Genomic DNA, 234,593 nt, shown 5'->3' on the forward strand with positions numbered 1-234,593 from the left:
AAAAAAACTTATTACCAATAAAAGACTGAGATCAATCCGATTCTACCCGCCTGGACCATGGATATAATCGACTATAATGTATTTTTTTTAAATTAATTATTTATTTTAATTGTCACATTTAATTTTTTTATTTCATTTCATTTATATGTTTTTCCTTATTTAGTCATCACTATACAAAAAAAACAAACCCACTTGTGATAAGTTTTCTGATTTATGCGTACGATTTGAAAAAGCATGAAATTAGCAAAATTGACTTTCTTTAAATAAATCCAAATGAACTCCCCTTGTACTATTAACTTGTTAAATCCATGGCCTGTATAAAGCAGCCAATATAGAATCACAAGCATTTGTTCTTTACCTCCTTGAATGACTTGAAAACGTCTTGAGGACTACTGAGGAGATAGTCTCCCTGTGCAGCGGGTAAAAAGAGGTGAAGAAGCAGTCTTTATAAATGTGCACCTCTTTCCTGCCGGACCGTAAGTTTACCCAAACACACCGCTGGTCCAATCATGTGAGAGCCCTCTGATGAATCTGGGCTCAGGCCAACTTGCCGTGTCAGTGAAGGTCAAGCCTGCTGGGGCAACCTCACATGGCCTTCATTCTCTATCCCTTCAGTTAAAACCCAACTCTGTTTTGGCACAGATGGTGAGCAAGGATCCAGAGGAGCTTTGTTTACACTCCACCATCAACAGAACTGACCAACCACACACAACATAGAGGCTCAATGCTCTTCAAGAGTAGTAACATAATTTAACCCGAAGTCTGTAACAACCAGAGCTCAGTTAATGAGCGTAATGAAGATTAAGTTCTGTGGGAACTTATTTAAACCATGTTCCGCTTCAGCCCAGGGGAGCTATCCATGTTCTTTCACACTGCAGAGAATGCATCGCTCGGCTTTCCAAACCTCTACTACAGTTTGGATGCAGCAAATTGTTGGATCTCTTTATCACACAACAACTCTTAGTATTATGAGTGGATCATGTGGTGTACAGCTGGCCCAGTAGGATTTGTAACCTTCTCTGACGGAGATTTGCTCCTGGAGCAATGTAGGACCACCTGTCAGCTTCTGAACCCGAGTCTACGGTGACCTTTCATTTTACATCAATGAATTTCACCGGGATTTTCATTTTAATGTACTTTATAAAATGGCTTAACCTGATTGTGCGTTGTATTTCAACTTATTGTATTTTTTTATAAAGACAATTTTAGTCCCTGTAAGTTAACGTGTGTCATGTGAGGTCATTAGCCCAAATAAATCCGTTTTTTTTTTTTGTTCATTTGAAACTCTGGTCAATATATAAACTGAACTCTGAATGTCCCACTGCTTTTTTTTTTTTTTTTTCTACATTTGTAATGAGTGGAATTTGCTTCAGGAATATAAGCAACCATTTGACTTTGTCTCCTGTTTGATGATTCCTAACAGAGGGATCAGTTTCACACAAGCATGCAGTGTAAGAAAAAGTACATACAGAAAAAACTCATGTTCTGTTAACACTTGTGCATCACAAAGAGGACACCACTCTCCCTGCCAGGAATTCCGGGGTCCAATTGGGTCCACTATGACGTTCAACCATCAGCCAGGCAACCCAACTCTTCCCGGGGGGGAATATCAGCTGCTTTTCAAAATATGACGGGCTCTGCGATGAACCCTGCCTGTTGAGAGACACCATCAAACTACAAACCCCCTTGACTTTCATCTTGTGTGTGTGCCAACTCTGATGCTGTGAGGACACTTTTAGATGTATTTCTTTTAAGAATTCTTCATGAATCCTAATGAAAAATCTCATATTTGGATTACACAACTTATTCCTCAACACAAAATAGAAGAAAGTAGCTTTTGCATTTCATGACTGACCTGAACAAAAGGTTGTAAAAAAGTTCAGTCAAAAAAAGTATATAGTCTTCTAATCATCAATACAAACTAGGAAATCTTTTTTGATCGATCATCAGTAAGTTGTTTGATTAGATATGTGGAATGTCTCATCCAATTTTCTCTTTCTGGGACAATGAGACAATTGTTTTTGCTAAATTTATTTTAGAGATGAAGATTCCCTGGAAACTAAAATAAAACTAGGGTGTTAATAAAGCAAAGGTTTTTTTTCTATCTGAGCGATCAGAACATGAAGTCTAGTGGAGATGGCCATTTGAAAGCAGATCACATTCAGACCAATAATCCCGATGTAATCTGTGGGTCCCATTCCTCGATATCCTCTAAGCCCTCCAATAAATACTCCTGCATAGTCTATATTACTATATCATAATCTATACAAACCGCCTCTTGCATCCAAACAAACCACCATTAACTGATGTAAATCCCCTCACTGTAAATCCTCAGCTATGAACTTTGACACCCGCGTGTCGGCAGCTTCAAGTTAACTATAAATCCAACCAAATCGTAAAAAGATCTTATAACGGACTCATTCTTATTCAGTATTGGTGCTTGATCTACATTTTTCAACATACACATTTGTATATATATATACATTATATCACATTTTACAACATTATAACATTTTATATGAAAATGAAAAAGGGATTTATATAGATTTTAAATCAATTCATATAAAATAATTCCAATTTGTGTCAGAAGATGTGAAATATATCCCCAAAGTGAAATTGTATATTATCTTTATTCCTTTATTCTCGGCCAGACGAGTCACCATGTGTCTCTTTGTACGACGACTGACGAATATTCATGAGCAAGTCTTTGTGTGCGCAAAGGCAACTCGCGAGCGCCACCTGCTGTAACCATGAGTACAATTACAGTTGAATCACAATGTTTATTCATTTAGCGGGACACCTGCTAGTGTTTTTGTGCATGACTGTTTAAATGCGAGGTTAGAACAATAAAACCTCTAATACACCCAGATAAGAGTCCATACGGCGAGTTAGAAAGCACAAAAAAAGTAAAATATAAATAGATAAAATTGAGTTTCAATGCACGAGGAAATGTCTTGAATTTATTGTAAGGTTATTTTATTGTAAAAAAAAAACAAAAAACAAATATCGTTACTGTATGTTAATAAAAAGTCAATGCTTGTCGCTCAATAAATAAATAAATAAAACAAATTGTTCTCGTTTTGACCACAAGATGTCAGTATGGAACTTGTCCACAACAAACCCAAGTAGTTGCTGTTTAAAAATGTCTGCACAAGCCTCAGAATCCACCATAGTTTATTATCTGTTCAGGTGTGGAATTGTCCAGAGTTCATACACAATTGATCTCTCAATAAAAAGTTTGGTTCTAGTAAACAGACATATATAAAGTGACAAGCATAATCTAAATTGCTACAGTATTCAACACCAAGTACTTTTACAAGTATGATTAACAGTGATACCACTTGGTCTACTTTGCTTTATTTATCACACAACAGTTCAACACAAAAACATAAGTGCTGGCTACCATATTTCAATTCTTTGTACTGAGAATTAGAAATAAATGGCGGGCACAGGGGTAGTTTTACTCGTAGACTCTCGGTCACAGAGATCTAAAGTTTAGATTAGCAACAGTCCTGATCAGATGAAGTCCGTTGTGGATCTAGATATAGAAGCATAGGAGTGCCAGCACAGCAAAGCTGGGATCTACAGCGTCAGACAGACACAGATAATCTTACTCAGTCATACCGTACGCCTTCCTATAAGGGCTTTGTGATTTGATCAATTGTTAATAATTTCGTTTTATTGGCATGATTATAGCAATAATGAATACCTAGGCTCATTATATTAGCACAACAAATCATATAGAATGTTTATGTGTAATAAGAAATATAAAATTCAGTTATTTTAATACATTTACTAATAGGTAAAGATAGGTTAGACTACAGTGTGAGCTGAGAAGTGAGATTTTGCAGAATAATTCAGCATAAAAACAGTGTCGTATGAGAATCTGTTAATGGTGCGCTAGCATGACGTTGACCTCCTCCTCGGGCACGTAGCGCTGAGTCACCGCCCGGAGATGAGTGATCATCTTCACCGACTTGTAGAAGACCTTCTTCATGTTCTTCGGCTCGGCCGTCTGGATGCTGAAAGGAGGGGAACAGAGAGAAGCAGACAGGATAGCATTAAGATCATTTTGGGTACAACACAATTGATCAGATTTTTTAATTTAAAAACCTGTAAAGTAGAAGAACTGAGTTTTGCCGACGAACTGTGAAAAATGTGATTCCCCCCTTCGCTACTGCAGAATCATTTTACCTGACACTCTTGTTGCTCTGGTTATGTCGTCACCGTCTTACTCATTATACTTCATTCAGTAACTGGAGCAAAGGAACTTGACCCACCCGAAAAAAAAACAACATATTTTCCTGTCAAACACCGTCCACTTATAAATCAAGAGACTGGATAAATTGGTTTACATTTGGCCCCAATAATCTGCTGTAAAACTACAGACATACAGTAAATACCACATACACAGGTCTAGAAAAGCGCTCTATAAATATGAATTACTTACTTACAGTTATACTTGCTGATAGCAACAAGAAGCGAAAGCAGATGCTAACCTCTCAATGCTATAAAAACACAGAGAAACTGAGAAAGCCTGTAGAACTGTATTGAGAAAATAGTTCTTCAGCTGAAAAGAACAAATAATCTTAACAACAAAATCATTCTTGAGAGATTTTATTTCCTAAATTAAAAAAATATATATATTATAAGTTGGTCTAACAATTGTCACTATTAAAATTGATTAATATATAACTTGTTTTGCTCAAATCAAGAAACTGCAATTTTTGTGTTTCTGTGTACAGGGGGATAGTTGAAAAGAAGGTCAATCTCAAATGCGATCCACATTTTAAAAAGGTTCATTTAGCTTGTTCAAAATGTATCTTTAGATAAGAGGCGAAGAAAATTTGAGTGAGCCAAATGATAGCTGCCCCTACATCTACATCTTCAGTCAGTTAAAGTCTCCCGTTTGTCATGAAGTTGACAAGTAATGTTATACATTTTTATAATGCATAACATTACCTCAGTTTTTCTTCTTTGCAAGTTGTTCTTGTTGCTGTTTCTCGGCTTTCCGTTTCTTGTACTGGGCTATCTCTGCCATCTGCAGCCCGTGGGCCATTTGTCTGTTGAAACGAAGTGAACAACGTGAACCCAGCACACAGATGACTTTGCAAGATGATACTTCACTAGCAAACATTACAAAACATAATTCAGAACCATTGACACACTTGTCTAACTTTATGATCCTTTTTTTTGCTATAAGAACCAAGATATGGACTATATGTACTAAGAAGGAACATGTATGGTCAGTGTGAGTCTTTTAAGAATAAAAGTAATTAAAAAAGAACAGATATGAATGAACACATTTATGATAATACATATAGACAACAATGTCATAATGGTATAGTTAGCAAAATGTATCAATATGAATAACAACAAGAATAATGCACTAACTAATGCATTTCAATTCTCTCACTATGAAGGCTAAAAAGGGAACATCATACTCACGCTGACTTGATTTCTGGTGGAACTGGGAGAGGTTTAGTGAAGCCATCTCTCCCAACAAGCCAGTAGGTCTCCTCCACTCCCTTTCCCTGAACAACGGAACATGACTTTCCTTTAAGGCCACATGTATTTAATTTGTTTTCAGAAGCCTAATTATATACAGTATACTGAATATATTATTCACCTTGGTCTCAGTCCGGCCCCTCAATTCAAGTTTGTAGCCCAGATTCAGTTGTCGCAGGATTTTTACTGTACTCTGGTGAACATGGATCCTGTATGCTGCGACACACACAACACGTTGAATTTAGTATGTATTTATAGTTAAAAAAGACTTCAGGAAGTCTCATGGGTTCTCACGTAATCCACTTGACTCCATCCGAGACGCAGTGTTGACCGTGTCTCCGAAGAGACAGTAGCGAGGCATGGTGAGACCCACAACTCCTGTTACTATAGGACCTTCAGGACACAAACCAGAGATGTATGAGGTCATCTCACCATGATTTATCCATCACTTGCCCAGAATGACTTTATTCCAAGAACATCTTACCTGTGTGGAGTCCGATGCGTATCCTCACGGGAACATCGGGCATGTGTCTCATTTTAAAAGTCCCCACGGCGCTGAGAATATCGAGGGACATGTTAGCTATTTCTGCAGCATGACGGTCCCCATTAGGGACAGGTACACCTGACGCCACCATGTAGGCATCGCCGATTGTCTCCACCTAAAAGTCAACTTTTAATTTAGACATCATCCAGACGAAATTCTTGGATCAACGCTGAATCATTGAAACCACCTTGTAGACGTCATGGTTCCCTATTATGGCGTCGAAAAGTGTATATAAGCTGTTGAGCAGGTCAACCACTTCTATGGGCTCACTGTTGGCAGAGATGGTAGTGAAGCCCACAATGTCGCTGAAATAAAGAGACACGCTTGCGAAGTGCTCCGGCACTACGACACCCCCGATCTTCAGTGCTTCGGCCACAGACCTGAGCTCAGAGAACATTCAGTTTAGTGGGTAACGGACAGAACACTTCCATGCCATTGCAGTTGGACTCTCACGGAGGTAACATCTGTGTCAGCAGCTTCTCCGTCTTCTGTTTCTCAATCTCTAGCTCTTCTGTCCGCTCTCTGATCAGTTCCTCCAAGTTAGACGAGTACTGCTCCAACATCCGCAACATGGAGTCTATGATGTTGGTCTTCCTTCCCTTGTTGATGTTCTTAAACTTAGACAGAATCTTGCATGTTACATGATCTAAAACAGCATGTGGATGTAAGTGAGCACACCTGGTCGAAGATCTCTTCAAAGCCCGGCCTTTTATCAGCTTGTTCATTCCAGCATTGCTTCATCAGCTGGATGCACTCGAGAGGAGCGAAGTCGGGACTGACCACAGGACGACAAAGAGGTGGAGGCTTACGTAGTTTTTCAATAATTTCTACAAGAAGAAAAGGTTTTGTTGGATTTTGACTCTAGTAGGGCATGTCCAGAAAATGCTCCAGATGCTCATAATCAAGATAGATAAAAACTTATTGTATGGATGTTATTAACAGTCCATTGGACATGCTCGGGCCTCAATATTGTTGTTTGTTTACAGGGGTTCAACATGAAAGTTTATCTGACCTGCAGCAGATAAATCCAGCATACAAAATGGTGGTCCTCTCATCACCACCTCCTGCATTATGATGGCAAAGCTGTACACATCACCAGGTGGGTTCCCATGAAGATGTGTGTGGCCACTCCTCAGGATTTCTGGTGCCGTCCACAAAAGATCTGCAACACACTCAGTTAGTAGTGGTTTATTTAAAAAAAACCTCATGGTGACGATGTGATATCAGCTTCTCCTACCTTCAGCAGGGGGTTCCACGTATGGGAATCGTTGAGCCTCTAGAACCTCACTGTAGCCGTAGTCAGTGATCTTCAGGACAAAGCGTCCATCCACTACACAGTTACGAGATTTGAGACGACCGTGACACACATTACGGTGGTGAAGGTATTTCATGCCCTGTCAGAACATCATAGGTTAGTTGGGTAAGCTCCACAGACCTCAATTTAACTGACCTTTATGAGATCGAGCAGCAGAGATGACTTAAACATCCAGTCCAGTTTGACGTCCTCACTGAGCAGCAGGTCTTCCAAACTTCCCCTGGAGCAGAATTCCGTCACAATGGCAAACACGCCGCAGTCATTGAAGAAGCCCAGGAAAGGATTCATGTTTTCATGGCGCATATCTTTCATCTAGAAAAAAATATTCAGTAATGTGTGTGGGAAACACAGTCTTCTCAAATCCAGAGCAACAGGACATACCAATAGAAAGACCTCACTCGTTTTCGGGTTGATGCTTCCAAGCGATCCGTCAGGGAGTCTTTTGAGCCAAGCCCAGTCACCCTTGAAGAGAGAAAACAAATATTATATTAGCTTTTTGGCATTTACAAGTACTAAAGCAATGAAGCTCCTTAATTTTTGCTGTTACTGTTAGTCATGTGTCTTTTCATATACTAGCAATCCCAGATATACCTAGCACAAATGTGGACCTAGCTTACACCTCAGAGATTTTGTGTAATGACAAAAATGTCCTTTTGATGTTGCATTGGGTTTTTACTTTTTAAACGTCAGTGTTTGTCTTTTACCAAAAAAAGTTATGAACAAAGTTACCTCTGTGTATTGATTTTTGGACCAGAGCAGCACATTTTGCTAATAATCCTGAACACGATATCGACCCTTTAGACTCTGCATGAATATTGCCAATTATACTTAAATTCTAAAAAAGGTGTTTGATTTATAGATGCATTTTTTACTGACATTGGACAAATTTTATGTTCAGGTTTGTGTTCAATTAACTTAGAAATACAGACCTCATAAATAACAACATTGGAGTTCTCATAGGTGGCCGGTGTTATGGTGGAGACCGTGGACGTAGGGTTGTGTTCAGACATGCTCTTCATACCACTGGCCCGACTGTCGTCCAGACTCAGTTTCTGTGAGGGTAAAAGTTTATGGGGTCAGCTGAAGTCACACCCACTGAAGAAATGAAGAAAGTAGGCTTACCTTGTTGCTGAGGGACGGGTTAATGAATGTGACGTCTGCTAAAGTAAGCGAGATCTTGTTTGGACCTTTGACCAGACGGATCTGATTGATACATCTCCTAAAGAGGAAAGATATCAAATGAGGCTAAATTACTAGACCTGGTACAAAACCAGCACATTATATTTGATTAAAGGATTGCACCAAGATAAGGACTAAAATGAAAAGCAAGTGCCTTGAACTGATAATATAATATAATAAATCCAGTGTTACCTGGCAAAGTACGTCAGTGGTACAGTCAAAAAAAACGCAGAAATTGTTCCGAAAAAAATGCAAACGGCTGAGAGCAGATCAACACCTATGGAGCAAAAGTTTAGAGGTGGACAACACAACATTTTAAATACAAAGACGAGACACTGTTGACCCTGGTCTGGAAAAGCGCTATACAAATAAAAATGACTTACTTACTTACTTACATAATGATTTAACAGAACAATATTGGTGTTAGCAAAACAACAATTTTGGGGGACATGCTTGTGTTCTCGTGTGGCCTCACCCCCAGAGCAGATGACCCCAGAAGTAAACCAACATGAGGCGTCTCTTCTGGGTCCATATCCCCGGGGAAAGTGAATATCTCGACCAAGAAATCTCACCATTCCGACCTCCATGTCAATCCTGTCATCAAGCAAAAAAAAACAACAGAACTGGTTTGAATCACAACATTTCATGTCTTCTTGTTGACTTGATTATATTATATACCTGTACGTAGGAATCAGCCCCGGGGAGAGTCCATCAGTGTCAAGTATGAGGTAGTCGAGCAGAACTGCTCCAGCACTGTTAGACTTGATGCGATGACTGAAGCCCTGTGTTGGATAATAATAATCTTAAGTAAGTAATAGTTAAGTAAGTAATAGTTATTTGTAAAGCGCATTTCTAGACCAGGGTCACAAAGCGCTTTAACAATCACAAACAGTACACACTTAAAATATATACTTGAAAGATCAAGACACATAAGACAAACGCAGGAGTTAAAAGTACAAATACAAATATTTCAGATGTTTCTTGAAGGAGTCAGAAGACTCCTTAAGACACCAAAATAAACTGTTACAATAGTAAACGAGAAGACACAAACGCATGGATTATTAAGTTCCAGATCGTGTTGTGACAACATTTTCCCTGGTTTAGAGATTTTTCTGTGTTGAATGAAACAGTTTCTGGTCAGTTTTCTGCAAAAATATATATTTATATCTTCTTGGGGTGCATGGTGGTCTACTGGTTATGATTAAGAAGGTCTGGGTGAAAAAGTGCGAAAGGTATTGACTGTATTAGCCCATTACCTCAACATGTTGAATTACTAGTTGAGGTCATCCTCCATTTAATATTAAACATGGGTAAAAGATATACAGCACTGTAAACACATTTTAACGATGACAATTGCACCTGGAAGTCTATATTGTGAGACTTTGCAGCCATGTTCCCCCCAGACATCCACTCCCCAGCAAGTCTGACACGATGGACTGCATGTGCCATGAAGACGATTGAATTGTAGATGGTGCCAAACAATGGGGAAACCTGTAAAAGAATGGTTTACTCTTGTTTACAAAGTCTTGTGGTAAGTTAACCATCAGGTGTCTCAGATCACCTGACTAGGGAGCAGAGTCTGAGCCACTTCCCCTCGGTCCATTGCCTCTTCGTAGGCCTCATAAAAGGAGACTTCAGGTGAGTCAATGGTGATGGTCAGAACCGTGTCGTAGGCTCGCAGAAGTTTGCTGTTGGTTTTCAGAGATGGATAGCTGATGTTGCGGTAGGGTAGACTGTAAAGAAGTGTGTCGTAGGTGACAAAGACCAGGGAGCCATCAACCATCTTCATGTCGTAGGCAGTCTCCAAGAGGAGCATTTGAGCAACACCGCCGATAAGTGCTGAGTGCATGCAGAGGATAAGCACTAGAAGTAGACGATCAGGTTCGAGTTGGTTTCATTAATCGTCCTTAAAATGTTGAATAAAAGAAACAAGGCTAACATTTTCTTCTTACCTTTCAACTCTTTCATCTCACGGACCTTGGCCAATGTTCTCCTGATGCCATGTGGTGTGTTTTCCATGATAGTGACTAGCTTTACAGGCAGGCCATGGCTCCTCAGAGAGTCTCCTACCTATGGCAAAACAGGAAACCAATTTCACAATAAAGTTCATTGAAATGATCGACGATGAGTCCTAACCTTAATGGCTGTTTCCACCCAGATCTCTTCCGATGTGGATATGATGCCGATGTGGGCCCACTTAAAGTATTTCATGACACTGATAAGAACCGCGGTGGGTCTCGGCATGGTACGTGCAAAAGTTGGATGGTTGCGAATATCGTCCAACTCATAACCAACACAGCTCCAAGCAAACGATGGCTTAAGGAAAAAGGTTTAAATTTGTCTTTGGTTAAAATGAACACTATCAGAATATTTTCTCACTTTGTTCCATCCTTTGCTCAGCATGGAAGCGGCATCACAGTAGCCCGGGTTGCCCGGTCCGATATATCCAGAGGCCTTTTTGTGGAAGCCTATAAAAGCTTCCAAACCCCTGGACGTCTCACATGGTTCCTGTAGATGACGTTTCCATGAGTCACTTAATATTCACCAGAAACTGACACTTTTGGGTTTACCTGGAGAATGGAATAGTCAAATCTGCCAGCCTGTGACAGAGACGGGTCTTTGTTAATGTGATTGACAGCAAGCTGAGCTGCAACATTCGGGAGAGCCTTCGCAAAGAGAGGATCACAACTCCAGGGACCCACAACACCGAAGCGAAATGAAGAACCCTCCGCTGGCATAGAAAATAGACACAGTGATGGCACGAGGACCAGGAGGATCTGAAGCTCAAACATGGATCGATGGACTTGAGATGACCGGGAAGAAAATATCCAAGGACAGAGTAAAAGGATGACGTAGCTCGGACTGTGCAGTAGTATGTTCTTCACAGGTTTAAAGCATGCTTCCATTGACTGCAGGAAAAGTTGGTGAGTCAGTCATTGGATTTCTAAAGAAAAAAATGAGAAGGTTAGATGAAGTCAAACTGATCAATGATGTTTCTATTTCGATCACATACTTAAGCATTTATGATACTTAAGTATTTAAGCTATCACCTGATGTATATTTCATGATTGACGGCGACAGGATTTAACATAGTCTGAAGTCGTTTCTAACAGGCAACCTGCTTTAAACACATTTATTTGCTTTATGATTTATTAATATATTTAATCAAATTAAATATTTATTAGTATGATAGTTTTTTAAACATAAATTGCATCGATAAATCATACCAGTAACAATAAAAAAAGAAAAATATGATAAACGATAATGACATTAAATGGACAGATATGACATGCTACTGTTTATGTCTTTATTTTAGGACGATCAAAAAATAAACATTAATTTAAACATGAACAAGCAAAAAGAAAATGTGTGAAATAATTAGAATATATTATTTAATCTATTCTAAAGATAAAATATTCTGCTCTACATGGGTCCTACCATGAACTGAAGCGATGAGACGGTCATCCTTTGGTCCATAGTCAATCTTCTGAGTGTCACCAATGGTTTGTTTCATCCCTCACATTTCTGTCAAATCTTGGTCAAATATTTATCATCTTATTTAATCCTCCTGGTGCAGGTCAATAACACAAATATGAACACATAAGTCGGACGTTAACAGGCTAATATTATCATACAAATGTTGACAACTCTCTCTCTCTCTCTCTCTCTCCCCCTCTCTTTCTCTCTTCCTCTCTCTCTCTTTTTTTTTCTATGACCCAGTCCGTGAGATTATATTAAATCCAATCAGGAGAGGCTCTCAATGCTCTGGCTGAGCAATATAATCTGAACTAATAATTAAAAAAACAATTTTAATTCTACTATATTTGCTTCTCTCTTAATATCAGCAGCATTTTATTTGACTTTAATTTATTTTCCATCAGAGCAGAAGGTTAGTGAAATCCGTGGGAGCAACCATGCATCTCTAGTCTTGGTACATAAAGTCTTCTGCTTGACTGCACTGCAGCGCCTCCTTGGAAACTAGATGGCAGCACAACACACTGAAGTGCGGGCCATGAGGGCCAGAGTGCAGCTTCCCTTCACTACATCACACCAGGCGTTGCTCAATGCTGCTGATAGGACTTCTTGGAATATGTCATTGTTTTCCTTTCAGTTTGGAGGACAGATTTAATATCGGATTTTATTTTGTGTTCATGTCAGACACTCCCGCTCCTCTGATGCTTTCTACTCTCAACTTCTACGTTGATAGTTTAATATCATTTGCAGCCAAAGAAAACACATTAACTTGCTTCACATTCTCAAAACTGAGAATATCAAACCAGATGTGAATTTCTAAACTGCCTTCTGCTCCTCACTCTGCTACATGACAAGAGAACCTTGAAATAAATATTCAATTAAAACGTACCAGGCATTTTCTTTTGTATCCCATGCGTCTATAAAAGAATGAATGAAATTAATCCATACACATTTATTCACTGGTTTAGTTAACAGTGTTTTATAGTTCTGATGACTATCACATATGAAGTAAGCCAAGGAGAAGAACTATGTATAATTGTACAGTTTATGATTTTGTTCAAATCTGGAATACAGCAATGAGTACTATTTACATGTTTTTTTCTTTTTTGGATAAGTTTTATACTTCATGTTTCTGTTGTCTGTAATACTTGGTTAGACTTCTCATTGGAATCCATTTTTCTGGACACTGGCATGCTAACAAGAAACTCCACATAGATAAATCCTTGTCATGATCATTGCATAGACCTGAATTTTACTTCATGCTGCTTAAATTTCTCAGGCAGAATGTTCGATTTTCAAGACTACAATTTAAAGTATTTCTACCAGGAAGGTGTGCACTTTCCCCATGCAGAGAGTTCTAAATTTGGACCTGCAATATATATATATATATATATTAAAAATGTAAACCAAACTCTTGAAAATAATGTAATTATTAAAAATAATGAATCTAATTATTTATATATAAATAATTATATTAAATTATACGAATATATAATTTCTTATTTACAAACCATGATTCATGCCCATTACACAATTTTATATACAACCCTGTATCACTTACAATAGTTTATGATCTATGATCTAATGTAAAGTTGAATTTCAAACTATGATTTCCATAAAGGTAAAAATGACACTATTTGAGAAGAAAGATTCAAGTAGCTAACATAAAAAAAATGAAATGAAACAAAGCTGATGGAATAAAGTTACAAGATTTGAAAAATATGGAACTCTACCCATCATATAAGGGAGGTGATGCGATCTGACAGGTCCAAAGTGGTGATTACAGTGGAAACACGATCTGTCCTTATCTAGTTACAAACCATCGTTTTAACTTTAGCTCACTAACTAACGGAAAGCCCCCAAAAGATTGAAAAGCCAGTGTCACCTCTTCTATGCGGGTATGGAATGAATAAATCTGAATAAAATGACCACTTTATATGCTGTTCACTACAGGATTACGTGAATTTTATAGAATGCTGTGAAAGAGGATATTACACTTCATCTGTGTTGTTGTGAATTCTGGAAGAATTCCAGGCTTGGAAAAATTTTAAAGGGAAAGAATCTAAGCTGCATTTCTTGGCTCCAAACACAGTCCTGGTTGAGAGGGGGCACATTACAGACGAATAAAGGAAAGTCTGAAAGTGAGAAGAGATTTTAAGGTCAATTAAATCTGAAAATATTGTTTCAAGTATCTTGAACTGTTTTTTTTTAATGTTGACCATACAAGACGCAGACTTACCGACAGTATTTTCTTGATTTCTTGGTTTACACAAAAGTTCAACCAGAGGTAACTGCTATCCCTGAGGTCAATTTTATGCCCAAGTGATGACAATTTCTGCCACGGAAACTCATTTGTAAATGACAGTTAACTTCACTGGCCTGTGAAGGTTAGCCTCTCATTTTTCCGGACGGACCCAGTAAAGGCAGAAGGAAGTTGCTCTGAGCAATTTTATCTGTACATTTGTATGTAAAGTTAACCAGGTTGCCAGTATCTCAACGTACCTGATGAAGTTTCAGGAAAGGGATATATGAACAGAAACACCAAACTTCTATGAAATAAAAATGCATTTTTAGTTTCACAGATTTCATCCTCGTATAAAATGGATAGTGACTCATTTACTTTCACATTACCCCGTGTTGAAATATTCATTCACTGCCCTTTCTTCTCCAATTACCCCCCCTCAAGTCAGCCTACAATGTCTTCTTATCTGATGTGTTTCTGCAACTCGACCCCACATCAAAGCAGCAGCGATGAATAGTCCAAAAAGCTTAAAGGCACCGCAGCATCCACTGGAAAATAAGAATGAACAAGGAAGGCGGAAAGAACCTGGGACGCCACCAAGAAATGAGTCCACACATTTACTAAAGAGAACCTTGGTCTAAAGGATACTGATATTTAGGTACAATATGTTTTTATGAATCCATCATCCTTGTATTGAACAATAATAACTAATTAACTAATCTTGACAATGGTGCTATCTTATCAGGAAAAGATCACAACATGTGGAACATATCTCTCATCGATTTGATTTTTAATTGAAATAGCAACATCACCCATAATGCATTGGAACAAGGCTCTTGCAATTGTTGTTGAGTCTAAGTTATTTTAGTACCTCAGTAAACACTGTCTCAAAAATAGGTTCCGCTTGTCTCTGTAGACTGGGATGTGATTTTCTTGATTTTTAAATGTGATTTATGACAAATAAAGCTGTTATTTGGAGAAAGAAACTATTTATGAGTCGAACCTAATGCTTAATATATATACTCTCTAATGTTTATAGTTGTGGTGCTTTCATCTTTGCTGTGTTATGAGTGGTTTAAAGGAATGTTGAGGCAAGAGAGAGAAACAGAGACGAGAGTAGATGAGGGGAAGGGAAATGGGAGGGAAAATGGGATCCCCGCTGGGAGATCTGGAGTAAAAATAGATACTTTAAATGTTGTGGAGCAACTCCATGGCCTTACTTTGATACAGAAGATAACAGAAAAAAAACAGATTAAATCATCTCATGGGGGGGTTGCAGCAAGATGTTACTGAGAGGTTGGTTTAGAGTTAACAATCAGAAATAATCTGATAAAAAACTGTGTTTTAAAAGTCTACACTCTAGCTCCTGGTGGTCGATAGCTTTGTGATATGTATCTAAAAAGGAGAACTACGTTGGGGAGTTGTCTCACTCTCATGCTCCCTCTTTTGTCTGCTTTTCTTCATCATTTGTCACCCGATTAAAAAAAGCTGTTGGTCTCCAATAAATCTTTTCAATTTTGGACCTTTCTCACCATCCATTTTTGGGTCCTGACTTCATTCCAGACAGGACATTGACTTCCTGCCACCTCCGAGAGATAACCCCTCCCTTCACACACACACTTAAACCACAGCTGTTTCATGTCTGCCACACTCTGGTCGTTCACAGAGTGCTTTCCCATCACGGGCAGCAGCACAGATATGTGGGTTTTGCAGCTTGAAGAGGTGTTTCTTCCAAAGGTTATTATGGGACATTTGGACGCTCAAACCAAAGTTTGCAGTTTGCAAGATATCATTTGTTCTGGTGCCCTGTGTTTCTTTCTATAGAAAACTGTTGAATGGTATCAGAAGTAGGATTGTGCATATTATGCCAAAATAAATTAACTCACATTGTGTTTGATAATTAGAAGGTCAAACACAGGTAAAAGAAAGAAAAAAGTAGGATTGATTCCTCACAAGGTTGAGTGTGGGAACTGACTAGCAAACCAAGATGTTTGCTGCACAAAGCGCTGTCTGTCTTTGAAATATAGCCATTAAATCCAGATATGCAATCGGATACACTGTGCAGGCTCCTGGACCTTTAAAAAAAATTTTTTTTACAGGTTCTAAGGAACTTTTAAGTCAACTTTGCTTGGACAAATAATAAATCGTGGGCCAATGGTGTGATCATTAGATAAGCTGACTGGTGTACGACGGTAAAACCAGAGTAAAGCAAGATTACAAAAGGAAGACAAAGCAGGTCGAGGCTTTAAAACCAATGTGCCACCTTTAGGACGTTCAACACTTATGTTGTAGTAAGTAATATGTCCAATTGGAAAATACAAAAGTGTATGTTTATTTGCGACAGGTTCTTGTAGGCTTTTTTCCCCAACCCACCCCTCAAACTGGACATCTACTCACTTTCCATCCTATAGACCGACACATGGTTGCCACATGTTCCCAGGTCAGAACTGCCCACATTTCAGTAATGCATAGCATCTCTCACTTTTTCTGGAAAAACAGCCAGAGTAGATACAACCTGTCCATCTGGTTCTGAATCTGCCAGCTGGACGGGCCAAGAACACGTCCTCTTGAGGATAAAACATTACATATCTTAGAGAGACATTTAACGGCACTTCATTCCTATGCATTCTCCACAATAGGAAAACCTTCAGGGTTTAGCAGTAATCCTCCGTGTATTGCAAAAGCAGACTGTCTGTCGGAAAGTAACCTCAGCAAATGCGAGATAACTGAAGTGTGACATGCCTCGTGTGTGTGTCTGAGCCTCAAATTAAATTTGCTGTGTACGTTTTTCTGAGAACATTCAGTTCTTTCCTGCTCTCCCACTTTCACTCTTTACATTTTGAAGTAGAACTGATCGAGATTCACATGTATAATGAACAGAGAACTAACCATTTTGGTCTAAGTGATAACTTTGGTAAGATCTTACTCAAAACAAACTAATTGAAGCAGAGACCTACACATATCCGAACTGGAGTTTAAGCACACAAAAGAGCTTTAAGGATGTTTACAATGATACTTAGCTTCACTACCAACCGTTAGTCAACGACCTTTCCCAAAAAGGGAAGTTTTCAGGGAGCTTTCATTTCTAAATATGGCCTCATAAACGTCACATTAACTTCTACATTAAATTAACTGGAATTTAAAGACCACATTAAAATGATTTCTGGCTTTCAGGAGAACATTTCCAACCGGTGTATGTGTGGAATAAAAGAAAGCAGAAGAGTGTGGAGAAGCCAAAAACAAGATCTAGCTTTCTTTGAACCGGACCCACACAGCCAGCCAGACTTCAGACTTTATCTCAACATTTTGACTGATTCTGTGCAACCCTGCGGTTTTTAAAAGGGCAAGGGTCGTCAGTGCAAAATTTGGGGTCAACACACAATTTTGAAGGGCTTGTGTGCACATGTGCGAGTGTGTGCATTGAGGTCAAAGTGTTGGTTCAGTGACCAAGAAAGAAAGTCCAAATGAAAAAGAATTTGTCTTAAATGGGAAATCTGTGTGTGAGGTCATGAGAACATCTCTGTTGTGAACTCTCACGCACACACACACACACACACCAACACATGCACAAACACACTAGTTCTCCTTGTATGTCTTCTTACTACCTTGAGCTGACAGCCACTGTGAAATGTCGTAATGAAAGAGCCTTAAGTGAGAACAGAAAACAATACAATTGTTAAAGGAGACCATTTAAATGAAAAGACTCCATTAAATGGAATTACGTTTGGATTCTTTATTGTGGAAAAATGTCAAAACTATTAGCAAACCTGGCATGTTCAAGCTTGATGAATTGTAAACAGTGTAAACAGAGTTTAATCACATTTATTTAAGGAAATAAACTTAAACTTGAATTAATTGACTAGTGTTGGCTGTCAATGAGGTCTGTAGAATGTTTGGTTATTTAAAAAAGATGTGGCCATCTCTGTATATTCTCAGTCTGGGTGGATTTTTATTTTCTTTCAGGTAGCATACATGTGATCAAAGCTGAAGTTGTAAATATTCCAAAAAGCCGTCTAGGATTGACACAAAAGGTTCATTTACTCTAAATTGTTTTAGCAATTCAACACAGTCGTTGGAACTCTGGGTGCTCACTCAGGAGTCGCTGGTTGAATTCTGGATCAAGGCACTACACCTTTTCAAAACATTTATTAATATGATTGTATGTATTGATTAACATAACTATTGAATTGTGCTTTTTATTGCCATGAACAAAGTTAATACTGTGTTAGAAAGTGTTGCATAAATTGTGTATTTTTAGTTGTTTTTGTTGTGGTTGTACTTATTTGTCCCAAAACAAACACATCAATCGGACACATAAACTCAAGAATATGAGCAAAACAAAAGCCAATTATTTTTGTTTTGTTTACTGTTGAATAATAAATGTTTATAGAGAAACGTGTTTCCACGTGCAAAGGAATTATAGGACTTGTGTAAGACACCAATTTACACTTAATTATTAGTCTATTAAGATTCCACTGATGCCCCCTTCCTAAAAATAACCACTGACATTCCTAAACTCTCCCCTCAGCATCAGATCCAACCTCAGCTCAAGTTGAAGCTTTGGGGTTGTTTCCTGTTTTGCAGTTTCTGTAGGCAGACGAAACATTCAAATCAAACTGAGGTCGCTGTGTTCTTTGGTCACAATCATAGTCCTTTCTTTTCAGTTTTTTGTCAGGAACCAGTTAAGTTTGAACCAGAACTCTCCTCGAGCCACGAATCAAGATCAGACGAGCCGTGCTCCGGCTCCTTCAAAGGCTTTGATCGTAGCAGAGGCACATGGTTCATGACATTCATGGATGGTGTTCCCACACTGGAAACTCACTGGTCAGAGATCATTAGATCAGGTCCCATCAGTCATTTTCCGGCCTTCCATCATGTTGTTCCTCACTCCCCAGTGATGGAGACTCGTATTTTTGTTCCATTGTTCTGAGCGTTGGCCGTCATCAGAGTGTGGTCGCAGATTTGACTTTGGAAGAAAGAACTTGTCTGAACCTCCTCTTCAGCTCCTGCATGTTTGGAGACTTGGGTCGGGCCAAATGGAGGCCTCCTTTCCTCTTCTCTCCGTTTCCACTTCCAAAAACACGAATTATCTGAAACCAGGAGACAAATTTGACACAATTGTACGCTGATAAAAATATAAAATAGCATTAAAAAGTTTGACATTACGATATATTAATGTTGTCAAGCATTTATATGTAGAAAATACCATGCTTTCAATTGTTTAACTTTTTTTTTCTTGTTCTTATCAGAAACATAATTTTTTTAAATTACCATTTTATTTCTGTATCTATTCAGATACGAATAAAATGATTATTCATTTTCTTTCTATTCCTTTCATTCATCTCAGAATAATGACTTTACCAGAGTGGAAAGTCAACATGAGTGAATGTGTGTGTTGGAAGGCTTTGGTCTGGGCAAATAAACAAACTCTGGTAACTGTGGGTTCTGTGGTGTTTGGCATCTCTGGGAAAATAATCTGAAGCTCCACAAGTTTGGAAACCTCTTTCTACAAAGCACCTGGATAAAAATGACACGCTCACTGATTTTTATGAAATAGTATTATAAGAATCTTCTGTTGCTGTGTCGCACCCCTGAAGCCTTTTAACGAATCAAACATTGATTGATTCATCCGTCTTTTCTATTGCTTATCTTAGGTCAGACCTTCATCTTCCAAGAACCTCCTCAAGCTATTCTTGTGTAATAAACAGAAATTCCCAAGTCAACTGAGAAGCATAATCTGTTCCTGTTAGTTTGCCTAGATCATCTCCCAGGTGAACATCTCAAGGACGCCCCCAGGAGAGGTCCTGGATAGAAATCCAAGACCTTCCCACAGCCTTCTCACGGTGTAGAAAACCTTATTAGCTTGTTCTTCTTCATCACTGTATCACTATGCAAAGCTAATTTTCCATTTAAATGTAGGACCAAACTTCCCTCACTTAATTATGTTTCAAATGTTGAAGTTTTCCTCTCCAAGATGCAGTAAGTCCATCATCATGATGATGTTTAGAAGTTTTTACTTTATAAAGTTCTCCACCATCTGAAATCTTGACGAACGAGAGGTTACGTGAGTGAAGTCCACTATGACTTAATAATGGGCTTCACTCTCTCCTCCAGCCAGCTGTAATCAGGCTCGCTTTGTTTATACAACGAGTCCCTTGGAGGTAGAGACTTCCAGGATTGATGACGTGTGGTGACAAACCTCAATGTTTGACCACAGCAGAGTGGGCATGGTTATGGTAAGCACGATTGAATCTCCAGAAAAACAAAGCGTAGTCTTTCATTTCATTTGGTCTTGCATGTAATGATATTCAGCGACAAAGGCTACATGAAGTATTGCTAAGCTAGCCACAGTAATATTACTCTTGTGGCTGTATCATCGTCGAAAGTTTTTTTCTGTGCCACTTCATTTATGAAGAGCATGTTGTCCAGTTTTACACCAGAAAAAGATGGTTTCAAGAAACCCTCATTGTATTAAAAATCCTCTCTGTATCCGGTGACTGAACTGAACAACAGTGTGGCGTTGACAACATAAATTTGATGTTTATTATTGTAAATTGTCCAACAAACTGAACTCATATTGCTTCCTTTTATTGTGCGTTGTAACACAAAACACATGTAAGTTCTTCTTGAGCACCATCTTGTATTTCTGTGTGTATTCCAGCAATTTTACTCAGCAACCCTCACCTCTGCAGTGCACATCCATGGACACTTTAAAATAAAGAGGTTGGACTTTTGTATTTGACATGTAGCTAGTGCTGCATCCTGCCTTGACTCGGGAACTTTATCCTCTAGCTCAACGTATTTAGTTGGTCCTTGAATAGAATCTCTGTTACATTTTGCACAATAAGGAAATCATTTATAATAATAATAATAATAATTTATTAATTATTTTCTCTTTTATTTAATCAAAACAACAAAGGCAGGCTTTACCTCCTGGCACATGTGTAGGAAAGCAGAGTGGACGCCCTCGTGGTTTTCTCTGGCCGACGCCTCGAAGTAAACTCCTCCTGTCGGCAGAGACCAGATCGCTCTTATCATCCAGATTACATTGATTCATTAGGCAACAGGCCTGATATACCTATGACATGTCTGGAACTGTTTTATTGTGTTAAATGCCTTATTCGATCATGGTTGGATCAACAAATGAAACTGATAGTGTGTGAGGACGTCACCTAGAGAAGCTGCCAATGTCTCGCCTTCGTCAGCAGGTACTTGTCGCGCTCTGAGCAGGTCGCTCTTGTTCCCAATCTGCTCCAGTGTGGAGATTACAGATTATATCAAGTGTTTATTGTTATCCAGCAGAGGGTTTCACACTGACCAGGATGACGGGGATGTTGCCAGACGGGTGAATGCGCCTGACGTGCTGGTAAAGTGGCTGAATGGTTCTGTAGCTGTTGTGGTCGGTGATGGAGTAAACCAGGACGTAACCATCAGCCCAGTAGATGGACCTGGAAGTGAATTATTCATGATTATCATTGTTACTTTACTTTAGTTAGTGACAACCCACCTGTTAATCTGCTCCTGGCAATAGAGTCCATCAGCATCGTCCTGCCATCAAACAAAAATAATGTCATGTTTCAACTATCTATTAACATTATTATTGTATATGTATTAATGTATTATACAAATTGACCATTTATTATCTTTAATTGAAATAAATCTTAAAAGATTACTTATCAGAGTATGAATAATAGTATAAAAAATGAACAAAATTATTTGTTCCAGATTTTCCCAATAACTTTATAATATAATGTTTTTATTCATATCTGTACTTCATACTGTAGTAACACTGAAATAATTCTACTGTATTTATTCTCACTACATACTGTCATGCCTTAATTAACAATAAAACAATACAAGACAAAAATCTTTCATTTTAGAGATATGAATAAACTAAGGAATAATATTAATTAACAATTAAAATAATTAAAACGCCAATTTTGATTAAGATGTTCATCAATTAACCATTTAGTATTTTAAGTTAATTAAATACCATTATTATTATTTCTTTGATATTCTAAGGAGCCCGTAAAGGGACATGGAAGTTTAAATGGATCTTGAGAGGTTGAAAATGATTTTGAGAAGTTTAAAAAGAACTAGAGAAGTTAAAAAAGATCTTGAGAAGTTTAAAAAGATATTGAGAAGTTAAAAAGATATTGAGAAGTTGAAAAAGATCTTGAGAGGTTGAATAAGATCTCAAGAGGTAGAATAAGATCTTGAGAAGTTGAAAAAGATCTTGAGAGGTTGAAAAAGATATTGATAGGTTGAATAAGATCTCAAGAGGTTGAATAAGATCTTGAGAAGTTGAAAAAGATCTTGAGAGGTTGAATAAGATCTTGAGAAGTTGAAAAAGATCTGGAGAGGTTGAAAAAGATCTTGAGAAGCAAAAAAAGATCTTGAGAAGTTGAAAAAGATCTTGAGAAGTTTCAAAAGATCTTGAGAAATTTAAAAACATCTCAAAAGGTTGAAAAAGAGAACTTGAGAACTTTTTCTCTTTCCATGTACCCTTAGGGGCTCCATCATTTTCCACAATACTATTTGAAAATGTTTTAATACCGTGTCAATTTTCATTTAACTTTTAAAAGAACGATAGGACTTTTGTTTTTATTTATGTTAGAAATCATCTTTTTATTTATTATTTTTTATTTTAACAAGTTCTCATAAGAAACATTAGTGTTTAGACTGAGCCAAAAGTCTCATCTTTACATATATTTACATTAATTTAATCAGTATTTAAAACAATCTGAAATATTGTTTAGATTATTTTCAATTACAAGCCTCACTGAAGTGGGTTGCAGGTTGTGAAAGGAAACCACATGTCTGTCAAACGGTGAGTTTATGACTTGACCACCCAACTATCACTGCTGAAGAACCGCAGTTGGATTCCTGGGATGATTTCAAAAGTCAGGCATGGAAATTCATCCTCAGGTATGGCTCTCGAAAGCAGCTGCATGTATTCACAAGCACCCAGAGGCCGAATAACTTGTGAAGCGCCAATTATTCGAGTCTAATCTGCGGAAAACATCCCATCTCAGTCCTTCCTTTGCCTTCATTATCCCCAACGAGTGAAGGAAATGAACAGATCTGATGTCCACTTGTGTAAACAGACTCCCGGTGAGGATGGTGGGATGCATGTCACGTTGTTCTCATTAAAGCCAGCAGCGGCGTGAAGACCATCACGTCCACTTACCAGCATTCCTCCGGAATGATCTTTGTCTGAGTAGATGGATCTGCTTTTACTGAGCGGTTGAATCAATGTGGCTCAGTTTTCCCGAGAGATTATGATACATCTCAAGATAATTTGACTCAGTTTTATAAATAAAAATCAATTTCAGATAAATAAAATCAAGTGCTATGAGAGTGCATTTACACATATATTTATACAAATACTGTGTTTTTATTTTAGTTAAGTACATGGAATAAGTGGAACTTAAAATAATATGATTTATATACATTTTTTTATTTTAAGTTTATGATGAGAATCAGACATTTTAATAACATGAAAAACAAGAATAAGTGTCAAATGTTCATGTTGGTGCATCAATAATCCCATTTAATAATCAATAATGTTCGTTTTAGAAGACCCTCTCTTACCTGGAGCGTAACACAGGGCGTGTCTTGGATCTGAAGCGACACTTCCTCTCCCTCCAGAGTGACCTTTCTAGAGTAGAGCGCCCCTGAGGAGAGCCAGGGAGGGGGAGCGAGAGGGAGAGCAAACAGATGAAGGGATCAATGGTGGCTGTTTGCTTACGTCAAGAGTCGAGGTGAAAAGGTAAATGTGTGTTTGCTCTGACAGCAGAGAGCAGGACGTGGTCTCACCGGTGTTCGCTTCGTAGTCTCCGATAAACCTTTTTGTCAGGAATCGGACGATCAGAGCTGGAGAAGATCAATAGCACAGGTTATGAGAGAAGAAAGCACTTTCCACAGACTCTAGCTGAGGGTTGGCAGGAGACTGAGTTGTATAATTCCATTAGTATTTAAATTAACAGATATGATAAGACAGTTTTTTTTATATATTTGTATCGATAAATGTGCATTTTATACAACTGTTACATACAGGTTAAAAAAACAACAATTAAAAAGGCACATTCAGTCTCATTGTAATGCTGAAGCAGATTGTTTTTAAGAATAAAGTAATATAGTAAACATATCATTTCAAATTAGCGCTAAGGTTGGTTCAAAAGACATTATTACGTCATGACACACAACGATGTAACACAGCACTTGGTCACTTCTCGTGGGAAGAAAAGTATAAGACCACACAACGATAAAAGGCGACTTCATACAAAAGGGGATTCGCAAAAATAATTTGACAGAAAAGGCTTGTCTCTTCAACGACCGAAAATGCTGGAGCACTTTTTATCTTTTGCCTCAGTTGTAAGTATTTTTAAGTCATGAGAAAACAATGAAGAAAGTCGACCTGCTAGATGCATTGATTTAATCTCTGGCTGAGCTAGAAATTAACTCTGGCAACTGCAGTATTTGTAGTAGAGGATCAAAACATCTTGTGAATTCAATGATTTGTACACATTTCTGTTCTGTTCTCACTGCACTGTTGTCTGTCAGCATGAGTCCTGCACTGGACCGGTGACCTGTCCACAATGTGCTGGCCTCTCTCTCTCTCGCCAAAGAAAAGGTTTCATACCGTGGGCAACATATGGAATCTTTTCTGTGTAGAGTACTTTATGAAACTCAACCAATGTGTCAATGATTACCCGTGACCAGTGAAGAATCTGAGCGATTCAAACTAAAAAAAACTTTCATTCCTGATCAAACCTGGCTGTTAAAACGAACCTAATCTGATCAGGACCATGAAGATGGTTCACCAATCTCCAATTGATTCTCCAAGACGATCACCTTTTATTCCCTTTTTTTAGATAGCGTTTCCTGTAGGTGGCGCTTGATCATTGTTGAATTAAGGTATTCACCTTGACACACACAGACACCCTGACCCATATTACCGTGACACGTTTTCTTTGGAATATCTAGCTGGAATTTCCCATTTCCTTGACAAAAGATTTAATTTCGGAGAACCTCATTTAAAAAGGACTAACGTCTGCACAAAGACAATCTATAACATGTACATCCTTCTATTTATTCATTGAATGCACCGTTTCTAGAGGAGTCCTTTCTTCGCTTTTCTGAAGTGCACTTGAGATTTCTAAATGGTAGATATTTTTGTCCTGAGTCACTGTATGGGGTCTATAGGCTCCAACTTAGATCGTCGACTTTACCTTAAGTTTGACAAACTGGCCACTTGAAGCGATTTCGACCGTCCAGTAATGTGTTTAGTCTGCTGTATGAATACGACCGCAGATGGTTTCACTCTGAAACTTTTAAACTCTGGACTCTAAATGTACACATTTTTTTTCTACTCCAATTGCTGTACATGTATAATTATGCAATAGCACCACTATTAACTCTGTTTATATAACCCATTGCATTACAACTATATTCATAATATTTGTAAAACAATTTACTTTGTTTTTTAAAAATCTGTAAAAACAACAAACAAAAATAATTTGATGGAATTTTCGGTGAATGTTTTTAGGAAGTGATTTAATTTAAAATAATGCTTATCTTAACATGTGTCATACAACATACAAAGTTTTATATTAAAAACAATTTAATATTTTATTACGCTGTAATATGACTAATACAAAAAATATAATATTTTAAAAAGTATAGGATGGGCAGCAATTAAACATTAGATATTAATACCTTTAAATACATGTAAAATACAATTAATGTATCTGCTACTTTGAACTGGGGGAGTGAGATGTGTCGCCCCCTGCTGTTCATTCTACACCTCAATTTCAAAATATTTCCCGTATTTCCAGCATCAATACATCATGAAATCTAGACGTGATGAGCAGAAAAAAATAATGCTGACGTGATCCAAACCCGTCTTTCAAACTACAGGTGGCTAGACTAGAATAAAATAAAAAGCTTGGCTCTCCATACCAGTCTTGCCGACGTTGCTGGCTCCCAGCACCACGATCTTGGCCGTCTTGTTGGGGACACAGTCCAGCAGCGGGTACTCCGGTATGGGGACCAGCAGGAAGTTCCCGGAGCCGCCGCCGCTCATGCTTCCAGGCGGAGGGTCGCCACTGATCCGCATCGAGCTGTCCTCGAGCCGGGCAGCTGGAAGACCTCCGGGTCCCGGATCCCGCTCCGCCCAGATAGAAAGTCACTCCAATAGTCCCATAATCCTCCGACACAAATACTCGGTGATCCCCAAAACTCCTGGGGAGGAATTGTTTCCAAAAGTACCTTTTAACAGGAAAAATAATCCAAGATTGATCCAATCGATAAAGTGATGGGAAACTGAATTTTGACTATTTTGCAGCAAGATTATTAAAAAGTTGTGTCAACAACAAGGAGCCAGATGGGAAATGAAGAGGAGGGAGATTTGGGAACATCCTCTTTCCCAAGAGACAGAGGAGGCTCCTTCTTCCCAGTCTGGATGCTCGATCCCAGCCCACATGAACCAGGAAATAAAACAAAGTCAAGTGGCATCCTTTTCCCAAATAGACAGAAATACACATTTGAAATAACATTTTAAAATAACATGGCACTAAATAGGACATTTATGCGTGTTCAATTCAGGGAACCCTGTTAAATGAAAATCCTGACAATATTTATAGAGTAGAATTTATTTACGAAAGTTGTATTGTTATATATTATATTGTAATTATTATAAGATCAGACAGGTGCTAAGTAAAAAAAATAAAATAAAATAAAGAAACGTAATGATTCAAAGTGAAACATTAAACTGTGCAATAATACCATAATCCAATAATCCACCATTCTTAATTTCGCTACAAATTTAGTGAAACTCCCAGTTATATTTAACGACGTTTAAAGTAGTAAACAAAACATTGTAATACATCGCCTAAGGGTTAAAGTTACTCCTATGTGCTCATAATAGAGCGCTTATTTCCTCCTAATGTTTTATCTCGCGTGGGCGGTGTTTCTTTATTAAATTATAGCAAGGTGTGTAAACTGAACTATTGTGGACGTACAATGTTATAAAATAAATTGATTAAACTGTGTAATAAAATATGGCGATAGATTAAATCAACAGACGAAATATACACTAAGCACCGCCCGCCGACGTAAGACAAAATTCCCAAATGAAAAAAAAAAAAATCGCCGCAGACACTCCCTCCGTCCCTTGGTGGGAGACAGGAAGTTGTGTAAAGCGCAGGAAATTACAACCAGACATTGACGGTTTGCTTTCAGAGTAAAATAAAAATATTTAAGATATGATGTTTAAAATATCTATTTTCTACACCTTGCTTAACCGTCACATGTACATTTATTATATGTAACGATTTTTATTTTCTGAATTCAGATTATTTTACCTAAAGGCTGTTTTATTTGAAGCATTAAACTACATTTGCCTCTACATTATGACATTATGACATTATGACATTGAAAAAAATTCCAATTGCAAGATGCATTACATTTGGTAACTAGAACTTGTTGTGATACCAGGCCGAATGCTACGTTTGAAACTCGGGTGAATATTGACCGGAAGTGGTTTTGATATGTATTGGTACTTGACAGTTGTAGTAACAACCAGCGGATAGCTTCCCCGGAACTCTGCAGCCGTATCGGCTCTGACTTTTTCCACATCGGGGTTCGGACCAACATGGCTGCTTACGGATGGAAATACTGATGACTGTCCGAAAGATCGCCTCGATTTGTACGATGGTGAGAATTTAGAATCGGGCTTTGTCTTGGATGTCCGGTGCCGGGCGAGGATGCATGCTAGCTCACTGCTAGCTTAGTGCTAATCACACCAACAGAGAATAATACTGTTTTTAAGAAAGTTGTAAAGTGTTACTATGGAGCAGATCGATAAATCCACCGATTGCGTTATTCCAACATATATTTGGTCTGTGATAAAACATTCAAAGGGATTGTTAACAGTTATTTTTTTTGGTTGTAGTTTGTTTATGTTAGAAGGGCAGATGAGTTGACCAGTGACAACTTGCTACATGAGTTTTCTCATCCAAACTTTACCTGGATAAGTAACATTATTGTCTGATATTGTTGCACTTTACTGAGAACACACATCTGTGACTGAGTCAGCACGTTTTACTGACACTACAAAACTCAACCTATATAACCTGATGGACGAATGAATCACTTCCTGTTGCAGGAGGTTTCTCTGGTTAATGTGCAGGAGCTGGTTAACGAATAGACCCCCCCAAAAAAACTGTTTTATTACTAACCTAAGCAAGGGGCAGTTTCGTTTTCAGTCACTGATAAATATTGAATACACATTCAACCATTTTGAGTTTGTTTTAGTGTGTCCAGGTATGATTTTGAATAAGAATATTGAGATTCAATAACGCGTATTAAAAGCTTCACTTTCCTTTTCTATATTTCTCTTACACCATTTTCTCTTTTAACGTGAAAACTTGAATGAAGGCTTTTTCAAGAATTTCAGGGCCTGAGATGTATCGGGGGGACAGTCGCATCCAGATAAATTGACAGATCGAATAGAGGATGTGATTCATTGAAACATTTAATTTGTGCAGTCACAAACCATTTTTTCTGAGACTTCCATTAAACTCTATTATTCAGAGTGAGTGTTATGGTATTTATCTACAAAAAGAGACATCTGACATCTTTATAAGGATGCTTTCTAGGTGATTTCTGTTGACATTTTCTAGAAATGTAGTGTATTAGTTGGTGAAATAGTTGCTGGAATGTCTTGAGAAATAAATATTAGGAGTCACCAACCATGACTAAATGAGGACGCTGAAGGTTTTGTTACACACTCTGTACCACTTTAAACATTTGTGTCATTTCAGTTCATATTTATTAACTTTTTAGTGAAATTATAATATTTTGATTGAGCACTTATAAAACATTGTCTGTTTTCCGATCCATCCATAGTACAAACATCCCTATTTACTTGTGTTATCTATAACGTTATTGGAAGTGGTCTATTGATTTCCATTAAAAATGAAGCTCGACTCTCAAAAAAACAAGCCCAGTCTCATGAAAGTGTGTGAGATAAGTGGTCTGTTTTCACTTGTGGTCTTGACCTTTTGTTTTTGAGTAAAGTTTCCATGAGCTTCCGGAGCTCCCTTAAATAGCCATTGCTCCTAAATGAAAGTTGACCTTTTTGTTTGTAAACAAAAGTCCAGTAGTAAGAAGGCAGAAAAGGCTAAATTTTCACAATTAACTCTACGTCTTTTTGCAAGAGGGTTTGGCAAACGTTTTTCTGCAACGGTGTGTATTCTAGAGTGTGACTGACGCCGTCTTGACAGCATGAATGTGTGCGCTCTGACAGCCATAAGCTCATCTGTGCACTGGTAATTTAAGACTCAAGCCCACACACATCAGCAGCAGACAGTAATACTGTTAAGCATTAGCTGCTCTGGACCAACACAAACAAAACTAAATCCTGTCAAATTTGAAGAGTTTGTTTGCTGACTAGTGGATGAACTCAAGGCTTCTTTTTTACTTCGCTGGTTTCAATAGATATATCTGTTATTTTCTTACTTTAATTAAAATATTGAAACTGTTGTACTTGTAAAGTACGTATGAGAGACATGTCACTAATTTTTTTACCAGAAAATGATCGATGATTAGGAGATTAGTTATATCATTGAGAGAAATTGGGAGAAAGTTTTAACCTCGAGTCAAAATTAAATTAAATGTGAATCAGAAATCAAGGACTATTTTTATTGTTATGAAAAGACAGCACAATAACAGCACAGCCGACAAAAACAATTATAAATAAATAAATATTAAAAACTACATAAACACTCAAAACTTGCTGTAAACTTTATGTCCAAGTGAAAGAAACCCACAACTTCTTCATCCTATTCTTGTGAATTGGCAGTAATAGCCATATTAGAAAACATCTAGTCAAAGTAGAAACAAAAGCTTTTTTTGGGGGGGGGGAATAGAAAGGAACACATTGTGTCAGATGCAAAGTGAAATCGCTTCTTTGCCTTCATTGTTCTGTGTTCGTCAGTATCGCTCTGACATTCATTGTTTCTCTGCTTCCACAGGGCGCCAATGCCTCAGCCTTGGAAAAGGAAATAGGACCGGAACAGTTTCCTGTTAATGAGCACTACTTTGGATTAGTCAATGTGAGTCCAGACAAATAACGGTCGATAACGAGAGATATTTTCTCTGGTCTTCCTAATACATTGTTAACAACATTTTTGTGTGTCTGCTTTCCAGTTTGGGAACACCTGCTACTGTAACTCTGTGCTGCAGGCTCTGTATTTCTGCCGGCCGTTCAGAGAGAAAGTGTTGGCTTATAAGGTGAGTGACTAAGGACACACTTAATTTCTTTGGCGGCTGAAGATCGTAATGATGGTATACAACCCCTGCATGATAACAAACATGGTGCTCACACTTTCATACATGTGACCCAACACTTCAAATTTAAATTCAGTAAAAGTTAACACTTTTTTACCACTAAAACATTTGTAGATCTCATGTATCTCATTTCTTCTCCTGCTTTCCAACCTAGTGTCCCATCCTGGCTATATGATACTGAGCTATTTCTTTCTTCATTTGTCAACCCTACAGCCAAACTATACTTTGTTAGAACGGATCTGATGATCAAATTCTACGTCTCAAAATGCTTATATTGTGTTGTTCCTCAGGTGCAGCCTCGTCGAAAAGAGTCGCTTCTCACTTGCTTGGCGGACTTGTTCAACAGCATCGCCACACAGAAGAAGAAAGTCGGAGTCATCCCTCCCAAAAAGTTCATCTCGCGTCTGAGAAAAGAAAATGGTAAACACCCTTGTTTTGGATCTGTTGTTCACTCTTGTGTAATGCTAGAAGAATGCTGACGACGGAGCAGCAAAGAGAGAGAAGAAGTTAGGAAGGACTTCTTCAAATAATCCCTGCATTTATAGGTTTATTTCGGGTTTGAACATTTCAACATCTCTGATTATTCCCGGCTCTTCATTGCCTGTCAACAGCTGTGAGAGTCTGACATCTTCATATTGATCTGAAATTGCAGCAGCCAGGTGGACATCATTGAGCTGTGACTTCCTGTCACTGCAGCCTAGAGGCAAATCACACACAAGTGCTTCGAAATGTAGAGTCTAAATGAATGTTTCATGGGCGCAGATTGACTTCCTCTCACTGCTTTGCTAACTGGCTGGTAATTAGAGAGTGAGACAAACAAAGATGAGTGAGGAGTGTTGGAAGTTAATTTCACAGCTGAGGGAATAAAGACGCCAGCCAAGTTCTGCAGAGAAAGAAAAGCCTTGATTGACTCGTCTCTCATTACTTCGTTCAAACTTTTGTATCGTGTGTCTTCCAGCCTGAAAGTCTCAATTAATTCAGTTTACTTTCTCTGTCCTCTCCGTCCATCTCAGAGCTGTTTGACAATTACATGCAGCAGGACGCCCACGAGTTCCTCAACTACCTCCTCAACACCATCGCAGACCTCCTGCAGGAGGAGAAGAGTCAGGAGCGCCAGCAGAACGGGAAGCTGGTGCAGAACGGAGGTGGAGGAGGAGGCGGGGTGAGTGCAGGAGGCGACGCAGGAGACCGGGACCCCGGGAAGGAAACGCAACAGACGTGGGTCCACGAGATCTTCCAAGGCACGCTGACCAACGAGACCCGCTGTCTCAACTGTGAAGCTGTAAGTGTTGGCAGCGTGAGACGATGCATTAGAAAACAGTGGTTGTTTTATTTAATTCCAGGCTGGTAGAAAAACTTATAAATTAGCTTTGTTTTGTCATAGGCAGGGAGCGTCTTTGTGGTATATTGCATTTTTGAGAACAAGAGTCATGTGAAGGTCAGAAATAATAACTTTGCAAATTGCAGCACTTGATCATTACATTGTCTTGGCTCTTAGCATCGTTCAAAATGTCTCCCAAACTCTGATTCAACTCCCAAAATCTAAATGGCATTTGAATTGATGTTGCAAACAGGAAGTAGAATTAAGACTCAAATTGAAATTGTTCTATTTCAGAATCGTGATTTCCTGTATGTTTTGTACAAGGATCATTACTCTAAATATCATAATGGAAATTAACTTTAAAGTATAACAATTTAATTTTTCCACAGAAAAATGTAAAAGCATCTTTTAAAAAGACAGTAGAGTTTAAAGTTATCAATGAATGGTGGAAAAATTCCTTTTTTAAATCCAATTTTCAAAACGTTTGCCAAGCTTTTCATTTGAAAGTCTGTTAAGAAATAGACAGAACTGTTTTTTTCGAAAAAAAATCACAAGAGTGATTTAGCTATAAGGAATTAAGGAATTAATCTGGATTATTATGGATTTGATTCTACTTTCTGTAACTCTTCCTATTTCTCTGCTACTGCAGGTGAGCAGTAAGGACGAGGACTTCCTGGATTTATCCGTTGACGTAGAGCAGAATACCTCCATCACACACTGTCTCCGGTAACATCCTCTTTGAACATATACTTCACACATACACACATTTTTCTAAACATCTCATCTCAACAGGGGCTTCAGCAACACAGAGACTCTATGTAGTGAGTACAAGTACTATTGCGAGCAGTGCCGCAGTAAACAGGAAGCTCAGAAAAGGTGGGTGACATCATCGTGTAGTGCTGTTGTGTAGTACACACCACAGTACACACTACAGTCCTTCTTGTGTTAACTCTGAGTAAATGAACGGTCTTCGTCCTCTTGACTCTCAGGATGAGGGTAAAAAAGCTGCCGATGATCCTCGCCCTCCACCTAAAGCGCTTCAAGTACATGGACCAGCTGCATCGCTACACCAAACTGTCCTATCGCGTCGTCTTCCCTCTGGAGCTCCGGCTCTTCAACACGTCCGGGGACGCCACCAACCCGGATCGTATGTACGACCTGGTGGCGGTGGTGGTTCACTGTGGAAGGTCGGTGTTTGGGCAGTTTTCAAAGAGAACTTAAAGTTTTGAAAAAACTCTGACAAAGTCTGACAATGTCAGGAATCATTATTGAAATCTTCCTGTGTAGCGGAGCAGTTAAACATGACCATTAGATTGTGGTTATTTAGTATATTTAATTGCTAAAAACCCACATTATTGTAAATGGGTATCTAATTATTTTAAATGAATTTTAAATCATTTTTACTAGTTATTCATTCAATTATTTAATGTTTGTACGTACGAGTACCTTAATTTATTATTATGAATTTATTTATATTTTCTTGTATATTATCTGTTTCCTTTTATGACGTATCTAGACCACAAAATAAATGTTTTGTTTCCAAAGCACTGGAAGAGTTTTCTGATTTAAAACAAATTACTTTAAAAAGCTAAATAAAATGAAAGCATCTGTAGGAAATGTTATTCAAAAGTGCTGATTTAAGGACAGTTTGTACTCAAAATGTTGATTCTTGTAACAAAACTCTTTCAAACTATGACGGTATTTTTCATTTTGAAATGTTTTGTAGATCTTTTAAATCATATAGAATGTTTGTTAAAGTATCTTGGATTAAAAAAAAAAAAAGATCTGTAGCTGTTTTTTTTTTAATCAAATCTGTTGTCCAACCCCTGCAGCGGTCCCAACCGAGGACACTACATCACCATCGTCAAGAGCCACGGCTTCTGGCTGCTGTTTGATGACGACATCGTCGAGGTAGAGAGTCTTCTTTTAAATGTTAAACGTTCAACAATTATCTACCAATGTGTTTCAGTTTTATCTCGCGGGTCAAAGTGACCCGGTGTTTGAGGTATCCCTTGTGTTTCCACTGGGTCAAGGTGAACGACCTCCACCACTGCATATGTATTTATGGGAGCAAGGAAGATCGTACTGGGTCACCTTGACCCAGAGATGACACAAGGGCTAGGATACTGTAAAGTCTTAACTCGTGATGCTATAATAGAAATCTTTATCTGCTCCTGCTCCCATGTTAATGCTGCATCTTGGAGAAAAGATTAGCAGAACTGGCTGTGAGCCGTTGATGGCTGACTCTCTTGCAGTCGTTATTGGAGCGATAAAGGGGAAAACAATCTCAAGAGGTTCCTTGGCAGCAGATGTCAAACAGCAGCGCTCTGAGGCGACATGGTTTTGGCTCACACTTGATCCTCCATGCTGAAGGCTGCTGGACGCAGGATAATGGCCCTAGATGGTTTAGTAAATCACGTCTCTCTCCCCGACATGTCTCCTGGCAGGGTGCTGACCGTTCAGCAGCAGCTCAGGGAAAATATGTTTGGAGTCAGAAACTTCCACAGTCAACTAGTTTGATTAGAGCGTGAACATTTTTGACTTTGATAACATTTTTTCTATTTACAGATTACATGCAACTATCATAGTCTTTATTTAAACTAGCTCATGCTAATTGGGCGCTCTTCGGACCAAAGCTATTAAAATGAAAGGACGTTAGAAAACAGGTTAACTCTGCGATGGCCTTGACGGTCTTTATTGTTTCCCCTGGTAAAGTCTCATCATACACACAAGTATTTCCATTGGCCTCCTCTGGAAACACGAGCCAAAATTAAATCTGTTTATTTTACTTTAAGTTAGTCCCGCAGCAGAATAACATTTCCCGCTGTCATCCCCCAAAAACGGATCCTTCCACTCAGTGTGTTGTTCAACTATGATGGGAACGAGGCCTGCTGGCATCTGGTTCACCAGACGCTTCTGGAAGAATCTGATGCTGCTCTGGACAAACAGATCACACACTACACACTGCATATGTTATTGTTGCTAAGTTGCTGTAAATTCATCATTTTATCTTCTCTTTAACTTTACTATGTTACTAACTTGGCAACGTGGTAGAGGTGATTGATGTGCAAAAAGATCGCTTTTGCAATAATTTGAGAAAATAAAGTTCAAGTTTTCCTTATCATGTGCATGGACCTTCTTCCAGGGGCTCAACAACCTTATCTGTACCGCAGATCGGTTAAATGTCCGGATTATTTTCACGGGCCGACGTCCAGATAGAATAAAGTAAAAATACAAAAGCACGACCTACAAAAAAATTACAATAAAGTGCATGAAAAAAACATCTCACCATAACACTGGTTCAGCAAGAGCTCTGGACTGGTTACAACAAGATGTTTGTGTTTTTGCATCTATGTATATTTGATTGTGTTCTCCTAGCTATTAGAGACTTGGTGTCAACGTGTGAGTTTGTGTTTCAGCATTATATATATATATATATAAATATATATATATATATATATATATATATATAAAATGAGTAACCTGAAACTGAAGTTTTATTTCGAAAGCTCATTTTCACTAGTCAAGAGTCACACTCTACATGTCTTTTAAGAGAGAAAATCTGTTCTTTTTTTCAAATAGTAATACTCTCATGCAGAAATAATCAATAGAACAGATTTATTTTCCTTACTGTGCGGCCCAGTAACTGACCACTACCAGTTCCCCGAACTGGATGTTAGGGGCCACAGCTCTACAGCATTTAAAATACAATACCCAAGATATGTAAAAAACGTAAAATTTATGTCACACACACTTTTGAGGACAAGACCACATGAGTCAAATTGAGAAACCACAAAGTTTTCTTGTGAAGAAGTTCTTATTATTGTTGTTCAACTTATGAAATCCCTTTATTTGATTGATATGTCACTGTTTTTGATCAAGTACTTTGTTTAGCAGGGGCCAAATTTGAAAGTATTTGAATCCAAAAAAAGAAATTGGACGCCCCGTGATTTAAAAGATTCTTAATTGCAATTAGCTAAATCGACTGCAGGGGGCAGTAGCGGTCCAGAATTGGCTCATACTGGAAAATTACGATCACCTTGCCTTGTTGGTGAAGATGTCAATCCAAGGTCAGATGGGTCAAATCAGTTCTTGTTATGGACTTTTTTATTTACCTGTGACTTGAAAATGATTGAATCAAAAATCAATCTCTGACAAATTCATTTGTTTTTCCTTCCAGAAAATCGACGCTCAAGCCATCGAGGAGTTCTACGGTTTAACCTCAGACATTTCCAAGAACTCTGAGTCAGGCTACATCCTGTTCTACCAGTCCAGAGACTGACCGGCGCGGCAGTCCACCTCCAGGAGAACTGTCACTCAACCGAGAGGCGGGGCCTGACGCTCAACCTGGTGCTGCCCACTTCAGCGTCCAGGCGTCCTTAAGGGAGGAGCTTAGGCTCGGTGAGGTGTGTGTTTGAGCAGCCTCCTGGATCTGGACCGTGAAATGTTCTGACCCGCACTGAACCATGAGAAGAACCGTGGAGGGACGACTGGTTGCACAGTGGCTGAGTGAGTGGAAGTCACTCATCATGGAGATACGTTTTTCATTTGATCTCATATGGGAAACTTTTCTCCAAAAAATGTTGATCCGGGAGTTTCTTGACTGGTCACATGACATCAAGTGGCGCCAGACCATGATCTAAAGTTAAACTAAAGTTGTATTTTATTCATTTGAATCAGCCTTAGTAAATTAAACCTCTCGGGATCAAAGCACAACCATAGGAACTCTCTCAGCCTTTCTCTTGTTTCTTAATTTATTTAAAAGTCTACTGTGACTCACACAACATACTTTTGTTTTAATATTTGAATGTTGAACTGAAGTTAACGGTTTTTGGATCATTTAACGTTTAATCAAAAGATTAATGCTGATTTAATTATAGTTTAACTGGATGAAGCTCAGTCACGTGAGCAACAAACTAAAATCATTTTCTCTGCTTGATCTTAACAGATATTTACACGCCCATGTTGATTCAACAAAATGATTCCTCATGATCTGATTGTTTAATGGGTCCAAACCTGGAGCCAGAATCATTTTAAATATATATAAATACTGAAAATAATCTCATTTCAACTTCCTCTAACAGTGTCTTTCCATCAGATCTTGATACACTGTGAGAAACCAGTTGAATCTAATTATAATGTTATCCTTTTATAGATACGATCATGACAAGATGAGTCGAGGACTTTTAGAATTGATTAAAATTCATCATTTTACAAAAGTATAAAATCAAAACCTCTTTATTCTCAACATGTAGTTGCTCAAATCTTCACCAGACAAACAGGGTCGAGACCTCAAACGCAGCTGCAACATGTAGGAAAGTTTCTCAAACAGGAAGAAAAGCGCGAACGACTTGAAGCGAACTCTCAGCGATGACTTGTGTAAACAAACGACTCGCTCGAGTCCGTCTGTTTACTCTCCAGGCAGAGTGCAGAGATTTAGCTTTTTCCCAGTCAGCATTTCAACGAAAGAAAGCAGTTTTGATCCGACTGATCTTTAACCAAAACTGATCGGAAACCTGTGTCCGCACAAATCTCTTTTTATTGATTATTAATACAATGAATGTTAATGTTTTTTCTTTGATGTTACACTTGTTTTTACATAAATATATATATATATATATATATATTTTACAAATTCCACTGGTCTACCATTGTAGGCAGCTCTTGATATGTGAGGATTTATTTTATTTTAATTTACGGAGTATGGAATGAGAGATGTTGATGTGTACATAAATACAGATGTTATTATTGGAATATAAATAAATGCTTGCTTGAGATAATGTGCCTGAGAAGTTTCTTTGATTTCTTCCTCAAGTTTTTTTTTTTTCTGGATTAGGGGAATCAAAGGGCAGATTATTGATAAATGTTGGAACTATTTTAACAAAGTTTTTTGTCTGCATTAACTACAATAACTACTCGGGGCACAACAATGTGCTTCTCTTAACGTCCACAAGATGGCAGTATACTCAAGAAAAATACCCTGTAAAATGAATTTGTAAAACCGGTAAAATTGAGAAAAATAAGTTGTAAAAAATTAACAGCAATTATTAGGAAAGTACATTGGTCCTCTAGACAACAGAAAATGAACGTGTTTGTTTAAAAAATATATATTTCTAATGTGCTCTTTGACAGTGTTTAGGTAGATGATGTGTCATCTTTGGTATTATGTAACAGACATGTTGATGATCATTCAGCCACCATTTTTATTTACACACACACACACACACACACACACACACACACACACACACGATTTGTCTGCTCTGTTGCTTCCATGGAGTCAGTCATAACGGCTTTTAACGGCTTTAATATCAGAGGATAAACACAGATCAGAACATTTTTACAGACACATATTTCCGGTAACTAAAGGCATTCTGAACAAAAAACTGCATGAATGAAGGAGTGAATTGGCCGCGTCAGCTAAAAGATAACATGTTCAAATATATACATGACAAGTGTCAGTCCATCCAATAATAATCTCATACACATTCTTATTCCCGACATGATAAAATACATCTTTAAAAATGTAGTCTCCTCACAAGTCACAAGGCATAACTTTATCACCGATGGTTCATGTTTAATGTACAAAATGGACTTTAAGGATAGTTTCCTCATGTATTCAAATCTTGAAGTCATTTTTTCAAATTGTGTTTATTTTAAATCCTTTATTGTAGGTTTAATGATGCAACTGTGGGGCTTTGAAAAACCCACACATCTCTTTGACTGGTTCAGTGGTTTGATCTTTATACACGTAGCATCACACACTCGATAAACCTGATCCTGGTCCCCATCATACCATGGTCTCGGATCCAGACCCTTTCCCGGTGAAGAAGTCCCAGAAGTTAGATCCGGCCTTGCCCTCCTCCTGTGGACTCTGCCTCACCCACACACTGCTGCCGCCGCCGTCGCTGGAGCCGCTGAGGTTGGAGCAGCTGCCGACCCCGAAGCTGAAGCTGAGCGCCGAGGTCAGGGCGCTCCTGTGCTCCGGACCGTCCAGATCCTGACTGTGTTGTCGCGAGGACGAGCTGGAGTGGTGGGTCAGGCTGAGCAGGTTGTGGTGGGAGTGGAACTGGCGCATGTGGCGGATGGATTTACCTGCGGGGGCGTCACCTGCAGAATTGGGATGAAAAAGTATATATATATGTCAATGAATATAATGTTCAACCAAAGCAGATTCTGAGAATAATCATTTTTTATTTAAAAACGTTTTATGAACAAGCCTGGTTTTATGGTTCGTGTGACAGAAGTTATAGAAATCCTTTACTCTTTAATAAAGAAACAATTGTCTTAAAATGCATGTATTCTTTCAAATTCAATTTCAGAAGTTTATCTACTTTCTTGTCTTTCAGCAAGATTTTTCAGATTGTCTGACAAAGTTATTTAGATTTGTTCATGTTTTATTGATTTTTGTGTGATTTTTACTCTGAATTTGTGTCATTTTTGTGTTATTTAATGTCTTGACTATATTATCAAAGCTATACTAACAATTGATATGTTGATCTTTATTTCTTAACCATCTGACGTTAAACAAAAACTTTTTCTGGTTGAGATCCCTGAATAGAATTTATTTAAAACAACCTTAAAGGGTCAGCAACACTTTTTAATGAAGTCCAGCATCAACATTTATAAGTATTGGAGCAAAATACTGTAAATTCTTCTGATGAACCACATATTGTTTTTTACATTTTATGTTTTTTGCACGTGAATTATTTCTGGAGCAATCATCTGAGCTGGACAGCAGGTGGCAGTAGCGTCCTGGAAAAGACAATGTCTACAAGGCGGAGCTGGGTCTAGTACTGCAGATGACCTCATGACCTCCTTGGCAGAGGTAATAATCCTAACTTTGCTTTCACACCAAACACTTTTTTCCAGGTTAGTTAGAAAGTCAAAATGGCTGATCGCTCAGACTGAACTTTAGCTCTTTAAGTACAAAAAAAACCTTTGTTCGTTGATGTATTTGGTTGCGTCAGAATGTGCTTTCCTTTCCTTTCCTTTCTATTTTTTACTCCTGGTGATGCATTTTCATTTCATGAATATGTCATCATAAAATCTGGACTATGGTTCAGATTTTTCAACCCAAGCATGACACTATAGATGTTGCCAGATCTGTGTAACAAAAAAAAACATGAATGCTCCTTGAAAACGTCCCAAACATGTCAATCATACACCTGAGCGTCAGAATCACGTCTCACCGTATCTGGCCTCCTGTCGCCTCCTGTTCTGGTTGAGTTTGAGAACGTTGAGGAACACCTCTGTGGTCAGGCTGCTCTCTCGGCCGCTGCTGTCTGGAGGGAACAGAGGAGCCGGGGCCTCCAGCGGGGACAGACTGCCACTGGAGGCCCCTACTGAGTCCAGAGACGCTCCTGTGTCTCGCCTTCTCCCTGACTCGTTGGTGCCCTCCAGTGTCAGATGACTGCCACTGCAGCGAGAAACAGCAAATGAAGTCTTTCTGCAACCATTCTTTGGACGTTCAAGCAGTGCATTATGGGACTTGTTGAGGGATACTCAAATGTTCTAGTAACAGTTATATATTTTTTAAATACTTGAAGTACTGAATGTACGATGAGGTTCTGGTCACCTTAGTTTCCTTCGGAGAAGATAGTCGATGATGTCCGGGTCGGTCTGGATCAGACTCATCAGAACCTCCTGCTGCAGCTCAGCAGAAACCTGTGTCACAAACACAACCGATACATCAGACTGTTTATGCTTCCATGAAGGAGAGGAAATTCTCTGAGAGCTGACGCACCATGAAAAGTCTTCTGTAGTTCTGGATCAGCACCAGTGTGACACTGATGATGGCGGTGCTGTCCTCGATCCCCATCGCCTGAGGACTCAAGTCTCCGCCTCGCTCTCGCTGCAGCAGGTTCGGCCCGAAGATGACGGCCAGGTTGGCAGCCGTCATCTTGTTGCCGGTTATCTGTGTTTTTAAATAGTTGAAACAAGGTCAGCAGAGAAATAGGAAAGAAGATAAATAAATATCAGATAATTGAAAATGTCATTATGAGTCTTTTTTATATGTATTTGGTTGATAATTTTTATGAGCTTTGGGAAACACATGGACAATTCTGATGGGAGTCCCACCTCCTCTTCGTTGGGCCCGACACTGTCCTGGGCGTAGCTCTGGACGGTGTGCAGGAGCGTGAGGAGGCGCAGCAGCGTGTCACAGTTACAGGGCGGCAGCAGGTAGAGGAGGTGCTGCAGGTACTGCAGCTGCTCGGCTCCTCTCAGCACTGAGTCACACACAAACAAACATAAACACAGAGTCAAAACCAAATACATAGTTTCTGCACAATATTGCTTTGTGTTCTCCTAATAAGTCTTGGTTTAGGTCTGGGTTTATAACATTTATTTTAGACACTGATGGCTTCACCTTTATAAAGGTCTGATGAAGCTTCCTGAAGCAGTGAAGTTATTTTTAGAGTCCACTGGATGGCGGTCTCTGCACTATTTTCCTTAGTTTTAAAAAAATGTTCTGTGAAACATCACAGCATTTTTAACTGATGGCGCCACCTACTGACTACATGAAGCTTCATCAGACCATCAGTAGATATAACACATTTTACAAATCTTGAGTTTTATTTTTCTGGTTAGTTTCCGTGACAAGTTGCTTTCTTACATAAAATAACATTTCTTATTTGTTATTAAGTTTTTAGTTAGAATGTATTCTCTAATGAAAATATTAATCACAGGTACATACATTATATACAGTATATACTATAATTTTGCTGCAAAATTGAGAATGGGTGAAACTGTCAAATAAGTTAATTTATTTATTTGATTTTTTAATTGACTACCAAAAAAAATAATTAAAAAAAAATTGCAAAGTTTACTGGCTAATATTAAGAACTACAGTTATGATCATGAAACATTATTTTGGGTGAACAACTCTCACGACATCTATACATCACAAACATCCCATTTTTTTCTACTATTTTTCTTGCCTTAATTCAGATTTCAGAAAGCTTTATTATTCCCACATGAATCAACAGAAAGCATCTCATCCTGTCGTGTACTCTGAACTTAAACGTGTGTCTGTGTGGCTGTGAGCTCACGGTTGGCGTGCAGGAAAGCGAGGTACAGCTCTCGGGGCAGCAGGGGGTCAGGCATGTCTCTGAGAAACTCTTTGAGTAGAGCTGCTACGTCATGGACACTGTGCTCCTCGTCCAGCTGGACGTCCACGCCCACGTCAAAGTCCTCCCGCAGCTTATGGAGAGAAACACAAGTTCAGCTGAAGGTCGCTGAACATGCACCTTGAAAACAGGATATGATGAATCACATTATCACTCCGAGATTATTTTTAAATCTCCCCTGAAATGGCAGGACATTTAAAGATGAGAAGGATAATAAGGTTTCTAGAGTCACCACATTTTAAAACGACAGAAAATGGTTAATATTATCAACAACACATCTCACTGGATTACTTTTTCTAGTTTTACTCTTTTTTTAAACCCCCATCTTCACCTGTCTCACTCTTTTCTTTGAGCTGCCGACCCTGAAGATGCCGACAGTCTGCAGACCTGTGAGGGAAAATGAACAACAATGAGTCCATGTTTTTAAGATCCAATTGTCCGAAACTGACCGTGGGTCTCCATGTGGGCGCAGCAGCGCTCCACCACCCGAGGCACCTGTCTGTAGACGGGGTTGAGGCTGAGCTTGGTCTGGGTCCTCGTCGCCGACTCCTTGGACTTCTTGATGTCCAGCTCAGCCGGGTGAGAGAGCTGCAGCGCCTCCAGCAGGCGTGACTGGCTGTCCACCAGGTCTGAGATAGAGTCCACTGACAGGCCGCCCTGGTGCAGATGAAGTAATGAACACTTTAATGGGGGTGACTGGTACTGGTCCTCAAGGTCTTTGTCACCAGGCCACAAATAAATGGATTTCTGTATAACTTTATATCAGTCTTGAGGATCACGTATCCTTCTAGAGGTCAACTTCATTTGCTTCTTTGAAGGAACGTTTTAATAGAGTTATTTCCATCCATACAAATATGAATTGATTTGAAAGGAAATATACTATATTCTGTGGAGTAACATTAGCATGTGACCCTAGTGTTGTTGTGTTTTAGTTCCCAAAGAAGCAATACTGGTAAGTGAAAGATACTAGGGGTGTAAGAAAATATCTATATATTACGTTATATCGCGACCCCCCCCCGATTCTGTAGCGATATTTATTAGCACCGTATCGATATCCGAAAACGGTGGTAATACGGTGCTAATAAAAAAATTGATATTTATTTTATGGTTTATATTTTTATTTGGACTCATTTTGGCTTTAAAACCAGACCAGCTTGTCTTCCTCCACAAAATTGGGGGTTAAAAAATCCATCACTGATAGATACTGGATTTTGCATGTTGATCCAGGTCGTTTGAGACTGTTAATGCACTTCTTTGTGTATTGTTAATATACATTTTTGGTTAATATTTTGAAAGCACTTTCCCTCAAACACTTTCACATCTGATCAGAGAAAGTATTTTTACATTTCTTTGTTGTAAAAGCCAGAAAAAGTTCTGTTGACGTTATGATGCTAAGCATGTAATAGCATTCGATGATTACTATGCTATGATAGTTTTCTTCGTACAGTTAAATTCTTTAAAAGAAACAATATATAGTGGTTCCTACAGTATCACAATATATCGCAATATATCGTATTGTCACACATTTATCGTGATACGTATCTTTATGTACTTGTCGTGTGTTTGTCTCGATAAGGTCTTGTGCTATCGTGACTACAAAACTGGTGACAAGTCAGTTTTACTCGCTTATAAACTAGTAAACATGAGTAAAACACAAACTCTATGATTTATTTTTACTGTTTTTATCTGATGGACAGTCCCTCAATATTGAAAATGAACCGTTGGGGTTCCCTGCTATAAGATGTAAAAATGAAACTATTGTATTTGCGCCTTTTCTGCTCCTCACATGATTGGGTAGGTTAGCAGGGACACACTGGAAAGCTTCCCATTTCATTTTAGGGGTTTAAAACTAATTTAATCAGGGTGACATTTGAACAGTCTAAGTTCTGTAGATGGAATCTGTCCCAGCTACATAGGGTCCGAGAGTTTGGACCGAGGGAGAAAATCAGAGTTCCAAGTGTGGATCCCTGACTCAACATCTGTGACGAGGAGAGAAACGCTTGAGTTGCTTTAACGCAGTAGTTGATCCCGAGACCTTGTTCACTAATCTGCAGGATAATGTGTTTACAGTGAAGCCGCACCGCCGAGATGCCTGTGAGAGAATAAACACTCGACGTCCAGCTGGGAAGAATCACCTGGAGAGACGCGTCATGTGCGGAATCTGCACTTTGATTCCGAAACGAGCGGAATCTTAATCAGAACCAGCCGAGGCGCTCTCAGGAACACAGAGCTTCATAAACAGCTAGAAAGTTCCTCAGCATGTTCAGCGCCAGACTCATTCCACACAAAATACTACTCCTCACATTCTTACTTCTTCTATAAAAGGAGGCAACAAATCGCTGACTCATGCTGGCAGTTTTTCTGCAAGTCATTATTATTTCAGGATAACAAGTTCTCCCTGATTAAATTGTTCAAAAACACCAAAAATGGACCGAGTACAAGTTCTATCCGATAACAAGGTGTTGACGGCAACCCAGCATGCATTGCAGTTGTGACCCTGGTCTCGAAAAGCGCTATATAAATAAATATTACTTACTTACTTACTTACTATTGCTCGTCTGATGCTCTATTGGTCGTTTTGGAGGGGAAAGAGCTGAGCTAAAAGCTCTACAGAAGACACCTCATCAGACCTTTGTTCATATGGTTGAACAAGCGAGCAGATAGAATGATGGAACGAGGGTAAGAGGTTGTCATCCAGGAGATTTACGCGTCCACCGTTAGGTGTGTCTACATGTTCTCTAACAATTATGGTGTGTGAACCAAAGGCTGAGAAGTTTTTCTGAGGTTACTTAGAAGAAGAAATGACTGTCCAACAGCTGAGGAGGTTTGTTTATGTCAGGAAATGACTCGACCGTGGAATAACCGAATGTTGCAGCTTTTCTCCTCCAGGAGTGTGTAAACATTTGAAGACATACTTATAAGCGATTCTGGGTTGTAATGAATTTTCTCCTGAAAAATTGTATTTCCTACAAATATATAGAAGGTTTAGGAACATAAAAAATATCCTGTGAATTGACAGTTGATGTATTATTGTACTACTATTAGTATCTCGGTTCAACATCAACAAGTGTGTACAACACTGAAAATGTAAATATATTCTAGTCTAAATCTTACTGTATGTATCCTGATTGGGTCAGTGAACATCACAGCATGGTATTTGTGTCTTGATTATCCATAGAAAAATGGGGGGAAATACTTTTCTGCAGAAGACAACTTTAAGGGTGAGGGTGGGGAGGCAGCGCGATCAGAGGAGCTGCAATATATTGTAGTGTTCCCTGTTGACGAGGCTAGGAGCCGGTCTTTAGTCTTCATAACTTTATTTGGTAACTGAGGCACAGGCTACAGCCAACACTGCTCTTATGTCACACTGTGCAACAAGCAAAACAACTCTTAATCTTTAAACCCTGAAACCAACACACACTTCCATGATACCTTCACTGACCTGTGTAAAATCCTGAACTTAAAACTTTAACAAGCCTGTATTTTAAGCTTGTTTGTACCATAAACATATAGACTAACATGCTGCGCTCTGGGTCACTATCACAAGAGCTCCCGGTGTAAAGAGTAAACTGGAAATAAACTTGTTTATTTTTCAGAACAATTCCTAATATGGAGGTGTCACAAACATGGACGTTACAAACGAGCACCACAGAGGTATTTGGAGGTTTTATGTGTCATTTTGGACGAAGATGAAGACGACTGAGCTCCAGTCGATACATTAAAATGAACAAACATTTTTGTCTATAACTCTGAAAATAATCCCAACCCTTAGTTGACATTAGGGTGAGTGGAAAGTAAGTAAAATTTGAATTGTGGGTGAACCCTTTAACTTTTATTGTCCCAATATTTTAAGAGCAGAGTAATGGTTTGTAATTTAATTCAATATTAAGGAACAAAGTCGGTTTTGAGAGTGTATAAACTGTAGGAGAGTGTGCAAAAATCTTAATGAGAGTTTAGGTAATTCATGTGTAAACTAGTTAATTGTGAAAATGTGGAGAGAATTGTTTTAATTTTCCGTTTTTAGCTGCTTAAAAAGCATTTTGCTGCCATTCTTGCCATTGTGTTTTCACTGAAATGTATTGTGTTGTCATACCACAACCAGTTGGTGTGTGTTGTGTAATGATAAATGATTGTTCTCTTCATTCTCTTGCTTCAAAGTCTCTTACCCGCCTCTGTCCTCGTCCACCGTTGTCCAGAAAGGTGGGTGACATGGGCTTGTTCTGGCTCTCCAAGGGCGCAGGGGCGACCTTTGCGGTCGGCGAACCTGGACCTACTCCGACGATGGAAGACGAGCTGACGAGAGACTTGTTTCCATTGAAGAACAGGCGCTTCTCGGTTCTGAAACGATGGATGCTGGACTCCAGCTCCAGGCAGTCGCGCCGGCTCTCCCTCAAGGCGTCCTGCCGGCGCTTGAAGGCCCGGTCGTTGGCGATGACCTGGGAGAGCGGGATGCCAAACGCCTTGGGGGTCGACTCTGTGGTGGAGAGAACCAGGATATTTGGAATTACAGGGCAACCATGTGAAATAATGAAACATCATCACAACTGTATCAACGTGAGCTGAACCTGAACCGTTATCAGCACCTTGTTTTTCCTCTGTCACTAAACACTTAATGAAGGCTGTAGCTGCTGGGCTAATAAGTGGCTTTAAGTGGTTCCTCTGGCAAAACAATGGAAGGAGTAGATTGGAAGGTCAAGGATCAGTGAGTTCAACTAATCCACTTACAGACGCCGCTGTCCACAAACTAGACGCCGCACTCGCAGTGTCCATGGAGTCTGCATGTCATCCCCACAGATGCAGTCAAGGCCAGAGCGGGATCAGGAGTTTAATCGGGAATTAAACAAAGATTATAACTATAATTGAGTCATTTGTGTTTTTCAAATACATACTTTTAAGGTAACCTCCCCAACAATAAGTGTACCACCGACACGTTTCTGTAGACATTAGTTTCATAAACAGAACATGAGCAAAAATAACAGGATTTTTTTTTATTTATTTTAAAAAATCTTTTAGTTAGTATAGTTTTTCAAAAATAAAATATTCTTTAGACTTGTAAAGTATATAAGTTAGAAATATTGCTCATAGCCTGGTAATAAATACCTCATGGTCTGATTTCATCAAGACATGGAATCAGGGCTGAAATCGATCCTTAGACCAGACTTTGTATGTGTTTGAGAGAAATTCATGTTTTGGACGGTGACCTACTGATGGTGTTACTCATGAACATCTTGTATTTTAAAGGAGAGCACCGGAGGGACAGTGTCCCAGATCGGGTTGTTGAGCTTAGATTGCTTATAATTGACCCGATGTCCAGTGACTGACACATCCTGCTGACTGTTCTCATGAAAACACCCCAAATAAAACACGGTAAATCGAGGTCACATCCTTCATGTCCGACGCGTTGACGACAGGAAACATGAGAGGACACATGAATTTGAACAAAATAAAAACACCTCCAGGTGCAAAACACACACACACACACACACACACACGTGCAGTGTCACACCTCGGAGCCCTGAGCAGGTCAGACAGACTGGCAGGACTTAATGAAACAGGATTGACTCAGCTTGAAATAACTCCTGGAGAGTCAGCGCCGAGGTTTGTCAGTGTTTACACATCAACGCAGACTCATCCGTCCATCTGCCGGTGTCATGTCAGATGTCATATCTGTATGATTAACCTGGTCCACATTTATTTACAGAGTAAATGCCGATTGAAACAGAGCAATTCACACTTAATTTTAGATATAATTATATCCAATTAGATAGTGAAAATGCAAATAACGCTGCAAACTTGTTATTTAAGAACACATGTAAAAGCATATCAAAATAATAAATGTTGTAAGTAAGTAAGTAAGTAATTTTTATTTATATAGCGCTTTTCCAGACCAGGGTCACAAAGCACTTAAAAAATGTGCCGTCAAATGTGCCATGAGATGACGGACATGTGAGGGGCGCTGCTGAGAGCTTCAGTTCTTGTTCTTAGATGACTGACGGGAATTTCACGTCAATTATGGGAGTATTCTCAGTGTTTAACACCAATAACAAACTGGGCACAGACGGGAAGTGCGCCTGCTGTTCTGGTTATTGTTCAGGAAATTTCTTAGTTATTCCAGTCCTCTCATTATATGTTCCTAGGAACTAAAAGAGATATTTTTAACGCTTGAACGTTTATCTAACCAGCCAGATAGTGATGTTGGTCCTCCAGGACTTTGAACCTCAGGGAAAACCATTAAAGTGTTCTCTTTACTTTTACAGTTGCTGTTTCTCGTTTTTGGAAATTTTAATTCACTTAAGTATAAAGAATAACCTCTTATCTAAGATAGTCATTTGTCACACCTACATATGGACATCGTTTTAATTTATATTTGTATAGCAATCCTCAAAATTGAGTTTCAATTATAATAATGAGCTTTAAATTTGATGACACTTATGAAGCACATCTGACCTGATATAAATGTGTATCCTTTAAATAAGCATAAAATAAGTAGTGCGTGTGTGTAATTAATAGTAGAGAATGTTAATAAATCAAAAGATGAAGGTTAAACGTTTGTTTAAAATACTGAACTCTTTGCATTGTCCAAGTCCAGAGGGCTGATTTAAATGCTCTCAGAATGTTGACCTGCATGAACGAGAACCCACATGGAACCTATTGTAGCCCGAACAAATGTCAGAAACAAGTTTGGAAATGTTTCTGAAGACTTAAGCGCGTAAATATTTTCAATTTGTTGTTTACATTACTTGGTGGCTCTACTAGTTTGTGTTAGCTTGATGCTAACTTTGAGAGAACCAAGTATTTGATTTAACAACATATGGTTCCTAGTTCCTACTGTGGACTTCTTCCAAATGTATTTTTCATTTTATTCCCAATATATATTTTTTCAATCCTTGTCACATGTGATGAATGAAACCAGACAGCATGAGTTATTCCATTAATTACTAGCGTCCCAGTGCTAACGACCAGCAGATCAGCGCGGCGTAAACCCATCATTGTTATCTGCTGGTCCAGCGACCTTTGAAGGCCACACCAGGAGGCCTCAGTAGTGGAGCGGCAGAGCCAGCAGGAGCCCCGCCAGGTCTCAATGTTCTGAGTTTTGATTAGCGGGGTCAGAGGCAGCTAAGTCCCTGAGAGTAAGAGGCTCGGGCAGGGATCGCAACGTGCCAAACGCCGCCTGGGAATATATGTGTGTGTGAGTGTGTTTTGTCTTGTGTGCTGCCTGTTTGGATGATCCCAGCGGAGCCGACTGAACCCCTCGGTTTCAGGGTCACACTGGCCATCCATCAGAGACGCGGCAACAGTTTAAGAGGCTAGGGGAGATCTGGGAGTGCTATAGGAGTAAATCAAAAATGTTAGCCCTACATAACACATTCTAGCAGTTGTTCTTAAAAAAAGTGGGTATTTAAGTATTTAACACCTCTTTAAAGTATCACTAACATCGAAAAATAAACTAAAAAAATATTACCTTTATTTGAACTGTCGTGAACATTAGAGTTACTTTTGAAATTTGTATTTCCCAGCAAACTAAATTAACATTTGTACTTCAAAGATCATTTATTTTATCTACTACTGTTGGTATGAACGGCGACTAGTGATGGGTTGATGAAGCTTCATGAAACAGCCAGTGAGGTGTCATTAGTGATGAAACATGAAACAGTGTCATGTTGTTTAGAGATCAGTAAAAATGTACAAAATGATGTAATGTTTCATTAGAATTGTGGTTCAAAACAAAGAAAATAGAGCAGAGATCGCCATCTAGTGGACTCTGAAAATAATGACACTGCTTCATGAAGCCTCATGAAAACATGACTATGATTTCGTGATACAGTGATCACTAAATGTCGCCTTATTATCCCATCACTACAGAGACATTAAGCAAATGACAAAAAACTTGCCCAGTATATAATTTTTTTTTGCACAACCAGGATAATTATAACACAAATAAAAGTAAATCAGTTAAATGTTTACAACAATCTCTTCTCTTCTGAGAGATACATTCTTTTATTTTATTACTTATAACTGCTTTAGTTGTTCTTCGACATCACGAATCTGATCGACATATTTTCAAAATATTCCTTTTCTTTCCGTGCTGTGTTCTGTCCCGGGTTAGAGGTGGAACTGTCTTCCTGGCCTGGGTGTGCTTCCCTACATTCTCCTTCCTTCCATTTCCTGAAAGCGTGTTTGTGCGTATATTGTAACCGTTTAGATGACGTTTTAAACAAAATAATGTTCACTTTGAGGAAAACAAACATCTGGTAAAGGTAGTGATTCACTCGCTTTTGACAAAGGGAAGACAAAGAGAGGTCATCTTGTCATCACATGTTCTTTATATTTCCCTTTCTGTCAAAAACACCGTTAAAGTATTTAATTTACTGTAAGTTTGGAATGCACTCTGCAGCCTTCAGCCTCTGAACAGCTACATTAGTGCAGAATCACGACCGACTCGTCACATGTCAGGAAAACAATGGTGTTTTAGTCAAAGATATAAATCAATTGTCGGGCCGGTCGTGAGAGACGACAGGGAGTCCTTCGGGGGATGTTTGTGTTCATAATGAAGTGTGTCATCACACGCTGGGAGTCAATCCTGGACCCACGTGTTCTTTAGACACAGGTCATTTCAAGTGTGAGAGGCCATTAGTGCCGCTCAGACGTCAACAGAGATGAAGCTCACGAGCAACAGAGGACATTCTGTGTCTCATGATGTTTTCTGTTGACTTTCTCTGGAGCCACCGAAGGCCACATGACATGTCAGTGTCCGAGTGTCCGGACAGGCGAGGATGATCAGACTCACCGCGTTCCTTTTTCTCTTTGGAGAACGAGTCAAACTTCCGACGCAGGGACTTCCTCCATTTGCGGATTTCTGCGAAAAGAAAAAGAAAAAGATGTCCATGTTGTCTAGGATGTGACGAGTGTGCTAGAATGAGCAGGAAAACAATAGGTTTAGTTCATCTTGATCCCGACGACAGCAAATGAATAATGTGTTTATCAATATAAACATTTTTCACAAGAACATTTTGGTGAAGGATCTCCTCAGAACACCCATGTTAGGTAAACATGTTCTCCATAAGGAAGGTCAACCCTGCATGTTTTCTCTTCTCTGTTTTACGATGGCTACATCCTGCTGCTGCGTTAAACAATGTTTTTGTTATAACGCCATGGTTCCAAAACTTCACTGTTTTACCAATAAAGGAGAGACGGGAATTCCTATTTTGTTGTAAGGCTCAAGAGAAGAGGAATCGTTGTCATGTAAACGTGTGTGTTGGTGCCAGGGTCAAATTCCCATGATTACAGGAAATTAAAGTTTATTTAAGAACACGGCTCCTCCCCCCGAACACATGCTACCCACGGCTGGGTCTGATCTCCGGCGGACGCCCCTGTGATGTGTTTATGTGCACAGCGTGTGTGTGGTTGTGTAACAGATTGCTGACAATGGCAGCGCACACAAGTCTGGATCGCAACAGGCTGCTCTCTGCTCCGTGTTTTGAATTTTGAGTTTTTTATCTCCTCAATCTGGTTTAAAATTCTATCTGAACTCAATCCTGAATATTTTCTCCACATCTGAGGCTCCATCTGATCCCTAGTGAGGAATGTGTTTTTTCCTCTCTTTTTTTTAGCCGTGTTTGAGCCAAACCTGCTGATGTGAGTGAACTCGTTCGTTCATTGTTTCATCCCCACATCATAAAATTAATTGGGCCACAAGTTCCTCACACAAAAAGCAATGAATAGACAAAGTTCTTTGCCACAAATCATCCAAGTTTGAAGGTGAAAAGCTTTTTGTTATGTTTGCCAAAGTGCTTTTCTTTGAAAATAATACATTGTTATGTTAGAGAACACTACATTTCTTTATAAGTAAAAGCCAAATTGTTCCCTAAACCAAAGCTAAATACTTTTTTTTTTAGCAAATGCTAAATCGTTTTTTAGACAACACCAAATTGTGTGTAATAATAATTGTGTGCATAATAATGCCAAATAGTTGTTTTTTTTAGGCAATTTAAACAGTTTGTTTTAGCCAAAAGAAAATAGTTTTGTTATCCCAAGCTAGTTAGTGATGTCAGCTAAAACTAAATGTTTTTTCTAGCCAAAGCTAAACGGTTTTGTGAGCAAATGCTAAACAATTTTGTTAGACAACGCTAAACTGATTTGTTATCCAATGATGTATATTTCTGTTAGCCGAAGCTCAAAAGTATTGTTAGCCAAAGATTCATTGGTTTTTTTTTGCACATGAGAAATTGTTTTGTAGAACAATGCTAAATTACTTTGGTAGCCAAAAACCTTTTATTTGTTTGATTGTTGGCCTAAGCTAGATAGCATTGTTAGCATAAGCATAATGTTTTGTTAACCAAAGCTTAACTACTTTGTTATCAAATGCAAAATTATTTTATTACCCAAAACTAAATTGTTTTATTAATAAATGCTAAATTATTATTATTATTACATTAATAATCTCAGCTTTAATAAACATTAAAACAAACAAAAATCTCAAATCTCAGCAAAGTTTCCTGCCGTTGAGTGACAGAAGGAGAAGAGAACATAGAAATAATATCTCTTTAATATGGATATATCTGCAGGAGTTTTTAAACAAAACCAGGAAACAACGTAAGATAAAGAGAGCATGTAACAAAACACAGAGCAAACACCAGAGAAGTGGCGTAGAGGGAGAGAAGTTCATCTCTGGGGAGAATGAGAAGAAGAAGATTCCCACACTGACTCAGAGCGAGGCTTGTCTCACAGTCGGACACGAGATCCACAAAGTTCCTGCACAATAGTCTTAATTCAACCGCTGACCATAAAAACCCTGTCAAGTCGAATTTATCTCGCCTTTGATCTGAGGAACATCATTTGTAATATTTCATCAGGATTAATGGATCTTTGACCAATCATCTGGTTTATCTAAACCTCCAGGATAACCAGCTCTTATAACAGACCCTTCTGAACGACAAAACCAGCGTAAAATAATCAATAATTTTGCAAAAGAATTACAATAAAATGTGTCTGAATCACAGACCTAAATGATCTTATCTCATCTGGCATCTTCCATCAACCTTCTAGTGAACCCTTCAAATGTTAAGTGCATCAAAAAACCCAAGTATTGACTGTGAAAACAACAAAAAAAACTTCCCCTCAGGAGTCCCTTATTCAAGACAAATCTTGCCTGACTGCTTAAGTGATTTTCCTTAAAATAGAAAAGATAAATAAATAGGGAACTGAAAACCTCCTGACACTGAGGAGCACAGGGACAAGTCTGGTCTCACAGGATGCTCAATGGTCACATGAGAAATTACAGGCAGATCAGACATGACAGAAACAAACAGTATTTAAGTGTTGCTCAAATGTCACTTGTGGTCGTTCACTGTTATTTACCACTGACTCTGGCATCACTATCTTATCTTCCTGCTGTGGAGCTTTGATCAAAGGACAGGGCAGGAGATGTATTCAGGAGGATTAAGATCCGCCCTCACGCCCAAATTCTATTAGTTACAAAGAAAAAAGAAAATTCAAGTCACCTGTGTAACGTACATTACTGTGTTAACATCATCCAGCAGACATGAGAAATGTTTGAATTGAATCATCTGCCCTTTCAGTCCCACTTTTAATCATTCTGTCAAGTTAAGTCTCCTGTTATATTCCCAAAAGAGAGAAAAGACCAACAAATATGGATAAAACAACGTAACAACTCAACCCCACAGACAAACAAAACAATTGGCATGATGTGAATCTCCATGACAACAATTTAGCCGAGACTGAAAAAGCTCAAGAAAGACTGGAAGAGAAAATAAATATTAGCTTGTTTACAAGAAGCTAGATGAAGCGAAAAGGGTTTGTTTTCAAGCCAACATCCAGATCCTGGAATCAAACACAAAGTTTTTGCAAAGATTGCTTTTCTCTTCTCTTCTACTCCTTCTACGACTGGAGAAGAAATGTGTTTTAACATAAAATAAATAAAAATGTATGGAACTGTCAGCATTGAATCAACCATTTCAGTTAAACTGTTTATGTGTTCACCCCTTGTCTTAACTCAGGGTCAATGGGACCCGAAGGCCCAAAAACAAATGTGTTTGTTTTATCGTTTGTGTTGTCTCTGGGTCAAAGTGCACGACCTCCACCGCTGCATATGTTCATCTTGGCCCAGAGACAACACAAACGATAAATCAAACACATTTGTTTTTGGGCCTATGGGTGACCTTGACCCTAAGATAAGACAAGAGTCAAATAGTTTAGTTGTTGCACCAAATGGTGCTTTGAAAATGTTAAGGTGATAAAATAAAAATAAATTAAATAAATATGTGTCATTCCTGCAGCTTCAAGCCAAGAGGTTAACAGGAGATTCTCTGGCGAGCAGCAGCACGGACTCACCGACTCTCACAGAAGACAGAATCTACAAACACAGAGATTCTTCAATCAGCTGTTTGCTTCTGAGATAGCAGCTCTGCGACCTCCACGACCCCTGTGACCTCACATACTGATGTGTTCCATCATGAGTTCAGGGATGAGCTTTTTTTTCTTTTTTTTTTTAAAATCACTTTCTGGGATGAAAAATGTTCAACACAAGACTGACCTGCGGAATGTTATCAGAGGTATGATAACTATTGAGTCACCAGGAGGAACAAATATTTATTCCTCTGACATGTTTTATCACCTAATAACTAACCAATGGACACTTTAGGGTGTTAGCTAACATTGTTGACACCTTTCAGTTAAATGTATAATAATGAATATTAAAGCTATTACATTTTAATTTATTATTTAATTGAATTAAAACATATATATTTTCTTTGTATATGCCCACTTCAATGTACAAGTCAGTATTTTTTTATATTTCATTCATCATATTTATATTTATTTGATTGATTCTATTCAATTTTAGACTGTGTTAAACGATACAATACTGGTAATAAATGTTTTATAATTCTTAAGATTTAAGCGGCTTCTATTGTAGATTTTTCTGTCCCATAATGCACTGCAACCATACTGATGAAAAATAAAGTATTGGTTTTTCCAGGAGATAATGATTTCCAGTCCGTGTTACTATTAATTTACTGACTTACCTCCTGTTGTCAAATCCACATTATGCCTATTAACTGACTGAAGTTATCCACAAATTTTACTCTCCATGTCCTTTCGAGTTTACCAAAACACCACCACTTTTGTATTCAAACTTTATTTAAAATAATGTCTCTGACAATGTTGATGTTGATTTGTTAAATCAACATTTAATCAGATTAATGAACGTTGTATTTATGATCACCAAAATATTTAATCAATAATGTACTTGTTTTACGCAGCACCTAATACATAAACAACATTCGAACATGATAAAATACAAAGTTGCTTCTGCTCTGTACCTCTGGGGATGCTGACCTTGAAGTCCAGGTCTCGCTCTCCGAGATGGTACAAGGCCACCTCCTGTAGACGGGCTCGCTCCAGCTCCGACAGACTCTGGATGGGCACCGGCTGCAGGCGCACGCTCTGGCCCAACATGGTGGTCCACGTTTGGTCCCCCTGACGGAGTAGAGGTTAGGAAGTGAGCGGGATTGTGACGGCGTCATTATTCACAATCAGCCCACAGATCGTGTGTAGATCTCCTCTGGGGATTAGTCCATAAATCAACCATCAAGTACCACAAAGTAGATGAAAAGAGTCTTGCGTCACATGAAACCTGAAGAATTGAAAAAAGAGTTTCTATTTTTGTTTTTCTTTATAATTGGTTTGTTCTGTACATGCATCAGTGGTGAGTTGAATGATGATTTTAACACTTAACAATACATCTTTTCATCAGTCTAAAAACGATCTCCTGCCTCAGACATTAGGGCCACCGTGTCCGGCTTTCCCCTCCAGTTGGACATTCTTGACCCGGCTCAGCTCAGACGCATATATTCTGAGCCGCTCCTGGATGACGTACCTGCTCTAAACAGACTTCCAGACACCTCAGAACAGGTCTAGTCGAGAGCCAAATCTGGACATTTGACATCATTAGCACACAGACTTTTTTATCATTTAATCTGGTCTCAAATTTTGTGTTTCTTTTATTTTTGTCTCGTTGGGAGAGAATTATTTGATAGTAAATATAAATATTCCTTTGAAGACATTTTTTGAGTCATTCCACCCTATTCAATCTTTAAATCATCCCTGTTCTTGTTTAGCTAGAACACGCCTCACATCAGTCACAGAGTACAATAATGGAATGTATGCTTAATGAATAAGGAGTATCTTATGTTATCTAAATGTGGGCCCTCAGGGAATTTAAACGTCCACTCCTGCCTCACACTTATTCAACTTGATGTCACTCAGCACTAAAATCTTGTGAGATATGATAGTTCTGTAAATTAATCTTAAATAATCTTGTCATGAGAAGCAGTTTAAATGATGTAAAGTGTTTAATTAGACTGTTTATAAAAAGATACATCACTTTGACACGACAAGATCATGAAACTATCAATTCACTTTATGATGTTTTTAACAATAGTACTGACCAGCACTTCATGGAAAACCAAATATATTGTTTTTTTAACTTAAAAAAGTTAAAATACAATGTGATAAAAAACAATTAAGACTGACTTTTGAATCAAACACATACAGTTCGATAACTGGTGCTAGCTAAAAAAGACACACATACCCTGGTCTGTGAAAGACGCTGTACAAATAAAACTTACTTACTATATTTGCTCATTCACAAATTCACATTTTCTCTTTTATACTTTTAGGTCTTAAACATGAGTCTGGAAAACAAATATCCATCACTAAGAGCCGAAGCATTGTTTTCATATTTCAGTTCATATTTGTGGACTGTGACCACTGAGGAACTGATTTCTCAGACTAAATAGCAGAAAACAGATGAAAGGCTGGATTAAATATGGAGGGAAACAGCTATCAGGAGCATGATCTACAGTCTGGACTTAAAAAATACAACTGCTCAGTAATTATTTTAACTGATAATACGAACTAGCGATAACAGAAAACATTGAGTCTGGAGAGGAAAGTGGGGTCAGAGTCTGGCCACGAATGGAGCTGCAGCGTCAGAGAGGAAACATGTTGGATGAGCTATTACCAGAAAGAATCTTGACTTCAGACCTAGAAGGTTCTGAACCTCTTCTTAAACTACCAGATAACGCTTCTAAGAGTCAAGGAATATTCACATTGCAAACTATGTACAAATAGAGAATCCTTTCTGTAATAAGAGGGACCATGAAGTTATTATTATAAATGTTATATTACAAACCAGTGTCACCGACATTAACCAGTTCAATCATTCTTCAGGATAAAACATCCAGCCAGTGGAATAAGTAGCAATGATCTACCAAACTGGTTCTGACATTAACAGAAACACAGTGTAGACTTGAAACCTTATTTCTGTTTTGGTGCAATTCTCCATGATACATTGTTTCAGTCATTTATTTAAAAAATAAAGTCATGAAAGCAATTTGCAGGATTCTTACTCCACATTGTGTAGCAAACCCTCACCCTTAAAAATCTAAGTGTTTAACTGCAAAAGCAAATTCAAAAGTAACTATTCAAAATTATAGAAAAAAAACAGTATTAATAAACTTTTGGGGTAAAATTTGCGTTGCTATTTCGAGCACCTTTGAAGCATCAGCACCGTTTCCTAAGTGCTGTTTGGACGCAGAGGAAGACTTAAAACTGCCTAAAAATACTCTTAATGAGCAACTGTTGAAGCTCTATTCCCCACAGACGATAAGTTTTAAGCCGCCTCTGACCGGCGATGGCTATCTTGAGTTAGCCTTGCCTTCTTCAAATGCTCCGCTTCATCCCGGCGTCATGTCTAAAAACCATCCTGAGGACAAGAGCTCGCAGAAGGAAGCCTCTTCCATCATTATCAACAACAGCTGCCTCGCCCTGTGCACCTCCACATGTCTCCCATCATCATTCCACGCCGGCGGCGCGAGTGAACCGCTCTGGCCTTCGTTTTAAATATACCCACAGTTGAGGAGAGTCTTTGTCCATCGGTCACACACATTGTTCTACGGATACACAAACGTTTCACGGAGACTAAGAAGGTCTGAAGTTTTAGGAGGTGCAGCATAACCGGTGGTTGTGTTTAAAACAAAGCTTACGTTAAATACTTGTGGCTCAGATGTGTTTATGTCAGGGCCACATACCATGATCCCCCCCAAGACTCTCTTCCAGTAGTCCAACAGTTGTTTGATGCTTGGAGAAAATATATTGTCAGTATTTTTTTTCTTCTTCTTGTGATCTCAGCCCTCAAGTCGCATCTGGTTCTTTACATCTGTCGGATTGATTAACTGTAGCGACCTCTGAACAATGGCTCACTTTATTGGACTCAGATACCACTTGTTGTTTTTCACTCTTTAAAATATGTGTTTTCTTAGCTAGTCCAGCCTATTGATTTTCATTGACGTAAATAGGAGGAAAAAGACAAAAATAAATAAACAAGTGCATCCAAAATGTAATAATACCTCAAGAGTAAATAATAAACAATCTCTCTGCATATACACTTTATGGGTGGATTTCATCCTCGGCATAAAGACATCATTGTAAATGTCTGTATGGAACTGGTGAGAGATTGACAAGCATCACCACATTGTCCAGGTTCATTCAGGTCGTCATGCAGCACTGAAGGATTTGCTGCTTCAGCGGCGAGAAACAAAACAAAAATGTCTTCAAGAAGGAAGAAGTGACCTCTGTTTATGGTGCTGCCTCGGACCTTCTTCTGTTATTACTGCGTCAGAAGGAAGTATTCTATATATGTATGGGGAAGAAAGAGCTGAACCAAAAGGCAGGCTTGAACTCATCATCAAGCTCTAAATGATTCCTTCGTAGGTGTTGAAGGAGGTCCTGGGACAGACCCAGCAGATGGGTCTGGTGACATTACCCTGATTTCTGATACTGTGACCTTTTTTCTTCATGTCATTTCCTTTAGTCAGATTTCCTGCTTTCCTAATGTCATTGGCTTGATGAGCACGGATGACTAAGCGTTGACGTCACTGTCCTCATGAAAACATTTCTTTTCTTGATGATTTCTAAAATGTCAACGTGTTTTTTTACATCTTTAAAGTTCAGGAAGCTCTCAGGAACAATCACTGGGACCGAATTTCATGCTTTCAGGAAGCGGAGCAGTTAGTCATTCAAACAATGAGGACAAGTTGTACACACACACACACACACACACACACACACACACACACACACACACACACACACACACACACACACACACACACACACACACACACACACACACACACACACACACACACAAAGACAGACACACACCAGCTTGTGCATAAACAGACAGGCAGTACTAATAGGCCCCCTGGCACTTATAAAGAATTGAGGCTCAGGAACAGAAACGGGTCTTGCGTAGACACAGCAGACCTATTATACTGGAGCACACACACACACACATGCACACACACACATAGACACACACACAAAGACACACACGCAGGCAGTAAAAATCAAACCTATGGAGACACCAGGCTTTTTGAATGACTGTTAACTGTGCTAATTGGAGATTTCCAGGTTTGTTAGTTCTGTATTCTGAGGTTTACAGAAGTACACTGGAAATAAATCAAGATATTCAAGATACAACATCTAAAAATGGGTCCTATTCCTCACGGAAACGTCATTGTGTCTAATGTTACATGTGATAGAATATATGTTTTTACATGTTTATGAAATTGATTTCCAGTCTAATATCATTATTGTCATTTTTTTATTTTTTTATTTTTTTAAAATAAATTAAAGCAGTTACCAATTATATTGCTATCAATCTATGCCATCTACAAAGGTGAAGGGAATAAATTAAAATAAATAAATGATCAGGAAGACGATTTAGCTCTTACAGAGCAAAACAAATGTGATGTTAAATATTATGTATATTTGTTATTCTACACTAAGATATAAAAATTGTGCATTTTGGACTGTTGAATAATCAAAATCATACACTTAATATATAATTAATTACTCAAGAAAACACTATGCATAGAAACAATTTAAGTATCTCAAATTTTAAACTAAAAACAAGCAGATGAAACCTTTGACAACATGCTGATGATCGTCCGTTTATTTCTGCTCATTCTTTCATTTCGGGAAGATTAAGAAAAAGAAAAAAGTTCAAACATGTATTTTATTATGCGACTGACAACTTCAATGATCAAGACACGTGAAAGTGCATCAAATCATGCAGGAAAAATCAAGTGATCATCTATGTGGAAGGAAATAATGATGAGAAACAAACGTTGCCATGGCGACCAAACACAAACACACAAGTACCTGGACCGGGGTTTTGTCCTCCGCTACGGACTTTCTCCGGAGACTCCTCAGACTCTGATATCCACAACGGTTTCAGGCGCACAAATGCATCCCAGCAGCGACAGAGACAGAGGCACCGGCTGAGAGAGGGAATGTGTAAGATTAAGGGAGGGAAGAGGAGGAGGAGGAGGAGGAGGAGGAGCACGGCACTTCCAGGAGCTGGAGAACATAAACACAGGACAGAGGGAGGAGAGAGGAATGAGAGGAAGCATGGGGGTCACATAATTGGGGGGGATTGTTGAAGAGACAGAGCCAAGTGACGAAAGAAACAGACAAGCTGATAGAGAGAAGAAGAGAAGAGGGGGATTCGCAGCACTGAAAGAGAACAGGGCACCATAAAGGGGTGCAGGAACGGTGGAGGCTCCAGAGCAACTAAAGGAGGAGGAGACAGTGAAGTGACAGGAAAAAGGGGTAAATAGTATAAGTGAGCACGAGGAGAAAGTGTAGAAGAGGATTATGGCGTCTGGATGAACGCTCAGAATAGACGTTGGGGGAAGTGAAGAGAGGAGGAAATGTGAGGAGGTGCTGGTGATGAGGAGATGCAAGAGCTCCTCTCTGGAAGATCCAAGGTCACATACCTCCAGGTTTATTTGACTCAAAGTTCTGAAAAACTCAAAGGTTCCATTCAAATCCAAGCGTAAGTGGCTGAACGAGTCTGAGACTCCTCTGTGGTTCGAACACAATAGGAGACAAAAGCACAAACTTCCTCGTCGTCAGAGGTCAAATCCTAGACAGTTCAGATTTCATGAACCCGATCAAGCTATTAGCCGAGGGGGGCTCCGGCGACGGGGAGCTTAAGCGCTGCTCAAACACACACGACTCGGAGTTTCTGCAGAGAGCAAGTTTCACAAACAAACATGACGCCGGCCGACAGACAGAGCAAAGACAAGCAGATGGAGCGTGAAAGGACGGAAAGTCTCATCTCAACGATTAGTTTGTTGACCTGTTAGCATGGTGACTGAACACTTCACCACTGGTCAACACTTCACATTCATCGTTGATCCACATCTATCTTCCTCTTAAAAACTCAGGTGCAGCTAAAAAAAAAAGTCTATAAACAATTTACTCTGTAGTTGTAATAAAAAAATTGATTTGTATTCTTATAAAGCCTGCATGTTTACATTAATCATTTTATAATGTGTAGGAACAATCAGATCAATCCACTTTATAGTTCATGTATAATTAACCCTTGTACGGCTTAACTTAATTTCTACATGACATGATGTGTGGAGTTGAACTGTTCTCCCTCACCAGTTTACTCCAAAATTCCAGTGAATTCAAAACGCGTAGACTCCCTGAATGACCCATTAAAATAATAAATAAATGAGTTTTGAAATGTGACAAGCAAAGAAATAAAGTGTAAATAAAGTGGCCTTAAAGGAATTTCACAGAAATTTTCTGTGGACCAGAAGATTAAAATCAGACAAAGCAAAGATAATGTTATTTCTCTACAATCACCACTTTCTATCTACTAACACTTGAGCCGGCTGACACTGTGTCCAGAATTAACCAGTGGCACACTATTTCAAATACAATCTCTGAGGACCCTGAAACCTGTCAATCATATCCAGTCCGCATAAGAGATAATACATTTATATGATCATAAAAAAAAACATGGGCACACAGTGTTGTGAGCAAGAAGGTTGCTGGTTCCCAACATGCAGATTTCAGTTTTGAAATGTATGTAAATGTTGTATGTTTTCTCCCTGCTTGCGAGAGCACTCCGGTTTCCTCCCCATTAAAAAAAAGAAGGTTGAAAAAAAGAAGAAAAAAAACCTCTTAATTGTTCGTAGGTGTGTGTGACATGTCTTTATCCAGATGTTTATATATATATTATCCAGATGTTTATTTATATATTAATATTTAAATAATTGATATTGATAATCACCAGTAAATATATGTGTTAGCATTAAACTCCAATTGTATTAAACTAGTGGACAGTGACGTCTGCCTCTGTTTTTTATTTTAATTATTATTATGCATTTTTGCTTATACATTAGTTTCACACAAAATAAAAAAACATTTTTGGTTTATTATTATCTAGCATATAACGAAAAAAAAATGAATATATAGACAGTGTAATTGTAACTGTGATGACGTAGATATGTTCTTGTTTCACTATGACCTCTGACCCGAGGCCTCTCTCCTCCATTGATCTTCTGCACGTCGCCCCACAGTCAGCTCTTCCGCCCTCCTCTGTGTCCCGCCCGGTGTGGACGTACATGTCCGTGGTGAAGAGGTCGAGATCTGCGTGTCACACGTCTGATGTGGTCAAGTGTGCTGCTGACTCTGCTGACTCTGCGGCTCACATGCACAACAGGATGAATGACGAGCAGTGACTCAAAAAACACACTGAAGCGTTCGAGCGACCATACTGCCCCCTAGCGGTAGCTACTTTCTAGAATCAGGTGAAGCAATACATGCTTATTTTAAGTCGTGCGACGATGGGCTCAAAGTGATTAAGAAGAGAAATGGATTTAAATCAACATTTAGACTTCAGTTGATAATTGTACCTAAATTAAAACTTTATTTGAAGTATTTCATACAGTCTTTCATCATAATGATGGACTTCACACAGACTCCAGAGCTGATCGAGGATCAATAATGTCATTATATATATAATATGTTCGTAACAAGACATGTGCATAAGAGAAAGGTTGGATACAAAAGAGAGGAATTAGGTTATGATACAACATTAAACATAAATACTAAAAAATATATTATTTTAATATAATTTTATTCAAAGTATATGCATTTTTTCACTTTGAAAAGGTGAAAAACGGGAGGTTGTGTTACTAATGTTATCATCCACAGAGACAAATGTTACAGTGGTTTAGTTAGGAGTGTTTCCGACAGAATCGGCCACTTTCAAGTTGTTGTTTTTTTTTTCACAAGTATATAATTTGGCTGTTGTTGATATTTTTCATATTAACATATTTTTGACAAATTTAAGTAAGTAAGTAATTTTTATTTGTATAGCGCTTTTCCAGACCAGGGTCACAAAGCGCTTAAACAAAGTATAAAGTATAAATATTAAGGGGATAAATGCAAGGAAACGCAAATCAGATCAGTCAAATGTTGAACTTACAGTATTATAAGTAAACAAACAAGAACATCTGCAGCAACTTGAATTTTTTTTATTTAAAATATTTTTTTAAATAGAACATGTTTGTACCTTCTGTGACCAGCTGACCTAAAAACCTCTTTGTCTGTCACTTTACGCGACATGATACACATATGGGTAACAATACAGTAAAAAAAATGACGTGTGCAGAACTTAAACTATCGGTTAAAAATGGAAATGATGTAAAGTGTTTACTGGCATAAGGTTACAGGGATTTTCTCTGAGGCCATATGACGACAAGAAGAAGTTCTAATCTTCTCATAATACTGTAGTAAATACCATGAGTGTATCAGATGACAGTGAATAGTCTCAATAATAATATAATTAAAAAAAAATAAAGATATAATATTAGATCCAAAGATTCTTTAATTCAACGGAAGACAAAGAAAACAAGAACATGCTGTTATTTAATTTAAATTCAGAACTCAATTGGTCAACAATAAACAAGGTTTGGCTCACAAGCAAAAGTTCTCAGAACATAATGTCGTTTTTTTTTATCAGCTGCTTTTTGTGTTTTGTTTTAGGAGGGAAATTGCTATTGAACTGACTTGTAAAATTATGTTATTACAACAAACAAACTTAAATATATGGTGTTTTATCCTCTCTCTGGGATGTAGTGAAGAAACCCAAACCCACTTGCTCTCTGCACCAGGTAGGTTTCATCTGTGTTCTGGTGGAGGACGAGAGGAAATGCCGACGTAGACAGAGGAAGTCAGAATCCAGCAGGGACACCGATAACAAGCCCGACTCTCTGCCTCTCATGTCGGGTCAGGATCGGGTCTGAGTGCCACGGTGGCGCTACATGATCCTTCAGAGCCGCTCGGAATTCTAAACAGGACGTTAACGTCCACGCCCATCATCATCAAGACCATCACCAGCAGCTTCCACCCTCGCTCGCACCAGAGTTGCTCAAAACTTCCTGTTGCGCAACACTCCACCCCCGGCTGGTAAACAAGCCGACGAATGAAGATGTTTGTTGTGATGATGTCCATGAAGTAATTCAAGTGGCTAGTCAAGATGTTTCTGCAGATTTCTAAAGATTTCTTAACACAATTGGATTCTCCACAGGTGGACATGCAGCTGTTGGAACGGCTCAAGGAGGGTCTTAGGAAATGCGACACACCTGAGCTTATGAGCTTAACTATTCAAAAAGAGAGAAAAAAAATGGTCTCAACATTTTTTTTGTGTCAAAGAACGAGCGACACAATATTAGACAAATAAAGCCAATATCACAAACATCACAAAAATCCACTTTCTTTACCATGTTCATATGAAGTCACTTTTAATTTAATTGATTACTGATTGATTGACCAGCTCTGAGGCCCGAAGCTGCAGCAGGTTGTTTGTTACATTAGTTTTGATACGCTTGATAAAAATCATACTTAGATCTGTCAAACTAACAAACTCAACTCAAGTCTGGTATCTTCAACTGATGCTAAGTTTCTTTACGTACATGCTTCATTCTTTTTTTTAAACTATCTGTTACTTTACAAATATATCTTAAAAAAGCTGGTCAAAACTGGACAACAGTGATTCAATATAATATCTGCATTCACATCTGGATAATCAATAATTCCAAATATTGAAGTTCATCTCAGGCTTCAGTCCATCCATCCGTTCATTGGCACGGAACATTTAACCGCCATCTTTTTTCGTTTCATTTCTCTTGTCAGATAAAGTTCCCTCACAGCGAGACGAAATGTGACGTAACCACCATCTGGTTGTGTAGCTCTGTAACATACGTTTGTGTGCGAGGAGGGTTAGTGTAGCATGACGGCGCATACGTCACGCATTATACCCGTCAGGGAGCGTTCACTTTCCACTAGTTCGTTCACGCTTGTACAACTTCTGGCGAAGAGACTGGCAGAAACGTCGAAAAATGATGCTCCAGATGTGAAAACATTAAAGAAAGAGTATAAGCAAACTTTCCACGTATATATATATGTATGTATGATTAACTAACATAAACTATCAAGATGATCAAAGGAAATTAAAAACTAACCAAAGTCGAAAATCATTTGACATTGACGCTGGTGGCACGGACGTCCATCTTAGGACGAAGACAGCGACGAGATATGGCCACCATTTTGGGACAGCAGGAGATTCCTCCGCCGGGATTAGACAGGAAATGTGGGTAAAATGCCAATCAGGGCTTTGATGCTGACGCTCTTTCATCTCTGACGTGTGCGAGATCCTGAAATATGTTTACTTCGTCAACATTTCCAAAAAAAAGGCGTTTTCATTATCCTTTTATAAATCAGCTGTGATGTATTAAACCAAAATATATCCAAGAGATTAGACTCCCTCGAAAGTTTAATTCTGTCTTTGACAACACGCCCGAGACTTGTGTAACGGTGACACGTCATCCATGATAAGGATTAAGGAAAGAAGGAAATGCTTCCTTGAAAATGTTAAGTCGCATCTTTGACGCTGCCAAGATTACTCTTAACTTTACCCTTAAATAAAAGACTTCAACCTTAAACACTTCAACCTATCATCATGTTACTAGTTTTACTAGTTCACCAGAAAAGTCACAACTACTTATTCAGGGTTTCATAATGTTTTTCTCGTACATACTAGTGATGTCACTGAGAACCTGTCAGCAGGAACTGTAAGGAAGTGTTAACAGAGTTGTCCTGGGTCATATATGATCCTTCCTTATCTCGTATTTCTGAGCTGCCAGGATTAGGATCTCGGGTGACCAGGGAGAGGAAACATTTTTTTTTTCAGTTGTTCCATTGAAAGTAATTTTGATCATATCTTGTTTGTAACTATTCAAAAACACACAATACAACTATTTTACACACGTCGACTTGACGTTGGAAAACTGTGAGCTACAAAGAGCAAGTTTCACTTTTTTTAATTATTCTCTATGGATTTAAACTAGCTGCAGTACCCAAGGGATTTTTTAAAGGCTATAACTTGATTAATTTTAGCCATACAGTTCTGTCTTAGTTTAAAACATACCTATGAATTAGATGGAAAAAATGAGCATATTCCTACTAGCACTAATAATAAGGGAGTAGTTAGCGAACATCCATAATCTGACTTTGCTGACAAATATAGCCAAAAGCAAAACATAAAACCATGCTTAATCCAGACACAAAGCATTTCATGGCAGTAATCTTTAGCACCAAAAAAGCTCTGTAGGACCCTGTATTACCCGTGAGAGGGTAACCAAGTAAGAGTTACTGCAGTGATCAGCGATATCTTTAAAAATACAATGTCATGCAGTATAAGGGCTTGAAATTATTTGCTACTCTTAGGAATGTTCTTCAAAGGATTGCAACATTTTCTATAGCAATGCCCACATTTCCCGACTAGATCGCACATAGACGCAATGATAAGACATTCAATAATTTTTTTGAATGCATGAAAATAGATAATTTGTTGCATGGGTTTACTCTCCGGTTCCTCCAACAGTCCAAAAAAATACAGTAGTTGATTGAGAACTTTGGGAAATTGTCCATGGTCATGAGTGTGTGTGTGAATGGTGTGCCCTGCGACAGACTGGCGTCCTGTCCAGGGTGTCCAACGCCTCTCGCCCGATGAAACTGGGATACCCTCCCCCCCCCCGACCCCATGAGAATTGATGAATGGATGAATATATTTATTTAACTAGCCCTCTGGTCCGATAGAGTACCTATTGAACCAAACAGTTAACCTACCTCAGACCTTCACCCTGTTAATAATCTTAATCCTGACCCGTAAAAATATAACCATAACATGTTTTACACTTAACTGACCGGACTCTTCTCTGCGTAACTGTGTTCTAGTCCAGTCTCCAAACAAGAACATTCATGACCTTAGCCAGTGTCAAGACAGCCTTGGTGTCCAGCCTCAGAACTGTGTAAATCATGATGACACACGCGGTCAACCAAGCACACATCCATCATGTGCATCAAGAAAAAGAGTTGTCTTTTACTCAAGGTACGTTAGAAGGATGAGATACAGAGAGGAACTTCCAAGTGCAGTAATGTTGAGAATCTCTCCTACATTGGTGACTCAGGCAGTTCCAGGATTCCTGCCAAATATTCAGAGTAATTTTGAGCGTGTAAGCACAGAAAATCAAAAGAATCTCTAGCTGCTTTTTTTTTAGCAGATGTTATCAGGAAGGAGCAGGAAACAGGTAATGAAGTGAGGTAAGTACAAATCAAAACTGTAGATGAAGTAAAAGGTTCATGGGAATTCTGTAACGGATTGATTCTGGCACAGCAGTCGAGCAGCGACTCAGAACAAAGACTGTTTTTCTAATCTGGGTCTGAGTGGAAACTGCATCTGGATGTAGCCGAGGTTGCGCTGGTTATGCAACCCCACTCACGGCTGATGGGAGATTGAAGACGGTTCGGGAGAACACCCTGAAGGCACCGGCGCTCAAACGAACGCTAATACGGATGCACACACACGAATGCCTGCTTACTCCAGATGCATAAAAAAAGTGCCTGAAGGCATCATTGGTGAGAAAGTGGAAGGGAAAACAAGTGCCACTTTGTGTCCAGCGTGACTCTCAAGCAAGAAAGTCCAGAAGTAGATTATCAGGAGCAACTATAAATGGGTTTCCACTGATGGAAAAAAAAAATCTCGCTCAACCATCAAATGTAAGTCGACAAGCAACCATTAGTGAGTTTGGTACGATTCCAGGTCTGTGTTTACATTTGCAGATTAAAAAGTTGAAGACGTTTAATCGCAATATAACTGAAGGTCCAGTGTTCATATGTGAGGGTTCTAACATGAAACAGCTGCAACATATTGTGACAATGCTCCAAGAAGACACAGTTGAGCCACACGTTAAATCACCTTCTCAGGTCTTCTTCAGGGAGATGTGGTGACCGAGGCTTCAGTGGGTGTCCATGTTGACATCAGGAACCTACACTGTGGTCACCTTTTCCTGAACGTGAAATCTGAGCCCTACTAGAGGAGACACTTGAGAAGATGTGCAGGTGTGCGCTGACCCTGATCCATGTGGGATTGAAAATAGATCCCCCCTCTTGTTTACAAGGAAACCCACCCCGCTCTTCTTCTCAGCTTTCTAAAGGAATTTCCCCCAAAATGAAATCCTTGTTAATTGGTAGTAAATGAGATTTACTCTGTGTGTTCGAACTGGAAAACAAAATTCTAAATATTAGTCAAAGAATTTAAATTCACAATTGGCTACTCATCAGATCTATGACTCTTCCACTGTTTTGCTCTGACTTCGATTTGATATTAAATAAATGGTTAAATACTGGACAAAAACAAAATAAAGAAATTCCTATTAAATAGAGTTCTTAAGTAAAGCTTTACTTCCGTCTAGATGAAACACTACATAAGTGCTTCAACAGCCGTCTTGGAAAAATTCGCAGCTCAAGTGAACATTGTTTCTTTTATTATATGATTCATATAAACTTTTCAAAATATTTAAAACAATTCTTCAACCATATTGATACTCTAGAGATGACCTGGACTTCCTGCTCACTGGGGGTAACATGCGACCCTTTGACCGACCTTTAAGGGCCCCGTCCTGATTGTTATTATCAAATACTTGTTCATCTCTGTAATAGTATTTTGTTTAATTAGTCATATTTGTGTGTATTTCTTATCCAGCAAATTAAATTAGAAAAGAATTCATCAGAAACATATTAGATCCAAAGTGCTATTATGATTCACACGTAAATAAAACGTATATTAAAATAAATAATGTAAAATTGATAAACTTTCTTTCCAATATCCTTACTAATGATATATTTATTCTTCTTTTTTGATGTAATAATAACACTGTTCATCCTTATTTTTATATTTCCTTTGTTGTAGTATGTTTTTGAAAAACAATTTCGATCAACATCTTTCACAACTCAAGAATGGTGCATCTCATTGGTAAACACAATCAAAGTAATGAAAAAATGAAGCGTATTATTGAGCCTCAAGAGAAGCAGTACAGACCTTGGGAGGACAAACAAAATTCAATCGTGATCGCCCAGAGCAACAGACCTAATACCAGGACTCAAACATTAGTAAATATTTAATGTATCACAGCTGATGTTCACCACACAACAGCCGTGTGGGACAAAATAAACCTGACGATTCTTAACAGATATGACGACGGATTACATTTCACATATGAAACTGATGCCATAGATTTGAGTGCACGGTAATGCTGGAAAGAAAAGGTTGTGAGTACAAGTACAGAGTGAGCCACAGAAGCAATAAGTTGATAGCTTCTGTGGGGGGTTATGAAAATAATAAGTGCTTACCTGCTGGAGGCCAGGACTCTAATAAGAAATGTAATATTGCTAAATTGCGAAAATACGTCATTAAAGCCGGAGTAAGAGCTCTTTACTTCAAAATATACTGTTCAAACCTAAATATGGTGAACACTACATGTGGAAGAAGTTGATTCTGAACGTGATTCTCAATGGCTTAGAATGAGGTGCCACATGGTGTGGTTGCATTACGTTCTCTAGTTCTGCCAAACCACTTCTAATTTATCTTCCTTAAACTGTCCTGGTCCTGTCATGTGAGCATGAGTAGCAGGTATGTGGGGAACTGAAGTGGTGATGAGTATTTTCCTTCCTATCTGTACTTCCTGGTATAAAGAAAATCTAGCATGAGGTCAAGGGGACCTGTATCTACATAATGCAGTTCATCATTAATTCAAAGTCAGTAAAGAACAAACACAATAAACTCCAACAATGAAACGATTTTGATGAACCTAGAATGTGACAGATGTGCAGAAACACAAATGATGCGTGCAGCTGTGTGGTAATTTTTGGCAGAAGTGGAAGGGAAACCGACTAAGAGAGTGCTAAGTGTGAGCTATTAGCTTTGGACTTGGTTTGCTAGTTAGGCTAAGTGGTGCTCCGAAACAGATGGCATGAGATACACTCACATACACCCAGAACAGTCTCATGGAATCCGGACAAAATAAATCAGTGAGTTTCTTCCATTATCTTTAACCTCAAAACCTTTATTCTGTCTCCAAAACACCTTTTGTTATTATTATCCGGTTGTTCTACTTCGTCGATTAAGTGTCAATACTGAATGTTTTGGGCTGCGAAACCAATTAAATCTGCTTCTTTCATCTGTCTTAGGTATTCTTCTTTTCTCATAACCCAGGGAGAAATAATAACTTTGCTTTTTGTGTCCTGTAAACCTGAGTCTATTAAATTCTAAATTGAAAGGTCCAACATGTCTTCAGACTCCTTCCACCAGAACCTACACACCTGTTCAGCAGGTTAGGCTCATACCAACAGCTGAGACTGATCTACTGTCTATTGAGTATGATGGTAAAATTGATTTGTTTTAGGGTTTTTTTCAGTCCTGTCCAAGCAACAACTGATTATTTTTTGGGTGATATGAATAGTGGCCCGGTGGCCAATTAATACTTGTGGCCGGCTGGATTATCGACTCGAAATCTAAGTAGATCAAGGTTCATGTTGATATAGTGACCAAGACAAATGTCAGCCTTTAAGATAAGCTAGGGAAGATTTGGATGTCGGAGTAAAACTTATGTTGAAGGAAAATATTTAGTTTGGTGAAGAAGGACAAAATCAGTAAAATTGTAATTAATTGCACCTTAGAGAATTAATAAATCTTACCTCCTGTTTGGTACAGAAATACCTCGATCATTGCAGGATATCCAATCCACAATCGAGGAAAAATATCTCTACAAAAATGCAGTTCTTTACTTTTCAAACACGTTCCAAAAATGTTATTTACTCTTTGTATTAACCCTGAATAGTGACATTACAAAGCCCCATTGTTTACCCTGTGGGTAGCAAACAGTGATTGACCCTTTTTCAGCTGCTGCAGTAAGAGCGTCTTCCTTCCCTGTGGCCAATTCTACTTCATCAACCAACTAGTATCTTTATTATGAGTAAATAAAATGAATGAATTACGACATGGTTAAACGAACAAGCAGAGCAGAAGAAACATCGAGTGATGTGCAGTAGAGTGTGAACAAAGCGTGTAATAACTGCTGAACAGGGTCATGTAGATAACAAATAGATAAGTTTATATAATATCACTATCATCAGACCTTCTCATGACTTCTCAGATTATTGCTAGCAATTACAAACCATTGTTTTTTAATAAACACGATTTTCAAATCAGCAGTCAGACATTCCCTTCCAAAAACATTCATAGTGTTACGGTTGGATACAACTATACCGCTCCAGGTTCATGAAACACTATCATTTTTCTGTCTTATGACATCTGGTGATGTTTCATGATACATTAGCATTGGGTTAATGATGTTTCATGATACATTAGCATTGGGTTGATAATGTTTCATGATACATTAGCACTGGGTTGATAATGTTTCTTGATACATTAGCATTGGGTTGATAATGTTTCTTGATACATTAGCATTGGGTTGATAATGTTTCATGATACATTAGCACTGGGTTGATAATGTTTCTTGATACATTAGCATTGGGTTGATAATGTTTCATGATACATTAGCACTAGGTTGATAATGTTTCTTGATACATTAGCATTTGGTTCTTAATGTTTCATGATACATTATCATTAGGTTGATAATGTTTCATGATGCATTAGCATTGGGTTGATAATGTTTCCTGATACATTAGCATTGGGTTAATGATGTTTCTTGATACATTAGCATTGGGTTGATAATGTTTCATGATACATTATCATTGGGTTGATGATGTTTCATGATACATTAGCATTAGGTTGATAATGTTTCATGATGCATTAGCATTGGGTTGATAATGTTTCCTGATACATTAGCATTGGATTAATGATGTTTCTTGATACATTAGCATTGGGTTGATAATGTTTCATGATACATAATCATTGAGTTGATGATGTTTCATGATACATTAGCATTGGGTTGATAATGTTTCTTAACGTACAGATCTCACTAGGTGATGATTTTATTATTTATTGGTTCACAGTTGAAAGTTATAGAGCACAGAGTGGGATTTAAAGCCCCATGAGCTGTTTCATTGAACCTCATCCACACATCAGTATGAATCAATTTGTTCTCATTTTCTAAAACCACCAATAAAAAAAGTGTTATGAGCATCTACTGTAGCCTAGATTCCCACGTTACTTAGTTTCTAAATCTACCTCTCATTTCAAGTATGTTCTCCATTAGAGATGCTGTCAAATTAACCTGAGAGTTTACTCAACAAGACTCCACATGTGCTCTGACTGATCTTGTTCAGATTACACTTTCATACTAGAGGCATAAGGGAGAATAGATTACAGGAAATGTGCTGCAGGTTCTGCGCCACCACATGAAAACAGATCTAGGGAATCTAACTTTGTCAGAAATTACTCTCATTAATCTAGAATCGGATTCAAACAGGCAGACAAGACGTTACAGGAATTCAAGTGGACTCGGCCTACCTTTAACGTGACCTTTTACCTGTTATCAATGCTGTACCTACATGTTTGCGTTGATCTGAAGCGTTTTGAATAATCAGTCATCTTTAAGCTACATCCATTTTTTCAGCAAACATAAAACCAGCTGATCTCAGCAAACTGGCTGGAAATGTCAAACTAACACAATTGTTGAGTCAGCAAAACTGAGTCACTTCTAAAAAAAAAGGGATACATTTTGAAAACTTCCTCTATAACTATTAATAACTATTTAAAAATATCAAATGTCCAATTTAACGAAAAAGAAACAAGCATAAAACCATCATGTAGATTTATGTATATTATTAATGTACGTCATTAGTAGTTTTTCCTCTCTTGATAAAAACTGAAGACTTTAAACGTGATAACAATAAAGAACTTTATGAAGTTGTATCAGTTTATAGATGACCAGCTTTACCATCACAAGTACACTGCTACTTACCACATAGTAGAAGTGCATGTCCAGGGTCAAAGGTCGCTGCTGTGTGACGGCCGGCAGAAAGAGTGCGGGTCCATCCAACAGAGGCATCGGTGGAAGAGAGTCCAAACACTCCAATTAATGAGGACCAGCGTGGGCTCCTCTCTCTGAGCCCCTCTGAACGCTCCCTCGCTCCTCTTGGCTGCACTCGACGGGACTCCTCCCACCTCTCTCCTCCTACCAGCCCTCCTTCCACAGATCCTGCCTCACTTCCTCTGTTTCCGCTGCAATTAATTCTGCACCGTTTGTTTACCTTCTCTCATCATGTCTATATTTGTATGAAGCGCTCATCAGCTTTTGGTTGTCAAGTTGGTCTTATAATCATCATCAGAATTTTGACACAGACCGGCTAGATTGTTGTCTCTCTTTCTGTGACAGCCACCTGACTGTGTGTGTGGTGACTTTGTTAATACACATTATAACAATAAATCGTCTCCCCTCAGTCTTCAGCTTTGTTCTTAAATATATATATATAAATATATATATATAAATATATCTTATAAATATATCTTATATAAATATATTTTTTATTTAAACAGCCTTTGTCCACACAAATGTTATATATTTCATATAATATATTATTGCTACATATATATGTGGGTTTTTTCATATGTAGTGTCGGACAGGCTTCACTGGCAGATAAAACACGCCCCCTGATAAAGGACTATAAAAAGACATTTTCAGGGATAAGTAATAACCCTGTTGACAGACCCTCCTGCTCTACTGTCTGGCAGGTACAATGCAAACATTCTCTGGAGCCCTCAGTTTAATTACAGCCCTCACGGATCCAGGTGTCCATGTTTAACTTGTAAAAGGTTCATAAAATGATGATTAAGAGAACAAAACCTTCATTGTGTTGTCCTGGGTTTTTTTTTCCAGACTACAACTACACTAGTTTATTGATGCGGAATCTTCAGACATAAATCACTTTCTTTGATCAAAAACTAAGGAAGAATTTAACCATTTACTTCTGCACGCTTGTTCGGATAAATTAATGATCTTGTTCATGTTCTGAACCATTGATGGGGTAGATACTATTTTTAATAAAAAATAAATGTCTAGTTCCAAATCAAATGTTCCGTTTGTCCAATCATGTTACTTAAATCGATCGGGACTTATTATAATATATATTTTTAACACGTATCTCCATTATTTATCTATGTATTTACTTGTTTTGATTGTTGATTTTTTTAATTTGGCGCTTGAAGCAGGTAATAATAAATATACCAATCTTATCCACTAGAGAGCAGTGCTTGGCAAATCGCTGGAGTTGGTGCGCGCGGGCATACGCGTGCGTGTACTATATATATGTGTGTGTGTGTGTGTGTGTGTGCGTCTTTAACTAATTCAAACATTTAAAAAAAACCTTCCTAAAGTGGACGCAGTAATGACTATTTAAATGTAAGACACGCACTCACGCAAACACACACGCGTGCACTTTCCTTTTATAGATTCAAAACACGTAGTTAATTTGACGTTGAGTTTACAAACTTGAGAAGCTCTCATTAGTCTTTAGACAATTAAGCGAGTGCACGCGCGCACGCACACACACGCACACACACACAGAGTCTCGGGACAGGTCATTATGTGAGTTTGCTTTCACAGTGTGTTCAGGGAATCATTAAAACAGCATCTTCTCTGCAGCAAAACAAATGGGTGCTCCAACATTGAATCTAATGGCTGCTCTTGCTCGCCACACACTTTGAATGTGTTCAGTTTAGTTCTGTTGCAAGACCATCAGGGGATTTAATAACTGACAGCGTTTAAACTTGATTTTTGTTGAAACTATTTTCATTTATGAATAAAGAAGGAAGTCCCACTCACTTATCATCTGCTAATCTTTTGACACGCTGACTGGTTTGACTGACATTATCTACTTTATTGTTTACTTTATTGGTTTGAGGAACCAATAAAGTGAATCTATTGTTCAGACGGATGAAAAAGACTTGGGTCTGGACCTTCTTTCTTCTTCTATCCTGAAAGTGAACCCCGGGATTTAAGCAACGATGAAGTCATCTGGCAGATGTTGGAGCCAGCCTTTATGTAAAGTTCCCTTCATGCTAAATGTTTGCACATTACATACGTCTTGATGGAATGGAGGACTGGAAGAGTTTATTTCTTCAGGTTACGTAAGCCACTTTAAAGAAAAAATAAGATGGAATGACGCATGTATTGAGTCAAAAAAATAGCAACCTGAGTAACCTGTGAAAGTGAGAGGAAAACCATAGGATTTTCTTTGTCAAGATTGTCCTGGATTTAAATTAATATTATTCCTCAAACATTTGTTGGTTGATTTATTTTAGCATTTCATCGTCACATTATTTGTGGCATTAACATTTGATTACATTGCAATGTCTTACATATACATATAAATAATGTATATCTTTTTGCTATCCCAGAAAATCGAATGTATAAAATAAGCTATTTTATGAACTTCAATAAATAAACAGGATGAGCTATTTATCTTTCTTCCTGTTGCATCCGCACTCACCGGTGTAGAAACTCACTTTGTAAAAGCTGTGTGTTCAGGAAGTCAAAACATGAAAAGTATGGGTAAGCAAGAAAAATAATTTATTTTATGATATAATCATTTCATCACATTGGCATTGCTTCGCTGCAGAGACTCACAGCTACAGACCATCTGATGCGGGAACACAAGAGATTCAATACATATGTGGGTTATTCTTTTAAATACTTTTTTCTCAATTCAGAATAACAAAAATAGAATCGTTCCAATAATTATATCCTTCTCGATGTCTACTTATCTCTGTGACTTTAGCAGCTGCACGTACAGACCCACGATGCAACTCTTCTCCGGCTGGAGTGGCCGTTCTTTTTGATAGAAAAACAAATCTAACCATCTTTGGACAAAATTTGGCGCCACGATTCTTATCTACACTTTGCTATAAAGCTAGACAACAAACGATTATCGAGCGGATTGATCGCATGACTTCCAAAAATATATATAAATGAGTGAACTGAAGGGAAGGTTTAATGGCTGCACATGAATATTAATATTTTTGGGAATTGAACTTCTGAATTTTCTGGAATGTATATTTAGTTTAAACTAGCTTGTCAAACATTGTTTAGGTGCTATAGCGTCTATTGTGTTAAGTTAGGTTTGAAAAAAATCTGATTAAATTTACTTACTCACTTAAATATTCAATTAATTGAAGCGAATTTGACTCCAGAACTGTGAACATTTTAGTGTTTTGTCTCTACAGTGAGAGAGGAGGATCATTTTCAAGTGCTAAGCGCATTAGCTGCTAGAGAGTTATAGTTAACGATGCTATTGCAGCAACTTAAATGATTCAATAATATTGAAGCTCAATGTGGATGTACGTACATATTTACATACACCCACAGCTTGTTATCAACCCCTAAATAGAAAAAAAAGAAGTGCTTTTTAGCAGCAAATAAGGTTAATTCATTATGCTAATAGATTTAGCATTTGTGAAGCTGCTTCATCAAGTGTTAGCATGAGTAGTGGGATGCTATGTGGGCTTATATTATTAATAGTACATATATCATTTTATTATGCAGCCATAACTACAAATGTATCAGATAAATATTAATGTTGGTCAGAGAAGTGCATTTAAGTTCGGCAATAATATTTCACTTTTATAATGTTATTTTAAAAACTCTGATATTGTAATATTTGTTAAAACATGACGGTTCGCCATTAGAATAATTTCTTTTTTCTTGATGAATAAAATATGTATCTGTAGCTTTCCTTTTTTATTAATTTAATTAGATCGTTTTTAATATGAGCTTTGGTGTGAGTTTACAATTCAGTTTAATAATATGTCTTTGCTGTATTGTCACACTATATGTTTACAATAAATAAACAAAAACCTTTTGACCCGATCCAACCATGTATACCTGTACCTTCGCTTGACAGACAGTGTGTGTTTGTTAAACTCCAGAGAGTGCATGTGCGTAAAACAGCACACAAGTCATATCTATCTATGCAAGTTTATCAATAGGTTTTAACAAGATGTTTGTTTTTTTTTACTGGCCAGCTCCTACTTTTTCTCACATATCATCCTGGGAAACTTGCTTCTGCTTTGTGAGGTTTAGTTAAACATCCTGTAATCTTATTGATATTGCTCTAAAAACATTTTGGTCACATTTATGTCACCGAATCTGATAAAATGATTAAAAAAAAAGCATATTTAAAAATAAACATAACACAGTGATGATTTGACTTTGCACCAACACTTCAGTATACAAGGCAAACTAACACAGAGTTTTACAGCTTTTTTTTTTCATTCACTAAATATTTAAAACAAGCATCGCTTCATGACTAGATGGAGATCTGTTTCAAGACCTTTTTCTTTTTCTGTCAGGCTGATGGAACCTGAAAGACAGCGTGTGAAGTATGTTTCTATCCACCGGGGAGCGCTCTGACGCAGCAGAACTCCTCATCCATGCAAAGGGTAAGGTCACTGACGATCCAAAAATAATCCCGGGTGTTTGTTTAAAATCCAAGAGATCCTTGCTTCTACCTTCATCATCATCTTTCACCAACCATCATCCTTAATGGCACAGGGACATGAATATAAAAAGATAGGAAATAAGAGAATGTTTTTTTTGGGAAACTAAGAACAGCATTTTTTTTTACTTAACAGTCATTCATTGACATTCATCCGGTGTCACATCGTCGGTTGAGTGTAGATGCATAGACTGAATGCCTGGATGAGGAAACAGGGCTAAAAAAAAGGCAGCGGAAGGTTAATAGAAACTGGGGGAGGGTGTGGACAGAGGACGGGATGGAGGTGAAAAGAGGATGGTCAGTGACTAGAAGATGCAGCATAGGAGAAGATGGTGGCCAAATATAGAAGAAACAGAAGCTACATGTAAACATGGTGTGATGTGTTTAATTGATTTATTTAAAAAATATAATGGCAGTCTAAACTAAAATGTGTTTTGTACATTTACCTCATCTAATTGGTAGCCCGAGAAGTGTTTGCAGGGCTGGTCTCTATAATCCTTTTTTTTGCAAACCAACAACCAAAAAAAACAGTCTTTGTAGAATCCAAATATATCAACAGAATGACACTGGTGACAAGCACCGGTCCAGACCAAGTCAGAGCAAGATCATTTTGGGACTTTAACTTTATGCCAAAAACCTTATTTCCACTTCTTAACCAAGAATATTACTTTAACTGGACAGATTTTTGGACATCATGAATTCAGAGCTGAGTCAGGGGCAGGAAGGTGATGAAGAAGATATGAAGATGTAATTTGAAGTGCACACACACACACTCACATCATGAACTTGCTCTCTCCAAACACACATTCCTAGGTCCCCTCTGGTCTGCTTTAACAGTCCTAAGGTCCCGTCACTAGGGACCAAAATGGATTTAAAACCCCTGTCTGACAACCAGCCTGCTTCATACTTTCTGCATTGAAACTCCACAGGCTTGATTTTCATTATCTCTGCGCTGTTGTGAACAAACACACACACACACGTGGAAAGATCTGTCCAGCTTGTCTTCCATCCCACCGTTACATTTACATACATTGAGTCATTTCAAGCTGCTCACTCTTTTGTTTGTTTTCTTGTATTTTACAATAATACTGCGATGTGGATGTGTTTGTACAGGGTAGAAACAGTACAGCCCATGAGTGTTTGGCATCCATAACAAAAAATATAGCTCACCCATGGACTAAAAACAGAAACAAAGAATCCTCAGAAACCAATAATAAACATTAAACTGTGTCCTGTAAATGGCCTTCACTGACAAAGAAGACAAGTGCTTACGTTCCTAAATGTCACTTGGAAAGACGCCTCAGTTTTTCGAAGCTCCACGACTGTGTTCAGTGACATTCTCATGGTTTGCAAAAGCCCCAAAGGAATTTATCCCCCAGTATGTCCTGGTGAGGGTCAGTATATCCTATACGTTGTCAGGGTTGACGTTGCCTTTGCAGATCCTTCACCACGAACCAGGATCTGATGTTGCAGTGCTACTTGTTGATTCCGTTGAAATACAAGGTAATATCCAAGCAACTGGTTGTTACACCTTCTAGGTCGGGTGTCGCTCTTCTCTTCGTCGCCTGTTTGTGATCTTTTACAGATTCCAACATTTGTCATCATCAGGGGGTCTGTTGTCATTGATGGTTGGATAAAAGATTGATCCCTTCTTCGTCCCACTGTGCCCTTATCCTCCATTACCATGTTTAAGCACCACAAACTCATGTTTATCTCAGAAAAGATAGCAAGAAGAAATCGATCTCCAGATGAGTTAACTTTATGGTTGGTAAAAATTGGCAAAGACAGGGACAATGAGGCTCCGACCATTGAAATGACCATTTTGTCCAAAGTGTGCTTTAGTTAAATTGGACATTACAAATGGGCAGTCAATAGTTGGAGCCAACTTGGGGAACAGTTGCCGCCCAAGTGGCGCAGTGTAGTTTTCTTGTTTTCAAAACTTCATTGATCATTGGTTTTACCATTTCCTGAAGCCACTTCTCCCTCTGAGCCAGGTAATGTAGCAGACGAGAACTCTGTGACGCGTCGAGCCAGGGGGTTTGTGCTTTTGAGGAGCTCCATGGCGGAGACCCTTGCTCCTCCACCCGAAGACTTGCCTTTCTTCTGGAGCAGAGCCATGAAGTTCTCATTGCGGGAGCTTGATCTCTGACTGCTGCCCAAGGTGAGGTTCCTGTAGTCACTGCAGCTGACCGTGCTGTGCTTTACTGGGGATACCAGACTCTGTCTGCTGCCGAATGAATCGGTTGGCTCTTTGCGACCCAAAACCTTCCGCTTGGACCTGAATTCAGAAAGAGAAAGATATGATATTTATCAAGGCCAATAAAATGTAGCCTCACCAGCAATTATGTTCATCAAGACATTGAGAACCTCATCAACTTCCCATAGCTTTACAGATGGTAACCAAGTTCATCAATCATCAACTTGGTTACACGCCTTTATATGTAAGCTATTGTAAAAGTTGCTTCCTTAAATATTTTAACAATATAAATATAAGGATCAACAAAGTCTGCAGAGGAAATTTAATCCTTACCTGTGTATAATAGTGAACAGGTCTTCTGTTGTGTGCGTTGATGGGGTATCGTTGACTAAGTTATTGTCACTTCCCTCTGTAATATGAAGTGCCGTTGGTTCACCAGCTGTTGAGCAATCTGGTGAAATAGAACATTGACAAACAACAATTAAACCCCAAAACCATTTCTTCTAGTTCAGTTGGTGTCAAAGCACAGGTCCTGTGTTAAATCAACTTTTTTCTACTATCGTTGACTTAAGATGACTTAAGATTTTAAAGTCAGTCAGCTAAACACAATTTTGTATTTCGTTCCTACCTGCTGCAATACCAACACTGGCCATCTTCTCTTCCAAGTCTATGAACGAGGATCTTTGCAACTTCATCATTGGCTCCTTCAAACCATAAGCATCAAAGAGATTATCGTCTTCTTCTTGCATTTGAGGAACACAGGGAATTGGGATGTCCTCTGGTGGGAACTCCAGAGTAGGAGACTGTGGACCGACAGGGCTGTCAGCTGGAGTGGTCTGACGTTCTGAACTACCATTGGAGGGTGCTTGGATGGATGAAGAGATGATTGAGACGTTTGGCTTCTTGGGAACAGGTGGTGGAACCTGGAATGAAACAATAATGTTTGTCATGAAAGCCAATATTGAGTATGACATACAATGATATCTGCCATGATCTCACACCTTGGGTTTCTTCTTGTCAGACAGTTCCGCCAGACAAGAGATTGTCATTCTTGAAGGAAGGGTCTTGCTCTTGTCCTGTAAGTCAACGTTTTCCTGGTTACTACAGGGGGAAGGAAGAGAGCCTCCATCCTCAGGGCCGAGTTTATACTCTTCATCTAATTCAGGTTCCAAAATTGGGTCTTCCAGAAGAGGCTGAGGATCAGGTAGAGGGGGTAGTTCAAAACGAGACTGAACATGGAATCGATGGTCATAAGAAGGTGGAAGAGTGCTGATCGACTCTGCGGATGCTGAGGGACTGATGGATTGAGGAGGAGGTTTTTTGGGCTTAGGCTTTCTCATCACTTTGTAAATGTTGCCCAGGGGCACTGGGCGCTCTGTGGGGGAGCCAGGGGGTGAGTCGATGATGAGAGGAAAAGTGGACGATGGGGGTGTGGACTTGAGGTAAAGGTTAATTGGCCTCTTAGGCAGAGGGGGTTTCATAGCAACTGGTGGTTTGGGTTTTGGTAAAGTTGGTGGTGGGCTTGGATCATGTATGTCCCGTCCATGCTGTTCTTCTTCTATAGTATCTGAAGCTCCATCTGGGCAGTCATCTAAATCCCCCCGAGAGACAGACCGAAGTCGGATAGTCTTCAGCTCATTTTGGGTTACCACAGGTAAAGCTTGGGATGAGCTGGGACTGACTTTTCCAGGTTTAGCAGCTGTTGAGGTGTCAGAATGCCTTCTGCTGGCTTTCTGCTTTGGCTTTATTGATGAAAGCTCCAGATGAATGTTCCCAGGCATTTCAAAAGACAATCTAGATCTGGCCACAGGGTCTTTGGGTGAGGGTAAGGAAGATTTTCTTTCGGGAATCTTCGGGCGCAATTTACACCCAGATGATCCCAATGTTCCTACTGCCCCATGACCCGCATGACTGAGAGGTACCGTTGGAGTAGGAGTTTCTGACTGGCTGGAGTAACCACTTGAAGGAGACATTAGTCCAGGAGGTTTGAAAGGTGAATAAGCCTTGACATCAGATTCAATTAGCAGCTGTGAGGGTGATGTGGCTCTGGAGGTGGCCGGTGAGTCAAGCAACGACTCTGAACTTCCTCTGACTTTCATACACTCAATCACGGTGGTGCCAGTTGCTGTGCTAGAGCCAGATAGAGACCTAATAAAATACATAAGAAAAAGAAAGTTGCTTAATATATTTTGTACATCGGTTAAATGACCGCTGTAAGAAAATGTTTTTTTTAGAAAAGCTGTCAATAAGGAATAAGTATAGGAACAATTTAAAAACAAACATAACACACATTTGGTTTAGTCCAGAGAAAGGATAAAGGAAATTGTACCTGTAGGGGTCATTGTTCTTCCACTCTCCCAGTTGCCAATGATTGGAAAAGTTAAGGTCAGTCTCCCCCTCCCTGTCTGGTGCTTGAACTTCTAGGCTGGGTGGTCCATCACTGCCTCTTTGACCCATTTCCCCTTCACCAACTACAGATTTTGACGAGCTGGGTAAGAGGAAATCCGGCTGGAAATCTGGAAAGTGGTCCCTAGGAATGTGAAGGCTTTTTGGCCGGCCATCCCGATACAATCCTCCTTCATGGTGGATCCTTCCTTCGGCTTCTCCCAGATTTTTCATTAAAGAAACACTCCTGACGGGCGGTGGTGGTTTACGCTTGGACTTTTTAAGTGAAATGGATCGTGAGCGCAGACGCAGGCGTCCCTCTGTACCATAGTCTGAAGTTGTAATAGAGATTGTGTCAGCAGTACTGGCACTGTCCTCCGAGCTGCCTCTTGGATATACCATGGCGTAATTGTCACCCAATCCTAAGAAGTTTTGATGTCCTCTGTGGTTTGTTAATATGTTCCCATTCCCCGGAGAAACGCTTTCCTCTGGCTGAGCTAACTCGCTCTCTTGAAAACAGAAGGACCCAGAGTCTGTTGGGGTGGAAAGAGAACGTTCCCGGAACTTGAATGCATTTGCCGCCGCTATTGAACGAGCCGACCTCTCTCTGCCCCTACCAGCCTCCCCGACTCCCCCTCTCCTTTCAACTCCTTTCACACCATCAGCTGCAGCCCCTTCAGTTTCACTTCTCCTCCCCACTGTGGCAGTTGCCAACAGAATCTCTGGCATGTTATTCCCTCTTCTGCCAGAGAGGTCCGACACTGACGTGAAAGATCCCGAATTTGAGCTTGTGGACTGTCCAGAGTTCACAAACATCACACCTTCAGACCCTCCTCCTATGATGCTGCGCTGTTTAGGTGGAACTGCAGGGCCTTTGTTCATGCTGAAGTTGTACGGTTCATTCCAGGCTGCCGGGGAAAAGGTAGAGCCCTTGGGTCCGTTCCAGGAGGATGAAGGTGTGTTTGAGCACAGCAGGGCAGAATGGTCCATGGCTCGTGCGTGAAACTGGTTTGGCGGGCGTTGCTCCAAATCTGCATTGGACAAAGAGAGCAAAGATCAAGTTTAAACTCATGATGCATACATTGTTGGGGAGCTTGTTGCAGTGGAAAAGATCATGAAAACTGAACTGAAGACTGAACTAGACACAATAAATGGAGCATTTAAACCCAAGTAGAGTTGTAAGCGATTGCAAAAACCCAAAATATATTTAAAGAAGACACACTTTTCAAATTCTATTTTGCATTTTTTACAAATATTAAATGTTGAGGCTTGTGCGAAAACTGTCAAAACTGTAGGCCCTTACAATATTTTGCAGTTGTGACAAGTACCTTTATATCACATAAAACATATATTTGAGTACTGCACTGGAAAATTAATTTAAAGGATTCTTTCCTAGTCATGTTTTTATTCTACATCGATCTTTCGGCGAGGGTCCGTAGAGAATATACTGCAAAAATGAGGATAAAAGCTTTCGTGCCAGAGATTTCCTTATTGTTTACTCCTCAACACCCACCTGCAGGTGAGGTCGCGTCGAGGTCAGAGTGAATCTTCCTCAGGGAGAGGTTCTGGTGGTGTGTGTCTGTGACAGGCTCCAACGAGTGGGGTTGGTGGTGGTGGGGATCCCCTGGAGAGGGGGATGGGGAAGCAGAGTGCTGCAGGAGGTCAACACCGTGAAACTTTCCTCCTCCCCCTTCACCTGAGGAGGACGACAGACAGTGATTATTAACAAGAAGGGAAGTCATCCTTACCGAAAGCATGTTTTTCACATCTTCCTTCAACATTTACGCTAGGTTAGTTTCCCAAAGACAATTCTAAAATGAATCAAAATGATGCGAAACATGATCTGAGTCACTAAAACTCTCCTTCATCAATTGATTTTTCTGTCTTCCTTAATCCAGTTTCTTATTTTTAGTCAAAATGCACTTGTGAGTGTAATTTATTTTTCTTAATCTGGTTTCTTGTCTTCGGTCAAAATACACTTGTGAGTGTAATTTAATTTACAATTTGGGGAATAAAAACTTAAATAGAGTTATTTGCTATAGTTCTACATTGTAGATCTGTTTGTTTATTCAACATATAACTCAGTGAACTGTCAGCTTCATCATCATTTTTGCATCAGAGTAACAACAGACACTTGTAAATGGCAAGAGAACAACACAGTGGTGTAAAAGAATCCCTGTAGATATTAAGTTAACGAATTTTAAAGCAAACAATTATCTTATATAATGTATTTATTTACTGCAAATATATGGTAAAAACAGTGCTTTTTGTTTATTCTTTATTCTTCATCCGTATGGTAACACGAGCGGGAGGGTGAAGTACATCACTCTAACACATGTTTGGTGTTTGCACAACTGTTTTATGAGGATGAACAGTTATGTTATGTTCTTCGGCTGACAGGGCGTTTATAAAAATATGTTCCTGTCAAGAAACAATCCTGGTTCAGTCGATAATGAATCAGTCAATGGATCACAAAGACGGCTCAGGTAGAATTTGGGAAACGAAAAAAAAAAAGGCAAAGCCTGAGCGCTCGTCTGGATACAGTTACCATGACTGTAGTTTGGTAGTGTTGCAATACAACTGATAGAGATAGGAAAATGTGTGATAATGATGATAAATAAGGAAAATTGTTGGGCTACAATTCCAGTGTCAAAAACTTTACAAATCAAAAACAGTTAAAGACCATAAGAGTCAAATCAAAATCAGCAAAGACAGAGACAAAAGACCATTCTTCCTCCTCCTTCAGAGACACAAGCATATCCTGATGCTTTGTTTCTAGATAAGTCTAACTTTTTTTTTCCTCTCAGCGTAAATAATACATCTAAAGCGACACATGTTTGCACTACGTGTGACACAAAAGTGTGGCAAAGTACTTGATGTTCCCCCGAATGAAATACCCAGAACACAATCTGATGATTAAGATGAATGATGCAGTTAAAACTAAAAATATCTTCAGAGTGCTTCACTGTAGAGACGCTCTATCTAGATCTAACATCTCCATCAGTCTGGCTCTATCTGTGAGGAAGGAGCTAAAGTCTAAACCTTGTCTAAACATACTTAAAGATCGACTAATGTGTTGATTTAAGTGTGTCTTAAATAGATGTTGGACCTCATTTGTCTCATTCATCATCAGTATTTGTCTGCATGTCCAAAACTATCTTTTCATTGAAATATTTACATTAGAAAATATGCTTAAGCCCCGCCCACTGAAAACACAGAGCTAAAATATCGGATTATCGTTTTCACTATTTACATTCTTATTATAAGAAAGAGGAACATATTTTGAATCAGGACCAATGGATTTCAAGCATGAATTTGGGAATTTGAGGTTTTAAAAAGTAGAGTACTCTAGTTAATAAAGCCATGATTGTGTACTCCCTAACTCACTCACTCACTCACTCGCTCGCTCGCTCGCTCACTCACTCACTCACTCACTCACTCACTCACTCACTCACTCACTCACTCACTCACTCACTCACTCACTCACTCACTCACTCACTCACTCACTCACTCACTCACTCACTCACTCACTCACTCACTCACTCACTCACTCACTCACTCACTCACTCACTCCAAACCTAGCTAACTAGGAGCGTGTCTGTGGAGAGAAATCAGTGAGCGATTGCGTTTCATTTTCACATCTGCACTGTCAACACCCTCTCACCCATTCATGCAGACGGCGTGGAGCGACAGAAGGAGGGCGGCGAGAGGAAGCCAGAGGAAACGAGAGAGGAGAGCGACAACCTGTTGTCTATCATTCATCATTTTACATCTTTAAAATTCTCTTTCACCATCATCCGTCAGCCCCTTCAATTGCTTTGTTGTCATTCCGTCATTTTTTTGGGTGGAAGAGAGAGAGAGACATTCTATGCAGGTTACCATGGCAACAGCATACAGGCAGCGGGCTACCTGCTCGCCGTTTTATAGAGCCTGGAGGTGAAGCGATGTTTGGGAAAGGAGAGTAGTGGCACAGTAATGAGATATTATCTTCATAAGACTTAACCCACAATTATTCAAATATTCATTGAACTGCAGATTTGTGTGCACAAGAACATTTCTTACATAAGGGCTGAGATATATGCGTTTGAATAATGGTGCTTTATAACCCCAGAGCTACAGTTAGAGAGAGACTTTAAAGAAAGATGCAGATTTTGAGATGAATATAAGACCCTACATAATTTCCCTACAGATTCCATATAATTTAAAGGTTTTCTTGCTTAAACAAGAACACTTCTTTAAGTACTGAGTCTCCAACGATGAAGCAGTTGCTGTGCCAAAACACACGCATATGCAAGTGAGTAAACATGCTCGGAAGGATGGAGTGTCAGAACGATGTTTCTGAGGATGACCACTGCATACTAACAGCTCTGACGGCACACACACACACACACACACACACACACACACACACACACACACACACACACATACAGAAGAGAGCGGCAAGGGCAATAGAGGATGTGAACAGCCTCGGTGTCAGCCCTAGTATCTGCTGCAGTCTCACAGTTTCCAGCTCCAGTGTGGGTTTTCATACGTGTCAGAACGATATGATGAAACATGTGCTATGACCTTTGGTAACTCACAACACTGAGCAGAACAGATCTAGCTCTTGGTGTAAATACTCGGGAAGTTTGGCCTTGTTAGCAGCTCGGGTCAGATTTGATCTATGGTGATGGTTCTTTTATTAAAGTATTTTTCAGACCAAATTTAAAAGCCCCCGACATAATTTGGCAAGAAAGAGGTTGGCTTGGCCATGACTCAGGACATCAACGTGTCAGTGGTGTGAAGGTGCCCTTGAGCAACCAGAGGATTTATTTTGAAAACAAAACAAAACTAAAATGTTTTCACTTTAAATAGAGTTCTAGTTGTTGCTGTGCATTGTGGGAGTTGTAATATGGTCATTTTACCAGCAACAACATAAACAAAGTAATAAGCATTATGAGCATGAGCGGTGATGATTTAAAAACACTCCTGCCCAAGTACTCAGTAATCAACATTTCTTTTCCAAAATAAATTCTTCTTCCCAAAGACCCGTTCAGTAATCTCATCACGTTTCTCCTCCAAAAGTATGTTTTATGAACAGTGGATAATCCAAGACACTTCAGAGGCAGACTGCCACAGGCATCTGTTTACATGCATATGTTTAAGAAAATATTTTCTGTTTAACTTTCCTGGCTCTGGTTCAGTCAAATCCTGGTCATGAAGAATTTATGAACTCCCCACTTTAATATTCAAAGATTTATTTTATATTTGGACGGCAAATGTACTCCACAGAGCATCACTTTGGTTAATCATAACAACTGAATTGATCACAAGCTACTTCCTTCCCGAACACATCTATGATCACATGATCTGCGTCGACTCACTCGTGATATCCGGCGGGTTGCTGTTCGCAGGGGTGCGTCTCCCCGGGTGCCACCGGGGTTTCTCTGCTACTGGTGGTCCAGCGGCAGCATTGGTGGCTGTGCTGCTGTGACTACTCCAGCCCAACAGGGGGCGCTCTGACTCACAGGGGGACGGGGAAGGGGAAGGAGACGGGTTGGTCGCAGACCTCAGTCCAAACACAGAGGAGGTGGTCTCATCGTCGTAGAGCTGTTTCGAGGCCGGCTGGAAGAAGAAGCAGATTTGTTTTTTTTTAATATAAATCAAGGCGAAAAAAACACATGATGAAGATTGATTATATAAATGTATTGAAATATACAAAATATAACTATCTGAAGCTTAATAGTGAGGGAAGTGTGAGACTCCCTGGAGTTTGTGTGTGTGGTATTGTAATGTGAATATTGAATAGTGGAATCAAATACTTTGGTCACATGATTTACATTTTTGCAGAACTAAGTGGTACAACTTAAAGACACTTGAGTCATGAAAATGATAGATCCAAAAAACATTCACACAGTTCTTTCCCATACTTTCAAAAGTGTGTACAATAAAGATACAATTTCAAGGTGCAAGGATTAGCTACGCAGGACATAAATACTTTTTTTTTTTCTTTCCACAAAACACACTGAAATGTGTGTTACTGTTTCAAATATCAGGTCATGTTCTGTGTTTCCATGCCTGTTGCTGTGCCTCTTGAGCCTTTTAATCACATCCTCTCCAGCAACAGGCGCGGGGTGTCAACATTGGAATACGGTACGTTTTACTTGAACAGCTCGCTTTCATTTTTTGTTGTTTTTCTTCTTCTTCCCATTGTGCCTTGCCTAGCTTTTGTTGTTGTTAGTTAGTGTGTGTGTGTGTTCACCACCACTTGTCTTTTTTAGTCTCAGTTTGTTCTTGGCTGGTTTATGGTGTGCTTTTCGTTTTACTTTGATATGGACACTTGACATTTTGGAGTCATCTACGTGTAACTTGTTTGTTCAATTGTTACTGTGTAAATAAACCATTGAAAATGTTGCTTTTGTCTGGTGATTCTAGACACATTTGGGTCTGACTCTTATCAGAGTGTCACACAAAATTGCCAATTAATTGCAACAAAAGCGCTGCTAATATGCTATTTGCTCCTTTAAAGAGGCAAATCATAACATGTTTAACTGTCCTTGAACCACTTTAGAAGAAAACCAACATGGTTTCAAAACATTAACTTGGTGACAACAGGTCTAATCTCCAAACACCATTACCAAGGCTTTTTTCACAATGAAACAAGACAAAATGCCTGATAAAATACAAGCAGATTGAGGTTTTGTTGTTCAAACGTTATGTTATGTGGATTTGTAGAACAAAGAATGTTCATGAGGCATCAGTTCCTTTCAACATCAATGATCTCAGTACTTGAACTCTTGTCACCATATGTTTTATCTATATTTGGGATCTACTTAACCAGATCAATGGACCATCACACACCCTCATACAATTACTTTGTTTCTGGATTCTCTGGTAATTAAGGGATGACTTTCCTCCACTATTCCAGCCCTGTCAGATCTAAGCGTGCATGATTCCTGAAGCGTAAGGTTTGCAGAGATCCTACTGACGCATGTTCTCATGAATAAGTAAAAGGAAATGAAGATCTGATTATGCGGGAGTTGCGAGCGGACCAGCAGCATCGTTGGCTTTAACCTGGTGTTGTAATCCCAGCTGTGAGGGAAACAGCATCTGTCAACTGCCTGGTTTTGAGGATAAATATCCAGACTAAGTCCCATTTAGCAGGCTGCCCAAAAAACATTTTGGGCTAGGAACCAGGTTTCACTTGATGCAGCAGATCCATTGATGGGAATCTACCAAATTCAGATAGAAATCAGTCCAAATGGGGAAAGACATTAAGATAATGGAGGCAAGAGCCTGAAGAACCAAATAACGTGGAGTAACAGTTATGCAGTCTCAGAGGTAGATCGAGAGCTTCTAATCGGACAAACAAGAGAAGCAATCTCAGGAAAGATTAGAGTGAAAGTATTTTGCTCGAAAAACTCAATGTTACAACTTGACTGTTAATTGGTTATTAAGTATTTGATGACATAAAGGAATACCCTGTGGAAGAATGTGTTAGAACTCCATCCCCACGGATGTATAAATCATCCTCTCTTCTTTTTCTGGAAGGCAATAAATCATTTGGCAGGATTTTGTAGAAGTCCACTGACAATGTGAAATAGGGTGACTCATTTTTTAAAGTCTACAAGAGTGACTTTAGTTTCCTGTTGTCAACTTTATCTCCGAGCTCTAAAAAATAAATCTTGGTGACCACACCCACTCTGCTGTGATTGGTCAAACATCGAGGTTTGTGACTGCACATCATCAATCTCAGAAGTCTCCACCTTCAAGGGACTCATTGTACCGCTTTGTTTATACAACAAGTCCCTTGGAGGTGGAGACTTCCAGTATAGAATTTAGATGCTTGACTAATCACAGCAGAGTAGGCGTGTATATGGTAAACAAGATTTTATCTTGAAAAAAAATGTTTTCTAATGTAAACGTCTTTATAAAAAGTTGTTTTTGTTTTGTACAAACAGACACATACTGATGAGTACAATAGAGGTCCAAAATCTATTTAAGACACACTTCAATCAACACATTAGTTGACCTTTAACATACAATATAATAAAGTTTATCTATCTATCTATAAAGGCTCTTGTTGAGTAATTGTCTCTTTTGATCTTTCAGTAAATTATAAAGCCTTGCAGTACATCATGAAAACACGGTATCTTAACCACTGCTGTAAAGCAGCTTGGTGGTCACATGATACTTTAAATAATCATGTAAAATAAAATAAAAATTCTTACAGAAATAAGAAAAAACAATTATAATGTCAAAATGTTATGTATTGTTGCCCAACGATTAGGAATTCAGATTGAACTACTGCTACATGCTTTCACTGATGAAAACGAATGTGTTGTTTATTTACAATCTTAAGAATATATGACTTAATTATCCGCACATAGATCTCACGAACAGACGTTGTACAAGTGATATGTATTTCCTCTCCTCCGGAGGCTGAGCAGTGTTGTCAGCTGCAGCAATATGTCTGGATGCCCTGCAGAACGGTGTGAACATGACAGCGTGTGTGATGCTATTTACCAGGAAGATGAAGTCGGGCCTCTTGTTGTTGAGGGAGACGGGGGAGCGGCTGAGCGTGGTGGACGTCTCGTCTGAGCTGAGCGACGACGGACACCGGAAGGTCTGACCGGTCAGTTTGCTGTCATACAACTGCTCCTCAAAGTCTGCGGGATCACGGGGAGAAACAAAGGAGCACACGTTAGTATCCACTTTCACCGAGACACGCACCACACCAGAGAGCACACGACCTATCATAGTGAGCTGGAAGACATGATCCGACTGCAGCCTTGCATCAACTGTGGGAGTTGAAGAAGTGTTTTCTCTTCTTTCTAGTTCTTCCTAACTTCAAGTCTCTTCTCACGTCTCAAGCTCCGACTGCCTCTCATGGCTGCCAGCTTAGACGTCTCCCCCTCAGGCCATTGTAAACAGATTCCTAACCCTCACCCCCACCACACACGCACATTCCCCCGAACAATCCCTCAGCCAATCCTTTACGACAAACACACTCCTGACCCACTCCCCACTCATCCCTAAAGCCCCCCTATAACTCTCTCACACACACACACACATGCACACACAAATCTGACACCATCCTGCTGCCGGCTTTAGTGGAACAGCAACATCTGTGCATTTTATTAAAACTGTGATAAACTCGCCCTCTCGGACAATATAGATTCCACCCGGGTTTAGTTTGGTTGCACAGCGACGGCACGTCAAAGATCATTTCTGTGCAGCACAACACTGTGCTTTTCCACTTAGGAAACTTTTTGTGTATTGCTTCGAGGCACCACGTCACAAACAAATGTCAGGTAGTTGAAGAAGTTGGCATTTGGGGAATAGTCTCATGACAGTCTGGCATCAGGTGATAGCAGTCAGGCAGACAGAAGCAAGAGACTGTGGTTCACTGCACTCACTAACACATTTATAACAAGTACTATTAGCAGGTTATTCATTGGCTCAGCACTCAACACAGTAGCACATTGAAGTATGAGACGGTTTGGGTTCAAATGCAAATGCTAGCATCCATCCAACCAAGCAACCATACGTCAATTTAATCAAACAACCATCTATTCATCCTTCAATCAATCCATTCTTCCACCCATCAATTCACTAATCCTTACGTCCATCCAGCCATCCATCCCGCCAAACAACCAACCAACAACTCATCCATCCATCTATCCATCCTTTCATTTAACCAACCATCCACCCATCCCTCAATTCATCTATCCATCCAGCCACCCAACAAACCACTCATCCATCTATCCATTCATTCTTCCATCCATCCAAACAACCTTCCATTTATCCTTCTAACCACCCACCCACCCATCTATTTATTCTCCTATCCAATCCACCATCCATCCATCCATCCATCCATCCATCCATCCATCCATCCATCCATCCATCCATCCATCCATCCATCCATCCATCCATCCATCCATCCATCCATCCATCCATCCATCCATCCATCCATCCATCCATCCATCCATCCATCCATCCATCCATCCATCCACCCACACTCCCATCCATTCATTCTCCTATCCAATCCACCATTCATCCATCCATCCATCCATCCATCCATCCATCCATCCATCCATCCATCCATCCATCCATCCATCCATCCATCCATCCATCCATCCATCCATCCATCCATCCATCCATCCATCCATCCATCCATCCATCCATCCATCCATCCATCCATCCATCCATCCATCCATCCATCCATCCATCCATCCATCCATCCATCCATCCATCCATTCATCCATCCATTCATGGATTCAAAAGGGAATATTAAGTGGTAAGAAAATGTGTATCTGTGATCTGTTTCTTGATTGGTTGATTATGGATTGATATATTTTACACAATTAAGGCAATATGTGGTATAAGGAGTTCCTGGACTGCATGTTGTCCATTCTAGGACCAGATCCACAGATTCTAGCGTGATTCATTACAGCTTCATGCAGCTAGAGGTTTATATTGACTTAACTACTTGTTATTGCAGTTCAATTGCCTGACATCATCTTTGATCATACGACGCCATAAAGAAATAGTAGGAGGAATGTAATCTTCTTTTGCACACTCTGTATGATGTTTAGATTGAATTTGTGAACAATGGTCCAAGGCTTTGACTGATGGTTTGTCTGGTGTCTTGCATCATTAAGGACAATTTCTCAGCAGCAGCGTTTATGAGGAAACGATAACAACATGTTTTTAGATGTTGGTCTGCAGTGTGCACACCCACGCTGTGCCGCAGACAAGGCTTTAATGTTGACATGAAATAATAACAGTTCCCAGCAGGAATATGTCAATGGAACGTCATTACGTGGGCAATTATGCCACACAACTTTAAAGAAGACACACAGACACAAAAACTCACTGCATTTCTTGGTTTATTTGAATTAGGAAAAAATCTCTTTTAGCTGAACTGTGACAAAGAAAACAGGATTACGCTATTGTGTTAATGCATTCAAGATTATATAAATTTCCACAGGCTAGAGAGATGCAATAGTTGTTGTCTTGATAAGGAATAGGATTGTTCTTTGGAACCATTTGTTGGATTTCCATCTGCTAAGCGTGCTCTTTATTTAAAAATCATGGCCCAAGGACCATTTGCGGGCCCGTGGGACAATATTTTGCAGAACTCCATTCGATGTCTAAGTTTTTATGTGTTGGGTTAAGCAATTTCCGTATACAATTTTGGATGGTTAAGAAATAAAGATAATCACATCTAATGTTATCATTTATATAGCTTTAATTATAGAGTTAAGATGGAACAGAATTACAGATAGAAACAAACAATAAGTGTCCAAAATTCACAGTGAAACCCCAAAAATCACACATTTAACACCAAAATATAAATGAAACTTAGATCAATGAGTTTGAGACTCCAAAAAATAAATAACGTAATAAACTTAAAATTACAGCTCAGGGAGGAAAAAATGCAGTAAAATAATCATTACTATAAAAAAAGGAAAACATTCTCATGAAAACTTGTAATTATTATTCAATATAATGACAAACATAGAAAGCCCCATGTTGTATTCATACATTGTAGTCTGCCCTAGTCCAGAATGAGGCTGGACTGTAAAGCCTCTATGTTGTAGGTCCACTTGATGTTTGCATAGGTAATTATTAAGGGGTTACAAAGACTTTCACAATAAGCTCTTCAGGGGACTAGCCTCCTCTGTCATCTGTCATGTCACTCGTCTTTGTCCTTAATTAAAAATCATTAGAATCTTGATGCTTAGATCCACCGAATACAGTCAGTGTGCACAGAGAACAGCAGAAAGAAGAGACACATCTCTCCAGAGAAAAGAGCCTCAGGGCTGGATATTCCCCAGTTTCATCTGTCCGTCAGGAAGCCTTTGAACCATGCTGGGATGGCGAGCTCGGTCAGTATCATGCATATATCACATACCATATCATATGGACCATATTTAAGATTTAGCTTTTCACAACAGAGAGGCATGATATAAAACCTTTAACCTATTGTCGACCACATTTCTTTAAATGTGCAGCCATCTTTTTAATGTAACTGCACATTGACCTTTTAAATAAACTGAAACTGAAACTTGTCATTTCATTTGAGCGTTATTTAAAGAGTCTTGACAGGAAGTTGACAGCTGTCTCTTCTCACATCTGGCTTGAAACTCTTCATTCTCTTCAGATCTACCCTCACTTCCACCTTGCTAATCCATTGACCTGATCCAGCCATTTCACCGATGTTCATTTTTATATAATTTATTAGTAATTGCTTTGAAAAGCTGGTAACTTGATCCATTATGATAGAGTTAAGGGTGTGTTACAGGTGAGGTCTTGTCTGTTTTAATTTATAGTAACATTGTTAAAGGATTCCTGACTTAAACAAGTGTGCATGAAGCCACACTAAAAATAGCTGGTAATGAACCACTGCACAGAAAACAGCAGGTTCAGCTGGTTATTAAACTGCAGTGACGCCAGAACTCTTCAGGTCCAGATTGCATTGGCCTGAAGAAGTGAGGCATCAGCAAGAGTCCGTCGACACAGGGGGTAGACATGAAGCAGAGCAGTAGGAGGAAGAACCGGTGGCGAGGAAGAAGATGACAACGATACCCAGGAGGGAGGAGGAAAGGACAAGCCAGCAAATAAGACTGTAGGTTGGAGCTGGAGTAGAGGATGGACCAGAGTGGCTACAATGAACCGCTTCCAAATAAACGCGGATGTAACCAAATCTAGCAAAAACATGCCCTGCATAGTTGAGGTCAAAGGATCGGACAAAGCAGGAGTAATATGAACCGAGCGTGCTTGGAGAGAAAACTACATTTGAAAACAGAGAAGTAAAAGAAACACGACCTGAAGAAACACAAAACAGGATGAAGACTATGAAGAAAAATGTGCTTCGACTGGAAAGCATCAAGTAAAGAACATCATTGGAAAACAGATTTAAGCCCAGGACGATTAACGTAAAGAAAATAAAAAGAAGAGGCGAAAAGCCTGAAGAATCCTTTAAATGCTACAGATTAACAAGAAATAGGTGGAGAAAAGGATGAGGAAATGAAATGGGATTGTGTTTGAGAATACTCTGCTCACTTAAGGAACTAATCTGTTGAAAACCAACAGAAGTGGCTTCACATTAACAGTGGGCAGCTCTGGAGAAACCAATATTAATCATGACACTTGGGATTCATCACAAGACCCAAGAGCGATCAGACAAACTTTTTTTTTCAAATCTTTCAGCCATTCTTCCACAGTTAAAAATGAAGCGCACACTGGAAACACTTTTACTCTGATGTGTGGAGAATGGTGAATAGGTGTTTTTTTATGAGTGTGGGTCAAGCAATGCACTCCATCTTTGTAAAATGTCAAGCGGTAAGAAAAATCGATCACTTCACATGTAATCATTAATTAAGCTTTGGTTATATACTGAAGAAGGAACACATCTAGAAACACACACTCATCAGATTTGATAAAAAATGGCCCAAAATTCATGGTTAAACCACACAATAATCCACTAAACAAAATATTCATTAAATCTGAATCAAAGGAATGAAGGGAAAGAGGTTGAAAGACCTCCCAGCCTGCAGTCCAGTCTAAACAAGAATTGACCTCTGGTGACCCCCGGTCAGTTGAGTTCGAGACTATTAAGTGTATGTCTCTCCCAAGTGAAGGGACAATTGTAAAAAAAACATTCACTGGAGCTGTCAATAATTCAATGTCAATAATTCAATTGACCCTACTGGGTTAACCAATAAGTTCACCTGAACGTTGAGAAAGACTTAGAATTAAGCTGTGAAAATGGGTTTCCATAGGCAAATGTTTTTAGAGCGTGAGGAACTGAACTGTTGCCAGATAAAGAAAAGTGCTGTTCTTTGCCAAGAGTTGAGAAAATGGAAGTTGTTAAGTATCCTTAAGGCTGCTTATCCCACAGTAACTCTGGGTGCAGGTACTGGTCCAGAACTGTTCCCCCATAAGTAGGTCAAACTATTTACTTTAAGTCATCAATGTCAGAAACAAGCCGTTGAGTCCTGCGACAAGCTCCAGATATCAGTAAGTCTTTTTAATCCAAAAATAAATCTATACTTAACTCTACATTTATTACTACATGTACAGTATACTACAATACTACACTACCACAAGATCTACCTATGTTATTGAGGTTGTCTTTTTTAATGATGGATGTTTTCTAATGTTACTAATGTTGTCAATGTTGACGCTGATGACTGCAAATAAATGTTAGGTCAGAATCTTTGAGCTAAAAAGTGGCAGAACTGGAAGGAGGAAACAAGGAAACAAGTTTTTAATTCCACGATGGTCAAAATAACTAAAGATTTATGGACTTCTGAATATGTTGACTCTTAATAATATAACATGTAAATGCTATTTATTTATCATTTATACATTCGTTGAAATGTACACATCTGGTCTAACCGTGAAAATAGTGTAAACCTAAAATTCAAAAAAGCTCTGATAAATATGAAAAGTATGTGCATTTCAAGCTGTAGATTGACTTTGTGGATCAGTCTGGAGAAACACATCTAAAAAAGTGGAAATAAACATCAGTTAAAAAAAAAAAATCTGTAAAAAGTTTCTGAAGCAGTACAAAGAAGAGGAATTGTGATAACTGAGGATCTGGAAAAGAATTGTGTTGATGGTTATAATGCAATTGAACATCTATATATGTATGTATATATGCATAATGCATGTGTGTCAGTAATTATATGGATATCTTCTTAGTATATGGATATGTATTAAACTATATCATATATATATTGTGTACTATAGATAATACAAGATGAAATATGATGAGATGAGCTTATAAATTATGTTTTTTTCTATTGTAATAGAATTTGCCACAAACTTACGAACAATTCAAATGGAAATTAAAAAAAACATTTTTTCTGTATCCCAATTACTTTTCCAACTGCATTGTTTTATTTCTATTTTTATTTGGCTATATTTGTCTTTAATAAAAAATTACAATTACATTTTACATATTCAGTCATTCAGTCAGTTAAAATGAGAAATCATTTCAATTTCCTAGAAGTTTTCTCAGCTTTTCTTCTAATGACCTTCAGACATAAAAGGAAAGAAATGCTTGTAAATAGGTTTCATATCATGAATGTGGTCACTATTAAATAGTAATGATACTAATACCCAAACATTAATATTTTGTATACAACAAATACAACAAGCTCACATTTCATGCTAGAAGTAAACCGACTTCCATACACTACACATTGTGGAACAAAAGTATGTTTAAAATCACTTTTAAGAACAAGTTCTTCCAGAATAAACAACAAACTCACGCTCTGAGTCCAGAAAGCAGCAGCAGAAGAAGAGAGGAGGAACTCGCGGGTAGATCCATGCGTCTTGTAAGAGTGAGGCTCATGACTGCAGGGCACTGTGGTGGGAAAGTGAGGGAGGGGATGCAATAGGAGTGAGGGGTGTAAAGGTATGCCAGTCACTCCCACTAATTTGTGCACAGACGCGCACACACCAGTGGAGCTTAACCTCCCCCTTCTTCTGACCAGACAAGCTGTCCGTGCACTCATGCATCACTAACCTGCGTATTGTGGTCAAGCATCCTTGAGTTGTGTGCGTGTGTGTGGGTCACTTCTGAACATTCTGACGTGGGATCATTGCAGCAATTATCAATCACAGATGCATTTTCTTCCACCTATTGTACACAAGAGCCATTCAGCTCTCCCTCGCCAATATGTGACCCGCTCGTGTCAAATTTGGGTCACCCTTTATTCCTCTCTCCAGTGAGACGAAAGGGGAAAGAAAGATATTCACAATACCCGTCTTTCATCGCCACCAGAGAATTTGTTTGTGTACATTTTTGCACATTAACACGGATGCATGTGTGTGTTGGCTTGCACCATCGCACAGGTTTTTTTTTCTCCCGGTGACAGAAAACACAAACGATTAGAGCGTCTGACCTAGAATGTCTATGTTGATTAAACAGTGTCTTCATATTTAATCACAGGAATCTTATTATTGCCACAAAACTGGTGGTTTTATCGATTTGCTCTCCTTACAGTTTTTTTCAATACAATACACTACGACAATGTGAGTATTGAACCGAGCGGACGATTGAACTGATCCTCATGGGAGACTGACTAGAGAAAGATGAATCTGTACGACTTATTTGTTATTTCTGTTGTGAAGAATCCACCGAGTTGCAGATTGCAGTCAAATGAATGCCCTTGTTCTCATCCGTCTTTGTCTTGTCAGCCTTCAAATGATAACTATGTTTCATCTTGTCTCGGTGCAGGATGTCAGCATATAGCTAAAACCAACTAACACAAGTCTATTGATGAAAAATACTTAACCTATAAGAGCCAGTCAGAAGTGAATGGTACACCATTGGTTAACATTTAGAAATATTTATTATTTTTCATATTTTCTGTAATAATTGGTTTAATTTGACAATCATTACTCTGTAGTAGAACTTTCTCTCCATTATTTAAAAAAAAATTCTTCACTATGGTCCTTTGCCTTGACGACCCACCTAATGATTCTGCGGGTGTCTATGTAACTTATAAAGTACTTTACAGCTGTGGGTCAGATATAGTGTTTTTATATAAAGTACTGACAGACTCTTTGAAATAACCAGGAAGAATTAAAGGGAAAAACTGACACAGCAAGATCCCTTAATTGTTGCATAATCAAAAAAGTGGCGACAATTCCGACATTTCAATTATTCTTCGGACATACATACTTATAAGGGCTTTAAAAATAGTTTCCATTGATTTTGTCATCTTCATCTTGAACACTCAAAACTTATTTATTTTAAAAGTGCCCTTAAGGGATGGGTAAGAGGCACTTTTTTTTAGCTGATAGTGACCATTGTTTTTCTTTTAATATCAATTTTATTGTTATTGCATTTTGTAATTGTCTCCCTACCCCAACTGCTCCGTGTGGAGGTACACACACACATATTCCCCCACTTGACTTTATACACTTGCAGACACTCACGGACACACACACTGACACTCTCACACAAAGGGACCACGTTGGAAATAAGCCTTGGCTTTCTTGTGTGTTTATCCTTTCGGCAGCAGGTGTGTCTATTTACGTTTGAACTTCGTACTGTTGTCAATAAATATCTCAATCAATCTGTCAAAAACTGAAGTCAATGCACGAGTCTGAACTTTAGCCAACTGTTCTCTCAAGGTATAGTTTCCAGAGTTCAGAAAACCAAAGCTTATGACTTAGAAAGTTAAGACTAGTTCCCTAACACTTATAGAAAATAGGGAAATGTAATTAAACAAGTGTTTGAAACGTGTTAATGATAAATATAAGGCTAGCCAGACTCTGCTAAGGAACACAAAGGCAAGCATCAGGATGTGGACTTTATGTATTTCCTCCTCAAAGACAGTTTTTAGTTTGTATTCAACCATCAAAATATGTAGAAATCAACATTTAACATTGATAATGATAAACTATCACACCTGAACCTTTTTCGTTTTGATACAAACTGGCACGTCTTGTCTGAAAGCTGAATCAACGTGAATAATGTCACACTTCCATCCCGGTTTTAAAATCCCTCACATAAATCATGGGCAAAGAGGGAAGACAGATGAGTTTTTCTCGCTTGATTTGTTGCGATGCCGCTCTAAAAAATGGCTTGCTAAGGAAAATACAATCCTGAAATACATAAATAAACAGACACTAGGGGACAAAAGTGTTTTACCGGGAAAGAATTTATATTGTTCAGAATGTAAAGTCAACTCAATTTTGTGATAGAAATCTATCATAATCTTTATCTTTCAGCAGCGACTTCTGAAGTATACTGTGTTATATTCTCATTTAAATTGAAAGCGACAGAATTTTTTGCTTCACACATATTCATTAAAAGTAAAGATGGCTTTTCAATTAGCATTAGAAGATTCTAGTTATCTAGAAGTTGATATCTGGGTTTTTAAAGCACAGATCTATCAAGTTTCACGTCCAAATCAGTCTCAGTCCTGATGCATTATGATAAATTAACTTGTTTTTAACTTAATCCTTTAATGGTATCAGATCATGATGATATATAATTCAACTATTTGTATGTATCGCTGTAATCTCTGTTTAGAAGTCAGTCTGAACCAGACACATCTATGGTCTTCTGCAGTATATGTATTTTTGCTTAAGTAAAAGGGAATAATAGTAAAACTATTAATTATATTATAATCAACAACTACACCAGTTGCTACTTATGACACAAATGGTAATAACGTCATAAAGAGTGACTTTTCACTCTATTCTATGTAATCATGTGGATTATTGTATTCTTATCATAGGTATTGTTTTTAATTTATAAGTGGATTGTATATTCTTTTTTAAAGCAGTTTACTGTAGTGAAATGTTTCAGTAAGTTTTTGCATTAAAAAAACTGAACTTTCAGAGTATTTTGCTTCATAGTTTTAAAGCCAATACATATACATTTTGGAAGAACAAAGGTTTTAAATGCTGTAATGTACTTTTGATTCATGAATTCAAATGAAGGTGCTTTTTTATCGTTAAAGAAGGTGCCACGTCCTAAACTGTTTACGCTGCCAATGCAAAAGTGACCAATGATCCTTCTATAAGAAACCTTTTATCTTCCTCACACCCGTGTAACTAGTCACACGTCCACCGCTAAGGAGTCCAGCGACGCTCAAGGACAGCTTCTCTCACTGTGCTGGAGCGGAGATCATTTTCAATCTAATTCTTTCCCTGCGATTTCCCACATCAGCATTCTGTGGCTGCACCTCCGAGATAAGTGTTATTGACCACACCTTATCCACCGGCGGCTCCGACCTTCTGACACAATTACACGGATGCACTGACATTTAGGATTGAAGTTATTGCACTCGGTGACTCTATCTGGAGCGACACCACCGCTGGCATTAACCCCGGCATGCTTGGACACACCTTAAACAAGGATGTTTTTTCAAAGTTTGATAAGTAATTCTATGTTACATCACATTCTGTTGTTTGCAAGACACTTAAGTACCACCAGAGTGCTGCAGAAGAAGGAAAGATCCCGGGTAAGGGGAGTCCAGAGGGGCCAGAAGATAAAAGCTATAAAATGATGGAATGGCACGAGGACAGTAGGAGAAGCTGCTCTCATGCCTGCTGCAGTGAGATTCAGGCTTTGACCATAAAACAAGCCAGTAAAGCTGAATGTCCTCTGGTGATACCACGGACTGGACTGAAATAAAAGCATGTGCTCAACTGCTGACTCAGTCCACTAACTGGACTGGTATTAAAAAAAAAAAACGCTGACTTGGCACATGTCTGAAGACAGACAAAAATAATTGCAAATGATAATTCAATTAATTCAAAACACATCTATATGTGACGGGATTGGTCCACACTTATGAAACTCATTCCCTTTAGTAGCTTTTCCAATAAATATTCATCTATAACAGCACACAGGGGAGCGCAGACCTCTGCTAAGCAGCTCATTTCCACCCAAATGTGATTTTCCTACATCTACAGCTCTCTTGATTAGTCTACAATGACATCATACGCTGGAGTTTGCCAGGAACATAAAAAAAATTCCACAGCCTGATTAGAACTGGATGAGCCAGCCATAATGATGGTGGATAAAGGCTCACTGTATAAGCTAGGAATGTTGAATAAACTATATTTAATTATTTTTTCTACTGCTGAAAGACAGTTTTACTCTATTTAAATCACATTGCATTTTGTGTGAGCAGACTCAAGAATAGAGAAAATATATATAAATAGATCTTTGCTTTGTGAGCTCAATAAAAGAGATGTTCATAAAAAAAACTGACTTGAAAGCCTTTTCAAATAGTGTTATTATTGTCTATAAATACAACAATAAACACTAAGAAATTCAAAAAAGTGACTTTAAAACGTGCACACAAAAGACAATACTGTGATTTGAAAGCACCACAAGTTATTAAGTCGTACTTGAACGCATCAGTCGGGTGTTCATGGAGCTACAAGTGAGCAGAGACAACCCGTTATTAAATTGGTAAATGTTTATTTACGGCAAAAATAGACGAAGACTTCTGTCTTCACTGTTGAGAAAATCATTTCAGGTGAAAAACTTGAGGCCTGATATACCACATCGGGACAACGAAAAAAGTCCAAAAATGAAACCTCTCGGTCCATTACCTGTAAGTGATGCAGTGTACATGTGTTCAGCTGTCATGGGATGTACTAAGCGTGACCCTTTTATCTCAATGTCAAAGTCTCATTCATGGTCGATATCAGTTACGAGGGACACCAATGGCCAAGTAGAGAGTGTGAACTTCAAAGTAAATGTAGATGCTTTTGGCAATGGATGAGTCAAGTAGATCTGAACGAGCATTTAAATGAGATACAAGTCCAGTGAAGAGCGGGTCAGCTCTGAGAACCCTCAACTTATCTTTACTAAACTTAACTAAAGACTCATTTACATACACATGTTTGTGCTAAAATTACACTTTGCTCAATGTTGGTTCAAGTAGGACGATTGGGATAAGAATAAATATCTGAATGAACTGTTATTCATTGTATTGTATTGTATTGTAATGGAGCTTGTAATCCATGCGTTTTTTTCTTCTCGTCTGGACTATTGTAACAGTTTGTGTTCATGTCTTAACAAGAAGGAGCTGTCTCGCCTGCAGTTGATTCAGAACTGCAGCGAGAATTCTGACCCGCTCTAGTAGAAGAACTCACATTTCTCCGATCCTTAAAACTCTTCACTGGCTTCCAGTTTCTTTCAGGATCAACTTTAAAATTCTGGTTCTTACTTTCAGATCTATTCATGGTCAGGCTCCTCCTTACATCAGTGATCTGATCCAGCCTTACACCCCAGCTCGGGCTCTGAGGTCTGTGGATCAGAATCTACTGATGGTTCCTCGCACACGGTTCAGGACCAGAGGAGAGAAATCTTTTCAGGCTGTTGCTCCTAAGCTTTGGAACGATCTTCCTCTCCCTTTGCACTTTTCCTTGATTTTCTGGAACTCCTGTTGTTTTATCAGTTTTATCTTGATCTTTAAAGTATATACTTTATTGAATATTGTTTTGATTGTTTAAGCGCTTTGTGACCCTGGTCTGGAAAAGCGCTATATAAATAAAAAATACTTACTTACTTACTTACTTACTGATGAATCAGAATTGAAGGACTTTGTTGATAGAACAGGTTTCTAAATATAGTGTAGTAAAGACCTTCATCTATTTCATTTCACATATACAATGTTTGTATATTAAGAGGAAGCTCACCCATAATGTTGCATGTGTTTAGATTCATGTTAAATAAATTCAATATTTACTGTTTAAAGGACAAGAAAATAAAGTTTTGCCGACGATGCTTCATTAGCTTAGCCGAGCTAACAAAGAGCTAATTAACGTAGCGTGTGGTACTGACTGACCGGTAGACATAACCATTGTTTAAATATAGTATATGTAATATATTGATTTATATTGTAAAAGTGGAGAGGCTACATTGTGTTTGTTTTCATGAATATGTCCATACCTGCTGCGTCAAACAACAAGACTCTTACATTTGCCATTCTTGTTCTTATTTTATTTTGATTATCTTTTATAAAAAATTGCTGTATTTGCTGTGGATAATTTGGAAAAAAAACTATATCCCGAAGTAGACTTCCTGAGGATCAATAAAGTTCTACCTAACCTAACCTAACCTAAAGGGATATAACAAGGCCATGATCTACTGATCAATTGATGATGGTCGCAATTTGTGATACACTTTTTTGCTTGGACCTGCACCAGGGTTTCGATCGTATCGCTTCCAAGAATGCAGTTTGATTCAAGGAAGCTGTCATCTGGCTAGACTCTTTAGTTTAGTAAACTGAGGCTTTGACACAACTCTTATTAGGAGGCAACTGTGTAAATCAAAGCTTTCATGAATAGAAAAAAATGTCACCAAAAGTTACACAAATCAAAGAATATCTGACTTTAATTGGAGATTCATAGGAGTTGAAAATACACAATCTTGTGACTCTGTGGTCTGGTCAGAAAGACCAGGACCTGTTGCTTGCTTTTCCGACACATTCTCTCAATAATAAATGTTGGATCACTTAACTGGAATAAACAGATTAATCTTTGTGGGATTGTCTCAAAAGCAAACAGGAAGTATCGTCTTGATATTACACAGAAAAGTCAGTTTTTCGTAGGTTTAAGCACCAACACAACTGGAGACGAAATGTTGCCCTATTAGACAGTTTTGTGGATAATCCTGAGCCAGGGTTCTAGATATTCAGGAAGTGCTCCAAATGCTGGCAAAGAATGTATTTTCGCTTGAAATTGAAGTTGTATAAAATGTGAAAAAGGGAGGTTCCTCTTCCGACTAATGACTTGAACAAGCATATTAATAATAACAGAGCATGTAGCAGGCTGTTTCATTGATTCCACTTGAATGCACCAACTCTCTAGTTGTTTGCATCTTAATTGTAATTAAGTTACATTTGAACGAGTTCTACGCTCTGTATATGTTGTCTATACATAAATGACATGTTTCTCTTTTAGCCAATAATGAAGCTTGTGCACAAAGAGAACAACACTGAAGATTTTAACAAATCAATATTTAGATTGATTATTAATCCCTCTGGAGATCTCCTTCGGGAAATTGGGAAATCATACCAACATTACTGTGGTAGCTGGCCCATAGAGGGCGCTGGGCCACAAAACTCCTGCCGACCTGGCTGTGTTTTTACATTATATTATTAATTTGTATTACTTTCTTAGTTTGAATCAATCATGAACACTGATGAGTTTGTAGAACTTTGCATTGATTGTGTTCACGTTCTGTTTATAATCTTGGTTTGTGACGACTCCACAGTCATTATATCCCGTCCACCCGGGGGCGCCAAGCAGGGCGTCAAGCGGTTTCGGCGCCAGAAATAGGGAGCCTTATAGTTGCAAATCAGAAAAGTGTACAATCACAAATGTCTTAGCTTACCTGGTGGAGCGCTTTAGACTTCAGCGAAGCAGGTTTTAGAGGATCTACTTTTTTTTATTTGCAGTATGTTTTTTGTGCATTTGTAATGAGTGTGTATAAAGTGTCCTGGTGCAGAGAACAAGTTGTTAATAACTTTTTAATAATTTGGTTTATTTGGATGTTCCGAGGGCTCTGCTCGGGAGAATAATCCTAGAAGCTCGGTTCTGACACAAGCTTTGTATGTTAATGTCAATATTCACAAATGCAAACAGAAGGATTCAGGAATGTATTCCATTCTAAATAAATGTTTTTTAAGAATCCCATTATAATCAGCATTTAAAGATAGTATTTCTCGACAGTTCTGTGCGCTTGCTGTTTAATATCAGGTTATCAGGTTTATTGTTATGTTTTTGTTGAGAAGGTGTAGTCGAACAGGCTGTATCCCATTAAGTTGTCCATATTTCTTAAGAACTGGAATGATGTAGATCGTTTACACATGAAATTAATAAAGTCTAAGATTAGAACACTAGTTTTGATTGTTTCTTTAGATGTTATATCCAGATAAATGTACAGGGACAAAGGGCCCCATCTAGAATATTTTTCACCATCAGCCACTGCAACATTATTTCTTTATGTTATTTATGCAGTCCTTAGGAAGTAGATCCGATCCTTAAAACTCTTCACTGGCTGACAGTTTCTTTCAGGATCAACTTTAAAATTCTGGTTCTTACTTTCAGAGCTATTCATGGTCAGACTCCTCCTTACATCACTGATCTGATCCAGCCTTACACCCCAGCTCGGGCTCTGAGGTCTGTGGATCAGAATATACTGATGGTTCCTCGCACACGGTTCAGGACCAGAGGAGAGAAATCCTTCCAGGCTGTTGCTCCTAAGCTTTAGAACAATCTTCCTCTCTCTGTGTTTGATGATCTACTGACTCCTTCAAGAAATATCTTAAGACGTTTTTATGTGTTCAGGCTTTTACCTGAGTTTTTGTGACTCCTGTGTTGTACTTGGTGTGATCTTTTTAGCATATGTTTTTTGCTTTTTTTACTTTTAGGGTTTAAGTGCTTTATAACCCTGGTTTAGAAAAGCGCTCTATAAATATAAATTAGTTACTTACTTACTTAAACCAAGCAACTTTAATCATTAATATTTCAACTCTAAATATATTTTTTAAATATTAGACGTGTAACTTTATTCTTCTTCTATTTATTTTCCATTTTGTTGAGGAAACCCGGATATTAATATCATAGGAAGTAAGATTAAATATGTGAGCTCTGCCCGGGTAAGTCAGGTACAAAGGTAAACTGTATCAAAGGTTTTTAAAAAAAAATAAATATCTAAAATTGAAATTACAAAAATATATATGAAAAAAAAAGAGCAAGTAAGTTCAGGCGAATTATTTCCATTGTTGACAGAACTTGACTTTCTGGAAATCATTACTTTTTTAATGTGAATTGAATACGGTTTAAATTTAATTGAAACTTTGGTTGTTTAGCAAAGATGGCAGCTCCTCTATCCCATGTAGGTACAGAGAGCATCCCAGGACAGAAGCAGAACCTTTCTGATTGGATTCCTTCTCTTCACGGATTTCACTGGATTTAGGACACAAGAACTAAGTTGTTCTCTCTGCTCTAAACTCAAAGCTTATTCTTCCCACACCGACTGACAGCCAGGAACTCCTGACCATAAGTCAGCTTCATCGTTGGAGCAGGATATGAGGATTGTTTTTGGTTCAGGCAAAACATTAAATCTTAATTCCAAACTTAACCGTGTCAAACATCCAACAAGAATCCTGGTCCCACCGCTCAGATCCTTGTCTGGGCTCCGGCGAGAAGATCTGGCCACCGCGAGTGAATCTTCCTGAAATCTTAATAGCGGTAGGAAAGGTGAATCTCAGCAGAGGAAATTTGGATGGGTTGAACACGGAGGCATGACAGCTGACTTCATAAATATGGAGAGAAGAGTGTGGAAGAGCGAGAAGACAATGAATATTTTACTGAGCGGGGGCCAGCAGGAGACTGATGGTGAGGATGGTCGGAGTGCGGATCCTCGCTCAGTGTTACGTAACAACACACCCAGACAGATGGAGCGACACAATATGAGTGGACGTCCGAGGATTGACTGAGAAACATACTATCCATGGAAGTCAGAAACACACACACAGGCGGAAACCAACACAGACTTAAATGAATGGCTGCACGAATGCTGTTTGTCACACACTCCTATCGGTGTCCACCCACGATTTGGCTGTCTTCTGTCTTTATTCTCATCACAGACGAGACGCCAGCGAGCCTGACACAACAGCAGACTTTGACAGTGACACATGGGGACTGAAATAAACATTTTCTTTAAAGAAAGCATAACTTTTATGGCTGTGATTGATGCGCGGCTCACAAGTATTATTATTATTTTGGAAACTCTGCATCTAATCTTCTTAGCCCTGAAATTATGGTTACATGAGTCTAAATGTGTGTGTATTAGTCAGTGTAATTACAAGTTAATACAAGTGGAAAAAATTGAATTTAAGTTATATTTCACTATGATTAGTTCTCATTTAACATCTTTAGCCTAACATTTTTACGTTTTTTTTTTATATTTTAAAATTCAAATTTGTCTTCCTGGCCGCTTTTATATAAACATTTGAAATAGCAAGAGTAAGAAGCCTGAGAAGACGATGCAACAAACCTCAAGTATCACAAGTTCACCGAAATATCTGTTAGATGTTTGTTTGATAGATAAATGTTATATTTCAATAAGTAGATATACAGATGACGGATACATTAGGATAAAGTTTGGCTTCTCTTCCAAAGTTAACTTCTTTTTCAAACTATTTTAGCTTATGTTGACCATACGAGCAAACTTAAAGGGCACCTAATGTGAAAACCCAACTCTCCTGACTTATTCACAAGTTCTAAACGTTGAAGTCGTCCTCTTCAAAATGCAGTTGGTCATTCATCATGAGGTTGCTCCGTTTTGAAGTTATTACTTAAAATGACATGAAATCTCGCCAAACGAGATTAAGGTTTTAATTATACATTCTGACATCACTCTGGTGCAGGTGTCTCCCCTAGAAGCCCTCGGTTAAGAACCTACATGTTAATCGTGAAACAAAATAAATATTTATGTAAACATGGTGAGAGTTCTTCTGCCTTTAGGTGTTTTTGTAATGTGTACATTAAGCAGAAACATTATTTTTATTTGTTTTTAATGTACAAAACGGGAGTTTTAGGGGTGAGTTTGAAATTTACATGAGTCCTTGAATGCAAAACAGCGCATTTTAAGTGGGCGGGGCTTAAGCGTTAAGAGTTTTGTGCAAAAAGAAACATACTGATGAGTATAATAGAGGTCCTAGAATAATTTAAGAGACACTTAAATGAGCACATTAGGTGCCCTTTAAGGTTCTCAGGTCGCCATGGCTACCAATGATCTTGTGAAGAATTCATTTTCTAGTACGATTAAGATTATATATTTTTGAGTTTCTGTGTCATTTATATAATTTCACATGTTTACCTAAGATATACAGTTACCTATGGACTTTACATATAACTTATGTGGTGCCCAAAGATTTGATGCTGAATGTGCAACTTCAGGCGGGTGTACACATGGATGCAGACGTCAAATGGAGCTCTCACACCTCAGAGGTAGTCAAGAATGTCCAGGAGCTTCTCCACTTCCTGAGAGTACTTCAGTGAATCAACCTATAGTGACAGTGTATTTCCACATTGCATCCCAGTGAGGTTCTCAAGCTGCACTGTGGCACACATGAAAGTGCTGCAGAGGGTCATCGACGCCACCCAACATAATCATTGGTCTCCCTTCTCTCCCTGAAGGAACTTTCCAGTCTCAGCTGTCTCGTGTTCTACCTGATAAATGAACATATATATTCTGTTGTTGTTTGTTTGTGGATAAGAATATATTTTCATTGAACTATTGCACAAACCTACAGAGCCCCGGAGGTGACATGAATGGCTTGTGATATCAGTATCTCAGTATATAATTCATGATAACCACATGCTGCCATATTTCCACGTGCCACCTCACGACACCTAAGCTTAAAAGGACTAGTGATGTTTCCCTGTAGTTTTGCAAAGAAGTTCTTTTTTACTGACTTTGTTTTCATTTAAACAAACTTTTTCATTTTTTTCAAGGGGAAGTAGTCCATGTTCATAACTGTTCTTTAGTTAAGCTACTACATTATATGATGTTCATTTTTTTAGTGTGTTTGTTGGCATGGAAAAGTTACGTTTTCGGATGCTGTTGGCTCTTGTTTTGGTATTTATACCTTGTTTGTGTAAGTTGTAAATAAATAATAAAAGACAGAAATTACATATTATCACTTTGTCTGTTCATGTGTGTGAGCATACATTGTTTATTTCTTTATTATTATTTAATGAATTGTTGATCGATTGAGAGAGCAGAAGCGGAATAAGATGGAGCAGGAAGGATTATTGAACGATGAACAACAATGACTTCAACTTATGCTTCTGTGAAACTTACAGGCATTTTCTATCCATGCAGCTGTAACCGAGGCTTCTTAACTGCTCGTCAATAAAGTCGATCACTTCCTCTTTGTCCGATTGTTCCACGATTGTACAACCACAATAAAGTATTATCTGAAATGTGTCAGGGTCTTTTGTTGAACCTGATTCTCTATTATTAAACCAGGTGCTGTCGAACCTAAAGACTGGTTCAAAAGAGATAAAATTGGTTTTGATTTTTACAGTCACACTTATAGTGTTGGTTTTAAGTTTTGATTCTATAACTTGGGTTTAGCAAAAGCATTGAGGCGATTTTTATTAAGGTCTGCAAATCAGCGCCGACTGGATTTATTCATCTAAGTGATCATACTGTCTTCTTTTGAATCAACAAGTGAAATCCTTCAACACATCTCCTAATACATTTGTTTGTGTTCGAGGAGTTTTTGCAGTAAATTAAAAAATAATAATTGTTGAGTTATTGATAAAGAAGCAGGTCTGAATGAGTCACACAAAGAACATAACATGAAGCAGAAGACAAAACTAAAAAAGAAAATCATCAGAGACCTATGATTGCCCAGGTACTAAAACCATTTTCAAGTAAAAATAACTCAAAGTACGCAGGTATAAAAAAGAGAGTCAAATGTAAACAGAAGACTTTGAAATCCTGACTGGAGTGTCCGCCACTTCAGAGGACATTACACAGACGTGCGTTCTATTCCTGGAGCAAACTCCACCATTGATGTAGATCAAAAGCATCGAACTCCAACTGTGGTATTGATATTCCGAGGACCCGACGAACAGGCGAACACGCAAAAACAAACACGTGACATGGAGAATAAATATATATTCTGGGGAAAACAACCCAGCAAGGTTAATGCAAGCAGGAGCTTGTTTTGGCTTCTCACAAACACAAACAAGATGATGACAATATTGCACAAAACACACACACATCTGCATGCTAACACGTTTTGAGACCGCACACACCCAATGTCGGCGCAGTCCAGGCCATGTAAACACTCTCCACCCACCTCTGCCTCCTCGTCTTCCCCACCCACCTCACACACTCACACACTCCTTTTTCCCTCCTCCATCCCTCCTTACCTTGCAGCAGGCTCTGGAGGTTGAGCTGCGCCTGTTGGTGCAGCTCCTCGACACAGTCAGGCCTGCTCCAGGATCCGAACACGTTCACGCTCTGTTGCCATGGAGACCTGAAGTGAGCCGCGCCGCTGCCTCCGCCGCCGCCGCCGCTGTGGCTGCCGTCGCCGTGGATGCTGCTGCTGCTGCTGCTGCCTCCACGCCTGCCGCTCTCTGCCTCCAGACCACTGGTGCCTGGACCAGGAGGGAGGGAGCGAGGGAGGAGAGAGAGAGAGAGAGGGAGAGGTTGAGAGCAAGTGATGGATGGACCGAGCGAGGGACGGAAATAAGCACGGAAAATAAGATTATTAAGCGAGAGAGAGAGGGAGGGGAGCGATGGAGTGATGGCTGAATAGATTGAGGCGTCAGATGGAATTAAGGTAAAAAATAACAAAAAATATATATATTAATTTGCATATCTAACACTCTGGGATGGAGATTACATAACGGTGGTGTTGTCAGGGAGAACAAGGAGGGAGGAAAGGAGGAGTAGAGGGTGGGAGAGTAAAGGGGAGGGGCTGGAAAGAGGTAGATTCGGAGGGAAAACAGAGAGCGAGAGCTTAATTAGGAGGAGAGAGGAGTTAGAAGATAGAAGCAGAGGGAGGAAGAAGAGGGGATTAGCGGAGAAGGGGATTGGGGCTCCTAAAGTAGGCAGCGAAGGCAGGACTTTTTCTGGCTGAAGTTTGTGTGACGAGTGAAAAAAAAAAAGGCTGAGCAAGCTGTCGGGGGTCCGTCACCATCACACCTCCAAACACAAACAGACAATCACAACAAATCAAGCCCAGCGCCGGCAAATGACCGTTCAATGGTAACATGAAGAAGCCATCGCCTCCGATCACAGCTGACGGAACCACATGAGACGTGGAGCAGCTGATCCAACATGACAATCCGGAGGAGAGAGAGAAGGTATACAAGCGTGGAATTGAGAGGTCAAAGTTCAGTGTTAAAGATCAACTCTGATGGTTTTAAGAGGATAGAATCTTAAAGAATCCACTGACTCAGCGAGCAGGAATAACCCTGGACTGACCTTGTGAAGGCGCTGCACTGACCATGACACCCTCATCGGTCAAAAGGTCAGCTGTTCTCTGTGTCAAATGGTGTTGGATGGGGGATGACCACACGAGTCAAGTGCGTGGTAAAGGACAAGTTTGTGTTGTGTGGAGGACATTTGATGGAGTGAAGAATGTCAGGGAAGGGTGGAAGAATTTATGTCTTTTAAAATGACGTAGGAATGGTTGTGGCTGTCCCAGCTACATAGGGTTAAAGCACCGACTGTCATTCACTGTTTTGAAGATAATTTACTGAGGCCGCCATCTTGGATTAGCCAAACTCCAGTCAAGAGGTGAAGTTCAGATGGTATGAATTATGATATAGGCAGTGAAACTGCAGCCATTTAGTTTAGTCAACTCTCTGTCTTTATTATGCAAATTCATGGAAACTGGAAATGGCAATTAGCAGTTATATATTCACAATAAAAAATGTTGGAAAGAAATCACCATCAGTACATTGTGTGCCGAGAAATTAATCGATAAGAGCACATTCATAGTGGTCTCAAACAGAAGTGGGGGCCCGGCAGGGGGCGCTAGGGGGGCAGAATGGAAAATGATATAATATAAAATTATTTAAACATAGAACAATCAGTTTGTATCTAAACACGCCACCTTAACCATGTCACATTCCGTCTCTTCCTGCCTGTATGTGCCTGTAGTTCGCTAGTAAGCAGAGAAATGGACAGGATTTCTGACTGGGAAAAGACCAAAGAAGAAAAACAACAGTCCAGCCATGGAAGATTCTGCTTCCAAGAGCTCATGGTCATCCAGAATTCAAAAATATAAGGCAGCAAGTGTGGCTTTGAAGACAAACAAATAAATGGCCATGATGACCCGGAATGATTAACACATCATAAGTATTGAAAAGTGAAGGTAAAATGTTAGTAAATTCACTCAAAATTTGACCTTTATCCATATGAGTGAAGAATTTTCTGTGTTTTGCAAAGAGGGTCCCCAGCCCTACGGTAATGTTTTTTTGGGGGCTTGGTATGGTGAAGTTTGGGATCCCCTGTTCCAAAAGATGCAACACACATTTTTCTAATTTACTTATAGGTCTTTCTTCATAATATAACTTTAGATAAGAATTAAACTAATCACCAACTGATGACCAAACAATTATGACCTCTACAAAGATGTTATAATGCTAAATGTAGCTTAGCCAACTAAGTCAACATTGAAGCAACCAAGAGCGTCAAGAGCCACTAGCTAATTTTAATTCGGTGAGAATACCGTCTATTTGTCATAGCAAAACTGGTTACAGACAGTAATAATAAAAAATAAAAAATGTTAATATTTCATTGTAACAGATGCCTAACAGACCGTGCAGCTGTGGGACCACTGCTCTACAATACTGGCAACAGTTTTCTGATTCTGATTTATTGCTACCTCAAAGGATCACACTTTGGGTGTAGCAGTATAACATCTGACCTTTGACCTTAGAGTCATTTAAATAACAACTACACTTTTATTATGGTCAACCTTTAAGGCACATTATTTCCCCAACTTGCTCCTGAACAGGTTTGCAACTGTGATGCGATCAGAGTTTCAACCAACACTCCTCCAGTCAAACACTTCGCTTTTCAAATATCAATGGAACATTCTTAACCAGATGTTTTTCCTGCAGAGGACTTTCGTTCTCGTGAAAGAACCTCAGGTAACTTCCACCCTCAGAATATTAATACAGACAATGTTCTTTGAAGAACAACCACTCTTTGAAGCGTATTCGCTGTAATAAGAGCTCAGGGGTGCCAGGTTTAATGGTGGAGAGGTGAAACTTCTACTGTCGTCGGGATTAACAAACCCGCAGCCAGTTCACGTTATAACGAGTTTTTAAAGACGTTGGAGAAAGTAAATACATGATCGAACGTTTGTGTGGGTGTGTATCGACCTCAAGAGTCCTACGAACGATCGCAAACACACACTCTGATGAGGAAGAGACGATTCTCCGTTCCATCCTTCCTTGAGGCCTCAGTGCGAACACAAGCCTCCCACTGCACATTAGCACAGCGAGGAGTCGTCGACTGTCTAACAAGGTTGTTCACAGACTAGTAGCCTTGTTGCACCTCAGTTACTGCCATAACAATCACCACTGAATGAGCGGGGTTGATGGAATTATTTAAACAAAACCGACAGAAGATTTTTATGTGAATTTCTTTTCTTCTACTTGAGACTGAAACACGTGACAGGATGGAAGGACATGAGAGGCTTTTACTGAGTCAAAGAAAGTTCTATTCCATCTATCCTTTTCCATTACTTGTGAGCGGCCTCAGCAAAGAGGCCCAGACTTCTCTCTACCCAGAAACCTCCTCAATGTAACAAAGTTAAAGTATCAATATCAATATAGACCAATATCAGTGTAAAAGTCTCCTAATGCCAGTCATCCTACGAACAGCCATCTACAATCCACGTATCACTTCCACTGAAGCTTCACTCTAACTGGTTTAGTTTCGCTTTAGAGTGTTGGAGAATCTTTGCAACCAATTCCATTGAGTGGACTATTTTAAAATATATACATCATAGTTGAGTATTTCCCCAGTGTATCATTGTTTGAAGGGCTTTTTGTGCAGCCCCAGTGCCAAGTGACTCAACTTCGACCCCATAAACGTCTCAATAGTGAGTAAGTAAGTAATTTTTATTTGTATAGCGCTTTTCCAGACCAGGGTCACAAAGCACTTAAACAAGAAGAACAATATTCAATAAAGTATATACTTAAAAGATCAAGATAAAACTGATAACACAACAGGAGTTCCAGAAAATCAAGGAAAAGCCTGAACAAATAAAAACGTCTATAGATGTTTCTTGAAGGACTCAGTAGACTCCATCAAGTGCAAAGAGATTAAAATACATGTATTATTGTGTTGACTGAAACTGTGAGCTGAATAGTTTTTACATTTTTCATGTTAAATTTGAAAATATGTGTTTTCTTGTTTAAAAAAATATACTTTTGCGTCATATATTTTTGTTGTACAGTACATTTTAGTCTTGTTTCTGTATATTTTAGTCAAGACATTTGTTTTAAAATGTTTCCAAAACTTTTTTTTAATTAGAAAACAAGGGTGTCGAACTCAATTACACAAGTTTTAGATTCATTTTGGATTCCTACCGACTTCTGGCTTAGTTGGACCATGTGTCAAATTCTAGACGCATGTCGAACTCAAGTGAGAAATCGTTACTCGTATCTAAACTCTGGCACCTCCTGCCTCTTACACACCTGGGATAGACTGCTGCGCTGAACTTATTTAGTGCTGGAACACATCAAGGTTTACCGATATGTCAGTAAGTTACGTAAGACCTCTCACTATGTTGCATAAATAACTATGAAAACATCTGTAATTGAAAGATAAATCAACCAGAATGAGCATAAAAATAAATGTATGAGGTGTAAATTGCACTCCTAAAGCGCACATGTGTGTTTGTGTGTGTGATTATGATGAGAATAATTTGGTACTGAAGATGCTTAGTATGAACTAAGGTAATGATGTACAGCAGACGAAAAGGGACCATATGAGAAAAAAAAAACTGACGTTTCATTGCCGATAGGATTACATTGACAAAACCTTCTTTTCTAGGGTTTAGGTTAAATAATAATTTAAATCAATACCTGTGATCTTTTGAAACTAGTGCAATATTTTTGGAATAAAGTAGTTTAATCCCAAAAATAATTACGAAATAATTTCCTTACTTCAGTGAGATTGTCAGGCTCCTAAAACCTGAGTCGTATTAACAATGATACTACAGCAGGCTTGAGCTTCCCAGAGGGATTTCAACAAAATGTCTGAAGTGAAAAGTGACAAATGGGATTATGGGACAGTTCAATTCCTTTGATGTTAAAACTAAATCTTGATTAAAAGTTGAGCAGCACCAGGGGCACATCCACCGGAGAGCACTCAGCTCTCAGGAGTCGACGTCACTCCTTTCTCTTCCTCCCTTACGTAACCACGGTGACATGAAATAGGAAGATGGGGGGATTGGACGGAGAAGAAACACAGGCCTGTGGGCATCACTGGGCAGATTTAAAAAGCAATCCCACAGTCCTTGGAGTAAAGGGAGAAAAGCTGGTCCTGGAAAGAGACACCATTGGGATCAGAGGAAAGTCCAGGAAGAGAAATTAGTCACAGGAGATCCACTTCTCTGACACAATTGATTCAAAGAAACTGTTTAAAATAAAACACCCATAGAGTTCTTCACTTCCTAGATTAGAAACAAATAGGAAGCCAATGATATGAAGTTAGAAACAATCTACATGACAAATGTTCATCTATGTTCAGAAATATTGTTTAAAAGATATTTTTTATTCCATTTTTTCTGGAGACAATCACAGGAGCTGGAATTCATGAGATGCAGTTGTTATTTATCTTGTTGCATTTTTTGTTATTAAGATTTCAGATACCATGTGAAAATTATATTTATTCACAATACTGTATATTTACGTAGTTCAAATTTCACAAATGTATTACTTAAATACAGATAATATATATATATAATTATATTTTATACACTTACCTTGATTGATTTAATGTAAATTAATTCAAAACAAAAGGCTGAATTCATCATCATCTGACAGGTTATCTGCTCACTAAATGATGTACACATATTTTTAATGTAGACCTGACCACCTGGAGATGAAGTTGAGTGACTCCACTACCACAATACAATTCTACTTTTGTATTGCATATTTTAGTTAATTTAATGTATTCAGAAATTTAAAAAAAGCTGTAGAATTTACATTACATTTGAACAATTGCTCGCAACATGAACCCTATATCTAAAGTTTCTTTAAACTAAAGCCGTTAAAATCTATTCGTTTAATGTTATATTGAGTTTTGAGTTTTGAGTTCAGTCTTCAGTCTGGGCGTTTGTGAAGCTCAGTGCTGCCATCTGCAGAGCAGACATGTGTAGAACAACTGAATTTTAAAATCTTTTTTTTGCACCTGAGAAGCGTTGAGAACTACAATAAAAGTAAAGTGACACATAAAACAGATTCAATGTTATTATCACAGAATATCATTTCCAGTGAGAGGAAATGTGTTAATGAACTGGATTCTATTTGAGTGACAGTTTATTCAATTGAAGTTCTTTAGGGATTTACAGCAATTTAAGATAAATTTAATTCCATAGTCACAGCCTCAACAAATCAATAGACACGTACACAAATAGCTGAGAAGGTGTTTACAGCTCTTCTTCGTCGAGTCTGCTGTGATGAGTCCACGGAAGTAATTAACGTACCAGAGTCACACTCCCACATCTCCTTTAGTCCGTCTCCATGGATTTGTGTTCGCCTGAAATCTTTTCCTGCTCGTGTGTTTTCAAGCACATACGAGATCTTCCTCTGAGCTGTCAGGAGGAGCAACAATGAGACGTGTACAAGATCTCATCCCATGATAATTACTGATGCAGAGATGTGCGTCACGTTCATCGTGATGGCTGTTCAGATAAGAACACAATTGACACACACACACACACACACATGTGAACACACACAATCATCATGTCATGGAGATAATGACTATAAATGTTGTTTTGAAAACTCAATTTATGCCAGGGTTGCTAGGCTACAGTGGAACCAGGCAGACATGTAAAACCTACATGAGAATATGCATGAAGCATGATGTCATAGCCTTGGATCATTTTGAGTCTCTGACATCATTAAAAACACATGTCTGCTGTCGGTGTCCAGTTACTTTTTCCTATGATTTCTCAATTTATATATTTTTGAATCTGTCTCTTGGGTGTTTTTGTTTATCATATGAAACAAAATTATTCTCAGAAAAGGGTGTATGCCTATTATTCTTCTCCTATTAAACTGAATATTATTTAGAAACAATTATTTATATGAGATTGACTTCCATTATCCTTAATAATGCTGTAAATGATTTCACTTCCGGTCCAAGCACTTTCAATTGTCACTCATCTGACTGTTAAAGCTTCAATTATTGAAAAGAGTGAAATAAACCCTACTTAATCCTTGTGTTATCTATAGGTGAACCTCGATCCAGAAGCAACACAAGGGATACCTCAAACACATTTGTTTTTGGTGCCACTGTGTCACCTTGACCCAGAGTTAACATAATAATTAAACTGCTTTAAGTAATATTTTTATTAAGGCAGCATGTGAATTAAAGCTAAAAGCTTGTTTCATGCTATAGGATATATTATATATATTTAATGATACATTCTTTTAATTCATTCTATTCTTGAAAATGCCTCTTATAGACCCAAGTGATCAAATGTTTTATTTTGTTTTTCACATAGTATGAACATAATAGGGGAGAAAACAAGAAGAAGAAAAACAAAATGTAAGGAAAAAGTATAATTAAATAAAATATAACAGATCAATCCATATTTGTTGTATATACAGTTAGATATGTGTGAGAACACATTTTAGTGCAATGATTAACCTTAAAATAATATATTTATATATATTTTAAATACATAATTACCTTTACATCATGAGTTGATAGTAAAAAATAGTTACACAATCTTTATTATTAAAACAAAAGGAGAAGCTTAAACACTAATCTACATGTTTTGCAGTCTCTCACTCTTCTCATGGGAGCAGATGAATATCAGTGAACGCAGCAGGAGAGATCAACAAGACGACAATCTCTTCGCTCGGAAAACTACAATCCTGAACATTTGGAGAGAGAATTTAGGATGATTACTCCTGCTTCTTGTCAAACACACGACAACAACAACAACACTTAAGACTTTCTTTCACACGCTGTGGAAAATAACATTGCAATGAGGCACGGCTCGAACACGTCAAGTAAGATAAGAGGATTGGATTCTTTCCAAATCTTTGTACAAAATGTTTCCTAATGAGAAAACGAGTTGGCAGAACCCTGCAGCTACTGACCCACACTCAGAGGTAAACTTGGACTCAAGTGCCCCCCAAAAAAACTCTCCTGGAATTTGAAAAATCTCGTTTAAGTATCGATACTAAAATGTTGAATACAGCGATACTGACTTCAACTGTATTTTATTGAAATATTAACAATGTGGATAACTTTTGTATTTTTCTTGTTAGTAATTAATAAGTCAACATTTTTGGTTTAGAAACAAAGATACAAAGATTAACATGAAACTTAAATATCAAAACGTTAATTTTTTGATATTTAATTTTTATGTAGTTTGATAAGAACTCAACTAGGTCTAAATGAGTGGCTCTGGACCAGCATGAAAGCGGAACTGACTCACTCATGTGCGTCATTGGAAGGCTACAGCTGGATACAGAGGAGAATTTAGATTTTAGATTTTCATTTCCTAATTGATTCAACCACAATGAATCACTGGATTGTAAAGCACTCACTCACACCTCTCTCACACACACTTCCAACTGCAGCCACAGTTACTTCTAGAGATGTTCTGATAGAAAAATGGACACAAGTCAAAAACTCCACCTGAAAAACAATGGCTGGCGCTCAGTCTGCTGGTTCTAATTGAGCATATGTGGAGGCTTCACACCGACCGTGTTGAGCAAATGATTCAGATGTAAAGTCAATGTAAACGTGCATTGATTTCACCCGTGTCAGATTACACAGCAAAGTGTGGACATTTCAGTGCAAACATGAAGGCTCTTTGTTGATCTTAACCATCAATGTTTGCTCAGGAAAGAAAGAGGGATCATGTCATTTTTTTATATCTTTATGTAAGTAAGTAAGTAAGTAAGTCATTTTTATTCATATAGCGCTTTTCCAGACCAGAGTCACAAAGCGCTTAAACGATCAAAACAATATTCAATAAAGTATATACTTTAAAGGTCAAGATAAAACTGATAACATAACAGTACTGTATGTGTTCCCGATAAATCAGCTTTAGCGTTAGCTTTAATGCTAACTGATGCGATGTTGAGTTACTGGTGATTGAAAATAGTTTGTCCATGGCAAAGATGTACTTTAACCCTTTTGTTATCTTTGCGTCAAGCTGACCCAGTGGCATGAAAACAAAGGGCTAGAACAAAGAAATTTGTTTCATGCCACCGGGTCACCTTGACCCAGAGACAACAGAAGGGATACCGAAAACACATTTGTTTTCAGGACTAAGGGTCATCTTAACCCAGAGACAACACAACAAGGGTTAATAGAAGAGGAGACAGACAGAGACACGCCCAGAGTGAACTGAGTTATGGCGTCTTTGATGCTGGAATGAAGCAGACCATCAAAATAACAGAGACGAACACGAGGGGGAACTGTTACGCTGTTACACTACCAGTTCAATCTTACATTGTGCCTCTTTTAGTATTGAAAAAATAACAATGCTATGAATTCCAGATAAACAAACAAATACAAATCTTTTATAAATGTTTTGACCCACATTTTTTTTTCCTCTTGCTGTCTCTCTCCTATTGAGGTCAACACTATTTGCCCTATTACTGCATTAGGACAGGATTTGTTTAACCTGTGGACCTGAAAGAGATATATTTGACACTGCAACAGTGACATTTTATATCAAGCAAATCCTTACTAATGATTAAAAAGTCATTTGAAATAACGGTGGTTGAGAAATGTTGCAAATCTCAAAAAGTAATATAGTAAAAACACATTCATCTTGAAAAGTCAGGATGTCAGATTTACAATAAAAACCAAAGAGATGGATGAGTGTACACGCCCAAAGTCCAGGAATAGTTGGATGCATTCCTTTCCAAGCTTCCACTAAATACCGTACCCGAAGGAGAAGTATTTAAACACTAATATAGACACGCATGAATCTTACAGTTCAACATTCCTCAGAAACTATTGAATCCCATAACTCACTTCAACTAATAGAGTGTGAGACACTTTTCTGGCCGCAGCTATAAATCCAGACACACACACACATACGTACGGAGGGATTGATTATTTATCATGGTGATTGATGACATACAAACGTAGCAAATATCATTAGACAAGACCCGCTGACTCAGCAACCTTTGGTGTAGGTCAGGAAGTTTGTGTGTGAGAGAAAAATGAATCCGAAACCAGGCGAGGAAAAGCGAGTGTGTTATTATGCATTACCTCTCACCTGATAGAAGGTCATTTCCTACAGTATTTCAACACGTTTTCTACATATAATAAGACATAATTCTTGCTTTTATTTGCCGTGAAACAAACAGATCCAGCCAGACTCTCTCCTCACTGAAGGTCCTTGCAGACTCATGGTGCTGTAGTTCATCAATCTTCCACCGTCCATTACAGGAAACAGCTTCTGCAAACCCTGTGGTTCAAGGTGCAGTGTGTACACACACACACACAGAGACACACAACTGTCAGCCTTCATCCCCGCCAACTGTTCTCAGTGAGGTTTGGCAAATAAAAGTTTAAAAAGCAAGTGATATGAGACGCCCTGAGGAGCAGTGTGACAGCAGTCTGTCCCACCGAAACACAGCCTGCTAAACGCTACACGACAAAAACACGAAACATCTTTTTGGTCCATTGAGTCAAGTTTGTGTTTGCACGCTGGCAAAGACCACCGTGTCGAGTTAACATTTCATGCAGAACAAAGGGTGTTTCAATATTTAAAGGGACAAACAAGCAGCAGACAGGACTTGTGGATTCAAAGCAAGGACAACCAGCTACACAATGAAAGTCCTCCTTGAGGCAAACAAGTGCTGTCTCATTACGGCGTTATTTAACACATGTGAACTGCTTTTTTAGATTTATTTACCCGTGTTTTCGAGGAGAATATTTAGACTAGCGGCTAGAGCGACCGCACCAGAAGCTGCAGATTGTGGATAAATGAAGATGATAGAACCTAATGAAGCTCTTAAAGTTTTTTTTTAAGAGGGCATGCATGTTATAGTCTTTTGGAGATTTGTTTTGGTATACCAAGCTAAACAAAGCTAGAATTACGTCCTAAACATAGATAAATATATTAGGTCTGTAATGAAAATTTGGCCAACAAAAAATTTCAGACTGAAAATGGCAGCCAAGACAAGATTTTATTGTGATGTAGGCAATGATGCGATTGCAAAACCTGTAATGCTAACCTGAGTATGAAGTATTAAGACCGTTTTATTGACATTTACATTGTTTACAAACAAACGTGATTCAGTGAGACACTACAGTAAAAACACAGCACAAAACATTACAATGCATACATGTTTTCATTTGATTTGTATGGTCTTGGACAACACATTTTTATTTATTTTTTTTTTTTTTATTTAAATGAGGAATGCACACAGTTAATAGTTAATAAATGGTACAAAAAAAATACTGTAATACGTTTTTTGTGTTTCAGTTTTCGGCCTTGTTAACTTGGTTTTTGGTTCCACCTAAGAATTTTATTGAGAAGAAATGGTAACATTTGTGTTTATACTTCAATCTATCCCTTTCTCAGGAGCAGAACTTCTCAAGGTTTTTTTCAACGTAGAGGAAATCCTAAAAATGTTGTAGGCAACTTCCTTTTCAGCCATAGGATGTGACTAATACATATTTCAGTCCAAATATGTTGTTCTGATACGTTTTCCTTCCTTATTAAAATATAACAAGAGATTCTCGTAGCACATTCAATTGCAAAGCATCCTGTCCACTTTGACTTCATCAGTCCGAACAGAACCACAGTCCCCAGAGACAGCTTATCACCAGATGCCAGGCCCACTGACTTGTTCTGGCACCACTTCCTACAGTCCAGGCCTCCTTTCTGCTCAAGTTAACCTTGTTTGACGATGAAACTACAAACCCTGTTGGCTTCAGCTCACCTGCTTCACACTTAGAGAACCTTTATTCTTGAGCACCTCTATGTCTGTGTGCTCGTGCCTGCACTGTTGCACTGACATGATGATATAAGACTCCGTTTCCATTGCATCACATTCGACGGCCATTAAAGTCTCTCTGATTACTTCCAGAAGCCTCGGTGTCAGTGGTGAGTGACAGCACACACCATCTATCTCCTCCTCTCTTCTGGTCCACTGGACAGACAGCAGCCATCACCGCACAGTCCAGGTTCCACTTCACTCTGTTTTTGACTTTAGTAAAGATTGTTTACCTTGTTTTTCATTGTTTGAAAACTGACTCATGTCACTGATCTCCTGCCATCTCCGCTTGGCAAATGTTTTAATTTCTAAATCCATTTTAATGATGGTGCAATTATGTTTCCATTACTCCTCGATTAAGTGGAGGCTCTTAGTGCATCATGTACAGAAAGATCTGTTCACACTTTAATGAATTCATCTTTGCAGGAGAGTCCAAAGTTTGCAACCCTTTTTGCAGATTTTCATGCACAAGGTCTACGTAAGGGGTTCCAAACCATCGGGCCGTGGGTCATAAGGTACCAGGTCGCAGAGAAAGGATAACAAATTTTCATAATGTCTGCTTTTTCTAATGATCCGAGTTGCAATGTTTTATTTCGAAAAGTTACTGGATTCCCTTCTTGCATCTGGGTCACGTGATATGTTAGCGGCGTTATGGTGAGTAAAACATGCACTTTATACTAGTTTCAAGGTGCATCTGTATTTTACCTGTATCATTTTATTTTGAAGGTATGTTTATACGTTACCATAGCGACCAGAGAGCATGCGGAAGAGCATGATAAAGACAACAGAGTGGATGTTTCTTTCTATTATGTTTTTGGCGTGGTGTTACGAGTACGCTGTAAATAAAGTTGTAAGAGTTCACAGTGGGTTCAGGTGTTTTTTTTATTATATTGAACATACAATAAACCTTTTTAAACGTCTTTAAAAAAAAGTTTTGATTAGTGAAAATAACTTCAATCGTGCGATTGCAGGACACGTTCTACAACATATTTTACATTTATGTTGAATGTTTTATACGTTTTTTTACTCATTAAAAACCTTTTGAAGAGAGATTAGTGTTTGTGGCGTGTTTTGTTATCATATAGGAAGTGAAATGGTACTTGCACAAGTCCGAGAAATCTGGTCTGACATTAAACCGGTCCATGGTGCATAAAAGGTTGGGGACCTCTGGACTACGTTATAAGCGACATAATTCAACTACAGAATGTGAAATACACAACATTTTGAATGTCACATAAGATCTTTATGACAAGACCCTTTTAGTCAAGTGAAGTCAAGATCCAAAACTCAGTTACAGTTTCTCTCAATTAACTAGTTCCTAGGGATAATAACTATTTTGTTATGGAGGGAGAAAAGCAAATTTGACCAAAAGTCACCAGTCAAGGTTGGACGCTGTGAGTAAAAAATGAAAAAAATGTAAGAAAATTAATTAATCAAATACAATACAATTAAAAAGGTGTTACACAGAAATGCTACATAAACAGGTTTACATTAGTGTTTCCTTTGATCAATTACTAATAAACCTTGTTAAACTAAGCACACAAACTTAACTTTAACTTAATAGCAACATGTCAGTAAACATGGGTATTAAACGTAACTGCAGCAGTTAAAACAGGTTAAAAACAACTGCTAATGTATAGAGCGGCACAAACAATATCAAAGGAACGTTAAACTGACATCATCTCCGACTTCTCTCTGTGAATGATGTGATTAGAAGAAAACTACGAGCGTCTATTCTATTCTCAACGGCGCATAAGTCATTTACTTATGGGCATTTTGCACAGTCGCTGCAGCGAGAATTCTCTACAGATGGTGTATTTCAGATACAGATACAGATGGTTTGTGAACAATAGCACAGGCTGGTGACACGTAGTGGGATTAAGATGTAAAATAAGGGTTTATAACTCAGAGGATGGATGGACGAGAATGTTAATGTAGTCGGAAGAGAGTAGAGTAAAGGGAAATATTTTCTTTAAAAAACATTAACAAGACATAAAAGCACACTGTGTTTATTAACATAATTTTTCTCCTTTTACTTTACTGCTTTCAAGGAGGTCATCCATTTGTACGTCAATTAGCATGTAAGCTAATGAGAGAGAACGCCTTCCAGTTAATGTACAGAAGAAGACTTGTGGTTGGTGGAAGTTAAGGGTGAGCATGCTTTGTTGCATTTTTTTGTAGGTGCAAAACTGAAGCTTTTCAGCTTCAGAATCAGAAACTTGTAATGCCAGTTGTTACTATCATTAAGATAAGTAATGCTAATGTAGTTAAATAGCTAGCTAAACTAACATGTAGCTTACAGCCACATAAAGCCTTGTGACATCATGAAAATCAAATGGTAAAGAAAGGAGAAATGTATCATTCTTTTAAACACCACAGAATCATCAATATGTCGTCGAAATCTACCATAAGCTCTTGTTTCTTCTGGGAGTGTTGCTGAGATGATTCCTCCAGCATCAGCCCTCAATTCTTCTGTGGTAAGAGAGACCACACATCAGTGAACAATGGTCTGCTCTCAAGGATTCCTTCAGGAACTGTCCTCACTTCCTTCCTTCATAACCCATTATACTCCAGTGACTCTTATCTACATGACCTTGTTTCAGACATCTCAGTGAATAATAAGATATTGTGATGCTTTCCTTGAGGCTAAGTGATGAAACGTGTACTTGATTTCAAACGTTGAGGTATAATGAAAGGTAATAAATACCATCAGATGTTTTTATTGACAGTAAATGTATATGTGAGACGCGCCAACAACTGCTAGTCATTCATCAACATCAGTTTGTCTTTATGACTGAAGCAAAGAACATTTCATGAGTTCTGCTTCATTCATTTTCATTATATTCTTCTTACTCTGTGAAGAGCATCTGTGCAGAGACGATAACAAAAGAAAAAAAGACACTTAAATGATCTGTTCACATAAATGTCTTTCTTTCAAATGTACTCTCGTACTCCACAGCTATAGGGATCCAGTCATCCAGGAACATATTCCAAGAAATCTTCAAAGACAAAATGGGCGTCTGATCATTAGAATGAAGTAATTGAAGAAAGCGTCTTCACTTTTGATCAGGTAACTTGAACGACAAAATCCTGTTTTCCATGAACTGTGATTCTGTTTTAATCAAATGTAATTACAGGTAACAATGTTATTATAAAATGGAACTTTTTACGTATGTTTTTTTATGTACGACTATGAAGAGAGACTACAGCGTTATTTCTGACATTTTCAGGTCTTACAACATATTTATATTCTGTGAGAAAAACTCTTCTGGCTCAAATATTTTTCTTGGATCGATGAAGAAAAGGGTGAGATTGCGATCAGAATGGGAAATGTGCTTCAGGAAGTTAAAGCTCTACTGTCCTGCTTCCGCCTACAAAACCTCATCAACTATCAGAGATACACTTCATTTCTTTTGACATATTGCCTTTTTCCATTTCTGCATTATTCACTAGACAAGTTGATACCACATGGTATGAAGCAGGTTCTGTTATTTTCTGTTAGCACAAAAAAAGTCACCAGCTGGATAGCATACAATTTCCCACTTATTTGACTTAATTCATAACAGCCCAAAATACATCGCTTGATGAATAAATGAAACGTTTTCTGTCGTCAGGTCTGCCCAGAGAGTCTGATGCTAATAGATTGAATTAGATGAGCCAGCTGTCATATAACGTATACAATGTTGTAACTGCATCTACCCAAATGATTCCATTGAATCTTTACTTAAACAAAGTGTTAACATACGGTATGTTCACCATCAAAGGTTAAATTAAAACAGTGAGAAACTTTCAACAAGGAGCTGAATTAGGCAAGGTTACCAAAAACATGATTAGAAATGTTAAAAAATTGAAGTGAGATTTTAAAAAAGGTAAACAATTTCCCGAAGGAGACCTCCTGAGGGATCAATAAATTTTTACCTTACCTTACCTTAATGAATCAAAAATAAAGCTTTAGAAACATTTAAATCATGAATTAAGGTCGTGAGCACTACAAAAACGTCCACTAATGCATTTAACCCTTGTATTATCTCGGGGTCAAAGTGACCGGGGGCACAAGGGATACCACAAACACATTTATTTCGGGCCTTCAGTTCACCTTGACCCTGAGATAACAAAGGGGTTAAACTATGGTTTGCATTTGGATTCAGGTTAAGTCAGAAATAGCATTCTATTCAAAAAAATACTTTACATTTGAGACCTCAAGGTTTTAACACCACAGTTATCAAAACATAATTTTTATGTCCATGTTTATATATTTTTTATTTGGTTTTCATTACAACTGAGCACCTGGTCCACATTTCTTTTAATATTCAATACTCACTGGACAACATTTATGCCCATAATATAAAAAAAGGATATAAATATTTGAGCAACCTCTTCACTTTCAGCTGTGCAATGTGCTGAACATCATGTTGGACCGACGGCTTCTCTGTCTCAGCTCCTCGTTCTACCCCCCGCTGAAGGATGAAACAATCAAACCAGCAATCTGGGAATACGCATGTTGTCGCTATCAATGTTTTGTTATGACTCAACATCACTGAAGCAGGAATGCCAACGTTCCCTCACAGGAATAATATAACACTAAACTTCAGGTCAGACTTGGAAAAGGCATCCAACCGTTGTGAGCGCTGGAGGAGGGATGCCATTTGTCACTGGCTCTGTGCATGATTTTAATTGACAGAATCTCCACACGCAGCCAGTATAGGAAAGAGTTTTCGGTCGGGTGACATCTTGACGTCTCCGCATTTTGCAGATGTTGTTTCTATTGGCTCCGTGCAGCTGTGACCACTGATTGTGCCAGACAACGTTCCCAGTAGAGTGTGAGGCAGTTAGGTTGAGGAGTCCAAGTATCTTGGGATGACGCAGCAATAGATCTGCCTATATTGGCACAGAAAGAGCTGAGCCGAAAGGCTCTCGGTTAAGAAGTCAATTTACCATTAAATTAGGTTTAACTTTAGCTCCTGCATGAAAAAATGAGAGAAATTTCTTTTGAATGCGGCCTGAACCCTCATATACTCAATATGTTTTTAACCCTTGTGTTATCTCTGGGTCAAGGTGACCCAGAGGCCTGAAAACAAATGTGTTTGTGGTATCACTTGTGTTCCCCCACATTCAAATTTGTTTTCAAGCCTCCGGGTCACCTTGACCCTGATATAAGACAACTGACTGATAATTATTCAATGTATGCACTAAGACATGCAACAAATTTGTCAGCAAGGTTGCAGCTTGGATGCATTTCTGACGACTCTTTACAGGTAAACAATATTCTAAAAAAATCGAAATTGCTTTGAAAAATAACAGCTTGTTGACGGACTTGAAAAGCTCAGTCATCTGTGATATGTTCAGAATAGAACCATTGTTTTTACTTGATAAGAAGAGCTGAATGTCTTCAACATTTAATCAAGATGCCTGTTTGTTCACTTCTCTACTGGCGCAGAAGTGGAATTTCCAAAGCTCTTTGAAAGTGAAAAGATTTGCTTATTATTGATCTTGAATTTTTTCGAGTTGAACGTTGCGGTTGAACACAGTAGAAGATGGTGATAAAGAAGAAAAAGACATTTAAAGCAAGATAATCTGGATGTACTGTCCCCATAGTGTACATCAGCAGTTATCTTTGTGTACATACGTCATGAGTGGATTGTGTGTGGTTGTGTGACTACACGCACAAGAGCAAAGAAAGATGTTTGCTTTGTGCTGGTTCTTGTCATAATAATTGCTCCATTGGAAACTATTGTCGCTGAGCACAAACCACACTGTGAGCGAAGCCAGGATTGAACCGCTTGCTCTGCAAATGATGACCTCAGCTGACTTTGAGACTCCTTAACAGTCATGTGTGAGGCTGAAGCCGTGCCAAGTGTCTGCGTCCAGATACACAAAGAGCCTTTCAAAAGTGTCGAAACACACTCTTTTCACGCACACAAACGATCACCCAGATAACTCCGCTCAAGGCGTGCGCCCCGATCCGTTCCAAACCAACATGACCAAATTTCCAAATATCTCCGAGGACTTCACCATGAAGGAATTCGACTTTCCAGTTTAAAGGGGAAACATGAGGCTTGAATAACACAGCAGTTGATTAGATAAGCATTCATTCTAACATATTAACATTAATCAATATACCAGTGGAGTTAAGCTAACATAGCTTTGTGGTCGATTTATGATAAAACTTTCATTTCTGACAGGATAAAAAAAATATATTTTAGATCTCTCGCTTAATTAAAGAGTTAAAACTGGCATTGCTTTAATGTACAGTAGGGTCTCATCGTCTACCACTTTATCTACCTTTAGTATCTTGAAGATAATTACTTTGTACTATGAAATATGACACAATTACATGTACATTTTGTATGTAACATTTATTTCAACTTGTTTATATTATATCTCTAATTGTATAAAACAATAAGTATGCACTATTATTATTATCTATTTTATTCTTAACTGTGTAACATCTGTTACACACAAAAAAGATACAATAACATGAGAAATGACTGGATAATAATAAGGACTATTATTGTAGATACAGTCTCTCAGTATTCTGAGCAACGAGTCATGTATGTTTATTCTCCTACTTGAGCTGAAACACTAAATCTCTGCCATGCCAACATCCTAAAAGTGTCTGTTAACAATTAGACACCAGACAGCTCTTAGACACACACACAGACACACACGCATATTCTCACACCAGCTATTGAAACACTCTCTGAGAATTTGCAATTACTTAATGTTTGAAGTATTAAAAAATACTCCAACAAATCAACCTCAAATTCCTCCTCACTCTTTGATCTTAACAGTTGAACTTCAAACCAAGCCTTCGGACTCACAATCCCAAAGAGAACCTGATTAAAGAAACAATTTTCTTACCTAGCCTGGACCAGAAAACCTCCATGCTGTCTTTGCAAAGCTCACCGGCACAGAAACTGTCACACTTGTGTAAAGTTGGAGGGAAAGTTGTGGAGGAGGAGGAGGAAGAGAAGGGGATGAAGAGGAGGAGGAGGTCAGCATGCAACCAACGGAGGTAAACTCAGTGACTCACTGGGACTGTGTCAGCCAGCAGGAATGAGAACAGGGGAGATCAAAACGTTCAGAGAGCAGTAGCTGATCCTATGTTTCTTTATTAGTGTGAGGTAAACAAGTGGTTCTACCCTCCTGTGCTGGCTTCCTGCTCCGTCCCACCACTTCCCAAAATATTTTCCTTTTCTCCTCGTCCCACGGAAATGAGCAGAGCCACGTTTTCAAATGACTGTTGAAGCAATTCAGTCATAGAACAATTCAAGACTAGTTCATGAGTATCTTCTTCAGAAATGATCCTTGTCGTTTAAGTCGTAAGGAAGTCTGTCCCGGAGAGAAAGAGCTGATCCAGAAGTTCTGGATCTACACTCAACTGACACAAGGTTTGATCGACAGAACCATCCAATGGACACAAGAGCCTACAATACGTTCAGTAAGAGTCACTCATCAGAGATAGGATGAGACGTTAAATCAAAAGAAGTCAGTGGACTTGGACCAGCAACCTTGAGTGGATGTTCTTGTAATAATCCAAGGTGAGGATTCAGAACAAGCTGCTTTTGTTTTCTCTCCAAGGCGACATCTCTTAGCATTTTAAATAAAAATGAGCATAGAGGTGAGCTCAAAGGAACAGCTGGTGGTAGCAGTACTGCAGAACTCTCCTGCACAACACACAGTAGAAGAGCAAGAAATGGATCGCTATCACTCCTTCTGCACAACAAGAGACACAACACAGACTCAAGTCTTTCATGGATCCAGATGGTAATTTAATTTTTAAAATCATTTTTAAATCAGTAGAAACATTATTAGCATTAGCATTAGACACCAGCCAGATAAAGAAGGGGAAGGCGACAAGAATGCTTTTATCTAAATATGAGGCAGAATAATTGACAGTGCCTCCCGGAAGCATAACAATACTGACTAAGCAAGATCTTTACCACACATAGAGCGGATTATTAATGCTCTCAACGCCTTTAAATACAAGAGCCAAAATATATCCCAGCAAGCGTCTTAACAGAAAAGCTGCTTCATCAGTTTTCAGAGAATGACAGCATCATCCCGCACTGACCAAACTTCTAAAAGAAAATATTTCAAAAAGAGGTGAAGAAATGCACTGTGAAAAAACATACTTACCAGCCACAAGATATTATTGGATGGAACATTTTCATCATTATTTTTTAAAGGATGTGGTTGATATTCAGCTAAATACAACCAAGCACAGGACCTCGAAAATATCATATTTCGTTGTGATTTACTTAAGCGAAGAGAAAACATGTGTCATCTTTTAACTAGTGATTAATGAATTTTTTCCCAGACGTGTCAACAAAGATGCCACCTTATCGTGTTCATGATTAAAATAGCTGCAGCTAATGCAATAGTTTTTCTCCTCCAGGCGTTCATCCAAACACCCATTAAAAAAAAATGCTATACCACACACATGCAACAACAGATCTAAAATCAGGTCATACAAGTAGCTTCATTAATATTAAGGTAGTTGAATATTTAAATACAAATAAAGAGGGTTTTGCTAACATATTCAGATGTGATGTTGTTACATCCCGTCAATTTGGGTTGAACTCAAAGTGAGCTTTTGGCTTCTAGTTCAAGTTCAAATGTATATTTTATCTGATTAAATATCTGGGGGGTAATGTCAACAAAATAATGTATACAGTTCCAACATATTGGTACTTTTATATTATTTGCACAACTCAAGTGTTTATTAATTGTTAGACCAAAGAGTCGTAACTTTATTCAAAGACTTTTAAAACATAATCAATAACAACAGGATATTTTAATCATTATTCTCCATTTATCAAAGTGCTTGTCCAGTCCAGTCGCGCCGAGGGAAAAGATGAAACTCATTATCTGTATGGGTGATGAGGTTGGTTACACATTCAGAAGCAGCCGTCGTTGACGTGGACATTGCGAGGAGGACACGCCTGTCATGCAGCACATCAGTAGGCCACGCACGGCTCGTGTTCGCACTAACTGGACAAACACTGAAAACACACACGCATGCTTGTTAGTTACTGGTCGAGTGCCAGTCGGCATTTAATTGACCTGCTTTCACACCTGTATAGTCTCCATGGTAACAGTGGACCAGGCCACATACTACCCATTTCCTTTTCTCCTCCAATACTTCAGCCTCTCTTTCTTTCAGCAAAACCTGCATCTTTTCTCTAACCCCCTCGCTTCTCCCTCCAAACCACCGATCATTCAACATCTCGCGTCTTCGCTTCAAATCTCCTCGTTTTCCTCTACCTAGCTCGTCTCTATCCAATTATCTTGGCACACCTCTTTCTCTCATCCCTTCTTCCCATCCTTTTGCTGCAGGGGGAGGCTGAGCTGAGAATTACATCACTGATCTGGAAATGTGTGAATGAACATATTCAGGGAGCATTTTAATCTTTAAAAGAAACAGCGTGAAGATAGATAAGAAAGCATCTATTGTGCATTTCAATTGTCAAAGCTGTAAGACATGTGGCAAATGAGAGAAAAGCTAAAGTAGATTTTCTTCATGATTCCTTTTGTTTGATAAGACAAAAATATCAATAAGATAACAGCCAAGAGTTCATAGATGCAATTATGTTCTTACTAGCAGGGCACATATAGTAAGTAAGTAAGTAAGTAATAGTTATTTGTAAAGTGCCTTTCTAGACCAGGGTCACAAAGCACTTTAACAATACAAAACAATACACAGTTAAAATATATACTTTAAAAAAACAAGATTCTGATCCACAGACCTCAGAGCCCGAGCTGGGGTGTAAGGCTGGATCAGATCACTGATGTAAGGAGGAGTCTGACCATGAAAAGCTCTGAAAGTAAGAACCAGAATTTTAAAGTTTATCCTGAAAGAAACTGGCAGTGAAGAGTTTTAAGGATCGGGGAAATGTGAGTTCTTCTACTTGAGCGGTATTAACTGCAGGCAGTCAGTTTTCTCAAGTGTAGTGACAAGACATTTGTCAAATAAAACACCCAGGTTTCTCAGGCTCAGTATATATATAACAACTACAAATATTTAAACTTTGTTTTTGTAATGTTGGATGAAACACAACTGCAAATCCAACAACAACCTTTATTTTATTTTAATTTTATCTTTTCTTTAATGTGGACGGATTTATAAACAAAATTAAGGGACTAATAAGTGAGTGGTTATCTGCTTTAGATGCTTGGACATAATGTTCTATGGTAATCTTTTATCTATTGTCTTTTTCTTATTATCTATTCATCTTCATATTATGACACTCTGGGTTTAGATAGGAATTAATTAAAATGAGTGAGCAATGACATCACCTACATCTACAAAATGAGTGTCCAGACTAATATGTTGCAGATGAGTATGCATGTCAACCTAATATAAAGCTTGTTAAAGGGTTTCATTAGTTTAACAAAAAGCAAACTTGCAATATCATTCGAACAAATTCCCATCCTTCCAAATGTATCTTTATCACAACTATTACAAATCACAGATATTACTTTCTTCATGACACGTTTAATCGTTATCTTGTATATATGAGGACGAAGGACCATTTTCACTTCAGTAGTTCAACACTAAGTTGGAGACAGTTTCCACCAAGGACGCAAAATCAACAGGACAACTGGCCCATTTCACAAGAAACACTTAAGAATTAAAAAACACAATTTTAGCAGGCTATAACCACACACCCCTTCCTTAGTAGGCCTGTGATTGGTCGAAATTTTCCAACCTCGATGGGAAAGCAGATCCAACGAAATGTGAAGAATTCAATACTCATCTGACTGGAAGCTGTATCTGGCGACAAAGCTTAATTATTTGTTTTTACTATTATTTTCAACAGGAATTTCCACGACAAATCCACAAAATGTCCAGGCAGTCCTTCAGGGGAGTTGGCTCGACGATAGTCAAAGCAGAGCAACAAAGTGTTTCCAAAATGACTCGATGATGTTCTTCTTTTGTCTGTACCTCGTCATTATCGTCAGCGAGAGAGTCCAGTCTCAAACGGCATGGACGGCCTAAATGAAGGTCACCCTGACATGGCAGCCCTCAGTATTGTCACTAAATCTTTGGTAAAAAGAAAATGTTCTTCAGAATCGTTCGGGCGTTGCGTTCTGAAACCTGCTTCTATTGTTTCAGGAGAAGCTCATGGAAACGTTACGATCGATAACACAAATCAAAATACCATATAGACCAGCTGGATTTAATTATGCATAGACAGTAACATGGGTCATAATAATTATGTAGTTAAACATCCTGGTCATTAATGCTCTTGTGAAACGATGCAGTATTCCGGCGCCTTCGCACCTGCGATCACAATGGTTGGTGCATCCCATGGTGTCTCGACAGCCGTATGTATGCTTTACATTCTGATGAAACCTATCTGGTGCTGAAGGTGTGAGCTCTACTGCAGTGTTTGATTTCAAGCTCACGTCCGTCCTGCTCCACGCCGTCTCTTGAGGACGAGCATGTGTGTGTGCCGATGCAAAGGAACAGGGAGGGTGTTTACACTGACTGGAACTGATCGTGTGCTGCAGCGTGAGATCGCCACCCGAGAATGTTAAACCAGGGAGAATCTCTTCATCTCCTTTCCTTTTATTGTCCAACAGAGGAAGCTGGTAAGAGGACAGATTCACAAGCGCTGTCATCTCCACTTGTCTCGTGCTCCCTCACCCGTAAGTCACCACTACCTCACTCGCCCTCAGAGGTAATTAAAGCGCCTATTAGTAATCCCATCCAGCTGTGCTGCACAATTGGAACACACACTCTGGAGTGTGTGCACGAGACTGCAGCGTGCCGCCTTCAAACCCGCACATGTGCACACACTCAGCTGTGCCGGACACATGAGCGCACACACACGCCCGGTTGCACGCGAGAGGCACAAGACCAACTGACCCAGTTCAGCCCAACCCAACTAAGAATTGAAAATCAAAGCTTTATTATCAGGGTGACACGAAAAAATGATGGACAGATCTGGGATGAGACGGTGAGGGCTGGATGTTGGGAGAAAAGAATCATAACTGACCCGGAGCAATAGAATGAATGGACAGCATTGGGAGGATTAAGAAGGAAATACCTGTTGCCGATTTGGGTCTATGCCTTCCTTTGGGTCGTCTTTGGGAATTGCCCATATTATTCTTCCTGTCCCAAAACATCACCAGTTCATTCCAACGATGCAAGCTGACCGACTGACTGAGCGGCGGCGTGTGTGTGTCCTGTGAGTCGGTGCACAAAGGAGCGACAAGCAGAGGTGTGTGTGTGTGTGAATGGAGAAGCTTCACAGCATCATTTATGCTGCATGTGACCCGGAGTGTGTGCAGAGAGAGCGAGGAAGAGTGACGGCACACCAGAGAGAAAGTGTGTGTGTGCACCTACGTGAGCTGTTGACAAAATAAGTCCATGTGTGTGTGTGAGTGATGGAGAAGCGAGCCGAGAGAGCTCATGACGTTTGCATGTCTGAATGAAAAGCGTTGCTTGTTGCCGGCGTGAAAGAGAGAGAGTGTGTATTTGTTGTGATTATTGGATCTCGACCAATCAAATTCACGCTCTGATGTTCAATTCATAAAGAAGCAGGCCGAGAGGAACCAATGGGAAGACGGCTGGCGGAGGAGAGGGCTGGTGGAGACGAGGGTGAGAGCGAGGAGCAGAAGAGGTGGAGCGAGAAATAAGAGAGGGGAGGGGTCTGGTGCTGAAGCAGGGAGTGATGGATGGTCTCGCCCTCGGTGATGTGACCAGAAAGCATTAAAGAAATACTCTTAATGACAAAGACTTGATGAACCTGCTCCGAGTTAAGTCATCTTTTGTCTATCACAGTAATAAGATGCTGAGCTTAGAGATAACGTGACACACCACAGACATGTGAAGCCTTAAAGATACCGTCTAATCAGAAAAAAAAACGTGCTCAAATACTTATTTCCTCTCCTTATCATAATTCTTGTTTTGTAGCATAGTTGGCCTTTGAGTGTCATAATTTCAATCCTCTGTATGAGTTACACATATTGCAGAATCAACAATAAACTAAAAAATCTAGTTCACAATACAAGCTTATCTTTAGTTATTTACCCAGAATGCACTCAAATGTGTTTCTATTATACTGGTGAGCTACCAGACCTAACATCAGCAAACAAAATCAGTTTCTAAAGTTGCTAAATGTCACATATTTAATGAAGGTTTGGCTGCTTGAAACAATGCTATGAAAATAGCAAATGTCAGCGTGAGTGTAGTGAACTTTAGATTTATCCAGATCCAGTTTCTGTGTGTGACCAAAGAAGTCCCCAGCCACATTAGTTCCCTAAATCACATTATAGTTTGATGATTACCAGCCATTTTCCCATCAGCTTTACATTGACATTTTATATTTAATGCAAGTAAATGTGAACTTTAATTTACCTGGAAACTATGTGTGTACAAGTCCAGCTTTGATTTGAACCAAACCTTTCTGTATCATAAGGTCCGTCCATTGACGACGTTCATTGGATCACCTAGCTGTCAACTAAAACAGCTGCTCTGGTGTTTCAGGGAACAGTCGCAAATGAATGATTTAGGATGATTGCATCGACCCAAATGTACAACGGCCCAACGGGCATTGCCTGGTACGCCTGATTACCAGTCCAGCTCTGGTGTCAAACAAAATCTGCACCTCGAAAAAGAAGCTCCCTTCATCCATGGTGTCGAGTAAGTGAAGTGAAACTCTCTTCACAGAGGGAGAGGCTGGGGATGAATTTAATTTTAGATTTTGCCATTAAATGAGATATAAAGGTCAACTGATGTGAAAACCCAACTCTCCTGACTCACACATGTTTCAAATCCTGAAGTCTTTCTCTCCAAGATGCAGTAAGTCTCTCATCATGACCATGTTTTGAACTTATTACTTTATAAAGTTCTCCCTTGTCTGAAATCTGGGCGAACAAGAGGTTACAAGAGCAGAGTTCCTTATGAAGTAATAATGGCTTCACTTCTCCTCCAACCAGCTGTAAACATGCCTCGCTTTATTTTCACAACGAGTCCCTTGGAGGTGGGGACTTCGGGGATTGATGACACGCGGTGTCAAACCTCAATGTTTCACCCATAACAGCAAAGTGTTTTCAGTGGCTTAAGTACATTTTCTACTGTAAATGTTTCAATGAAAAAAGAGTTTTGTAAAAACGGATACATACTGATGATACAATAGAGGTCCAACATCTATTTAAGACACACTGAAATCAAAACATTAGTTGCCTTTTAACATCTGAAAAAGTGTTAAATTTAGTTCTAGAGTGAGCTTTACTTTTGTTGATTTTGTTTAATGATTACAACATTAAACAGAAAACCCAATTCTAGCTGCGGCAGTCTGGCCACAGAAAATAATTGACAAGAGTCCTTCAGGATTGATTTGTGTTCCAGGGAAGTGGAACGGTGTAAAGCAGGGACGTCAGCAGAGGACAAAGGGAATCAATGAAGAGATAATGTCAAGGCAGAGTTGGTACGAAAAAGAATATGAAGGTGCGATGTTTGCAAGATGCATAACTGTGTTGTTGTTACTTTATCTTTTCAAACCTCCAGTGTTTGGCTCAGAGGTCTCATACAGTTGTGCACGACTACAGAAGCAGAGATAGGCAGTGAGGCAAGACACATGACAAACGCGAGCAGAAATACTTGCTACAACAACAAATCTACCACCAAAAACGAGACTGATCCAGTTTCTTTGGCACGACCAGGAACCGGACGGAAAATTCCTTCGAGTATTTATCTTTAACCGACTAATCATCTTACATGTGTTGAATCAGCCGATGTTTAAAAAGCCGTTTTATCCCGTTAGTCAACAAATGGAATAATATATTAAATCATGCAAAAGACTTTAATGCTGTATTACAACATCACCTTCACCTATTTCTATTGAACTTTGAGCACTCGGTGTTTATAAAGGGCTGATTAAACTAAGCTCTAAACCCATAGTAAACCTTAGCAGACACATCTAGCCAGACAGATTTATCATCCAGCATCATTCAGCTCTGATCCCACTAATGCGCCGCAGACTGCATGGAAGCAAATCCCTGCTGCAACAAGCTCTGTCAAACGTGCCGCTTTTCCAGCCAGATTAATGTTACGGGAGGTGGTCAACCTGCATGACAGTAATACTAGCATGATACCCTTGGCCAGAACGTGTAACCGAAGGAGGAACAAGACGGGAGGATGGATGAATTAATGAAAAGAGGGAGACAGTGAGGTTCAAATGGAACGAGAGGAATTGAAAGTGATGTGCAGCACAGACGGTGGGGTTGAGGAAGGGAAGGAGGTGAAAAGGAAAGACGGGGAGAATGCACAATGAGAGTTGCTAATGAAAGAAAGTGAGAGATAGATGGAGTAAATCCATGTGATTTCAGAGCAGAGAGCAGCAACATTAGGGCAGCAAAGGTCTGAATATTTCATTTGTCTTCTCTCTTTCCTCCCCCACATTCGTATATTTCCAATATTTGTAAGAGATTTCTGGAATATACAGCAGCAACCACAGGTCCTGAGCTCCCCTAAAGCAATAATTTAAGAATTGGTGTGCAACTCTCTTACTTAAGTTTATTCCACCCTTCAGCTATTATAGCTTCTGGATCAACTTTTTTGTTTTACAGATTTTTAGCTTATTTGACTCATTAACTAAATAGTAAGTTATAATAGGTAAACCACAGAAGACATAAGGATTAAGATGAAGAGACGATTAGGATACATTTTTCAAGAATAAAACGCTCACTACATAAAATAGCTTGAAAGGAATAATAAATTCAATTTCATTAGACAAAACATGCTGGTATTGTTTACTCTACATTGTTTTAAGAGACTTGGCAGCAATGTCATGACTGTGGGAAGCTGCAGACCTTACTGGTGCTGAAGTCACTGAGCATTGTATGCCTGAGGCAAAAGTTTGAGTCCTAGTGACACACATTTCTTTATTTATTTTTGCCACTAGCCCATATAATGGTTGAATCATTTCTTTCAGTCATTGTATTCGTGCTCCTTAGCAGAGGTATGCACTGTGCTCGTACTATTCTATGCTTCTTTGAGCTGCTGGGAAATAAAGCTACCAAATTGGATCAATTTAAGTTTGCAAAGGTAGGATAGATTTGCTGAAACAAAGAAGAGCAGGCATGAATATTTAAGCTTCTCTGGGTAAACAAAACATACAGCAATGTTTACGTACATACAATAAGGTCGATCAATTGTCTTCTATCAATGTAGAATCATGTTCTGCTCAACTAAATCTACTGTAGTGCAGACAAACGGTTGAAGAAAGGTTTTATTTAATACTGTAACGTACGCAAAGTCAATTTGAAAAGGATAGTCCATCCGTACAAGACGGTGACAGTGAAACAACCCGACAGGAATGTTCTCGATTTGATTTACTCCAGCACGCCTGGCTCGCAGGGACAAGCACTAGACTATGAAAGTGTACGTAAATTGTGATGCATCCGATTCTCACAGCATCCTAAATAAAACTCCATTACACGAATAAGCGGAACGGAAATAACAATAAGAGGAGATGAAACTCTTTTTCTCAGGGACAGCAAAGGCAATAAAGACAAATAATACATCGCTGCACACTCTTATCACATTTGTTTGTCATCAGCTTACAGAAACTCCTGCACAGTGTTTGGAGTTTTATTGGAATACTTAGGTTTGTAAACAGCAAGTGGAATAATCCTGAGAAGAAAACTTGAGAAAATCACTTGGCGGTACTTTTCCTCTCGTCTACCAAAATACAGCTAAACGGATCATTCTCCACTTTATTAGCTTTACAACTGATCCAAAACCATGTATCTTGCCTTGTATAGAAGACTGACTTCCCTTCTTCCCCTGGGAATCTAGAAACAAGTGATAAAGCAACAGCTCCGGCAAAAGTTTGAATAATGAATCACATGAATGGTTGATTTCATTAATCATCTAGAAAATGGAAACCACCAAGCTGACGATCTTTGAGTTTCATGGCTAGTTTAGTTTGGATATGGTTTCTTCATGGTATGTATTACACTTTCCTTCTGAAATAAACAGCATGTTAGTTCCACTAGTCTTAAAAACGGTCCCTAAGAGTGAGAGGAGTGGACCAATATAGTCAAGCCCACAAAGACCAAAGGGCTGTCATTTAACATGAATTCAAACAAAACCCATCATACATGATCAATTATTATAACTTTCAAATAAGCTGACTATTGTAATTTATAACTTGACTAAAAATCATCAATCTTTCGCTATTTATCCTAAGTACATAGTATGATATAAACATGCATCTAAGCTATTGAAGAACATCAACATAGTTGTATGTAAATAACTTGCTGTTCTGAATACATTTGCTTTATACTATTCCTTAACTGTCTGAATTGTTAAGAAGCAAAACTGTGAACAGAGGTCGTTTTAGGTTCCAAATCTCCTTGGAAACTAGACGTTGAGAGAAGCTAGCACACCCACAGATCCATATATGTCTTAGCAATTTGGCCATTTGACAGCTTGAGCAGGTTGAGGTTTTGAACCACTATTATTTGGACTACAGCACATTAATGAACAATAATGATTCACATCTATCAACCAGGGTGTTGCTTAAAGACCAACACAAGGACACTTTGAAATGGTGTCTTTCATTTAAAATGCTTATTAAATATCTACGATCTAACAATTTACCAAAGTGGCAATGAAAAAATATTTAAAGAATCATTTTTATCCATTATGTCTGAGCTCTATCCCAGCTACCCGGGGCAGAAATGGAGGACATCCCTCAACAGGTCGCCGGCCATTAGTTGAGAGCACACATTCTAAGAATCCACTATCCAAGTGTCTGGAGCAGGTAGCATTAATGTAGGCTCAATAAATCAGGATTAGACATCTTGTCTCAGACCCTGCTGAAAACATCTTCTTTAAAAGTGACACACAGACCCACAGGGGAAACCTGTGCCTTGCTCCGGGGCAAATGCACTCTGCTGTGAATGAGAAACAATTTCACAGACAAATCTAAAGGGATCGTCTCTAACAAATATCCCTAAACCGTCACTAATCCCAGTTCATCTCTGGGCCTCCCACAAATATAGCTCTGGCTCTCTCGCCCTGAATTAGATCCTCTCACTTACATGATGGTGTGAAAGCCACCAGGATAAACAGAAAGTAGCCGGAGACCGAGCTGCTCTTTCCCTGTTTTTATCAGCAACTTTTTCAGAACATTGTGTTGAATGTCGACTGCGCTCGAGCGTCAAAGGCTTGTCACACTAAATAACTGGAACGTTATCGTGCTCTCTTTCATGGTTTCACTTGCTGACAAGTCATTTTTATCAAGCGCTGACTCTTTCTTTGAAGCACTTTATTATATATTTTTTACCTCTCCTCTTCTACGCCTCGTCATTATCTGTTTCTTTGTCTGTCCTGAAAAGGGCAGAGAAGAGTAACATTCTAAATCAACATTCCAACTTTCTCAGGTTTATACCATCTATAATCTCAATCCTTCCCAAAATATTGACCGTGGTATTTATTTAACTCTGGTTCTGAGGTGAGAAACACAAGATGCCAACTCAAACCTTTTTCCTCAGCCAGAGAAAATGGATTAAAGAAGAAAAACACGAGGCTCCTTTATTAGAGAATTGAACTGGGAATCAATTTTCCAACAATGAACACCTCAAATGAAAAAATGAGGTTCCATTAGTTTCATAGATGGAGTTTTTGCTTCAGCCTTTTTACGTTTTTATAGATGTAAAACCTAAAACTTAACATTGAATATCAACACATTCTCAGATATAGGAACAAAGAGTAACAATTGTTTCTGTCTGTGATTGTTTCCCTGCACAGATATTAAATAACTCAGGCTAGTTTCCAACCTTGATGCGGCACAGTGGTGCCAGGCAAATTATTTCTTAGCTCAGATTGTTTTAGTTTCATATCTCTGGGCCAAAGCATCTGCGTCTAGTTATTTTGTATCTGAACACAAAACACAATCCAAAACCAAGATTAATAAACAAACAGCTTTGTCTCATTAAAATTTGATAAAACATTCCAACAAGGTTCATCACTCAACGACTGATCATGATGAAAAATACATCTTCAAGGATTCATCAAAGAAGTTCATCGTTCTTAATTGGCTCTTGAATACATTTCTTTTAACGATTTTTCATTTATGCTGCATTAAGGCTTGACAAGTGCAATGTTCCTAAAACATTTCCTTAAATTAACTAATATTCCTTATCACAGACACTTTTATTAAAACTGTATTTGTGTACGTACTCTGGCTCTATGCTGCAGTTTGTTTACTTAGATTTTTTGTTTTTGGCCGGTTCTGACAAAAGCTCGCCACATCGACAGCAGTGTTAGGAAACCATATCCTAATCAGAAACTTGTGTTGCCAGTGTTGTAAACAGTGTTGTGGTGGCATTAAAGAAAACAGAAAAATGGAAACAACCACCAAGGCAGCCATCTTAGATTGCCTACAATAACACAAGAAAACTTTTACGAGGAACAGATTTCCAGTGATATCTAACCATGGTTTGGTTAAAACCAAAATTCAAAAATCTACCATCAAAAATTTCATAAAAATGCTTTTTTTTAGCTTGATTTAAAAATAAATTATTTCTATCAAACTGCTACTAAAATGCTTCACCCTATGGTATATCAATAAAGCATAATACATTTTTCTTATTATTCTGGCACAACATTTACATAGTAGCCATGGTTTTGGAATCTTGGAGCTGCACCAATCTGGGAGAGACTCAGATTAGAACTCGGGATGATGCTTTATCTCATAAAGAAACCCTGGAGAGCTGGCTCAGGCATCTTGTCGTGACGATTCATGTGTGTGTCCTCAGTGAGGTGTTCCATGAGACAGACCCACACCAGAGTGGTTTTCTTTCGCTACTCTGACCTGGGAATGTCTGTTTATCCGGGAGATGGAAATCTTGGTGCTGAAACCATAAAGATGATACAATACCAATTGCTTGGAGGCACTTTTGGATAAAGGTTATAAAAAAACATAATTTGGACAGCATAAAATATAACCTCTTCTACAGCGTAAACATCTGGTCTGGACCGGATCGTGAGTAATTAACCTCTTTTAAGAGAGCCCGACTGTGAGCGAGAGTCTTCAATGAGGTAGAAACACACATGGCTTCAGGGACAGCCCAGGAAACACACACATACAAACAAGCGCACATAGACGTTTTATAAATATCGTTTCTGTCATGAGCTTTTTGACACATTGTGACAGGTTTGGAGAAGTGACTATGCATGTGAGCAGTAAACATCTGTGCATGTTTCATATTTCCAAACTGTGTTTGCATAGATGTGTGAACAACATGATGTCCTGGATTAGTCAAATAACCAGAGGGTCATTACTAAAGATAGCATGCAGCCCAAATGCACGAGAAAAAAAAAGGATGTGAGGAAAAAGAAAGTTCAGTGACTGTGGTGCAAGAAACACAGCCTTTTTAGATGCTAAATGTGTGTTTGCACTCATTTTTTATCTTAATGTAGAATTCAAATAGCAAACCTGTCCACTAGGGGAAGAACTCACAACCCACATTTTGGAAAGTGTCAAGTAACAACATCCAGTCTCAATGAGCTGCAGTTCATCTAGTGTCCACTTGAGGGGAGCTACAGAAAGAGCAAAGTCATGTACGAACCCAGACAACAATAAAGAATTTTATGCGTTAAATTTATATTTTACAACATACACTCCAAAGTAGGAGCACCACCTTTGAGTGTGTTTGTTGTACGTACATTTGAAATAAAGGTAATCTAAGTTAAATCTTGCCAGAATTAAAACATTCAGTAATTAATTGTGATTATATACCTTAATTTAAAACTAATATTACTACAGTGCTCAGTCTGTTTCTCCTCCTTTGGAGTCTTTTTAGGCAGTCAAACTAAACTCAAAAGGCTGTGAGATTTGAGAGTGCGTTTATGTAAGAAAATGTCTTCCTCTGAACCTCACTCAAGTTATATAACTTTGGTTTGATGATGCGTTCATAGTGATGGGTGAAATATAGAGCCTCGGGAAAAGAAAGGATATTTGGGAATTATTGAAATCTTCTTCCTTCAATGCCTGCTTCTCCATTTCAACTTTTCCATCCATTTTTTTATCCTCCCCCCAAAAAAGAAAAGAAGAAACCATGCAAGGAACAGTGAGAGGAGTCCATACTGAGCTGCTTGTAGTGAGCAGAACAAATCTAGTATTTGTGACTCGTGTGAACATTTTTTAGATGAACATTCTTCACACACAATTCTCACAGAGTTCTGTGTCAGCAGCAGGAGCACAAAACTGAATCTCCAGCTCTTTAGATGTGATCCATGATCCAAGATATCCGAATAACAATATATTCCCAACATGTTTGTTTTGCTTCAGCATGTGTTTGGTTCTTAGTTCTGCTTCATTATGCCCTTTAATTCCTCTCCCCTCCTGCGGTCTCCCCCAAACTTACTTTAATCAAATAACAATCAGTGCTATGTGGTGGTTAAACATTCAGCTTCGCTCAAAGCCAAAGAAAAAAGCAAATATATTACATTTTCTTTCAACGGAACATGTTTACCAAATGTGTAGCACATTTGAGAAAATGTTCAGTTGCAGTAGTTCAGTTACTAAAATCATTGTTGCAGTAGATCAAACAAATCTGTGCAAATTTTAACAAATACATAAATATATAAATAATGATCCTTGTACATTTTGTCCATTTATTTAGTTTGCTTCCTATTTTATTTCTTTCATTTTTTCCAGCTTTAAATGAAGTCAATGAAAATAAAATGTCTGCTGTTACCACTTGGCTTTCTCTGTAGTTCACTATTCTCTGCAGCGGTGGTTCCGAAACCGACTTGCCATGACGCCGCGATAAAGAAGCATTTTGCTAAAGATGGAGGTTTTATCAACAATGAGTTCCTTTCAACCTTTGGGACTAAAGTGGTAAATAAAGTGAACTTGAATGCTGAACCCTAGATGGTGCAGAACGTGTTGATCGCAAGGGCTGGCTCTGTGGTTGGCATGAAGCTGGACTCACTGGCTACAGTTGCTGAGAGGAGATCTCTCGACAAACTACTGTCCATCATGGATGATGACAGTCTTCCTCTCAACACTGTCATCAGTGAGCAGAGAAGCAGATGGAGTGCACGAATGCTCCTCCCCAGAAAGAAGAAAGAAGAGGAGAAAGTTTAGAAGGAAAATGATTTGCAGAAAGAGCAACCACTGAGACAAATTAATTTTAAAGCTGAATTTTAAAGGCTCAGTGTATGTAATGAATCACAATTCTTACCAAACAAACACACACCAGCGAGCTCCTCACACAGAGTATGATTTCATCATTGAGATGCTCTGCCATGACATCACACATTGAGGAGAAGTGTGGGAAAGAGCAGAGCAACCATCATATTGAAGAGCAAATAAGAAGCCCAGTTCAGAAGGGAACACATCTCAACACATAGTTATTCACTCACACGACCTCTTTGCTGAGAACACTGTGAGAACAAGACAGATTCTCAGCCTGGAACAGATACATGATTCATTACCAGTGATAACTAATCATTTTTATTTTGCAGGCCACGTGACAACGATTGTATTTGGTCAATATAGAAAATTGCAATAAAAAGAATGAATAGGACTATGAACAGATAAAAAACGACGTGTGAATTGTGACGTATGCTTTGAGCTGGTGCTTAAAAAGTATATATGAATTTTAATTAATTATTATTTATTTAATTTTTATAATTAAAATACTGAATTCCTGATTCTTTCCTTTTTTTTACTTTTACTGCTCACTATATATTTGTTCCTAACGTGTCCTCTATTAACAGCATTTTTTACCTTCAAACTGATTAAATTACATTTTATTAGTATATATGTGTATAAATTAACATGATTTGTTTATTACATTCACCAGTCATGCGTATGTCCTTTTTAAAAGTGTATTTTTTATTTTTTTATTTTGTGTGTTTTTGCCCATAGAGCATTCTTTACACTTTTACAAGAAAAACTACCTTTTAGTTTGCACACAAAATGTGTTGTTTAACAATTCTACGCTTTTAGTCGATTCAGTTTCCATTCATCTAATGCGGTATATGATGTTATACTGAAAAAGATATAAATATACAGAAGAATTACATTCAGTAAAGCAGCCATCTGCTTCCTGAAGATTACAGATGAACACAAAAATATGTTAATCACAAGAAAGTTTGTATCTTATAACATAATAATAACATAATTGTTATTTATGATGTTGATCAGTTTTATTGATCAACCTGAAGGTGAACGCAAAAATCTTTATCATTTTTCCAACCGTAACAACAGGAAAAGGAAGTTTGGAAGTGCTTCTCTGCTCTTAACTTTTGCCTTGTTTTGGAAATGACAGTAAATCCATCAAGGTTAAGTTGAGTCACAAACAATTGTCATGATGACAAACAAGCTCAGGAGTCTCTGCCAGCGAGCCGGTCTGCTCTCACACATTCCTCAAGACCAGAGAAAATCGGTTAATCCCCACCCAGCAGATACTGCTGGACTCACTGCGGTCTGACACCACGGACACAAATTCTTTCATCCAACGTTCATATTCTCTACTTCACGAGCAGCCTCTTCACCTCCTCGCGTCTCATGTAACAACCATAAGCTCCTGAGCAACAATAATGAAGCGGCATCAAGAAGAGCTGTTGGGTAATTAACGATTGTCAAACACGAGGAAGCATTAGACGCTGGTTTTACACACCCAAGTGCTGCTAGACTTCTAACAGCAGTTTGTGCTCTTGTGGAGGGTTCCTGTGAAAATAAAAGCAGTTTAGTCAGGCCTGAATCTTAATCCCTGGCTGTGAAATTGTAGCCTAATCTCTTCGGGGGGTGCGGGGACACAGTGACGGGACGCAAATCGGCACATTAAATAACAAAATGCCTCAGAGAGCTCCGGAAGGAAATAAAAGGACATCACAGCGTGTCGACAGGCTTTAGACGTCTACATTAAGAGGCTAAAATTTTTACTTTTACCACCAAAAGGAAGAGAGACAGATCCCCAAAATAGAAGGGATTTGAGACACAACAAGAACATTTTCATTACTGGACTCAACAGAGATTATGGATAAATAGGACACAGTCAATCAAGTGAAAATACTTAAGTTGACCTTTCATGACACAACGTGCTTTAACATGCTTAAAACAAGGAGTCTCAATTACAAGTTATTCTTTAGCAAACACTTCTAATTATCACTCGACAACAGACCTTACTGGTTAATGTGATTTTTCAATGGTTTATATAAAGGTGTGGAATGTGGCCCAAGTGAAAATGAGACTTTTCTGAAGGTCTATAAAGTGCCTTGAGAGGAGTCGATGTCAAGGTGGCCTGTGTCAGGGCGATCGACTCCAAGACAACTTCCCTGACCTCACACTTGCGTGGTGCATATTTGAAGTTGACATCTAGAAGAAGATTAAACCATAACCCAGACACTTTTTAATACCACTCTAACTAGTCTGAGCCTCACATCAATCTCAGGCTCCATTGTTCTTCTACTTCTTTAAGCTGAGCCACAAGATGAACTTTCTGAACCCTGGGAAGGATCGACCGGTGCTCAGAAGCAACAACCGTCGATGACAATGAGAAACATTAACGTGATCAATAAATGCAAAAATTATAGAAACGGATAAATTCGAGGATACAATATTGAATATCCTGCAGTTAATCGTATGGTAATGGTGAACATTTTAGCGCAGTACAGTCGTATTGTCGATGACAGGGCTGAAACTATTTGTTAAAACTGTTGACAAAAACAGATAATAAAGGCGTGTTTTTCCAGTGGAGTGACACATCTCACTTCCTTAAAATCTCTGTCCAGAGTCCAACAGCGTTTCTCCCGATCAGTAAAGCAAATTCCATCCATTTTACCATTCAGCAGCTGCGCCCTCAAATAAAGTTTGCAAGCATTTCACCGTAGGAATGTCGGATAAAAGGCTGACTTGATAGGAGTGCAAGGAGGATCTGTAATGCAAGAATATTCAAAGGGAAATCACGTCGGACTGTTGTTGAACAGATCAAAGTCACAGTGAAAGAATAGCAGTCTGACGTCCCTAACAAACCGTATTGACTTGAATGTAGGTTTTATGAGCGTTTTCTGTGTACTTTAAGTAGAGTTATTTAGAATATGTTTTATTTTTGTGATATTTAAAATGTGACAAAATCAAAATTTAGTAAAATTTGCACTATTGTGTAATACAGAACTTTTTTTTAACCTTTTTTACCATTTGTCTTATTTAAAACCTTGAAGTTTTCAATACTGTTTACAATTTTCCCTTTTTTTTAATAATTGTCCGTCTGTTACTTACTTGCTTGTGTTCGGGACAATAAATGCCCCAAAAAAACAATAAACAAACATTATATCTTTGTTATTGTTATTTTTAAATCAACTTTAAAACCTTAAAACCAATTCAGACTTGATTTTTATACATACAAAATATACCGCAATATATAATGTTACCACGGAAGTATTAAATTTAACCGTGACATTAGATCATACAGGTAAGTGAATCTGTTAATAATAAGTTAGACTCTTGTCCGTCACTTCCATCAGACAGATTGTTCTGTTCCTCACTCATCTTTGGAGACACTTCAAGTCAAGAGCTGCCCATTTAGAAACAGAAGACTTCTTTTGAGCAATAGACTCGTCTTGCATTACAAACCGGGTTGGCCTCCGGGTTCACCTGTGTAACGCCCCCTAGTGCCCGGGCTAAACTGAAATGACTTTTCCATCAAGCCAAAGAAAACAGTGTCTTTGTGAGGTACATAAAGAGAAACAAAGACGGCAGTCATACTTCTTTGTGGCACGAGCTCAGGTCAGTTCATTGAATGAAAAAAGTGTAAACACTTCTTCATGTCAACCCAGCAGTCAGTCGATGAGGAACATTCATAAAATCCACCATTATCTCCAGCCCACCTCTGCCACATACCTGAGCGCTCAGGACCGGTTCCTCCCTCCAGACAAGTAGCAACAGAAACGGCCGGAGTGGACAGTAAATGCACCGTCTTCCCCTTCAGACAGTAAATGGAGGGAAAACAGGAGTAAAAGAGTGCGAGGGAGGGGTGGAGTGATGGATTGACTCTGTGTGTGTATTTGTGCGCATGCATGTGTGTGTCCTTCTTCCTTCTGCATGGCTAATTCAAGCCAGACTTTCTGTGCTCAACCCCGGGAGGGTTTGGGGGGGGACAAGGACTCTCAGTGACGCTGCTCCCCCGGCTCATCCTCACATCACTCTGATATTAAATAACTGCATATGTCCCTTCACTCTGAAAGCATCCCTAAAACCACTGCTGGTCCAATTCTTAAGTCTGAATAATAAGTAAAAAACAACCTTTCCCACCATCCGGCATCAGCTCAACACACCTGGCTTTACAACGTGTTCTCAAAATACAGACACATTCTCCAGTCGCAGGAGACATTTCCGGACAATATCGTGAGAGGATTTAAGGTTGAAGGTGATACAGGAGAAAAAAGAAGGACTTGGAGAAGTAAATTAGTCTTCAATCTCCAAGGTTCTTGGGGGTCGAGACCTCCAGACAATCAAGTGACATTTTCAGGCGAGATGTCCAACCTTCTGTGTTTTCCTATCCTCTCTGACTCGAACATCATTGTTGACGCATTCACTCCCTCCAGGGCCGTTTAGAGTTTTCTTTTCAGCTTTAGTATCCTGGCCTCGTAATTATTCTCTACAACTATGACATGAATTAGTCGAAAGCTTTATACATTACCATTCAATTCACGAGGGACAGACAAATGAACATTTCAGATTAAAGGACCAACTAGAATCTTGAAAGTTGTTTCTCTTCATTTATATGTAAGAAGCAATGTAATCACTACATGTTTGTTTTTCAGCATGATCTTTGAAAAAAAAGATTCAAGTGCAATGTCGTGTACTGACTCCTTCAAGAAGCATCTCAAGATTTATTATTTGTTCAGGCTATTTCTTTATTTTCATGGGGCTGCTCCGTTGTTTTCTCTATGTTGTCTTGGCCTTTTAAATTATGTATTTTAACTGTGTATTGTTTTTGATTTTTTAAGCGCTTTGTGACCCTGGTCTGAGAAAGCACTTTATAAATATAAATTACTTACTTTCCTAATGTTTTTCTTTGCTAAAGTTGTGCAAAGTAATGCATGTTTGTTTTGTTTTTTAGGTTCCAGTTGTCTTTGGAAGAAACCTGTTTTTTTCTTGTATGACTTCTAACTGCTGCTAACAAGCCCTACTTTTTGAATATGTATATTAAAATCTATTAAAATATGTGATTAATATTCGTCCAAAATTGTTTTGGGGTTGCTATATGATCTCATTATCACTTGACAACTGCAAATCATATATATTAAACCTGTTATTGACATTTTCTTCCCAATCCAAGATCTTTATTTAATCTATAATCATGCATTTTTTACCTTAAACCTTTAATTTTTCATTGAAATGTTCTGTAATCAATTGCACTTCTCAGCTCCTCCCACTGACCATCAAAAACACAAAGAAATGTTAACAACATTAGAAGCCAAAACCAAATACCCAAACCTCTCTCTATACCCACACTGCATTTTTTAAGGAGCAGGAAATGGGTGGAAACTCTCAAGCAAGGATTTAATCTAAATTTCCAAGATGACTTTTTGTTTGATAAATGGCCTTCAACCATTGGAGGATGTGTAGGTTTTCAAAAATCTCCTTCACAGCCGATTTATGACGGAATCTGCGACACAACCGCACTTGTCACTGTCTACGTTCTCACAGGCATCGACGCTGTGACAGAACCAGAAAATGGAGGATCGACCACAGGGTTGAAAATGAGATATTTGAGTGGAAACAGATGAGAATGAGAGGGAGGGAGGGAGGGGGTGCATGCATGGAGGATGAAAGTTAACAGCTTATAATGGCAGCTTCTGTTTATGAGAAAGGATCAGATGTGACCCGAGGAGAAGAGTGGCACATGGTAGGTCTCCCCTAGAGGAGGTAGAAGAGTCGTTCCTAAAAATAAATGTTCAACAACCAGTTCTAGGTTGTATTCGGAAGGGAAGTTTTCATTGGTTCTTTCACTTTCATTTACTATTTAAATGTCATTGTAAATATTTGATTTAGTATGTTGGAGACAGTCTAGTACAAAGGTGAGGTTTCTGAGTCTCAGCTCATGATTTCAGATCCTACCTTGTGTAAGATGACACTTTAGAGTTTAGATTATGCAAAACATTCTTTCCATCAATAAAAATAAATAACCTATATTATGCCTGGTTTGGTTCTTGATTTGTCTATGTCCCAGGTCTTAGGTTATCTCTGTCCAGGGCCATAATAGAGTTCTCGAAGCTCACAAACGTTGACAAGACTCTCATAGCCCAGGACACAGAGATCAACTGGCATCGTCAAAACTCCTATATCATGCATGCTATTGTGGACGATGCATTTATTTTTTTTATTTTTTTGGTCTTGGTCTGTGAAGGTTTTGGTCTTGGCAGTGTCTTGGGCTTAGGTGGTCTTTACTACAAGTTTAATATTATGTATTCAATAATCTAAAGGGTTACCCAGTCAGTCATGACATAAAACCTTACAAGTTAACAAAAAGGTAAACTAATGTATATTTACTAGTATGTGTCTGTTTGTACAAAACTCTCTTTTCATTTAATTGTTTACATAAGAAAATGATCTGAAGCCGCGTCTACTGAAAACACTTAGTCTTCTCGAGCTAAAATCTTGTTTACCATATTTCAGACGGGGGAGAACTTTATAAAGTAATAAGTTCAAAACATGGTCATGATGAGAGACTTACTGCATCTTGGAGAGAAGGACTTCAACATTTGGGTTTTCGCATTAGTTGATTTTCTATTCTATTTTTTGGATTCAGCTTGTGTCATGTATTTATCGATTCATCCCCCCCACTTCTGAAAAATCCCATCCCTTGTTGAATTTGTATTTGATGTGTGTTAAAGGTTGAAGGAAAGTATAGCATTTTGGAAGAATGGACGGACAGACAGACAGACAGACACACAGACAGACAGACACACAGACAGACAGACAGACACACAGACAGACAGACAGACAGACACACAGACACACAGACAGACAGACAGACACACAGACAGACAGACAGACAGACAGACAGACACACAGACAGACAGACAGACACACAGACAGACAGACAGACACACAGACAGACAGACAGACAGACACACAGACAGACAGACAGACACACAGACAGACAGACAGACAGACAGACAGACAGACACACAGACAGACAGACAGACAGACACACAGACAGACAGACAGACACACAGACAGACAGACAGACAGACAGACAGACAGACAGACAGACAGACAGACAGACAGACACACAGACAGACACACAGACAGACAGACAGACAGACACACAGACAGACAGACAGACACACAGACAGACACACAGACAGACAGACAGACAGACACACAGACACACAGACAGACAGACAGACACACAGACAGACAGACACACAGACAGACAGACACACAGACAGACAGACAGACACACAGACAGACACACAGACAGACACACAGATCGACAGACAGAATTTTGTCTAATGTTTAAACAAAATTATAAAAGTAGCATTATTTTGTTTTGACATGATACATATTTCTTACTTGAGTCTGAACTCTTTTGACTTCAACCCCACAAGCTCTCTCTCTCCATATTACTTAACTGGAAAAAACACCGACATGTGTTGCGGAAACAATGCACAAACACACAAACACACTGCCCACGAACCCAGCATGTCAACACACACACAGTTGTAGCCTCTTAACTCTGTCATGGGTGTATTTCAGACCCTCAATCTCCACAAAGACTGATTGACTATAATCCTCAAAGGAATGAAAATAAAGGAAGGGAAAGAGTTTTATGGGCAGACACTGTTTTCCTTCAAGTTCTGTTGAACACCTTTTAGAAAATGTAGAAAACAAATGATTATTTGATTCTTAAGGAGAATCTTTAGTGTTTGATTTATGAACTACGTCTTTCTCACCACAGTCTCAGCTACATCATGGCTAGAGGACATCAGTGCTAGCCTGGTTTACGTTCAGCCTTATTGACTCTGCTGACATCAGAGTTATACGTTTAATAAACGTTGATGTAGTAAAAAGTCATACATACAGCTGAAATGTTTCTGATGTTCGACCAACCAGAACATGCTTTCGCTCTCTCTGCACCATCCTTCTTTGTGACTTCACTTCCATACCACTGCACTGACAGATGGTATCAGCCTGCTTTTATGCCGTGTTCAAGCTTGTCACGATACTCTAAAATGGTTCAAGAAAAGTAAGTATGAAAGAAGGTAAGTAATTAGTATTTATAAAGTGCTTTTCAAGACCAGGGTGGTCAGGAAAACACAGAGACAAACACAAGAGTCTCAGAAATGTCTTGAGATGTTTCTCGAAGCAGTCAATCCATCAAGCGCAGAGATTTCTTTAAGGATCGGACAAATGTGAGTTCTTCTACTAGAGCGGGCCAGTGCAGCTTAATGGCCAACCTTTGAACAAATATCTACAATTCAAGTATAAAATTACTGCTACAGATGTCAGTTTAACATTTGGTACCACTTTTTTTGATGCATATCTCTATCATGCATTATAAGTATATGCATCTTGAGTTATAATGAGGATAAAACACTGTATAATCACTATTATAAACACGCATAAACGATAATGCTTAATAACAATAATCCTAAAATACATTTTATTATCACTTATAAGGTTAGGTAGTAGTACATTAAAATAATGTGTTTTTAATTTACAATCATTATAAACATACATAATGCTCTATAACAATTTTCATAAAACATTACATTGTTAATTATTTGCCTAATATATGAAAACAATGATAACTATAATAACCTTTGACCTTTGGTTACTGAGGGGCAGTGAACGTGATATAATACTTAATAATCAATTATAAAGTCCTCCATCTTCATCTGCAGAAACACAGGATTTCTTCATGATAGTTGTTGCAACATGGAGGACGAGAATGATATCATCAGTCACATGAACATTTTCACTTCCCGGCTTTCATCCTCCGAATCATTGAGATTCTGCATGGACAGTAAAAAATAGGGAACACGATGAGAAGGTTCTCCACATATCACAGAAGGATTCTTCAAAGCTGGAAGCAGGGGGTGAAGACACACCAGAGGAAGCTTGAAGAAAAAGGAATAATTCAACATAAATACAGAGATACAAACATGAACAGAATGTCCCCTAAAAATGACAAATAGTAACTCATCAGCGAGAACACTATTTTATTCACTTTTAATTGTCAGTATAAGCAAAAGAAAATAATCCATTTTTTGTTGGATGATGGAGTTCTCATTTAAGTGTGAAATTGGAATCAGCTGTCTGAGGTCATGGTTCTCAAGAGGAACAGATGCACATACAGTATAAGGAGATTTTAATATTGTTTTTCTGATTGAAAGATAATGGGTTCATCAGTACTTACTTGTTAGTTTAATGTTAAAGAGCTTTGCAAATACCATTGGATTAAAACATTAATATAATATTGGTTTATGTGACAGCACTTGAGACAAGAACTGCTACAGACATACACAGTAATCAATATGGGGTTATGGATGGAAATTACAGTAAACTAGTGTCTAAAAAAACATTAATATATATGTATTTGGATTTACCTTCAGCGCTATTTTAAGGGTATTTCCATCTCATGACTTACCAACATTTGTTGTTTTTAGACATAATGACCTTCCTCTGAAGCGTCTGAAGGGTATGGAGCGACAACATCTGATCTCTACTGCTCCCCAGTGGTCATTAAAGGAAGTTAACATAATCCATATATACAGTAAGTACCGTAAGTAAGTAAGTGATTTTTATTTATATAGCGCTTAAAGTATAACACTGAGACAAACACAGGAGTACCAGAAAATCAAGGAAAAGCCTGCAAAAATAAAAATGTCTTAAGATGAAAATTGTTTGTTTATTATTGTTTATTCTTAACAATTGAGAAAAGTCTCACAAAGAGACAAATAAATAATAATAATAAATCTTCTGCCATCTTAGGTTATTGTATTTACACATGCTAGATGGCTTCTTTCGAGACATCAATATATGATGTATATAAAGAATTAAATTCATCCAACTGTCTGGAATTATGTCTCGTCTTATGTTTGACTATTTATAGTCACCATCAATTATTTAAGTACAATTATTTGAGCCAAACTGAAGCACAATAAATACATTTGGGAGCATTATGCAAAATACTGCACAACAAACTTATCTTTGCTCATTTAATTTGTGTGAGACAACTATGTCCAACGACTATCATTCTTCAAATAATGCCTATAGTCAGATTGTCAATATATTGTAGAAAATTAAATACAAACTAAACATAATTAATAAGAACCTGAATAAAACGAATATTACAATGAACTTAAATACAGTAAATTGTTATTTAACAATCCATAAACACGTTAATATATTTTATATTATGTAAAATTAATTTTAATCTAATTCAACTTGACCTTAAATTTGAGTATCGAAAGTTCTTATTTTATTTGTATGTGTATACAATGGTTTTGATTCGAATGCAACGGTTTTGATTGTGAAATTTAATTTCCAAGAATTATTCATGAGAAGACGGAGGAGAAGAACAAACACACCAGTGAGTGTGAAACGTTTCAATGTGTTGACGCACAAATTTAGCGGATGGAGTTGGAGCCGAGCTCTCCCTGAGGTCCACTAACAACCCACCACGTCTAAATAAAGAGCTGTTATGGTGAAGTCGGCCAGATAAGCAAATCGGCTCCTTCTTTCTAATACTCATCGTCCAGGCCACTGAACATGAGGAATCATGTCAACATCTGAAATGTATTTGAAATGATACATTGAAAATGTAAAGTATTGGTATAAACCAGCATCATCTGCAAAAGTCCTCCTGAGCTGTTGTCAGTAATGAAAGAATGAGCAGCATGAGCGTGAGCAACAGGGCAGCGTGCCTGGATCACACAGAGCTTTAATGAACTCAGAGGGCAGGTGGAGGACACACACTCACACACGTGCACACACACGCATCAGCGGTCAAAAGTTACAATATCAACTTGTGAGGAGGATACAAGTAACAAAAAGTTGTTTATAATGTTCACTTTACGAGAAGATTTTTGTCAAGTTGCATCTCTGACAGATCATTATGTCATGATATCTTATATAGCCATAGACTTGACTGACAGCAGACAGCTCAGTATCCTGGATGCTCATTGGCTGAGCAAAGCATTCAGCACTAAGCATTCTGACTTATTTAATCCACATGCACACAGAATTACTCTTTAGTGTTTTTTAGCTAAAATTCTGATTTAGTTTCAACATCCTTCATCATTTGAGGCACTGACCCGGAAGAGGATGCTCACTGTTGACACGTTGAAAGAAAGGAGAGTGTGGGGAGAGGTCTTTAAATATGTGGGTTCTGACACACTTTCTGATCAGCTGACGGAATGACCACATGACAACAAACGTGCTCATGAGTTTGTTTACTGCCAGTTATAACACGACCAAAGTTGGACAGCATCACATCACAAGTCTGACCAGACGTGTGTGTTCTTAAAATAAAGCATATTTTCTGCCCACATGGACAGCATAGATCAGCTCATGAGCAGCTTTAATATGGAAGAGGAAACAGATTGGGTCAGTGTGACTCATAAATGCCACCAAACAAACACACAATCTCATGCAGGAGATCTGTGGTGCGTTACACACACACACACACACACACACACTCACATGCTGTTTATTCACACCATGTCTCAGTGGCAGTGCCCTGCACTTGCCAGGTAGTGGCCACACACACAAGCACACACAACAGGATGTCCAGGTCCATATGTTCTCAGTCAGAACGGTGTGTTCTGTTGTAACTCTACAGCAGACGACTTCTTTTGTCCCTCACGAAAATAGATTTCTGAAAGAAATCATTCCTTCACATATTGAATCCACATCAGAAGTATGTGTGAAAATATTTCCCCTGCACGGGTGAACGCCCTCAGTGATGTGCCTGGCGGTTCCGAACGCAGCAAACGCTCGCCGCTCTGTCCGTCATCTGGAAGCGATCACGTCCACCATTACTGCGAGTCATCCCAGACGTAAAACACGCTGGTGCTGACAGGACGCCTTTTGTCCTCTCCAAGAAATACACGGCATTGATAAAGTCAGAGAGCAGGATGATCTCACACATGAGGACGACACATTTGTCTGCCTCACAGCTGAGAAATACGCACACAGCCTTTCAAACACTTGAAGCACAACTGTTGCCTTTCTGTCACACACTTGGAAAGTTGTCTTTAATATGAGTTTCAAATGAGTGGAATAAGAATCTCAAGTGCAAGTTGACATACACAAAACAAAAAGAAATACAGGATATTCATTCAGAAAATACGTATGAATATTTATATACTATTTGATACATAAAACATATTGCATATGGCACAGAGTGTAGTATTTCACCACAGATATTTCACAATTGTATCCTTCATTTGAAATATTTAACATTTACTACTTTAACATATCAAAAGATTGCACATTGCTAAATTAGTATTTAGGTTTGTAAACATGATTATTATTCAAAAGCACTGAAAAATCCAAATATATCCTAAACTACTTAAATTATGTTCCAAATATCAGAAGATTGTTTTGTCATACTCATCATAAGCTGAAAAACTGCATAACCATGTTGCAGAGTTAGATAAAACATCAAGTCTCTAATATTGTCAAATACATTGGGGTTTTTTTTAGCTGCAAGTATTTGAAGTGTATGTACATTTCTTCTCGCTGGTAGTCATTACGTCCTCCGCAGCTAAAGAAACGAACCCCTAGATTCCTACAATGACTGAGGACAAGAGGATACAGCTTTTAAAGCTGATGTTTGGACATATTTAAGACTTCATCAAGAGTCTTCCAATCTGTAACTATGCAAAGCAGGAGTCAGGAGCTCAGGAATAATACACATTTATCCTAAATCCTATATTGCAACAAATCGTACCGTTACGCATAGTGGTGGCCATAGATGAGAGTAGGAACATAGCTTAATGTGAAATTAAATACATCCCGCCTTTACCCACAAGGTCGTCTGGTTGTAATATGAATTACTTTTTTAGCATTTAATTTCCCTCTGTTCCTTAAAACATTGATGGTGACTTCTAAACCACCATGCAACCAATTTAAAGTTTCTATGTATAGTTGCCCTAGTGAGAGTAACTAACGTGAAAACCCAACATTCCTGAATTACATGTTTCAAGTGTTGAAGTCTTCCTCTCCAAGACACAGTAAGTCCCTCATCATGACCATGTTTTGAACTTATTACTTTATTTAGTTCCCCCTAACTAAAATCTCGGCGAACAGGAGGTTACAAGAGAAAAGTCCATTATTACATAAAAAGTTGATGTTTGACCAATCACAGCAGAGTGAGCGTCGTTATGGTAAACAAGAGATGTGTTTTCAGTGGGCGGGGCTTAAACACATTTTCTAATGTAAATATTTCAATGAAAAGAGAGTTTTGTACAAACAGACACATACTGATACAATATAGTCCAAGATACGTTTAAGACACACTTAAATCAACACATGAGTTTCCCTTCAAAAATAATTATTTGTCAAATGTTATCATATTTTATTAGACGTCAATTCTTGCTGTCGTAGATTTTCAGCTTCAGTTCGTAGCGTGAGAAAAGAAACACAAGGTCAAGTGTGAGAAAAAGAAACTTTACACCCTCTGGCATCATGACCACCTCGGTCAGTCCTTCTTCTTCTACGCCACTTCTCTGCTCCCATTACAACACAACTTCCTCGCAGCTACACACACTGAAACACACACCTTCAACAGCTCATGGCTGCAGAATAACACACGTCTATTCTCCTTGTGAGTACATGTGTGTCTTGTTAAATATCCATTACTCTTACTTGGGACTGTTTTTTTTCTGTCGTCTCCCTGCTGCTTTCTCCCCCTCCTCCCCTTCTCTCCCTCTGCTCATTCCTCTGTGATAGGAATCTGCTCTCTATGGCATAATATAAACACTGGGCTCATACCTCGCCGTCATGTGAGCACCGCTCGCTGTTCAGCAGGAGACAATGAACGAGGGAAGATAGAAGCAGGAACTGGGAAATCATTTGGAGGCAACATACAGAGAATATGAACGGCTCACACAGTTATTGAATCGCTCAATCAGACCTCCATTCAGGCTCACAGATTATCTTACATTCGCTGGTCCAAATGCATTTCAATGACAAAGAGAGGGCGCTGAAGTCTTCTGCTCCCGTTGATGGCCAAGGAATCCAAGCAAGAGAAGCCGAGTGGAGGGTGGGAAACATGATTTAATGAGGGAAACATGAGGCCGGTTTAAACTTTTCGGGTTTTCCCCCCTTGCACTCAATGTGTCCATCTGCTCGGTTACAAAACACATCGTCTCTGCAGGAAAGACCTGGAAGTATTGAACACTGTGTTTGACGCATCAACCTGTTCACGAGTGACTGTCATTTTAACTCCAAACTCAAGGCTTGTGGGCCAAAATAGGTCTCACAATTTACGTCATGGACAGCAAAATGTATACAGTTGATGTTCAATTCAAATCTATTCCACTGGAGTTCCCACAATGATGTCAAGTTCTTACAGTAGGTAGCGTTGTTTACAATTGTTTGGCACCAAAATGGAAGCAGATTAATGACAGATGAAAAGTAAAGTATTGTTTCAAGAAGAATGTGTGAACTTCTATCCAAAAGTGTGTTTTTGTTAGATACAACAAAGCTGTTTTTAAGATCATCAGAAAAGAAAAATCCGATCACAGATAATCACTATAAGTAAGTACGTAATATAAGAAAGTTATTTATATTTATAGAGTGCTTTTTCAGACCAAAAGTGTGTATCATTGACTTCACACTGCTCTTTCGAGGCACAACATTTTATCATATTATCTGGTGCAAAGGTGTGAAAAATAAAGGTCCCTGAACGTTGCCTTAAAATAATGTGTCAAGTTTAAAAATAGGGGGAAAGTACCTTTACTTTGAAAAATATATATATCTGATCGATACGCTTTGAAACCTCAACCACAACTTCACAAACGTAGGTGTTCCCAATGGCGGTGTTGAAAATGTTTTTCATTATCAACCCATTTTTTTAATCAACCATGTCTGTGCCTCTCAGCCCAGCAACTGACCTCGTCTTCTTCCCCTAACACTATTCTGCCTCCCAGTCGAGCACCATCAGACCCTCTCACGGTTATGAAATGATAAACAATAAAGCCTAGAAGGTTCTTGAGAAGTAACGCCTTCCTGGAGCGTGGGGTTCGAGGAGGAGCGAACGATTGAACTCGGATTGAACTCGTGAGACATCTGTGAGGGGAGTCTCTGACCTTCACTCCAGCCCAGATGATTATCCATGTTATTTTTGTTCGTTGTGTCAATTTTACAGACACAAACTTTCCCCACCAGTGAGATATTTACGAGCGTGTGCAACCACAAGACCCTCCAAGAGACCAGTGAGCTCCTCCTCCTCGGAATCCTAATACTAGTCACCAATTATCCTTTGCTTTCTCTCTCTCTCGCACAAGAAAAAACAAGGCCACACACACACACACACACACACCAGCACAAACAATTGAAGCTCCAACTAAAACATTAGCCATATGCTTCTCCCCTGACCATTTCTATACACATATTTGCTGACCCTGCAACTTTTTTCAGGTGGACCATTAAATATATTGGGTGCTCAATCATTACTCTCTCTTCTGATCTTCTACTTGGCTTGCTGTGAATATAATATTTCTAATTTATAGATTAATACACACTGCTTTTGCTTTCAAATTCTACAAGAACGTCTGATATATAACCTGCTTCTCTCACACGTGACAGCCACTCCACTTTGGGACTTCATCTCGTTGTTTGGATTCATTTTTCTCATAATGGATTTTGGATTTTTGTGTTAGTGAAGCGGTGAATCAGCCCTGTAGGACGAGATGAGATGGAGGAGGAGGAGGAGGAAGGTGATCATACCCAGATCAAACATTGAAGAATCATGCCGGTGAAGCGGGGGACATACAAGAAACGAGGTGTTTTAGATATGAAGTTATATTTTTTGGGAGTTTAAAGGTCACCGTTGCTTGTGTGGTGTTTAGCGTCATCGCTCATCAACATCACCCTGAGCTTAAGAGGCAGAAGGGGAATTACTGAGGCCAGAAGAGAGGGACCAGTGCACCCGTGGGAAGCAGAGCTGGTATTAAGAGGAGAACGTGAAGGCTGGTAAATCCCCTTTTACATTTTGACCTCTGCTTCATTTAAGAAATAATGTTTTTCCAACAGCTTGTGACACAAATAGAACCATGAATGGAGCTATAAGTTACATGCATTTTTGTGCCTTAAACACTTTTATTCTTTGCTGCAAATATTTCAATATAAAGTACTATTTAGGAAAATACAAGATTAGACAAAATAAATACAACATTTAATGATCTAATGGAAAAAAATATCATTAGTTATTAACCAAGATCTACATTTTGTTGGCTGAACAATATTTATAATATAGAACTACACCCTTTTAATATGAACCTGAGGAGTTAAAGCGAAGATAAACTATAAAACCTTACAGAAGAGACTTTAAATATCAACCCTTGTTTTAGCTCAGGGTCAAAGTGACCCGAAAGGCCCGAAAACAAAGTTAGTTGTTTTATCCTTTGTGCCTTGACTCGGAAGCAACACAAGGGATAAAACAATGACTTCTTCTTTTCAGGTTCCTGGGGTTAAAGGGTTAAAGCACCTTCTAAGCATTTATTTTATTGAGTATTGTTTTGATTGTTGAAGCGCTTTGTGACCCTGGTCTGGAAAAGCTCTCTACAGATATAAATTACTTACTTACTTACTGTCAAAAAAGAATCATTAAACAAAATAATAATGGATTTCCCAGATAAATAAGGTCCACATTTGGCCAAACTTCTCCTACATCTCTGCGTCACTTATTGATCTGATTAACTCAACACTTGATGATCAACACATTTTTCTTCCACACTATGAGAGAAAAACAAGTTGTTTCTCTGCTCCCCACCGTTGTCCAAAGGGGCCAGCAGGACTTCGAGGAAAGAAAATCACTTTGGTTCATATTCACATACTTGAGATTCTCTTCCCCCAGTTGGACACTGCAGAGCAGGAAAGGCAGGAAGTGGGGAACATGAGAGTGTGAACGACTCCTACAGGCGACACACTCCTGGAATACACCCCCCCTGAGTGACAACCAGCAGCGCCAGAGGACACGCAAACATGCAAGCTGCTGCTATCAGGCCTGCAAAGTGATAACAGACATCCTCTTCCTCTGGCTGCAACCGAGGGAAGCGGCTCCGGCCCTCCAGTGTGGAGCTCCGGAGACCCGGCTCAGTGGAAAAATCCCTCCGTCCAAACCCGGAACATGTGTTTCGCTGGATATTACGCAAGGCTCTGGCGGAAAGTTTGGCAGGTGGAGCCGGGATTGTTGCTGGAGGAAAACTTTTATTTCAAGTGTATCGTTTTCTCATAATCACCAATTTGTGCAAACCTCACAACAAACCGCAGAGCAGCTGCGAGAGGACGACACGCTTACTGATGGTGTGAAGATAGACAGATGTTTGCTGTCACGTGACCAAAGTTTAAGTCTTCTGAAGAACGTTTGCATAATATTGATCCGGAGTCGAACGGATGAGCCACGAATAATAAAGACAGTATTGAGAGAGGTCGACAGGGACGAGCCAGAGGAAGTGATGATGATGACGAGGATGATGACAAAGACTCGGGTGTTTGTATCGATTATTTTTCTGTGTTCTTCTTCTGCCCACATGCCTGTGAATCTCTCAGCTGCCGCCAAAAAAAAGCCCACACAGAGTTGAAAAAGAAGAGAATGGAGATACGCTTTTGCTTATCGCACAGATACTGTATGTGGACATTCTGACATCCTCACACACACACACACACACACAAGTCACCTCCTGTTGATAAAGCAAATTAAAATGAGAACGTTGTTTAGTTTAACATTCTCCTTATCCTGCTTGCAGCTCCATCTGGTCTATGTTTGGAGGGACTTTCACTTGTCATACTCCACACTCTGTCACACACACACACTCACACACACACACACACACTTGCAACAGCCTAGTAAACCTCTGTTCACAGTTGGCTTGCATCGTGCGCTGAGTCGTTCAGTAACAACAAAAAGACTTTCTGAGAATGAAGAATTCGAGGAAAAAGATCAGCTTCCCTTCATGCTTTTCCAGCAGTAGTTATCAACGCACACATGTGGTCTCGAGGAAACTGTCGTCATATTCAAGGGTTGGATCTGCTCAATAATACGACTCAGGAGAGTCACCGAGCCACGGTGTGTATCAATGGGCTGCATTGATCAGAGGTTTGAGATCTCAATGAGAGTAGTGGTAGTAGTATTCTTGAACACGCTTGTATATTACAAGTTTATCTTTAGTTGTGTATTGTCATGACATTGTTATTTTTAGAATATTTTCTTTAATAATTGATTTAGTTTTGAATAATCATAAATCATGTAGCAGAACTTTCTTGCTATCATTTAATTAATGTTCTTCACTAGATAACCTTGTCAGGACGACGAGTGTTTTTTAACCTTCATCCTACTTTCTCTAAGGTTATCCTTTCATTGGTATTTCTTTAGATGCTTCAATAACACTCAAGATTCCAACTAGTAATCCTGGTTGTTTATTAACTGGCTATGTTTTTTTTCTATACGTTCAGTTGTAGTTCAGACTCTAGAAACAAGTATGTTTACAAGCGCTAAACAACTGCCTCCCTCTGAGGCGCTTGTGTACTTCCATCTGTCCTCATGTACACATCACACTGGAGGTTTCCACACAGGACCCACGCATACAGGAAATGTTTGACATGTTTCAGATTCCCCCAGAAATGAATAAAGTGGTTTTGTTGTAAGACGACAGGTGTGTGCAACATGTTGATGTCTCTAGGGAACATGTGATGGGACATGTCACGTGATGATATTACAGGTGAGTATGTCAGAGACAAACCATCAGATCATAAGGGATTCGACCATAGGAGGATATATAACTATATAACAACTATATAACTTGGAATAACAAGTTGCCAAAGTGAGCGAGAGTCAGCTGGTGTCGACAGGTGTGCGAGTCAACAACAATTTAAGGGTAGAAGAAAACTTGATAGAACCCCATGAACCATCTGTGTGTCGGTGTTTCTTACTTCTCGGTGGAGGTCTGCTGGTCTCGTCGGCGACGGTCCTCTTCAGCCGGGCCAGCCTGACCTCCAGCTCCCCGGACCGGGAGCAGACGGATACCAGTTCCCCCTCCAGCTCCTCCAGGATGCTCACCGAGTGTCTGGACACATCGGCGAGCTGCCGGAGCAGCGATCCGAGCGTGAAGGCGCACACGTCCGACAGGTCCTCCAGGACCTCCAGCGGACGCGCCTCCGTCCCGCCGCCGGGTCTGCACACGTCCCTGGGCAGGAGCGTCCGTTTGCAGAAAGGCATGGTTGGTCCTGGGAAAAATCCGCCGCCGCTGCTGGTGGTGGTCAAGTTATTTCCCTGAGTTTGTCTGCTTCTCCTGCGGGGCTGCACTGGAACATCTCCCTCCGGGTGCGTCGTGCGCACTCATTGTTTTGGACTTTCCAAGTGAGGAGAGAGGAGGACCTGGAGTCAACGCGCTCGAGGACTGGAGGAAAGTTGGCTCGAGGTTCGCAGCATCAGTGTCGATAAGTTAAAAAGGACAACCTGTCGGGACGTTGGACTCTAGTCTGGTCACAGATGCGTGTTAAGAGTCCTTTAAGCGACACATTCCGTCGAACCTCCTGGATGACTGATCTCTGTGTGACGGCCAGTGAGGCGGCGGTTAAGGGACCATCCTCAAATAGACGAAAAGGGAAAAAGAAGTGACTAATTTGGAGCAAAACGCTGATGGTCACTGAACGATCATGACAAATCACTGGAAATTTAAATTTTGTAATTTTGCTTTGTACCATTTTAGGGTTTTTATTATTTAATATTAATTCATTTAAAAACATTTATTGAAAGAAAAAACATATTTGTAAAATGCTACAGAGAGACATTTGAAACCCCAATCAGTCACATCAATCATTTTGTGCCTACTTGGGGTTTTTTCATGTTTGTGATGTTTTTCCATCATCTATAGGCCCGCCTGGGGGGACCCCAAGACGCTCCCAGGCCAGCTGAGAGACATAGTCTCTCCAGTGTGTCCTGGGTCTACCCTGTGGTCTTCTACTGGTGGGACGTTCCCTGAACACCTCACCAGGAAGCATCGTCCCGGAAGCATCTTAATCATAAAACCAAGTCACCTCACCTGACTCGTCTCAAAGCTAAGGAGCAACGGTTCTACTCCGAGCCTCTCCCGGATGACCTTGCTTCTCACCCAATCTCTCAGAGAGACCCCTACAGAGAGAACTAATGTTGGCGGCTTGTACCAACGATCTTGATCTTTCGGTCAATACCAACCGTTTGTGCACATAGGTGAGGGTAGGTATGTAGATCGACCGGTATATAGAGAGATTCTCCTTATGGCTTGGCTCTCTCTTCACCACTATGGATCGGTGTAGCATCTGCATAGATGCCGCCGCCCTCCACCTGTCGATCTCACATTCCATTCTTCCTTCACTCTAACTAGACCCCAAGGTACTTAAACTCCTTTTCTCGGGGCAGGACCGCATCCCTAACCTGGAGAAGGCTCCCAACCTTGTTCCGACTGAGAGCCATTGACTGGGATAATGATGCTGATCCTCATCCCTCACTTGGTTGCAAACCTTTTAAGCGAGGGCTGAAGTTAAGGACTACGTTGTTCACAAAACCAACTCTTAATAATGGCTATGTGGGAAAATTAATAATAATAATAAACATATATATATATTATTGAAACACACAATCAACGTGAAACAACGTGTTCTTCATAATTGCATTTGTCTGTTCCGTATGTTGTTTTACTAAAGTAAAAATTAAAAAGTGCACTCAATATTTTTTAATAATTTTTTTCGTACAAGCAACTTGCAGACGGTCTCTTATGTGATATCTTGGCTGTGGTCGCTCTTTGACATTGTTTTTGCTGCTCCAGTGGGATCGACACATTTTTCCTCTAAAATAAGGGTGTAGTCCAAAGCTAGTGTAACCATGATTTCAATACGCAGGGGTTTGTTCTCTCTTTCGTTTAAACGGCGTATTATTGTGCATTTAATGTGTACTTATTAATGTTTGAATCTGCCAACTTTTCTCAAGTTCGGTACTAGGACAGATTGTTTTTACTAGATTCCTGAACACTATTCCAGACAGTTTATAACATCAGACTAGAACAGTTCTCGTAAAACCATATAATTGACACATCGTTTAAAAAAAAAACACACAATATTTAATGTCAAAGTGATTTAATGAATTACTTTGGATTCATATTTTGTGTTTTGGTACACTGGTCTCTCTGACTTTTGACAATCATTCGAGATGTTTTACATCACCAGCCTGCTGGAGTTTATGTACTAACATTGACACGTGGTAAAAACTGATTTGAGGTTATAATAACTTTTGATTTAAAAAATTTTTTTGCTTGAATATACTAAGTAGACTCATGACAAATATTCGAGACCATTTACATCCTCATAAGAATGACGTAGTCCCTGATGGTGATTTAGTCATTCAAATTGACTTCAGTGTGAAGTCGGGTGGAGTTGAAATCATTTAAAATAATCTCTAAATTGAGGGAACATTTATTCATCGCTTAATTGTCACCAGACCTTTAGTAAACACTCAGATTACTTAGAACACTTAGAAACATACACACCCCATCTCAGTCTGCGGAACATTCTTGTATCATTTACTATTGTTAGTATATATGAAAGCAAAACAATGCAAATATTATTATAATGTATTGTAAAATATTATTATTATAATCACATACAACGAAATCACGATCGTTTTGTAGACAGGTGAGACAGAAATAGAGCTGTTTGTACATCATTTATCTGTAACCTGGTGAATGTGTTGTGCCAGTAGGTGGCACTGTTGGGCTGAAGAAAATGTTTGTTTTTTCACTTGATGTCCTCGTAGACCTTGTTGCATTCAGTGATCGCTCAATTCGGTAGAACAGCACACTCGATGGTCCTCTGATGATGTCATGAAAACACAGTTTAAGTAGTGAGTAAGAGCCAAATTATATTCTAGTTGTGGATATTGTAAGTAAGTAAGTAATACGTTTTTATAGAGCACTTTTCTAGACCAGGGTCAGAAAGCGCTTTAACAATAAAAAAAATAAAAAAAATACTTAAAGGTCAAGATAACACCGAGACAAATACAAGAGTCTCAGAAAAATCAAGAAAAAGCCTGCACGAATAAAAATGTCTTGATATGTTTCTTGAAGGAGTCAGGAGATCATTCAAACATTTCAGTTCAAAGAACTTCCTTTTTACAGGCAAAAACATTGAACAGAACCAGACTCAGTGGGAAAGGGTCTTCTGTTGTGATCAGCTCAGATGGAGAGGAGAGACAGGAGGATGGAGAGTGAAAGAGAGGTGGGTGGGTAACGTGTAGGGCAGGTCCGGACAGGGCTTTGCAGAGAATCCAGGATCCGTTAGCATTATTGAGTCAATGTGTAGAAGATCCTGGATCCAGCAGCTTGCCCAGATGGTGGAGCGCTGGGGCTCCGAGGGAGATTGAGAGGGTGAGTTACAATTGTAAAAGTGATGTATGGAGGAAAGCACAGAGAGAGAGCTTGGTGAATATAAAACATCCAATCTAACCCTATAGCAGCAGGACTGAAGAACAGAATAAAAGATTACAATTGTCGAGGACTTCCAAGAAAAAGTAAGTCCAGTTATGATTCAGGCTTAGTGCAGCAGCAACATGTATAGTAGATGATTCTAGGAGGTCTTGAGTGTTTACTCTAATGCTTACAACTTTTTAAATTAAAGATGTTTATGAAATCACAGCTGCTCAGATGTGAAGGAGTTATCTGCTCAATAATATTATGGCTCTGGGTCAGCCTGGTTACTGTGCTGAATAAGAACCTGTTCGGTGATGAGTAATCCTCTTTTTTTAACGCCATTGCACTGAAAATATAGGGAATTGCTTCTGTAATGTTACAGAGATAAATTTGAAACACTGATCAATAACATCAATAATTTGGTGCCTATAGTAGTTTACATTTGGTGTTTTTTCCCCAGACTTTCCTCACCCAAGCTACATCATCCAGTTCTTCCCGGGGGACCCCAAGACACTCCCAGACCAGCTGAGAGGCGTAGTTTCTCTAGCGTGTCCTGGGTCTGTCCGGTGATTTCCTACTGGTGGGACATGCCCTGAACACCTCACCAGGGAGGCGTCCTGGAAGCAGGGACGTGCGGTCCGGGGAAGCAATGCGACTATTAGCCAGACATCTCGTCAGAGAGCGTCTGCTCTGTAGTGCTGGATCGGCCAAATAAATAACATACGTTATTCACTAATGGTTAAACAAAACCAAGTTCTGAAGAGAGATGAGGTGGTGATTAGGATGGTTATGTTAATGATGATAGATGGGATGTTGATGAGGAAAAGGTGGAGGAGGATTATGACGAATGAGATTTTGATAAATGTTGTGATTGGGGTGAATGATGATGATGATGAGGAGGATGGCTATGGTGAAAAGGAGGATGATAATTAGGATGTTGTATGTTATAATGATGAGGTAGATAAGGCTGATGATAATGATGAAATGGGATGTTGATAAGGATGAGTGGAATGATGATGAGAAAGATGATGACAAGGAAGATGATGATGACGATTGGGATGATGATGATGAAAAATGGGATATTGATGCTGATAAACAAAATGTTCATGATACTGAGGATGGTTGTGATGATTTGGAAAAAGATGATGATGATTGGGATGATAAAGATGGTGATGATGATAAATGGGATGATGATGATGATGATAAATTATGTTTTGATGATGATGATGATAATGATTAATTATATTTTGATGATCATGATGATGATGATGATAATGATGATTAATTATATTTTGATGATGATGATAATGATGATGATGATAATGATGATCAATTATATTTTGATGATGACGATGATATGAATGAAATCACATCAAATAAAAAATGAAAAATATCAAGAAAAATGATTTTATAGCTCATTTCAGAGACAATATTGTAAAAAGAAAATCAAGGATGTTTACATTTCTGGCCACAGCCACCTGGGGATGTTTTCTCACCTCCAGGTTGTTCTACCTCTGGAATGATGATTTTGTACCAAGAGCTCTGGGCAGTTGCCAAAAAAAAAACGCTGTCATTCCCGTTGGCTGTTGGTCACTCCCTGTATTGTTGTTAGATGGAATTTACAGTCATCAACAGTTCTAGGAATTAAACAATCTTTCCTTTGTTGCTCGTATTCTGGTGATTGATTACCGTTCATTTTATTTTTAACCATTCTTCACTCTCCATTGAGAGTTAATGATCTGAAGATGTTTCTTCCTTGTGCTCAGTGTTGGAATTCTCTCTTCAATTTGAGGCACCAAAAGGTGACATTATTAGTGAATCAAAATGTCCAAAATGATCCTTTTTTTCAGATTAAATATTTATTTGAAATGCATTCAATACAGAATCTTAAAAATATTACAACAAACCTCAGCAGGTTTTTAAATACAAACACAGTTAGCGAACGAGAACATCACTGACTATGGTAAAAACAATTGTTGCCTGTCCTGTTTACAAAAACAGTGAAGTTGAATTAAACACTTCAAAATGTTTACATGAACATCAATGAATGAAAATGACAAACAACAAGTGCAGATTTTCAAAATGGTTTCCATTGCTTCGTGATCAAATCTGAACCTGGGATGGGCCAGCTCATCAATGCGATCAGTCATTCTAGAGCCTGTCTTTGAAAACAGTTGTCTTGTTGTTAAGTAAAGTTAAATAAAGTAGCAAACTGGACTTCAATCATGAGATGTTAGAAAGAGACACTCGTTCATAAATAGGTAGAGTTCAAGGGCGTTTGGTCAAAGCCGGGGTCTTCACAACAGCATCAGGCTCATCACACCAGCAGCGAGAAGGAGAGCTAGGTTTGAAAAGATGACACTTAGTGAGATGGTTTATTCAAGCTTCCTGCGCTTGTTCTACAAATATGACCCTCACCTTGTACCAGGGAGTGCTGGAGAGAGACGGCGTGGCCGGTCGTCATCTGTGTGGCTTGTGTTGTCATTTGTGGATTGTTTGCCGGCACTTTGGTGGTCGCTTGCGGGCCATCTCCTGTGGCCATACCTGCAGCAGTCGTCTCAAACATGAACGTCGTCTGATCCCCTCCGGTCGTCTCATACACGATTGTCGTCTGATCTGTGGTGACTGTCGGGTCATCTACAATCGTCGTGGGATCTCGTTCCACGGTGGTTTGAGCCGCGGCGTATGTCATTGCTAGAAGCATCACACACAGACCACTGAGAAGCATGTTGTTGACGACACCTGGAGCGGAGAAAGAGTAAGTGAGTGTCACACAACCAGAAGTCAGAACATTATGTTTTAATTTATAGATTAACTAAAGGTCATCATGTTGAACATTGTAAATTAAAAATAATACAAGATGTTCTGAAATAAAATGGTAAAAATACGTACCTTTTACGTTCATTTTTTCCCCAAAAATTCAGGAAAGACGAGGATCCGCGAGTTAATCTCTGATGAAAGTGCTCTTCAATGGATGCGGCAGGCAGTCCTGATGCTTGAAAGTATCTGATAAAGAAAGATGAGACAAAGTTGTCTTTTATAGTCTGAGGGAGGAAAGGAATGAATTCCCTCCCCTGTCCCTCCCTTATTCATTGCTTAAGAAAAACTCCATTGACATCAGAGATGAAGTAATTAAGGTTGGGTTCGCCGAACAGGGATCTGGCTTACGGTAAACAATAAAGCCATGGTTACCCTGGTGGTTGGAATTTGATGGATTTGGGTTTAGAAAAAAAGAATGAAAAAGTTAGTTTTTTCAATTCTCACTTAAACATCATGAAAGTCATGTAACCATCGGTGAAACTTGTAAAACTGAACCGGATTGTTTTTCTACGTAATCATTGTTTTTCTTCTCAAGGTTTCACATGCCAAGCCTTAATAATTATCTATTGTGTGTTTCATGACTATTGAGAAAAATATGAATAAATGAGCTGCAATGCCAGGTAACGTCGAACATGAAGAGGACACGGTACTTATGATGAGGATGTTAAGAAAAACTTGAAAATGTATTAGTATTAAATCAACAATAATACTTGGAAAGTTGCCTTAAAACCTTCAAAGTACTCCGATCAGAGAATCTTCAGTAAAACTTCAACAACACACCCTCTTAAGTTATGAATTGTCAGTTAGAACTAACCAGGTCAGGTGAGTCAAGCTTTCAGTTGGACTTGTAAAAGATTCTGAATATGGTAAATAAACCTTACACACACACACACACACACACACACACACACACACATAATATCATAAAAGTGTTCTGAAAGTTATTCAAAAACAATTTTATAAAAACAATATTATTCAAGTTAATCAAACAAGCCAAATGTCAAAATGACTATAAGCTAAAAGCAATTGATTTTTTTTTCTCAGGTTTATTCTTACAAATTATACGAAAATTGTAATTTATGAATCATGAATTTAGTAATTTTGTCAAAATCGACATTTTATACAATTGAAAATGGGCAGCTTTGATGAGAGAGGGCAAATTAGAAAATAGTCACAAAAACTTTGTATGTTTATGCTTATACAGGACATCTTGGGTACACCCAGTGATGTGGATTAATTATACTTAATTTGTGTAATCAAGCTTAACAAAACGGTTAATAGGACGGTGAGTTACAGGACTGGATTCATCATATTATCCTTAGTTAGAATGTTGTGTAAGTGAAGATTATTAAGTCTTTTTTAGACTTCGCGCGGCCTTTGACCTGACCAAGTCCCAAATAGCCGCACAATACACTCTTGCACCATCTCCTGCTAAAGATGTTAGCACAATACACTCCAGACCATCTGTTAGCAAGAGATATTATCAACTAGTCCGCAGGTGAGGGTTTGTTCAGAACATCTATTATTATCCTCCAATGCTGTCTGACGACTAGTCTACAATGTACGACACATGTACTACGCACTAATGTGTTATTTATGCAACCAACATGATGACAGCTATGATGTCTTGATGGAAGCTAATAATTGTCTACTGTATAAAAATGTTGACAGCATTCAAATAAAAATAAAATACTTCCAAAACAATCACTACTATGCAAGTGTTTGTTACATATCCATGATTTTTCCTCTATAGTCACAAATCATGGATTAGTTCAGTGTTGCGTAATTCTTTGCTAGTTGTAAACAGAGCTAAGCACTTAAAGTTCACTAAATCCAAATTGATCTCAAGAAAAACACAGAAAATTAAATAATCTGTTCCTTTCCAATTGTCAACAAGTCCTATTTTTCTCATCTTAGAACTTTTAGAGCTTTAGAGTTTTTACTTTAAAAAAATAAATAAGAATAACGTCTGCGGACTTTATCAAATTGATTACTGTTGTCTCACCAAACTGCCAAAAATGTTGACGATAGAATAATAGTTTCAACAAGAAAAACGTTGTATAGGATCTTTCAAAGTAGTCATCTGTAGAAAAATGGGAGAAAGAAATTAAAGAACATTTCTTAGTTGATAAAGAAGAAGCTAAAATATTATAGACAAACTTCTGGCATTAAAAAAAAGGTTGATTCTGTGAAATGAATGATGCTGATGATACATTTTTTACACAAAAAAAAGGATAATCATGACATACTGTAAATTTGAATCAACATATATTGCAAAAAGTCACGTTTAATCACAGTTTATTATTTGTTCTCCAGAATCATGAGGTGTTTTTGATGCCTGCAGCCACGACCAGATTGATCCACGGATTATTTTTGTAAGGAAATAATGTTTTAAATATTCTCTACTTTATCCAGTATCAGCTGCTGAAACCACAAGAAGAAATATAAGAAATCAAAGAAATGTAAATTCTCCTCTTTTCTTCTCATCATTGGCTAAAAAGATTCAAGGGCACCCTCGAGTAGTAGACCATGTTGACACCAAGGCACACATGTTGTCAGAGACAACGCCCAGGGAGTTTGATGCCACCAGCATTCTTCTGGCTCATTATGTGTCAGTGGTTATGCCAAACTTAATGAAACTCAAATGAAATTTCATCACATCCTTGTTTGGTTCATATTTATCTGCTCGTCCAGTAACCCCAGGATTGTCAAGCGAATGAAACATAAAGAAACTAAATGACCTGCTGTGTCGGTTTCCACGTCCCAATGATCATCAACGTTCTTTAGATGAAACAACTCTCGTTTTCCACCAACTGATTTTCCAATCAAATGTTGAAAACCAGTTTTTCTGAAACCAGAACAAGGCATGGTCATGCAACTTTTCGTAAAGTAAGACAGTCATGAATCCTTCTTCCTCATCAATGACAACCTATTTGCTTCACGTCACTTCAAGTGCAAAAATATTTTTTTGGTGGATTATAAACTGTTCTTTCTACAAGGAAGTAGAAGGGACGCCAGATAAGAGCAAATTTACCGTATGAAGAAGCCAGGTCAGATTCCTATGAGTCACCAACAAATTTTGGTTGAACAAAAAACAAATTAATTGAAAAATAGGTACATGTTTGTCCAACAGATCATCTCAGCTTTATATCACATTTTTCTGTGCTAAAAATGTTTAGAACTTTTCTTGTCTATGTTTTTGTTAATGATGTTCAAGCTTTAAAAAGCTAGAAAAGAAAAAAAATTGAATTGATTTTTTTATTTTTTATTACGCAGTCATAATAAAATCTGAAAATTGATTGATTTGGAACTTTTTATTTACTTGCTGGTCCGATGCATTTATTTCCTTTCACATCCTTGAGAGACACAAGTAAGTAAGTAAGTCATTTATATTTATAGAGCGCAGATTCATTAGAACTAAAAGAGAACAATTAGAATGCTAACACTGCTAACTTAGCTAGCTAGCAGGTTATAAGATAAAAGTTATTATTTGACATCATTCTACCATAGATAATGTTAAATTTAACAAAGGGTTCAAAACCATTAAACAACAACTGTAGTAAAATATCCGCACTTTGCTTTAGTTTAGTTTTAGCTTATTGTTTTTGGTCTTCTGCTCCAGTTAGCGCTCAGTATCAGGGAAACACTAGCTTCGCTCATGTTTCTTAAATCTTAGTAATTATTGCATCTCAAGTTACAGCCACGACAGAAATACAAGATTGTGTTTTACCTTGGGTGGAAAAACATGTTTTTCACAAATCTTTATGCTACAATTTTTACTCTACAGATCTAACTCTAACTTTCTAAATGTATTTATTTATTTTGTATAGCAAAAATGTAGTGTAAGAAATATTAGATTAGCTTTTTATGTAGCATTTTCAGATGAGATTTGAGCCACATATTTACTGTATATTTAATATTGACCTCATCAAATGGGGCTGAAAAACATCTTATTTAAGGAAGAGACACATGTCTAAATGTATGTCTAATGATGCACAGTTAAAACTGTAATAAAATGTATCCTTATACGCATCAAATCCATTTTCCTGATTAAACATGATGATAACAAAACTTGGCTGATACTGTTTGGTCGACATTTCTTTTGTTAAATCTTACCATAAGGAACAACCTACATACAACATCAGCTAGAGCCAAATGTTGCTCATAACTTTGGAATTCATCCCTTGGGATGATTAGTTTAAGAAATTCAGCTCCGGTTTATTGAAGTATTTAGATCCCGCTGTGGTCACTCGTTCTAGTCAATTAACAACACACATAGCTTCATTAATGGTTTTTTATAATCTAGTAATTACTTGAAAGTGGCATATGACAACCGATAAGAAAATAGTGGGATTTGGGCCGTGTATTTAGACAACCATGTGACGTTTGTGTCATTTATCCATGACACACAAACTTCTATTTAATCAGCACATGTAAGGTAAGGTAAGGTAAGGTAGAACTTTATTGATCCCTCAGGAGGTCTCCTTCGGGAAATTGTTTATTTCATTTTTATTAACATTTTTATGTTCATTTAATAGAACACTTAAACGCTCATCACATCATTTGAATTGCAAAAATGTTTTAAAAATATTGTCGGTCAAAAAAAGGGTGATAAACTGTTTGTGTTACTATAATTTAAAAATTATATTTACTTAAAACTGATAAGAAAATCAAGTTTTCAAATCCAGAGTCAATCTCTGCAATTCATTATGATGTTTTATAACTTTGCATTAATAAGTGTGAATTTTTTAATGTTGAGGAAACGACTGCCAATCCTCTCAAGGAAGTTTTTCCCCAAACTGTGTCTGCCAAGAAGTTTGTCAGAGGGGAGAATTATTTAAAGCCATAGAAGGAAACAAACATTGATACGGCAGTGATGATGTGGACAGTGAACAGATAAGGTTGTGTGGATTAAATTTCATAAAATGTCACCTTGTGTCCTCAACTCCCTGTGGAACTCCATGTTAATAAAACATGTCAAAGAAATATTTAAATCTAGGTAGGGTGACTAGAGTTCGTAAATTGTTAAAGTGGTGTAGTTATTGAATGCAGGGGTTATATTTAAAACAAACCCCAAACAAGTGATCGAGAAGAAACCCGAAGAAGATCAACATTGAGTTGATTTGTTCATGAGCATTTCTGCTTTGACCCTTGTGTTACCTTAGGGTCAAGGTGACCCGAAGACAAGAAAACAAATGTGTTTGTGGTATCCCTTGTTTTGTCTCTGGGTCAAAATAATGGACCTCCACCACTGCATACTGTATGTATTTCTGGCAGCCAGGGAGATCGTTCACCTTGATCCAGAGACAACACAAAGGATACCTCAAACACATTTGTTTTTCGGACCCTTGGGTCACCTTGACCCTGAGAAAGGGTTAAGATTCATACCATCCAAGTTATGGCCATTTGAGATTTTAAAACCCAACTCCAAACAATACCATGCCTCAGAAAGGTAGGTAAAGAAGGCAAAAAAAGAAGCCCACCTCCTAAACTATGCAGTACAGGGCCACCAGGATACATCACCATCGCACTCTTATGTACAGTAACAGTACAATAAAGTTGCTGATGAAAGAAGCAACCTGTAACCAGTTTCGGACCATCTCACTCATGAGTGTCAAGTGTATTTATTTTAGCAGCGTCTCACGAAGACTGACTCAGTTTTCCTCAGACACAACTACATTGATCCAATCTGTTCAGAAGGGGGAGATCCCTGGAGCACCGGGCTGCTGGGAAAACACTGGATAACCAATGACAAGAGAGGCATCCTGGTTGTGTTGTGGTGTGACCTGGTCAATGCCTACCATAGCTTTACACCTCCACCATCTTCCCATGAAGGTCCTTGTCCTGGATTACTAACTGGATGAGGGTCATTTGTGAGTCAAGAACGGAGCGCATGTATATGCACGAGTATCCTTGTATATACAATTTAACCTAATTGTTATATTTTTAATTACAGGGTTGAGCCAAAGCGAGACAGTCAGCTTAAACATGGAAAGAATAAGGAAGTGAAAGTCAGGCCAAGAATGAGACAGATGTTGTCACAGCACATCAATGAACTGATGCGAGTGATAACGTGAGCGACATTACAGTTAGATTTAAACTATGCACCATCTCGGCCCTTTTCTGGACCAGTTTGACACCCCGGGGCCCTCTATGACAGGGGTGTCAAACTGTTTAGAGGCACATTTCATGCAATGCTGCGCCACTGATTCAAGTAATGATGCCACTCTTTGACAAAGAGCACACATTTTGAGACCGTTCTATGAAGCAAACTTGTGTCTATAAACTATGAAAGGAGTTTTAAACAAGTCGCTCCATATGACTTGTTATGAGCAGGCCTGCAGCAGCCAGACTGGTTTCTCCATCAATGTTGGCCACGAGTCCGGTCACACCCAGGATGATTCACATGAAACCACAAACGTATTTTGTCACTTTTATTAGATAAAGAAACGATCGCTACCTTAAGACTTGTGTTAAATACAATAAATAGTTAAAATCTGCACATTTCCCTGGACTTAAAACTATTTAAAACCAAGCTGAATAAAAACTTCCAGTTTCTTCTCGATCTTAAGGCACAGTTGTTCTTCATTACATTTGCCTATTCCTCAAGTTCTACCAGTTTCTTCAGGTCGCTCTTCAGTTGTTCTTCATCCTCTTCCTCCTCTACCTCCACCTCGATGCCATCCATGGTTTTCTGCAGCTGCTCTTTAATGCGGTTCAGCTCCAGCAGTCCGTCCTGCAGGTCTTTACAAACGTCCCTGATCTTGGAAGCAAACTCCGTCTTTGCACCTTTTTTCAGCTCCACGGAGTCTTTGGCCAAGAAGAAGATGTCCAGAGCGAGGAAGAGGCCCGACATGACCCCGGTGGTGACACTCATGACCTGGGCCGCTTTAGCAGCTCCGCCTGCGACGCCGAGGACTTGGACGGTGCTGATCAGACTCTCGGTGTTGATCACCAGCGCCTTCCCTGCACGGCCCCCCTCCTTCATCACATGCTTCACGTTCTGGTTCAGGTGCTTCTTGGCAATACTTTCTGCATATTGTTCAAAGTTCCACTCTTCTAGAGTCTCCATCCCTTCCTGTTAAAACAGAAGACAGACTTCAAAAATCCGGCCTCGACTTTAAGCACTTCTCTAAAGCAGGTTTTCTACGAGTGCACGTCGTACCTGTACAAACTCCAGGCAGTTTTTGATGTCCATGATCTCATCCTGGTAGTCCTGGATCATCTTCTCCACCTTCTTCCGGTCAGTCTTGGAGTGCACCGTGTCAGTGATGTTGGCCGAGGCGGACGCCAGGCCCCCGGCGGTGGCCACACCGATACCGATCGCCGTGACGATGAGCGAGGTGCCAGCCGTGAACGGCGCCAGGATGAGGCCCGTGATGGTGGTCACCGAGCCCGCCACGCTGGCCACTCCTCCGCCGATGCTGGCCGTGACCGTCTTCTTGTGGAAACAGTCGGCGGCGTCGGCCAGAGACAGGAGCTCCAGAATGCGTTGCTGGAGTGAAGCGCCGCGCTGGTTGAACAGGCGGACGAAGAGACGAGCCGCCATGAAGACACGATCGGCTGCTTCTTCCACCGCTCTGAGGGGACGGATCAAATTAACAAAATTTTAATTTAAATGCTCCTATAAAAGTAAAAAATAAATGACAAACTGCAACAATTTGTTTTTGTCATCGTGTCTACAAGGTCCATAAATGTCCCCGTTTCTCAATCATGTCAGCATGTACTTACTCTTCCGCCTCCTCATTTTGGTTTGCTTCATTCCACTCATCCCAGCCTATTGAAATGAAACACAAATAACATTAATTTTAACTGCACCTTGATTTGGCTAAAAACTTCCCGACACAAACACACCTTCCACTGTACGCCACCATGAAAGCAGGCCTTCATCATCCTAAAATGAAAGTTATAAGAACTCCAAGTTCATCTTGAAATGGCTTTAAAAAAAAAAAATATGAACAAACATCTAGAGGGTCCAGGTTTGTTCCTTCCCCCGGCACGGGTACTTCAGCCATCTGCAGAGTCTGAACCTCAACAACCTCCTGCACAAAATGTCCCAAATCATGAAAATAAACACATACATGATTAAAGCAAGTAGTATCTTTTTTATATGCATTTCAAAATGATTTTCAAAATATTGCATCACCTGTTGTTCTGTGGTCGCTGCCGAGCTCTAGAAAAACAGTTTAGTAAATAAAATGTTTCTTATGTCAATGGATGATCAGGAAAGAAGGTTACCTTATTGCCAGCTCCAAAGAACGCACCTGGCAGGATACGTTTGATTCTAAATGTCTGGAAAAACAAACTCAAGTTGACAAGTGTGTAGATGAAGGAACACACGGCGGATCATACCATTGTTCTTTTCGGTGGGGCCTGCTTGAGTGGTGGAGCCTCACTCTCTGTGTCGATGTACCAGGTGGTCTGAGGAGAAGAGATTTGTGCTCAGTCTCACTTCCTGAATCATCTCATCCATTTGTTCATGTTAAGAGTTCTTGTTAAGACATTTTCAGGCTGCTTTTAAAAATTACAAATCAATTACAGATAAATGCTTGGGTTTTTTTAACCGCTCATCATTTCTCTTCACAGTAATTCAGAATCTTGTTATGAAGCTCTATAATGATAGTAAAATGATTCAAAATATTTTTTTAATCTGTAAAGCAGATTTTAAATGACTTTAAGCATACTGTAGAGAACACGACTGAAAAATAACCTTATTATGGGATGGCCAGAATAAGTGTTTCCCAGGCCCATGTATGCATTAATCTGGCCCTTGTGCAGTCAGAGTAAAATGTTGTGTTATATTAAACAGTCACATTTTATTGAAATTAATTTGTGTAATTTAATGTATGTAGAGTAAATTAGTGATCTTTTCTTGATAATTATTGTTTATTCCATCTTTTCTCAAATAAATGTGTCAATGATTAACACAAACAATTGTTTATGAGGCACTCATTCCAAAGTCCAGTGCTTACTGTTGTTCAGTGTCAAAGAAAAACCACTAAAATGAAAATCATCATCATTGTCATACTTGTCTTTCTATCTTGGTGTCATCTAAACTCTCGGCGCTGGAGGAGTGAAGACTGTGAGCGGACGAGCTGTCCTAAAGAGACAGAACAACAGATTCATCATACGATTCACAAATAAACATTTAAAAAACAGCAAGGTCAATGTCTTGATGTAGCGCCAGAGGAATGTTGACCCATACCTGTGTGGAGGACACGGAAATAGAAGCGGCTGAATCCGTCTGACATTCGCCCTCTGGCACCTGCTGCACAGGAGACAGAACAAAGTAACAATATGTGAGAGTTGGTCACATTCTTAGACTGGGCAGAAAGAACTTACCTGTGTGTAGGAACGGAACGGGTTGACCTTCTGCATCATACCCCTCAACTTGCCAGGTTTCTTAGGTCAAAAGGATAATAACATGTTAGAGGAACTTGTGGGACAGCCAAGGACGTCACAGAGAGTCGCGCATGTATAGGTAGCATTCATTCACTTTTTTTAAAGAGTTGCAAAGAATTTAAGTTTCAGAAAAATATTTAAACTTACCGGTTTTTCAGGCAAGTTGTTATTTTCAGCCAAGCTTCCTTCACTGGAGGAGAGATCGCTGCGCAATGACAGTGTTTCCTAAAATAAAAGAACGTTTACATGTTATAATGACTACTTGACGTCCAATAATAATCCATGCGAGTGCTGTATACATGAATTCCACTAAGACGGACAAACATGAAGATGACACTTCGTACCTTTGATTGTGATTTAAATGGGTTCACTTTATTCATCCGACCCACGATCCCTCCAGTTCTCTAATCGAAGAGCAAAAACATCAGTCAATCATCAGTCAATTGGATCCTGATTGACAAGTCTGTGCAGAGCTGCACCTGTTCATCTTCTGCATCCTCCTGGGTGACTTCATGCTCCACAGGACCGCCTTCAGGAGGGTCTTTGGGCACCTGAGACTTTAATAGTCATGCAAATTTGGGGGAAATAAATACATTCATTTTCCTACTTCACAGTAAATAATCAAGACCCATGATGCACTGCAACAATTGCGCATCTACCTAGGGGTCATCAACTGCAAGAACTCCAAACTGAATTCATTGCATCCATAATTCCAGCCCTTTTGTTTTTTCTAGAGATCTGTGCCCTGAGGCAGAACACCACACCTTCCTGCTGGGACTAATACCGGGCCAAAGCCTTGTTGGCTTGCCCTGGCATCCAATGTTTAACCCTTCCCATGCTTCCATAAATACATATGCAGTGGTGGATGTCGTTCATCTTGACCCAGATACAACACAAGGGATACCACAAATGCATTTATTTTTCCTCATCTTAAAACAGCTGGATTAGATCTGAAAACCTCCTCCCGACTTATATCTAATGTGTATCCTGTTCTGACACAAACGATTTACCTGTGCAGACGATTTGAACGGGTTCACTTTGTTCATGACTCCTTTCAACACGCCAGGGTTCTGAAACAAATGTGTGATTGAAAAGATTACAATGAACATGCACGTGCAAAATAAGAGATTGTTGCTAAGATCCACAGTCACGTTGTCCAAATCCAGATGAAACTCATCTTTCAGTCCAATAAGTTCTTCTGCTCATGTGACCCACCTGCTTCGTTTCCGTCAGCGTCTCCTGTTCCAGGGACTCCGAGGACTCGGCTTCTCTAATCTACGTGAGAAAAACATTTGAGCCACAATATTCCCGTTGACCGCTCCCTCTGAGTCACACCAGTTTATACTTTATTAAACATGCAACTGTACCTGAGAGGACGTTTTGAATGGATTCACTTTCTGCATAACTCCCTTAAACTTTCCAGGGTTCTGAAACATGAAAGTTGATTTTCTTTACCAAAGGCCAGGTGTCATAACAGGAAGTGACAGAAATTGGTTTCAGAGAGTCAGTAAAGTAAGAAGTGAGACAAGAGGAGGATTCAATCTTTATATTCATTTCACATTAGAGAGAAAGAAAATAAATTCTTGATGATCTTTCTTTTCAGCATAAAATTAAACTTTTGTTGTACCTTATAGACACTATATATATAAAAAACAACAACTTTACTAACAATATTTACCCTGAATCTTAATGAGACTAATGTTATTAAAAATAATACTGTGGTGCTTTCAGTCATTTATTCATTTCCTGTTCTGATACAGGACTGTAGTTTCTCGAAGAATGAACATCTATTTATGTTGTAGTGGACCGGACAAGCAGGTGAATGACAGTAAATCTAAATTTATCTCATTAAACTCAATTACTAGTCTGCATTCCTAAGACGTCCCTCACCTGTGATGAGTCAGTCAGCTCACTCTGAACTTGTGCCTCTGACGCGGGAACCGTGGTGACTGAGGACATCTAAAAACAGAACCAGCGTGAAGCCTCTTCCTTCTTCATGACGAGAATGAAGATCGAAAACGTCACTCACCTGTGACGTGGATTTGAAGGGGTTGACTTTCTGCATGACGCCGATCACGCCCGTTCTCTAACAAAGTGACAAACACAAAAAGAATGAGTACATCCTTCAGACACATCCATCACTCTTCAAAGACTTGTTTACCTTTGGCTTTGAAATGGCTTCTGTCTTTGTTACGTCATTGCTTTTAACCTGAGACACACAACAGCATCAACAGCTACACACTTTTATAGTAGACACACAACATCATCAACAGCTACACACTTTTTTAGAATCCCTTATTAGTCCCGCGAGGGGAAATTCGGTAGTGCTTTTGACAGCCATTCACACATACTGATGTAGACACACAACAGCATCTACAGCCGTGAGGCTTCGATCACAGCTACACACTTTTACCAGAGACACACACAACAGCATCAACAGCTACACACTTTTATAGTAGACACACAGCAGCATCTACAGCTGTGAGGCTTCAATCACAGCTACACACTTTTACCAGAGACACACAATATCATCAACAGCTACACACTTTTATAGTAGACACACAACAGCATCTACAGCCGTGAGGCTTCGATCACAGCTACACTCCTCTACCAGAGACACACAATATCATCAACAGCTACACACTTTTATAGTAGACACACAACAGCATCTACAGCCGTGAGGCTTCGATCACAGCTACACTCCTCTACCAGAGACACACAATATCATCAACAGCTACACACTTTTACCATAGAGACACAGCAGCATCAACAGCTACACACTTTTACCAGAGACACAAAACAGCATCAACAGCCACAAGGCTTCGATCACAACTACACACTTTTACCAGAGACACACAACATCATCAACAGCTACACAGTTTTATAGTAGACACACATCAGCACCAACAGCCGCGAGGCTTCTATCACAGCTACACACTTTTACCAGAGACACACAATATCATCAACAGCTTCATACTTTTACCATAGACACACAACATCAACAGCTACAGTTTTATAGTAGACACACAACAGCATCAACAGCCACGAGGCTTCTATCACAGCTACACACTTTTACCAGAGACACACAATATCATCAACAGCTTCACACTTTTACCATAGACACACAACATCAACAGCTACACAGTTTTATAGTAGACACAACAGCATCAACAGCCACAAGGCTTCTATCACAGCTACACACTTTTATAGTAGACACACACAACAGCATCAACAGCTACACACTTTTATAGTAGACACAAAGCAGCATCTACAGCCGTGAGGCTTCGATGACAGCTACACACCTCTACCAGAGACACACAATATCATCAACAGCTACACACTTTTATAGTAGACACAGCAGCATCAACAGCTACACAGTTTTATAGTAGACACACAACAGCACCAACAGCCGCGAGGCTTCTATCACAGCTACACACTTTTACCAGAGACACACAATATCATCAACAGCTTCACACTTTTACCAAAGACACACAACATCAACAGCTACACAGTTTTATAGTAGACACACAACAGCATCAACAGCCACGAGGCTTCTATCACAGCTACACACTGACCTGTGCGCTCACCTCTGTGTTTTGTTCGTTCAGGCTGTGTGTGATGGGATTGTCCAGATCCTTCATGAACAAAAGCCTGTGTATTAAATACAAACACACAAAACAAACAAGCGCAGGCTACACACGAGTTCTACCTCTTGACTGGGGCGAGGCGGGACAGCCGGGGTCTTTTCCCTTCTGAACATGTTCATGATGATTGTCGGGTTTGAATCCAGTTAAAAAGAAATCCTCCTTGTCTGAGAAATTAAATATATTAGTTGATTATTTATAGAATCCATCACATTTGTAAAGCACCTTTCACAGACCACATGTTCAGATGTACCTGATCATAAACAAAAACACAACATTTTGAAAATAGTGCCCAAACCTGATGACAAAATAGTCCGTCAGTAAATGTCTACTTTGTACAAAATGTATACAATTATTTAAATTAAATTGTCATGTCAACAATAATTCACTCCAATTGCAACTTCCCTTTGCAACTCACTCAGGAAAAAAAAAAAAAAAAAAAAAGAAAAAGGAAAACATCAACTATAAAAAAAAAAATAAGGATACATTTGTCCATTTGTTAGAAATGTGTAATGTAGTGTACACATGCCCCTATATAAAAATAAAAGATTTAAATATTACTACACAGCCTTAAAATAATAATAATAATTAAAAAAAAGTTATCTGGGTGTGACCATGATTAGCTTAAAATCCATATATAGTAATTATTAAACATTAAAAATCGTTAAATACATACAAGAAAGTCTGTAAACCATTTGGAAAAGGACAAACTTATTTCATTTAACTAAAAACCATGATTTCATCATTTTATTCTATAAAGTCAGTGTCTACCTCATAATGAAGTTAAAATAAACCATTAATATTTTTTTTCAATAAAACTGAATTTGAATGTATACAGACATGATTAAGAAAAAAAAGTAAACCATGGGTAAAATATTTAAGGCAAAACTGATGGATATTTTGTTTTGATCTTGTACAAACATACGATCGCCCCAAATGATAACAGAATCGCATCCTTTTTAAATACACACAACAGCGCCTATGATGAAAGAAAACGTTCACACATGTTTTTATTTAATGACATTTCAACATTCAGAATCACAATTAAGAAGAACTTTTAAACAGTTTAAGTGCAACACATGAATTCATGTTATCAAATCCATTTTGCCACCATCCTTGTTGACATCATGACCAGCAGCTCAGAAATGTTCTTTGTTCTCAACAGCGCTGACGCAGCACTTGTTGGCCTCCAGGTGAACTTTTCATGGTCCACGATCCTCGGCGTCTGCTCAGTGACGTAGAAGTGACGTAGAAGTGGCGTCACCTAAACTGCCTGTAAGAAATATGGAAGCTCTTTGTCACCACTGTTGTCATCTTTGGTATTTTGTTTTGTTTTTCTGATTATGAAATACAGGTAACCAAGTAAATGTAAAATACAGTCTTAAATGTTGTTTAAGACTGTATTTTTTTTTTACCTTTTTCATATTCTCGAGTTGATCCACTGTCTGCTTATTATTGCTGCCACACAGAAAATAGATTAAAAGTGTTGAAAATGAATACTACATGTATCGTGATATAAATGGATAGTCATGATATAAACACTATTAGGGGACGTCAACATCACAGCATTAAGAAAAATATTTTCCAACACATCAAACTTAGTTACCTTTCAGTGGTTTCCACGAGCCCTTGCATGTTGTCGACGGCTGCGACATTCCATCCTCGGATGGTTTCAAAATAAAAGTTCCAAAATAATGTTTTCCTGATGGTCGCCCCGGATAATATTGATCAAATAAAACATGGTCGGAAAATATTTGTTTGTAGGTCAGGATAGAAAAAACATGTGCAAATTATTTATTTTTTATAATGAATGGTAAACATTTTAGGAAAAAAAAGATATACATTAAAGTTGAGTTAATAATCGTTTTCTATAACAACCTGAAACCTAATTAGCTTTTATACAGATAGTACCTACTTAGAAATAGCACGCCTTACTTTGTGAGCCAAAACTGATACTTTGTTTTGAACTTGGTATAGTGATTGACAACTCCACATCTAGCCCAAAATGTACACAATAGAGCTCAGGATGGAAATAGATTTTACAGGTCAAACTTGTTAAAAATGAGTAATGCTTGCACAGTGACAAAAACATCATGATATACAGTTGTTGTTTTTTATATTTCTGTATACGATTGTAAATTAAGGAATGAATCATGTTTATTTTAAAATGGGAATTGAAAATGGCTGGATTTAGAAAAACATAAAAATAATTAGGCTTGGACAATGAACGTATATTATTTATCTATAAAACCTAAATCTTTAAAAATACAAATAGAAAAAAACGGATATATATTCAAGTTGGGTTCAAGTATATTTTTTAACTAGAACATACAAACGTCACCTAATATGATCTTTAGTCATTTTATAGAACAGAAAAATTTTGGAAAAACTTTTAAATATATTTATTTTCAACGGGAAAAAAAATGTTACTTGGACAGACAAAGAAGGTGTGACGTCATTACCCCATATATCATGTTATGCTTGACAACACTAATATTTGTGGCCATTTTAAAAGGAGTCTGAATCAAATTATTGTTCATTTGAATAAATACATTAACAATACATTTATGATCCAACTGATACAGCAGGAAAGTACTTCATTTAATTATTATAATTTTCAACGCGGACGTAAAAGATAAATGGCTTCTGTTGAGAGACGCGTCAGGAAAAGGTTTCAAAGTCACCCCCTGTAGCTACCAGTACGTGAAACAGATCCTAATACAATATATTATATTAATTAAAGTGTTGTTTCACACACCGAACTTAGCACCAACGCAAACGACGCCATTACATCTTGGTTTCTTGATAGTTTGTTGCATTTAACACAAATTCCGGTACATTTGAACAAGAATCGCTTCAATTCTGAACGCAGTCTGGTGCGCGGAGCGACGAGCAGTTTGACGGAATGTTAGAGAAGAACAAACGGCGGTGAACAAACACGCTGCTCGTTGACCTCGCTGGTTCGAAGGCTACGATCACCGGCAGCAACACAACAACAACAACAACATCATCAACATCAACACAACTCCGGTAAAAGTCGGACATACCTGCTCACTTCCCTGCGCGCAGAGACGTCGAACAGGTTTGACCAAAACCACCAAAGGCGGACCTGAGTGGAGTCTGGTTACTGAGCCCGGGTCTGCTCTGATTTCAACGATTGTTTGACCCTCGAGCAGGAACACAATCAAAGTTTCGGCCGTTTAAGTTACTGCCATTAGAAAGTTTCTGCCATTTTAAAGCACCAGACTTTTAGAAAAGCTCATAATGTTTTCCCTTGAAACACCTGTGGTGCCGGCGAGTGGGCGTGGCCTACACATCCCTACACTAAGAGCGCTTTATTGATGTTTTACATTTTAACTTTTCAAAAGAAGATTTTTAAAGACAATTACTATTTTAATTAACGTTGTTACTTCATTTGACCCTAAACGTCAATGTAGTCTGCCTGTTACAAAGAAAATGTAATTTCAATGACACATGATGAGTCTCTGCTCGTGGCCAGGGTCACAAAAAATAAAGTTTCCACAAAATTCCACATTATTCACTTGATTTTTTTGGTGTTTAGATCTGGTGAGTAAAGCTTAACATGACATTTCTAACTATAGCACTGAAACGGTGCATGCATCCACCAAGAGCCTAATTTCACATTCCTACAAAGACACTGCATCCAATAAAAATAAACAACACAACTTTGGCTCACGACAAAGTAAACAAATATACCAGTGAGACAAACATACCTGAGTCATGTAACACATGTGAACCACGAGGTACTTTTGGCTCTGAGTCATGTCCTAGTCTCGACATCTTGACTTGAAAAAAATAAAAACACATTTGTCTCCACAGTTTAATAAAAGCTTCATTATGTGATTCAATGGCAAACTATGTTTTCCTGTTTAGCTAGTTCTGGGTGAGAAGACTTGTCGTCTTCCAGTTGTCCTGCTTGTTTTTTTACTGCTTATTGTGTCTGATCTTAATTCATTCTTTCATTCATATTAAAAATCCTATGTTGTGTTTGCAAATCTGGCAATAAACGTTTGTGATTCTGATTCCTACAGAAACACACAACTGCTTACATAACCTTTGCCACTCCTTGGCAGAGGCGATTAAACGTCAGAAAATGTATTTAAGTTCGAGGTGTGAACTTGTTCTGAGTCAGCAGTTGCAGTAAAGACATTTTTGTTACTAATAATAAACGTGGTAAGAACCGAGGAAATAAACGTCACAATCCTTATCTTCCATCAAGACGTTTTAGAACTTTCCAAAGATGGTAAAAACATCAATAAAAGTTTTTAAATATTTTGTTTCTACCATTACTTAATATTAATATATATATCAATATCTACCAATGTCAAAGAACATTTTTTTTTTAAGTACAAAAGATATTTTAAGAATGAATTCTTGTCCCTGATGTAGCTCAGCTTGCATGACACCCTCCTTTGCGCACCTCCTCCACGGCCTCTAGAGGGCGCTCCAGGGCTAGTCTGGCCTGCCTTATCAGTTTGTTTATCTTCTTCCTTTCAGCTGATGTGACGCTTTCCAACAGAACACGCTATAGAACAGGGGGGCCACGTATATTCTCTGACTATTATACGGGGCCGTGGGAAGGGGATAATACAAATTTCAACAGGTAAAAACTTTAAATTAAAATAAATAAACGGACATTCTAAAATATTTTTTTTTATTGAATTATTTATTTTAAATAACTTGAATTTAAAGTTGCTGAAGAAAAAGAAAAGTGAATTTTACAATTCAAAATAAAATAAATCAAATGCAAAAAGAAGTTTCATGCCATAAAGTGTAATATTTAAGGAAGAAAAGATGAGAAACGGTATATGTCGAGTTGAACTAGTAATACAATCATAAACATTTACACCTGCAAAAGCTAAAAATATGAGCTTTAAAAAACATGAAATTATCTCACTTTCAAACGATCTTCAGAATGTACGGTTTAATCTAACATGATTTTAACCAAAGAGAAACTGACCTAGTAAATGTATAAACTGTATAAATCAATACTGACTGACAATAATTTAAATTATAATTGAATTGAAAGATAAGCCTTGCACCTTAACTGGAGGTCATAACTTGATATACTGCATAGTACTATTTACTTGGACTTACGCGGACATGCATGTTATTGTTCTAAAATTGGCCATAAATCCACTTTACAACCCACAAATGACACATAAATATAATATACTTTTTATACACACAACAACAAGTTTAATTGTAATTTAAGTATTCCAGATGACAAGAATATAAATAGACAACAATACACTTTTAAATCACCTTGGTAAAAACACACATTATTTTAATCATTCAATAAATTATGACTTTCATCGCTTCCAGGGCCGGGTCTAGGCAGGGGCAAGAGGGGGCCTGGCCCCCTCAAATAAATGTTGTGCCCCCTCAAACTTACATGCAAGTAAGTAAGTAACAGCACAATGCCCCCTCAAGATTTGTGGCTGCCCCCTCATACATGCCTGTCTAGACCCGGCCCTGATCGCTTTCATGTTGAACAACCGTCCCGTCTTCTTACTCGGAAGGGATTTGAACTCGCAACCTTCCACCAACTGTGCACTTATGTAGACAGAGGAGTTTGATTCAGATCTTTTTATCATTTTACATGCAAAATTCAAGAACCTTATCTGCACAAACATCATTAAAATGAGTGAAAGCTTCCTGAAGTTCAATTGGATGCAGTTAAGCAGTTCAGCCAGAAGAGGTCAGCAGATTCCACTCCATCGTGTCCACCGGGTCACACTGTTCCAAAGGCGTCCTGCAGGTCTTCTCTGAGGCCGTTCAGCTCCACTACAGCATCGTTGAGCACATTGGCCACCTCCTTGATCTGAGCCACGACCGCCTTCTTGCATCCCTTCTTCAGCTCGCGGGTGTCCTTGATGAAGTACTTGTCCATGCCCTGGAAGAGCCCCTGCAGGGTGGACAAGGCCTCGTCCGTCACCTCCGTCGCCCGCATCACCGGCGCGTCCGCCATGCTGATCATCTGGACCGCCCTCCGGATCTCCCAGTCCTGGGAGTAGTGCTGAGTGCCCGAGCGCAGGAAGGGGTGACCGCGGAGTTTGCACATGCCGTGGTTGACGAAGCGAAGGACCTTCGCCACGACCTGCAGGTTTTCTTCGTACTCCAGCAGCAACGACTCCACCTGGACACGGTTCATGACGTCAGAACATGGAGGATCTCATGCTTCGGAGTTCAATAAATGACAAAAATAATCAATAACTATGTTTGGATGTAAACGTGTGCCAGCGGACTTTGAATAGGAATTTCAAACACTGAATTTCTACAGCATCAAAATCAGGCTTTGACTTTGATACATACATTTCTAGCACTGTTGTTTTTTGCCTTAAGTGTAAAATTAAATGTGTAAAATATTAAATGTTAATGATTAAAAAAAATTCAATGTAAAAAAAAAAAAAAAAATCAATGTAAATAAATTCAACATAAGAAATTCAGTGTAAAATTAAATGTGTAAAAGATACAATGAAAAAAAGTGTGAATGATTCAATTAAAGAAAAACATTCAATGTAAATAAATTGAACGTAAGCTATTCGGTGTAAGGGATCAAGTGTAACAAGATGTGTAAATGATTCAATTAAAGAAAAAAATTCTACGCTAAAATAAATTCTATGTAAATAATTTCAACATAAGATATTCGATTTAAGGGATTCAATGTAAAATTAAATTAAAGATTTGATTCAATTAAAGAAAAAATGATTCAGTTAAAGAAAAAATTCTACGTTTAAAAAAATTCTATGTAAATAATGTTAACGTAAGATATTTGATGTAAGGGATTCAGTGTAAAATAAATAAATTGTGCAAAAGATTAAATGTGAAAATCTACAGTGTAAACTAATTATTGTAAAAATAAATCAATGTAAATTTAACAACAAAAAAAAATGTCCATGTAATAAAAATCAGTGTAAGAAATTCGAAAGAAATTGTAAGAAAAATATAGTGTTAACATCCTGGCCATTGCAATCAGGGTTTCCATGGCTCACTACTACTACGTCACGTGACAGCAGGTGCTTCACGTTTACTTCCAAACTTGTTTCCGACATAAAAACTCTGGACAAACCTTCTTCCGATCGTTCATGTTGTTGACGTTGTCGGAGATGGTGGCGGAGGCGGACGCGATCCCGCCGGCCGTGGCGACCCCCAGACCCACGGCCGTGATGACCAGGGAGACGCCCAGAGTGAGGGGCGCCAGGGCGAGGCCGGCGATGGCGGTCACTCCTCCGACGGCGGTGGTGGTCCCGCCCGTGATGTTGGCGATCCTGGCCTTCTGGTGGAAGGTGCTGATGTCGTCGGCGATGGCGTGTAGCGTGATGATGTACTGCCACAGCAGCTCGGCTCGCTCCGTGAACACCTTGTTGAAGACGTGCAGGCCGCGATCCACCTTGTCGGCCAGGATGCTGAAGGACCTGCAGGGAGTCAAACGTGACTTAATACGCGATAATGACGCAAATATACAAACAAGATTTGGGTGAAACCTAATCAGACACACATTTCTGACCGTGTTAGCCATTTTATTTTTGATTTAATAATGTGTTCACTTTAAATATACAACTTCTTTTAGGATTTTTTTTTCTTTGTCTTTTTTCTGAATAATTATTTCCCTAGTGAATATTGGGACTATTTTTGGACAAAAAAGTTATTTATAAACCTTTCATTAAAAATACAGATATAAAATTTCAATTGGAATAGTTAGGTTTACTTGTTTTTTTCCCCTTTTTTTTTTTTTTTTTTTAAACCAAAAACAAATGTGTTTGTTGTGTCCCTTGTGTTATCTCAAGGTCAAGATGACCCAAAGGCCCAAAAAAAAAATGTATTTGAGGTAGCTGTTATTTCGTCTCTGGGGCAAAGAGACCTGAAGGCCCGAAGCTCAATGCGTTTGTGGTATCCCTTGTGTCATCTCTGGGTCAAGGTGACCCGAAGGGCCCAAAAAACAAATGTATTTGAGGTAGCCGTTATTTCGTCTCTGGGGCAAAGTGTCCCGAAGGCCCGAAGATAAATGTGTTTGTGGTACACCTTGTGTTATCTTTGGGTCAAGGTGACCCGAGGGCCTGAAAACAAATGTGTTTGAGGTATCCCTTTTGTCGTCTCTGGGTCAAGATGACCCAAATGCCATAAAAAACAGATGTGTTTGAGATATCCCTTACGTCGTCTCTGGGTCAAGATGACCCGAATGCCATAAAAAACATATGTGTTTGAGATATCCCTTACGTCGTCTCTGGGTCAAGATGACCCGAATGCCATAAAAAACAGATGTGTTTGAGATATCCCAGACGTCGCTGGCGGACATATGCAGTGGTGGAGGTCGTCCACCTTGACCCAGAGACAACACAAGGGATACCACAAATACATTTGTTAACCGTGCTGTTCTCCTCTCTTTTGGCTTGAACCTCAGGGACATTTTTATTGCCCCCCGCTCTAAATTGAAGCAGCATAGCTTGAGATGTCAGGAAGAGTTCAGTAACAACAGCACACACTCTCACAACTGGATGATGGCACAGAAACCTACTTGGACTGGTCCTCTTGTATGGTCTTGTTCTCGTCGTCTGACGGCACTTCGTCCCATTCTAGAACATGATCCAGAAAACAAATTTAAAAAAGGCCACTTTGTGGATTTTTTTCTTTAAAAATCTCACTCACGCTCCACTTTGTACCACCACTCCATCAGACTGTCAGTGTCCTGCGAGACAGAATCGGTCGACGGTTAAACATCTTCTGTGTTCGGAGGTGAAGGTGAAATACTGACCCCGTCTGCATCTTCGTCCTCCAGCCCCGCCAAGGTGCGCTCGTCCACCTGAGCCGCCATCCACTCCGCCTGAGTCACATGACAGGGTTTTAAGATACTTCTCAGGCAACAGCTTGTTGCTCAGAAGCTGTCGGGAGTCACAACACACTGAAGCAACGGAGGCTTCACACCACATTCCACTGAAGACCAGTCATTTTTAGACACTTTGTGAGCATATTCCATATTCTTAAAGTCTTCGAGGAGCATTTAGGTTCTGAATCTACAGCTTCAGTTCATCAAAACTAGCATATAAGCAACAAAGAGTGCGTGTCGGTTGAACGTAACAATGCGTCCTGTGGTGTGTCTGCTATGTTGTCGGGCCAGTCAGTCACATGAAACAGGAATGTGTCCCATCCAGGGAGAAAGTACAGAGAAACAAAAAACAAAAAGTGGATTAGCATAGATTAAACCAGAAATAAACCATGATTTGTACCCAGATCGTGGGTTGTCTTTGAACGCACCACAGCCGGTTCTTACATATCAACATTATTTCTTTACAGTTTGTCTGTAAAACAGAAGGTTTTAATATTTTCTGCAAATGAATTAAAAAAAATTAGTTCAAATGACGTACATGTTGATGTGCTAAAGGGACGTGGAAAGAAAGAAGTTTGGAGCCACTAGTTTAAATCTGTGTTAGATTAAGAGTAGGCATTAATCCATGGTAAATAAGGGATCAATTATCAAGAATTATTGCTTTTTTTTATTGTTATTTTATTAAATTTACTGCAGAACTATAATCTACTGAGGTAGTAGTTTACAGGTGACAAATGTGAAAACTATTTGAAAACTCATTTTTTTGTTTCTTTATACGATACTTGTGGAATCGGCTTATATAATGAAAACTGGGCATTTGAGGTCCATCTAATCATTGCAAGTTGGTACAATCACAAACTTAGTTGCTTGGGTGAAAACTAGCTTTGAATCTAAACACAACAAGAGCAGAGGGAACCACCAAAAAAACTGTTCTTAATGCAGATAACTCCAGTACATTTGTATTTAAGTATTAGAAGTATTTAAACTACAGTTTTTATGATTCGATAAGCTGTGCACTCGTCTGCACTCGTCCAATTGCACTTTCAGTATATATTAGGGCTGTGATAAAATCACTCAAAGTCATGAGTGAAAACAGAACAGGAAAAATATTTTGTTGGTCTCTGACCTGTCAGTCACCGGTGAGAGGAGATGTTGTCAAGAGTCACATGCTTCTTTAGTTTGGATCACAGTGATAACATGAGTTGTTTGCACAACAAGCCATTAAAGCAGGTTTATGTGATAAGGAAAAAGAAATGTGGGTTAAAGGTTAAAGGAGAAATAAGCAGTTTTAAGTTCCACCCTTGACTCTCATCACATTAACACAACTTTATTTATCTTATGGTTGAAAATACTCGTTGCCAGATCCTGGTGTAACTTTTATGGAATGTACAAAGATCATTTTCCGTCACATCAGGAACCTAAAAATCATCCGATGACAGATGAATAATTTACTATTGTCTTATTACAGACACCAGCCTCTACACAGATTTAACGGACAAGTGAAAGATTTCAACAAAGATGGTTCAAACTAACTACTGACCTGAGCAGCCTCGGACAGTCCTGGCGGAGCTCCCGGCGGGAGTTCAAAACTCTCCTCATGACGTTTGTTCTGCTGAGAAAAAAAAATTAGATGAGATGCGACTTCAGTTACTAAACCATCGACTACTTACTTTGGACTTGTGCTTTTTGAAGACTTTGAGTTTGGATGATTTCTTCTGTTCCAGAGGAGAAGATTTTTAACACCACTTTATTGCTTAATCCTAATGTCTTCTTTCATATTTGACTTGTATTAATACTATTTGAACTAAACCCACACACATACACAAGGTAAAGAGTGAAAGTCCAACCTGTTTGCAGATTCCTAGCTCGTCTTCTTCATATTCGTACACTTCCCTGGGACTTCTGCAGCCTTTCACCGACTCTTCCTCCTCATAATCCCCCTGACACAGTTATTTACATTGTAAAGACACACTTGCTTGTCATATTACATTATATACAATCAATACGTTGAATAACGTTAAGCATCTTTAACTTACAGCATTGTAATCGTACATCCTGTTTTGGTCTTCATCCAACTCTTCAGCGGAGAAGCTGCTCTTCTTGGGATAATCGTCCAGCATGTCGTCCTGAAGGTTGACATTTGTTACCACAAAGTAAGTTACAGGTCAAATAAGGATTTACCTTCGACGTGCGACGCCTGCGCTGCAGCAGTTTCTTCATCGTCGATCTCTTCTGTGAAACAAACGTTAAAAACATCGACTCAAGAAAAGAGATTCTTCTACTGAACATGGTGAAGGAAAGAAGATTAGGATGTATTTAGATCTTATTTCTTCGACAGAAGATAAAACCACGAGGGTGACAAAAACTCACAGGTTTTTTATCCTCATTTTCAAAGTCATATGGACTTGTGTGCTGGGGTTTCTTCAGGTCATCATCCACGAAAGAATCCTGATTCATAAAAAACAAAAAGTATGAAAACGTGTTATTTAACCCAAGATCAAATCTGTCACCTATAAAAACAATGGATGCAAACTTTAAAATCCCATCAAACTATCAAGTATTCTAAATACAGATACAAGTACAACGTTGTGCTAAATTGACGTGACATTACTCTGCACTGCGAGCCGTCATGGTGCCACGACACGTCCGTCAACATGTCAACGTCACTTCCATTCACTGACGTGCTGACGTGTTGATCGGAGAAGGAAAGTAGAAAAGTCTGTGGCCACGATTCTCAACAGACAACGTCAGGAATGTTGACTTTGTGTAAGAAATTGTTGTGCAGAACAAGTATTCTTATCTTATGTTGTGTCTTTAACATGAACGAAGACGATGAAACATTCCACTCAGAAAGCACAGGCCTCTGGCAAAGTAGCTCAGATTGCCACCAACACAATTTTTAAAAATTGAACATTTAAATTAATTTTTAAATCAGCAGCAGCAGCAGTAGGAAGCCATACAAGTCAGTGATGAATCCCTTCCTATATCTAGACGTTGACCCTGAGGCCAAACAAAGTCCAATCACTTCAAATCGATGGACAGAAACTTCATGAAAAAGCGTTTTGATTGTTTTTAGTAAAGAAACAAACCAATACAGGCAATTATTTTCTATGACTTGAAGAAAGAGTTTCCTTTGGTTGTCTTTTCTCAATAAACTATGAACTGCAAAAAAAATCTTGGTAGACAAAGAGAAATATAGTTGACACCCTCACATCTGTCAGAGACTCAAGAGTAGAGCAGCATCAATGTAGCCATTGAGATTTGACGATCTTCATCAATGAATCAATCGACCTCACCTTGCGAGGAGTGTATCCTTCTGCTCCAAGCGGCTTCTTGTCCTTGTCCACGGAAATAGCAAAACCTCTCTGAGGGACAAACTTGATGTTCATTTTCTTTTTCCTCTTCTGCAGAGAAAATACACGAGGTTTAAGTCTATATCTCATCTTTATGGAGAAACAAGTCGTACAGATTCAGTCTCATCATGTCGTCCACAACACTCTTCGTCTCCAGTGCTGTCGTCTGGTGTTGAGACCTACAGGAAAAAGAGTTTATCATTTAGAACCACAGTTGACACAGTAATACTCATTATTAGAGTAGCCATGGAGTGTTTACTTACTTTTGTTTTGCTGCCGCGTTTAACATCAAAAACTGAAGAGGCAGTCGATGCTCGTCTGAGCATCTTGTTCATTTTGGTTTTTAAAGGGGTTTTCTATTCAACGCACACAACATTGGCCAATTAAAACTTATTCAAGTGACTCATCAACGATAATCAAAGACTGACATTGAACTAACCTTGAAGTCGGCTTCACCAAACTCATCATCTTCTTGCTTTTCTGAAGAGTAATCTGGGAAATAGTCCTACGAAAACAAGTGCTCAGGTGAGACAGATGAGAGGGTAATGAGTGGGTTAAAGGTTTCCTGGAATATTTTGAGATAAAGATCTCAAGTTACAAGAAATCATGTAAAGAAATATGTGGCAATAATATGTCATCATAATCTTTAAGCGTCAATTGAAATATTTGCTTCACGTTTATGCTTCTGAACATACATTGTTATGTATTAATTTAAACATAAAGGTGTTACAGATCGTGTTTAATACCCCTTCTTTCTTAATGCAAGTTATTATACCTTCTACGTCTTTCTTATCCAAGGTAACATCCTTTCTTTTTTTTTTTTTAAAAGAGTTCACATGATGTTTTTGTTTTTTCACATCAGGAAATCATTCTCGTGCCTTGAAGCGCTTAAGGTTGTTCGACCGGTTAGAAAATATTTTTGTCTATCAGTGATGCCAGGTTTTTTTTTTAATCTAGGTCACGGTACTTTTCTGAATCAGTCAAGAGGTTAGAGGTCAAACCTTGGATGATCTCCGCGGAAGAGGCAGAGTATGACTCTTGTTGTCTTCTGGGAATTTATCCTGCTGAGTTGAAAACATCGAGATGATTTAGAGAAACAGAGTTTTCTTGAATGAAACTGATCATTAAATGTAGGCTGTTAATATACCTTCGAGCCTCTCCTTGACAGCATGGAGACCCTGAACTTGTCTTTCTTCTGAAACAGCCAAACATTTATTTACAAACAGAAACAACATGAAAATGTAGTTTTTGCGATTTGGAAAGTACTTTGCCGTGACTCGAGCTCTGCTCTTCCCCACTTCCTCCATCCGAGTCGGTCTTCATCTGATGGAGAGCCATATTAGAGTTGTCTTTGGTAATACTATATACTATCTGGACAGAAACCTCTTACCAGCAAAGACTCTCGTCGTAACCTCAAAGTCCCGCCCTGAAGACATCAACACATCGTTCACGTCATAAAGAAGATTACATTGATTCTGTCTCAGCAGGTTCTTACTGGTTTAAAATGAGGCTGTACTTCTGGACTATCGTCCGGCCAGTCCTCCACACAGTGTTCCTGTGAAGGAAACATCTCAGTCATGACAACTGAAAACGCAAAGTATTTGATAAGATTCTGGTTTGGTTTGGTCTCCACGGAGTTCCAAGCCATCCAATTGGTAAATTAAGTTAGCTGTTAGCCACACAAAGCTGACTCTGTATCGTTGTAAGATCACAAAGAGATACAAAGAACAAGTTATTCTCTTCTAATATAAGTACTCATTATATCATTATAATTATTGCTTAACAATGGGAATTAAAAATCCATCAAACCATTATCTAAGATGAACCCTTTTAGAAAACAATAATGAATAGTGTCAAGGAAACAAACAACCATCATGCTCTTCATGCTAATGATGTTCTTTCACATGGTACGCCTACTTCAAAAAAGTCAATTGAGCCAAGTGTGGTGGCTTCAATAACACACACCTGTCCAATTAGAAGAATGTTCTCAAAGCCCACAAAGTCCTCTGGATCCACTGGTTTACTTTTCTGAAAAACACTTCGTCAGATGTCGTCTGATAACCTAATTCAACTGAAGAGTTGGGTCAAGCCAATTACACACCGGTGTTTTCTGTTTGATAGGAACGGGTGGTTTTAGGAGAGGCTTGAAGGCTGGTCTGGGCAAGGTTTTTGGCACAACTGCCTCCTTCTACAGAGAGTGTCCACAGGTTAGCACTTCAACAAGAGAAACTTCAACGCGACATACAACCATTGATGGTTTGGGCGGCTTATCTGGCCTTGAGGGTCTGATCCGAGGGAGCGGTCTTGGTGGTCGCTTGAATGTTTGGACCTAAAACAGAAACATTAAAGTCATTTGATTCTTAGATTAATGTTTTAAAGTAAGTACATACGTGCTCCATATCAGCCGGAGAGTTGCTGGGAGATGTGGAGCCATTTCTTGGCCTGACCACAGGACTCTCCTGGAGGACGTCGTGACTCGTCCCATTAGGGCTCGTCAACAGTATTCCGCTCGGAACATCAGGGACCTGGAGTTGAGCTTCTGAAAGGGAGTTTGATGATGTCGCCGTGAAGATGTCTGCGTTAGGATTCGCTTTACCGGGCGTATCGAATATATCTCCATTTTTCAAAAGCTTTGAAGAAGGAGGTCGTACAAATCTGCTTCGGCGTAAAGACCTCTGGAACATCTTGGGTTCTTTATCATGAGCGTCATCAACGGGGCTGAGATCCTGGAACAAGTTCTTTGTAATTGGACTTGGGAAGAGGTCGGATGAGGAGAAAGGGGAGAATTCATCCCTCGTCTCCATAGATGATTTACGGGCCTGTTGCCCTGTTGTTTGATCAGAGTAATTTCCGTTGTTTAAAAAACTTTGGAAAGGATTAGCAGAAATGTTGGGCGAGTTCGACTGCGTCGCCCGGTCAACCTCCTTTGGAAGAAAATCCTGAACATCGCCGGTATTTAGCGAGAGGTTCTCTTTGTCCAGGGTGAGACCACGATGCGTTTCATCAGTTGATCTCTTCGGCGCTGCTTTCCTCGACCTGGGAACTGGAGTGGGAGTCCAGGATGGATCTTTCTGATGCTCCGTGGAACCATTTTCTAGGTTATGGCTTTCTCTCTGAGGATCAGCAGGAGAACTCTCGTAATCCGGCGGAGGCACAATGATCCCCGATGACCTGAGCGACACTTCTGCCGTCTGCCGACTGTCGTAACCAGACTCCTGAGGACAGAGAAGACAATCATACAACGTGTTTTCACAAAGATATGTTTGGATGACTTGAAAAAAACATACTAAATAATATGCATAAAAGGGATTTGTTCGGGACATGCCACCATTGAGTCCATCCTGGAAAAAAAAGAAGAGAAAATAATTAACAGAGAGATGATTGTATCGAGCAAATGAACAATGAATGAACGAGAACATGTATTTTTAAAGGACACCACATGAAGTTAAGGTGATGTATATCTATTGTTTAATACGTTTGTTTGTCTTGTAAATACACTTTGATTATATCATATGTATCAGTTGTTAAAACTTAAAAAGATTTTGTTGTAAAGTAACATTGACAAGAAGCAATTATAGCTTTGCTACAGCACCTGTAGAAAGCTTTTTAACTTTTCTGCCATCATATTTAAGTTCAATTACAACCTCCACTATACATCATGAAGTCTTTTTGTCATCATCATTTTAAAAATACTTTTTTTTTCTTTTGAATTGTATGTTTGAATCAATAATAAATATTTACCCATGTTTCTATGTTAAGCATCCTTGCTTCTGCATTTGTCAACTTTGTAGTTTTATATTTTCACATGAATTGTGGCAATTCATTCTTAAAATAAATTACACTTTTAATTTTCATTGAACTTAAGCGCTAAAAGCTTTTGTAAAAAGTCATGAGTACATTTTTTCAATTAAAACTGTAATATATGAAAAAGTAATTCCTAAATGTTCTTTTTTTCTAATGTTCTATTATTAATATAAAAGGGGGGCCTTCATCAGAGGACACAAAACAACATGAATGTAGAACGACTTCTTTTCATCTTCATCATTATATATTCAAAATACTAAGACATATACACACCACTGACATGGTATCTCCAAGAAAACCAAATCATAAAATTGATGGCATTAACTACAAATGTAATAAACAAGAAAAATAGGTCGTTTTTAATTGAAGGAATTTGCTTAAAATATTTATGCTAGATTTTGTCTTTTTACATTAGCATGTTGTTGAATGTCTGGATACATAAATGGTAACTGAAGCACATTAATATTGCAAAGTCATCATGGTTAAATCACGATGATATACTTCCTCATGAAATGTGACCAAACAACTGCGACCTAGTGTTAAGACAACAAAAGTGTCGAGGGCGTGGATCTTACCTGGACTCCAGACGAGAGGCTTGTTTCCATTTTTAGATTCTGAGTAAGAAGAAGTTCTATGTGATTTAAATCCCCTTGTGTTTAAGGCTATGTTTTGAAAGGATGTGTCTACCTCAGAGGAGACAGGCTGGTCGTTGCTCCTCACATCTCCAGCCGAGCAGTCGGCGAGAAGATCACCGTCCTGGAGAAAAACACAATCGTCATTCAGTTCTTTACCATGTTTACGAGCTGATTTGTTGAAGTGAAGCAGCTCTTGTATGGAATCTAGACGTGACCGACCTGTTTGTTTAGAGAGTCATTCTGCGTGGATCCACTGGTGTCGGATGAAACTAGAGTCTGGCAACAGATAATGATGTTTTGTTTTTCAATCTTGAGGGTGAAACCACTGCAACCACTTACTGAGTATTGACTGTTGTAGGGACTTCGGGAGACTTTGTTTAGTAGACTCTGGAGGACTTCAACACTCTGAGGAGACCAGGATACAGAATTTTAATAGGGCAACAAACTTTTGTAAATTGTAGAAATATGATCTAAATTTAACCATTTCAACCTATAATCGATTGTCAGATATATTTGATCTTTTATTCTTATTCGGTCAAATTATTTTTGGGGGAATAAATATAACAGTTGTAATCTCCACATCAACCTTTTGTTTGTTCTTATGACTTTTACGTTGAAAAAAAAAAGAAAAGAAAGACATTAAAATAAATAAATGTAATTTAAATGACACCATATCGATTCTAACACATTTCTTACTAAAGCTAAATTACCATTCGACTTATTAAACTTTAAACGTGACTTACAGATCTTCTCTCTGCAGGTGCATTTTCTCCACTATCCGCCTCCTTGTCCGCCTGACAAACATTGACGTCAGCAAAGACATTTGTTACACACACGGAAAAAAAAGCGCTAAAACTTACTTCGTCTCTTTGACCTCTCATCCTCCACAATGCTGTCGTGATTTCCACGTTACAAACTAGCCCCGCGCACCTGTATCAAGCTCGCACTCAGAACGCAGAAGCGCAACATCCGGCCATTTCAGAATAAGTGATACTGCGCATGCTCGGTAGATTAAATTTACTAATTAACAGACATCGATTATTATTTTATTCCTAGCTGCACATAGACGGGCAATTCAAGGACGCAAATCATTTTATTATATATAATCTTTCTTATTCTGACAATGATTAAACGTGAGTTTACTATTACTTATTATCTTCAGCTTTTCATTATTATGAAACATTTTCTATAAATGTATTTTTATTTTGAAGTGAACTTGCAGTAAGTTCCTGTGTGTCGTAAATTCTCAAACTGCTAAAACTTTTCCCCTACATCTCAATGCAAACCGACCGGTTGTCCCTGCTCTGCTGTACCAGGTGTGACGCGCGCGCACTGAGACAAATGACGCGTTCATAAATATGAAGAATGAATGGAAATTACTTTACATTTTTAATCCTCCACTTTTTCTTGTTTTTTTGTTTTATTATACTTGTCCAGCAGATGGCGACATCGCGTTTTAATGGATATAATATCCATTTATATTTATTTACAATTAAGATATTTATTTCCCATACAATTCGATAAGAATAATGTGCTTCTTTGTCTATTACATAGTATTGATTTATCTTAAACTTGACACTCTATAAGGTATAAAAAAAACTATTAATATTCTGAAATATTTCTGTTTTCTTTTCTCTTAATTGTAATGTAAAGTACCTTTTATATGAACGCTCTGGCTGTCTTAGTTAGTCCATAACAGAACTAACTAGTCATTGTGAGATTCAATTTAACAGCCTGTTACACTTATTATTTTTGAAGATTCAAATCTAAAAACTCTAAATTAATTAATAAGAAGCCCTTATGTATAATCCCAAACATAATGTGACAGGAAAGCGTCAATGATTTGAAATAAATTCATGAATTATCTCCACAAAAAGGAGTGTTTGTTGTCTCTTACGGTAAAGATTAATTAATGTTCTTGGTCACAACAATTTTATACTGTGTTGTGTTTACAAAACTGAAAATAAACGTTGTCTGATTCTGATAAAATAAATAATATTAAGTGGTATTTATGCCTGAAGTAGGAAAAAGGCTGTTATATAAATCGAGAACGACACTGAAAATAACTTTAAGTACAACTAATCACCTTGAAACGCTCTTAAACAAAAACACGACAAGGAGATTCCTTCGACAATTTTATTATTATCATTTTTTTAGATTATTAAATGTGTTACAGAGAAATTAGCCACACAACTTGGATTGTGTTTTCTTTTTTCCATGGTTAGTTAATATATTTCCTTATCAGTGCTAATACTAGAAGAAAGAAAAGTTACACATTAACACACATGATCACGTCATTAACTAACTCGTGAGCACACCAGGACGCTGAGCTAACACTTTACAAAGATATCAACCAAAATGTAGAACGGAACTATGGGGGGGAGAGGGATCAACAGACAGAAGAACGAATGGATGAGCGGTTACAGTCACACTCGACTTTTCTCTCCAAACTATCTCTTCTTTATTTGGCAATTACTCCATCACTTCCTGGTGATGCATTCAATGTCCACGTCGCCAAACACCCGATAGAGCACTTCAAAGATCCATCTCTTTTCACTGACTTTCTCTTCCGTAATTCACTCCATTCATTTGTCTCCTAACTTTTATATATATATAAAAAAGAAGTTTTCACAACAAACAAGATTATAATGTTCCAACATAATGGTCACTTTTTCAAACGCGACGTCGCTCTGTTGGATTAAACCAGGGCAGTGGTTGGCTTTCATTACACTGTAAGACCTTCACGATTATTTGCTTTCAGCTTTTGGGCAGATTTGTTGAATATATATTCAATATTTGGGCATCAGGTTTTGGCAGTTGACACGTCTGAGATGGTAGCATGTGGCGGCAGTGAAAAGGCTGGTTCATTGTCATCCATGAGTCGGAGGATGAGATGTTGGTCTGAAAACTGAAGTCAGGCTTTTTAAAGTAATACCATCTCCTGTCTCTCACACACAAACACCAGTCACATGCAAACAAATGATTGTGTTTTGTTTGAACTCAAGTATCATCGTTGGAAGTGTTCGGAGGTATTCATGCGTGGACGTGGCTTTTCAGATCCGACGATAAACACAGTGATGGTTCCCTGCCACGCGTCACCTCGATCCACAGAACACGTGTGGATACAGAAGTAACATTGGAAGGACTTATGCGACTAGTGTCATATCTATATACAGGATCAAGGGAGCTAAAGTGCACACACACCCTCAGTTGCCTTTAAACACAACTCCTTAAAAATCAAATTAACTGGCCTGACAGCGAGCATCCGACTTCTTTTATGAAGTCCAAATGATGAAATCAAATCTTTTTTCAACCAAAACACGGGAGAAAAAGTTAAAGACAGGGCGTCTGGAAGACATACTCAGCACATCAGGGAGCTAATAGTAACAAACACAACCAAAATAAGAGCGCAGCACCTGTGTTTTCACCCCATCCTGAACGCTCTAGTAGGACTTCTATTGGAGCGTCAATGCAAAGGACTTACTAATAATAAATTGGTTCTAGTGGATTCTGGTCTCGTCTTCATCCTACATTTATTCAAGACATAGTAGAACTTGCCTTTAATTCATACCTTTAGAACAAATCAACATGTATTTTTGAGGAACAGGGTTCAGCAAATCAGTAAATACTTAATCTTCTGGTTGAGAGGAGATACGTTTGGTCTCTGTGGTTCTCAGGATCGACCTGCTCCATCGCATGGAAAGGAAACAAAAAAAAGCTTCCAAAGAAGATTTATTCATTTCCCATAACCACGCCTACTCTGCTGTGATTGGTGATTAATCCAAAGTAATTCCAAAGTCTCCACCTCCAAGAGACGTGTATACAGAAATAAGCAGGACATTCTTTGCTGCTGCAGGAGGAGCGAAGCCCATTTTTTACGTAATAATAAGGTACTTTATCGTAACCTCTCGTTCTGCGAGGCTTCAGAGCATCATCATGATGAGAGACTTACTTCATCTTGGACAGGAAGACTTCATCATTTGAAACAGGAGAATTTGTTTTTCACATGAGTTGCCTTTTAAAATTGCTATTCAAGTGTTAACTGTTGTAGTGCATTATGGTAGGTATTTTTAATATCATTTCAAAATTGGTCCGTAGAATCAAACCCACATGCCTTCTTGACACTTCTACAACAGGATCCAGATTCTAACCAGCAACTTTGAACCTTTAAACTTCATTAATCGTATTGTTCCTGTCACGTAACAAGGGGTGAAAAGACGAGCGCTGCTCTCTTCTTCTGGTGCGGCGCCTAATGGCTCTTATTGGTCGTGACTGAGGCGTCACTGACTGAGGCAGGTCATCAAACAACACTAAAGCTAAAGTACACACGGTATTATAAGTATCACTGCTAGTTTAGTGTATGTTCATATCTAGATTGTGGTGAAGTAAAGAGATAGTTATCACTACTCTCTATGACGTATCTCGTTAGCATCAACAACAAGACAGGATTTAGAAGTTTTACGAGTAGTAATCTATAGGACTTGTACCTAGAGGGAGGGAGAGAGGGCACTTCTTTCCCCACATCCCCCTTTTTATTAATCTCTTCTCGCTTTCCAAATCAGCTTCAGCCATTCGGGGGGATGTAAGGATCTGGACTTGGTGCAAAAAAATTTGGGTGAGGGATTTCTCCCACCCCTTCCTCCCTGTTTTTATCAATGTCTATTTCTACTCTGCACAGTAAGTGAGATGATGGGAGGTGTTTAGTGACAAATAAGAAACTCTTTGAATCTGGAGTTACTCTGGTGCTTCATCCGTCCCTTTTTTTTAAGCCTTCTTTGTGCTCTCTCTCGCTCTCTTGTGTCTTCAGCAGGACACTTCCATGGTCTGGGATGGACTCGGAGGCATCTGGCCGCCCTGGGAGCCCTGGGACAGGGTGCGGGAGCGAGAGCGGGAGCCATCCATGGAGTATGAGGAGGACAGGGAGGTGGTGCGGGAGCGAGACAGGCGGGTCATGCAGGAGGACGCCACTGTGGACAGAGATCAGGATATTAAACGCAGTATGAGTTTTTAAGCTTTATCTCTGTCCTGAGATATTAGCAAGACAAACTTTGACTGGATTATCAATCATTCAAGATTATAAAACAGATGTTTGGTTTTGTTGTAGCTTAATATGTGTGAAAACATTTTCATAGATCATACAAAATGATATGAATGTGATATAAAAGGAGAGCTAAGATGTGCTGTGTCTCAAATCGCATACTACTCTTAGTATACTAGAAGTTAGTATGCATCAGGATAGTGTACGTACTAACTAGTACGCAAATTCTCCACAGATAGTATATCTCAAATCAAACACTGCTGCTACGCACTAACAGGAAATCAAATGACAGCTTCTTCTTCTACTTCTATTTAACGTTGTTGCAACCAGCTGTTTGAACGCTATCGCCGACACCTGCTGGCAGCACGATTTGCAACTTTGGAAAAAGAAATAAAGAAAAAATATGAGAATCGAAATATTTGTGAGATATTTAAGCTGGTATCAGCAGCGAAGACGTGTCATCCTTCTACTGCTGCAGAAAATGCACCTGTAAGTATATGAATATATATGCATTTATATATGATGTAACTTCCGTTTAAAACGTCACTAAGATGGCGGCTGTTTAGTGTGGTTAGTGTCCATCCAACCATACTCAGTTTTGTGGGCGTGTTAGTACGCCAATTTAGTGTGCATGGCGCACTACATTTCGCATACTAAGAATTGAGACGCACTAACGCACTAAAAATACTAACTTTGAGTACGCTAGTATGCGATTTGAGACACAGCACTGGAGATCCATAAATGACCCTGTTGAGATTGTTTGCTCAATAAATCAGTAGCTAGTGAGAAGCGTGGCTTTCTACAAATGTTACACAGTCTAGGAAAGAAACACTTACTGTAGCCCATGCCCTGGATGAAGTACTTGAAAGCTTCCGTCAGTTTGGCGGGCTGCAAACAGACACAAACCAAAATAAAGTCTTTAAAAACAATAGTGTCGTCTTTGAGTTATATTTAAAATGGTTTGACATTAATAAGTGTCAACAAAGTAAGTTCATATAAAAAAGAAAAATATATTTATTTATTGAGTATTTCTGGATACCTGAGTGAGCTGAGGAAGTCCTCCTGCGTCAGCCATCTGAAAATGGAAAATGTCATACTTTAACATAAGTTAACTACAACAGTTGTGATTTAAAGTGAACTTTAAGCACCTTCAGGAATGAAGTTGTTGTTGGGTCCAGTTTGCTGTTGCACTCCACCTAGTGGTGGAAAAGGAAACGGCACCTTCCTTAATAAACGAACAACCAAATAAGCCCGAAAAATTCTTGAATAGAACCTGAAAGAAAAAGTGATCAACCACGCCCCTGAATCTTCTACTATGTTCCCTTAATTGCACACCCTTGACCTTATTCTCACTGCAAACACTGGCTTCTTCTTCCTCTTTAAATCAAAATCCCACATATTTCATCAACTTACTTTTCTTAATCCTCTTACACTCTTGCAGTTTTACATAAGCTTGTCTCAAACTTACCGCTGCGTCCTCATAAGGGGCCTGGTCTCCAACCACCAGCATCACGGGACACCTGAGGGGAGAGACGAGCGTCACTTAAACACATCATCTAAAAGTTATATCATAGTAATAGGAGAACGACTTTTACTTGAATGTGCTGTTGCGCTCGATGTTCAGATCTCTGCGACTGGAGGTAAAAGAGACATGATCAGCTTTAAAAAAAGTCATTTTTGTACTGTGAGCTTGTGTGTGTGTGTGTGTGTGTGTGTGTGTGTGTGTGTGTGTGTGTGTGTGTGTGGGGGTGTGTGTGTGTGTGCCTACTTCAGGTAGTTCTTCCAGAAGAGTTCTATGTTGATCTGGTTTGAAGCTTTGGAGATACGCTCTCTGTGAGTCTGGACTAGTTCTGTGTTTGATGACAGCTCCTCCTGAGTGATGAAAAGAATCATCAATCTCAACTTATCACAGCACAGATTGTTGATCCATCACTCGTGCTCGCACCTGACTGAAGAGGTGAGACATGAGCTGCTCTGTGAGGGAGGACGTTACTGAGCTGAGCTGGAGGGAGAAGAACATCAACATCACTTACACAAGCTGTTAAAAAGTGTCAAGAACATCAGCTATACTTGAAGCAGATTCTCAAAGCCTCTGTCTGTAAGATTTTAAATAGTGTTTCTGGCTCCCCTACTCTCCAAGAAAAGTAACGTCACTATCTTCTCTGTTTTACTTTTACAAATTTACTAAATGAACATTCATTTGGAATAAGTTTAAATTCCGACCCACTGCAGTAAAACAGTTCGGTGGTCACTTGACACTCACAGACTCTTCAGGAAAAGTTACATAGTGAAGATCATTGTGAAAACAAAAGCTTGAGTTCACAATCTGATGAGATAAATCACCTTTTGCGCAGCCCAGTCCATCCAACCTCGGGCGTTAGTGTCAATGTTGATCAGGACCAGTCCTTCAACAGAGTCTGGGTTTGCAAGCTGAAGAAAACAAATTGATGCGTTGGAGAAAAAAACATGTTCTTAAAGTTGATATGATTCAACTAAATATTACATTAAATTGATAAAGATGGAACCTGTCTTGACTCACCGTGAACTTGGAGAGAACGTACGCACCAGCTCCCACACCCACGCCGATCACAGTACGGAAGCTGCCAGCAATAAAGCCAATGTTATTAACAGGAAATGAGGATGATTTAATAGAGCTTAAGTAGACAAACATGATTCATCAACGGCTGACTATAAATTCAGATTGAAGAGGTTATCTTTTTCTCATGGCTCTGCTACAAGATAACCATCAATAATTATGGAAAATACGCTTGTGCACATTAATTTGAAGAATAATTATCATCTCTAAAAAGAAAGAGTGGAACTCACTTGAAGAAAGTCAGAACAGCAGGGATCATCTCAGCGATGGTCTCCATGGTGGGATACTGATATCTATATAAGAGACATTTTTAATACTTTACACACGCAATAGTGAATAAAAGTATTTAATCCATGAGGAGTAAAACTTAAAATTAAAGAGGGATGAACTTTTTTTAGGATCAACTTTATCAAGATAACGTCAGTCATAACACTCTCACTTATGGAGAAGAGGAAAAGATTTCATCTTAGAATGAAGGTAAGGTCAGGACAGTGTGGTGACATGATGTGAGACACACACACACACACACACACACACACACACACACACAGTGTGAGTAATGCCCTACCCTGTGGGGTAAGCAGCGGAACCCTCCTCCTGTCCCGGGCCATCAATGTGGATAAGCGTAAAGTTCTTCACGATTTCTTGCATCTCCTCAAACTTGAAGAGTGTGGAGAAGCAGCTTTTACCTGCAGGACAGCAGCGAACACAACATTTAGTCAGTCAGTGACACCTCAGAGATATTTTCAGCATTTGAATGTACGTCTCTCTATTTGAAAGGGAAAAGGGGATTTATATATTTTATTTATTTATTTATTCATTTGTTATCATCTCATCTTTTGCGTCACATCAGTTTCAGTAAGACTGATAGATTTTAAACAATTTAAACAAGAGAGTAGACATGTTTTGTTCTAAATATATCATAGAATAAATTAACAACACTCTTTCAACACTTTCAACTCCAAACCTTTTCAGCTGTAGTCAACCAAATTATAAACAACCATATTCAGGTAAAAAAAAGTTGAGGCTGATCAGATTTAATTGAGGTTTAAAATAAGCAGAGAGAAAAACAATTCTTCCTATTTTTGCAATTTTCTATTTCACTAAACATCATTTCTATTTCGTCTTATGATCATTTATGTGATCATTATTAGCCTACAAATGATCATGTCAAATAGTAATTTGAGTTTAATAATTTATGAAGTGTAATGTGAGCAGTAGATTTCCAAGTTCACCTTCCAAGTCATTGAACCTTTCAAGTCATTTTCTTAATTATTGGCAGTGTCATGAGTGGTCCTCGTTTTTTCTACGTACTTATAAGTTGTAAAAAAAAAAAGATAATATTGTTCTAATATAAAGACATCAAAAAACAGCTAATTTAAAAATTAAATTAATCAAAATACATTTTAAATTCAGATTGAAGACTCTCAACCATGAATACATTTTTGTACATGTAATAAAACAAAATGTAACACAACAAACCTGGAACAAAATAACCGATAACTACACTATATTTTTGTTTTGTACGGTTTGACCCCACGAGGGCGACACTGTGTCAAGCTGTACTGACAGAAATGAACTCACTGTCCAGACCAGCATCATGGAAGGTGAGGATGGCAGGCCTACGGCTGGTCCTGGACCCGTGGATGGTCACGTGCAGAACACCATGCGGGGTCTCAACCCGGTGCTCCTGGAGATTAAACACAAACGGAACAGAAAAAACATTATTTCATGGCACAGGGACAATGTAAGTGAGATCCTCGCCTCAAAAGAACAAAACATTTGTGCAGTTTTCAACATAAAGAAAAAATACACCATGTTCATTAGAAATGTACGGAAATGGACAGCTTTCTTAACTACCTTGCAGTTATGATGGACCTACATATGGTCAACCAGGAAGTGGTATTAATGAACCAGGAATGGGAAGGATATACTGTAGCATGGGTTATTTCTACTTGACAACTTGTACCGGGATGATGAGAGTTAGCATTCACCCGGTTGTTCGCCATCAGCTTGGTATCTGAGAGCCCAGCAGACGGTGCATCGACCTGCCCCCCCAAAACCTCCGGCAGATGAGCTGTTGTGTCATCCATGAACAGGTCGATGATTTTGCTGGAGCAGGCAGTGATGCTGAAGTGCGTAGAGGGTGGGGAGACCCAGCCCACAGCCCAGAGGGAATCTGACTCACACAGCCGTGCTCATGTCTGACAAACAGAGGTCTGTTCTGACCCGCTGGGTAAGAGTTCGACATCCTAATGGATTTTGATGGACCTAGTTCAGCCAGTTTTGACAGCAGTCTGCGAATGATGCCTTCCATGGTGACACCTACTGATCCCTGTTATCTGTATATTATCTATAGTCTTATTTCAATAAACATTAAATAAAAAACACAACATGTTTTTGATCAGATCTGCATACATTTCAACTCTGGGAATTACAGCAGGAACCTAACTAGGCTTTGATCCAAGTCTCAAGCTGACTCAAGGTAAACACTGTATTGTTGTTTTAACACTTCCTTCTACTGTAGTTCATCCTTGAGCAGTAGTCGTTACACATTTCATGAAGAGAGTAGGTCTGTCTAGTGAGCATTAATGTTGGAAGCAAAGAAGAATTTCTGAAGGTTTGTGTCTAAAGATCTCCTAGGATCAGTGCAAATGTTTTATTCATTTGAAGGAATGATCAGTCGACTCAAGGCCTTAAATATTGTTCCTTCTAACAGATTAAATGAATTAATTTTAAATTACCTTAAAATAAATAGGAGACTAACATTTAATGGAAATAATTATAAAATGACAAATTAATGTAATAATGTAATAAGTAATTAATGTTCACATGTTCATTATGTCAAAATGGGATTCAAGACCATTTGTAAATTGAAACCAAAATGTGTTTTTGAAGTTTAAGAATTAAAAGAAAGGAAACAAGTTTCTCACCTGCCCTTGATCCAAGAGGATCCTCGCTGCCAGTTCAGCATCCTGAAAACACAAATGTGACATCTTAGACATCAACGTTCACAACAGCTCCCATGTACAACTGAGAAAGTTTCAAAGAACAATAAAAAACCTAGAGTTTAACGGTGTATAAAAAAATGATTAGGGTTAAGTACATTTTACAACAATTAATAACAAAGAACTTTGTACGACATAAGACTTAGAATACAATTTAAATGTACAACATTGCGTTAGATACTATATTTAGTATGTTTGTCTTTCACACATCTATTATCTTAAAACGAATTTAATGAACTCGTGCTGTGCTTCTGTTAGCCAACGCGGTGTTGTTGTAGTGCCACGTGTCACAGCTAGAGGTCAGCACTGGGCAGGAGAGCATGAGGACGGGTTGATTACTTTCTTAGCTGCCTTCTGGCTCTGACGTCATTGCTGACGACTATATGCTTGAGCTGCTCGTGTGAAAACTATCCGTTCAGCACACAAAGACACACACATACACGATACCATGTACATACGTACATGTTTCCTTGCATGCACAACTTGATTGGATACCAAAGTGAGCATCATTGTGTGTGTGATGACGCGTTTACATGCAGTTGGAACAGAAAGAACATGTGATGTTGTTTCTGACCTTGGAGGCCTCGCCCTGGCCCATGAGCAAAGGCTTTTCCTCTGTGATGGCTATCTCTTGCATCTCTGTCGTCATGGCGTCCTGTAAGAGAAGAGAAGACATATGTGGTCAGACATTTATTTATCTTTTGATATTGTGAGAATATGGTTTTGATAAAATGAAGTACAATATCTTAGAATGATGTAGAAAATAAATAAAGAATTTCAGCGTGTAGAGGGAATTTGAGTCAGTTAATTAGCTTTGGAATATTGGCTGGAGTTAATTGAATTGTGAAGCAGTGGACTGAGAATTCATTATCATGCAGCTCTAAGACTTGATTCAATAGCAAGGTCAAGGGAATATGGTTCCTCATTTACATGTCTATTTATTTATAGATTGTGTTTGCTGGTGCTTTCAATAAAATGCATCCTAATAACATTATCCTAAATAGAAGGGTTTAAGGAATCATTGAAACTGAAATCCAATGGATTCATCTGTTAAGCATTTTAGTTATGTCTTAATTCAATTAATACAAATAGGCTGTGAAACACGATGCAGCTTCAATTTAATTGCAAACAAGTTGCGAGCAAATTAATCCAAAATGGAACCTGCTTCAGATTAAATTTGAAATTATAAGTTTTTGATAATATTATTATATTATATCAGTTTTTTTGTGTTACATTATTGATTGATGATTTAATATTCAAAGATAAAAAAGTCTTAAAGCAGCTCTTTACGATTTTTATTCGAGTGTCGCCAGTGGACTAAAGTGGTTTAGCCTGACATGAGACTACATTTCCCATGAGCACTCACTAAACGTCGCAAAAGTTGCCACGTCCCAGTTTTCAGCAGTTGGACGAATTTTCTGTTTCCAGACTTCCATTGGCTGAATGAAGGATGGATACCAATGAGGTAATGAATCAGATTGTGGATAATGAAGTATGATATGTATTATGACGGTTTTGTAAATAAAATAATATAACTTTAACTTAGTGTTTGTAACGTCATTCGGCCCCCCCACACACCATCCCCAAGAACTTTTACAGTGACAATAAAAACACCTATATGAGGTCAATAAACTAGTTTTAAGTTGATGTGTCATCACAAGTTATTTTAGTACAAAAATATTAAGATACAAAAACTACCCAGAGCTGCTTTAAATACAAAAAAAAGATTTTTTTTTTCTGCCAGCATTCCATAATTCAAGTATGAACTCATGTGTCTGTCGCACTTAACCAGACATACTGCAGGATTTCCTTCTTGTTATCTGATAACTTGCATCCTCTCGGGGCCAAACAAAAATAGCAAGTTAATTCTGACAGACTGGCGCGATCGATTCACTTTAGAGAGAGTAGGATTGATTTCCCCCTCAGTCTAACCAGATTTACCGGTGGCTCGCGAGAACTAAATTGAAACGACACAGCTGCTCATGAAAGCTTCCATTTGTCCATTTGATTCCAACAGTGAATAATTATTATTTGTTTTAAACTCATCCAGAGATAGCAATTAATAACTCTTCAAACAATGTTTCTTTAATCCTGAAAAGGTTCTTTAGATATCCTTAAGCGTGTGTGTGTACATGTGCACAATCCATGCATAAATAATTTGATGACAATATGGGCAATTACATCAGTGAACATATGTGTATGTGTGTGTGTGTGTGTGTGTGTGTGTGTGTGTGTGTGTGTGTGTGTGTGTGTGTGTGTGTGTGTGTGTGTGTGTGTGTGTGTGTGTGTGTGTGTGTGTGTGTGTGTGTGTGTGTGTTTGTGTGTGTGCACTCATTAGTAAAACAACCGTCGTCCCTGGGGGATTTTTTGTTAGTCTCTAGAAGTCCCAAAAATGGTGCTCACCAAACCAAAAGCTCTCTTTCTCAATTCGATGATACATTATTGATGATCAGATTCTATGTTGTGTCAAATCCTCCATTATTGATGGTCGAAGGCTTCACTGGCTGCAGTTCAATAGGAGTTTAACTCAGAGGATTGCTGTCTTCCATGCCATCCATCAGTGGTCATATTGTTATGGTCGGCTGGATGTGTAAGTGTTGTTAAGTCTAAGAAAACAACATCTTTTGACCGGACAAATGTTTTCTACCAAGTCAAAGTAAACTAGGAGCTATTATAAACAGATAGTTGAGCTGATTGTGTTCGTCTTTTCTTGTTCAGTGCTTTGTTGGATCATCGTTTCTCAATGGATTCTCTCTTAAACCTTCTTTAGTTCTCTAGGGTTGACTCAAATTACCTCACTTACCGCAATCAAAGCAAAAACTTGAATTTTGAACCCTATTATATCACACAAAACAATTACATGTTTCATTTTCTATTACAGTGATTAAGCCCCGCCCACTGAAACTCTTCGTTACAATAACAACACACATTCTGCTGTGATTGGTCAAGCATCAAGGTTTGTCACCACGCATCATCAATCCTGGAAGCCTACACCTCCATGGGACTCATTGTATAAATAATGTGAAGCATGACTACAGTTGGCTGAAGGAGGAGTGAAGAACATTATAACAACATAACTGACTCTGCTCTTGTAACCTCTCGTTCGCCAAGATTTCAGACAGGGGAGAACTTTATAAAGTAATAACTTGAAAACATTGTCATGATGAGGGATGTACTGCATCTTAGAGAGGAAGACTTTAGTCTTCAAAAAACAAAAATCTTAAAGATTTACGCTGGATTCCAATAGACCGGTGTCAGCTTTTGCCATTCTGCCTGGTATACTTGTACTCTTCATCGTACCCCAATTCGATATTTTGGCCTAGTGATTTTCATGGACATGCTGACTATCCCTGACATGCTTTTGTTACCTGGTTTTTGGTAAGTTTTTGTTATTTTTGTTGTTTATTGACCCTTTTTCCTCGTATTTTGTAATATTTGGTTTATTTGAGATTTGGACTTTGAATTTGAGACAGGACTCAGATATTTTTAGCTTGGTGTATTTGTTCCTGTGGGTCTCTTGGTTAATCATTCCTAGACAACCCTGTTGATTAAATGTAAATAAAATAAAACAAACATTATCAGTTATCATCACCATCATCCACTAACCTAAAATATGATACTTGTAGTAGTTGAACAAAGTGGAAATACAGGCCTTAACTGAAATAAACAAGATTTTAATTTGTATTGTTGTTGTTGTATTTACCTTCACTGTACCTGACATGAACTTTAGTTGACAGATACTACCACCATTTTGTCTGTATGAAGACCTAAATGAATAATCATTTATCATTTTGACACCGAGGCCAGTATTTCATCTATGGTGCTGAGTCAGCAGCTGGGCTCAGGATCATATTGAAGGACACATCAGTCGTCCCAGACAGCTGCCCTGACCCCGATCACACTTGTCACACTGTAGATCAGCGCAGACACTCACAGATCGTGCACGCAAGCATGGAAGCAGTGGAGTCACCTCAGATGGCTGCACTTTATCACGCTTCTGCGCTAAAATAGAAACCTGGTTTCACTTGTGACGCAACAGTTTATGCAAGTCCCTCATTGTTGTTTATTATTTTGTTATATAAAGTTTCAAAGTTGATATTTATATGCATTAGGTGATACTTGAAAAAATAAATTGAAATTTTATTAAACAAAATCCACAAAGTAGACATGACTTAATTTTTCACTTTTAATTAACATTTATTTAAACATGCAAACTCAAATGTTATCTATCTATCTATCCATCCATCCATCCATCCATCCATCCATCCATCCATCCATCCATCCATCCATCCATCCATCTATCTATCAACATTGAATATGAGCGTCCACCACTCTCCACAACAATCTCAGTAATGTTGACCTGAACAGCTTCCATAATGCTTTGCCGCCCAGCCAACCAATAACAGCTATCAATCACTTTCGACATAGCAATATAGACGTAGAATTGAAATACAGTATTGTAGCGACTTATCAACCGTGACAAAATAGAACAGTGTGGAAAAAAGGCATCATGGGAGTTCACTGTTTTGCTGGCACGATAACAAGGGTTCGCTAATTATAAATGTGTTTGTGGTAAAGTTATCTGCTGTTCCGCGAGACCAGACCACTCTATGTGATTAATGTGTGATTTTTTTCATTTTTCTAGTGGTATTCAGTAAAATTTTAAGTTAAAAGTCTCAAAAATGATTTCAGTATCAATCAGAATAATGGTGATTATGAGTTGTGTCATAACCTTGAGTCTATCCATTGTACTTGAAATGGATCTAATGTAAACACAATAATGTGTCCACTATCACACCTGTCCACACCACCTGAGGATAAAAGAAATGTGCTGCCATTCTTCACCTGACCGTCATATATAAATAGCTCGTTGCCAAGACACCATCCATATTAATTGAATATTCTGTCTTCCTTCCTCTCTGTAGCTTTGAGTTAACGTTCTTCTCCACCTCAGCAGCTCCTGCACAGCAGCCATAACAAACAAGACTTTTCCAGAGTGTCTCGTCGCATAGAAGAAATTGTTACAGACTCCTCTTGAGTCTTGCAGCGCAACATATTTTAAGAAAGCCAACCTGATTTGAAGCAGCAGCTCGCTGATGAACAACAAACACCATAATATTTACCTAGTGTTGGCCAAGGGAAGAAGCGAGAGAATAAAGTGGGTCAGAAAGAAGTAAACAACAGACACTGCAGGAGCATAAATATAAATATGGGTTATTAGCATACTTATTTTTAGAAAGCTTGTGAGGCAAGAGTTCTAGAGTGATGACACTGCTATAGTAGTATACACTACTGCATTTGAGTGTTTTCTATTAATACTATTAAAAACAAACAGCCAGGAGGATTAAGCGAGGAGCAGATTGATTGGATGAGAGGAGAAGAACCATCAACATGTATATATTGCCATACATTATGATACCGTTGGAACAAGGATACAGTCAACTGTATCCCCTTGTCCTCAGTCATTGATGATCTCAAGGCATTTCATTGTTCCTCTTAAAGATTAATTGAAACACAATGATTAATAAACCTAGTGAATATTTGCATGTTAATTATTAATAAATAAATGGAATTACTTTATTTAAAAAACAACGTATTAAACCATAAAATAACTATGATAAAGTAAAATATAATTTAAAAGCAAAACAAAACAAAACTTTTTTTTTATCAATACAGTGCTGTTTAATTTCGGCACGGTATAGAAATAGAAACATTGCAATGTTATGTTTAAGAGTATAGATATTTTCTTACCACTACTGCCCAGCCTCCACTGTGCTTGTCTGGAAAAGCTCTCTAAAAATTTAAATTACTCACTTACTAACTTACTTACTTACTTGAAGGAGCTCATTCTTAGTTTTAAAATGGAAAGTTGATTATTTTGTGGGCAAAGGTTAAAAGTGTATGTTTGTAATTATCAATTATACAAAAAATGGTATTACATGCTATCAAGAAAATCTATTTCTTAATAAATGCAAATATAAATAGTGTATATAAGTGGTACCTATGATGTAATGTTGTAATGGTTTCTTAGTGAAGTAACTGCCTACAATATTAAGGAAAGGAAAGGGATGAAAAAATACATATTAATAACCTATTAATTCAATGTTATTATATTTTTGGTTAATGATGATTGTTGAGTCCAAAGCACCAGACCTGGACCTGTAAGGTGTGTCGAAGTATCCTCAGAACTCACAGGATCATCATGAGGGGCAACAAGGAAATTCATTTTAAGATATCTTCTTTTACTTCGAAATGAACCCAATCTGTGTAACTTACTGCAGCCCCGGCTCTGGAGCTAAATCCTTCAAACCACAACGTGGTAGAAAAGAAAGTCATGTGATCATATTGTGCATAAAGCTGCGTTGATATGAGTCGTGTGTAATACATCAGCCAAATTAAATCTGTTCTCAAACAGACACACATGGTTGTGCCGTTTTAATCGGCCTAACTCCCTCCATCATCCATCTTTCTTCCTCTCAGCCTCTGCGTCTGGGGTTTTTAGAGCATGTAAGAAATGCTAAACTGTCCCGGACACACCGGCTGTCACTGTGGTAAGTAAAATAGCCATTCTGCCTTTTAAAAAACAAGAAGGGAAAGATTACTTCCACAGCCTACAAATTCTATTTTCAGCTGTTCCACCCCGTCTCTGCCGCACAGAGATTCAGATGTCAGATAATTCATGTTAGCCTGTTGTTTATATCGCTTACATAAAACATTATATGACATTTAATCTGCAACAACTATTTTTCTCACACCATCTCCATCCTTAACACACTTTGAAATCCTGCTGCTAGAAGCGTAACCTGATTGTCCACAACCTAACCCAACCACCAGGAGGCTGTGGCTATTGAATCATCTTGTGCATGTGTTACAGTGAGAAGGTCACCTCGCTGCTACTACAAAAACATCTTGAATTGAATACATTCAATCAAACCCAGTCAAACAACGGATGATTTGATCGACACACTCTCTGTGTGAAGACAAATACTGGGAAACAAATTCCCCTCCCTCCCCAACCAGGCCGAGGGGATCTTGTACACAGTACACAGCACAGGATGGAGGGAAACAGCTGCACACATTCATTCAAGCAACCGAAACAGAGCTTCATGACTATCCTGGACTATCCCCACCCAGGCATGAACCCAAAAATAACCAAGCCTCCAACAACCCTCTGTGACCTTGAACTCTACATGCACACACCAGCCATGCTTGCTCTTTAAAACCAGCAACAGCATCAGAAGTTCAGGATTGTGTGTGTCATGTGAGGACACATCTCACTTGCATCCAACTCCTGGACGCCAGTCATAGTTATGTCACCGCAGCATAACAAGTGGTAGATGGTGTCGTTTGCCGGACAGAATACATGTGTCGACCCAAACAGGATCCATTAATTTTATGAATCAGACGTCTTGTCATGCTTTGCATTGTAAAAGTTTATGTCTCAATTCATACGTTCATGGGTTTCAGAAAGACTTTGGCTTTGGCTCAGTGAGTTAATGATGCCTTTGGTAACTCATTCTCCCTCGACCTTGAACGCAGCTTTGCAAAACACAGCTGGTGCTGCAGAATTGGACAACCCATGATATCATGCCTCGCATTTTTTCAAACTGTACATGTTGATGTTGTTATAAAGGGGTTTAAAGAATACTTCTTTTATTGGACATTTTTTTCTTCCAGCTGTGAGAATAGGATGTGGTAAGTTATCAAACAGACTATTGTGACATGACTCAGTGTTATTCCATACATTGATGAGGCCATACTACTACTATTCCCCGGCCACAGTCTCGCCCCCAACCCTGTTGTTGACTAAATGACTTTTTTGTCTTCAAGCCAATGTTGATGTAACGTAATTTCATTTATGTTGACTTGAATGTCATGATATTGTTCAATATTGTTATAATTGAACAATAGTGTGGTGCCTTTAAAAACGTAGGAAGGGCTATAGTGCATTCAATAGTGTGAGGAAAAATGAAATAAACAGAAAAAACTACTTTTCCCGAATTCAATTCAACTCAAAAAAACAAGAGCCGGTAAAAGTCTATCTGGAATGTAGACAGTAGTCTTTAAACTTGTTGAGGTTTACTTTATACTTTTGTAGAGTTGGATTGGAATAATGCTATTAATTTTTACCCTGACTTATCAGATGAAATACAGAATCTTCGGACACAAAACAAATATAGCATTCCATTCAGCACAATGTTAACCATTTTTGTTGAAACACACAATTATTCTGACTGTCAAATCTTTATCAGAAACACAATGTTATGTGATTTGATTAAAACTACTGTTAAAGAAAATATGGTTGATATCTGAGATTTAATAGAACAGGTAGGTGATGATCATGTCACACTGCAGAGCGGATGGACTATTTGGATTGTAGGACTCATTTCAACACAACCTACCTACCAATGAGAAAGTGTTACATTAGTTCCGCATCATTGAAATTACCTGCATGTGTATTTAGACAGAACATGGCCATTGAACCAACAGCCCTAATTCAGTGTACACATAGTGTACACAAGCTAGCTCACTAGTGTGTCTTTATTATGGCTGATGTTTACAGTGGCTCATGGGTACATGGACGTACTGTTAAAGGGAAATGATATTGTTCAAAACTATCAGAAAACAATTGCAGTCCTCAGGGGGATTGAATAACGCCTAGTCTGGCCTGACAGTCGCATGGGAGTTTGTGAAACCTTTAAATCACCTTCACCTTTACAAGTCATCACCCATGATTAGTTACAGCAGACAGAAGGAAAATGACTTTCTTCCAGCTGCCCTTTGTGTGTGTTGTAATGTACACACAGACGGACACATCAGCCAGAGTCAGAAGTAGGGCACTGAGCATTAAGGTCACCCATATAGAGAATGTAGGATGAAAGCTAGAGATGCTGGTTAAACCTGTGTTTGAGTCAATGTTAAGATGCAGCGACAGATGTAAGAGATGTTGTGTTGCTCTTTACATATTTAGATGGAACCAACATGATTTATTGGGGACACAGAAAACAATCCAGTTTCCTTCCACCGTCTGAAAACATAAAGAGCTTTATTTGTGACTGGAATTCTAGGTAGTTAATTAAATGTAGTTGTTCACAGATAATATGAATTAGTTACATTCTTTTAAAGACTCCTGAGAGTGTCTTATTGAGATAATAATGAATGGATTTCTAAGTCTAGATTTGTTTGTACAACATGTCCTTTAATATGTATGTAAATATACAGTAAAAAGAGTACAAGTTTAAATCCATCTTTGAAACTGTGCTACAGCTTTCTCCTTCCTGACTCTAATCCCATGTATCCTCTCTTTTAACCAAATTATGTTTACAAATATAGAGTGGAAGTAACAGTAATGTGTGTTCTAATAATTGATCATATATCCTACCAGGGATCAGGATCCCTAGAGAGAGAGAGAGTTGAAACCCATTGAGAAGCAACCCAGCACAAGTTCTCAAAACAGGCCAGGAATATTTCCAGCAGCTTCAAGCTGAATTCAAACATAGGAGTAAAAACAAAAGAAAACTCATTTAATTTGCATTTATACCAGACTACCCCATGCAGAGGTGGATAAATAGAATGAAACACATTTTTGACGGAGACGTTTAATCCACCAGCAGTGGGTTTATGATGAAGTGTGCACACGCTGGACAGACATAATGAGAAACCGTCTGCTGGATAAGAGAGCAACCACCATGGAGACTCAGAGGGGAGCCAAAACTCCTCTTGTCTTCATCCTCAACTCTGACACCACCTCCTCCCTGAGCTCCATTCTGCAGAGCTGCTTCCCACGGCGCTGGATGGGCAAACCAACACCACCTTGGCTCTCTGGTCCAAACACAAACATCAGATGAGAAAGAGCAGCTTAGAGACGCTTGTTTCCTCCCTCTGTCGCACACAGACCCACTCTGGCCTCTTGTCTCCTCCAATCCTCTGTGCTCCATCACTCAGTCTCTCCATTATTCCCTTCATCATGATCTCACCTCCACTCAGACTGCCAGAAAACTCTCTAGAAAGGTGATACTCTTAAAAAGAATGGCCATTTATCTGTCTATCTCAGCTGTGAATTACAAACAGAAAATGGTTTGTCAGCGTTTTCTCCTGATTGTTTGTCTTTCAAGCTTGTAATGGAACATTGAAACTAGGGCTGGAGGAACTATCATGAAGCCACCTTGACTAGAAGACAAGGTCAATGACAAGGACAGATTCTCATCCGTCTGTCCATGTTTTTACTAATGTCACAAACAGCCAGTGGATATCAGGATAACAACTTTGTGTACCAAGTGGAAAGAACAATTATAATTATAATTTGCCAAAAAGCTTTTGCCAGCCAGATGAGAAATAAAAATGTATTTGCCTAACACTATCCAAAATACTCTAGATGGCGGGGGGAGTGTGGCTAAAGGCTAAATAGAAAATATTAGCTATATGAGGAAATTGCAGTTGTATTCTGTCTACAGAAAATGGCTAAATATCAAACCAAGATAAACCTGGTTGTCTGATTTCTTCTTTTTTTTAAATATTGATTTGTGAAAAAAGTAACCTTTATTTTATCTAAGATTAGATCGATGCTAGGATTGAAAATATTAATGAAACGTATTAATAATAATTTCAGCTTGTATGGTATGTATGGTATGTACAAAAGGGATCTTCAGGTTTGTGTGGTTGACTGTTTTGTAGATTTTACTTGGCAACTTATTATGCTGATGCAATATTATATTATATTTACGTATATTATATTGTCTCATTAAATAAAAAGTAACTGATTTACTGACTGAATGTATAGTTTCCAGAGTTATTATAAAACAAACAAGATAGACCAAAAACTAAAATCTATTGATTGTTATGACATGAATGAACATGGGAAAAATATTTGTATTATGTATGTAATAATTGTATCCAACCATTTACAAAACTACCTATATCATATTTGCATTATACAGACGGATTGACATAAAATGAAGACATCGATGATGTTCATCTAGTAGATGCTCTATTAAATAGATACCTTTTGTAGGACTTTCTATTCACCAATAACACTTTGTATAAAGCAAGTGCACTTTCTAGAGGAAGGTCAAAAGCGTTGTTGAGAAGACTGCAGCACAGACTTAATTCATCGCATCTGTACTCATCCGACACTTCAAAATTGAGAATAACACATCATAGATGGTACTCATGAAGCAGGTTTGAAATTGCTTGTTGAAAAAGGCAGAGAGGAAAAGAGCAAAATGCAGAGTCACAAAATAATCAAGCTATCATCACAGTCTATTGCTGAAATCAAAGCGATGGTAAAACAGAAAAGTAAAAACACTTTCTTCTTGATAAATGTGTGTTTTCAGCGGCCAATGAAGACAGACCAGAGCAACACCTGTAATTACACCTCTGATAATTGTCTGCCATCACGGGTTAATCCAAATGTCACAGAGTAGATGGAGATTAATGGAGGGAAGATGGAGTGAATGCTTAGACTGCAGATCTACACAGTTGATCTTCTCACGTCTTATACCGGGTACATTATTATGCCACACACAACACACAGTCCACATCGGGCCATTTTGAAAGTTGAAACTTACTTTTACCATTTTGAAAATGCTGTAGATTTTAAATTCTTTGGTAGTATAAGGGTATCAAATGGCCTCAGGGCCAGCTTATGGACGTGCCTAGCTCAGAGATAAGGAACGTTTCCAAAATTAAATTCAAATCTATTACACTATTTTCCAATGGTTAGCGCAGTCCCTGGTGGTCAGCAAGAAATATAAATGATATTAACCTTTATTAGATAAATAGATAGATTGAACTTTATTTATTTATTTATTGAAATTGTTTATTATAGACAGGGCTTAACTTTTAACACCCACAACTGTGGCACAACATGGTTCTATCCCTAGGGAGGATATAAGAGCATGTGTATGTTGTGTTTTAGCAGATGTATTTTTTTTGAGTTTCCTTGAATAGTTTTTTCTTTCCATCCTTGACGAAATGGTCAGATGAGACACACCAGCCTGAGGTACTGTAACTAGTAACTCTAACTTCTTCTATTCTGAACACACAAATATAGTAGTAAAAGCTCTTACACACAGATGATTTCATAAATTTGTATTTACTTACAGTATATATGAAATATTCTGATACTGTTGTATCAAAAACTAGACAACCAAACCAAGACGTTAAACAATAAATCACACTGACACTGGACAGAGAATATTCAATAGTAATTAACTGGCCTGTCTACACCAGCAACATTTTTATCCAGACTTGTGCCTTTGAACAGCAGTGCCCATTGTTACCATTGATACACTCAGTTTCCCTTCACACGAAGTCTGGCAGTCTCATTAGCCACGAATGTTCAGTGACCATTGATGGACCTGGATCAGCCTCCAGCGTTAACATGGGAGATTTTAGTCAGTCCCTCTAGCCTGTGACTTGTAACTGTTCAAGTGGTAATGATGGAAATTCAAGTCCCAAGAAACTGGAGAATCAAGTATTTTCTTCAGGCCACTAAGGTAACACAGAGATAGAACAGTAAAAACAGAATCAGACTGGAAAGGGTCGACAAAATTCAAACATAAAACGCTTCTAGAATATGATGGAAAAGTAGAATTCATAATAAACAATGCTTAATTATTAAAAAAGAACTGTGTAAAATAATACTGTGGAATTGTAATTTGTAAGAAATCATCAAATATTACAGGTCTATACCAAAAGGTAGAGGTCATGTTCGAAAAGGGCCTCTGGAAGAACATTAAATATTTTCTTAAAATAAATTTCATCTTATCAAATTACTGGCTTCGTCCATTTCAACATACTGGTAACTGGACTCTCGTGCTTACGACAGCTCTGTCTACACACATGTTTAAACCTTTTGGACTGAGCTGGGCTATGGGTACGATCTTGTGCCAAATTCATGTAAAACCAGTTGTCTTTCATTGCCTACTTTATTTCTGCCCATCAGTTCTGTACAGGACAGTATCTCCAGTACACATTGCAGATCAATTGTACCCACCAGCAGGGCTTCTATGCTAACATGGCTCTCCTGTTTATTTCCCAACACTGTCTGTGCTTGAATTGCTCTTTGACATATTGACAAAATATGATGTAACGCTGGAATGCTCTCAGAGGCAACACTCGGCAACATCTTCTTCAGATACATGGAGTACTAGGGTCAAAAGGTGGATGGTTTTGGCACCTTGCTGCTTTTCAATCACTAGCGCCTCCGAGATCTGCGGTCTACGCACAAACTGACAACATGAATGGGATTGTTTTCTGCTAAGAAACTGTCTATAAATAGATAGTTGTGAAGAGCTGTTTGGACTCATAGGATCAGACAAGGCTTTTGCTACTTGAGCTATCTGTATCTGGCCCGGGGCCATCGACAAGCAATAGAAAAGCAACCAGCCTATATGATAGCTCATGATGTAACCTAGCACACCTACACACCGTCAAATCCACACTCACTGACCCAGATGCAAACGCTCTTACGCACACCAACGCCCACATACAATACGATTCCATTCTGTTAAAAAATGCTACAAACGTCCTGCAGTTACAACCTCTGGTCAAATTTGATATAAACTCAAATTCTTATTGACATAAATGCTACTTTATTTTGAGTAACATCTCACTCTACTCATTCCTAAAATCACATATTGGAACTCAAACAACAAAAACGGAATCATATAATTCACAAAGGACATCATTTTGAATAAAATAGGTACTTTACAACCCAAGAAGTTCTACCAGGATCCACACTGCTTGTTTTCCTTTCCAGTGGCTCTTTCCAAGGAATATAGTAACTTGGGGAAATTTTCCATAGAAATGTGTGACTGTGTAAATGGTTAACTGGCGTCCTGTCCAGGGTGTCCCCTGCCTCTCACTCTCTAGGATATGCTCCATCCTCCTCGCGACCCCCATATGGGAAGAAGCGGTAGAAAATCAAAAGATAGATGGTTATTATTATTTTCTGCATCCTCTACTTATGTGGGCATGAGTTTTAATTTTGATAAATGTTTGAGCTAGCACGTCTGAAACAAATGTAGCAGTTTATATTCAATACTAATGAATGATATAAGGCAAGGCAAAGTTACTAAATATGATAGTAAAGATTAGGTATTGTATTGAGATTGTCTGTTGTATACAGAAGAGTAAAACATTATGTTATAGTACTGAGTAATGCAATGTAATGTCCTTCTTTGAATAAAATGTTATTGAAAAGTAAGTTGCAAAGCTACAAATAAGTATAATAAATAAGTGCTGAAGGAATAGAACTAAGTGTAGAAGTAATTCCAACAGGTTAAAGGTAGAAGCTAATGTGTAGAGTATTACTGTGCTTTAGGAATGCTATAATTTATACACGATTTATCCCTGAAAATCTTCACATTGAAATTCTAACATCTCTTGACAAAATCCATAAATGCAGGCTGGTGATGGAAAATGCACAACATACTCGCAGTATAGCACTAGCCTGCCAAGTGCAAAAAAAGAAAAGACTTCAGTTGCGGTGAGTCTTCCAGAAGAGGAGGGTCAAAGCGCACCCATATGTTATTTCCTCTCCATTTTTATTTAACTTTTAACAGCTAATCTGAATCTTTACAAACTAAATTTGTGTCCTTGTTAATTTAAACGGCAGTAACAAATGTTTTCCTTATTAAATCTTCAATTATTATCATATTACATCAGTGGAGCTCACAAAACAGATTTTATTTAAACTGCAAGAAGACAAACTTGATCTAAAGTTGTCTATTTGTAGTAATGGTAGTACATTTATGGTCACGACAGAGCTCTTATGAGATATATTGACACTACAGTGAGGTGATTGATCTAAGGATTCGTGATTTTCCATTGGTCAACAGTGTGTGAGTAAATGTAAATATTGAGAGACTCCACATGCACTGCTTCCCTTTCACACGTCACCTTAACAGGTGTTTACATTCAGGTAACCCAATGTAGCAAGGTTAACAAAACATTTATTAAATTTCTCAGAGGGTCTAAAATGTATCTTCATTTAATATGATTCAAATACACTTGTGTTCATACTGTATAGACACACATTCTGCAGTACTTTGAACCCAAGTTGACTTTGTCTTGATGACGCTTAATATTGCACCGTGAGAAGGTGACTGAGTCCAGTGTTACTTACATTATAATTGACTTATTCTTATGCATGGTAGGAATAAGTCAATTCGATATTCTCCAAGTAATCCATCTCTTATGCAGAGTCATCAAATAAAACGATTGACACAATAAAACACTGTTAATACTCTTGTGAAATTAATGTTACGTTGTTAGGAGACCTTCAACTTCAAAACAAAAGTCAACAGTTTTCAGATAAATGACTACATTATATGATAATTACTAAGACAATGACTGTGCCAGGCCTTTGTAATTCTTCTAATCTACTACTTCACTAACCGTTCTGAACCCCTGAGCTGTTGACATTTGTTAAGTAGAATCCAAACCTTTGGTAGACCAGGATCCACCACGGCTGGAAATCAGATGGCTAGAATTCAAGGGTGAATCTGAATGAGTCTAGACTGCAGATGGTAAATCTGGCGAAGTCAAATCATCCATGGTAAGGCAGGGAAATTTGCAATCTTCAGCAGAACCCAACTGCTCGTGTCTGCCGTAGTTAATGATGTCAACATTTTTATCTCCTTGGATTATTAGTTTGGCCTCAGAGCAAGTACTGAATGTAGTAACAGAACAGATGACGGGGTATTTTTGGCTCTTCCAGATGAGCGTGTGCATGCCACAAGTGAAGAAAAACTCTTTAAGTTGCAGCAGTAGCATTAGTACTACCGACCAAGTAATAACGATGGTCATCGGCTTAGTAACATCTTAAAAATGATCGATGACATTTATAAACTTTAACAAATGTTGTTTAAGTTGGAGAAAAGAAACTGAGAAACTGATACATTCATAGAGATTCTAGTTTAAACTGGATAAAAGTCTTATTTATCTGGTGGATGATTTAGAAATGTTTATGTCAGTGAAGAAATGACACTTCACCCACAGGACACGACAAATCAAACACCTTTTAGCATTAATGTTTCATCTGGCTGCAAAATTGCGACGCCTTTATAGAGCTGAGGTGAATAGAATTTCATTTGTGCCTCTCACAATAGGAGACATTGGTAAAGTCACAAGGAAATAATAACATGTTCAGTCAACCTATCTGTCCCAATTGAAGATGCTGAAGATCATTTGAAAGTGTACAGAATTGTTATAGATAAATAATAATTTCTATGTTCTGTTAAAGTATCATACAAATAAAAACATCTTCCATATCTAAATAAGAAGCTTATCTTATATCATTATTTTATTCTTTCCTCCCACCACAATGAAAATACTATTTTGTGTTAAAAAACTGGCAATAAAAGTTTCTGATTCAGAAATGAATTGAACCAACAGCAGTGATAAAAAACGGAATGTGTATATATACTGTATATATATATTGGATATATATATTTGATATATATATGTGTGTGTAAAAACTGTAAGCACTCAACCATTTTTAAACAGCTCATTTTACGTTTAAGTTGTTATTTTTATATTTTTATTATGGTTTATATAATTGACATAATTTATAAAATGGAAGAATCCTAAAAAAAATATACTAATATACTGTTTTGAGTAAAGAAGAGAAAAAACAACATATTATTCCTACTAAGTAGTAAATCATTTTTTGATTAAATGATATGCTGTATCTGTTCTCTTTAGAAACATGAGACATCTTAAGACATTTTTATTCGTGCAGGCTTTTGCTTGATTTTCTGAGACTCCTGTGTTGTTCTCGTGTTATCTTGACCTTTTTAGTTTATATTTTATTGAGTTTTGTTTTGATTGTTTAAACGCTTTGTGTCCCTGGTCTGGAAAAGCGCTCCATAAATATAATTTACTTACTTACTTACATATAGAGCGGGAGGCAGAGAGACTGAGAGAGAAAAGCAAATGTTATATGTGTGGATAAAATACAAACAAACATGTATTCAAGTTCAGAGTATTTATACGCTCCAGTATCCAGGGAAAGATGTCACCTGTCACTGTGGAGGACTGGCAGGCGTGTGATGGAGACACAGCATGTAAACATTAGAAGATCCTCGTAGTACTCTAATGGGATTATTACTCAGCGGCCGACACACTGTTAATAAAGTTGACCATCGTTGAAAGTCAAAACATCCCCTAGAATGTGATCAGCGTTGGGTTAACGTTTGTTGAAGGAGTGGTCAACATCCTCCAGGGATGCTTTCTTTCTTTCCAAGTGGCCCTCTCTTGTTAGGCGCTCATTGAATGCAGCATGAGTCACAGAGTGTGTGCAGCAGAGGGAAACTGACAGAAGTGTGTGCAAGTGTGTGTGCCCTTGCCCCGACACACACAATGGAAAACATCTCCCCGTGAGACTCGGAGCTTTTTGGGCAAAACACTTTTTCATATATTTAGAATAATGACCGCTTCTATGCGAGAGTGAAGCCCCTCTGCTCCACTCAACCCACACCCAGGGACACACCTCCATTTGACATTGAACGCACCATCCGTGTCCCCTCAGGCAGCCCCACATCCACCACATCCACACCAGAAATGTCTTTTTTTTTTAACCCAGATCACTGTGGAGAACAATGGCTGTGGGGCAGAAGATGATGCGGGTGCACGAGGACGTGCGTGTGACCAGCCGTGTTCATATGACACAAGTTCACGTCAATACTGTCCTACATAGTGTCTCCTGCGAGCTGTCATGGTTTATATCAAGGGGGGAGAGGGGGGGGTGCACGAACAAAGACCCCGCTGGCGCTGCCACATGTGCACGTCAATAAACACGCGCGCCCGCGCACACGCACGCGCATCCATACAATCATATTTACTTTTGAAGACGAGCGAGCGCTCGGGAGTTCTCTCGCCTCTATAATGGTTTGACATTTGAATATGTTGCGTTTATGTCCCTCTGGTTCAGATGCTGCAAATGTTCCACAACTATGTGAAAATGCAAGCGAACATTAAAGAACTTACCTTTTGTGCAGCAGAGTAGAACCCCCCAAAAAATAGACTTGGTGCAGGAGAAAATTCCGGACACTTCTTCAGTAGAGTAGGTGGTAAAAAATGTGTTTAAACAAAGTCAGCGGTTTCTTCGTCTTCTCTGCAACTTCCCTCGAGTGTCCTGTTATTTCTGCCTCCTTCAGCACCTCCTCTGTGGTCCTCTGTTGTTCTTCTCCTCTCTCTCCAGCAGGAGGAGAGACGACTCAGATCAGGGGGGAACCGGCGCGCTCAACCTCACTGCACGATGGGGGGGCTTTGTACTTGTGTGGGGTGGGCTACACGTTACGATACAAACCCACGTAAAGTATGTGAATCATAGCTATTGTTTTAAAACCCATAATAAAGTCATTAGACACGTTAAATGTGTTTGAAATTATTTGGAGGATCAAAACAGGGGGTTGAATATCTCACAACCCCCTCCACTTAATGATTTTGGTACATTCCACCCGTGTGGTACTTGTAGTACTCTGCACCTCTGTCTGCCCAACAGCAGGTGAACATCTTGAAAAGTAAATATTGAAAAGTCCATGTTCGAACATTTAAAAATAGAGCATCCAAAGTAGCTCTGCTACACTGAAAGTTATGCCATGATAAATGCATGTTTAGTGGTACTGTTTGCCGTGTATTTGTGTTTCTTCTGGTTTGATCTCTTTATTATTTTAACTGTATTCGTGTAAGTAGTGTGTCAGTTTAATAACAGGTGTGTAACTTTTACCGCATAAGTCATTCTGTTGTAATCCAGTCCTGTCTTGTACAGTTGTTACATTTTTGTTTCGTGATTTCCTTTTTCTATACACATTCTTTCCGAAATAAAAAAAACATTTTATAGTGTGTGTTGTAAACACAATATAGGATTTGTTTTTGTGGTGGAAATACAAAATATAATAACAAAATAAGATAACACTAAATAGGCAAGCAAAAACAGAACCGAGCTCAAATGTGTTAGAGCAAGATAACAATAGTCAATAACACATTTGTGGATTACTACTTTTCTCAGTATTACTCGGAGCACTATTTGTGTCCTCTAAAAATAGACGTCTTCAAACAGGAAGGAGAAAAAAACGCAATCCAAGCTAAAAGTGCAGTGTAGTCAAAACTCAAGAGGCGAGAAATGGAGCAAAACATTGCTCTTGAACTCCATGGTTATGTAAGTCTGCCGTTCCCAAGTGACACAAATTGGCACTCATTTGTATTGCTGACAGATGACCAGCTTGAAAGCTCCCCTCAAAGAAAATGAACGGCAGACGTGAGTAAAATATTCTCCTGTGATGTCATTTTAATTCTTTCCATCGGCACACAGATATGTTCAGTTCAGTTCAGTTTACTTTAAAAGGACAATGTGCAGTTACAGTAAAAAGATGGCTGCACCAGATTTAGCACAATGCTACTTATGTTCTTTTAGGTTGTTAAATAAAATCTTTAAAACCATAAGCAGTTATTCCCACTGATACACGTTTCTATAAAGCATTATATTAGAAAGCTGGATTTGGAGTAAACAAACAAGTAGAGATGAAGTTGGAATCAGGTAATTGGCAGAATATAAAATAATAATAATATCCAAAACAATCTCATGAACTAGATAAGATGTACCGTCCACTCAATGTGTGTTAAGTTACCTTGGTCTCAATTATTTTCTTTTTAACCCATCTTTCTTAGGTTAAGTTAGTTTAGTTAGTTAAAATGGACTATAAAAGTACATTTTTAGATCATGCTCCATATCAACAATGTGCATATTATGGTCAAGGTGCCATTTGTATCCCTTTGACAGCCAATGTCTGGCCTAGACATATAGTACGTATCGGGATGTTTGACTTCATATTTATTTATGTAAAATTATTCAAAATGTTGTTTTATACTCCATCCAGAAACATATTATCTGAGGTCAGGTCAGTATATCGAGGAGTTTCAAGGCAAACCAGCAGACATGGTATCTCCCATGTGCCCTGAACCTGACCCAAGGTTTCCTCCCAGTTGGAAATATAGTAGGGGTGTTAGAAAAAATGGATGTGGTGATATATACCAATATTCTATTCCAGTATACTGTAATGATATTCAACAGCAAAGTTTTTTCTTTTTTTTCTTTTCAGTTTTGGCTTACAAATTATATTTTATGTGTAACCATAGTTTTGTTATGTTGTGTAGTTAAATAACATACATTCACAGCGTTTGTTCATTTTTCTATAGCAATTGAACATCCTGCCACTAGAGGGCAGCAGTCATTCTGTCCTCAAAAGCTAGTTGAACATTGAAAACCTGCCAGATCCCGGCGATGACTGAGGACGAGAGGATACAGTCGACTCCAGTATCTTTTTAAGCTGATGTTTGTTCCAACACAAATGAAAGCAGTTACAACTTTGTCAAGAGTCATGTTTTCTGTAAATTCTGCAACGCCAGAGTCAAGTACTCTACAAAATGTAAAATATATCCTTGTTACTACAGTATTGAATATACCGCAGTTCATCGCAATATATCGTATCGTTGCCCCTGTAGCGTGAAACATAACGGATTCTTTACAAAACACACCCCTAATATATAGGCGTCCTAAGAGGTATCCTAAAAAGGTGCCTGACCTTGCTTCCCTCGCCTTTTAGCTTAGCTCTTTCTTACCATGACAGACATATACGGAGACCTCATTTATTAAACTCTCTCACCTCAACATGAAAACTGGTAATTTTGCAGCTATTGTGTTACATCAAATTCCACTCACTCACATTGTCAATCAAAACAAGAGCCACTATTCTGTTTGAGGGCAATTCAAAAGCCTGCTATTAAAATGATGAGATTTGCGCTCATCATAATTGAGCCAGAGGACTGAGCCAGGGGACGTCAAGCTCGTCCAATCACCCACAGCAGCGGCTGTTAATTCTTTCATATAAAAAATGTACGGCAGTCTCATGAGGATTGGACCAAGAACAGGTCGTGAGCAATCATCCTGAAGATGGAAATAAAGGGGTCATTTAACATGAAGCTGCAGCAAGATGTTGTTGAAAGGCAGTCATATTGTCAGGATTAGTATCTGGGTCCCTTGACACCCCACGATAGAACCTGCCTCAATGTGTACAAGATGCAAAAATGCAAAGACGCTCCTCCAGACTGACCTCAGTGACTTTAAAGTGAGACTGGATGGAGTCGGCTTAATTACTGCAGTTGACCTGATGACCCAATTTTCCAATGAACCCTAACGCCCAGGCCACACACCCACACACATGTGTTCCTACCATCCTCAGTCTTTTATCTGATGACAAGACCTTTAAATACTGAAGGGAATCATTCACACAAATATTGTCACAGTAAAGTGGTATTAACTTATGTTATTATGTCCCCCCCGCACAACTAAAGGGCAAAGAAACACATTCTTGTGTAGAGAAGAAAATAAATTACATTCATGCTTCTGTGAGTGTGTGTTTGTACCTTAATCCAAAGACAAGTATTCTAAAATAAAATGCCAAATACAGCACTTTCGCTCTCATTTTTTTCTTCCCAGTACTTTAAGAAGTCTCTCAGTAATTCAATCATATGAGTCTCTGACCCACCAATGGTGGTCATACGACACTATCAGGGTCACTCGGGTTATGTAATAAACTAATAATAAATAATAGAGATGAACTAAGTTACTTTTCACGGGACTGTTATAATAATTAATCATTATAGACAATATTGTCGCTTTAATATAACATTATTATCACCTCCAATTGGGGGATTTTTCCTTTTTCACTACAAATCATCTGACAGGAGAGTAAATTCAGTTTTTAGTTGTTTTCTTCTAAGGTAAATAAAGCTAAGTATAACTTGGGATCATGCAAGACAAGATCTAAAACGTATTGACAACTAAGTTGTTTTTAATAATATATTAATGCGTCTAAAAATAACTTAGAGTGAAATGAGAAAACTAATTAGTAATGTCACTCATCTGGCTGAGAGCGTTCATAATCAGCAAATGTGTCGGATGGTTCTTGACCCTGCTTTACATGTTGACTCAGTTAATCACTCTGCATAATGAAGTCAGCTGTTGACTTCCCAAATCTCTGAACGTCTCAGCTAAGTCTACATCATGTGCGGAATTGGAGTCAAATCTAACTATTAACAAGTGACTTGTCTGACTTGAATAAATTGCCTTACATTTAAATAGTCTAAATGAAATCCTTGATTTTTATGCACAATGTGCTTATTTTAGAATGAAAAAACAACACATACAGGAGTATCAGCAAAACACTTCTACTGCACCTTCTAGATGAAATAACGACACATCCAATCCCAAATTTCAGAAAGAAAACAGCTTATGTATGAACACTGACATCTCTAGGTTCTTGGGGAATCAAAAATTTACAATTTAAAGATAATACAGTAGTAACCATACTACTAAGCCCACTGTCAACACACATTAAAAAAAAATTGTGTTGGAAATTATCCATACAGCAAAGATGTTTAGTTACAATGACACCATCAGTAACACAGAATTAATTTACCACTTTTGTATTTACATTGAGAACCTTAATTGAGCACAGACCACCTGTAGAGTTACGAGCAGTGCAGTAAAGAGCATTAGTCTTAAAACTGCTGCAACTTTTTACAAAATAAACTGGCGCGCACAAAGTGTCGTTTTTGTCCTTCTAACTCTCGGCCTGCTTCCAGCATCCTGAACAGGCTCACTGGGATGTTCAGATTTGTGGTAATTCCTCCGTCTATACAACAGAAGAAGTTCAACTTAAGTTAAAAATCTTAAATCTACATTATGTAGGTTTCAAGTGTAACTAAAGTTTCCAATGTATTATTTATTGCATGCATATAAATAAAATTGTACATATGATGGGTGTAAGAAAATGTCCAAACAACATATTGTGATTTTCTTTTTTATTGTTTCTTGTTGATTTATTGTGTGGTTTATATTTGAATAAAGTGTTTCTTTAAAAAAAGATTTTCCCATTTAAAATTAACATGTAAATATTCACAGCGTTTGTTCATTTTTGTGTTGAAATTACATTTCCAGCTGCTAGATGGCATCAGTTGTTACGTCCTGTGCAGTTAAAGGAAGAGAGAAATCCTGGGAAATCCTACCAACGACTAAGGACAAGAGGATACAGTTGACTCCAGCAACTTTTAATCTTTGGACATATTTTCAAATCAAATCAAGCAGTTATGACTTTGTCAAGAGTCATACAGACAGTAAAGACACCAGAAATAAGTACTCAGGCAATAATACAAATACATCCTTGTTCCTACAAGAGTTTTTAGAAAATATTGATATGGCGATAAATCACTGTACTATTTTTCCATTATACTGTATCAATAACAGTGATGTATCAATTTTCTTTTTTCTCATTCAAATTTTTTTTGGCTTGCAAATCACATTTTATGTGTGACCATAGTTATTTTATGGTTTGACGTTCATCGGGTGTTTGTAAAATTAAAGAATTTGATTTTTTTTTTATTTACAAAACATGCAAAAAATCAAGCCTTGTTTATTTTTGTGTTGCAATTAAACTTCTAGCCTCTTGATGGCAGCAGTCATTCGACCATATGCAGCTAAAGCAACAGTGAAATACCGCAAGATCCTGGCCATGACCGTGGACGAGAGGATACAGTTGACTCCGGCAGCTTTTGAAGATGATGTTAAGACATAATTTGGTTTTAAAACAAATGAAAGCAGTTAGAATTGTGAATAGAGACATCTGGTCTTTTAATTCTGCAACACCAGAGACATTGGTACAATACTGCAAATACTGTATATCCTTGTCCCTACATTATCACATTATATCGTATCGTTGCCCCTGTACCATGATACATATCATATCCCCAGATTATTGTCAATAAAAGCCACATGGTGCCCACTTCTTGTCCACTCCAGTAAAGGTTAACAAGATAATTAAATAATGCTTGTTGTATAAGTCTGTACAAAGAAAAATGACTTTGGCGGCCTTTTAATTGATAATTCAACATAACTATTAAATTGGTGGAACAGACTTGGACTGCATGGACCAATGACTATTTCAAATGTAGCTTGTCTAACTAAGCAGCAGCAGCAGCCACATAACATCTTCCTCCACACACAAGCTGCTACTTTCACAACTCCACTTGAACACGTTGCTATCAAGTTCCAGCGAAGGACAAG

General features: G+C 38.6%; 9 protein-coding genes across 16 annotated transcripts; 1 reads left to right on the forward strand and 8 right to left on the reverse strand.

Moving 5' to 3' along the window:
- Nucleotides 1–4,963: 4,963 nt before the first annotated feature.
- gc2 (guanylyl cyclase 2) lies at nt 4,964–11,338 on the reverse strand. The gene is made up of 23 exons (XM_087790212.1): nt 11,117–11,338; nt 10,926–11,054; nt 10,683–10,862; nt 10,499–10,616; nt 10,108–10,409; nt 9,906–10,037; nt 9,225–9,328; nt 9,022–9,140; nt 8,739–8,823; nt 8,490–8,586; nt 8,297–8,419; nt 7,749–7,829; nt 7,503–7,679; nt 7,290–7,446; nt 7,065–7,214; nt 6,731–6,879; nt 6,506–6,669; nt 6,240–6,432; nt 5,993–6,167; nt 5,803–5,901; nt 5,630–5,724; nt 5,449–5,534; nt 4,964–5,063 (listed from the first exon to the last, which is right to left on the reverse strand). The coding sequence occupies exons 1-23, from the start codon at nt 11,336–11,338 to the stop codon at nt 4,964–4,966; spliced, it is 3,237 nt and encodes a 1,078-aa protein (XP_087646338.1).
- A 6,637-nt stretch (nt 11,339–17,975) lies between these two features.
- Nucleotides 17,976–26,658, reverse strand: rasl11a (RAS-like, family 11, member A). The gene is made up of 8 exons (XM_087788206.1): nt 26,227–26,658; nt 24,082–24,138; nt 23,857–23,939; nt 21,770–21,810; nt 21,581–21,710; nt 21,435–21,510; nt 21,193–21,269; nt 17,976–19,352 (listed from the first exon to the last, which is right to left on the reverse strand). The coding sequence occupies exons 1-8, from the start codon at nt 26,381–26,383 to the stop codon at nt 19,206–19,208; spliced, it is 768 nt and encodes a 255-aa protein (XP_087644332.1). The 5' UTR covers nt 26,384–26,658; the 3' UTR covers nt 17,976–19,205.
- Nucleotides 26,659–27,832: 1,174 nt separating this feature from the next.
- Nucleotides 27,833–37,724, forward strand: usp12b (ubiquitin specific peptidase 12b). Its single transcript, XM_087789686.1, has 10 exons — nt 27,833–27,981; nt 30,303–30,383; nt 30,478–30,561; nt 30,909–31,038; nt 31,632–31,900; nt 32,589–32,665; nt 32,732–32,815; nt 32,929–33,126; nt 33,772–33,850; nt 36,120–37,724. Exons 1-10 carry the CDS (start codon nt 27,934–27,936, stop codon nt 36,219–36,221), a joined length of 1,152 nt encoding a protein of 383 aa, XP_087645812.1. The 5' UTR covers nt 27,833–27,933; the 3' UTR covers nt 36,222–37,724.
- Nucleotides 37,725–38,230: 506 nt separating this feature from the next.
- Nucleotides 38,231–73,439, reverse strand: arhgap36 (Rho GTPase activating protein 36). Of its 2 annotated transcripts, none has more exons than XM_087789687.1 (12): nt 73,287–73,439; nt 55,410–55,566; nt 50,858–50,926; nt 46,236–46,543; nt 42,519–42,726; nt 42,401–42,456; nt 41,992–42,142; nt 41,021–41,169; nt 40,686–40,856; nt 40,518–40,606; nt 40,132–40,358; nt 38,231–39,049 (listed from the first exon to the last, which is right to left on the reverse strand). In XM_087789687.1, exons 1-12 carry the CDS (start codon nt 73,371–73,373, stop codon nt 38,730–38,732), a joined length of 1,992 nt encoding a protein of 663 aa, XP_087645813.1. In that variant the 5' UTR covers nt 73,374–73,439; the 3' UTR covers nt 38,231–38,729. The 2 variants fall into 2 exon arrangements, with proteins under 2 accessions (XP_087645813.1, XP_087645814.1); XM_087789688.1 differs by lacking the exon at nt 73,287–73,439 and adding an exon at nt 60,319–60,448.
- A 2,437-nt stretch (nt 73,440–75,876) lies between these two features.
- nhsl2 (NHS-like 2) lies at nt 75,877–164,379 on the reverse strand. Its single transcript, XM_087789689.1, has 10 exons — nt 163,807–164,379; nt 110,840–111,067; nt 90,908–91,050; nt 87,766–88,006; nt 83,913–84,095; nt 82,344–83,430; nt 81,016–82,162; nt 80,643–80,937; nt 80,348–80,465; nt 75,877–80,095 (listed from the first exon to the last, which is right to left on the reverse strand). Exons 1-10 carry the CDS (start codon nt 164,090–164,092, stop codon nt 79,759–79,761), a joined length of 4,065 nt encoding a protein of 1,354 aa, XP_087645815.1. The 5' UTR covers nt 164,093–164,379; the 3' UTR covers nt 75,877–79,758.
- A 4,853-nt stretch (nt 164,380–169,232) lies between these two features.
- LOC148082496 (uncharacterized) lies at nt 169,233–170,314 on the reverse strand. The gene is made up of 3 exons (XM_087788208.1): nt 170,208–170,314; nt 169,734–170,057; nt 169,233–169,656 (listed from the first exon to the last, which is right to left on the reverse strand). Exons 1-3 carry the CDS (start codon nt 170,218–170,220, stop codon nt 169,613–169,615), a joined length of 381 nt encoding a protein of 126 aa, XP_087644334.1. The 5' UTR covers nt 170,221–170,314; the 3' UTR covers nt 169,233–169,612.
- Nucleotides 170,315–176,556: 6,242 nt separating this feature from the next.
- On the reverse strand, nt 176,557–186,406 carry LOC148082497 (uncharacterized). 2 transcript variants are annotated; one of them, XM_087789691.1, is made up of 23 exons: nt 186,229–186,406; nt 183,247–183,348; nt 183,125–183,172; nt 181,699–181,746; nt 181,567–181,623; nt 181,428–181,496; nt 180,905–180,964; nt 180,753–180,812; nt 180,548–180,607; nt 180,017–180,094; nt 179,882–179,941; nt 179,685–179,762; nt 179,478–179,537; nt 179,341–179,403; nt 179,164–179,235; nt 178,488–178,556; nt 178,374–178,427; nt 178,282–178,308; nt 178,100–178,177; nt 177,990–178,029; nt 177,867–177,912; nt 177,301–177,715; nt 176,557–177,213 (listed from the first exon to the last, which is right to left on the reverse strand). In XM_087789691.1, the coding sequence occupies exons 2-23, from the start codon at nt 183,301–183,303 to the stop codon at nt 176,734–176,736; spliced, it is 2,079 nt and encodes a 692-aa protein (XP_087645817.1). In that variant the 5' UTR covers nt 183,304–183,348; nt 186,229–186,406; the 3' UTR covers nt 176,557–176,733. The 2 variants fall into 2 exon arrangements, with proteins under 2 accessions (XP_087645817.1, XP_087645816.1); XM_087789690.1 differs by having other exon boundaries at nt 183,113–183,172.
- A 1,969-nt stretch (nt 186,407–188,375) lies between these two features.
- LOC148082498 (uncharacterized) lies at nt 188,376–200,765 on the reverse strand. 6 transcript variants are annotated; one of them, XM_087789697.1, is made up of 32 exons: nt 200,682–200,765; nt 200,565–200,615; nt 200,161–200,226; nt 200,041–200,097; nt 199,874–199,942; nt 199,762–199,800; nt 198,670–198,723; nt 197,979–198,597; nt 197,773–197,921; nt 197,631–197,711; nt 197,484–197,570; nt 197,348–197,410; nt 196,878–196,937; nt 196,773–196,808; nt 196,649–196,705; nt 196,530–196,577; nt 196,384–196,446; nt 195,822–195,887; nt 195,646–195,738; nt 195,496–195,561; nt 195,326–195,433; nt 194,400–194,477; nt 194,211–194,261; nt 194,066–194,155; nt 193,877–193,969; nt 193,700–193,744; nt 193,570–193,641; nt 191,958–192,026; nt 191,852–191,891; nt 191,721–191,778; nt 190,275–190,620; nt 188,376–189,341 (listed from the first exon to the last, which is right to left on the reverse strand). In XM_087789697.1, the coding sequence occupies exons 1-32, from the start codon at nt 200,700–200,702 to the stop codon at nt 188,937–188,939; spliced, it is 3,300 nt and encodes a 1,099-aa protein (XP_087645823.1). In that variant the 5' UTR covers nt 200,703–200,765; the 3' UTR covers nt 188,376–188,936. The 6 variants fall into 6 exon arrangements, with proteins under 6 accessions (XP_087645823.1, XP_087645819.1, XP_087645822.1 ...); XM_087789693.1 differs by having other exon boundaries at nt 196,384–196,443; nt 197,773–198,597; XM_087789696.1 differs by having other exon boundaries at nt 193,570–193,638; nt 193,700–193,741; nt 197,773–198,597.
- A 1,178-nt stretch (nt 200,766–201,943) lies between these two features.
- Nucleotides 201,944–228,646, reverse strand: ndrg2 (NDRG family member 2). The gene is made up of 16 exons (XM_087789699.1): nt 228,458–228,646; nt 211,038–211,118; nt 210,389–210,430; nt 209,040–209,145; nt 208,024–208,144; nt 207,686–207,748; nt 207,399–207,459; nt 207,203–207,289; nt 206,805–206,861; nt 206,628–206,731; nt 206,455–206,493; nt 206,328–206,379; nt 206,008–206,055; nt 205,899–205,934; nt 205,696–205,747; nt 201,944–204,788 (listed from the first exon to the last, which is right to left on the reverse strand). Exons 2-16 carry the CDS (start codon nt 211,110–211,112, stop codon nt 204,625–204,627), a joined length of 1,107 nt encoding a protein of 368 aa, XP_087645825.1. The 5' UTR covers nt 211,113–211,118; nt 228,458–228,646; the 3' UTR covers nt 201,944–204,624.
- Between the last annotated feature and the right edge of the window lie 5,947 nt (nt 228,647–234,593).

This window comes from Callionymus lyra, chromosome 4 (assembly GCF_982586985.1).
Source record: "Callionymus lyra chromosome 4, fCalLyr1.hap1.1, whole genome shotgun sequence".
Classification (NCBI taxonomy): Eukaryota; Metazoa; Chordata; class Actinopteri; order Syngnathiformes; family Callionymidae; genus Callionymus; species Callionymus lyra.

Coding starts and splice junctions, on each gene's coding strand:
- LOC148082498 (XM_087789692.1), bottom strand. CDS start 200,702: ATGAGAGGTCAAAGAGACGAA. Junction 196,938..197,347: donor ACATTCTTCTAATTGGACAG/GTGTGTGTTATT, acceptor TTTCCTTCACAG/GAACACTGTGTGGAGGACTG. Junction 196,578..196,648: donor AGAGCTCGAGTCACGGCAAA/GTACTTTCCAAA, acceptor TGGCTGTTTCAG/AAGAAAGACAAGTTCAGGGT.
- arhgap36 (XM_087789687.1), bottom strand. CDS start 73,373: ATGCCTCTGTTGGATGGACCCGCACTCTTTCTGCCGGCCGTCACACAG. Junction 40,857..41,020: donor TCGGGCCCAACGAAGAGGAG/GTGGGACTCCCA, acceptor TTAAAAACACAG/ATAACCGGCAACAAGATGAC. Junction 40,359..40,517: donor CTTCTCCGAAGGAAACTAAG/GTGACCAGAACC, acceptor TTCTCGCTGCAG/TGGCAGTCATCTGACACTGG.
- gc2 (XM_087790212.1), bottom strand. CDS start 11,338: ATGTTTGAGCTTCAGATCCTCCTGGTCCTCGTGCCATCACTGTGTCTA. Junction 9,141..9,224: donor GGGCTGATTCCTACGTACAG/GTATATAATATA, acceptor GCTTGATGACAG/GATTGACATGGAGGTCGGAA. Junction 7,215..7,289: donor CGTGGAACCCCCTGCTGAAG/GTAGGAGAAGCT, acceptor AGTGTGTTGCAG/ATCTTTTGTGGACGGCACCA.
- LOC148082496 (XM_087788208.1), bottom strand. Junction 169,657..169,733: donor CCAGCACTCCCTGGTACAAG/GTGAGGGTCATA, acceptor TTTCAAACCTAG/CTCTCCTTCTCGCTGCTGGT.
- rasl11a (XM_087788206.1), bottom strand. CDS start 26,383: ATGCGGATCAGTGGCGACCCTCCGCCTGGAAGCATGAGCGGCGGCGGC. Junction 24,139..26,226: donor CAGCAACGTCGGCAAGACTG/GTATGGAGAGCC, acceptor GATCTTCTCCAG/CTCTGATCGTCCGATTCCTG. Junction 21,511..21,580: donor GCAACATCCCCGTCATCCTG/GTCAGTGTGAAA, acceptor ACACTGGAGCAG/ATTGGGAACAAGAGCGACCT.
- ndrg2 (XM_087789699.1), bottom strand. CDS start 211,112: ATGACGACAGAGATGCAAGAGATAGCCATCACAGAGGAAAAGCCTTTG. Junction 207,460..207,685: donor GCTGTTCTGACTTTCTTCAA/GTGAGTTCCACT, acceptor TATTGCTGGCAG/CTTCCGTACTGTGATCGGCG. Junction 207,290..207,398: donor ACGTTCTCTCCAAGTTCACG/GTGAGTCAAGAC, acceptor TGTTTTCTTCAG/CTTGCAAACCCAGACTCTGT.
- nhsl2 (XM_087789689.1), bottom strand. CDS start 164,092: ATGCCTTTCTGCAAACGGACGCTCCTGCCCAGGGACGTGTGCAGACCC. Junction 88,007..90,907: donor GGCCCGACTTCATCTTCCTG/GTAAATAGCATC, acceptor TTCTTCTTCCAG/CCGGCCTCGAAACAGCTCTA. Junction 80,466..80,642: donor CAGTGTTGGTATTGCAGCAG/GTAGGAACGAAA, acceptor CTATTTCACCAG/ATTGCTCAACAGCTGGTGAA.
- usp12b (XM_087789686.1), top strand. CDS start 27,934: ATGGAAATACTGATGACTGTCCGAAAGATCGCCTCGATTTGTACGATG. Junction 32,816..32,928: donor AAACAGGAAGCTCAGAAAAG/GTGGGTGACATC, acceptor CTTGACTCTCAG/GATGAGGGTAAAAAAGCTGC. Junction 33,851..36,119: donor TTGATGACGACATCGTCGAG/GTAGAGAGTCTT, acceptor TTTTCCTTCCAG/AAAATCGACGCTCAAGCCAT.
- LOC148082497 (XM_087789690.1), bottom strand. CDS start 183,303: ATGAACATGTTCAGAAGGGAAAAGACCCCGGCTGTCCCGCCTCGCCCC. Junction 180,095..180,547: donor CGTTCAAATCGTCTGCACAG/GTAAATCGTTTG, acceptor TGACTATTAAAG/TCTCAGGTGCCCAAAGACCC. Junction 177,214..177,300: donor ACTGCCTGGAGTTTGTACAG/GTACGACGTGCA, acceptor CTGTTTTAACAG/GAAGGGATGGAGACTCTAGA.